Genomic DNA, 288,358 nt, shown 5'->3' with positions numbered 1-288,358 from the left:
TATCTAATCACTAATATTTTGCTGCCATTAGAGAATGTGCCAAGTATCCTACAACATGCAGCAGTGACTGGAGAGGATATCACTACCAAAGCTGTGCAGTCGTGCATGACCACTTGTGAAATGCCATCCACCATGGAATGCATGGTAAATTCGGAGGCATCTGCATCAAAGCCCCCTCTTCCAACCCCCCCAGTGACAGAGGCCCTTTGTGCGTGAGAGATACTCCCACTATGCAGTCAAATGGATACCATGGAGCTCTCCAAGAAGCTGCCTGTTTGGCTTGAGCATGCTGAGGGATTGGATGCAGGGAGCCATTTTGTAGGGCTTCACTGTCTCCATTGCTGTTAGAGAACATAGGAAGAACACAGAAAAATCCAGGAGCAGCCCATTCATCCCACACCGCGAATTGGCCATGGCTGGAGCAAGCATGGATGAGTCTATTGTAGGGTAGGATAATACAACTTCCAGAATTTCATGAGAATTAATGGCAGTAGATGGACCTGAAAATGTCAAGGACTGTGCAGACACCACAGCTGTGGATAAGGCAAAATCAGTTTCATGGCGCAGCACAAGAGCAACGGCCCCATCTCAATCCCAAGAGGCTCTCGCTGACATGCAGCAGTCAACCTCCATACTTACACCTCCTATTGGGGGAGCAGATAGAAGGAGCATAAGGTTAGATTCTACAGCACAACAACATAGACCATCACCAAGGGGAAATACTGGGGCAAAATACTAATGACATACACTAATACATTTAGGGAATTAAATTTGATTCTATTTTATTTCAACTGTGTGCAGAAAGTTAGTGCAGAGCAAGGTTTTAGAAGATCAAAGGACTGGCACTCATGGCATTTCATTTTATGTAGAGGCCAATGTTGGTCAAGGTATATTGGAATGCTACATCGGGTATATTGGTCTTGCACTTATGTATTGGACAGTTGTGGCATTTAGTTGAAAGTCTTATCTATGAGAGCTTCGAATTGGACTCTTGATGCCTGCAATGGTGTTTCAACAGGGATATTTTTTAGCTCATTGTCATGGTTTTGCTGTGCTCTTGGCTAGAGGTAAGTGTTCTCCTCCACCTATTGCATTGTTAGGCCTCTCTAATTGGCAAAGTTGTGAAATGTGCAGAAGACTATGATAACCTTGGAGACCCTGGTGAGGCTGTATTATTGTAAGACACCAGGGGCCCGAACTTGGTGGAAGCCATGTTCCACCTAAGTGACCTGACTATCAAAATTCCCGCCTAAAGTACAAAGTCCTGGAATGACCGCCCGGCGGCAAAAAGCAACTTACACCATGAATCCGGGAGGCAGCGGGTGGGAGCTCCCAATCTTGGCGGCAAATACAATCCTCGCCAAAGTACTGCTGAGGACTGAGTCTGGCCCAGGGAGGGGGGGGGGGGGGGCGGGGTTAACACAAATAAAAATTTACACAAAGAAAACCTTCAGGGGACCCCATCCACTTGAATCGGTATTAAAAATATAAAGAAAAGAAGTTTACTAACCTTTCTTTGCAGGTCTTCATACTTATTTACCATTGAGGTTAGACCTGCCTCCATGCAGCGATCCTGCCCCCTGCTGCCGCCGAGTCCCGCCCGGAGCAAACCGGCAGCTAGGCAGACAGGAGGACACTTACGTGCATTACATGCTAGCAGACATCAGCGGGCGGTTCCCAGCGGTCTTCCCTCCCTGATGGCGGGAGGCCTCTATGAAACTCGCCCAGAAAACTCGGTGGCAGTCGGTGGCAGCGGGCAGTTCAGGGCCCTTCAAACTTGCATCCATGTACTAGTGACGTCACAGGACTACGACATTGATGAGCTAATGATGCTCCGTACGCTACCCATTTCAAAGCGAACCACCAAAATGGGAAAGGCTTAGACATTGGCAGCAATGGGGCGGTATGTGCTGCGTTGCTATTTCGATCGCCTGTCTATGCCTTGTTCCCGTCTGATGAAGGAGACGAAAATCAACCCCACTGATCTTTAATTGGAATAGTAAAAAATGTTGCCACCAAAAATTCAGGAAAAGAAAACTGCCTAAGAAAACGAACACATAGAAATCAAGCTCTCCCAGATCCATTGTTGAAGGTCACTTTAAGAAATGATCAGAGGACAAATACAACTCTTTTTTTTTAAAGTCACTTCCTGTCTGCTCTGAAACAGACTGATTCCCACTGCCGTCTCCATATGGGGGAAAATTGGGAAATTGCTTTGTGGTGATTAAACCGACATTAGCATATATAATATTCAAATAAACACAAGATAAATGGGTTAGTTTCTCCATTTAAAATAGCCTCAGAGGAATGTCCTACAAATACAGTATTTGACTCCGATTATCACCAAATATATTTTCTAGCCTATGTTGCTCAATCAGTAAAGTTTATTTTTTTTGTAATGGAAATAGGAAATCAAAAGGAAACCAACAGTACATAAAATGCAGGCACAGACACAAGGAGCTGAATTTTGCTCTGAGGGAGCTGACTGTCTCCCGTTTGCAATCAACCCTATTCTCATTGATTACTCACGTCACGCCTCATTTCCCTGTCAGTGTTGACTGCTCTTGTACAGATGGTTTAGGCTATCCCAGTTGGTCATGGAAAAAGCTCCACCATGAGTGTGTGAACAAACTAAGTATTTTTCTAAGATAAAGAACACATCCAGCATCTCCCCAACTAACAAGCCAATGGTCCACAGTAGTGCACTTTGTCGAATCTTAATTCTCAGAGGCATTTTAAATTAAGTAAAACTCATCCACTCCAACCAACTGCTTATTTTATTTCCAAACTCTGGCAGATCTACAAGAGCAGTGGCAGGAACACTCAAATATAGCCAGCTAAATGGATTCACACCATGGAACATCTTTTTTATCTATCTATTTTTTTTTTTTAAAAAAGGCTACAATTGGTCTTTTCACAAATAACAGGAAAAAAATTTATAGTGTTTTAGCAGCTTATTTGTTTTATATAAATGATTTGGAGACAGGCAATAAATGAAGATTTGTGCAACTGTGACTATCAAACCATCAGCTCATTGTAAAATTTTCTGCCTCAGTTTGAATGCAACGAATAGCGGGAGAAAGGATCAACTGTGATTCTGACAGTTTTTGTTGTGTCTCTGCACCTTGTTACAAACTCACATGAGGCATGGATATATCAGACACGGTCACTCTGTGACCTTCACTTTATTCCCAGGACTAGAGAGTGCTGATCCTGGGTGGGACCTCCCCTTTTATACCTGGATGCCCAGGTGAGGAGCTCACTCTCTGTGGTCAGGGTGTGCATTACAAGGGTACAGGTACAGTATGCATGAGTTACAGTTACATACTTGTAGTCATTGCAAGATGGCAAAATACATGCCAGTCTTCAATCCCACCATCAGTTTCCAGGCTTGATTGGTTTATACAGCTTCCAATCCTGTGGAAAAAAAAAAGTTCATGGGGGAGAAATTCACTAGCATCCTGTTTGGGACGCTAATTTTTAAACGCTTAAGTTAGCGCCAGGCGCTAATGATTTCAAACTTTAAAAAATTTGCTGTTGCGCTCCAAGAAGGAAGTGGAGTGCTAAATCTAATGCACAACTTCCTTCTTGGAGCTCGAATGGAAGCAGGTGGGGTGGAGACCTCAGCAGTGCTGCACACTGGGCCGTGCAGCACTGCCGCATTCAAAGGGCCCTTCCCTCCCTTAAATCAAAGGGCCATCGCTGCAGGCTCTGCAATATGAAGGGGACCTACCTGGACCACCAAGGGAGCAGCAAACCCACGCGATCAGCCCGGCACTTGAGCAGAGTACCGGGCTGAACAAGCGCAGGCAGGAAACAACAACTACAAAAAATAAGAAAGGTACTTTTTTTTTTTTACTTACCTCGGCCACCTTGCCTTCAATCATTGTCCCCGTAGTGGCTGGCTGCCCGATCCATGCCTCCTGCAGCTGCCTGGTGCTGCTATAGGGTACGGAAGTGAATTTCGGCACCGGGGCGATGACATCACTATCTCCGGGCGCAGGAGATCCGGATGCAACGCCGTAGAGCCACTGATAAACTTCCGCCCAATATGGCAGGAGTCGCTGTCAGCGCCGTGCCCAGTTGCAAAGACATTTACTCCCCGTTAGCACCTCCCCGGGGGTACTAACGGGAGGCTCAAATTAACCCAATTTGAGACTCCCTGACCAGCTGATACATGAGCTGAAATGTTGACTGTCATCTTTAAAACACTGATGTTCTGGATATATGGTGGGAAGTGGCAGAGTTTCAGGGGAAAGCAAGCAGGAGATAGCTTATGGAACTAGCCAAACAGAAGTCATTTGCTGAATGCTGCAACATCAAACAACTGATCAGCCATACTGTTAAAATGGTTGAAATCCAATATTAGAGAGTGACCTGAAACTGGTTAGTGATTGGTGATGGAATCACTGCATTACTTCAGGAGAACGCTGCCTCCTTGAAATTGAGCTATTTTTGCCCAAAAGTCTTGCGGATTCAATATAAATCCATCATCCATTACAAGGGAAGGCTGATAAAAGCAGTCTGCTGTTAACAATGTAATTTCACACTACAGGGCTGCCTGAAGCAGAACAGAATATGCAGCCTGTCCAGTGTCCGCATTCCGAATATGGGGCTGGAATAACACATGGGTAGAACAGTCACATCCCATCACTTGAATAGATGTCAAATAGCAATCCAGCTGGGGTAAGGGAAACAAAGAATGATAAGCACCTGACAGAAGATTTCCAAGTTCTATTGCGTGTGCATAGGTCACTTCCGGGTCACAGGTTTTTTGAATGACATCTGCCACATTATGAAGCAAAGTTTCTGAATGATTTTAATAAATCTTGAAACTCTACACCATCTGTGGTAGAAGTTTCTAGCAGATTCCTTTCAATCCCTACCTTCAGCAATGTGTAGGATAAATTGAGACATCCCGCACTCTGAACACAGTGTCTCACTCGAGGGGAGTGCAGGTAAAAGAACCATTCCTATCTTTTCCATCGAGCAAGGCTCACTAATAGGAATGTGGGATTGCTGAATTTACTCTTATGTATACTGATGTACAGTAAAAATGCAGCATTGATAGCTCCAGTTGTAGAGTTGACACTGGCATGGGTGTATTGAGCTGAATTCCTTCTGTGCTGTAATTTCTATTCTATTTTCTCATAGATATGTTGACTTCATAGTGTTCGAGTTAAAAATGTGAGCAGCTTGTAGTAAAAGAAAACAGTGCCCTTGAACAGTATCAGCCCAGTTATTAATGGGCCTGAGTCCACAGCAAATTGGAACTCGATTTACAATCTCACTTAGATTGTAAGTAAATCCTCAGGCTGGTCCGAAAGCATATGTTTCGAGTTAGTGTAGAGGGAGTTCCAATTTCATAGAATCACAGAAGGAGGCCATTCAGCCCATGTCCGTGTCAGTCGAAAAAGAGCTACGCTGCCTAATTCCACCTTCCAGCACTAGTCTGTAGGTCATGGCTCTTTAAGTGCACTCCAAGTACTTTTTAAATGTGATGAGGGATTCTGCCTTTCAGAAGAATCCTTTCAGGCAGTGAGTTCCAGATCCCCACCACCCTCGTCCCTCTGTTCCTCCACACCTCTTAGTATTCTCATTAATTACATAAGAACATAAATAACAGGAGTCGGCCATTTGGCCCCTCAAGCCTGCTCTGCCATTTAATAAGATCACGGCTGATCTGATCATGGACTCAACTCCATTTCCCTGCCCGCTTCCCATAACCCTTTATTCCCTTATCACTCAAAAATCTGCCTATCTCCGCCTTAAATATATTCAATGACCCAGCCTCCACAGCTCTCTGGGGCAGAGAATTCCATAGATTTACAACCCTCAGAAGAAATTTCTCCTCATCTCAGTTTTAAATGGGCGGCCCCTTATTCTGAGCCTTTGTCTGCTAGTTTTAGTTTACCCTATGAGTGGAAATATCCTCTCTGTATCCACCTTGTTGAGCCCCCTCATTATCTTATGTTTTGATAAGATCACCTCTCATTCTTCTGAACTCCAATGAGTATAGGCTCAACCTATCCTCATAAGTCAACCCCCTCATCTCCGGAATCAACCGAGTGAACCTTCTCTGAACAGCCTCCAATGTATCCTTCCTTAAATACGGAGACCAAAACTGTACACAGTACTCTAGGTGTGGCCTCATCAATACCCTGTGCAGTTGTAGCAGGACTTCTCTGCTTTTATACTCTATCTCCCTTGCAATAAAGGCCAACATTCCATTTGCCTTCCTGATTACTTGCTGTACCTGCACACTAACTTTTTGTGTTTCATGCACAAGGACCCCCAGATTCCTCTGTACTGCAGCACTTTGCAAATTTTTTCCATTTAAAATTATAATTTGCTTTTCTATTTTTTTTCTGCCAAAGTGGATTACCTCACATTTTCCAACATTATACTCCATCTGCCAAATTTTTGCCCACTCACTCAGCCTGTCTATATCCCTTCGCAGATTTTTTGCATCCTACTCACAATTTGCTTTCCCACTCATCATTGCATCATCAGAAAACTTGGCTACATTACACTCAGTCCCTTCATTCAAGTCATTAATATAGATTGTAAATAGTTAGAGCCCCAGCATCGATCACTGCAGCACCCCACTAGTTACTGTTTGCCAACCGGAAAATGACCCATTTATCCCGACTCTCTGTTTTCTGTTAGTTAGCCAATCCTCTCTCCATGCTAATACCCAACCCTGTGAACTTTTATCTTGGAAAGTAACCTTTTATGTGGCACCTTCTTGAATGCCTTGTGGAAATCCAAATACACCACATCCACTGGTTCCCCCTTATCGTTACATCCTCAAAGAACTCCAGCAAATTTGTCAAACATGACTTCCCCTTCATAAATCCATGCTGACTCTGCCTGACTGAATTATGTTTTTCCAAATGTCCTGCTACTGCTTCTTTAATAATGGACTCCAGCATTTTCCCAACAACAGATGTTAGGCTAACTGGTCTATAGTTTCCTGCTTTTTGTCTGCCTCCTTTTTTAAATAGGGGTGTTACATTTGCAGTTTTCCAATCTGCTGGGACCGCCAAAGAATCCAGGGAATTTTGGTAGATTACAACCAATGCATCCACTGTCTCTGCAGCCACTTCTCAAGTGTATTCCCTTTCCTTGTTGCCCCTCGCCAAATGCATTACCTCACACTTTTCCGGATTGAATTCCATTTTCCACTTTTCTGCCCAACTGACCAGTTCATCTTTTTTCCTCATCTCTCCTCTAATCCTTCTACCAACGACTTTAAATCTATGCCCCTGGTTATTGACCCCACTGCTAAGGGAAATAGGTCCTTCCTATCCACTCTATCTAGGCCCCTCATAATTATATACACCTCAATTAAATCCCCACTCAGCTTCCTCTGTTCCGAGGAAAATGTCCCCAGCCTGTTCAATCTTTCCTCATAGCTAAAACTTTCCAGTCTTGGCAACATCCTCGTAAATCTCCTCTGCACCCTTTCTAATGTAATCATAACTGTCTGTAATGAGGTGACCAGAACCGCAAGCTGTGGCCGAACTAATGTTGTATACAGTTTTAGCGTGACTTCCCTGCTCTTGTATTCAATGCTACGGCTAATAAAGGAAAGCATTCCGTATGCCATTTCAACTACCTTATCGACCTGTCCTGCTACCTTTACCTTTAAGGATTGTGGACATACACTCCAAGGTCCCTCTGTTGCTCCCCACTAACATCACTCACCTTTATCAAGGGAAAAATTCACCCCAAAAAAACTCCGTATTCCCTGTGTTTATAATATCTTATTTTTGAGCTACACATGTAATTTCTGCCTTTGAAAATAATTGCTCTCCCTCACTTAACCTTTTTGCTGCACACATGCATTTGATAATACTTTATATTTATCGTGTCTCATTGTTCTTTTCCTTTCCTGTACCCCTAATTGAAACTGAAATGTTAAGTATTGAGATGATAGTGTCCTTTTCAATGAGCAAAGTAGTTTTTTATACATCTCATTATGAAGTCACTCTGCTACACAACAAATCTCTATTGGTTTAGGCTAACAATAGTTTGCCATTGTCAGTGATTGCTGCAGTTAAATTAATAGTCGTGTATATAACAAAGAACTTGCATTTATATAGCACCTTTAATGTAGTAAAACATCCAAACTAGCTTCATAGAAGTGATTATCAAACAAAATTTGACACTGAAGCACATAAGGAAATCCTACTACAGGTGACCAAAAGCTTGGTCAAAGAGGTAGGTTTTAAGGAATGTCTTAAAGGAGGAAAGAGAGAGGTAGTATTGAGTGGTACAATTCTCATACTGAATCTTCTGGAAGGATTCTAGTGGGTCTACTGCTCACTGGCCCCATCTGCTTCAATTTCTCTGTAATGAATAGAAAAATTAGAGCATGATTGTTTTGTAAAGTTAAGTCTTAACCAAAATATCAGTGTCTTGTGTTAACTTGCTTTCCTGATGTTGATGATTAGCAAAACAATACTGTATTACAAAAAGCAACGACATTGCAATGGGTGTCCTAGATATGATTTTCCAGAGCTCATCTTCAATTATTTCTCCTGTCTGCACTGAGGTCATTGAATGTGAAGTTTTACCTTAAGCAAAGTATTCTGTCATGGCTGATAAATCTACACATTGAAATTCCCAATCTGCAAGAGTTGATGGACAGAGGGGCAACATTCAGCCAGCAAATAACTAGGACATAGTTTTACAAGGAGTTAACTAATGCACTGGTCGTGTGGTTGTTTTTCAAGTTGGCTACAACAGCAAAACAGATATGGCCCTTATGGCTAAGAGGATCAAGGGGGATGGAGAGAAAGCAGGAAAGGGGTACTGAGGGAATGATCAGCCATGATCTTATTGAATGGTGGTGCAGGCTCGAATGGCCTACTCCTGCACCTATTTTCTATGTTTCAAACATGTTTTTACAAAAGCTCCACTTGAGCCTCCTCCCGTCTTTCCTTATCTAACTCCATCAGCATAACCCTCTATTCCCTACTCCCTCATTTGCTTATCGAGCCTCCCTTTAAATGTTTTTTGCCACAACTTCTCTCTGTGGTAGCGAATTCCACATTCTCACCATTCTCTGGGTAAAGAAGTTTCTTGTGAATTCCCTATTTGATTTCTTGCTGACAATTTTATATTGAAGGCCTCTAGTTATGCTCTTCCCCACAAGTGGAAACACTCTGGGGTCGAAATTGCCCTCTGCCTGAAATGGGCCGCGTCTACCAATTTTTAAAGTGTTCCGTCTGTGGCGGACAATCCGGTGATTTTCAGCACTTTGTTGCTTGTTTCCAGTCAGAGGGTGCCGGGAGAGGAACGGAAGTGCAAGCGGGTTGGAACGGTCGTCAACGGACGTAAGTTTGGATGGGTCGGAATGGCCATCACTCCAAGTCATCAGCGCCGCGCTGTTGCATCATAACGTCCCTCCCCTTCAGTTAAAGGGGAGGGCCACTGTGAACTCTGCAGCAACACTAGTGGCAAACACTGGGCTACTAGGGAGGGTTTTGGCCAGGTCAGCGGCATAGCACCCAAGAGGGGGTGCCAGGCTGCCTGTTGGCCGCCCGGTCGAACCTGTGGGTATAACTGGCAGTCGGCCGACAATAAAAATTAAGATGGCGTTGCCAGCAGCACTACCTCCCCTTTAAGGGCGGACGCATCGCCCAATCACAGACAGCTCCCTGCTGGGGAAAGCTGTCAGTGGCACCGACTGGCAATGCACGGGGGTCGGAAAGCGGGTCGCCACCGGTCTTTAAGGGGCTGGCACATGCCCAACGCAGCGGGAACAGAACACGGGCAGAGCAGAATACTGTTCCCGCCCGAGGGCAATTTCAGATGAGTCGGCCCATCCGTCTGCCCCAGGTCGGTAAGAACTCTCTGCTCCATTCCCACCTCTTAGAGGCGGTAATAGAGCTTATGGAGGGGGGCAATTTCGGCCCCTCTCTTTATCTACTCTATCAAAATCTTTCATAATTTCGGCCGCCTTCTTCTCTTTTCAAGCAAAAAGCCTGTATATCCTTTCCTGATATGTATACACTTGCATTTCTGGTATCATCCTTGTAAATCTTCTCTGCACCCTCTCCAATGCCTCTATATATCCTTTTTATAATAAGGCGACCAGAAAAAAGGTCTTTAAAATTATGAAAGGTTTTGATAGAGTGGACAGAGAGAGAGTGGGGAAGAGGAAAACTAGAGGTCATCAATATAAGATAGTCACCAATAAATCCAATAGGAAATTCAGAAGAAACTTTATCCAGAGAGTGGTGAGAATGTGGAACTCGCTGCCACAGGGAGTGGTTGAGGCAAATAGTGCAGATGCATTTAAGGGAAAGCTATTTAGCCTGATCCTAATGGCCAAACTTGTGCTTAAAAGATTTAGGCCTAGAAATTGTATATGGCCTGAAAATAGGTGGTGTCATGACTCAGCGCTATTTAATTGTGCTGATCTCAGCACTAAACGTGCTGCTGATTGGCTTACAGCTCAACAGGTGGGCCAATATTGTGTGGCGTCTAATGGCCAGTAATATTTGGCCTAGTCTTTCTCCACTACTTAAAGGGGAGGTGCTTTGATGCAGCAGCACCCCATTGTCATTGGAGTTGGAGCTCAAATTGGAATTGCAGTTAAAACACATGGCTGAGCACCAGCAAAGAGAACGAGCCAGAAGTTTTTCTATGGCAGCTCTGGAGGCATTGTTACTGGCAGATGGAGAGGAGGTGGGTTGTACTGTTCCCACAGGATGGCAGGAAGCCAGCAGCCCATACATTGAGAAGGCTGTGGCAAAAATAGCTGGGTACGTGGGCATATAGTGTGGTAACGAGAACGTGGATCCAGTGCCGTAAGAAGTTTAATGACTTCACATGGATGGTCAAGGTGGGTGAAGGTTTCTGCAAATGCCATATCTCACCATCTGCACCACAAGCCTCACACACTGCTCAATACACCACACCCACACCCCCATCAATCACCTCATAGAATCATAGAATGGTTACAGCACGGAAGGTGGCCATTCGGATGGTCGAGCCCATGCCGCCGCTCAGCTAGACCCACTCCACCGCCCTTTCCCCGTATACCAGCAATTTGTTTTCCTTCAGATACTTTATCCAACTCCCTTTTGAAAGATAAAATTGAGTCTGCCTCCATCACCCTTTCCGGCAGATCTTAACCAATCGCTGCGTAAAAAAAGTTTTTTCTTCCATCGCGTTTGGTTCTTTTGTGAATCACCCTGATTTTTTCTCCTCTGGTTCTTGACTCTTCTGAAAATGGGAACAGTTTCTTTCTATCCACTCTGTCCAGACTCCTCATGATTTTGAATATCTCTATCAAATCTCCGCTCAATCTTCGCTGCTCCAGGGAGAACAACCCCAACTTCTCCAATCTATCCACGTAACTGAAGTCCCTCATTCCTGGAATCATTCTCGTCAATCTTTTCTGTACCTTCTCTAAGGCCTTCACATCCTTCCTAAAGTATCGTGCCCAAAATTGGACACAGTATTTCAGTTGGGGCCAAACCAGTGTTTTAAACAGGTTAATCATAATTTCCTCACTTTTGTATTCTATACTTCTATTTATGAAGCACAGGATCCCGTAAGCCTTTTCAACTGCTTTCTCAACCTGCCCTGCCACCTTCAACGATGTATGCACAATACCCCCAGGTCTCTGTGTTCGTACACCCCCTTTAGTTTGTATCATTTAGTTCATATGTTCTCTCCTCATTTTTTCTACCAAAATGCATCACTTCACATTTTTCTGCATTAAATTTCATCTGCCCCATGTCCGACCATTTCACCAGCCTGTCTGTCTTCCTGAAGTCTATGAAGCCAAATGGGCCCTCCGTCCCAGGCGACGTGCACTTACCGATTTAATTGTTGATTTACCGCCCCAATCGATGGGGCGGTGATTAGTGTGATTTTGCCCTCTCTTTTTTTGAGCGATTCCTTCGGGCGGTGTTTCGGGTGACAGCATAGCCGAAGTGGGTCAGGAGCAGGGGGGAAGGCAGACAGTGTCACCAGCATGTCAACACGACGCTGATGAAATCAGCACAATGCGAACGTAATGCATCGCGCTGACACATAGCAACGTCTCTCCCAAACAGCAGCACTACCTCCCCTTTAAGGGCGGACGCATCGGCCAGCCACAGACAACTCCCTGCTGGGGAAAGCGGTCAGTGGCACCAACTGGCGATGGCACGGGGGTCAGAAAGCGGGTCGCTGCTGGTCAGTAAAGGGCGAGCACATGCCCGATGCAGGGGAACATGGGCAGAGCAGAATACTGTTCCCGCTCACTGAAATACGAGCTGCAAGCAAGCCAGGCAGAGAGCCTCTTGGCAATGTCAAGGAGCATGGAGGGGTCTGACTCTAACATTGGGCGAGGCTTCGTGCAGAGCTTGGACCCCATGATTTCCAGGATGAAAATAATGGATAACTCCAGGAGAGACCTTGTGGGCCCAGCCTTATAGGGTACGGAATATCTCAGGATTGGTATGCGGTGCCCGCAAAGCCACGTGTGTGCAGTCAATGGCGCCCTACACCATGGGGAAGCCTGTTATTCTACATGCTTGCTCTTCCTGCTTCTCTCTGTTCAGAAATGATGGCCTAGAAATTCAGGGGTCTAATCCTTCTCCTGGAGTAGAGAACGTCTGTGACCTCCCAGATGCAGCGAATTGGGAGATGCTAGCTATGTCTCCTGCTGCAGACTGGAAGGATCCACTAGCGAAGAAATTGAGGACCACTGAAAGAACCGTGATCGCCCTGCTCTGAGGCTTCAGGTCTGGTTGTAGGAGGTGGCAGATTTCTGTGACCACCTTCTTGGTGAAGCAGAGTCCCCTTATGCATGCTTCTCACTTAAGTGGAGGCAACAGAAGTGCTTTTGGATGTTTCTAGGTGGGTAAGCCCTCCTCCTCCCTCTGCGTGCTTCCTCTCTTCGCCGTCTCCCCTCCCTCTCTTGAAGATACTTGAAGACGAGGAGGACTGCAAGAAGAGCCCCCATGACTTTGAGCAATAGGTGTGAGCAGAAGCCATTAAATGAGAATGAAGGTGTTCTCCTCTTGCACCAACACTCCGTCACCTCAGGAACTTGAACCAAGTTTAGAAAGTTACACAGAGCCAGTCAAACTGAGAAACCATGTCAGCTGCAAGTTGATGATGATCCCTTTAATTATCACTGCTGGAGGCTCCTTCCTGCTGCTGAACACTTGGTCAGCTGGTCGTGGTTAAAGGAGGGCAGTAAGTGGAGCGGTGACGGCTAAAAAGGCAGATCATGTGTCAAGTGAGCATTGCACACTGTTTGACATCACGATCTGCCTCATTTCCATTTCTGCAGCGACACAGGCAATGGTGCTGACCTGCCGAAAATGTCGGCCGCCTCGCGAGCAGGCAGAAGCGAGGTGGCCATCATATTTTCTGCAAAATGGGCCCTAACGGCCAGCTCTAAACTCCCGCATTTCTCGGCCATAATATCACTAGCAAATTTGTAGATTTGTTAAATTACCCCAGAATTCTCATTAAAGCCAAATTTGGGCTAAATTTATAATTGAGCACCCTGGTGCATTGCTTCGTGTGATCGGAGCTCATGTCGTGAATTTATATGTTGGAGACAAATTTGTGGCCTGTTGTGATTTTCTCTTTTGGAATGTGATTCCCAAGATGCAGTCATGCCACATTTAGCACCAGTGCGCGATATCATAAAATTCACTTCACAGTTGCAGCGCAGGACTGTATTTTACTGGCAATCAAGTCATCTTACAGCCAGCACTAGTATTCCTGATTTTACTCAGCACTGTCCCCAGATTTGTGAATACATTTCCCATGGCAGATCACTAGCTTTAACCAGAGTTGCAGTGAAAGAAATGTTTAAGCTTCATTGGAACTTGATTAGGCTCAGACACAGGTAAAAATTATATTTTACTGAAATCAAATATGCAAAGTCAGATAATTTCCAATTCAGTGGGCCTATTTTTCCATGTGGAGTAATCCATTCAGTGACTTTAATTAGAATGATTGTGATTATGCAGTCAAAACAACAGACACACTTGCAAATAGATTCAACGTCAGGGGTAAAAAATAACTTCAACTCAACATCAAGTGCGACAAGATGATTGTTTCATTTGCATTATTTTGAAAGATCTTGTGATAAATCCAGAGAGTTCAAACAGTAGCAATTTATCTGTGCAAACAGATGATGTTCAATATTGTTTTTCCTCTATGTAATTTAAGATTAGTTTGCTGCAATCAATTATAATTGAAGTCTGCAGTTGTCACATCCTTCTTCCACGCACTCGCAATGAGAGCAGATTCATTTCAGAATGAATTAAATTAGCAGAGGATGAATCTGCTTCCGTTTAGGTTCCCTGCAGTCTGGTGCACTGCACGAGTCCCTGACTGATGATATGAATGGATATGAACAGATCAGGTTCTCCTTGAGAACCGACCCTCTTATGGCAGGAAATTCTTCGATAATTACAAGCTAAAGGCTATATTCGAAAATTAGATAAGGAGGATTAGAATGCTCGGGAGGAGGTGGAATAGATGGAGACATGAGTGAATGGTAGTGAAGGACAGAAGGAATGTGGGAATTAAAGGGGAGAGGGAAGGGGGAATTTGATGGCAATGGAGGGAGAGATAAATGGATAGCAGTGGAAGCAAGGGGAAATGGCTGGGAAGAGGGAAAGGGACAAAAACTGGAAATAATGCTTTGGGGAGGGAGAGAAAAGGGGAGAAGCTGGCAACAGTACAGTAGGCCAGGGAAAGTACCAGCATTAACTGAGAGGGAGTGGAGCGGAATAGTGGTAACCTGAACTGAGGAGGGAATGGGGGTGAAAGGAAAAAGTACAAGCAGAAATTCTGATTGGGGGGGGCGGGGAAGGGAGGTGGGTCAGTTTGAACAGCGGTTAATGGAAGAAGTACAACAGCTTAACTGGGTTGGGAAAGGAGAAGAGTAGGGACATAGGAAGAGGAGTAGGCCGTTCAGCCCCTCGAGCCTGTTCCACTATTCAATTAAATCATGGCTGTTCTGTACATCATGCCTTTGACCCATATTCCTTGATACCCTTATTCAACAAAAAAAATTGAACTTACTCTTGAACATTTTAATTGAGCCTCCAGCATCCACAGCCTTTTAGGGGAGAGAATTTGAGATTTTGATTATGGTTTCTGTGAAAAAGTACTTCCAGATTTGCCTTATTGATAACTACTTCACTTTAGCCAGATACTTTCAGGTTTCATCAAAGAAGACTCCCAAATTATTCACTTTTTCAGCCTTTACCAATGGAGATTCTTTCATGAACTATCCTGCTTCCACCACTATTTTGGATAGAACGTCCCGGGCCCGAAATTCAGTACCGCTGGAAAGCTGGTGCTCTCCCTACTTTTTTGTGGCCATTAGCGCCAACATTTTTTCATGGCTGGGCTACCCCATATTCAGCTCTAAAAGTGAACAAATGGGTTCCAACGCGAATGAACCCTTCCAAAGTGGAGTTTTCAGCGGTGTGGCTGTCTTAGTTTGAGCGTTATCACTGCTGAGAAATTCAGCATGCAGGTAAGGGTTTCTAACGAGCCAACTGCTCCCTGCCTTTTTAAAGGCCAGGGTTTGTAGCAAGGCCCTGAGGGGGGAAGGAGTTTGGAAGGATGGCTGGTGTAAGAGGTGCAAGGGGAGCCAACAGGTTCACTGATATGGAGCTGGAGACACTGATGAACGGTGTGAAGGACAGAAGAAGAATACTGTTTCCTGATGTGGGAAGACCTGACAGACCTCCAGTACAGAATGCTTGGAGGGAGATTGCAGGGGAGGTGTCAGGCACCTCCTAATATGTGAGGTCGCACCTTCCCAGGAGGGTGCTGGCCAGTCTGCACCCGGCCCTTCCAGGGTGGCAATGGGTCGATGCCTCCTAGCTCTGGGACGACGGGAATCCTCCTCTTCTTCCTGCGCCTCCACCTCCTCAGGTGGTACTGCTGGCTTGACCTCCAGCGGCTGTCCCCTCATGATGGCCAGGTTGTGCAGCATGCAGCAGACCCTGACGATTATGGAGACCCGTTGAGGACAGTACTGCAAGTTGCCACCAGAGCGGTCCAGGCACCGGAATCTCTGCGTACGGATGCCTATGCACTGCTCAATGATGCCCCTGGTGGCACAATGAGCGTCATTGTATACATGCTCTGGTGCTGTCCTGGGGTTCCTCAGAGGATTGAGCAGCCACAGGGGATATCCCTTGTCCCCAAGCAACCAACCGCAATCCTGATTCGGGCCGGTGAAGCCGGCGGGCACACTGGTCTGGTGCAGAATGAACGAATCATGGCTGCTGCCTCCCTTGCCCGCTGCCTGTCTGCACGGTGCTGACGGCAACACCTTCTCCTGCGTGTCGCCCTGCTTCTGACCAGGTGTACCAGGTATCGCCCTCCCAACACTCCTCCCATCCTCAGGGTGAACCCTGCCAAGCAGGTCTCTGCAGCCCACTAAAGAGTCCGACCTGAAAGTTGTACAAAAGTACAGGGGTATGTGCAAACCTCTGAGCAGCACGCAGCAGGTTTAATGGAGCCAAAACAATTAATAAAACTATATCAAGAGATAAATACTGCGGACCATGGAAAATGAAATAAAAACACTAATTAATAATTAATAAAACTTTTTCAAAAGATAAATACTGTGGATGCATGCTGAAAAATGAAATAAAAACACTAATAAGTAATAAAACTATTTATCTATCAAAGGGCCCCAGCGGTGTCGCGTTCGAGCACCGCATTGGAAACCTCGCGGGGGCGCTGCTGGGAAAAATCCTACCTTTTCCTCAGTGAATTTTGCTGTGATAGTCCCTTTTCAGCGGCCCGCACGCTGCAGAGCTCACTGCTGGAAACCTTCCTCTACTGCGACTTCACCCCGCCGTTTCTAGCGGACGTGAACACCGCTCAAATCCTCCCCGAGCTGAATATGGCTCGGGGAGGGAAAAGTACCCGACCACGGCGGCCAATCGATTTTTTTTTTTCCATCGACCACCCAAACTCCGTGGTAGCCGTCCCTTCAGGGATGGTGAATTTCAGCCCCCCCATGTCCTAAGAGCCCTCTAAATCAAAAACAATCTTAATGTGTCTTTTGGTGGTGATCTTGAATTTATGCTCTTTAGTCACCAACTTATCCACCAATGGAAATAATCTTTTTCTCCCCAATATACTTCATCAAATCAGATCTCCTCTTAGCTTCCTCTGTTCAAATGAAAGAAGCTCTGTTTCTCTAATCTCTCCTTATAACCAAAGCCTTTCATCCTTGGTATGATCTTAGTAAATCTTTTCTGCACCCTCTTCACAGCATTGACATCTTTCCTAAAGTGGGACATTCAAAACTGGACACAATATTCTAACTATGGCCTATCCAATGGTTTGTATAGATTTAACATTATGGCCTAGAAATTCGGATTGATTGCACCTCCTATTACCGCCCTGACTTTTCGCCTGGGCGCGGCACCATGAGAGTTTAGCGGTGGCGGTAACCCATAGTGCCCCGCTCCACTGTGCCGGTGATGTCATCACCATTCGCAATGCCAGCAGCAGCTTCAGGGGATGTGAACGGGCTGCAGGCCGCTCGTAGGGAGCTAGTTAAAGGGGAGGTGGAGGCCATGTTAAAAATTATTTTGCCATTTTTCTTCAGCGCCCCATTGGCGCTGCGATCGTTCAGCCCGGCACTCTGCTTGAGTGCCGGGCTGTTGGCAAGGCACCCTCACTCCCCGCTGTTCCATGGAGTCCTGGTTCTTAACTGCAGAGTTTGTAGCTTGGGCCCTCCCTTTTAATGAAGGGGAGAGCCCCTCCCTATGTGGCAGCGCTATGCGGTCCAGTGCGTTGCACTGCATTCCGCTCCCGCCCCAGAAGGGAAGTGGAGCACGTTATTTTGGCGGTAACCCGAATATTTCGAGTGGGGCAGGATTTCCATGCCTGCTGCAGAATGTCCCACCTCCCGGATGTTACCACCCCCAAACAGGGCGCAACACAATTTCTACCCGTAACCCTTCTACTTCTAAAAACTGGGATTCCCAGATACAGTTTTAACAGCTTTATCAACATAATCTACTCACTTTTTTATAGATTTGTGTATCTAAATTCCCTAAGTCACTCTGCTCTTCCACTCCTTTCGTTTTTTTACCATTTGGAGTTTATTTCATTAAAAGGGAGGGCCCAAGCTACAAACTCTGCAGATAAGAACCAGGACTCCATGGAACAGCGGGGAGTGAGGGTGCCTTGCCAACATAGATCGCAGCGCCAAGGGGGCGCCGAAGAAAAATGGCAAAATCATTTTTAACATGGCCTCCACCTCTGTTTCTATTTTAAATTTAATCTGAAATCTATTTGCCCAATCCTCTTCACAGTTAACCACATGGCCATGAATGTTGTTACATTCTCTACAAATTTTGATATTGAGCCACCTATATTTGAGTACAGAGAATTTATATATGTTGAGAAGATCAATGATCCTAACACTGACTCTTGAGCGACACCATTGTTTTCATCCCTCCAGTCCGTGAATATACATTAACTATTATTCTCTCTTTTCTATCCTTTAATCAGCTTATTATACAGGCTGCCAAATTCCCTTTAGTACCATGTGCCTTGACTTTTATCAACAAGCCTTTGTGAAATGTTGCATACACATCCACTGCATTCCATTATTTATTTAAAGAACTCTATTACATTTCTCAGACATAACTTACCTTTTACAAATCCTTAATTAATACTTTTTTTTTTAAAGTAATCATTTCAAATTATGACTTCTAAAAGCTTGGCCACTACCTATGTTGGACTGACTAGTCTATTGTTACCCAATTTTCACTTTCTCCTTTATGAACTGAGGTGTTACATTGGCAATCCTTCAGTCTTCTGGCACATCTTCCGTATCCAAGAATGTTTAACATGTTGTGGTCAGACACTCTGCTATTTCCTCGCTGACTTCCCTTGGAATTCTAGGGTGCAAAACCATCAGGGCTTGGTACCTTTTGTAGTTGAATTTCAATACTACTTCGTTGTCTAGTTATCTTAGCTAATTGCCAGCTTCCAATGTACAGTAAAAGCTCTCACCTGACAGATCATCACTTTCCTTAGCCATAAGCTGTATCTCAGTCCATTTCCAGCACAGATTCTGCAGGCTTTCCACTTTCCACTCTCCATCTCTCTTACGCCATTAGAAGAACTCTCCCACCATTGACAGATTGCATCTGTCATCGCTACTTCACCTGCCATCTATTCCATCAGCATGGGTGCCCTTTATACTCTCTCACCTTGGTCCTCAGTATCCCACCATGCTCAGTCCCAACACCAGCAGCACCAGGTACACCAGTAACACCAACAACAACACCAACCTTCTCTGCAATCACCTGATGCTGCACAGGACAGAGGGCATCAGCACCTGACCACATTGCTGCCCGGGAGGCCAGGGATGGCCTCACCATGGCTGGATTTACTTCACTTGATGCTGTACACCCTGGCTGCCACATGATGCGCCAGGTTAACACCATCCCATATCAACAACATAAAGCATTCCTACAATGTCCAAGCCATTCCTTTCATCCTCATCACCATTGTGGGGGGTACCATTATGTCTCCACATTCACTGCAACTCACTAAGCCACTTTCAAAGGTGCACATAGATCTGTCCAAGAATGCAAAATGTTGAAAATAAATGTTTCAATGTTTGACACCACATTAACAGAAACTTTACATGAACATTGCTTAAAACACCCAAGTGCCTACCCTCATGTGTTGTTAGTTGGTATGATTGCACTTGGATGGGGTTGTGTGTGAGGGGTGTCTAGTGAGATGAGGATGTGATAATATCGATAGAGAGGATGGGTGGAGGTGCAAGGTAAGTTGGTGTGAGTAAGGATATGCAGGAGTAGGGTAGGGAAGGCCAAGTGATGGGGATGGGCAGAGAGACACAGCAGAATGAGGTTGAGTGTGGCTTTGTACTAACATTTCGTGATCTACTGAGATCATTGAAATATTTGGGGCACTGTACCCAGGTCCTCCTGACCACATTCCTGCTTGTGCCCTCCTGTGTAATGTGCAACCAGACTGTTTTGGTCACCTGAGGAGGTGTCTTCTGTCCATGGGAGGGGAAAAGGACCTCCCTATGTGCTGTGACTTGCTCCATAAGCATACGGAGGGAGTCATGGGAGAGCCTGGGTGCAGCTCTGCACCTCTGTGCAATGCTTGTCAGTGTTTGCAGCACTTCAATGCTGTAGAACACTGACAGCACAAATACCAAAAGAAATGTAGCCATAATCCCTTTAAGGAAACTGGTGACTGACGCATCATGAATGACATTACCAGATCCGCTTCCTCTAATTGGGCCGGGAAATGCGCTGGGCAGGCTTAACAAGCCCCAACATGTAAACTCATTTACCAGAGCGAGATCGGGACTCGCTACCAACATTGCTTGCCATGGACCCACCGAGATAAGAAAAATGGCCAAAGTGAGGGAAAGAAAGATTGGATCGAGATAGAAAAAAAAAGACAGAAAGGAAAATGTTAAAAATATTTTCCTTTTAAAATTTAAAATTTTTTAAATTTCCAACAATGAAAACTTGAAGGAATGAGACTCCACACTTGTAATAGTTCATTTTCAGTGGCAGGGAGGTTGTTTGGCAGTAATGAACACTTATCACATTGTTAAAAGGTACCTAGACTGAAATGGACAAAACTCAACTTTCTGTGGCGAGTTTAGTCCCTATCTACCATGCAAACTCAGCAACTTCATGACATTCAATGCATTTCACTGGTGAGCCAGACAGTGAGATGCCATGTTCAGGAAGCTAACAGCGAGGTGTCGCAAATCAGACAGCAACTTTTGGATATTTGAGTTTAACCATGCATCTATCCCTTGTCTGAAGTTGCTCTGTCATAAATAAAAGTTAGCGCCATTAGCCTCACTGTTATTTTGACAGGAAAACCTGGACTATTGTTTAGAGGGAAGCCCTTGGGCTGCCTTGGAGGGACTGAAGTCTGGGACAGGCTAGGAGATGGGACATAGTGGCAGGGGAAGTGAGACAGGAAATCTGCTGGGTGGGCAGGAGCTGTATTCTGGAGCTGAACGTACTGGACTTTAGGAAGATCTGTACAGTGCTATGTGGTAACTTTTCGATTCAGCACTCGCAACATGCAGCTTCGCTCATCAGGAACATATATTCGGAACTTGCTGACCACCTCACCCGAATTCCTGATTTGTGCTCCAGTTGAACAAAGTTGTTTCTTTCCTAGGGAGACAGGCTTCAGGCAGCAGCAACCACAGCAGGCAGGTGAGCAACCAGTCTTGGGGATAGTAGGTGCCAGGCGATGCTGAGAAGCCCTGGCAGGCAGAATCAGCATTAGGCAATATCCAGAGTCCATCTGCATAATTGCAACATCAATAAAATCTTGTATATGATTGACTGCAAGAAGTCCAGATATGTTAATGAGACATTTTCAACGTGCTCTTTCATCTGAGCCTTGCTTTGCTAGATAACGCGGAGCTCACATGAATAAACAGAAAGCTGTTAAGTCAGAAAAAAGAAACAAGTATTTGGCGAGCTTTCACGAAATAAATTAATACAAAGGAGCCTGTTTTTCTGGCCAATAAATGTGCAGTTTGAGGGGATTGTTTTGTAGTGTGCCTAAAAAAACAAGCACTCTACCCGACCAGGGCACAAAACTGCTTGCCAGCTTTCTTGTGATAATAAACATTTGAACTCTGAATGTGTAAAAAGGATGGCTTTTGTTGCTGAATATGAAAGACATGCATGCAATTGGTGCAGCATTCGAACACATTCGCATAATACTAGTCTTCAAAGCAACTTCCTATTTATTAATAAAAATTGAGGAGCCAACATTACCCATTGCCAGAAATATTAAAACTCATAAAAGCATCAAAATACTGGGACTATTTGCATTCGAGCAGAGACGGCAAACAGATTTAACATGGATTGTTTTTTAAAATTTTGAAGTGTTTTGATACAGTGAATAGGAAAAGACTATGGAGCCAAAATTCAGGGCCGCCACAAACCTGGCACACCTCCCGACTTTTTCAAGCCATCGCGGCGGGCCCTCAATTAAAATTCAGGCAAAATAAAATAGTGTCCTGCAGTAAGGAGCGGTTGGCAACGCCAGTTTGCAGTAGTATGGTGGCTTGATTGAAGCGGTGTCACCACGGAGAAATTCAGCAATGTGCTAATGTGTAGTTAACAATGCAGCTCTCCCTGGCCTTCTTAAAGGCCAAGGTTTGCAGCTAGGCCCTGAGGAGGGAAGGAGTTGAGTTGCAGGATGGCTGGTGCTTGTGGACCAAGGAGGGCAAGCAGATTTACTGACGCCGAGCTGGAGACCCTCATGCAGGCTGTCGAGGGCGGGAGGAGACCAATTTATCCCGAATTGGGGAGACCCACTCGTGAGGTCTTAACCAATGCACGGAGGGAAATTGCTTGGGGGGGGGGGGGTTTCAGGCACCTCCATTCATAACTGGACTCCGACGCAATGTAGAAAACGTTTGAATTATATCATCCATCTTATGAAAATTAGTACCTGCTCTACCAACTGCTGACCTTGCATCTGCGAGCGTCTCCTTCAACATTCTCTTATTTCCCATCCTCACTGTTTAGTCACTAAAGCAGCATTTCATTGTTGACGCCTGTGTGTGTGTTCTCGCAATGGAGGCTCCCTTTCATCTCATATTTACAGCTGCATGTCAGGGACAAACACTTGTGTACTCATTTCTGATGGTCATCACAGTAGTACTCACCAACCATTCTTTGTTTTGCAGGCCAACCTGGCTCACAATCGCATGGAGCAGAGGCTGACTGGTGGTGGCGAAGCAGACATCCAGGTCCTTACACCCTTGGAGGAGAGGGTTAAGACGCTCGTGGGCGGACATGGTGCCTTCCCTGTGGGCCAGGGTACTGCTGACGTCAATGTGGATAAGTGAGGGCTCTCCTTTAATGCACTCTCCCTTGAATGTTCCCGGCGCCTACAGTGTCTTTCCGTCTGGAAGTCTGCTAGTTGCAGGCTCCAAGCGTCATTCCCCCACCTCCCCCTCACGGCAGCCCTTCTCTCATTTCTGCTTGCAGATGAGACGCCCCCTGTGGCCTGCGGTACTGGCAATGCCGATGTGGGCAGCATAGGTGAGTGATGCCGTCCTTTAATGCGCTCTCTACCTGAATGCACCAGGACCTACTGTGCCTTTCCTCTGGAAGTCTGCTTGTGGCAGGCTCCATGCCTCAATCCCCTACCTCCCCCTCACGGCAGCCCTTCTCCCATTTATGCTTACAGATGAGAGACCGAGTGGCAGCACTGGCAGCACACCCAGCACAGTGGGAGTGAGGAGAGACCGCGCAGACCAGCTGCAGGCCTGGATGAGATCCTTCACAACATCCCAACAGAGATGTCAAATGAGAGCCGTGGTGACATTGAGGGATCAAGCCCTGGTGACAGTATCGAGAGCACACCATCATTTGGGGATGTGATTGATGAGGAAGAGGAAGGAGGACATTGATGGCACCAACGCCTCCACCCACACGCGCCAGCTCAGATACTGGGAGTGCGCGGTCTGATATAGTCGACGTGGCACAGGGGTCTGCACTGGGTGTTGCACCGGGGCCTAGTGGGCTGCAGCATGTGACGGGGTAGGCAACCTCAGGTGCCATCTCTCCAGGGGGCGAGTCCGCACTGGAGTTCTGCTGAGGAGGACGCAGATGATGCCATCGATGTTGCGCTTATGAAAGAAGGATGGAGGCCATGCATTCGCAGATGTTGGGGGCACTGACAAGGGTGACAGAGAGGCTGTCAGCAGTGTGGAGGAATTCACCTCCCGCATAGTCGACGGCTCTGCGCACACCATGGAGCCCATCAGTACCAGTGTGCAGGCGATGGTGGACTCCCAGATTGTCCGTGCGGTTCCAGCTGTGATGCCACAACCTGCAGGTGATGTGGAAACTGCCATTTCAGCACAGGCCGAGGGAACGAGTGCATCGGTGCTGGATTGGAGAGGATGGCCACGGCCCTGGAAGCTCAATGTCTTATTCACTCTGGGCAACAGGCCACGGAGTGTCTTACTGCTGCCATCGAGTGTCAAACTGTTGCCATGTCTGCTGGCTTTGAGACTCTGGCTGCTCTCATGCAGTTTCAGCTCGATGCCACCCAACATCTCAGTGTTGCGTCGTGGCTGGGTCCAACACGGGCCACAGGGGACCTTCCGGTGTCTCGCCACACCACCGACCTGACCTCCCTCAGCTTGGTGGTGGTGGTAATGTGCCACCCCCGGTGAGTGACTCAGGCTCGTCGGACCAGGATCCTGATGATGTGCTCCCTCAGGGTCATACCATACCTGGCCCAGTGCTGCCACTCCGCCAGTGCCTCCACGCATGGCCTCGCCCGATCCAAGCCAGACTGAACCCTCCCAGGAGGGTGGTGACCCCCAGTCTGCACCCGGCCCTTCCAGGGCGAAAGCGTCTGACAAGGACATCTGCAGCTTCCACACAAGAAACACAGCAGCCTTCCCAGACCCATGATGTCACCACAGGGGAGACACTTAGGCATAGTAGCAGGATAGGCTCCCGTAAGAGGTGTTATAAGCACAAGGGTGAGAAATGATGTTTTTGTGTACGTTTCTTGTACTGTTTTTGTTGTGTTGTCTTTTTGCACTGACTTGGATCATATCATAAATCTTTATTTTTTGCACATATATCTGGGCAGGTGTATCATTTGAGAGTGGGCAATTCTGTGTGAATGTACTCATTGGGATGGCCATGGAAAAAAGGAGCTGAAGGGTCATGTAGGAATGAGATTATGTGAATCGAGCATCAATGAGACATATCTGCATCTCCCTTGTAGGGTTGCAATGGTGACGACGCCTCCTGGCTGGGTGATGACCGGGATCATCCTCCTCGACCTCCTGTGCCTCCTCCTCATCGGGTGGTACTGCTGGCTAGCCCTCCAGCAGCTGGCCCCTCATGAGGGCCAGGTTGTGCAGCAATCAGCAGACCACCACGAATATGGAGACCCATTGAGGAGAGTAGTGCAAGGCGCCACCAGACCGGTCCAGGCAACAGAACCTCTGCCAGAATAAGCATCATTGTAGGCATGCTCGGCCGCTGTCTTGGGGTTCCGTAGTGGAATCAGCAGTCAAGTGGACAGGGAATATCCCTTGTCGTCAAGCAGCCATCCACAATCCTGGTTTGGCCCGCTGAAGAGGACAGGCACACTGGTCTGGTGCAGAATGAAGGAATCGTGGCTGCTGCCTGGATACCTGGCATCATTGAGGGAGTGGAATCCCTTCCTATTGATAAAGAACTCGGGATGGTGCTGTGGCCCCTCAGCTCTATTACACCTTACAAAAGAAGAATTTATTAAGTCCTAAATTTACATAAACAAGATACTGCGGATATTAGAAATCTGTAATAATAACAGAAAATGCTGGAAATACTCAGCAGGTCAGGCAGCATCTGTGGAGAGAGAAAGCGAGTTAATGGGCTGGATTTTCCAGGAGGTCAGCTGCTGCAAGCGGTGGTGGGTCAGGTGGTCAGGACCCCACTGTGAACCCACTGTCACGTGCCTTACCATGATGTCAGGTCGTCAGCGCTGAGCAGATCCGATACGCAGTGGCGGGTTCACAGCAGGGGACCCAATTCAGGTCATTAGTGACTTGTTTAGAGCCACTTAAGAATGATTTTCAGCTCATCTTCTGCGTTTAACAGCTTGCCAACTGAGTCCACTCTGGTCGTGGAACACATCTGTCAAGCTGAGGCAGGAGGTCAGTGGCCATTGAATCAGCTGTTGAGTTGACAGTTTTAAAAGCTCCCACCTTACAGAGATATCTTCTCTCAGCCACAAACTCTTCCTCACTGCATTTCCACAACAGATTCACCATGCTGCAAATCTTTACACAAGACTCCATCCAGTCTGACCTCATTATCTCTCTCACTATTGACAGATCATTTCTGTCATCTCTACTTCACCTGCCATCTATTCCATCAGCGTAGGTGCCGTTGATAATCTCTCACCTTGGTCCTCAGAATCCCACTACGATCAGCCCCAACACCAGCAGCACCAACAAGAGCACCAACCTTCTCCTGATGGCTGCGCAGGACAGAGGGCATCAGCACCCGATCACATTGGTGTCCAGGAGGCCAAGGGTGCCTGACCATGGCCAGATGCTTCATTTGATGCTGTACACCCTGGCTGCCACATGATGCGCCAGGTTGGCACCAGCCCACACCAGCACCATAAAGCATCCCTACAATGCCCAAGCCATTCCTTTCACACTCATCACCATTGTGGGGGGGGGGGTTACCGTTACGTCTCCACATTCACTGCAACTCACTAAGCCACTTCCAAAGGTGCATACAAATCTGTCCAAGAACGCAAAGTGTTGAAAATAAATATTTCAATGTTTGGCACCACATTAACAGAAATTTTACATGAACATTGCATAACACATCCAAGTGCCTACCCTTGTGTATTGTTATTTGGTATGATTGTACCAGGATGAGGGTGAGTGTAAGGGGTAGTTAGTGAGATGGGGATGTGATAATGTAGATAGAGAGGGATGGGTGGATGTCCAAGGTATGTTGGTGTGAGTAAGGATGTGCAGGAGTAGAGTAGCAAAGGAAGAGTGATGGGGATGTGATAAGAGGTACAGCAGGATGAGTGTGGCTTTATACTAACGTTTCATGATCTACTGAGATCATTGAGACGTTTGCGGAACTGCACCCAGGTCCTCCTGACCACATCCCTGCTTGTACCCTCCTCTGCAATGTGAACCCAGGCTGTGTTGATCAGTACAAATGTCAAAATAAATTTGGCCATGGTCCCTTTAAGGAAACCTGCTGATGACATGTCATCAAATGACGTAATCAGACCCGCTTCCTCTTATTGGCCGGCAAACGCACTGGGCGGGCTTAACAATGGAAATTGATTTCAGAGGCCGGGATGGAGACATTGCGGCCCATGTTTCACGTCAGATGAAAGGTCATCGACCTGGAACGTTATCTCTGTTTCTTTCTCCACAAATTTAATAGTTAAAAGCGGCGAGTGGTTTATGAACGTGGAAGCGATTAGAGCTGGATCAAAACAAAAATTTAGCAAGATAAATATTGCTGTAAAAGTCAGTGGCATGCAAAGAGACTTGTGTAACCGTTCAAATAGTGTCCAACAGTAAGAACCTGAATTGACTAGGCATGCACAGATTTTTATAGATGAGACTACTCCACTTGCCCCAATATACAGGGGAGACTACTGATGTTTATGTCATTACCATCAGAAGTCTCCCTTGTATATCAACTGGCGGAACCCTTGAAATCTTCGCGTGGACCCCTAGGGGGCAGCGGGCCCCCAGTTAAGAACCCCTGCTCCACTGGCGTTCCTATTTCCACCATGGGCTCTCTCTCTCTCTCTCTCTCTCTAACTAAAGTTATGGCAGCAGAGCAGGAGCAGCTCCGAGGAACTTTCAGCTATTATCTGCTCATTCATTCATTTGTCATTTGGGGACCTTGCTGTGTGTGAATTGGCTGCCATGTTCACCTACATAACAGCAGTGAATGGGAGATGGAAATGCACCCTTCTCCTCGGCAGTGACTTTCCTCACTTTGATGAGCGCAAAATTAATTTAATTTAAAATAGAAAAATACATTGTTGAATGATAACACGCCACTATCGACAGTACAATATTTTTTTAATCTATTCATTCATGGGATATAGGCATTTCTGGCAAGGCCAGCATTTATTGCCCATCCCTAATTGCCCTCGAGAAGGTGGTGGTGAGTTGCCTTCTTGAACCAGTGTAGTCCGTGTAGTGAAAATACTCCCACAGTGCTTTACCTGTTTATATCTGTTGTAACAGCTCCCAGTGCGGTAATTAAAATGACTACGGCAAAGATGGATCCTCGGTATAATTACTATTTACTATGTGACATTTTTCAAACAATTATAGATAAACAAAGACTTTATTCAAATTGCTATGTCTAGAGTTATATTTAATCAGACTTATCAGTTATCTATAACACATCTTTTTATCCATTTCTTTGTCCATAGGACTGAAAATTTTTATTGATCATTATTCATATCAACACTAAGCACTGAATTTTATTTTCTATCAGTCGACTGATATCACACTGTGCTCCAAGTCATTTCTTGTTTCTCTATTTTATTTTTGCAGCACGCAGCACTACTTTGAGACAGAAGAAAAGTATCACTGAAGTCATTTATTTCTATTTCTGGTAAATCTTTGCACCTGGATATTAGAATTCTACATGAGTAGGCAAGTGGAAATGGCTTCACATGACACAGTATGCTGCTGGGGCCATTTCCTCCCTGAAACAAAAATCCACAGCTAATTTAAAGAAGAAATTGTATAGCTACAAAGGTATAAGATTGTTTCTCTCCCCCACCCCACAGAAAAATAAAGTGCTAGAAGCTTTGGAAATGTTGCTCTTCTCTGTGGAGTCTTATACTGCCTGCTAGAAGCAGCAAATGAGACACCTTAAGATCAAAATAATCTCGTCAGCTCCAGGGCAAAGCTTGACCACAGGCTTTGCTGCACCACAAAAATACACCTCAGGAAAAAAGCTTCTCTAAGCATCATTGTCAAGTTGGCTCATCCATTAAAATTGCCTGTGGGAACGAGTCGAAGCAACACGAAGATAATCACGGTCTACGTCATGTCAGATGATAACTGCAGTAATTTAGGATTGAATTAAGTGATATTTGGCAGAGAGGGAGATAAACTAAGAGGTTAGTAAATATGGATACACAACTGATTATAATTGCCTAAAAAGGAAAGTAAAAAGTTGAATAATATTCAAAGACAGGGAAATAATAATAGCCAAATAAGGAAAACAATTGAAATAGAAACCCTTGTATTAAAGTAAGGAACATTAGAAATGAACAGGAACAAGAAAGAAAGAAAACTTGCATTTAAAGAGCACCTTAATGTCCCAAGGTGCTTTACAAGAGCGTTATCCAACAGAATGTGACACCGAGATACATAAGGAGATTTAAGGCAGATTACCAAAAGCTTGGTTAAAGAGGTAAGTTTTAATGAGAGTTGGAAAGAGAGGTAGAGAGGTAGAGAGGTTGAGGCAGGGAATTCTTAGGGTCTTCAGCTGCTTAGGGCCTAGGTAGCTGAAGGCACGGCCACTAATTGTGGAGCGATTATCATCAGGGATGCGCTTGAGGCAATAACTGGAGGATTGTAGGGGTGAGGCCATGAAGGGATTTGAAAACAGGATGAGAATTCTAGAATCAAGGCATTGCTCAACTGGGAGCGAGCACAGGGGTGATAGGGACTTGGCTTAGTGTGAGTTAGGTTACTGGCAGCCGAGTTTTGGATGAGTTAAATTTTATGGAGGATGGAAGATGAGAGGCCGGCCAGAACTGAGTTGGAATAGTCAAATCTAGAGGTAAAAAAGGCAAGGGTTTCAGCAGCAGATGGGGTGAGGCAGGGGTGGTGTTGAGCAATGTTACAGAGGTGGAAGTAGGCGGTTTAAGTGATGGCTTGGATATATGGTCGGTAGCTCATCTCGGGGAAAATACGCCGCTAAGGTTGCGAACAGTCTGGTTCGGTCACAGACAGTTGCGAAGGTGAGGATGGAGTCGGTGGCTAGGGAATGGGAATGGAGTTTGTGGCGGGGACCCAAGACAACGGCTTCGGTGTTCCCAGTTTTTAGCTGGAGGAAATTTCTGGTCATCCAGTAGTGGATGTCAGACAAGCAATCTGACATTTTAGTGAGAAGGAAGTGTCGAGAGAGGTGGTGGCATAGAGCTGGGTGTTGTCAGCATGCATGTGGAATCTAATGGCCCTGAAATTCTGGCCTCACCAGGTCTGTACGGAATGCGTATGGACCTGGGAAGGTCCCACAAAAGCTGGTTTTCGGTGCGCAATGCTCATGTGCCGAAAATCGTTTTTTCCGATCTGTCAAGGTTTAGCTTGACAGATCTTCCACATCTTTGGGAGAAGGACATTCACATGGGCAGATTGCACTGTTTGTCCATCTCTTGCCTAACGAATGTCCTTCAAACTCTTGCGCCTGGTAAAAGCAGGCACATCCGCTAGTAAAAGTAGCTAAGAGATTTAAAACATATAAAAATAAAATTTAAAAACACATTTTTATGTTAAAAACTCTCCACGAAGGTTAGTTTATTTTAAAACCTAATTACAACACTTAGAAAAAATGTTTAAACATTTTTTTTTAAACACATTTCATTAACTTTAATTTAAATATGTGAGATTTTTTTTTTACTTTTTATAATTGTTTGGGTGTTGTGGGGGGGGGGTTCTCATTCATAATAATGAGAACTCCTACTTACGGAGTTCCTATATTATGGATGAGAATACTGTACCTTTATTGGCTGCCCAGGACCATGTGATTCCAGCTTCTCCCTCCACATCTCCAAGACGTAAACCCGACCGATGGAAGGAAAGAAAGAAGGAAAGAAGAAAAGACAGATTGAAGACAAAAATCTGAACCAGGTATGTCAAATCATGTACAGAAAGTGAAATAAAGAGAGTGAAATATAGGATTAAGAGAGCGAGATCAAAGAGACAGAAAGAGACATAAATCATTTTAATTTTTCACGTTTTTTCAATCTCCAACAATAATTTAAATCTGAAGGAATGAAACTCCATACTTCTACAAATTAATTTTCAGTGCCAGAAAGGTTGTCTGGCAGAAATTAAGTATTTTCATGCCATTAAAAATTTACTTACAACTTGAATGGACAAGCCCTAATTCTGGCTTGTTTATTGGGTATCTAGTGGGTAACTATAGAACCAGTGGGAACCTGTTCAACCTTCATCGCCTCCAGGCTAGATCCAAGACCGTCCCACCCTCTGTCATCGAACTACAGTACACGGACGACACCTGATTCTGCGCACACTCACAGGCTGAACTCCAAGCCACCGACAACATCTTCACCGAGGCGTACGAAAGCATAGGCCTTACACTAAACATTCGTAAGACAAAGGTCCTCCACCAACCTGACCCCGCCACACAGCACTGCCCCCTGGTCATCAAAATCCATGGCACAGCCTTGGACAACGTGGACCACTTTCCATACCTCGGGAGCCGACTATCAGCAAGTGCAGACATCGACGACGAGGTCCAACATCGCCTCCAGTGCGTCAGCACAGCCTTCGAAGACCAGGACCTCAAATCTGGCGCCAAACTTATGGTCTACAGAGCTGTAGTGATACGCACCCTCCTATACGGCTCAATATAGCGACGTGGACCATATGCAGTAGACATCTCAAATCACTGTAAAAATACCACAAACACTGTCTCCGCAAGATCCTGAAAATCCCCTGGGAGGATAGACGCACCAACGTCAGTGTTCTTGATCAGGCCAATATCCCCATCATCAAAACACTGACCACACTCAACCAGCTCCGTTGGGCGGGTCACATCGTCTGCATGCCTGACACAAGATTCCCAAAGCAAGCGCTCTACTCAGAACTCCTACACGGCAAGCGAGCCCCAGCTGGGCAGAGGAAATGTTTCAAAGACACCCTTAAAGCCTCCTTGATAAAGTGCAACGTCCCCACCGACACCTGGGAGTCCTTGGCCAAAGACCGCCCTAAGTGGAGGAAGAGCATCCGGGAGGGCGCTGAACACCTCGGGTCTCATCACCGAGAGTATGCAGAAAACATGCACAGGCAGCAGAAGGAGCATGCGGCAAACCATATTCCCCATCCACCCTTTCCTTCCACGACTGTCTTTCCCACCTGTGACAGAGACTATAATTCCCATATTGGACTATACAGTCACCTGAGAACTCACTTTTAGGGTGGAAGCAAGTCTTCCTCGATTTCAAGGAACTGCCTATGATGATGATGATTGCAACTTCACGCCCTTCATGTGTTTGATTGCCAAATCTCTTGGTGAGGTACTGGTGTAGCAAAGCTTGTGGAAGAGCAAGGCAACTCGGATAGTAACTTCCTGATTTCTATGTTTAACTGCGCTGATAGCCTCACCATTATTCTTACCGCAAAATCCAGGCCAATGAAGCCTTCTTTTTAGTCTAAGTGATGTAGCGGCTCTCAACTCAGTCACAAGACAATGAGGGGACAGATTTTCCTGTTATTGTGCCTGGGCGTCAAGGATCAACTGGGTGCAACACATCGAAAAAATCGAACAGTGGTAATCACGTAACTGCAACTTTTCATTAAATGAAATGGATGGAAAGTTGAGCAACTCCATCAAACACATGCGGTCCCCTGCCATCCGATTCTACTCTCTGTGCTGCAGCAAAGTGATCCTTTATATCCAGGTGCAATAAGAGGAAATTCCAATTGAAGGAGTTTATAATAGTCAGAGTTATGTACCCAACCTTATTTGATACAAATACTTTATTAGTCCAAAGCTTGAGGGAGAAAATGAGCAAATGTGGGGGGGGGGGGGCGGGCAGGGGGCAGGTAGGTTTTCACCTTTCCCATCTGGACATTATGCATTGCCTTGGCAGAAAATAGTATGGAAAATCTGATGGGAAGAATTGCACTCCCCTAACAGAATCTGACAGATTTTCCTTTCTACACACTGTCCAGATGATCCTTAACACCCTGAAAAATCTACCCGATAATGTGTGACTTGCTCAACTATGCATAACTATGCAGTTACTCACAGGATGTGGACATCGCTACCAAGGGAGCATTTATTGTCCATCCCTAATTGCCCTTGAGAAGGTGGTGGTGACCCGTCATCTTGAACTGCTGCAGTCCATGAGATGAAGGTACTCCCACAGTGCTATTAGGGAGGGAGTTCCAGGATTTTGAGCCAGCGACGATGAAGGAACAGCAAAACATTTCCAAGTCAGGACGATGTGTATCTTGGAGGGGAGCTTGCTGGTGATGGTGTTTCCATGAGCTTGCTGCCCTTGTCCTTCTAGGTGGTAGAGGTCACAGGTCTGGGAGGTGTTGTTGAAGAAACCTTGGTGAATTGCTGCAGAGCATCTTGCAGATGGTATACACTGCAGCCACGGTGCGCTGGTGGTGGAGGGAGTGAATGTTTAACGTGGTGGATGGGGTGCCAATCAAGCGGGCTGCTTTGTCCTGGATGGTGTCGAGCTTCTTGAGTGTTGTTGGAGCAGCATTCATCCAGGCAAGTGAAGAGTATGCCATCATACTCCTGAATTATGCTTTACAGATGATGGAAAGTCTTTGGGGAATCAGGAGGTGAGTCACTTGCCGCAGAATACCCAGCCTCTGACTGGCTCTTGCAGCCATAGTATTTATGCGGCTGATCCAGTTATGTTTCTGGTCAATGGTGACCCCCAGGATGTTGATTGTTGGGGATTCAGCGATGGTAATCCTGTTGAATGTCAAGGGAAGGTGGCTAAACTCTCTCTGAATGAAGATAGTCATTACCTGGCACTTGTGTGATGTGAATGTTACTTGCCATTTATAAACTCAAGGCTGAATGTTGTCCAGGGCTTGCTGCATGTGGGAACGGACAGTTTCATTTTCTGAGGAGTTGCAAATGGAACCGAACGCTGTGCAGTCATCAGTGAACTTCCCTACTTTTGACCTTAGGATGGAGGGAAGGTCACTGATGAAGCAGCTGAAGATGGTTGGGCCTAGGACACTGCCCTGAGAAACTTCTGCAGTGATGTCCTGCGGCTGAGATGATTGGCCTCCAACAACCACAACCATCTTCCTTTGTGCTAGGAGTCCAGCCAGTGAGAGTTTTCCCCCGGATTCTCATTGACTTCAATTTTAGTAGGGCCGCTTGACGCCACACTTGGTCAAATGCTGCCTTGATATCAACATAGAAACATAGAAAACAGTTACAGGAGCAGTCCATTCAGCCCGTCAAGCCTGCACCACCACCCAACATGGTCATGGCTGATCATGCAACATCAGCACCTCACTCCCGCTCTCTCTCCATAACCCCCTTGCCATAAGGGCATCTAACTCCCTTTCGAATACATCCAACGAACTGGACTCAACAACCTTCTGTGGTAGAGAACTCCACAGGTTCACAATTCTTTGGGTGAAAAAGTTTTTCCTCATCTCGGTCCCAGATGGCCCACCCCTCATCCCTAGACTGTGACCCCTGGTTCTAGACCTCCCCAACATCGGGAACGTTCTTCCCGCATCCAACCCATCCAATCCCGTCAGAAACTTATATGCTTCCATGAGATCCTCTCATTCTTCCAAACTCCAGCGAACACAAGCCCAGTCAATCCAGTCCCCCCTCACATGTCCGAAACAAGGGCAGTCACTCTCACCTCACCTCTTTTGTCCATGTTTGGTCAAGGCTGTAATGAGGGCTGGAGCTAAGTGGTCCTGGTGGAATCCAAATTGAGCATCGGTGCGCAGGTTATTGGTGAGTAAGTGCCGCTTGATAGCACTGTCGATGACACCTTCCATCATTTTGCTGATGATTAAGAGTAGACTGATGGGGCGGTAATTGGCCGGATTGGATTTTTCCTGCTTTTTATGGACAGGACATAACCTGGACAATTTTCCACTTTGTCAGGTAAATGCCAGTATTGTAGCTGTATTGGAACAGGTTGGCTAGAGGCGTGGCTAGTTCTGGAGCACAAGTCTTCAGCGCGACAGTCGGTATGTTGTTTGGGCCCATGGCCTTTGCTGCATCCAGTGCTCTCAGCCATTTCTTGCTATCACGTGGAGTGAATTGAACTGATTGAAGACTGACATCTGTGATGGTGGGGACCTTAGGAGGAGGCAAAGTTGTATCATCCACTCGGAACTTCTGTGTGCAGATGGTTGGAAACGCTTCAGCCTTGTCTTTTGCACTCACATGCTGGGCTCCACTATCATCGTGGATGTTTAATTGTCCACCACCATTCATGACTGGATGTGGTAGCACTGCAGAGTTTTGATTTGACTGTTGATTGTGAGATCCCTTAGCTCTATTTATAAGCATGCTGCTTCTGCTGTTTAGCATGCATGTAGTCCTATGTTGCAGCTTCACCAGGTTGGCATCTCATTTTTAAATACGCCTTGTGCTGCTCCTGACATGCTCTTCTACAATCCTCATTGAAACAAGCTTAGTCCACTGGCTTAATGGTACAGTGAGGGATATGATTGTGGTGGTATAGAATTCTGCTGATGGCCCACAGCACCTCATGGATGCCCAGTTTTGAGCTGCTAGATCTGTTTTGAATCTATCCCATTTAGCACGGTGGTAGTGCCACACAACGCGATGGAGGGTGTACTCAGTGTGAAGACGGGACTTTGTCTCCACAAGGACTGTACGGGTGGTCACTGCTACCAATACTGTTATGTAAAGATATATCTATGACAGGTGAATTGGTGAGGATGAGGTCAAGTAGGTTTTTCCCTCGAGTTAGTTCTCTCACCAACTGTCACAGGTCCAGTCTGGCAGCTATATCCTTCAAGTCCCGGGCAACTCAGTCAGTAGTGTTGCTACCGAGCCAGTCTTGGTGATGGATATTGAAGTTCCCCACCCAGGGTATATTCTGTGCCCTTGCTACCCTCAAGTGTTTTTCAACATGGAGGAGTACTAGTTCATCAGCTGAGGGAGGGCGGTAGGTGGTAATCAGCAGGTTTCCTTGCCCATGTTTGACCTGATGCCATGAGACTTCATGGGGTCCGGAGTCAATGTTGAGAAATCCCAGGGCCACTCCCTCCTGACTTTATACCACTGTGCCACCATCTCTGATGGGTATGTCATGCCGGTGGGATAGGATATACCCAGGGGTAGTGATGGAGGAATCTGGGATGTTGGCTGAAAGGAAGGTATGATTCTCTGCATATGACTATGTCAGGCTGTTACTTGCCTAGTCTGTGGGACAGCTCTCCCAATTTTGGCACAAGTCCCCAGATGTTGGTGAGGAGAACTTTATAGGTTTGATTGGGCTGGGTGTGCCGTTGCCATGTCTGAATCTGGTGCCAAGGTCGATGCCAGGTAGACCGTCTGGTTTTATTCTTATTGTTTTTCCTAATGGTTTGATACAGCTGAATGGCTTGCTAGGCCATCTCAGAGGGCATTGCTGTGGGTCTGGAGTCACATATAGACCAGACCGGGAAAGGACAGCAGATTTCCTTCCTTAAAGGACATTAGTGAACCAGGTGGATCTTTACGACAATCCGGTAGTTTCATGGTCACCATTACTGATACTCGAGCTTTTTATCCTATGAACTGAATTTAATTAACTGAATTTAGGTTATCGCCTTCCCTTGCATTGAACTATTTACCCTTGCCCAACCCTCTTTCTCGTTCTCCCTCCTGCTTGGTGTTTACTTGCTATCCGCTACCCTGTAAAGTGCCCAGGGAACACCTTAAACGTAATGAGTGCTGTAAAAATGTAAGTTGTTATTGTAATAATGGCTCCCGACTCAAGATTTAAAAAAAAAGACAGATGGTGAGTCGTTTAATTGAGCAAACAGTGAACTGGAACGTGAGGTGAATTTTTTAATATGGATGCTAAAGTGGCCACACCACATAGCAGTAAGATTAGTGTTTGAATATCACGGAGAAGTTTCGGAGGTCAGTTTCATTAATCATTCCCGCCCAGATTAAGCTTCCCTCTGGGAACTCAATGTCAGCAGGGCGGGAATTGCTACAATGTCCTTCACAAGGCCTCCAGTTATTTTTTTTGTACCTCACAGAAAAAGGTATGAGACACAACACCAAATATTTACTGAGACTTTTTAACTTCTATTTCTACAATCTTTGCCTCTGGGAATTAGAATTATATGCAAACATGAAAGGGAAAACAGCTTCAAACAGTACATTTCCCCTTTGCAATAAAAGACCACATATGATTTTAACACTTGTAAAGGAAACTGAATGGCTCAATGGGCTTGACTGTGACCTTCCACCTCTGGGACCCGAGTTCAGAACCAACCCAGCCTGACGGGATGAAAGTCTTCACGATCTACTGACTTTAAAGGGGAAATTTGTACCTAAAAAAACGGGTGGTATGGGAAGTTAAAGTGTTAACAATCTGAATCCCGACCAGAACTCCCCTCCAACCTGCCCACTTCAGGTTTTAACAGAGGTGTGACGGAGAGCGGGCATCCAATCTGCTGTCAGGAGGCGGGTCATCTACTTCAATATTATAATGAGGCTGGAAGCCTCTGCTTTAACCTCCATTTTGAATTTAACTGTATCTGGTCGGGTTTTGCAGGCCTTGTGAAACCAGCTAGCTAATGCAAGGTGAAGACTGTTGGATCCAAGAGGTAAGTGCCTTTACACTTACCTTTCAGATCCAGTCCCGACATAACCTGCGATCAGAGACACTCACGAGGGCACCTCCCACTTCGGCCTCCAATCCTGTTTCCTACCCCTACTGCCCCCCCCAGGACCCGGATCCCTCCCCAGGTCTCCCATCTCTCCCCAGGCCTCTGAGCCCATCCCCCCATGAGGCTTCCCTTCACCCCTCCCCGTGCTTTCCAGGCTCCCGACCTCATCAGACTCCCCGACCCCATGTTGCTCCTGGCCTACGATCCTATCAGATTGAACACCACTCCCCCTGTGCTGCTCCCAGCCGCCGAACCTTTCAGACTCCGTCTGGGCTCCTCTGGCCATCCCCCGGGCCCCATGTGATCCCTCCCTCCTTCCTCTCTCGGCCTAGTGCCGCAGGCCTACCAACCCGGCACCAGCCAGCCTCTCCATCTGGCTGGCTGCAGGTGGGAAACAGAGGCTTCCCATGCAAATCAGGCCCTGCCGTTAAATTCGGTAGGGCCTGCAGAAAAGCCCTTCTCCCGCATTTCCCGACCGGCTGGGAGCCCCACCCTCCTGCTCCCAACCAGCCTTCTACATTAAAATTCAGCCCTAAAAGTCTTACGTGAAATGAAGTAAGCAGGTGATCTAAAGAAATGGGATATGTTGATAGAGTGAGCTGAAGTAAGGTGGGAGGAGGTTCGTGTGGAGCATAAACACCTCCACAGGCTAGTTGGGCTGAATAGCTTGTTTCTGTGCTTTAAATTCTTTGCAATTCGATGAATGTAGAGTTACATAATCATAGAAACATAGAAACATAGAAAATAGGTGCAGGAGCAGAAAGGAAAAGGGCCAGATGAGGCAATTAATGTGAAGATGGAACAGTGTGGGAGATAGGATAGGATCCTGGAGAACTCCCAAGTTAATGGAAAAAGAGGATGATTCAGCATGTACAAAACAGAGAGTGTGATCTAACTGTATCGTCATTAACAGAGCTTTGGTAGAAGGCCATGCAATGGTAACTTGGTTCAGAATGGACCCTGTCAAAAGGAGACATAAAATGGTCATGGATTTTTAAATCTCAGATTACTGACAAAACATGCCAGATTAATTTCAAGCTTTATTCAAACTACAAATAGATTTGCACGAAACATTGAGCCCTCGTCTGATGAAGATTACTGAAACAGCTTGGTCATGGTAACATCCAATTGAACAGTTTCACCAAGTCTTTAAATTGACATAACATCACAAGACAAATGTATGTTCAAGCTGATGAAGACTATCAGAAATCCGATGAAAACTACAGCATATGCTTGCACATGAAAGCATTACTCAAACTACTAATCACTTATATTGAACTTTAGTAGTGAATCCTACAATCTTCAAGAATTATAAATACTATATTATAGCAGTGCCTTGGTTACAGATAGAAATGGCTATTGCTATTACCGGACCAATGCTTAACTCATTTGTATGACATTCTTTGGTCCATGATTTTATCACAGACATTAACCCATTTAAAATCAATGGGTTAAAACCTGCATTTAAGTTGAAACCTGTAAAAGAGTACAGTAGAGTAGTGGTTATGGCATTTGACTACCGAGTTTATGAGTTCAAATCCCACCATGCCAATTGTGAGATTGAATTTTAAAAATCTGATAATTTGTAGGCTGGCACCAGAAAAATTAACCATGAAAGCTGCCAGATTGTCATAAAAACCCAACTGTTTCACTAATGTCTTTCAGGGAAGGGAATCTGCCATCAATACCCAGTTTTGGTCTATATGTGACTTCAGTCCATATTACATGAAGTGGCCTTGGAAGCCACTCAGTTATACAGACCAAGAAGAAGGCCTGCCACACATTCAGGACAGAATATTATCTGAATGGAGAATATTATCTGAATGGAGAATATTATCTGAATGGCGGCAGATTAGGAAAAGGAGAGGTGCAACGAGACCTGGGTGTCATGGTTCATCAGTCATTGAAAGTTGGCATGCAGGTACAGCAGGTGGTGAAGAAGGCAAATGGTATGTTGGCATTCATAGCTAGGGGATTTGAGTATAGGAGCAGGGAGGTCTTACTGCACTTGTACAGGGGCTTAGTGAGGCCTCAGCTGGAATATTGTGTTCAGTTTTGGTCTCCTAATCTGAGGAAGGATGTTCTTGCTGTTGAGGGAGTGCAGCGAAGGTTCACCAGACTAATTCCAGGGATGGCTGGACTGTCATATGAGGAGAGACTGGATCAACTGGGCCTTTATTCACTGGAGTTTAGAAGGGTGAGAGGGGATCTCATAGAAACGTATAAGATTCTGGACAGGTTAGATGCGGAAAGAATGTTCCCGATGTTGGGGAAGTCCAGAACCAGGGGACATGGTCTTAGGACTGAGATGAGGAGAAACTTCTTCACTCAGAGAGTTGTTAACCTATGGAATTCCCTGCCGCAGAGAGTTGTTGACGCCAGTTCATTGGATATATTCAAGAGGGAGTTAGATATGGCCCTTACGGCTAAGGGGATCAAGGGGTATGGAGAGAAAGCAGGAAAGGGGTACTGAGGGAATGATCAGCCATGATCTTATTGAATGACGTTGCAGGCTCGAAGGGCCGAATGGCCTACTCCTGCACTTATTTTCTATGTTTCTATGTTTCTAACTAAGGATGGGCAATAAATGTAACTTTGCCAATGCTGCCCACATCCTAAGAACAAGTTAAAAATGTCTTCGAAACCTGTCAAGCATTCGTTCACTAGTATTGAGTAGATGAGGCAGATATCTTTGCGTCTTTTAAGAGAACTTGTAGTCATGCTTAGAAAATGAGGTCAGATTCAAACAAAACACTAGTGTTTAGAAATAGACTGTTTTAACCTGCGACAGTAGAGGAGGGGGAGTAGAAGAGGGTGAGGAAGTGATGGCAAAGGAGCAGAATTTCTGATGGGGGGTCAAAGATGATGGTCTTAGTCTTCCCAATGTTAAGTTGCAGCAAGTTGTGATTCAAGACTGACTGCTGGGCAGTGGCATTAGTTTTAGATTGCTCAAGCAAAGTACAGCTACAGATATAATGGGCTGCATTGCCTTCTTCTATGCTAGGAATGTCTGTGACTCCATTGGCAACTGGAATTTCTGGGCTTCTATTTTGTTTGCAAGTCTCTACTAGATAATGGGCTTTAAAATAAAGAGAATGGAATTACCCCATACTTCCTCCCTTAAATTGGTGCAATGACATAATATGCACATTCAGGTGTGGAATTTGGGGAGGGATCTCCACTCATCCCTTGGTTGCACCCCAACCCCGATTTTCTCCAGTTCTACCCTTTTCCTCCAGTCATAATTTCTGGTGACAGTGGGGCGGGCACACCTCCTTCTGTGAATACAAAGAGAACTGATGGGATAATAACTGAATGACTGCTTAGAGAAATCGGCATAATAGAGAACTGGGAACTTAAAAAAATGATATCAAGGTCAACTTACACCACAGTGCCCTCCTGTCCCCCACCTGGGAGGCGGACATCGTAAATAGGCCAAACACTTATCAGAAATGGACCAGGGTCAGGGGCACATTCAAAGATAGAGTGGAGATCTCACTCTGACAAAGATCCTACGCCACTACAGCAGGCAGGAAATTCGGGGCCAAGGCTCCTTTAATAATATCATTCATTGCTATTTATGTGAATGAGACAATAGTACCAATGAAATCCATCCTTAATAGGTGCTCACCAAAATAATTGTCAACATTTGTCCAGTCTAGAGAAAGAGAAAGAGAAAATGGGATGGCAGATGGCAAATACCATGCCTGTTCGCAAGACAGGTTATGCTCGGATCCCAGGATCTACTGTTTAATCTATCTTCTGCTTAATACTTACAGTCAATGGGCAAAGGGATTTAATCCCATCAATCTGGGCCAGTTCCTAGAAGTGAAGTCAAACAGCACCATATCTAGTTCTTAGAATCCTAACAGTAGGAAGCCATTTGGCCCACTGTGGCTGTGCCCACGCTAGCTGTTGAACTGGAGCTACCTAGTTTAACCCCATGTCCTTGCCTTTTTCCCATATCTAATTCCGTTTGAACAATGTCACAGGAGTAATTTTCCAAGTGCGTGCAATTGATAAAACTTTGGGTGAGGCGCTTTGTCATTAGCCGTACATAGAAAATGGAGGCCACAGTCTGACGTGTTAGCTACTCATGGCAAAACATTCCAATTGATTTTATTTACAGCATTTGGTTAAAAAGCTTTTAGATATGTTTACTCAAGAGAGTAAATTTTGCCAATCTCATGGTGGACAGAAAGATTCTTCAGGGCCCATTGACCTCCGTGTTCAAATGGCTGATCGGTCCTCCAGGTGGGCAAAGCTCAGTGACTGAGAGTACCAATTTGTAAAATATTCTCAAACAGCAGGAAGCCTTCTTTTTTGCTGGGATTTTTCTTGAAATGATTTTAGGCTAGAACCTCCACTTTGTTTTGCATGCTTAATGCCCACTTAAGGTCCATTTTACCGCTGAAATGACGTACAACGCCCAGATATCGCCCAGTTTGGCACAAAATGGAAACTAGTGAGCATTTTTTGGAAACTTATCACCGAGCGTTACTTTCCCCATGTGCTTAACACCGAGAAAAAATATTACCGCCCGCCTACTTTTTGGGGGCAGAATCAGCAGAATGGGCGAATTCAACGCCCATAATATCGCCCAGCATTACTTTCCGCATGGAATTAATGCCGAGATTCAATATTAACACCCGCCCACTGTTTTTTGTTTGGGTAAAGAGCATATTTATCCAAACTAGCGGCCACGGAGATCGGCCATCGTCAATTTCACCACCTCACACACATATCGCCCACAATATCGCTCACTCAAAAAAACACCCACAAAAAGTGGAACTAACCGGAACTAATCACAGCATGATGGACGCCATGTTGTAGATCACATGTCGCATCCTTTAAAAGGCTGCTGTGCTTCAACCTCAGCAGTTCGGATGTACTCTGCAGGTCGTTGGAGTTGATGTGAACATCTCTAAAAACATCTTGACCACACGGTGACTGATTGGAATTGAAGCGGTATCTTCGTCGGGACATTCCATGTTTGTGACCAATCGGTGGAAAGCAGAGAGCTACTGCAATGGGGCCTGTACTTTCTCACCCTCTCTTGGTGACCAAATACATGCAGCAGACTTGACATCACCGAAGGAATGCTCCACTGCATTATGTGCCCAATGTATGAAGTGACAGACAGATGAGGAGGACCAGGCATTACACCCTCGTAAGTACAAGGAGAAGCATTCTTACCTCGACTTGCCCGACACCACCTGCCTTCGGAGACTGCGCTTCCACAAAGAGGTTATCACTGAGGTATGCCAGCTGATAAGGGCAGACCTGCAACCTGCCAGCACCATCAGTACTGCACTGTCCATCGAGGTCAACGTCACCGCGGCACTGTCGTTCTATGCCTCGGATTCTTTTCAGGCCACAGCTGGCAACATTTGTGGACTTCCTCAGCATGTTGCATTGGACAGGTCACCGAAGCCCTGTACTCACACAGGAGGGACATGATCAGTTTCCCTATGACCAGGGAAGCACAGAGTGAGAGGGCTCTAGAATTCTCCAGAATTGCAAACTTCCCCAAGGTGCAGGGAGCAATAGAATGTATGCACATCGCGATGCGGGCACCTTTTCAGGATGCTGAGGTTTTCAGGAATTGCAAGGGATCCCAATCCCTGAATGTCCAACTGTTTGTCGACCACCAGCAAATTATACTGGAGTGAATGCTCAATTTCTGGGCAGCATCCATGATGCTCACATCCTGCGTGAGAGCACTGTATCTGACTTGTTTAACAATCAGCCACAAGGTCAATGCTGGATGGTTGGGGACAAAGGATATGGCCTCGCCACCTGGCTGATGACCTCCCTGCGCGACACCCACACCGAGGCCGAGAGGCGATACAACGAGAGCCACAGAGCAACTCGCAATATCGTGGAGCAAACCATTGGAGTACTGAAGCAACGCTTTAGATGCCTGGACCACTCAGGAGGCGAGCTCCAATACCAACCTGAGCAGGTAGCTCAATTCATGGTGGTGTGATCCATACTACACAACTTGGCTATCAGGAAGGGACAATAATTGTCTGATGAGTCTGACAGTCCACCTCACCAGAGAGAGGAAGAGGAGGGCAAGGAGGCGGACCCTGACATCGACCCAGACAATCAGGCTGACGCTGAAGCCATGCCCCCGCCCCCCTGTAGACCGCAGGAAAGGACCCATGGTGGCAGGATAGCTGCAAGAGCCTTATGTCTGGAGCTATCAATGATCGCGTTGCCTGAAAGAACGTTGGTGGTATTTACAAGTCTGACACACTGCTGGATATGCAGGTCATACATCGATGGTGGGCATCACTTTGGTGACAGTTAAAGTTTAAGTTGATTGAAGTTAAGTGTAAGTATACTCTTTGATGTTAAGGAATCACCAGCATGTAATGGTGCAGCTATCTGAGCCAATGTGCTACAAGATTTTGTTAAATAAAAAACATTTAAACAGAACATTAGTTTGAAATCATCAGTATTTCTATACAAATCAACCCTTCCCCCCCCCCCCCCCCCCACCTCTACCCCTTCCCCTTCTGACTCCAAGCCGAGGAGGTCCTCAGGCGATGCTTCATTGGTGTGGCCGGGGTGAGGGGGGGCGGGGAGTGATGGCCGAAGTGCTGCTTGGACAGATACGGGAGATGATGATCCCGAGGTGGGAACATGCTCCGAGCCATAAGCAAGATGTTGCTCCTGGCTCTCATGTGGTTGGCAATAGGGGTGTGTCACTCCGAGATTACTGGGAGCCCTCTGCCACCAGTGTTCCTGGCTACCAGCTCCAGGGCCTCCTCCATCCCTTCCATGTTATTTCTTATTTGTTGGACAAAAACTCAGTGCCAACTATGTTCTTGGTGCTTAATAGGCTTTTTGCTGTTGGTGAATCTCCCTCGTGCCACCCACCACAGCCACTCATGCTTTCAGTGCCTCTGAGCTCCCTCTCTCTCTGTTTCCTCTTCTACACATGGAATGATGACCCTTGACCTCCTGAATCGCGGGAATCAAGCGTTGCCATGCCGTTGCGAAGGACAGCCACACTTTACGGCAGAAGGTCAAAAAAATTTAATGCTACTGCCCATTTGATATTGCTCGCGGTAACGCCCATTTCAAAAATGTAAATTAGGTGTTTTGAGAATGGGTGAGAAGCTGGCAATTTGAAAACCCTTTTTTAACGCCCATGCCGGAAATAACGCCTATTTTTGGGCGCTAAGCACAAAAGTGGAGGTTCTAGCCCTTGGAGTCTTGTTAATGATGCCTTTTGTTTCTCTGGTTTGCTGATTCCTTGGTTCTTTTTGATTTTTATGTATTGCTTTCTTCTGTTTTTTTAAAACTAATTCATGCTATTTGTTTCTGTTGATTTGTTTTTTGACTCATTCTCTGGGCTAAACTTTCCTTTCATTTTCGGCGGGTTCGCAGTAATTTTCTCGGCGGTACAGCTGTTATGCCGCCCGGCAAAAGTTTCCCCTTTTGTTTTTCAATCGTTTCGCCCAAATCTGAAAATGCCCGCCGGGACCAAACTGCCGACGTGCACTGCCGAGAAAATCGCCAGGGCATAAGTTTTGTCTCAACGGAAGTCCGTCCAGATCGCCGAGGGAACTGCCCTGTGAAAGCTGCTTAAACAGGGTGGGAGGTGAGCACTCTGCAAAGAAAGGTCAGTTAAAGATTTTTTTTTAGTTTTAAAACAGCGATTAGGTGTAAAAGTGTCTTGGGAATGTTTTTTTTTAAACTTTTTGGGGTTTTTTTCAGTGAAATTTTTTTTAAAGTTTTCCCCTCTCCCCAGGCCAAACCACAGCCTTGGACCAAATTTTTTTTAAACCGCCTGTTTTACTTAGTTTCCCCTTAACAGCCGAGAAACCACCAAGAATAATGGTGCAAGATCTATTTTCTCACCGGGCGATTAGTTTTAATTAGTTTTAAATTAAAAGTGGACATTTTCACCAGCGTTACTTACCAAACGTTAGCGGTTTTTCTGGGCGGGCAATCGGGCGATGAGGGGTTCTCGGGAAAGTCTAGCCCTCTGTTTTTTCTATTGATTCCTTCAGTTATTTTACAGATTCCTACTATTTCTTGCACAGAATCCTTTTTTTATTGATGTTATTGCTGTTTTTAGTGATTTCTTCTTCATTGTGCTAATTCCTTTTTTTACCAATTTCTTCAGTATTTTTATTAATTCCTTCGCTCTCTATTTTTATTGATTTTTTTTTTTTACTGATTCATTTTTATCATTTCCATCTGCTTTTTCCTATTCTATTTCTACTTCTTTGTGATTCCTTTATATTAAACTTACTCCTTCTGTTTTTTATGTTTCCTTTTTTTTACTAATTCCTAGTTCCGTGGTCCTCCTTTTTACCAATTCCGCCGTTAGTTTTAATGCTTCCTTGCTTTTTAATCATACTTTTTGTTTTTTATTCAATCCTTCCAATTCTTTCTCATTGATTCTTACTGTCTCTTGCCAGGTTTTTCTATTGATTCCTTCAGTTTCTAATTTTTACCAACTCTTTCTTTTTTCTTATTCATTTCTTTTATTTGTTCATTTTTTTTACTCTTTCAGTTTTTGTCATGACTTCTGATCTTTGTTCTTCCCAATTCCCTTCTTCTCTTGTGTTCCTAAAATCATTGACCCTTTGCTAGCTCAAATTTGTTGTCACTGCATCATTTTCAATCACTTATATAGCCATTGTATATTACGGAGCACTCTGAGACGACAGTAAAAATGAACCAGTTAGATATCATTCCAGGATATGTCTTTAGGTACATTCACCTCAGTCATGTTTTGTCAGGGAGCTCATAAAAGCAGCATGAAGCCGAGGAACTATGCAGTTTTCAATGAAGCAATTGGTTCAAAATTTAGCTCACTGACTAAACAAATGAATTCTTTCTGAACTTACTTAAAGTTACAAAGCAAACAAAGTAGTGGGAGTATGGAAACAAAAGTATTTACTCTTAAGACAGCCAGTTTAACATCAACTTATCATCATCATAGGCAGTCCCTCGAAATCAAGAAAGACTTGCTTCCACTCCAAGAGTACTCAGGTGACTGTACAATCCAATGCAGGAATTACAGTCTCTGTCACAGGTGGGACAGACAGTCGTGGAAGGAAAGGGTGGGTGGGGAGTCTGGTTTGCCACATGCTGCTTCCGCTGCCTGCGCTTATCCTCCGCCTGTGCTCGGCAACGAGACTCGAGGTGCTCAGCGCCCTCCCAGATGCTCTTCCTCCATTTAGGGCGGTCTTGGGCCAGCGATTCCCAGGTGCCGGTGGGGATGTTGCACTTTATCAAGGAGGCTTTGAGGATGTCCTTGAAACATTTACTCTGCCCACCTGGGGCTCGCCTGCCGTGTAGGAGTTCCGAGTAGAGCGCTTGCTTTGGGAATCTCGTGTCAGGCATGCGGATGATGTGGCCCGTCCAACGGAGCTGGTCGAGTGTGGTCGGTGCTTCGATCCGTAAGACAAAGGTCCTCCACCAACCTGACCCCACCAGACAGAACTGCCCCCCAATCATCAAAATCTATGGTGCCTCCTTGGAGAACGTGGATCATTTTCCATACTTCGGGAGCTTATTATCAGCAAGGGCAGACATCGACGATGAGATCCAACACTGGCTCCAGTGCGCCAGCGCAGCCTTCGGTCACCTGAGGTAGAGAGTGTTCGAAGACCAGGACCTCAAATCTGGCACCAAGCTTATGGTTTACAGGGCTGTAGTGATACCCGCCCTCCTGTATGGCTCAGAGACATGGACCATACAGTAGACACCTCAAAGCACTGGAGAAATACCACCAACGATGCCTCCACAAGATCCTGCAAATCCATTGGGAGGATAGGCGCACCAACGTCAGTGTTCTCGATCAGGCCAACAGCCCCAGCATCGAAGCACTGACCACACTCGAACATCAACTTATATAATACAATTGGTTTCATTTTATTTTCAAATTCAATCACTGCAAGGCCTGATTTATATTACTCCTAAAGTTTACAGCCAAACTCAATTTTGAACGCTAAATAATCTAGTTTGGAGTAATTTGCAAATATTTGAATTTGGCTCTATCCCTTCAGTTTAGACGTGTACCAGCCTGGTCCTTTGAAAAATCAACATTCATGCACATATTGATGAGTTGGCAACGGCCTCAAAATTGGGTCAGTAGACTTATTGGGCTAGATTTTACACTTTTGTTCTTATCGCCCAAAAATGGGCATTATTTCCGGCGTGGGCGGTAAAAATGGGTTTTCAGATCGCCGGCTTCTCGCCCCCATTCTCAAAGCACATAGTCTCCATTTTTGAAATTGGGTGTTACTGCGAGTGATATGAAATGGGCGGTAGCATTAAATCTCGCTGAACTTCTGCCGTAAAGTCTCGCCGTCCTTAGCAATGGCATGGCAACGCCCAATTCCCGCAATTCAGGAGGTCAAGGGTCATCATGACATGCGCAGAAGAGGAAACAGAGACAGAGGGAGCTGAGAGGAACTGAAGACATGTGTGGCTGTGGGGTGGCTGCTTTGGGAGGAAGGAGGGAGACTTTAGAGCTTTACAGCAAATAGGGAAACAAAAATTAGCCATTACCAGCCCCATATTTGCCCGAATTTGGCCTATAATGGAGGGAGAGGAGAAGGCATCACAGCACGCTGAGGAGACTGACGCTGGAGAGAGCAGTGAGGTGGGAGAGGAGCATATTGGAGGGCGCAATAGAGCCAGGAGGTTCTCGAATGAGGCAAATGCCTCCCTCCTGCAGGAGGTCGAGTTACGCTGGGGTGATTTGACACAGGGAGGGCGTTGGAAGCCCACCCCAAAGGCCTACCATAAGATATGGACCGAGATAGCAGAGGTGGTCTCGTCGGTGACCAACGAGGTGCGTGAGAGCAACCAATGCCGCAAACGATGGAACGACCTTGTTGGATCTGCAAGAGTAAGTATTACATTTATTTACATGTACTTATGTATATATATATAATTTGATTTGTAACAGTCATGAGTGACTATCAGATATGACGTCTTTCACTTTTATCGGGAATGTTTTACTCAAAGCCTGCGGTCACGGCGCACATCTTTAGGTAAAGAATGATAATTATCATGATAATCATGATTACATCTGTCGGTTATGTCTTGTATCAGTCTCTGTGACGGTAACTAGCAATGATATCACGCAATGATCTCATGCCATGTCATCCTGTCACCTTTTACAGAAGAAACTATCGACGATGAGGTCCGTGCAGAGGTGAACGGGTGGGGGACCACCAGTCCCCAGCGACATCACTGACATGGAGGAGCGGATGCTCACACTCGTAGGGAAGCACACCCAGACAGCCACGGAAGCATCTGCAGACCCTGAAGTGATGCCACATGAGTAAAGCTAACACCATTGCATGATGTAAAGTCAATAGATGTCACACCCACTCATATTCAAACAATCATATATGATAGATGATTTCTAAAATTGTCCTAGAAATAATGCTGCCTAATGAAAATCATTGCAATGCAAATGTGTTGATGGTCATGAAATATGATGTCTGTGATGATTTTGATAGCGGTGGTGCTTTTATCATGCATATGCTGTGTGTAGCGCTGGACTCACCTTGTGACCCTAGCACCCCCTTCTCCTCTAATAACCTCATTTGTATTTTGAAGCTTAGCCAGCAGCGCAGCCCCAGGCAAGACCACAGAGGCCAGAAGGTGGGGGCACGGGGCCCGACTCTCCGGACGATCCTACATCTGGTGCTGAGGAGTTCCGATTCTCACCTGTCAATCCGCTGGGTGTGTTCTCCACGGATAAGAGTGCCGATTTCGAGGAACCTGCATTGCCACGCTCCAGAAGCCATTCCACCCCAAGGCCATCTAGTGGTCCTCCGGTCATTCCCGCCTCCACTCTGGAGCTACCGGCCCCAAGCACCTCAGCACAGGACACCCCATTTATCTTCAGGACAGTGCCGACCCCGTGGAGGCCTCATGGACGCGGCAGGTCTGTTCCATGAGCGCCACATGACAGCGGAGAGATGGTGCAGTTGTCCAGGAGGACTGTAGACTTTAGTGACCAGCTCATCGAAGCATTGGGGGCACATCCCGACAGCTCGCCACCATGACTGAGTAAATTCTGCGGATGGCGAAGGCCCTGGATGCGATAGCCAGGAACACTGCTGGCACAGGCCTCCCAGTGGTCCCAGAGCATGGCACTCCACCCCTAGGTTCCGCACCACCACTGCGAACGACAGATGAGAGCAAGGACCAAGATCCTGCTTCTGCATCAGAGAATGTTGCCCCCTCGACACCCCCCGCTCCCGTACCCGAGCAACCACCGCCTCTGCCTTCATCCCCCGCAATGAGGCACCACCTGAGGAGCTCCTCGACCAGGCGTCGTGAGCGAGGAGGGGAAGGGGTAGAGGTGGGGAGAAGAAGGGGAGAGGGGAAGGAAAGTGAGGTGCATGTCCGCAGGTGATGGCTGTGTTATATCTCCATCTGGGTGTATGCAATTTGTTGTAATGTATGGGGAGAGGGGACCACCCTCCTGCTTTGCCTTTGTATTCTGTGTTGCTGGACATGTTGAACATTTGATTGATGTCAATGGTGGAAAAAGTGGGGTGTGGGCAGGGGTTGGGTGTTTTTGCTTGTGATACTGATGATTTCAGACCAATATTAGTATTAAAAATGTTTTATTCAACATAACCTTGTTACGCATTGTCTCAGATAGCTGGACCATTACACACTGGTGATTCCTTAACATGAAAGGGTTAAATAAAACTTAACTTCAATCAATGTAAACTTTAACTGACACCAAGGTGATGGGCACCATTGATGTCTGAGCTGCACACACACAGCAGTGTGTCAGCATTGTCACTCACAGCAACGTTCTTTCAGGCGAATCGTTCAGATATCAGCTCCTCACGTAAGAGTCTTGCAGCTATGTAGCCACCCTCGGGCCCTTTCCTGTGGTCTGGAGGGGGTCATAGGCATGGTTGCATAGGCAGCCTGATTGTCTGGCCCTAGGTCAGCGCCCAGCCCCTCGTCATCCTCTCTTTCCAGAGGTGGAGCATCAGTCTCTTCTGGCAATTCTTGGCCCCTCCTGATAGCCAGATTGTACAGCATGGAGCACACGACCACGAATTTACCTACTTGCTCAGGGTTGTATTGCAGCTCCCCTCCTGAGTGCTCCAGGCATCTGAAGTGCTGCTTAAGCACAGTTATTGTTTTCTAGACCACATTGTGTCTCTGTGGCTCCGGTTGTATTGCTTCTCGGCCTCGGTGTGGGTGTCACGCAGGGTGTCATCAGCCAGGTGGCTAGGCCATATCGGTTATCACCAAGCATCCATTATCCTTGTGGCTGACTCAAAGATGTCAGAGACAATGCTCTCACGCAGGATGTGAGTCTCATCGAAGGTGCCCAGACACTTGGCATTCACTGCCATTATGACCTTCAGGGAGTGAAATCCTTTTCTGTTACGAAAACGCTCCGGGTCCTGTGAAGGTGGCTGCATGGTGATGTGAGTGCACTGTATAGCTCCCTGCACCCTAGGGAACTTAGCAATGCGGTAGAATGCTCCAGACTTGTCAGTCTGAGCCTCCGTGGTCATGGGGAAGCTGATAAAGTCCATCCTTTTCGCGTACAGGGCCTCTGTGACCTGTCTAATGCAGCAAAGAGCTGCATGGTGAGACAGAGGGCAAATCTCGATCACGGAGACCCGAAAGGAACCGGAGGTGTAGAAAGACAGTGCCGTGGTGACCTTGACCTCGACCGACACTGATGTCCTGATGGCAGGCTGCATATGTGGCCTGATGAGCTCACATATTTCATTGATCACCACCTTGTGGAAGCGCAGTCTCTGAAGGCAGGTGTGGTCGGACATGTCGAGGTAAGACCTCTTTTCCCTGTACGTGTGGGGTGTGTATGGTCTGGCCTTCCTCCTCATTCTTGCACGTCTTAAATTGGGGACATAATGATGTGCATCACACATTGAGCCATCTGCACGCTGCAGCATCTGTGTATTAATCGATGCAGGCTGAGGAATGGCTGGCCCATTGCAATTAAAGTATAATAGCGATTGATCAGAAGCAATAATTTCCTTACTAAAATACACCTAGAGTAAATCCCCAATAGTCCAGAGTCTGAAAATATGTCTGTTAAGACGGTCACTTCACCTGAGAAGAACTCCAGTCAATGCAAACTCCCCCGAAGTTGAAGCAGCCTTTTGAATGAAGCGACTTGCTATTTTAAAAATGGCAGCCACACAGCTGACTTTAGTTCAGAACAATTCTACTTTTTCTGGTGGTTTTTTGGGCGAGCGATATTGTGGGTGATATGTGTGCGAGGTGGTGAAAGTGACAGTGGGTGATCTCCTGGGCGTTGGTTTGCCAAATGTGCTCTTTAAGACTAAAAAAAAATGGGTAGATGGTATTATTGAATCTCGGCATTAATTCCGTGCGGAAAGTAATGCTGGGTGATATGGGCGTTGATTTCGCCCATTCTGATGATTCCGCCCAAAAAAAGTGGGCGGGCGGTATTATGCTTTCCCGGTGATACGCATATGGAGAAAGTAACACTCGCCAATAAGTTTCAAAAAAATGCCCGTCAGTTTCCACTTTGTGGTTAATTGGGCAATATATGGGTGTTATACGTCATTTCAGCGGTAAAATGGACATTAAGTGGGCATTAAGCATGTAAAAAATGAGGAAACTCTAGCCCCTGGTCTCTTTAATGATGTACATTGGACCGATTGACATTTTTGGACAGAACTGGTCTGTGCGGCGTGCAGTCTTGCCACGGCTTCTTCGGCAACATCTCCCAAACCCAAGACCTCGATTTCCTAGAAGGTCAAGGGCAGCAGAGGCATGGGAACACCACCACCTCCATGCTCCCCTCCAAGTTACACACCATCCTGACTTGTAAATATATCACCATTCCTTCATCGTCGCCTAGAACTCCCTCCCTAACAGCACTGCGAGAGTACCATCACCACACAGACTGCAATAGTTCAAGGCGGCGGCTCACCACCATCTTCTCAAGGGCAATTAGGGATGGGCAATAAATGGGATGGAGCAGAAGAGGTCCTGAAAAAAGTTTAAAATTATTATTGTGGGTCCAGGCATAATCCCAGGCTGCCCCCACGTCCACAATAGTGACACCGTTCCCTCCCTCTATCACACCGGACTTATCTTCCTGCTGGCCGGACCTTGTGCTGGCGAGTTATATCAGGACAACCGGGGTAACGTCCGCAACTCATTGGCTCTATATAAATGAGGCCCACTCCTCAAATTGCCTCAAGACTCTTTACTGCTGGATGAGGCGGGCAGCCAGCCCACTCCACCGGTCAGCCTCCCAAAAGTTAAAATCAACCCGTGGTCAGAAAACTGCGGGTGTGCTGCCTGCACTTTTCATTCCATTGTGGATGGAAAATGCTTGGGATTTTCTAGTAGTAGGCAATCTAACCTGTGTGTTTGTTTTTCTTAAAAAGCCCAGCCCTTTCTCTTGTGCCGATGATTAGAGTCATATTCAACGTACAGGTGCAACGTCGAGAATCCGGAGTTCCGGAATCTTCTGGAATGATCGTCCGGAATCGGTAAAATGTTCCGGAATCCGGACCCGCCGACGCTGCCCGACCTCGGGCCTCGCCCCGCTCGCTGCCGCTGCCCTAACCTCAAGGCCTCCTCACCGGCCCGCCCGAACACCTCCTCCGCGACAGGGCCCACCCGAACACTTCCACCTCGGCGGGGTCCCGCCCAAACACCTCCTTAGTGGGGCCCTGCCCCGAACAGCTCCTCATCGATGCCCCCCCCACCCCACCCCCTTTTCTGATGTTCTGAAATCTGGAAATACACGAACCTGGGCTCGGGTGTTTCCAGATTCGTGATGTCAGAAAGACAATCGAGAGTCCGGAAAAGCCCGGAATCTGGAATGGCCTCAGTCCCGAGGGTTCCGGATTCTCGACGTTGCACCTATACTGCCAGAATGTAAAGCTGATGTTGCAGGGCTGTTGATTTCTATATTGGGCTTCCGACCTGCAGCACCAGTTTTCTGCTCAGCAGTAAGTTGAAAATGGCCCCTGATGTCTTTTTTAATTCATTCTTGGGATGTGGACATTGCTAGTAAGGGTGTGGCTCAGCGGGTAGCACTCATGCCTCGGAGTCAGAAGGTCGTGGGTTCAAATCCCTCTCCAGAGACTTGAGCACATAATCAAGGCTGACACTTCAGTGCGGTACTGAGAGACTGCTGCACTGTTGGAGGTGCCATCTTTCGGATGAGACATCATTGTCTGTCACTGGAGGAAGGAGTAGCAAAATCAGCCAGCGGTCCCAGTCCTGATTAATTGTACTCCTGTGATCCATGCTGGAAGATTGGCTGTATGAATGACAAGTGAGTGCAACGACAAAAATCATCTATGAAGGTCAAGTCGACCAGTATAAAGTGCACAGGTTCACACAGAACAGCAGCTACTGAGATCAGGACTGGATAGCCACTATTGCTTGCGATACTGTAGCCCAGCACAAGTCTCTGTCAGCCTTGGCTTAGTGATTAGCATTCTCACCTTTGATTCAGAAGGTGTGGGTTTATGTCCCACTCCAGAGACGCGAGCACAAAATCTGTGCCGATATCTCACTGCATGCAGTACCGAAGGAGTGCTGTACTGCCAGAGCTGTATTCTGCCCTCTCAAGTGGATGTAAAAGATCGCATGTCATATAAAGAGCAGGGAAGTACTCCCTGGTGCCCTGGGCATTATTAATCCCGCAATCAATATCAATAAAACAGATTATCTGTTTGCTCATATATCTCATTGCTGTTTGTGGGAGCTTGCTGTGAACAGATTGGCTGCTACTGTTCCCATATTACAACAGGGACTGTACTTCAGAAGTACTGCATTGGCTATTATGTGCTTTGGGACTGCTTTGTCCTGGATGGTGTCGAATTTCTTAAGTATTGTTGCATTTGCACCTATCCAAGCAAGTGGAGAGTGCTCCATCACACTGCTGTCATGGGGGATTATGTGATAGAAATGCTTTTGAATGTCAGAGGTGGTTAGACTCTCTCTTGTTGGAGATGGTCATTACCTGGCACTGAGTGGCACGAATGTTACTTGCCACTTAGCAGCCTAATAGGGCTGGATTTTCGGCTTTGCCACTTTCAGGGTGAAAACGGAGGTGGGGTGGGAAATTTACAGCCCAATTAACGTTTGTGCTGTCTGGAGCAACTTTTGTCATTTGGGCCCTGCGACAGGCGCAAAGGGAGGCGTTGTACGACTTTCACGGCGCAAAAACAGGAACCTCGCCAACTAAAATGTGGGCCGGGAGCGCTCCGAGAGATGCCTTGGGATGGGGAAAAAAAAATTTCACAAAAACATTCAAAAAACATTGCCTACACCACAACACAAATCACTGCAAAAAAATAAAAGGATAAACACTGGAACTTAACTTTTGTGCAGTTTATCCACCTCACCACCGCCGCCGGCAGGGCTGGACCGCTGTTTTCCCTGGCAGTCATCGCAGGGCGTGTTTCAGGGCGTACGGGTCGGGTGCGAGTCGAAACTTCTGCCGGTGTCACAAGGAGTGCCATTGCACACCCGGCGCAGCTCTCCCCGACGGTGTTTCTAAGCACCACCGCAAAACCCAACCAGAGGATTGCGCCCAGATGCAAAAGACCTCGCTGCCCCATTTTTCGTCACGGAGGGTCAAAACCCGGCGAAACTCAGAGCACAAACGACCTGAAAATCCAGCCCTAAGGCTGGATATTGTTCAGGATTTGCTGCATACGGGCATGGGCTGATTCATTATCTGAGGTGTTCTGAATGGAACTGAACATTGTACAATCATCATCGAACATCCCCACTTCTGACCTGATGATGGAGGGAAGGTCACTGATGAGCTGCTCAAGATGGTTGGGCCTAGGACGCTGCCCTGAGCAACTCCTGCAGTGTTTTCCTGTGGTTGAGATGCTCATCATCATAGGCAGTCCCTCGAAATCATGCGAACAATGTGGCCCGCCCAACGGAGCTGGTCGAGTGTGGTCAGCGCCTCGATGCTGGGGTGTTGGACTGATCGAGGACGCTAACGTTGGTGCGTCTATCTCCCGGGGATTTGCAAGATCTTGCGAAGACATCGTTGGTGGTATTTCTCCAGCCGTTTGAGGTGTCTACTGTATATGCTCCACGTCTCTGAGCCATACAGGAGAGTGGGTATCACTACAGCCCTGTAGATCATGAGCTTGGTGGCAGATTTGAGGGCCTGATCTTCGAACATTCTCTTCCTCAGGCGGCTGAAGGCTGGGCTGGCACACTGGAGGCAGTGTTGAACCTCATTGTCAATGTCTGCCCTTGCTGATAATAGGCTCCTGAGAAATGGAAAGTGGTCCACATTGTCCAGGCCCATGCCGTGGATCTTGATGACTGGGGGCAGTGCTGTGTGGTGGGGTCAGGTTGGTGAAGGACCTTTGTCTTACAGATGTTTAGTGTAAGGCTCAAATGCTGCCTTGATGTCAAAGGCAGTCACTCTTACCTCACCTCTGGAATTCAGCTCTTTTGTCCATGTTTGAACCAAGGCTGTAATGAGGTCTGGAGCCAAGTTGTCCTGGCGGAACCCAAATTGAGCATCGGTGAGCAGATTATTGGTCAGTAAGAACCGCTTAATAGCACTGTTGATGACACCTTCCATCACTTTGCTGATTATTGAGAATAAGCTAAGAGGGCAGTATTTGGCTGGGTTGGATTTGTCCTGATTTTTGTGGACAGGACATACCAGGAAATTTTTCTACATTGCCTGATAGATACCAATGTTGTAGCTGTATTGGAATAGCTTGGCTAGAGGGGTGGCCAGTTCTGGAGCACAGGTCGGCAGCACTGTAGCCAGGATGTGGTCGGGACCTTATCCTTTGCTGTATCCAGTGCACTCAGCCATTTCTTGATATCACATTGAGTGAATTGAATGGGCATCTGTGATGGTGGGAACTCAGTAGGAGGCAGAGAAGGATCATCCACTTGGCTGAACATGGTTGCGAATGCTTCAGCTTTGTCTTTTGCACTCACATGCTGGGGTCTGCCATCGTTCCATCATTGAGGATGGATATTCATGGAACCTCCTTGCCCTGTTAGTTGCTTAATTGTCCACCACCATTCACAACTGGATGTGGCAGGACTGCAGAGCTTTGATCTGATCCAATGGTTGTGGTATCGCTTAGGTCTGACTACATCATGCACCTTCTGCTGTTTGGTATGCATATAGTCTAATCATATAGTTTCACCAGGTTGGCACCTCATTTTCAGGTACATTTTCCAGTATGCTCTTCTACACTCCTCAATGAACCAGGGTTGGTCATCTGGCTTAATGATGATGGAGAAGTGAGGGGTGTGCTGGGCCATGCGGTTACAGATTGTGATGTAATACCATTCTGCCACTGCTGATGGCCCACACCGCCTCATGGATGCCCAGTTATGAGCTGCTAGATCTGTTTTTAATCTATCCCACTTAGCACAGTGGTAATGTCACACAACACAATGGAAGCTGTCCTCTGTTTTTCTCCACAAGGAATGTGTGGTGGTCGCTCCTACCAATACTGTCATGGATAGATGCATCTGTGACAGGTAGATTGGTGAGGAAGAGTTCAAGTAGGTTATTCCTTTCTGTTGGTTCTCTCATGACCTGCTGCAAGCCCAATTTGGCAGCTATATTCTTCACCTCCACCTCGAGTATGTTCTGTGCCCTTGCCGCCCTCAGAGCTTCCTCTAAGTAGTGTTCAACATGGAGGAGTACTGATTCATCAGATGAGGGAGGGATGCAGGTGGTAATCAGCAAAAGGTTTCATTGCCCATGTTTGACCCTAAGCCATGAGACTTCATGGGATCCAGAGTCAATGTTGAGTACTTCCAGGGCCACTCCCACCAGACTGCACCACTGTGCCCCCACCTCAGGGTTAGTCATAGGGGATTCTGGGACATGGCTGATTGGCATGATTCTGTACCGAGACTATGTCAGGCTGTTTCATTCACTAGCCTGTGGGACAGCTCCCCCGACCATGGCACAATATATTTATGATGTAGACATTCCAGAGTCGATTGGGCTGGGTGGTCCTAATTCAATCTTTAGGTTGCAGCCAAAAGGTCAGTTCAGCTTTATTATTCTTAGTTTTTGTAGCGGTTTCAATACAACTGAGTAAACACAGCCAGCACTATGTTTTTATATGACATCATATAATAAGATCTGTTCAGCTTCCTGAAAAGGTTTCGAGCTTTAAATTGTGTAGATATACTTTTCTACAGTATTTTAATTACTGTTTTTTTTAATTTACTGTAATCTCATTTACAGAGGATTGGAGTCACATATAGGCCAGACCGGGTAAGGGCAGCAAGTTCCTCCCCTAAATGATATTAGTTAACCAGTTCGGTTTTTACGACAATCTGACAGCTTCATTGTCACTTTTACTGATACCAGCTCAATATTCCAAATTTACTTATTTTAAAACTGAATTAATTTGTATGCAGGTCAAAATGTTGGTTGCTCTTGCTCACGCTCCTTAGTGTGAAGCTAATTTATTGGGCCAGAAATTGTTGCAATGGCAGGTATGGCAGTGAATTGTATTTTTATGCTCATTATTGATATTGGACTACATTTGCGATGTAAACATCAATCCAATAACAGAGCAGCGATGTCAATCTCGCATCTGGGACCTCGTGAACATCATGCCCAAGGGTTTATCTCCTTGACCAATAAAATAAAAGAAAGAGAAAGAAACAGAGTGAACGATGGAAAAGGAAATAGGGTGAATTAAAGTCAAACAAGATATAGACAGAAAGAAGAATAGTGAGAGAAAGAAAACGTGAATTAAGAGAGTGGGAATAAAAAGGATAAGTCAGACAAAATTTAGAAAGAACAAGCAGCATTGTAACCAGTTGTGTTTGAGAATTGATGTGTTGGTTCTTCAGAAGTTAATGAGTGAATGGCAGGTTAGGTGTGCAAAACGTACAAACATTCGTGACCCAGGAAGTATAAAACCAGAACCAGTGTCCATCATCATCGGTGTCATGTATGTAACCTTCATGTAACTGTAACGTTCATGTAACAACACTGTACACTGTATACACCTAAGAAATGCACACCTTGACCACAGGGGGTGAACTTGTGGGAGACACTCCTCACCTGGTCATCCAGGTATATAAAGTGAGGTCCCACGCAGGGTCATCACTTCTTGGTCCTGTGAATAAAGGTACAGGTCACAGAGTGACCTTGTCTCCAGAATGCGTCTCATGTTGATTTACAGTAGAGTGTAAGGACACAACATTTGGCGACGAGAAACGGGAATCAACGACTCACGAGAATGGCCACCGGTAGCACAGAAGAACGGTACTGTGTTGGTGAGGACTGGGACGATTTCATTGAGAGGCTCCAGCAGAGCTTTGTCACGAAGGACTGGCTGGGAGCGGCAGCGGCCGACAAGCGAAGGGCTCATCTACTGACCAGCTGTGGACCTAAGACATACGCGCTGATGAAAGACCTGCTCGCACCCGAGAAGCCGGCGGACAAGACCTTTGAGGAGCTCAGCAAACTGATCGGTGAACACCTCAAACCGGCGAGCAGTATACACATGGCCCGACACCGATTCTATATGCATCGACGTCGGGAAGGGCAGAGCATACCAGACTTTGTTGCGGACCTTCGGCACTTGGCCAGCCTCTAAGTTCACAGACACTTGCAGGGGGGAGATGTTACGGGATTTCTTCATTGAGGGCATTGGTCATGCCGGGATTTTTAGGAAGCTAATTGAGACCAAGGACTTGAACTTGGAAGCAGCGGCGTTGATGGCTCAGACTTTCATGGCGGGGGAGGAGGAAACCAAGATCATATACGCGTGCAACCTTGCTCCCAACATGGCGATGGTGCAGGGCGTTAACATGGTAAACGCGACTCAGAACCCCGCAGGCAGGCAAGGGCAATTCAACACCAACCAGGCAGTAACAGACTCTAGGGTGGGTCCTCAACACAGACAATGGCAGGTTGAATGGACATTTACACCATCACAAGGGGCAATACGTCCCGGGATGGGGCCATTGACACCCACTAACAGAGTGCTCAAGGAGTAATCAAAGAGACAATCAGAGAGGAATGCCTGGTAATAGTTCTTTTGTTCACAACAATCTCAGCTCATGCTGGAGGTGCGGGGTCAGACATGCTGCGAAAACCTGTAGGTTTCAACAATTTATCTGCAGAAATTGTAACTTCAGTGGACATTTAGCCAGAATGTGCAGGAAGCCCGCAGCGAGACTGGTTTACGAAGCGGATGAACCAGAAGAGGGGTCTGCAAGGCAGGGTTAAGCTTGAGACACAGCAATGGATGCTGAAGTTCAGCTAGTTCAGGTGGCAAACATCCACAGCTCATACACAAAGATGATGATGAGAGTACTGTTAAACGGCATACCGGTACGCATGGAGCTGGACACAGGAGCCAGCCAGTCACTTATGAGTGTCCAACAATTCGAGAAACTATGGCCACTCAGAGCTAGCAGACCCAAACGAGAACGCATTGACATACAATTACGGACGTACACCAAAGAGATCATCCCAGTGCTAGGCAGTGCAATGTTGGTGGTCACACATAATGAATCAGAGAACCGGCTGCCACTCTGGATTGTCCCGGGAAATGGTCCCACGCTTTTGGGGAGGAGCTGGCTAGCCGAGATGAACTGGAAATGGGGGGATGTGCACGCCATTTCATATGTGGAGCGAAGTTCATGCTCACAGGTCCTACAGAAATTTGAGTCACTATTTCAACCTGGTGTCGGGACTTTCAAAGGTACCAAAATAGTGAAACGCATCACCCCGGATGCCAGACCAGTGCACCATAAAGCTAGAGCTGTGCCGTATGTGATGCGGGAGAAAATTGAGAGTGAGTTGGACAGGTTGCTAAGAGAGGGCATAATTTCGCCCGTTGAATTCCATCGTCCCTGTCCTAATAACGGATGGCTCGGTCAGGATCTGTGGCGACTACAAGGCCACTATCAACCGAGTGTCACTACAAGACCAATACCCGCTTCAGAGATGGGAGGATCTTTTTGCCACGCTGGCGGGCGGCAAGCTGTTCACCAAGTTGGACCTCACTTCAGCCTACATGACCCAGGAACTAGCCAAAGAATCCAAACTACTGACCACCATCACCACGCATAAGGGGCTGTTTGTCTACAACAGGTGTCCGTTTGGCATTCGTTCAGCAGCCGCTATCTTTCAAAGGAACATGGAGAGCCTGCTCAAATCCATCCCTGGAACAATCGTATTTCAGGACGACATCCTTATCATGGGTCGAGACACCGAGGAACACCTCCACAACCTGAAGGAGGTGCTACGCCCAGTGCTACTGGACTGGGTAGGCCTACAACTAAAGAAGTCCAAGTGTGTGTTTTTGGCCCCAGAGGTCGAGTTTTTGGGCAGGAGGGCTGCTGCAGGCGGGATCTGGCCTACCGAATCCAAAACGGAGGCGATCCGTCGCGCGCCCAGGCCCGGCAACACATCGGAGTTGCGTTCATTTCTGGGACTCTTGAACTATTTTGGGAACTTTCTGCCGAACTTAAGCACATTGTTGGAGCCGCTACACGTGCTCCTGTGTAAGGGTTGCGATTGGTTTTGGGGGCACATTCAGGAATGGGCTTTCAATCGGGCGCGGAACCTGCTTTGTTCTAATAAGCTATTGACCCTGTACAACCCCTTAAGAAATTGGTTTTGACATGCGATGCATCATCCTATGGGATTGGGTGCGTGTTGCAGCAGAGTAATGATGAGGGCCAACTCCAACCTGTGGCTTATGCTTCCAGGTCGCTCTCCCAAGCAGAAAGGGGACATGGGATGGTTGAAAAGGTAGCACTCGCATGTGTCTACGGGGTGAAAAAGATGCACCAGTACCTTTTTGGCAGAAGGTTCGAGTTAGAAACGGACCACAAGCCGTTAACATTCCTGCTGTCCGACAGCAAAGCCGTCAATGCCAATGTGTCAGCTCGCATACAGCGATGGGCTCTCACGCTGGCTGCGTATGACTACACCCAAAGATTGCGCTGAAGCGCTCAGCAGGCTTCCACTGGCCACCACTGAGGGGGCAGCAGAGCAAAGCGCTGCGATAGTCATGGCTGTCAATGCTTTCAACAGCGCAGGCTCCACAATCACAGCCCACCAGATCAAAACATGGACAGAGATCCTCTCTTATCCTTGATTAAGAAATGTGTCCTGACTGGGGACTGGACGCCCGCACACGGAGCATGCCCTGAAGAGGTCAGACTGTTTCACAGACGGATGGATGAACTCTTCATCCAAGCCGACTGCCGACTATGGGGCAGCCGGGTAGTCATGCCCCAGAAGGGAAGGGAAGCATTCATCAGGGAACTCCACAGCGAGCACCCAGGCATTGTGCTAATGAAGGCCATTGCCCGGTCACATGTATGGTGGCCGGGAATTGGTGCAGACCTGGAACACTGTGTTCGCAGGTGCACGACGTGTGCCCAGCTGGGCAATGCCCCCAGGGAGGCCCCACTCAGCCCGTGGCCCTGGCGCACCAGGCCATGGTCACGTATTCACATAGACTACGTGGGCCCGTTCATGGGGAAAATGTTCCTCATTGTTGTTCATGCGTACTCGAAATGGATCGAGTGCATCATATTGAATTTGTGCACGACATCCACCACAGTGGAGAGTCTGCGTGCGGTCTTTGCGACCCACGGCTTACCGGACATCCTGGTTCGCGACAACGGCCCGTGCTTCACTAGCTATGAATTCCGGGAGTTCATGTCGGGTAATGGCATCAAACATGTCAGGACAGCACCGTTCAAGCTGGCCTCCAATGGCCAGGCGGAACGTGCGGTCCAAATCATAAAACAAGGCATGCTCCGGATTCAAGGATCCTCCCTTCAATGCCGTCTATTGCGCCTCCTGCTGGCCTATAGGTCCTGACCGCATTCGCTCACGGGAATCCCGCCAGCGGAACTACTCATGAAACGTACACTTAAAACACGGCTGTCCCTTATTCACCCAGTCCTGTCAGACATTGTTGAGGGCAAGCGCCAGTCCCAAAATGAGTGCCATGACCGTAACTCAAAGGGGAGATGTATAGAAATCGATGACCCTGTATTTATTCTTAATCACGCTTTGGGGCCCAGGTGGCTTGAGGGTACTGGTAATTGGTAAAGAGGGGAATAGGGTCATAGTGGTCAGACTTAACAATGGGCAGATATGCCGCAAGCATCTGGACCAAGTAAAGAAAAGGTTCAGCATGGACACTGAGGAACCGGAGGAAAATCATGAGATGCTGCCCACACCACTGCCAGTGAACGAGCAACAAGAACCCTCAGCAGCATGCACAGTCCCTGCGGTCAGCCCGGCGAGCCGGAATCACCACAGGTGACAAAAATGCATGCCAAGGCTGAACAACCAGAGCCCCAACTGCAGCGCTCCACGAGAGAGCGTCGACCGCCTGAAAGACTCAATCTTTGACCCAAAGACATTGGAGGGGGAGGTGATGTCATGTATGTAACCTTCATGTAACTGTAACCTTCATGTAACAACACTGTACACTGTATACATCCAAGTAATGCACACCTTGACCACAGGGGGTGAACTTGTGGGAGACACTCCTCACCTGGTCATCCAGGTACATAAAGGGAGGTCCCACGCAGAGTCATCACTTCTTGGTCCCGTGAATAAAGGTACAAGTCACAGAGTGAACTTGTCTCCAGAATGTGCCTTGTGTTGATTTACAGTAGAGTGTAAGGACACAACAATCGGAACAGTGAAACACCCATTGGGTACGCCATTGCCCTGCATTTATAGGAATTGCTACACGAGAAAAGACCAAGGTCAATATAGTTCACCTTCTACCATCCTGATAGTTGCAATAATATAACGATAATGGAATTGTTGACTAATCATGCAAATCAATCTCTATCAATTAATCAACAATAGATCCAAGAACAACACAAGGAAAGCCTCTCTTCTACTATGGAGGCACTGGAGTGCATCATCACAACCAAGAACAAATTTCAATTTGATTTATTAAGGTTCCTTTTAATTTGGTTTATTTTACAGTCTTTACTTGTTGTGCTCCTTTAAAAATGGGGCACATGATTGACTTTTTAAATTGCCATTTAGCTTAAAATGAGAGTCAACACGAGGAAAGACCCTCTTTCACTACTTGAAGGGGCTGCTCCTCGATTTCTGGCTGCAGTTCAGTCTCACGCTCCTGATCTTTGTTCACCTGGTGCCGGGGGGAGCAGGCAGGCAGGTCAGGGGATCTCTTTGTGGGACTGCTCCTGGACTTGGCCAAGTGGCCATCGACAGGTCCAGGCAGCAGGTGGTCGAGGGGGTCATTTGGCCCAACTGCCTGCCTCTCTTCCGCGGCTACGTTCGCGCCCGGGTGTTCCTGGAGATGGAGCACACAGTGTCCACCAGCACGCTCGAGGTCTTACGCAACCAGTGGGCGGAGAGAATCATCACCCCCGGGTGTAGAATTTTAATTTAGTTTGTTACATTTCCTTTTAATTTGTTTTTAAGTTACAGTCTTTACTGGATGTGAAGGGGCACATGCTGAACTTCAAATAGGCAACTACCAGCAAGGAGAAAAGGCAACACAAGGAATCCCCCAGTTGTGGTGAGCTTTGGTCCAACCATAGATCCAAAGTCACCTTTTCCTCCCAGGCATGCTGCACTTATCACATGTCATGTCTCTTATCACAGTCTGTATCCCAAAATATTATTTTCTGAAAGAAATTTACCTAATTCGCATGTGAATGAGTGAACCTGTTCCGAGTGTCGAAACAGCTTTGTGTTCTGAATGTTATTGCTTGCCAACACTAGCAGGACTGTGGATGGCAAGACTGGCACAAGACTGCCAAGACATAAATATATATATTTTTTTTAACTTCTAAGAACAATTCTCTACCTGCTGGAGTGAGACTTCACAGCTTTAATGATTCCTTTCTGGGTTTCCAAGTTTTAGTGTCATTTCAGGACCATAAATCATGCGATTAAGAGGATCCTTTCGACATTAATTCACCAGCCCTAAATGGCTGCAACGGGAATAATTTGACTGTGTCATAGATCCAACAATTTCACAATAGCCATCAACTTCAATGGGGAGCCTCACAGCGAGAATGGACTTATGTTGGCTTTGGCAAGGCCAACGGTGGAGTGGCATAAGTCGTCGAGCTATTTGAGGAGGATCCGAACTCATGGCGTATCTTTTTTACTTTGCAAATTACTGGATTTTTTACGAATTAATAATGGCGACTGCCATTATTGCCTCATTCTAATGATGTGACTTCCTAGCAATTTCAGGCCCGTAATCTTACCCGAGTTAAACAGCATGGGTAAGGACAGTCACTCTTCCGACTTGGTTACCACTTGAGCCAAGTATCTAGATGACCTAAAATTTCAGTAAACCCCAAATCCAAACAAACAATCTCAAATCTAAAAAGATCCCTCTTATTTTTAGCAGTCTTTCTATGATACTCTTCTATAGCGGTGCTCAAAAACAGAAAACACTAGGAATACCCGGTCCATCGCATCTGTAAAGAGAAGGTAGATGGACCCTTTGGACCTGTCTCAGAAGGCAGGAAGGGAAATTGTTACATTGAGATTTTGAGGTACATTCCGACACCCCAATCTTGTTTTGACAGGCCTGATGTGTATTTCCAGCATTTTCGTTGATAATTTCAGATTAAGTTTTTTTTTTAATTTTCTCTTTTATTTTATAGCTTTGTCCAGACTGGGCAAAATATCACTTACCTGAACAGAGGGGAAGAAGCATAGACATCGATGAAGCATCGTTGTATTTTTGAGCATAAACACATCATGAAGGTAAACCACTTCTAAGAGCGGGTGGGGGAAATACAACTGCAACATGTACAGGGGCTAGGAATGCAGGAGGTGGCAGAGACACAGCCACCAAACCAGGATTCTGCTACAAACTTTATTCAACAAGAAGCTACTCCTCGCCAGCTACAGGTGCAGGCGCGCTTGGCTCCAGTTGTCGTCCTCGCTCAACGGCTGGCAAGGGACGGACAGGCATCAAGTTTCATCAGCAGTGGCCGTGCTGTGCTGTGCCGCGCCGGGCTCCGCTCCTCCCGCGGGCTGGCGGCGGCAGCGCTCCCCCGACTGCTCCATGATCGACCCCGCAACCGGAAATACGTGAGGAGCCCGAGGGAAAACCCACTGAAAACTCCAGAGAGTTGGAAAAGCGTCGAGACTTATGGTCATCATGGATACCGGGAATTAAAGGGGACGGAGCGAGCGCTGCAACCGGGACACTGAGCCGGGACACGGGCTTGAACCGGGACACTGAACCGGGACACGGGCTTGAATCGGGACACTGAGCCGGGAGCCGGCAGGTGCTGTCACTCCGGACGGCGGCGGTCCCGCGGGCTGAGCTGGGCTCTGGGACCGAGCCCGCTGCCGGGAATGCCGTGAGCTGCACGGTGGGAGAAGCGCAGAGTAAAGCCGGGAGATGCCGAACCGAGAGCTGCCGGCGGAGGAAAGCCGGGAACAGCCCGCCACCGACCACACCGAGAAAGAAAACCAGCGGGTCGGCGGAGAGACACCCGGGTCCCCGGCTTCAACCCTGAGCCAGCGGGAGTCCAAGGTACCGAGGGAGAGGGAGTGGGGGTAACTGGAGGGAGAGTTGGAGGGAGGTGGATGTAACTGGAGGGCGAGGGGGGCGTTGTAACTGGAGGGCGAGGGGGGGGCGTTGTAACTGGAGGGCGAGGGGGGCGTTGTAACTGGAGGGCGAGGGGGGCGTTGTAACTGGAGGGCGAGGGGGGCGTTGTAACTGGAGGGCGAGGGGGGGGCGTTGTAACTGGAGGGCGAGGGGGGGGCGTTGTAACTGGAGGGCGAGGGGGGCGTTGTAACTGGAGGGCGAGGGGGGCGTTGTAACTGGAGGGCGAGGGGGGCGTTGTAACTGGAGGGCGAGGGGGGGGCGTTGTAACTGGAGGGCGAGGGGGGGGGCGTTGTAACTGGAGGGCGAGGGGGGGGCGTTGTAACTGGAGGGCGAGGGGGGCGTTGTAACTGGAGGGCGAGGGGGGCGTTGTAACTGGAGGGCGAGGGTGTGGTTGTAACTGGAGGGCGAGGGTGGGGTGGTCACTGGAGGGAGGGTGCGGTAACTGGAGGGAGAGGGGTAACGAGAGAGAGAGAGAGGGATTAACGAGAGAGAGAGAGGGGTTAATGAGAGAGAGTGAGAGAGAGTGAGTGAGGGGTTAACGAGAGAGAGTGAGTGAGGGGTTAACGAGAGTGAGTGAGGGGTTAACGAGAGTGAGTGAGGGGTTAACGAGAGTGAGTGAGTGAGGGGTTAACGAGAGAGAGTGAGTGAGGAGTTAACGAGAGTGAGTGAGTGAGGGGTTAACGAGAGTGAGTGAGTGAGGGGTTAACGAGAGAGAGTGAGTGAGGGGTTAACGAGAGAGAGTGAGTGAGGGGTTAACGAGAGAGAGTGAGTGAGGGGTTAACGAGAGAGAGTGAGTGAGGGGTTAACGAGAGAGAGTGAGTGAGGGGTTAACGAGAGAGAGTGAGTGAGGGGTTAACGAGAGAGAGTGAGTGAGGGGTTAACGAGAGAGAGTGAGTGAGGGGTTAACGAGAGAGAGTGAGTGAGGGGTTAACGAGAGAGAGTGAGTGAGGGGTTAACGAGAGAGAGTGAGTGAGGGGTTAACGAGAGAGAGTGAGTGAGGGGTTAACGAGAGAGAGAGATTGAGTGAGGGGTGAGAGAGAGAGATTGAGTGAGGGGTTAACGAGAGAGAGTGAGTGAGGGGTTAACGAGAGAGAGTGAGTGAGGGGTTAACGAGAGAGAGAGAGTGAGTGAGGGGTTAACGAGAGAGAGAGAGAGAGTGAGTGAGGGGTTAACGAGAGTGAGTGAGTGAGGGGTTAACGAGAGAGAGAGAGTGAGTGAGGGGTTAACGAGAGAGAGAGAGTGAGTGAGGGGTTAACGAGAGAGAGAGAGAGTGAGTGAGGGGTTAACGAGAGAGAGAGTGAGGGGTTAACGAGAGAGAGAGAGCGAGAGAGAGAGTGAGTGAGGGGTTAACGAGTGAGGGGTTAATGAGAGAGAGAGTGAGGGGTTAACGAGAGAGAGGGAGAGTGAGTGAGGGGTTAACGAGAGAGAGAGAGTGAGTGAGGGGTTAACGAGAGAGAGAGTGAGTGAGGGGTTAACGAGAGAGAGAGAGAGAGAGAGAGAGAGTGAGTGAGGGGTTAACGAGAGAGAGAGAGAGAGAGAGAGAGTGAGTGAGGGGTTAACGAGAGAGAGAGAGAGAGAGAGAGTGAGGGGTTAACGAGAGAGAGAGAGAGAGAGAGAGTGAGTGAGGGGTTAACGAGAGAGAGAGAGTGAGTGTGGGGTTAACGAGAGAGAGAGTGAGTGAGGGGTTAATGAGAGAGAGAGAGAGAGAGTGAGTGAGGGGTTAATGAGAGAGAGAGAGAGAGTGAGTGAGGGGTTAACGAGAGAGAGAGAGTGAGTGAGGGGTTAACGAGAGAGAGAGAGTGAGTGAGGGGTTAACGAGAGAGAGAGAGTGAGTGAGGGGTTAACGAGAGAGAGAGAGAGAGTGAGTGAGGGGTTAACGAGAGAGAGAGAGAGAGAGAGAGTGAGTGAGGGGTTAACGAGAGAGTGTGAGTGAGTGAGGGGTTAACGAGAGAGTGTGAGTGAGTGAGGGGTTAACGAGAGAGAGAGTGAGTGAGGGGTTAACGAGAGAGAGAGTGAGTGAGGGGTTAACGAGAGAGAGTGAGTGAGGGGTTAACGAGAGTGAGTGAGGGGTTAACGAGAGAGAGTGTGAGTGAGGGGTTAACGAGAGAGTGTGAGTGAGGGGTTAACGAGAGAGAGAAAGAGAGTGAGGGGTTAATGAGAGAGAGAGAGAGAGAGAGTGAGAGGAGGGTGTAACGAGAGAGTAGCTTGAGAGAGAGTGCGAGAGATGGTTTAATGAGAGAGTGAGAGAGAGGGGTTCATGAGAGAGAGAGAAAGGTTAACGAGAGAGAGAGAGAGGTTAACGAGAGAGAGAGAGAGAGAGAGAGAGGTTAGAGAGAGAGAGGTTAACGAGAGAGAGAGAGGTTAACGAGAGAGAGAGAGGTTAACGAGAGAGAGAGAGAGAGGTTAACGAGAGAGAGAGAGAGGGGTTAACGAGAGAGAGAGAGGGGTTAACGAGCGAGAGAGAGAGGTTAACGAGCGAGAGAGAGAGGGGTTAACGAGAGAGCGAGCGAGAGAGAGGGGTTAACGAGAGAGAATGAGAGAGAAAAAGAGGGAGTGAGAGAGAGGGGTTAATGAGAGAGAGAGAGAGAGGGGTTAACGAGAGAGAGAGAGTGAGAGAGGAGTTAACGAGAGAGAGAGAGAGAGAGAGAGAGAGAGAGAGGGGTTAACGAGAGAGAGAGAGAGAGAGAGGGGTTAACGAGAGAGAGAGAGAGAGGGGTTAACGAGAGAGAGAGAGAGAGAGAGGGGTTAACGAGAGAGAGAGAGGGGTTAACGAGAGAGAGAGAGAGGGGTTAACGAGAGAGAGAGAGAGAGAGGGGTTAACGAGAGAGAGAGAGAGAGAGAGAGGGGTTAACGAGAGAGAGAGAGAGAGAGAGGGGTTAACGAGAGAGAGAGAGAGAGAGAGAGAGGAGTTAACGAGAGAGAGAGAGAGAGAGAGAGGAGTTAACGAGAGAGAGAGAGAGAGAGAGAGAGAGAGAGAGGGAGGGGTTAACGAGAGAGAGAGAGAGAGAGAGGGGTTAACGAGAGAGAGAGAGAGAGGGGTTAACGAGAGAGAGAGAGAGGGGTTAACGAGAGAGAGAGAGAGGGGTTAACGAGAGAGAGAGAGAGAGAGAGAGGGGTTAACGAGAGAGAGAGAGAGAGAGAGAGAGGGGTTAACGAGAGAGAGAGAGAGAGAGAGGGGTTAACGAGAGAGAGAGAGAGAGGGGTTAACGAGAGAGAGAGAGAGAGAGAGAGGGGTTAACGAGAGAGAGAGAGGGGTTAACGAGAGAGAGAGAGAGGGGTTAACGAGAGAGAGAGAGAGAGAGAGAGAGGGGTTAACGAGAGAGAGAGAGAGAGAGAGAGAGAGGGGTTAACGAGAGAGAGAGAGAGAGAGGGGTTAACGAGAGAGAGAGAGAGAGAGGGGTTAACGAGAGAGAGAGAGAGAGAGAGAGAGAGGAGTTAACGAGAGAGAGAGAGAGAGAGAGAGAGAGAGAGAGAGAGGGGTTAACGAGAGAGAGAGAGAGAGAGAGAGGGGTTAACGAGAGAGAGAGAGAGAGAGGGGTTAACGAGAGAGAGAGAGAGAGAGAGGGGTTAACGAGAGAGAGAGAGAGGGGTTAACGAGAGAGAGAGAGAGGGGTTAACGAGAGAGAGAGAGAGGGAGGGGTTAACGAGAGAGAGAGAGAGAGAGAGAGAGAGGGGTTAACGAGAGAGAGAGAGAGAGAGGGGTTAACGAAAGAGAGAGAGAGGGGTTAACGAGAGAGAGAGAGAGAGAGAGAGAGGGGTTAACGAGAGAGAGAGAGAGAGAGAGAGAGGTTAACGAGAGAGAGAGAGAGAGAGAGAGAGAGGGGTTAACGAGAGAGAGAGGGGTTAACGAGAGAAAGGTTACCGAGAGAGAGAGAGGGGTTAACGAGAGAGAATGAGAGAGAGAGAGAGAGAGAGAGAGAGAGAGAGGGGTTAAGGAGAGAGAGAGAGAGAGAGAGAGAGAGTGAGGGGTCAACGAGAGAGTGAGTGAGGGATTAACGAGAGAGAGAGAAAGGGGTTAACGAGAGAGAGTGAGAGTGAGTGAGGGGTTAACGAGAGAGAGTGAGAGAGAGTGAGTGAGGGGTTAACGAGAGAGAGAGAGAGTGAGTGAGGGGTTAACGAGAGAGAGTGAGTGAGGGGTTAACGAGAGAGAGTGAGTGAGGGGTTAACGAGAGAGAGAGAGTGAGTGAGGGGTTAACGAGAGAGAGAGAGAGTGAGTGAGGGGTTAACGAGAGAGAGAGTGAGTGAGGGGTTAACGAGAGTGAGTGAGTGAGTGAGGGGTTAACGAGAGAGAGAGAGAGTGAGTGAGGGGTTAACGAGAGAGTGTGAGTGAGGGGTTAACGAGAGAGAGAAAGAGAGTGAGGAGTTAATGAGAGAGAGAGAGCGAGAGAGTGAGAGGAGGGTGTAATGAGAGAGTAGCTTGAGAGAGAGTGCGAGAGATGGTTTAATGAGAGAGTGAGAGAGAGGGGTTCATGAGAGAGAGAGGGGTTAACGAGAGAGAGAGAGAGAGAGAGAGAGGGGTTAGCGAGAGAGAGAGAGAGGGGTTAACGAGAGAGAGAGAGAGAGAGAGAGGTTAACGAGAGAGAGAGAGAGAGAGAGGTTAACGAGAGAGAGGTTAACGAGAGAGAGAGAGGTTAACGAGAGAGAGAGATAAATTAGAGAGAGAGAGAGAGGGAGAGGTGAGTTAACTAAAGAGAGAGGAGGGGTAACGGACGGTGGGGAGGCGGGGGAAGAGAGAGAGAAGAGGGTGGATTGAGAGAGAGTAGCTTGAGAGAGAAACTTGAGAGAGAGTGCGAGAGATGGTTTAATGAGAGAAAGGGGTTAATGAGGGAGGGTAACGAGAGAGAGAGTGGAGGGGGAGGTAAACTTGAGAGAGAGAGGGGTTAATGAGAGAGAGAGGGGTTAATGAGAGAGAGGGGGTTATGTGGAGAGAGAGAAAGGGTAACAAGAGAGAGTGAGAGTGAGAAAGAGAGGGTAACGAGAGAGTAAGAGTGAGAAAGAGAGGGTAACAAGAGAGAGTGAAAGTGAGAAAGAGAGGGTAATAGAGAGTGAGAGTGAGAAAGAGAGGGTAACGAGAGAGAGAGAGAGGTGTTAACGAGAGAGAGGGAGGGGCTTAACGAGAGAGAGAGAGAGAGGTTAACGAGAGAGAGAGAGAGGTTAACGAGAGAGAGAGGGGTTAACGAGAGAGAGAGAGAGAGAGGTGTTAGAGAGAGAGAGGGGTTAATGAGAGAGAGAGAAAGAGAGGGGTTAAAGGGAAAGAGAGGGGGTTAACGAGAGAGGGAGAGAGAGAGAGGGGTGAACGAGAGGGAGAGAGAGAGAGAGGGGTGAACGAGAGGGAGAGAGAGAGAGGGGTGAACGAGAGAGAGAGAGAGAGAGGGGTTAGCGAGAGAGAGAGAAGGGTTAACGAGAGAGAGAGAGAGAGGTTAACGAGAGAGAGAGAGAGAGAGAGAGGTTAACGAGAGAGAGAGAGAGGGGTTAACGAGAGAGAGAGAGAGAGAGAGAGGTTAACGAGAGAGAGGTTAACGAGAGAGAGAGAGAGAGGTTAACGAGAGAGAGAGAGGGGTTAACGAGAGAGAGAGAGGGGTTAACGAGAGAGCGAGCGAGAGAGAGGGGTTAACGAGAGAGAATGAGAGAGAAAAAGAGGGAGTGAGAGAGAGAGAGAGAGGGGTTAATGAGAGAGAGAGAGAGAGAGAGAGAGAGAGGGGTTAATGAGAGAGAGAGAGAGAGGGGTTAACGAGAGAGAGAGAGAGAAAGAGAGAGAGAGAGAGGGGTTAACGAGAGAGAGAGAGAGAGGAGTTAACGAGAGAGAGAGAGGGGTTAACGAGAGAGAGAGAGAGAGAGAGAGGGAGGGGTTAACGAGAGAAAGGTTAACGAGAGAGAGAGGGGTGAACGAGAGAGAATGAGAGAGAGAGAGAGAGAGAGAGAGAGGGGTTAAGGAGAGAGAGAGAGAGAGAGAGAGAGAGTGAGGGGTCAACGAGAGAGTGAGTGAGGGATTAACGAGAGAGAGAGAAAGGGGTTAACGAGAGAGAGTGAGAGTGAGTGAGGGGTTAACGAGAGAGAGTGAGAGAGAGTGAATGAGGGGTTAACGAGAGAGAGAGAGAGAGAGAATGAGTGAGGGGTTAACGAGAGAGAGTGAGTGAAGGGTTAACGAGAGAGAGAGTGAGTGAGGGGTTAATGAGAGAGAGAGAGAGAGAGAGAGAGTGAGTGAGGGGTTAACGAGAGAGTGAGTGAGGGGTTAACGAGAGAGAAAGAGTGAGTGAGGGGTTAACGAGAGAGAGAGTGAGTGAGGGGTTAACGAGAGAGGGAGAGAGAGAATGAGTGAGGGGTTAACGAGAGAGAGTGAGTGAAGGGTTAACGAGAGAGAGAGTGAGTGAGGGGTTAATGAGAGAGAGAGAGAGAGAGAGTGAGTGAGGGGTTAACGAGAGAGTGAGTGAGGGGTTAACGAGAGAGAAAGAGTGAGTGAGGGGTTAACGAGAGAGAGAGTGAGTGAGGGGTTAACGAGAGAGAGTGAGGGGTTAACGAGAGAGAGAGTGAGTGAGGGGTTAACGAGAGAGAGTGAGTGTGGGGTTAACGAGAGAGTGTGAGTGAGGGGTTAACGAGAGAGAGAAAGAGAGTGAGGAGTTAATGAGAGAGAGAGAGAGAGAGGGAGTGAGAGGAGGGTGTAACGAGAGAGTAGCTTGAGAGAGAGTGCGAGAGATGGTTTAATGAGAGAGTGAGAGAGAGGGGTTAACGAGAGAGAGAGAGAGAGAGGGGTTAACGAGAGAGAGAGAGAGAGAGAGAGAGGTTAACGAGAGAGAGAGGTTAACGAGAGAGAGAGGTTAACGAGAGAGAGAGGTTAACGAGAGAGAGAGGTTAACGAGAGAGAGAGAGGTTAACGAGAGAGAGAGAGAGAGGTTAACGAGAGAGAGAGGGGTTAACGAGAGAGCGAGCGAGAGAGAGGGGTTAACGAGAGAGAATGAGAGAGAAAAAGAGGGAGGGAGAGAGAGGGGTTAACGAGAGAGAGAGAGAGAGAGAGAGGGGTTAACGAGAGAGAGAGAGGTTAACGAGAGAGAGAGAGAGAGAGAGAGAGGGGTTAACGAGAGAGAGAGAGGGGTTAACGAGAGAGAGAGAGAGAGAGAGGGGTTAACGAGAGAGAGGTTAACGAGAGAGAGAGGGGTTAACGAGAGAGAATGAGAGAGAGAGAGAGAGAGGTTAACGAGAGGGAGAGAGAGGGAGGGAGAGAGAGGGAGGGGTTAACGCGAGAGAGAGAGGGGTTAACAAGAGAGAGATGGGTTAACGAGAGAGAGAGAGAGGTTAACGAGAGAGAGAGAGAGAGAGGTTAACGAGAGAGAGAGAGAGAGTGGTTAACGAGAGAGAGAGAGGTTAACGAGAGAGAGAGAGAGAGTGGTTAACGAGAGAGAGAGAGTGGTTAACGAGAGAGAGAGAGAGGTTAACGAGAGAGAGAGAACGAGCGAGAGAGAGAGGGGTTAATGAGAGAGAGAGAGAGAGGTTAACGAGAGAGAGAGGTTAACGAGAGAGAGAGGTTAACGAGAGAGAGGTTAACGAGAGAGAGAGAGAGAGAGAGGTTAACGAGAGAGAGAGAGAGAGGTTAACGAGAGAGAGAGAGAGGGGTTAACGAGAGAGCGAGCGAGAGAGAGGGGTTAACGAGAGAGAATGAGAGAGAAAAAGAGGGAGGGAGAGAGAGGGGTTAACGAGAGAGAGAGAGAGAGAGAGAGGGGTTAACGAGAGAGAGAGAGGTTAACGAGAGAGAGAGAGAGAGAGAGGGGTTAACGAGAGAGAGAGAGGGGTTAACGAGAGAGAGAGAGAGAGAGAGAGAGGTTAACGAGAGGGAGAGAGAGGGAGGGAGAGAGAGGGAGGGGTTAACGCGAGAGAGAGAGGGGTTAACAAGAGAGAGATGGGTTAACGAGAGAGAGAGAGAGGTTAACGAGAGAGAGAGAGAGAGAGGTTAACGAGAGAGAGAGAGAGAGTGGTTAACGAGAGAGAGAGAGAGAGAGGTTAACGAGAGAGAGAGAGAGAGTGGTTAACGAGAGAGAGAGAGTGGTTAACGAGAGAGAGAGAGAGAGGTTAACGAGAGAGAGAGAACGAGCGAGAGAGAGAGGGGTTAACGAGAGAGAGAGCGAGCGTGAGAGGGAGGAGTTAATGAGAGAGAGAGAGTGAGAGAGAGGGGTTAATGAGACAGAGAGAGAGTGAGAGAGAGGGGTTAATGAGACAGAGAGAGAGAGGGGTTAACGAGAGCGAGAGAGAGAGAGAGGGGTTAACGAGAGAGAGAGGTTAACGAGAGAGAGAGCGAGAGAGAGAGAGAGGGGTTAAAGAGAGAGAGAGAGTGAGAGAGAGGGGTTAAAGAGAGAGAGAGAGAGGGGTTAACGAGAGAGAGAGATAAATTAGAGAGAGAGAGAGAGAGAGGGAGAGGTGAGTTAACTAAAGAGAGAGGAGGGGTAACGGACGGTGGGGAGGCGGGGGAAGAGAGAGAGAAGAGGGTGGATTGAGAGAGAGTAGCTTGAGAGAGAAACTTGAGAGAGAGTGCGAGAGATGGTTTAATGAGAGAAAGGGGTTAATGAGAGAGGGAAGAGAGGATAACGAGAGAGAGAGGGAGAGAGAGTGGAGGGGGAGGTTAACGAGAGAGAGGGGTTAATGAGAGAGAGAGGGGTTAATGAGAGAGAGAGGGGTTAATGAGAGAGAGGGGGTTAAGTGGAGAGAGAGAAAGGGTAACAAGAGAGAGTGAGAAAGAAAGATAACGAGAGAGAGAGAGGGGTTAACGTGAGAGAGAGAGAGAGAGAGAGAGAGAGAGAGAGGGGTTAACGAAAGAGAGAGAGAGAGGGGGTTAACGAGAGAGAGGGGTGAGAGAGAGAGAGAGAGGGGAGAGAGAGAGAGGTGAACGAGAGAGAGAGAGAGAGAGAGAGAGGGGTTAACGAGAGAGAGAGGGGTTAACGAGAGAGAGATAAATTAACGAGAGAGAGAGAGAGATAGAGGGGGAGGTGAGTTAACTAAAGAGAGAGGAGGGGTAACGGGCGGTGGGGGGGGAGTGGGAAGAGAGAGAGAGGAGGGTGTAATGATTGAGAGAGAGTAGTTTGAGAGAGAAACTTGAGAGAGAGTGCGAGAGATGGTTTAATGAGAGAAAGGGGTTAATGAGGGAGGGTAACGAGAGAGAGAGAGTGGAGGGGGAGGTTAACTTGAGAGAGAGAGGGGTTAATGAGAGAGAGAGGGGTTAATGAGAGAGAGGGGGTTATGTGGAGAGAGAGAAAGGGTAACAAGAGAGAGTGAGAGTGAGAAAGCGAGGGTAACAAGAGAGTAAGAGTGAGAAAGAGAGGGTAACAAGAGAGAGTGAGAGTGAGAAAGAGAGGGTAATAAGAGAGAGTGAGAGTGAGAAAGAGAGGGTAACGAGAGAGAGAGAGAGAGAGAGATAGAGAGGTGTTAACGAGAGAGAGGGGGGGCTTAACGAGAGAGAGAGAGAGAGAGAGAGAGGTTAACGAGAGAGAGAGTGGTTAACGAGAGAGAGAGAGATTAACGAGAGAGAGAGGGGTTAACGAGAGAGAGAGAGGGGTTAACGAGAGAGAGAGAGAGGTGTTAGAGAGAGAGAGAGGGGTTAACGAGAGAGAGAGAAAGAGAGGGGTTAACGGGAGAGAGAGGGGGTTAACGAGAGGGAGCGAGAGAGAGGGGTGAACGAGAGGGAGCGAGAGAGAGAGGGGTGAACGAGAGGGAGAGAGAGAGAGAGGGGTGAACGAGAGGGAGAGAGAGAGAGAGGGGTGAACGAGAGGGAGAGAGAGAGAGAGGGGTGAACGAGAGGGAGAGAGGGGTGAACGAGAGGGGTGAACGAGAGGGAGAGAGAGAGGGGTGAACGAGAGGGAGAGAGAGCGAGAGGGAGGGAGAGGGGTGAGAGAGAGGGGTGAACGAGAGAGAGAGAGAGAGAGAGGGGTGAACGAGAGAGAGAGAGAGAGGGGTGAACGAGAGAGAGAGAGAGAGAGAGGGGTGAACGAGAGAGAGAGAGAGAGGGGTTAACGAGAGAGAAAGAAAGAGAGGGGTTAACAAGAGGTGAACGAGAGAGAGAGAGGTGAACGAGAGAGAGAGAGGTGAACGAGAGAGAGAGAGAGAGAGAAATTGAGAGAGTGAGCGAGAGGTTAACGAGAGAGGGGTTAACGCGAGAGAGAGAGAGAGGGGGGGTTAACGAGAGAGAGAGAGAGAGAGAGAGAGGGGTTAACGAGCGAGAGGTTAACGAGAGAGAGAGAGAGAGAGAGAGAGAGAGAGGTTAACGAGAGAGAGAGAGAGGTTAACGAGAGAGAGAGAGAGGTTAACGAGAGAGAGAGAGAGGTTAACGAGAGAGAGAGGGGTTAACGAGAGAGCGAGCGAGAGAGAGGGGTTAACGAGAGAGAATGAGAGAGAAAAAGAGGGAGGGAGAGAGAGTGGTTAATGAGAGAGAGAGCGAGAGAGAGAGAGAGGGGTTAATGACAGAGAGAGAGAGAGGGGTTAACGAGAGAGAGAGAGAGAGAGAGAGGTTAACGAGAGAGAGAGAGAGAGAGAGAGAGAGGGGTTAACGAGAGAGAGAGAGAGGGGTTAACGAGAGAGAGAGAGAGAGAGAGGGGTTAACGAGAGAGAGAGAGGTTAACGAGAGAGAGAGAGGTTAACGAGAGAGGGGTTAACGAGAGAGAAAGAGAGAGAGAGAGAGAGAGAGGTTAACGAGAGGGAGAGAGAGGGAGGGGTTAACGCGAGAGAGAGAGAGGGGTTAACAAGAGAGAGAGGGGTTAACGAGAGAGAGAGGTTAACGAGAGAGAGAGAGAGAGAGAGTGGTTAACGAGAGAGAGAGAGAGGTTAACGAGAGAGAGAGAGAGAGAGAGTGGTTAACGAGAGAGAGTGGTTAACGAGAGAGAGAGAGAGAGTGGTTAACGAGAGAGAGAGAGAGGTTAACGAGAGAGAGAGCGCGAGCGAGAGAGAGAGGGGTTAAGGAGAGAGAGAGAGCGAGCGTGAGAGGGAGGAGTTAATGAGAGAGAGAGAGAGTGAGAGAGAGTGGTTAATGAGACAGAGAGAGAGAGTGAGAGAGAGGGGTTAATGAGACAGAGAGAGAGAGGGGTTAACGAGAGCGAGAGAGAGAGAGAGAGAGGGGTTAACGAGAGAGAGAGGTTAACGAGAGAGAGAGCGAGAGAGAGAGAGAGAGAGAGAGAGGGGTTAACGAGAGAGTGAGAGAGAGGGGTTAATGAGAGAGAGAGAGAGAGAGAGAGAGGGGTTAACGAGAGAGAGAGATAAATTATAGAGAGAGAGAGAGAGAGAGGGAGAGGTGAGTTAACTAAAGAGAGAGGAGGGGTAACGGACGGTGGGGAGGCGGGGGAAGAGAGAAGAGGGTGGATTGAGAGAGAGAAACTTGAGAGAGAGTGCGAGAAAGGGGTTAATGAGAGAGGGAAGAGAGGATAACGAGAGAGAGAGGGAGAGAGAGAGAGTGGAGGGGGAGGTTAACTAGAGAAAGGGGTTAATGAGAGAGAGAGGGGTTAATGAGAGAGAGAGGGGTTAATGAGAGAGAGGGGGTTAAGTGGAGAGAGAGAAAGAGTAACAAGAGAGAGTGAGAGTGAGAAAGAGAGGGTAACAAGAGAGAGTGAGAAAGAAAGATAACGAGAGAGAGGGGTTAACGAGAGAGAGAGAGAGAGAGAGAGGGATTAACGAAAGAGAGAGAGAGAGGGGGTTAACGAGAGAGAGAGAGAGAGAGAGAGAGAGAGGGGTGAGAGAAAGAGAGAGAGAGAGAGAGAGAGGTGAACGAGAGAGAGAGAGAGAGAGAGAGAGAGAGAGAGAGAGGGGTTAACGAGAGAGAGATAAATTAACGAGAGAGAGAGAGAGATAGAGGGGGAGGTGAGTTAACTAAAGAGAGAGGAGGGGTAACGGGCGGTGGGGGGGGGGAGTGGGAAGAGAGAGAGAGGAGGGTGTAATGATTGAGAGAGAGTAGTTTGAGAGAGAAACTTGAGAGAGAGTGCGAGAGATGGTTTAATGAGAGAAAGGGGTTAATGAGGGAGGGTAACGAGAGAGAGAGAGAGAGTGGAGGGGGAGGTTAACTTGAGAGAGAGAGGGGTTAATGAGAGAGAGGGGGTTATGTGGAGAGAGAGAAAGGGTAACAAGAGAGAGTGAGAGTGAGAAAGAGAGGGTAACGAGAGAGTAAGAGTGAGAAAGAGAGGGTAACAAGAGAGAGTGAGAGTGAGAAAGAGAGGGTAATAAGAGAGAGTGAGAGTGAGAAAGAGAGGGTAACGAGAGAGAGAGAGAGAGAGAGGGGGGGCTTAACGAGAGAGAGAGAGAGAGAGAGAGGTTAACGAGAGAGAGAGGGATTAACGAGAGAGAGGGATTAACGAGAGAGAGAGAGAGAGAGGGGTTAACGAGAGAGAGAGAAAGAGAGGGGTTAACGGGAGAGAGAGGGGGTTAACGAGAGAGGGAGAGAGAGAGGGGTGAACGAGAGGGAGAGAGAGAGAGAGAGGGGTGAACGAGAGGGAGAGTGAGAGAGGGGTGAACAAGAGAGAGAGAGGGGTGAACGAGAGGGGGAGAGAGAGAGAGGGGTGAACGAGAGGGGGAGAGAGAGAGAGGGGTGAACGAGAGGGAGAGAGAGAGAGGGGTGAACGAGAGGGCGAGAGGGAGAGAGAGAGAGGGGTGAACGAGAGGGAGGGAGAGAGAGAGAGAGAGAGAGGGGTGAACGCGAGGGAGAGAGAGAGAGGGGTGAACGAGAGGGAGAGAGAGAGAGAGAGGGGTGAACGAGAGGGAGAGAGAGCGAGAGGGAGGGAGAGGGGTGAGAGAGAGGGGTGAACGAGAGAGAGAGAGAGAGAGGTGAACGAGAGAGAGAGAGAGAGAGAGAGAGAGAGAGAGAGAGGGGTTAACGAGAGAGAAAGAAAGAGAGGGGTTAACAAGAGGTGAACGAGAGAGAGAGGTGAACGAGAGAGAGAGAGAGAGAGAGAGAGAAATTGAGAGAGTGAGCGAGAGGTTAACGAGAGAGGGGTTAACGCGAGAGAGAGAGAGAGGGGGGGTTAACGAGAGAGAGAGAGAGAGGGGTTAACGAGAGAGAGGGGTTAACGAGAGAGAGAGAGGGGGGGTTAGCGAAAGAGAGAGAGAGGTTAATGAGAGAGAGGGGTTGAGAGAGAGAGTGAGAGGGGTTAACGAGAGAGAGAGAAAAAGAGAGAGAGAGGTTTACGAGAGAGGGGGAGAGGGGTTGAGAGAGAGAGAGGTTAACGCGCGAGAGAGAGAGAGAGGTTAACGCGAGAGAGAGAGGGTTAACGCGAGAGAGGGGGTTAACGCGAGAGAGGGCGGGTAACGAGAGAGAGAGAGGGGGGTTAACGAGAGTGAGGAGGGTTAACGAGAGAGGGAGGGAGAGAGAGAGAGAGAGGGGTTAATGAGAGAGAGAGAGAGAGGTTAATGAGAGAGAGGTTAACGAGAGAGGTTAACGAGAGAGAGAGATACTGGAGAGAGAGGCGCATTAATTGGAGAGAGAGAGAGAGGGAGGGGGTGTTAACTGGAGCGAGAGGAAGGGGTAACGGGGGGGGGGAGAGAGAGGAGGGGGTACTGAGAGAGAGAGTGCGAGAGAGGCTTTAACGAGAGAGAGAGAGAGGGGTTAATGAGGGAAAGTGAGAGAGAGAGGTTAATGAGGGGGGGAACTAGAGGAGGTGGGGGAGGGAGAGAATGGGTTAAAGAGTGAGAGGGTAACTGGTGAGAGAGAGGGTGAGAGAGAGAGAGAGAGAGAGTGGGTGGTTAACTGAAGAGAGAGAGTGTAACGAGAGAGAGAGAGAGGGGTTAACTAGAGAGTGAACTTAATGATAGAGAGAGAGAGAGCGAAAGAGGGGTTAACGAGAGAGAGAGAAGGGTTAACGAGAGAGAGAGAGGGGTTAACGAGCGAGCGCGTGCGAGAGGTGAACGAGAGAGAGAGGTTGATGCGAGAGAGAGAGGGGGTTTAACGAGAGAGAGAGAGAGTGAGAGAGAGAGGGTTAACGAGAGAGAGAGGGGTTAATGAGAGAGAGAGAGAGAGTATCGAGAGGGGGGGGTTAACGAGAGAGAGAGAGAGAGAGAGAGAGAAAAACGAACTGGAGAGAGAGGGGGGTTAATTGGAGAGAGAGAGAGAGAAGGTGATGGGGGGGCAGTTAACTGGAGAGAGAGATTAACTGGAGAGGGAGGGGGGAGTTAACGAGAGAGAGGGTTAACTGGAGAGAGAGGGTAACGAGAGAGAGAGAGAGAGAGAGAGAGGGGGAGGGAGGGTGTTAACTGGAGAGAGAGGGGGTTAACTGGAGAGAGGGGGAGGTTAACGAGGGAGATTGAGAGAGGGGGCGGGTTGACTGGAGAGAGAGACTGGGGGTTGACTGGAGAGAGAGGGGGGGTTAACGAGCGAGAGGGAAGGTTAACTGGAGAGAGATTGAGAGAGGGGGATGGGTTAACAGGTGAGAGAGTGGGGATTGACTGGAGAGAGAGCGATTAACGAGAGAGAGAGAGAGAGAGAGAGTGTGTGTGGGGGGGTTAACGAGAGAGAGTGTGGGGGGGTTAACGAGAGAGAGCGAGAGGGTAACTGGAGAGAGAGACAGAGGGGTTAACGAGAGAGAGAGAGGTTAACGAGAAAGAGGGGTTAACGAGAGAGAGAGTAATGAGAAAGAGAGGGGGGTTAACGAGAGAGAGAGACTAACTGGAGAGAGAGGGGGGTTAATTGGAGAGAGAGAGAGATTGAGAGAGGGGGGTTAAATAGAGAGAGATTGAGAGAGATGGGGGGCCGGGTTAACAGGAAAAAGGGGGTGGGGTTGACTGGAGAGTGGGGGGGTTGAATGGAGAGGGAGGGGGGGGTTAACGAGAGAGAGAGAGAGAGAGAGAGGTTAACGAGAGTGATTAACGAGAGGGGGGAATGAGAAGGCGAGGGGGTGAATGAGAGGGCGAGGGGGGGGACGAGAGAAATGAGGGGGAGGAATGAGAGGAACGAGAGAGAGATAGGTTAACGAGAGAGGGGTTAAAAAGAGAGAGAGAGAGAGTGAGAGAGAGAGGTTAACGAGAGAGGAAGGAAAGAGAAGGGAAAGAGAGAGAGAGAGAGAGAGGGGAACGAGAGAGGGTTAATGAGAGAGAGAGAGAGAGGGCTAACGAGAGAGAGAGAGGTTAACGAGAGAGAGAGAGAGAGAGAGAGAGAGAGAGAGAGGTTAACGAGAGAGAGAGAGAGAGAGAGAGAGAGAGAGAGAATAACTGGAGAGAGTGGGGATAACGAGAGAGAGGGGTTAACTGGAGCGGGGGGGGGGGGAGGAGAGGTAACTGGAGAAGGGTTAACTGGCCAGAGGAAGGGTTAACTGGAGAGGGAATTAATTGGAGAGAGAGAGGTGGGGGTAATTGGAGAGGTGGTAATGGGAGAGAGAGTAACTGGAGTAAGAGATAAGGGGGTAAGTGAAGTTGCTGGGGTGCGGTGCCGGGTAATGGACAGTTACTGAAGTGACCAGCAAAGCCAGGGGGGGCGGGGGCGGTAACTTAAGTGACCGGCGGGGTTGCGAGGGTCTCGAGCTGAGTTCAGCACCCTTCTGTAGCAGGGATATTCTGTACAGTTTGGTTGGTGTGGCCCGGAGCTGCTCCCCTTTGGGGTGGTCCTGAAGTTCAATGGGAATGAGAGACAATTGAGAGTGGAAATGGGGAGATACTGGCTTCAAAATTAGAGTATTTGCAGAAATACTACTCCCCAGAACAAGGAATAGTGGCAAAATTCCTCCCACCCAAAAAAAGGGACTGTGTAGAACCCCCCCCCACCTCCCCACACACACTTTATGTGGCTATTCTAAAGCTAAATGAATCTGATGGTGCAACTCACACAAACTTAAATGGAAATAAATGGCTGAGGGTTTTTCAAATGACGCCTAAATATTCCTAGAAATATAAACAGTTGAATTCAGAGAAACATTAAAGGAGGAACACCCACTAATTCATTTATTTCATTTTTTAACTTCTTCAAATAGTTGACCCATCAGCAGTTGTTTACAGCATAACATGTTTCAGAGCGATTTTCTTTCCAAAAAAGCATGAGGATTCCACACATGATATGAATTTAAACATTCTGGAATTTCAATCTTGAAATCCAATGTGTGTTCGATCCCACATTGGAGAAAATCCCCTGTCAAGATTGTAATTGGGAAGCAGATCGCTTGCAAAAAAAATATGGAATTTGGTTATGAGCTTTTTTAAAAAAAGCAAATATATTTATTTTTATTGGGCCTAGTCATTGCATTTGGGAGGTTTTTTTTGGCAAACTATATTCTTGGAGCAAACGATAATATCTTGTTCCAAAATCTCAGGTTAGATATTCGACAGTTTAAGCACTGGATGGGTAGCTATTGCAGCTGATGTTATGTTTGCTGTCTGTTTTAATATCTGCTTGAAACCAAATTTTAAAAAGGGATTCAGCAGGTCACTCGTAAATCATTATTTAGAAAGCTCTTAAAAATATTTTAGAAGCTGTTTACCAACTGGCAGTAGCTCTTTAAAATAGTTTAAATTAGTACCTGGGGTATTATGACTCTCAAAGTCGATATTTTATATGTTACTCTGTGACCAATGTTTTTCTGGTTTAGGTTACCGCCCATTCATAGTCAAGAAGTAGAAAGTCGAGCCTGAAGAGAAAACAAAACAGCTTTACCTTGTTAATATTATTTTAAAATCGATTCTGACTTTTTTCGTGCGTATGAAATAAGACTTTAGAGATGTCTGTCCTTGTATTCAAAACACTCACTATGGTGAATAGGCCTGTTTGACAGGAAGTACTGGTGTCTGACTACAAGCCAATGCTAAACTGCACAGTCTGATCCCTTCTATTGATCAGTCTATTGCCACAAACATTCCTTTCAATACTCTAATGTTGCTACAGCAGGCGTTGGCAATGGTCGTAACTGATAACTGTACCCAATTTCTGTTTATATGTACTGTATTTACTCCTGAATGAAACTGACAGCTAAAAAGCCAGTCAGTGAAAAGCCCCCTTGAGAAATAGGAACAGGAGTAAGCCATTCAGCTCTTCAAGCCTGCTCAGACCATGCACTTGACCATGTTTATAACTAAGGTTTCAAAATAGCTTTCTATATAACATGCTGCACAATTTTCAGTATTTTAATCATTGTTCAACTACAGCAACCAAAAGATACTGATAAATAGTTGGCATGTCGAAAAATCCTGCATTACAATTGAAAGTATGCAAGAAAAAAATGTGTGTAGCAGAGAAATTCTTATTATTTTACTTCACAATCAGTACTTTGCAACTATATGCTGAGCACTTTGTCCAGCATAGGCACTTTTCTTAATAGAAACAGAAAATGCTGGAAATACATAGGAGATCATTCAGCATCTGTACAAACACAAAACAACTTGATGTTTTCGATGTGTAACCATTCATCAGAACTGAAGACTGGAATGAGAACTGAAAAGTGAAGACATATACGGAGTTAATTTTCATAACCTGGCGGAGTGAATCGCCGCCCATTGTAAAACCCATTTCGATTTTCATTCCATTTAAATCGATGGGCGGCATTCTATAACAGACAGGGATTGCGCTTTGCCAGATACCACCTGGGAGATGCAGTTGAAAATTATCCCCGTATTGTCGTGATGAAAGGCTCCACATTCGAACAAGTGCCTTTTCACTTTAAAGATGCTGTTTATTCCCAGCATTTGCAGTTTTTTATTAAATCACTTTTTATAATAGTCTTTGTTGAGCTAGATATAAACTGGCTAAACTATAAACAATTAGAAAATTAAAATCTGGTTGCTGACAGGAAATTTGCACAGTTCCATAACTTCCATTTTATATTTGTGCAAAAATCAAAGGAAGGGTGGGGCCGATTCAGGATCAAAAAGGATGTCATCTTGTGGAGGCAGAGGACATGGGTGAGATACTAAATGAGTACTTTGCATCTGTCCTCACTAGAGAAGATGATGCTGCTAATGTAGCAGTAAAGGAAGAAGCAGTAGAAATATTGGATAAGTCAAAAATAGAGTACAGGAAATACTTAAAAGGTTGGCAGCACTCGAAGTAGAAAAGTCACCCGGTCTGGATCAGATGCATCCTCGGTTGCTGAGGGAAGTAAGGATGGAGATAGTGGAGGCTCTGGCCACAATCTTCCAATTCTCAATGAATATGGAGTGGTGCCAGAGGATTGGAGGATTGCAAAATATAGACCTTTGTTCAAAAAAGGGGAGAGAAATAAACCTGGCAACTACAGGCCAGTCAGCCTAACGTGGGGAAACTTTTAGAGACAATAATCTGGGACAAAATTAATTGGCATTTAGAAAAATATGAACTAATAAATGAAAGTTGACACGGAATTGTTAAAGACAAATCATGTTTGACAAACTTTATAGAGTTCTTGGTTGAAGTAACGGAGAGGGTTGATGAATGCAGTGCGGTTGATGTGTATATGAACTCTCAAAAGCCATTTAATAAAATAACACCTTGTTAGCAAAATTAAATAATGGAATTAAAGGGACAGTAGCAGAATGGATACAAAATTGACTGGCAAATGATACTTAAAGGGTTGACAGTGGATAGGCAATGGCAGACATTTATAGATTACATGAATGAACTTCAACAATTGTACATCCCTGTCTGGAGTAAAAATAAAAAGGGGAAGGTAGCTCAAACCGTGGCTAACAAGGGAAATTAGGGATAGTGTTAAATCCAAGGAAGAGGCATATAAATTGGCCAGAAAAAGCAGCAAACCTGAGGACTGGGAGAAATTTAGAATTCAGCAGAGGAGGATAAAGGGTCTAATTAGGAAGGGGAAAATAAAGTATGAGAGGAAGCTTGCAGGGAACATAAAAACTGACTGCAAAAGCTTCTATAGATATGTGAAAAGAAAAAGATTAGTGAAGACCAACATAGGTCCTTTGCAGTCAGAATCAGGTGAATTTATAATAGGGAACAAAGAAATGGCAGACCAGTTAAACAAATACTTTGGATCTGTCTTCACTAAGGAAGACACAAATAACCTTCGGAAGTACTAGGGGACCGAGGGTCTAGCGAGGAGGAGGAACTGAAGGAAATCATTATTAATCAAGAAATTGTGTTCGGGAAATTGATGGGATTGAAGGCCGATAAATCCCCAGGGCTTGATAGGTTGCATCTCAGAGTATTAAGGAAGTGGCCCTAGAAATAGTGGATGCATTGGTGTTCATTTTCCAATAGTCTATCGACTCTGGATCAGTTCGTATAGACTGGAGGGTAGCTAATGTAACACCATTTTTTTTAAAAGGAGGGAGAGAGAAAACAGGTAATTATAGACCAGCTAGCCTGGCATAGGTGGTGAGGAAAATGTTGGAATCAATTATTAAAGATGGAATAGCAGCGCATTTGGAAAGCAGTGACAGGATCGGTCCAAATCAGCATGGATTTATGAAAGAGAAATCATGCTTGACAAATCTTCTAAAATTTTTTCAGGATGCAACTAGTAGAGTAGACAAGGGAGAACTAGTGGATATGGTGCATTTGGACTTTCAAAAGGCTTTTGACAAGGTCCCACACAAGAGATTGGTGTGCAAAATTAAAGCACATCGTATTGGGAGTAATGTATTGACGTGGATAGAGAACTGGTTGGCAGACAGGAAGCAGACAGTGGAATAAACGGGTCCTTTTCAGAATGGCAGGCTGTGACCAGTGGGGTGCCGCAGGGTTCAGTGCTGGGACCCCAGCTATTTACAATATGCATCAATGATTTAGATGAAGGAATTGAATGTAATATCTCTTAGTTTGTAGATGACATTAAGCTGGGTGGTGGTGTGAGCTGTGAGGAGGATGCTAAGAGGCTGCAGGGTGAATTGGACAGGTTAGGTGAGTGGGCAAATCATGGCAGATGCAGTATAATGTGGATAAATGTGAGGTTATCCACTTTGGTGGCAAAAACAGGAAGACAGAATATTATCTGAATGGTGACAGATTAGGAAAAGGGGAAGTGCAACGATACCTGGGTGTCATGGTACATCAGCCATTGAAGTTTGGCATGCAAGTACAGCAGGCAGTGAAGAAGGCAAATGGCGTGTTGGCCTTCATAGTTAGGGGATTTGAGTATAGGAGCAGGGAGGTCTTACTGCAGTTGTACAAAGCCTTGGTGAGGCCACACCTGGAATATTGTGTTCAGTTTCGGTCTCCTAATCGGAGGAAGGACATTCTTGTTATTGAGGGAGTACAGCGAAGGTTCACCAGACTGATTTCCGGGATGGCCAGACTGATTTCCGGGATGGCAAGACTGACATATGAGGAGAAACTGGATCAACTGGGCTTGTATCCACGGTAGTTTAGAAGAATGAGAGGGGATCTCATAGAAACATAAAATTCTGACAGGATTGGACCGGTTAGAGGCAGGAAGAATGTTCCCGTTGCTGGGGAGTTCCAGAACCAGGGGTCACAGTCTAAGAATAAGGGGTAAGCCACTTAATACCGAGATGAGGAGAAACTTCTTCACTCAGAGAGTTGTTAACCTGTGGAATTCTCTACCGCAGAGAATTGTTGATGCCAGTTCGTTAGATATATTCAAGAGGGAGTTAGATATGGCCCTTACGGCCAAAGGGATCAAGGGGTATGGAGAGAAAGCAGGAAAGGGGTACTGTGGCTGAATGATCAGCCATGATCTTATTGAATGGAGGTGCAAGCTCGAAGGGCCGATGGCCTGCTCCTGCACCTAATTTCTATGTTTCTATGTTAAAATTGGCTAAGGCAGCGACGGCCCAAACTTGGCCCTTAGGTATTTCGGCGCACTTACCTGAGGTGTGGCGACTTTCTGCTCCCAAAACGCCGCCGAAAATGTAGCTCCGTATTCTCCCCGCTCTGTGGCCTGTCCCATGGCTTGGTGCGGCATGGTCTGTGCATTAGGGGGTGGAGCTAGGGCCCTGTGCGAAAAACAGTGCCGGCAGCTCAACACATGCGCACTGGAGGTTTTACACATGCACAGTAGCTCCTGCGCCCAACCGGAGGTCCCTGGGAAATGTCCAGTCCAGTCCTCGGAGAAGTCCCTGGGAGAAGTGCAGTCCTCGGAGAAATCCCTCGGACAGAAAATCGGTGTGTTCTCCCGTCCCTAGCCCTGGCCGAAGGGCTTGCCGGTGCATTCTCCCACCCCTATCCCTTGCCGAGTGGCCTCCCGCACCGACTGGCCCGGTCCGCTGACTTCCCCGGCCAGGTAGGACTTGAGTTTTATTTTTTTATTTATTGATGGTTGTGCTTTGTTTTGATGTGGGGCGGGGAGGGGGGTGGAGGTGGGGAGAGAGAGAGAGAGAGAGAGAGAGAGAGAGAAGAGGTTTGATATGAAGGTAGGACTTAAGTTTTATTTTATAATTTATTATTGATGGTTTTTATGCTTCTTGAATGTTGTTGTAGAAACATAGAAACATAGAAAATAGGTGCAGGAGTAGGCCATTCAGCCCTTCGAGCCTGCACCGCCATTCAATGAGTTCATGGCTGAACATGCAACTTCAGCACCCCATTCCTGCTTTCTTGCCATACCCCTTGATCCCCCTAGTAGTAAGGACTACATCTAACTCCTTTTTGAATATATTTAGTGAATTGGCCTCAACAACTTTCTGTGGTAGAGAATTCCACAGGTTCACCACTTTCTGGGTGAAGAAGTTTCTCCTCATCTCGGTCCTAAATGGCTTACCCCTTATCCTTAGACAGTGACCCCTGGTTCTGGACTTCCCCAACATTGGGAACACTCTTCCTGCATCTAACCTGTCTAAACCCGTCAGAATTTTAAACGTTTCTATGAGATCCCCTCTCATTCTTCTGAACTCCAGTGAATACAAGCCCAGTTGATCCAGTCTTTCTTGATATGTCAGTCCCGCCATCCTGGGAATCAGTCTGGTGAACCTTTGCTGCACTCCCTCAATAGCAAGAATGTCCTTCCTCAAGTTAGGAGACCAAAACTGTACACAATACTCCAGGTGTGGCCTCACCAAGGCCCTGTACAACTGTAGTAACACCTCCCTGCCCCTGTACTCAAATCTCCTCGCTATGAAAGCCAACATGCCATTTGCTTTCTTAACCGCCTGCTGTACCTGCATGCCAACCTTCAATGACTGATGCACCATGACACCCAGGTCTCATTGCACCTCCCCTGTTCCTAATCTGTCACCATTCAGATAATAGTCTGTCTCGCTGTTTTTACCACCAAAGTGGATAACCTCACATTTATCCACATTATACTTCATCTGCCATGCATTTGCCCACTCACCTAACCTATCGAAGTCACTCTGCAGCCTCATAGCATCCTCCTCGCAGCTCACACTGCCACCCAACTTAGTGTCATTTGCAAATTTGGAGATACTACATTTAATCCCCTTGTCTAAATCATTAATGTACAATGTAAACAGCTGGAGCCCCAGCACAGAACCTTGCGGTACCCTACTAGTCACTGCCTGCCATTTACTCCTACTCTTTGCTTTCTGTCTGCCAACCAGTTCTCAATCCACACTACCCCCAATCCCATGTGCTTTAACTTTGCACATTAATCACTTGTGTGGGACCTTGTCGAAAGCCTTCTGAAAGTCCAAATACACCACATCAACTGGTTCTCCCTTGTCCACTCTACTGGAAGCATTCTCAAAAAATTCCAGAAGATTTGTCAAGCATGATTTCCCTTTCACAAATCCATGCTGACTTGGACCTATCATGTCACCTCTTTCCAAATGCGCTGCTATGACATCCTTAATAATTGATTCCATCATTTTCCCCACTACCGATGTCAGGCTTACCGGTCTATAATTCCCTGTTTTCTCTCTCCCTACCTTTTTTTAAAAGTGGGGTTACATTGGCGACCCTCCACTCCATAGGAACTGATCCAGAGTCTATGGAATGTTGGAAAATGACTGTCAATGCATCCGCTATTTCCAAGGCCACCTCCTTAAGTACTCTGGGATGCAGACCATCAGGTCCTGGGGATTTATCGGCCTTCAATCCCGTCAATTTCCCCAACACAATTTCCCAACTAATAAGGATTTCCCTCAGTTCCTCCTTCTTGACCCTCTGACCCCTTTTATATCCAGAAGGTTGTTTGTGTCCTCCTTAGTGTATACCGAATCAAAGTACTTGTTCAATTGGTCTGCCATTTCTTTGTTCCCCGTTATGACTTCCCCTGATTCTGACTGCAGGGGACCTACGTTTGTCTTTACTAATCTTTTTCTCTTTACATATCTATCGAAGCTTTTGCAGTCCGTTTTAATGTTCCCTGCAAGCTTCCTCTCAAAATCTATTTTCTCTGCCCTAATCAAACCCTTTGTCCTCCTCTGCTGAGTTCTAAATTTCTCCCAGTCCCTGGGTTCGCTGCTATTTTTGGCCAATTTGTATGCCACTTCCTTGGCTTTAATACTATCCCTGATTTCCCTTGATAGCCACGGTTGAGCCACCTTCCCTTTTTTATTTTTATGCCAGACAGGAATGTACAATTGTTGTAGTTCATCCAGTCTCTAAATATCTGCCATTGCCCATCCACTGTCTAGCCCTTAAGTATCATTCGCCAATCTATCCTAGCCAATTCACGCCTCATACCTTAAAAGTTACCATATTTTAAGTTCTGGACCATGGTCTCTGAATTAACTGTTTCATTCTCCATCCTAATGTAGAATTCCACCATATTATGGTCACTCTTCCCCAAGGGGCCTCGCACAACGAGATTGCTAATTAATCCTCTCTCATTACACAACACCCAGTCTAAGATGGCCTCCCCCCTAGTTGGTTCCTCGACATATTGGTCTAGAAAACCATCCCTTATGCACTCCAGGAAATCCTCCTCCACCGTGTTGCTACCAGTTTGGTTAGCCCAATCTATATGCATGTTAAAGTCACCCATGATAACTGCTGCACCTTTATTGCATGCACCCCTAATTTCCTGTTTGATGCCCTCCTCAACATCACTACTGCTGTTTGGTGGTCTGTTCACAACTCCCACTAACGTTTTTTGCTCTTAGGTGTTCTGCGGCTCTAGCCATATAGAATCCACATCATCCAAGCTAATGTCCTTCCTAACTATTGCATTAATCTTCTCTTTAACCAGCAATGCTACCCCACCTCCTTTTCCTTTTATTCTATCCTTCCTGAATGTTAAATACCCTTGGATGTTGAGTTCCCAGCCCTGATCATCCTGGAGCCACGTCTCTGTAATCCCAATCACATCATATCTGTTAACATCTATTTGCACAGTTAATTCATCTACCTTATTATGGATACTCTTTGCATTAAGACACAGAGCCTTCAGGCTTGTCTTTTTAACGCACCTTGTCCCTTTATAATTTTGTTGTAATGTGGCCCATTTTGTTTTTTGCCTTGGGATTCTCTGCCCTCCACTTTTACTATTCTCCTTTCTATCTTTTGCCTCTGTCTCCCTTTTATTTCCCTCTGCCTCCCTGCATAGGTTCCTATCCCCCTGCCATATTAGTTTAACTCCTCCCCAACAGCACTAGCAAACACTCCCCCTAGCACATTGGTTCTGGTCCTGCCCAGGTGTAGACTATCCAGTTTGTACTGGTCACACCTCCCCTAGAACCGGTTCCAATGAAGGTGTTCAGTGCTTTGCAAGGTCCTCTGTGCTTCCCTTACCCTCCCCCCCATCTCTGGCTACCTGCGTTGATTTCTTAATTCTACGCAAGGGTTTTCTGTGCAGCCACAAGTGGCCACATACGCTGACCTAAGTTAGTTGGAGCAACTATTAGCTGTCCAAACTGGCTTAAATGGCCAAAACGGGCGTAGGTGGCTGGTAATGCCTCCTTTTGGAAAAAAAAAACGAAACTAAAAAGAATCCTAACTAATTCACTTACACTGGCTCAAATTAAATGTGCAGAATGGGGATTTTTAAGATACTCCAGAAAAATCAAGTTGCTGCAAACAAAACGGAGCAACTCCTGGGCAAATTTGGGTCCAGAGAGTGGAGAATGGTTGTTTTTCAGACTGCAGGGAAGTATACAGTGGTGATCTCAAGGGGTTTGTATTAGGACCAATCATTTTTGACGTATATTAATGACCTGGAATATGGTATACAGGGCTTAATTTTAAAGTTTGCAGATGACATGAAACTCGTAAATATAGTAAACAATGAGATGGCTTGAGGAGGACATAGACAGATTAAATGGGCAGACTGACAGATGAAATGGAAAGACACATGGCAGATGAAATTTAGAAACATAGAATGGTCACAGCACAGAAGGAGACCATTCAGCCTGTCGAGCCCATGCTGGATCTCTGCAAGAGCACTTCAGCTAGTTCCTTTCCCCATAGCTCTGCAATTTATTTTCCTTCGGGTACTTATCTAACTCCCTTTTGAAACCCACAATAGAATCTGCCGCCACCACTCTTTCAGGCAGTGCATATCAGATCCTAACCACTCGCTGTGTAAATCAGATTTTCTTGTGTTGCCTTTGGTTCTTCTGCCAATCATCTTAAATTTGTGTCCTCTGTTTCTCGATCCTTCCATCAATGGGTACTGTTTCTCTCTGTCTACTCTATCTAGACCCCTCATGATTCTGAACACCTCTATCAAATCTCCTCTCAACCTTCTCTACGCTAAGGAAAACAACCCTAGCTGCTCCAGTCAATTCACATAACTGAAGTCCCTCATCCCTAGAACTATTCTTGTAAATGTTTTCTGCGCTCTCTCTAAGACCTTTTTGGAAGTTCATGGACACCACATCAACTGCATTGCCCTCATCGACCTCTCTGTTACCTCATCAAAAAACTCAATCAAGTTAGTTGAACACGATTTGCTTTTAACAAATCCGTGCTGGCTTTCTTTAATTAATCCACACTTATTCAAGTGATAATTTTGTCCCAGATTATCATATCTAAAAGCTTCCCCACTACCGAGGTTAAGCTGACTGGCCTGTAGTTGCTACGTTTATCTTTACATCCTCCTCTTTCACTATGACTTTGGCAGCATCTTCCTTGGTAAAGGCAGATGCAAAGTACTCATTTAGTACCTCAGCCATGCCCTCTGGCTCCATGTGAGGTCTTTATTTTGCTCCCTAATTGGCCCATCCCTCCTCTTACTACCTGGTTACTATTTCTATGCCTGTAGAAGACTTTTGGACTTCCTTTTATGTTAGCCACCAATCTATTCTCATAGTTGCTCTCTTTGCCCTCTTATTTCATTTTTCATTTTCCCTCTGAACTTTTTAATATATACTTTTTAATATATTAAAACCAAACTGATAAAATGGCCTCAGTCAGACGTAGAAACCATAAACTGACCAACTGACCACAGTCTGACCGAGGCAACATGAAACTGACCAACTGACCACAGTCTTACCTAGAAACCAGAAACTGACTAAATGACCACAGTCTGATCTAGAATCCAGAAACTGTCCAACAGACCACAATCTGACCGAGACAATCCGAAACTGACCAACTGACCACAGTCTGACCTAGAAACCAGAAACTGATCAAAATACCACAGTCTGATCTAGAAACAAGAAACTGACCAACTGACCACAGTCTGATCTAGCAATCAGAAACTGACCAACTGTACAAAGTCTTACCTAGAAACCAGAAACTGACCAACTGACCACAGTCTGATCTAGAAACCAGAAACTGACCAACTGAACACAGTCTGACCTAAAAAACCAGAAACTGACCAACTGACCACAGTCTGACCGAGGCAAGATGAAACTGACCAACTTAACACAGCCTGATCTAGAAACCAGAAACTGACCAACTGACCACAGTCTGATCTAGCAACCAGAAACTGACCAACTGAACACAATCTTACCTAGAAACCAGAAACTGACCAACTGACCACAGTCTGATCTAGAAACCAGAAACTGACCAACTGAACACAGTCTGACCTAGAAACCAGAATCTGACCAACTAACCACATTCTGACCGAGAAAACAGGAACTGGCCAACTGACCACAGCCTGATCTAGAAACCAGAAACTGACCATCTGACCACAGTCTGATCTTGTACTCTCAGCCTGATATGTCATTCTGCTTCATCTTACTCCCTATCTCTTTCATCATCCAGGGAGCTCTGGCTCTGGTTGCCCTACCTTTCCCCCTCGTGGGAATGTACCTCGACTGTACCCGAATCATCTACACTTTAAAGGCAGCCCATTTTTCGATTGCAGTTTTGCCTGCTAATTCCATTTTATCCGGGCCCAGATCCATTCTCAACCCACTGAAATTGGCCTTCCTCCAATTAAGCACTTTTACTATAGATTGTTCCCTGTCCTTTTCCATAGCTAATCCAAACCTTATGATGCTATGATCAGTGTTCCCTGACTGACACTTGCTCTACTTGACCCATTTCATTCCCCAGATCCAGCAATGCCTCCTTCCTTGTTGGGCTGGAAACATACTGATCAAGAAAGTACTCCTGAACACATTTCAGAATGTATCACTCTCCACCGCACCCCCCCCCCCCCACCCCACCAACCCCCCATGCCCTTTACTTTATTATTATCCCAGTCTATATTAGCATAGTTGAAGCCCCCATTATCACTACTCTATAGTTAACACAGAGAAGTGTGAAGTGATACATTTTGGTGGGAAGAATGAGGAGAGCCTTTACAATAATAGAATGATACAGCACACAAGGAAACCAGTTATAAAGGGGGTGCAGTAACAGAGACCTGGCGTTGTATGTACACAAAAATCTGAAGGTGGCAGGACAAATGTAGAAGGCTGTTTATAAAGGCACATGGGATCCTTGACTTTATTAATAGAGGAATAGAACACAATAGCAATGAATTTATGCTAAACCTTTATAAAACACTGGTTAGGCCTCAGCTGGAGTATTGTGTTCAATTCTGGGCACCACACTTTAGGAAAGCCTTGCAGAGGGTGTTGAGAGATTTACTAGAATGATAGCATAGATGAGGGGCTTCAGTTATGTGGTGAGACTAGAGAGGCTGGGGTAGTTGTCCTTAGAGCAAAGAACAGTAAGAGATTTGATAGAGGTGTTTAAAATCAGGTATGATGGGCCAAATGGCCTCTTGCACTGTATCATTCTATTAATGAAAACATTTTAGGGCATTAGGATATTTTATCTATTGTATTTAATGATACCTTTTTGGACATGGTGATGTTGGTGCATGAGAGCAATTCAAATGCATATCAAAAGATCTAAATTAATAGACCTAGATCTGTGTGGAGGAACTGAAGCATTTTGCACAGGGCCATCATTTTGCTCTTTTGTCAAAAAAAATAAGTTTAAATATTATTTTCTTTGTTATTTTGAATCCGCTAACAAATGGCATTTTCAAAAATGCATTTTGTACAAATATAATTTTGATTGATTAAAAAAAAATAGGCAATCTTGCTACACCTACACATTCATAATCGTTTAACATTTATCCGGGGGTCAACAAGGCATTCGAGCAGTTAAGAAAATTTCAAAAGGTTTGTTATCCCAACTGTGGAATACCACAAGTTCTCTGAAACTGTCTCAACAAATGCAGAGAAAAGCCAGATTACAGGATGGGGCACTACAGGGACTTGTGAACTGTGTGACGGAGAAATAAACTTACATTTAAGGTGATGCCGGACAGTCCCCAAAAATGATATGGTGGCAAAAATAAAACTTCCGCAGATGCTGGAGATCTGAAACCAAAACAGAAAACAATGGATGCACTCAGCAGGTCAGGCAACATCTGTGGAAAGAGCAGTCAAGTCATTTGGGGCATGGACCCTACCTTGGAGCATGAAGATAAGGATGGCAATGTGTCACAAACAATGTGAAGTCTGTGTTAACAACTAGAAGATCTTGCAAAAGGTGCATAGAGAGCTGCATGGCATAAAATTAGAGCACAAAGCTAAGGCAGCATATTGCTACACAGCAATGGCACAGGACATAGGTGGACATGAAGTAAAAATCACGGTTTTAGAGATATATGCCGTACAAACACCAAGAAATCTTAAGGATTACACAATATATAAAATAGAAGGGTTATGCAAATTCCAATATTCGTGTCATAATAGCAAAACAAGCTTTAAGGACATATTCATAAAATTCGTAAACCATTCAGGAGTGAGATAAGGAAGCACTTTTTGACAGATGAGTAGCAATTTGGAACTCTGCACAAAAGGCTGCAGATGCTGGGACAATTGGAGCCTTTAAGACAGAATCGATAGACTTTTGTTGAGTAAAGCTATCCAGGGATATAGAGCAAAGGTGGTTAATGGAGTTAAGGTGTAGATCAGCCAGGATGTAATTGAATACAGAGCAGGCCGAAGGGGCTGAATGGTCAACTCCTATTGCTAATATCCCTGAGTGTGCTATAGAAAGGAATTTTGATGGGCCAGTTCACCTCAATCCACACAGCCCTTATGTTTAATAGGAAAACTGGTACATATTCACACACAAAATGGTTGGAACTGGTACATAGTCACACAGCAAAAGGCTATGAACTTAATATTTCTGGCTACACAGTATTCAGGAATGATAGAGTAGGAAAAAAAAAGGAAGGAGGGGTGGCAGTATTGATCAAAGATACGATTACAGTACTGGAAAGGGATGATGGATTGCGAGTGCAAAGATAAATCTATCTGGTTATAATTAGAGGAACTATTATGCTGCTGGATGTATACTATAGGCCACCAAATATTGGTAATTATAGTGGAGCAAATTTGCAATTTCAGAAATATGCAAGAACTATAGAGTAGTGATAATGGGGGGACTTTAATTATCCTAATATTGGGCTCAAATTTCTCCAGGAGTTGCCCCGCTTTTTTTTTGGGGAGCAAGTAGCTTTTTTTGGAGTAACTTAAAAATTGCAAATTTCCCCATTTAACTTGCTAACAGTGTAAGTCAGTTGGTTAGGTTTTTTTTTAGTTTTTTTTTCTCCAAAAGGGGGTGTTACCAGCCACTTATGCCGTTTTTGGCCATAGAAGCAAATTTGGCCAGCTAAAAGTTACTCCAAACTAACTTAGGCCAGTGTATGTGGACACTTTTTTTTAGGCACAGAAAAACCTTACCTACATTTAAGAAATCAACGCAGGTAGGCAGAGATAGGGGTGGCGTGAAAGTGAGTTAGAGGATTCTAAAACACTAAACATCTTCACAGCATCAGCACAACATCTTCAGCACAACATCTTCACAACATCATCAAAAATAAAGGAGAGATAAATCAGCTACTGAAAATAGAGCAGTCCTGTCTTGCCAACTGCAGAACACACCGGCTAGCCCTTTGGTTAGGGCTAGGGGCGGCACGCACGACTGTAGGGGTGAGGGTTGTTTTTTTCTACAGTTGTTCCTAAATGTTGTGTGGTGTGAACATGATTCCGTTTTAATGCAAAATATCTTTTATTGGAAAGTTTACAATGCACTTCAACAACAACAGCAAAGAAAGGCTGCACCCATCTCTCACCCACATGTTGGGGAAAGTGCACTTCCTCATAGGGTTGGTGATGGTGGTGGTGGTGGGGGGGTTGGGGGCTCAGCTTGGGTCTCACCAGTGGCTGGTGCATGGATTGAAGTGGGAGTGTCATTTGAGTATCCGGCCTTTGTGCCCTTATTTTAACAGCTAGCTCCCTCATAGCATCTGCCATCGTTTGCACACCCTTTCAAATGCCCGCCCTCCGTTCCCATCTCAGTGCTGATATTTCTCCTGACAGTGTCGCTACCTTATCACGCACCCCACTGATGGTTGCCACGAGTGATCTTGTGAGGGCATTGGTCTCCTCACCCAATGATATAACCTGATTAACATCTGCTGAGGCTGCATCTCAGGAGAGACTGGTCAGCTTCTCCTTCCCCTTGCCGTGGGTCTGCCTAGTGACACCCCTCCAGTGCGAGGCGCAGGCTGGGACGGTGGAGCACTGGGTGTTCCAACATGCATTTCACCACCGCCTGGGACCCGCAACCTTGGAAGGTGTAAAACCATGGAATTTCGCCACGGACCTCATGGAGATTTCTGGCCGTGTGATGCCCTGTACTATAGACTGATCCATATCACGATCAGCATTCTCCCGTGAACACATTTCCATGGACCCCTCCTCCCCCCCACCCGCCTTGTTCTGGAGCATACGCATCTGGATCTTCTGGTGGATCTTCAGGATGTTCAGGATCGTCGTTGTCTTCTGCGAATTACAACAGAACAGTCAAATGGTAAGCAGCACAGGAGGGGGCAGGATGGGTGGCATGAATAGTCTCGCGCGTAGCAGGCCAGTCAGCAGGTTGATTTGAAGGGCAACGATGCATTTTAATGACTCACCCTCACCCTCGCATGTGGGTCCAGCTTGTGCAGAGCTGATTCTTTTTCTGCAGGTGCAACTCAGCAAGGCAGCAACCCTCTGTTCCAGGGGTGACAGTTGGTGCAGATTTGGCAGCCCTCCTCCTGTTCTAAGTCTTTCCCTTTTGTTGTGGGCCAATTTCTTCTGCGAAGATGAAAATATAACTTTTCACACATGGTGTGCTTCTGATGGGTGGGACATATACAGATGGTCACAGTTACAATTACAAATCCATTTGAAGATGAAGACATTACTTACGCTCACAACTTGACCATCGTCCTACCATTTCTTTTTGCACTGGCTTCCAGATCTTGCGGTATTCACCCCTGCGGAGTATTCTTCAGCAGTTAGGTTCCATCGTCTTCTCATTTCTTTGGGTGGAACTTTTGTGGAACTACTCTTACTGATATCCAGCTCCAGCCATTTGTCCTCAATGACAGTGACTAGTTTCTCCAATTCCTCATGGAGGAAATTCTTTGTTCTTGTTGCACGCTCTTGCGTCATTGGTGTATTGGACTTACACTCAGGTAGTCTTGAAAAATCACAGTTCTCACCTTTCTTCCACCTATGCAGCACTCTTTTCCACTCCCTCAGCCACCCAAAAATCACTATTCACACCTTGCCTTTATATATGGTCCATTGCCAATACTGCTGAGGCACTGAGGACGCTCTCCCTTTAATTGCCCGATTGCCAAGCTTCCTGCTCCAGTACGCAAACGCGCATTGCGCACGCACGCTGAAACGGACACGTGTCCCCCTGCCGGCACTCAAAGAGACGCTGGGCCCAAGCCCCCCCCCCACCAGCTGCGCTGAACAAGCACGGCCGAAGCTCTGCAGCGCCACGCCACAGGAGCAGAACGATGAAGGAGCGGCCAAATTACGAGGTAAATTTTTGGCGCGTTTTTTGCCCCACAAAGTTGGCGTATCACAGCTAACTAAGCCGCTCTAGGCGGCTGGGGAAATTTGGGCCCATTGACTGGAAAATTAACTGATTTAAATGCAAAGATGGGGAGGATTCCTAAATTGTGTACAAGAGAACTTTCTTGATCAGTTTTCACCCCAATGAGGAAAGACACAGTGCTGGATCTGGTTCTGGGAATTGAAGTGGGACAAGTGGAACATATTTCAGTTGGAGAGCATTTGGGAAACAGCGATCACAATATCATTAGCTTTAGAGTAGTTGTCGAACAGGATGAGCAACAATCAAATGTGAAAACACTCAACTGATTTCAGTGAATTGAAAGGGGACCTGGCCCAGATGGCTTGGAATCAAAGATTGGCAGGCAAACAGTAAATGAGCAATGGGTGGCCTTCAAAGAGGAAATAGTTCAGGTAAATTCCCATGTGAGGTAAGGATGGACATCCAAAGCTAGAGCTCTCTGGATGACTAATGATATAGAAATTCCAATGAAACAATAAAAGGAGGCTTGTGATAAATGTAAGCTAAATACAGAAAGTACAGAGGAGAACTGGAAAAGGAAATAAGAGGGACAAAGAGAGTGTATGAAAATAAATGTGTGGGTAACATAAAAGGAAACACAAAAGTCTTTTAAAGAAAGAAATGCATTTATATAGCGCCTTTCATGACCACAGGATGACTACAGCACCTTACAGCCAATTAAGTACTTTTTGTAGTGTAGTCACTGGTGTAATGTCGGAAGCGCTGCAGCCAAATTGCACACAGCAAGCTCCTACAAACAGCAATGTGATAATGACCAGATAATCTGGGTTTTTTGTGTTGATAGGGATAAATATTGGCCAGGACACCGGGGATAATTCCCCTGCTTTTCTTCGAAATAGTGCCATGGGATCTTTTACATCCACCTGAGAGAGCAAACGGGGCCTCGGTTTAATGTCTCATCTGAAAGACGACACCTCTGACAGTGCAGCATTCCCTCAGCACGGCACTAGAGTGTCAGCCTAGATTTTTGTGCTCAAGTCTCTGGAGTGGGACTTGAACCCACAACCATCTGACTCAGAGACAAGAGTGCTACCCACTTTATAAACATATAATAGTCAAAGGAAGGCTGGGGCCGATTCGGGACCAAAAAGATCATCATGTGGAGGGGAGGCAGAGGGCATAGCTGAGGTGCTAAATTTATCATGGGTGAACATGAAAGCAAGAAGTTCTTTCTCGATCTATGTGTATCTTGTCTGTGCTGCTGTCAATGCCCTTAATGCATACGTGACTGGTTGTCCATTCTGCATCATTGCTGCTCCAAGTCCAGGTTGAGTTGCATCACATTGTAAAGTGACTTCTTCCTTGAGATTATAATACCAAAGACCTGGTGAGCACTACTTTTAAGTTTTTGCAGCGCCAATTCTTGCGATTCTCCCCAGAACCATTCAGCGTCCTGCTGCGTTAAGTCTGTGAGTGGCTTCGACATGTCTGACAAATGTGGAAGAAACATCCTCAGATAATGAGCAAGTCCAAGCCATTGCCTGATCCCTGCTACATCAGTGTCGACATCTCAAAAACAGCTTTAACTTTGGCTGGATCTATACAGAGCCCTCTTCCCATAGGAACATGTGCAATAAAAGGAACTTCTTGCATAAGAAGTTTCATTTTATCAATGTTGACCCACCACTCCATGATCGCTGCATCAATCTAGGAAAGCCTCTAATTGTTTATCATGGTCACAAATTGTTACTTCAAGCGTTTCTGCAAAATCATCTGCAATGACCTCTATCTCTTGCAGTCCTTCCAGCAGCTCATGCATTTTCTGTTGAAAAACCTCTGGCTGAGCTGATCCCAAATGGTACATATTTCCAGTGGTATCGTCCACAGGTGTGTGGAATGTTGTAAGATATGACGACTGTTCATTGAGACTCACACGGCAAAACCCATTTCGGACGTTGAAAATGATGTGACGTTACTTTAGCACCGTGTAGACGTGTAGCTATATTTTCAGTAGTCGGTAAAGGATAATGCTCTCTCTTGATAGTTTTGTTTAAGTCTTTGGGATCTAAGCAGATGCCTAGTGTGCTATTTTTCTTAGGTACGATTACCATCAAACTGATTCATGAGGTTGGCATTGTTACAGGAGGGCGATGTCCTGTCTGACCAGGGCTTCCTTCAGGTTATCCCTTAAAGCCGCTAGGACATGCTGGACCGGATCTACTGCCTTTTCGAGCTTGATTCGGTATTCTCCCTCAACTTGTCCTACCCCATCACTGAATACCCGAGGATATTTCCGTATTGAACACTCCTTGATTAATGGCTTGTTGTCATTGATTGTGTATGCTGTTAGTCCAGTGGATGGTGTTCTATTAATTTCATCATTATCATTGTACATAATGTCCATGCCCAGGCAGGCCTTTCTACCCAGCAGAGGTTGTATAGTGGTGCTTTTGACTAGCTTACAGTCCAGCTTACACCTATCGTCACCACATTGGACCAGAATTTGTACTTGTCCTCTAATGGGGAGACTTGTACCACCATAAGCTACAATCACTGACTTCAACGCTTCCACCTTTGCTAGCTTGAAATCTCTTGTTGCTTTTTTATAAAGGTGCAACGGAGTTAAGTTGTGCACCTGTGCCTATTTGAAATCTTGGGTAGTTGCCTGACTCCAGCTTAAGTATAACACACTCCATTTCATCCAAACCAATAGCACTGACCTCATTGATAACAAAGATTTATTTTTCCCTTCGTTTTTCATCTATTGCTCCAGTGCTCTGCCTGTGTGCAGGCCATTCTTTTCCACGACATTTTGCTGCAAAATGCTTGCACTTTCCGCACTTGTTGCATATCTTCCCAAAGGCTGGGCACAGCTCTCTCTTGTGGAACTTGTGCTTCTTCCCGCTGTTCCAACGCTCACAAGTCTTTGGGTATTCTTTATAGTTTTCCGAAGCTTGTCTCTGTCGTGCCTTGGGGTTTCCTCAGCTTTATGTACCGCACTTGCATTATTTCCCCTCAACTCCCCAATGACTGAGTTACACCACCATGCTTTCAGCCACGTGACATATCTCATCCGTCTTCGACAAGATTAGATTAGCCTCTCGAAGCAGTCTCTCTTGCACCCTTGAATCCGCAATTCCAAACACGAGTCGGTCTCTGACTATCTTTCCCGGCATTGTATAGTCAAACTCACACCCTTCGGTGAGTTTTCGGTGCGATAGTGGTCATACGTTTGACCAGCATCCTGCATTCTCCTGTTGAATTTATATCTCGCAAAAGGAACAATCTTGCATATTGGCAGTACTGAGAAAATTGCTCCAGCACCAGCCCTATCCTGTCTCTGTCTCCATCCTCGGCACAGTCCACCCACGTGGAGTAAACTTCATGCTCTTCTTCCCCTATTACTGTGAGAAGCATTGGCACCTGCACAAATTCCGGCTTCTGGCCGAGCATCATCGGCAGGGCATATAGCGCTTCCAGGTTCACCCGAATCTTTTCCACTTTTCCGCTACATTCGCATTGTGGATATTGAGAGCCCAAGGTGGTGGTGGAGCATCTCCCAATCGTGCACACGCAACAGTGTTTGCTTAACTTTAAAACCCTTGCCGGCTACCAAGATGTCCACCAAAATAGAGAAGGTCACTTCAAACAATCACTACCACTGCTGCCACCATGTGTCGATATCTCTTTAAGAATAGTAGGCATAGCCATGATTTGCTATAAAGAGTATCAATGTTTTATTTACATAGATAAAATAACAAGTAAACTCACAGTAGCTGCAGAGCCTTTTGCTTTTCAGATTAAAAAAAGAGAGAACAGAGGAATCACCTGACGAATCCTGTGACTCCGATGCCACGTATTTATAGCTAACATGCGTCCCGTGTCACAGACAGTGAATCCAGTTTCCTTCACTACATTCAGCCACAGCAGTAAAAGTCATTTCGCTCAGTGCACAGCTGGATTAATATCTTTGACTCGTTAGTTGTTTAGGAGACATGAAAATGAGTATAATTGCAGTTGTATGGCAATTGGACGGTTGCTGCCGGGTGTGCAATGGAGATTTGTAGTTCAGGATGGAAACCTGTCCTCGTGAGACATTTTCATCAACGGACATTGCAAAGTTTATGAAAAATGCTTCAGTCACAAAATATCAATGTAAGGGGAAATTATGAGCCAGTGTCTTTTCTGCATTTTGCAGATAACATCCCTTGGCAGCTATTTTGCAGGCAATACTGTGCCCAGTAGTGTGGAGAAAGCTGCATTAGTTTATAGGATTGAAATGGCCCAATCACTGAAGCACCCAGAATTAATGACAGTGTTTACTGATGATGATTCAGTCCCTCACATTTTCATGTGGCAGCAGCTCCTTCAAGTCTGTTTACTCAACCCGGGTCATTACCAATTACTGTTCAACTATTCCAAAAATCAACAGCAAATTAAGGGGTTGAACTGTCCACCTTCCTTTCAAATCTGCCATCATCACCCCTCTCAAAAAACCTATCCTTGATCCCTTCTGTCCTTGAAAACTGGCACCCTGTCTCCAACCTCCATTTCATCTCAAGTCCTTGAATGTGTTGTCACCTCCCAAATCCATGCCTATCTTCCCCACAACTCCATGTTTGAACTTCTGCAATCAGGTTTCTGCCCCAGCACTGAAACGGCCCTTATCAAAGTCACAGATGACATCCTATCTGACTGTGACCATGGCTCACTATCTCTCCTTATCCTTCTCAACCAATCTGCAGGCTTTGACACATTTGACCACACCATCCTTCAACGCCTCTCCTCCGTTGTCCCGCTGAGTGGGATTAGCATAGTCTGGTTTCATTTTTGTCTATCCAGTTGGAGCCACAGAAGCTCTTGCTATGGCTTCTCTTCCCGTTCCTGCACCATTATCTCTGCAAGCCCCTTTCTATTTCTCATCTACATGCTGCCCCTCGGCGACATCATCCAAAAACACTTCAGATTCCACATGTATGCTGATGACACCCAGCTTGACCTCAACACCACCTGTCTCGACCCCTCCACTGCATCTGATTTGTCACGCTATTTGTCCAACATCCAGTATTGGATGAGAAGAAATGTCCTGCAATTAAATATTGGGAAAACTGAAGCCATTGTCTTCAGCCCCCACCACAAACTCTGTTCCTTAGCCACCAATTTGCTGATCTACATTGGGTCCTGGTCCAGCAACTCCTCAGATTTAAAACTCACATCGTTGTGTTCAAATCCCTCCATGGATTCGCCCTTATCTCTATAACCTCCTTTAGCTCCAAAACCCTCTGTATTACTCCAACTTTGGTATCTAGTACATACCTGACTTCCTTTGCCCCACCTTTGCAGCCGTGCCCTTAGCTGTCTTCATCCTAAGCCCTGGAATTGCCTCCCTAAACCTATGTGCCTCTCTCTCTCTCTCTCTCTCTCTCTCTCTCTTCTCCTTTAAGGCACTCTGTTAAACCAAGCTTTTGGTCATCTGTCCTAATATTTCCTTGTGTGGCTCGGTGTCAGATTTTGTCTGATAACACTCCTGTGAAGCAGCTAGAGATGTTTTATTACATTAAAGATGCTAAATAATAGCAAGTTGTTATTTTCTTTAACCATCTTTTCATCGTTAAGATGCATAGAATTACAGGGTACACTGAAATTACAATACAAACAGGTCATTTGACTCAACCAATCCATGTTGGTGTTTATCCTCCTCATGAGCAGTCGTCTTAATATGAATTTAGGAACAGGAGTAGGCCATTCAGCCTCTCAAGCTTGCTCCGCCATTCAAATTAGAACGTGACTGATCTGCACTTCAACTCCATACCTTCCTTTGCCTCCTATCACTTGATTCCCTTACTTAACAAAAATATATCACAGTCTTGGAAGTTCCAATTGTCCTAGCATCCATAGGATTTTGAGGAGAAAGTTCCAGATTTCTATTAACCTTTGTGTCTAAAAGTGCTTCCTGATTTTGCTCCTGAATGGCCTAATTGTCTCAGAAAGCAGAAACTGCTTTCCTAATTTTAAGATTATAATCCCTTGTTCTGAATTCCCCCGTTAGAGGAAATAGTCTTTCCGTATCTATCCTTTCAACATTTTAAACACGTCAATCAGATCACCCTTTTATACTTGAGGCAATACAAGCCAAGTTTATGCAACCTGTCCTCATAATTTAACCCCCAAAGACTCGGTATCTGGTAAATTTGCACTGCACCCTCTCCAAGGCCAGTATATCCTTCCCGAGCTGTAGTACTCAAAATTGAGCGCAGTATTCAAGACGGCATCTGACGAAGGCTCTATGGGCCCAAGTTTGGCCCAGGGTTAGAACGGCGCACCTCCGTGTGGTGCGCCGACTTCTTAGAACAGAAACGCGCCTATTATTTTACCTTCGTAGTCTCCCCGCAATCTGGTCGATCCAGGCCCTTGGCACAGCGCAGCAGAATGCGTGGAGGGCGGAGCCAGGTCCCGGCACTGAAAACAGCTAGAGTGTGCGCGCATATGCAGTAGCTCCTCGCAGCCTGAATCTCTGCAAGCTGTGTGGGAGGGGCCCGAAGCACGCCGCCCCTAGCCCTGGCCGAATGAGCTCCCCCGATGCCCCGCATTCATGTGATCAGGCCCCCAATGGCCTTAGCAGCATTATTTCAGTGGCTGTGCCGCTGTGTGGGCACACGCTTTGATTTAAAGTATCTTGAATATTTTATGACAAGATTGGGATCTTTACAGCATAACTTGCCGAAGGCATTATTGTCAACCAGCGAGTCAAAGGCAGGAGATGCTCGGCAACAGGGTTAATGTGCGTGTGGGGCACGTGAAGCATTCAGAGAGCGGGGACGGCTTTATGCAGTGTGTGAAAGCAAAGGAACAGGCCAAGAAGGGGCGAGGTAGATGGGGGCCTGGCTCGAGCTGAATTACCCAAGCTGGCTGAGGCCAGAAAAGCAAACTTTGAACGAACCAAGGCAAACAACCAACAGCTGCTGGCACCAATCCAATATCGGTTCGTGGAGTTATTTTGTTGACCAAATTGAATATATTTCGTGTGTGTGTGTGTGTGTGTCTCTCTCTCAAAAAATCCCCCTTCCCCCCCCTCTCCTCCCCCTCCCCCCCCGCCCGTTAAGATGCCGCATTCACCAGCCCCCACCCACCCCCCCCCCAGCCTGCCGTGTTGAGCCTTCTCCACCCCCCCCCCCCGTTAAGATGCCGCGTTCACCACCCACCACCCTAGCCCCCCAGCCTGCCGTGTTGAGCCTTCTCCCTCCCCCACCCCCCCACCAGCCTGTTCAGATGTCGCATTCTCCCACATCTATCCCAGGCCGAAGGGACTCCCGCACGGCCAGCCGCTGCTGAGTTTAGTTGAAGATAGGATTTACTTCAGTTCTTTATTTGTTAATTTAATTATTTACTTCAGTTCTTTATTTTTTATTGAAGGCTTATTACTTTTTGTGCTTTGTTTTGTGCTTGGTGGTGCTTTAAATGTAGTTACTTGCGCCGATTCCTTAACTCTAGGTAAGGTTTTTCTGTGCTATACAACTGTGGCATAACTTCCTCCCCTTTGTATTTCAGCCCCCTTGAGATAAACCAACATTCCATTAGCCTTTTTGATTGCTTTTTGTCTACTAGCTTTATGATTCGTGAACTTAGACTTCCAAATCCCTTCACTTTTCACAGTTCCTAGTTTCTCACCATTTAGAAAATGCTCCGATTTATCTTTCTTGGGTACAAAGTACCTTACCCTTCCCCACATTGAGCTTCATTTGCTATAGTCTTCTTCACTCAATCAGGCCATGTCATTTTGTAACTTCCTGCTCCCATCTGCACTACTTATTGTCCCTTCTAACTTACTGTTATCTGCAAACATGGAAATATAACTCTCCATTCCTTCACCCAAATCATTCATAAATATGGTGAAAAGTTTGAGGCCACAGAATAGATCGCTGGGGAACACCACTTGTTACATCCTGCCAATCTGAGTACATTCCCTTTATCCCCACTTTCTGTCTCCTACCTCCCAACCAATTTCCAACCCAAGTCAAAAGGCTATCTCTAATTCCATGTGCTTTTTATTTTTGCCAATCTTTTCCGTGGCACCTTATTGACTGTCTTTTGGACGTCTATATGAATAATATCCATAGACACTCCCTTATCTACCTTATAAGGATCTCTTCAAAAATTGAACTGGATCAGTGAGACATGGCTTACCCTTAAAGCCATGCTGGCTCTCTCTGATCAGCTCATATTTGTTCAAGTGCTCAGTACATCTGACAGATTCTAGTAGCTTCTCCACAACTGACGTTAAATCCCATGTACCCGCCATGTTCTATATCTTTTTAGCCCCCGTTGCTTCAATCACTAACTCCACAGTGCATTCCACAGCCTCTCAACCCTCTGTATAAAAAAAAAGTTTCTCCTACTCTGCCCTAAACCCCTCTTATTTATTCTTTTTTCTATGTCCTCTCATTCTAGACCCCTCAACCACTATCTGTTTCTATCTACATTATCCCATCCCTTCGTAATTTTAAATACTCTATCAAATTACCCTGTCCTAGTAAACTCCACTGTTCTAATGAAAACTGTCCCAATTTTTCAAGTACATGTGTTTACAGCACAGTTATCACTGTAAAGCAGTGACTTTACACTGTCGCTGCTGAGTAAATTCAGCCTTAATCCAGAGTCGGGCCCCTACCTGGAGTGGAGTGACACTCCCTGGCAGAGGTAGTTTTACTCCTCAACGCTATGGAGTCTGTTTGGGTCTCGACACCCAATTCACACTTGACAAGTTAAAGTCAGTGTGAAGGAGAAAGCTGCTTTCCTAATTACACCCTGAAAGGGGTCGGAGGGTCTAGTAAGGAGGAGGAACTGAGGGAAATCCTTATTAGTCGGGAAATTGTGTTGGGGAAATTGATGGGATTGAAGGCCGATAAATCCCCAGGGCCTGATGGACTGCATCCCAGAGTACTTAAGGAGGTGGCCTTGGAAATAGTGGATGCATTGACAGTCATTTTCCAACATTCCATTGACTCTGGATCAGTTCCTATGGAGTGGAGGGTAGCCAATGTAACCCCACTTTTTAAAAAAGGAGGGAGAGAGAAAACAGGGAATTACAGACCGGTCAGCCTGACATCGGTAGTGGGTAAAATGATGGAATCAATTATTAAGGATGTCATAGCAGTGCATTTGGAAAGAGGTAATATGATAGGTCCAAGTCAGCATGGATTTGTGAAAGGGAAATCATGCTTGACAAATCTTCTGGAATTTTTTGAGGATGTTTCCAGTAGAGTGGACAAGGGAGAACCAGTTGATGTGGTATATTTGGACTTTCAGAAGGCTTTCGACAAGGTCCCACACAAGAGATTAATGTGCAAAGTTAAAGCACATGGGATTGGGGGTAGTGTGCTGACATGGATTGAGAACTGGTTGTCAGACAGGAAGCAAAGAGTAGGAGTAAATGGGTACTTTTCAGAATGGCAGGCAGTGACTAGTGGGGTACCGCAAGGTTCTGTGCTGGGGCCCCAGCTGTTTACACTGTACATTAATGATTTAGACGAGGGGATTAAATGTAGTATCTCCAAATTTGCGGATGACATTAAGTTGGGTGGCAGTGTGAGCTGCAAGGAGGATTCTATGAGGCTGCAGAGCGACTTGGATAGGTTAGGTGAGTGGGCAAATGCATGGCAGATGAAGTATAATGTGGATAAATGTGAGGTTATCCACTTTGGTGGTAAAAACAGAGAGACAGACTATTATCTGAATGGTGACAGATTAGGAAAAGGGCAGGTGCAAAGAGACCTGGGTGTCATGGTACATCAGTCATTGAAGGTTGGCATGCACGTACAGCAGGCGGTTAAGAAAGAAAATGGCATGTTGGCCTTCATAGCGAGGGGATTTGAGTACAAGGGCAGGGAGGTGTTACTACAATTGTACAGGGCCTTGGTGAGGCCACACCTGGAGTATTGTGTACAGTTTTGGTCTCCTAACCTGAGGAAGGACATTCTTGCTATTGAGGGAGTGCAGCGAAGGTTCACCAGACTGATTCCCGGGATGGCGGGACTGACCTATCAAGAAAGACTGGATCAACTGGGCTTGTATTCACTGGAGTTCAGAAGAATGAGAGGGGACCTCATAGAAACGTTTAAAATTCTGACGGGGTTAGACAGGTTAGATGCAGGAAGAGTGTTCCCAATGTTGGGGAAGTCCAGAACCAGGGGACACAGTCTAAGGATAAGGGGGAAGCCATTTAGGACCGAGATGAGGAGAAATTTCTTCACCCAGAGAGTGGTGAACCTGTGGAATTCTCTACCACAGAAAGTTGTTGAGGCCAATTCACTAAATATATTCAAAAAGGAGTTAGATGAAGTCCTTACTACTAGGGGAATCAAGGGGTATGGCGAGAAAGCAGGAATGGGGTACTGAAGTTGCATGTTCAGCCATGAACTCATTGAATGGCGGTGCAGGCTAGAAGGGCCGAATGGCCTACTCCTGCACCTATTTTCTATGTTTCTATGTTTCTAGTACTGATAACACTCCCATTTATTTGTTAAGTACACTGCTTTAAACATTGGCACCATTCCTGCCACATAGCCAAATAAGGTGAATTAATTATAATTGACAGAAGGAACAGTGCTAACTTTAGCAAGAGCTGGGCTTTATTCTAAAAGTGAAAAGCGGTGAAAGATGTTCAGTTTGTCTGGGAAAGCAGGTCATAACTTACCTTGCCAATGTCAAATACTGGGGATCATGAGAAGAATCAGCAGAAGAGGTCTATTTTTTCCCTTTGTTACTGCCAAAAAGCCACATTCTCAGGAATCAAATGTTTCAGAAGGGTACACCTTGTACTGGCAATTATAAACTTCTAAATTGGAATTAAGAACAAGCGTTTCCCCTATTTTCCAATTTTAAAAGGGGAAAATGATTCTATAATTGCTAACATTTTCCTAGTCTTAGGAATAGACTTTTTCTCAGCAGAGGTAAAATCACCATCAACCTAACTGGGAAATAGGGTTATCATTTTATACATCCCATTTGTACACCCAGAAACAAGTTTGGAGCTATGCTAAACCTTCTGGCTGCTGCAGTTAAGGTGAGGTCAGTAACTTAAATAAACCAGGGTTTATCATTATACTGCATAATTGGCACAACCGCAAAGGGATGGAAATTAAATTTAGCACACGGTAGTGTAACAAGATTGAGATCTGATTTATTTGTAACAAAAGTAGGACAATGTCAGCACAAGGGAAGATTCCTGACACTGGCTGTACAAAGAATAAAGCTGCTATAGAGAAAAGGCCATTCCAGAAACTGGGAGTTCTTAGGAATTATGGGCTAAAATGTAGGTAGTGTCAATTTTTCATTGTATTGGTGAGTTGTAAATTACTTCCAAAGGAATGCACAGTATTGAAACATGTGTTTCCATAGAATATGATTTGTGTGAAATAATTGTAGACAATCAAAATGCTTCCCAGGTAATTAACAAGCAAAATAGCACAGGATATATGTGAACTTGAAGGAAAGTAACAGTTGTTAAAGGTATAAGGATAGAACTCCATGTGTCCCAAAGCACTTCTAAGCCAATGAATTACTCTTGAAGTGTCATCACTGTTGTAATGTAGGCAAACACAACAGCCAAATTCCCACAGTTAAGTCCTACATACAGCAATGAGAGAAATGACCTATTAACCTGTTCTTTTTTGTAGTAGTTGTTAGTTGAGAGAGAAATGTTGGTTACAACGCCTGTATTCCCATGTTCTTCAAATAGTGCCATGGGATTTTTATGCAAAAAATATTGTACTGACCAAAATATTAGTAAGGTTATGGGAAGCAAGATAATCAAAGCAGTGTTACATGATACATGGCATGATGTGAAAGAGATTGTATTTGAGGACGAAAATGTGTATGGGCCAAATCCCCTGAGTCAATCAACAAAACTCATTGGGGAGTAAATTGGGCTTTGTAGCGTCTGTTTGTTGGGTGCTACGAGGCCTCCCAAAAGTCGATAATGGCGTCCATGATTCCGATGGGCGCATATTTGTAAAGGAGTTTGCGCGCACGCACCTAACGACCACCGGAACCATGCAGGCTGATCAAGACATCAATTAGTGTGCATGTTGATTTGATGGCAGTGCTGTCACTTTCACTCTCCACACTGCAGTCTGTGCCCTCTCTTAACTTCACACAGCTGAACAAGATGTTAAACAGCATGATGGGCCTCTCACCAACTATTTAAAGTGATCGTGAACTACTTAAAGATTAGTTGCTGAATTATTTCTTCTGGCTGTTGCTGCAATTGTATATGTTTTGGGAGATTTTCAATACTTGTCTTAAGTTTCAATAGTCTACAGGAAGTGGTCTGGCAGGTACTTTTTTGGTGACTTAAAGGTTGTACTGAAACCAATTGTTTGCAGATATAGGTGCATTAGTAGATCTTCCTCTTGGAATTGAGCATGACTGGAAGAATGGTGAGGGTACTCGGAGCAAAACAAGCTGCTAGAAGAGGGAGGAGGGGGAGAGGGGCTCGCAACAGGAGACCATATCCACAAAGGGTGTTTCGGGAGCAATTCTCTTACCTCAACCAAAGCTTGAGAAGTTTGCTTTTCACTAAAGCGATCATGACTGAAATCAGCCAACTGCTACAGCCACAACTGCACCCACAGAGCAGGGCACGGACCGCATTGCCTGTGGCTATCAAGGTGACTCTTGCTCTATACTTTTATGCATCTGGCTCCTTCCAGGCTGCTGCTGGAGATATAGGCAACATCTTGCAGTTTGTAGTACACTGCTTCATAAGGAATGTCATACTGAGGCTCTCTATACAAAGAGAGACAGCTTCATCTCATTTCATCAAACAGGCAGAGCGAGCAGGAGATTATCTCAGTTTGCAGGCTTCCCCATGGTGCAGTGTGCCATTTACTACTCGCACATTGCTTTGCCTGTGCCTCATGTCAACTTGGCCATGTATCTGAACCGAAAGGGATTCCCTCAATGTGTAATTGTATGACCACAGACAGCACATCATGCTGTTCAATGCCCGGTATCCTGGCAGTAGTCACATTTCTTTCATTCTGTGGCAAAAAGTTAACATGCAGATACAGCAAGCAATTAAGAAAGCAAATGGTATGTTAGCTTTTGTTACAAAGGGATTAGATTACAAGAGTAAAGAAGTCTTACTACAATTATACAGGGAATTGATGAGGCTACACCTGGAATACTGTGTACAGTTCTGGACCCGTTACCTAAGGAAATACATACTTGCCTTAGAGGGAGTGCAGTGAAGGTTCACTAGACTGGTTCCTGGGATGAGGGGATTGCCCTATGCGGAAAGATTGAGTAGACTAGGCCTATATTCCCTGGAGTCTAGAAGAATGAGAGATGATCTAATGGAAACATAACATTCTTAAGGGGCTTGACAGGGACTGGGAAAATGTTTTCCCTGGCTGGGGAATATAGAACACGGGGTCACAGTCTCAGAATAAGGGGTTGGCCATTTAGGACTGAGATGAGGAGAAATTTCTTCACTCAAAGGGTTGTGAATCTTTGGAATTCTCTATCCCAGAGAGCTGTGGGAATTAAGGGATATGGGGATAGTGTGGGAAGGGTGGAGTTGAAGTAGAAGATCAGCCATGATCTTGTTGAATGACGGAGCAGGCTCAAAGGGCCAAATGACCTACTCCAGCTCCTTTTTCTTACGTTCTTTCGAGAGCACCAAGCATTTGGTTAGGTATACCCATCAGCCGCCTTCTGTAGCCTGGCCCATCAAATTCCTCATCTGAGTCCTTTGCAGCAGAACTTTTGTGTGACCTCTCCCTCCAGAGAGCTGGCATGTGAGCTATCCTCCCCCCCGCCCCCGGTTCCTGCACACTTGTCTTTGGTGTCTTACCACATGCGGATCCCTCCTCTATCCTATCCTCTAACAAAGTGGTTCCCAAACTTTTTGGGTTGAAGTGCCCCCCCCCCCCCCAACCAATCTAAATCATAATACTCATGATATGAAAGTGCTGCATGTAAGGAGTGTTTTAATAATGCTTTTAAGAAAACAGGTATTTATTTTCAGATATCAGTGAGATGGATGCACTTGCTTCTCACACCAATTCTGGATACTCTGCAGCAACAGATGGCTACTATTAGCCACTTAGTGCTGGACAATTTTTTAAGTTGTCAGCAGGCTGACCAAGGTGAGTGAGAGCACGAGCACTCATGCACATGTTGGGATGTAGCTGAAAACATGATTCATTGCCAAGCTGTCCCACTGGCATGTTCTGTAACAGCTGCACTGTGGGATTGTACGTGTTTGTGTTTGAAGGGCCTCGCAGGCACTCTGATCATGTGTCAGGAGGATGATTCAGGATCGCAGTGCCAGGGAGAGGAATCGGCTTGACCGGCAGGGCGCGCTCGTTGCAAAGTGCGTGAGAGCTGTGGGCCTGTGTGAGATGGCAGGCCAGCCATTGAGAATAATTCAAAAGAACTGAATCAGTGTTGGTTTTACAAAGAGGAGTGGGCTTGGAATTACTAACAGTAATGGACCCCCTGGAATGTCTCTGCAGACCCCCAGTTTGAGAAGCACTGCTCTAAAATATGTGGTGTTAGTATCTGAGTTGGTAGTTGTGACTGTGAGATTGAGTGACGATATGAGGATTGGGTGGGAAAGTGGTGTTGAGGTAGAAGATCAACCATGATCTTCTTGAAAGGTGAAGCAGGCTCGAGGGGTCGTGTGACCTACTCCTGCTCCTATTTCTTACATTCATGAGAACATAATATAAGAACATAATGCCAAACATTCAAGCTAATATCTTGTATTATAAAATGAATATATATGCACACAGTTCTATCACACTTCAGCCATCATGCCTGTCTGAATCACCCTTCTGTCCCACTTAAATTACTTACCTGTAACTGAATCCCCAGCTCTAGCTCCAAAGCATGAGAACTTGTGGCATTGATCGCTGCAACATTACCTGTCCGAGGCCTGTAAAAGTTTGGATTCTCTCCCAAAACTCCCCTTGCTATCTCTTCCTGCTTCCCGGTTGCCTCTCCTGTTGTCTTTGCCTCCCTGATCTATCCTTGGCACGCTTCTATTTCTCATCTACATGCTACCCCTTGGCAATATCATCTGCAAATACAATATCAGGTTCCACATGTTTGCTGATGACACTCAGTTCTATCTCACCATCACGTCTTTGCACCCCTCAACTGCCCTGATTTGTCACACTGCTTGTCCTACACCTAATATTGGATCAAGATAAGAACATAAGAATTAGGAGCAGAAGTCGGCCATACGGTTCTTCAAGCCTGCACAGCCATTCACTAATTTTCAACCATGGCTGATTTTCAATCTCAACTCTACTTTCCCACCCGATCCCCATATCCCTTGATTCCACTAGAGTCCAGAAATCTATCTATCTCAGCCTTGAATATATGCAATGACTGAGCATCCACAGCCCTATGGGGAAGAGAATTCCAAAGATTCACAACCCTCTGAGTGATGAAATTCCTCCCCATCAAAATGGCAGACCCCTTACCCTGTTCTAGACTCTCCAGCCAGGGGAAATAACCTCCCAGCATCGACCTTGTCAATCCCCCTCAGAATCTTATATGCTTCAATGAGATCACCTCTCATTCTTTTAAATTCCAGAGAGTATAGGTCCAATCTACTCACTCTCTCATAGGACAACCCTCTCATCCCAGGGATCATTCTAGTGAACCTTCAATGCACTGCCTCTAAGGCATCTATGTCCTTTCTCTGATGAGATAAAAACTGTGCATAGTACTCCAGATGCTCTTATTGAATGGCGGAGCAGGCTCAAGGGGCCAAATGGCCTACTCCTGCTCCCATTTCTTATGTTCTTATGTTTCTTATGTGGCCTCACCAAAGCCTTGTACATTTGTAGTAAGACTTCCTTATTCTTATACTCAAACCTCCTTGCAATAAAGGTGAACATGCCATTTGCCTTCCTAATTGCTTGCTGTACCTGCATGCTTAACTCTGTGTTTCCTGTAGTGCTGGGACCCGAGCTATTTACAATATACATCAATGATTTGGATGAGGGAATTGAGTGTAATATCTCCAAGTTTGCAGATGACACTAAGGTGGGTGGCGGTGTGAGCTGTGAGGAGGACGCTAAAAGGCTGCAGGGTGACTTGGACAGGTTAGGTGAGTGGGCAAACGCATGGCAGATGCAGTATAATGTGGATAAATGTGAGGTTATCCACTTTGGTGGCAAAAACATGAAGGCAGAATATTATCTGAATGACGGCAGATTAGGAAAAGGGGAGCTGCAGCGAGACCTGGGTGTCATGGTTCATCAGTCATTGAAAGTTGGCATGCAGGTACAGCAGGCGGTGAAGAAGGCAAATGGTATGTTGGCCTTCATAGCTAGGGGATTTGAGTATAGGAGCAGGGAGGTCTTACTGCAGTTGTACAGGGCCTTAGTGAGGCCTCACCTGGAATATTGTGTTCAGTTTTGTTCTCCTAATCTGAGGAAGGACATTCTTGCTATTGAGGGAGTGCAGCGAAGGTTCACCAGACTGATTCCCGGGATGGCAGGACTGACCTATGAGAAGAGACTGGATCGTCTGGGCCTGTATTCACTGGAGTTTAGAAGCATGAAGGCAAACTCATCGAAACATATAAAATTCTGACGGGACTGGACAGATTAGATGCAGGAAGAATGTTCCCGATGTTGGGGAAGTCCAGAACCAGGGGACATAATCTAAGGATAAGGGGTAGGCCATTTAGGACTGAGATGAGGAGAAACTTCTTCACTGAGAGTGGTTAACCTGTGGAATTCCCTACCGCAGAGGGTTGTTGATGCCAGTTCATTGGATATATTCAAGAGGGAGTTAGATATGGCCCTTACAGCTAAAGGGATCAAGGGGTATGGAGAGAAAGCGGGAAAGGGGTACTGAAGGAATGATCAGCCATGATCTTATTGAATGGTGGTGCAGGCTCAAAGGGCCGAATGGCCTACTCCTGCACCTATTTTCTATGTTTCTATGTTTCTATGTACAAGGACACCTAACTAAATCTCTCTGAATACCAACATTGAATCGTTTTTCACCATTTAAAAAATATTATGTTTTTCTATTCTTCCTACCAAAGTGAATAACCTCACATTTCCCCACATTATGCTCCATCTGCCACATTATTGCCCACTCACTTAACCTGTCTATATCCCTTTGCAGACTCTTTATGTCCTCCTCACAGCTTACTTTCCCACCTAGCTTTGTATCGTCAGCACACTTTTATACATTGCACTCAGTCCCTTCATCATATCATTAATATAGATTGTAAATAGCTGAGGCCCAATTACTTATCCTTGAGGCACCCCACTAGTTACAGCCTGCCAAGTGGAAAATGACCCATTTTTCCCAACTCTCTGTTTTCTGTCTGTTAACTAATCCTCTATCCATGCTAATGTATTAACCCCAACTCAATGAGCCCTTATCTTGCTTAACAACCTTTTATGTGGCACCTTATCAAATGTCTTTTGCAAATCCAAATATACTACATCCACTGGTTCCCCTTTATCTACCCTGCTAGTTACTCAAGTAGCTCTTAATAAATTTATTAAACACGATTTCTCTTTTGGCACAATCAACATGATTTTATTAATCATATAATGATATTCAAAATGCCCTGATACCATTTCCTTAATAATGGATTCCAGCATTTTCCCAACGACTGATGTCAGGCTAACTGGCCTGTCATTCCCTGTTTTCTCTCTCCGTCCTTTCTTGATTAGTGGGGTTAGATTTGCTACCTTCCAATTAGCTGGGACCATTCTAGAATCTAGGGAATTTTGAAAGATCACAACCAAAGCATCCACTATCTCTGCAGCCACCTCTTTTAGAACCCTAGGATGTAGGCCATTAGGCCCAGGGGATTTGACAGCATTTAGGCCCATTAGTTTTTCAAGTCTTTTTTCTCTACTGATATTAATTACTAAGTTCCTCACTATTATTAGCCCCTTGGTTCCCCACTATTTTTGGAATGTTTTTTTTTTGTGTGTTTTATTGTGAAGGCAGAGACAAAATATTTCTTTCAAGTCTCTGACATTTCCTATTCCCCATTTTAATTTCACCAGTCTTGGCCTCCAAGGGACCAATGCTTACTTTTGCTACTCTTCATTTTTACATACTTATAGAAGCTTTTACAATCTGTTATTATGGGCCCAAGTTTCCACATGATTTGCGCCTGATTTTTAGGAGCAACTGGTGGAGAACGGACTATCTTAGAAATCGCAATTCTCCACATTTTTTTTTCTGCAGTTCTAGTCAGGTAGATCAGTTCTACTTTGGAACAGAATTTTTTCTTCAAAAGGGGGCGTGTCCGGCCACTGACGCCTGATTTCAAAGTTTCCACAGTGAAAACGTACTCCAAACTAACTTAGAATGGAGCAAGTGAAGATTTTTGTAGAACTGAAAAAACCTGTTCTACACATTAAAAAATCAGGCGCAGGTTACAAATTAGGCGTCCAGAACGGGGGGGGGGGGGGGGAAGGGAAGTCATTAAATTCTACAATAAATCCGTAGTTATACTTATACAAATATTATACAAATAAATCCAACCTGAATAAACATTTATAAGCAAAGAAAAGATTAAATAAACCATGTTCCTACCTGTGTGAAAGTTCTTCAGGCAGGCCTTTAGGAAGCGGTTTGCCGTCGGGACCGAAGGCTGAACGGGCCGGACCCGAGATTTCGGGCCGGGCCCGTCCCCAGCACCAGAGGTAGGTGGCGTTGGGTCGGGTCGGGGAGAGAGGTTTGGTTCGGGTCGGTGAGAGAGAGAGAGAGAGAGAGAGAGAGGGTGGGAGGTCAGGTCGGGGAGAGGGAGGTCAGATCGGGGAGGGGGAGGTCAGGTCGGATCCAGTCCAGGGGCAAGAGTAGAGTCGGGTCCAGTCCGGTCCTGGGGGGGGGGGGGGTGGAAGCAGGAGCGGTGGGGAAGCAGGAGCAGCAGCGACAGGCGGGTTGAGTTGGGTCGGGGGCGGGGGGGGAAGCAGGAGCGGGAGTCGGCAGGAAGCAGGAGCTGGCCGTGGGAGGCAGCCTTATTAGTGCAGCCCCAGTGAGGCCATTCGGCCAGGGCTAGGGGCTGCGTGCTTCGGGCCCCTCCCACACAGTTTCGGGTGCCTGAAGCTACTGCACTTGCGTGCCTACTGTAGCGCGCATGTGCAGAGCTCCCGGCACTGTTTTCGGCGCAGGGTCCTAGCTCCGCCCCCTACAGCTCCTGCTGCGCTGCGCCGAGGGCCAGAGGACCTGCAGGGAGGTGGAGAATACAGAGGGTTTTTTTAGGCGCACTTTGTGACGCGAAAAACGGGCGCCCAGCTCGGAGTGGCGCCCGTTTTTTATCGTGTGGAAACTTGGGCCCTATATGTCTTGCTAGTTTACTCTCATATTCTATTTTCTCCCTTTTTATCAATTTTTTGGTCATCCTTTGCTGATTTCTAAAGCTCTCCCAATCCTCAGGCTTACTTATATTCTTTGCAACATTATTCTTTTCATCTTCAGTAATCTTTTATTCCTTTAGTACCCTTAACTTCTTTTACGTGGAGTTTTTATTTCTCAATGGAATGTATATTTGTTGAGAATTTTGGAATATTTATTTAAATTTCCGCCACTGCTTATACCTTTTTAATTTAATTTCCCAATCTACCTTAGATAACTCACCCCTCATACATATATAATTGGCTTTATTTATGTTTAAGACTAACATTTCGGATTTAAGTATTTCACTTTCAAACTCAAAATTCTATTATATTATGATCACTCTTCCCCAGAGGATCCTTTACTATGAGATTACGAATTAACCATGTCGCATTACACATGCACAGATGAGCAGAAATATCCTCCAACTAAATACTGTGAAGACTGAAGCCATTGTCTTTGTTTCCTGTCCACCGTTTCCATCCCTGGAAACTGTCTTAAGTTAAGAAAGACCACTTGCAACCTTGGTGTTGTGTTTGACCCCGAGATGAGTTTCCAACCACATATCCGCTCCATCACTAAGCCCGCATATTTCCACCACTGTAACAGCACCCATCTCCGCCCTTGCCTCAGCTCATCTGTTGCTGAAATCCTCATCCATGTTACCTCTAAACTTGACTATACCAAAGCACTTAGCTGGCCTCTCACATTCTACCCTACGTTAACTTGAGGTCTTCCAAAACTCAGCTTCCCATGTCCTATTTTGCTCCAAGTCCCGCTCATCCATCACCCCTGTGCTCGTTGACCTACATTGGCTCCCGGTTAAGCAGTGCCTCGATTTCAAAATTCTCATCCTTGTTTTCAAACCCCTCCATTGCCTCGCCCCTCCCTATTCTTGTAATCTCCTTCAGCCGCACAATCCCCCAAGATATCTACATTCCTCTAATTCTGCCACAACTCCAGGTTCTCTAGTCTATCCACGTGACTGATGTCCCTCATCTCTGGTACCATTCTGGTCAACCTCTCCTTAACCTTCTCTGCTCTAAAGAAAACAATCCCAGCTTCTCCAATCTCTCCACGTAACTGAACTCCCCTCTATGGCTCAGTGGGTAGCACTCTCGCCTTCTAGTCAGAAGGTTGTGGGTTCAAGTCCCACTCCAGGAACTTGAGCTCAAAAAACTCTAGGCTGAAACTCCAGCGCAGTGCTGAGGGAGTGCTGCACTGTCGGAGGTGCCTTCTTCCGGTTGAGACGTTAAACCGAGGTCTTGTCTGCTCTCATAAGAACATAAGAATTAGGAACAGGAGTAGGCCATCTAGTCCCTCGAGCCTGCTCCACCATTCAAAAAGATCATGGCTGATCTGGCCGTGGACTCAGCTCCACTTACCCGCCCTCTCCCCAGAACCCTTAATTCCCTTATTGGTTAAAAATCTATCTATCTGTGATTTGAATACATTCAATGAGCTAGCCTCAACTGCTTCCTTGGGCAGAGAATTCCACAGATTCACAACCCTCTAGGAGAAGAAATTCCTTCTCAACTCGGTTTTAAATTGGCTCCCCCGTATTTTGAGGCTGTGCCTCCTAGTTCTAGTCTCCCCGACCAGTGGAAACAACCTCTCTGCCTCTATCGTGTCTATCCCTTTCATTATTTTAAATGTTTCTATGAGATCACCACTCATCCTTCCGAACTCCAACGAGTAAAGACCCAGTCTACTCAATCTATCATCATAAGGTAACCCCCTCATCTCCGGAATCAGCCTCGTGAATCGTCTCTGTACCACCTCCAAGGCTAGTATATCCTTCCTTAAGTAAGGTGACCAAAACTGCACGCAGTACTCCAGGTGTGGCCTTACCAATACCCTGTACAGTTGCAGCAGGAGCTCCCTGCTTTTGTACTCCATCCCTCTCGCAATGAAGGCCAACATTCCATTCGCCTTCCTGATTACCTGCAAACTAACTTTTTGGGATTCATGCACAAGGACCCCCAGGTCCCTCTGCACTGCAGCATGTTGTAATTTCTCCCCATTCAAATAATAATCCCTTTTACTGGTTTTTTTTCTAAGGTGGATGACCTCACATTTTCCGACATTGTATTCCATCTGCCAAACCTTAGCCCATTCGCTTAACCTATCTAAATCTCTTTGCAGCCTCTCTGTGTCCTCTACACAACCCGCTTTCCCACTAATCTTTGTGCCATCTGCAAATTTTGTTACACTACACTCTGTCCCCACTTCCAGGTCATCTATGTATATTGTAAACAGTTGTGGTCCCAGCACCGATCCCTGTGGCACACCACTAACCACCGATTTCCAACCTGAAAAGGACCCATTTATCCCGACTCTCTGCTTTCTGTTTGCCAGCCTATTCTCGATCCATGCTAATACATTTCCTCTGACTCCGCGTACCTTTATCTTCTGCAGTAACCTTTTGTGTGACACCTTATCGAATGCCTTTTGGAAATTGGACATAAAAGATCCCATGGCACTATTTCGAAGAAGAGCAGGGGAGTTATTCCTGTTGTGCTGGCCAATATTTATCCCTCAGTCAACATAAGAAAAAAAAATCTTATCATTATCACATTGCTGTTTGGACGAGTTTGCTTGTGCAGAAGTTGGCTGCCACGTCTCCCACATTACAACAGTGACTACACCCCAAAAGTACTTCATTGGCTGTAAAGTGCTTTGAGACCTCCTGCCAATTACTTTGAATCTATGCAGCCTGGTTGTTGACCCCTTGGATAAGGGAAATAGGTCCTTCCTATCCACTCTATCGAGACCTCTCATCATTTTATATACCTCAATAAGCTCTCCCCTCAGCTTTCTCTGTTCCAAAGAAAACAACCCCAGCCTCTCCAATCTTTCTGCATAGCTAAAGTTCTCCAGTCCTGGCAACATCCTCGTAAATCTCCTCTGTACTCTAGCTGTGGCCTAACTAGTGTTTTATACAGTTCTCGTATAACCTCCTTGTTCTTGTATTCTAAGCTTAGGCTAAATAAGTATCTTGTATGCCTTCTTAACCACCGATCCCTCGATTTGCTTAGAATCCAAAACTCTGTGGGCTAGATTTTACACTTTTGTGCTTATCGGCCAAAAATGGGCATTGTTTCCGGCGTGGGCAGTAAAAAAGGGTTCTCAGATCGCCGGCTTCTCACCCATTCTCAAAGCACCTAGTCTCCATTTTTGAAAATGGGCGTTACCGCAAGCAATATGAAATGGGCGATAGTGTTACATTTTTTTGACCTTCTGCCGTAAAGTGTTGCGGTCCTTAGGAACGGCATGGCAATGCTCGATTCCCACGATTCAGGAGGTCAAGGGTCATCATGACATGCGCAGAAGAGGAGACAGAGAGAGAGGGGCTCAGGGACTGAAGGCGTGTCTGGGTGTGGTGTGGCTGCTTTGGGAGAAAGGAGGGAGACTTTAGAGTTTCACAGCAAGTAGGGAAACAAAAATTAGCTGTTACCAGCCACATATTTGCCCGAATTTGGCCTATAATGGAGAGAGAGGTGGAGGCATCACCGCATGCTGTGGAGACTGACGCTGGAGAAAGAAGTGAGGTGGGAGAGGAGCACATTGGAGGGCGCAAAAGAGCGAGGAGGTTCTCGGACGAGTCAAATGCCTCCCTCCTGCAGCAGGTCGAGTTACGCTGGGGTGATTTGACACAGGGAGGACGTGGGAAGCCCACCCCAAAGGCCTACCAGAAGATATGGACCGAGATAGCAGAGGTGGTCTCGTCGGCGACCAACGAGGTTTGTGAGGGCAACCAATGCCGCAAACGATGAAACAACCTTGTGGGATCCGCAAGAGTAAGTATTACATTGATTTACATGTACTTATGTATTTATATAATTTGATTTGTAACAATCTTGAGTGACTATCAGCAGATGTGAGGTCTTTCACTTTTACCAGGAATGTTTTACTCAAAGCCTGCGGTCACGGTGCACGTCTTTAGGTAAAGAATGATCATTTTCATCATAATCATGATTACATCTGTCGGTTATGTGTTGTATCAGTCTCTGTGACAGTACCTAGCAATGATGTCACGCAATGATCTCATGCCATGTCATCCTGTCACCTTTTACAGAAGAAGCTATCGACGATGAGGTCTGTGCAGAGGCGAACGGGTGGGGGGCCACCAGTCCCCAGCGACATCACTGACATGGAGGAGCGGGTGCTCGCACTCGTGGGGAAGCACCCCCGGACAGCCACAGATGCATCTGCAGACCCTGAAGTAATGCCACATGAGTAAAGCTTACACCATTGCGTGATGTAAAGTCATTAGATGCCACATCCACTCATATCCGAACAATCATATATGATAGATGATTTCTAAAATTGTCACAGAAATAATGATGGCCTAATGAAAATCATTGTAATGCAAGTGTGTTGGTCATGAAATGTGATGTCTGTGATGATTTTGATAGCGGTGGTGCTTTTGTTGTGCATATGCTGTGTGTAGCGCTGGACTCACCTTGTGACCCTAGCACCCCCTTCTCCTCTAATAACCTCATTTGTGTTTTGCAGCTCAGCCAGCAGCGCGGCCCCAAGCAAAACCACAGAGGCCAGAAGGTGGGGGCACGAGGCCCGACTCTCCGGACGACCCAACATATGGTGCTGAGGAGCTCCGATTCTCGCCCGGCAATCTGCTGGGTCTGTTCTCTACAGATGAGAGCACGGACTTCGAGGAACCTGCATCACCACACTCCAGAAGCCATTCCACCCCAAGGCCATCTAGTGGTCCTCCGGTCATTCCCGACTCCACTCTGGAGGTACCGGCCCCAAGCACCTCGCCACAGGGCATCCCATTTGTCCCCAGGACGGCGCCGGCGCCGACCCCACGTAGGTCTCATGGACGCGGCAGGTCTGTTCCACGAGCGTCACATGAGAGCGGAGAGATGATACAGTTGTCCATGAGGACTGTAGACATTGGTGACCAGCTCATCGAAGCATTGGGGGGCATATCCCGACAGCTCGCCACCATGACAGAGTACATTCTACGGATGGCGGAGGCCCTGGATACGATAGCTAGGAACACTGCTGGCACAGGCCTCCCAGTAGTCCCCGAGCACAGCACTCCACCCCTAGGTTCCGCACCACCACTGTGAACGACAGATGAGAGCAAGGACCAAGATCCTGCTTCTGCATCAGAGAATGTTGCCCCCTCGGCACCCCCTGCTCCCGTACCCATGCAACCACCGCCTCTGCCTTCATCCCCCCCAATGAGGCACCGCCTGAGGAGCTCCTCGGCCAGGCGTCGTGGAGTGAGATGGGGAAGGGGTAGAGGTGGGGAGAAGAAGGGGAGGGGGGAAGGAAAGTGAGGTGTATGTGCACAGGTGATGGCTTTGTTATATCTCCATCTGGGTGTATGCAATTTGTTGTAATGTATGGGTGGAGGGGGATCACCCTCCTGCTTTGCCTTTGTATTCTGTGTTGCTGGACATGTTGAACATTTGATTGATGTCAATGGTAGAAAAAGTGGGGTGTGGGCGGGGGTTGGGTGTTATTACCTGTGATACTTATGATTTCAGACCAATATTTGTATAACTTTTTTTTATTGAACTTAACCTTGTTGCGCATTGTCTCAGAAAGCTGTACTGTTACACACTGGTGATTCCTTAACATGAAAGGGTTAAGTACAACTTAACTTCAATCAACGTAAACTTTTAACTGATACCAAGGTGATGGGCACCATTGATGTCTGAGCTGCACACACCCAACAGTGTGTCAGCATTGTCACTCACAGCAATGCTCTTTCAGGCAAATCGTTCAGATATCAGCTCCTCATGTAAGAGTCTTGCAACTATGTAGCCACCACAGGCCCTTTCCTGTGGTCTGGAGGGGGTCGTGGGCATGGTTGCATAGCCAGCCTGATTGTCTGACCCTAGTTCAGCGTCCAGCCCCTCGTCATCCTCCTCTTCTCTCTCCTGAGGTGGAGCATCAGTCCCTTCTGGCAATTCTTGGCCCCTCCTGATAGCCAGGTTGTGCAGCTTCGAGCACAAGACCATGAATTTACCTCCTTGCTCAGGGTTGTATTGTAGCTCCCCTCCTGAGTTGTCAAGACATCTGAAGCGCTGCTTAAGCACAGTTATTGTTTGGTAGCCCCATTGCATTGAAAGTATAATAGCGATTGATCAGAAGCAATGATTTCCTCACTAAAATACACCTGGAGTAAACCCCCAATACTCCAGAGTCTGAAAATATGCCTGTAGAGATGTTCACTTCACCTGAGAAGAACTCCAAAGTCAATGCAGACTCCCCCGAAGTTGAAGCAGCCTTTTGAGTGAAGCGACCTGTGATTTTAAAAATGGCAGCCACACCGCTGGCGTTCGTTCAGAACAGTTCCACTTTTTCTGGGTGGTTTTTTGGGCGAGCGATATGTGTGCGAGGTGGTGAAAGTGACTGTGGGTGATCTCCTGGGCGTTAGTTTCGCCAAATGTGCTCTTTACGACAAAAAACAGTGGGCGGGCGCTATTATTGAATCACGGCGTTAATTCAGTGGGGAAAGTAACACTGGGCGACATTTTGGGCATTGATTTCGCCCATTCTGATGATTCCGCCCCAAAAAAGTGGGCATTCGGTAATATTTTTTCCCGCCGTTAAGCACATGGGGAAAGTAACGCTCGGCGATAAGTTTCCTAAAAATGTCCGTCAGTTTCCATTTTGTGCCAAAATGGGCGATTATATAGACGTTAGATGTAATTTCAGCGATAAAATGGGCATTAAGTGGTTGTTAAGCATGCAAAAAATGTGGAGGTTCTAGCCCCATGTCTTGAATGTGCTTGATGATTGGCCATCCCAGCTCTCTGGGTAGAGAGTTCCGGGGATTCGCAGCCCTCAGACTAGGGAGGTTCCTCCTTATTTTGGTCTTGGGTGGCCGACCTCTTGTTTTGGGACTGTTGCCCCTGGTTCTGGGCTCCCCGACCAGGGGTGAGTGGCATCCTCCCTGCATTTACCCTGTCGGGCCCTGTGGCGGTTTTGTGTGTTTCGGTTGTATCGCCTCTCATTCTTCTGGAGTCTGGAGAGTGTGGACGTGGTCTGCTCAGTCTCTCCTCATGGGGCTGTTGCCCCCCCCCCCCCCCCATCCTGTCCCGGGAGTCGGTCTTCAATGCACTCCTGGTCATCATGGAAGGCGCTTTTTAAATGCAAGTTGTGATATCTTTAGACACAGCTACATAAGCACACACACTTACAAGATGGCTCCTAACAGAACTGTGAGCACATGACCTTGTCACATCACCTTTTATTATTACAGCAGTAGTTATTACAACAGTAGTACACTAGGTGGAGTAGTGCACTAGTCTTCAACACATTTACCCTGTCAATCCCCCTCAGAATCTTGTATGTTTCAATGAGATCGCCTCTCATTCTTCTAAACTCCAGAGACTATAACCTAGCCTACCCAATCTCTCCTCATAGGCCAACCCTCTCATCCCAGCAAACAATCTAGTGAACCTTTGTTGCATTCCCTCTAGAATCAAAGAAACATAGAAATTTACAGCACGGAAGAAGACCATTTTGGTCCATTGTGTTCGCGCCGGCCGACAAAGAGATATCCAGCCTAATCCCACTTTCCAGCTCTTGGTCTATAGCTCTATAGTGTAGCCATGCTGACTGTCCATGATTAATCTGTGTCTTTCTGAATGAAGATTTATCCTGTCCCTCAGAATCTTTTCCAATAATTTTCCCATCACTGAGGTTATGCCGACTGGCCTATAATTACTCGGTCTATCCCTTTCTCCCTTTTTAAACAAAGGTACAACATTAGCAGTCCTCCGGCACCACACCTGTAGGGAGGTCCTGTGCTATTTCCTCTTTTGTGTATCTTAACAGCCTGGGATACATTTCATCTGGGCCTGGGGATTTATCCATTTTCAAAGCTGCTAAGCCCCTTAATACTTCCTTTCTCACTATGTTTATTTCATCTAATATTTTACACTCCTTCCCCCTGATTGCAATGTCTGCATTGCACCTTTCTTTTGTGAAAACAGACGCAAAGTATTCATTGAGAACCATACCCACGTCTTCTGCCTCTGGGACATGTGTATCCTTCTTTGGATAGGGAGACCAAAACTGTGCACAGCATTCCAGGGGTGGCCTCACCAAGGCTCTATATAATTGCAGTATGATGACTTTACTCTTATACTCCTTATATATTAATCATTGAATAGTGCTGCACAGAAGGAGGCCATTTGACTCGTCAGCCATTGAAAACAGTTTGTCTTTATTTAATCTAAACCTTTTATGATTTTAAACATGATTTGCAGATGATACAAAAATTGGCTGTGTGGTTGAGAATGAAGAAAGTTGTGGACTGCAGGAAGATAACAATCAACTGGTTAGGTGGGCAGAACTGTAGCAAATGGAATTCAATCCGAGAAGTGTGAGGTCATGCATTTGGGGAGAGCTAACCAGGCAAAGGAATACACATTAAATGGTAGGACACTGAGAAGTATAGAGGAACAGAAGGACCTTGGAGTGCATGTCCATAGATCCCTGAAGGTAGCAAACCAGGTAGATAAGGTGGTTAAGAAGGCATATGGAATATTTGCCTTTATTTGCCGAGGCATAGAATACAAGAGCAGGGACGTTATGCTTGAACTGTATAAAACACTAGTTTGGCCACAGCTAGAGTATTGCGTGCAGTTCTGGTCACCACATTACAGGAATGATGTGATTGCACTAGAGAGGGTACGGAGGAGATTTACGAGTTTGGACTGGACTTGAGAATTTTAGCTACAAGGAAAGATTGGATAGGCTGGGATTGTTTTCTTTGGAATAGAGGAGGCTGAGGGGAGAGCTTATTGAAGTGTATAAAATTATGAGCGGTCTAGATAGAGTGGATAGGAAGGACCTATTTCCCTTAGCGGAGGGGTCAACAAGCAAGGTACATCGATTCAAGTAATTGGCAGGAGGTTTAGAGGGGAAATTGGTGGGGCTTTGGAACTCACTGCGTGAAAGGGTGGTAGAGGCAGAAAGCCTCACCACATTTAAAAAGTATTTGGATGAGCTCTTTGCTATGCTCATAATAAAGGATGCTGGGATCCCTTGGGACTCCAACAGGTAGACCCTCTGGTGGTAGTGTAATACAGGTTACAAGGAGTTAAATACATAACACACTTGAATTGCCGTAACCTACAGGATTGTGGACCAAGAGCTGGCAAGTGGGATTAAGCTGGATAGCTCTTTGACGGCTGGTGTGGACACAATGGGCTGAAATGGCCTCCTACCGTGTTGTAAATTTCTATGATTCTATGATTAATGCCCTCTTGAACATCCCTAATTATAACCACTCAACCATCTGTGGCCGTGCCTTCTGTTGCCTCAGCCCTAAGCTCTGGAGCTTCCTCCATAAACCTCTCCGCCGCTCTACCTCTCTTTCTTCCTATAAGAAGCTCCTTAAAACCTCCCTCTTTGACCAAGCTTTTGGTCATCTGCTATAATTTCTTCTTGTGTGGCTCCTGTGAAGCACCTTGGGTTGTTTTACTAGGTTAAAGGCACTATATAAATACAAGTTGTTGTTTGTAAAAGGAAACAGGTGATGTACACAGGCCGTGGAGGTGTATGTTCGCATGAAATACTAGTGTTGGATTAATGAGCTTTATCACCCAGTGCTAATAGCATATATCTTATTTTAACTGTGTGTGTATCTATGCATATTAAATTTAAATTCTAATACGGCACATGCTTCCTGCTAAAATACCCTCTTGTTGTCACACTTTGATTCACAGTTGTGATGTAAATTATGTTTGAAAATCCTGTGAGGTGGATTTTCACCTTCACCACCTGGTGCTAATCTGGCAGGGCAGATTGTGTGACTTCATAGAATCTGCCTCATTTTCATTCTAGTAATTTCAATTGGAATGAAGATTGGGCAGGTTCTACAAAAGGCAGATTACCACCAAAGCACTGAAAGCAAACATCTGCCCCATGTAGACATTTATAATGCTTTCCACACTATTGAACGATTTCCTTCATAGAAACATAGAAACATAGAAAATAGGTGCAGGAGCAGGCCATGCAGGCCATTCAGCCCTTCTAGCCTGCACCGCCATTCAATGAGTTCATGGCTGAACATGAAACTTCAGTACCCACTTCCTGCTTTCACGCCATACCCCTTGATCCCCCGAGTAGTAAGGACTTCATCTAACTCCCTTTTGAATATATTTAGTGAATTGGCCTCAACTACTTCCTGTGGTAGAGAATTCCACAGGTTCACCACTCTCTGGGTGAAGAAGTTTCTCCTTATCTCGGTCCTAAATGGCTTACCCCTTATCCTTAGACTGTGACCCCTGGTTCTGGACTTCCCCAACATTGGGAACATTCTTCCTGCATCCAACCTGTCCAAACCCGTCAGAATTTTAAACGTTTCTATGAGGTCCCCTCTCACTCTTCTGAACTCCAGTGAATACAAGCCCAGTTGATCCAGTCTTTCTTGATAGGTCAGTCCCACCATCCCGGGAATCAGTCTGGTGAATCTTCGCTGCACTCCCTCAATAGCAAGTATGTCCTTCCTCAAGTTAGGAGACCAAAACTGTACACAATACTCCAGGTGTGGCCTCACCAAGGCCCTGTACAACTGTAGCAACACCTCCCTGCCCCTGTACTCAAATCCCCTCGCTATGAAGGCCAACATGCCATTTGCTTTCTTAACCGCCTGCTGTACCTGCATGCCAACCTTCAATGACTGATGTACCATGACACCCAGGTCTCGTTGCACCTTCCCTTTTCCTAATCTGTCACCATTCAGATAATAGTCTGTCTCTCTGTTTTTACCACCAAAGTGGATAACCTCACATTTATCCACATTATACTTCATCTGCCACGCATTTGCCCACTCACCTAACCTATCCAAGTCACTCTGTAGCCTCATAGCATCCTCCTCGCAGCTCACACTGCCACCCAACTTAGTGTCATCCGCAAATTTGGAGATACTACATTTAATCCCCTCGTCTAAATCATTAATGTATAATGTAAACAGCTGGGGCCCCAGCACAGAACCCTGTGGTACCCCACTAGTCACTGCCTGCCATTCCGAAAAGTACCCATTTACTCCTACTCTTTGCTTCCTGTCTGACAACCAGTTCTCAATCCACGTCAGCACACTACCCCCAATCCCATGTGCTTTAACTTTGCACATTAATCTCCTGTGTGGGACCTTGTCGAAAGCCTTCTGAAAGTCCAAATATACCACATCAACTGGTACTCCTTTATTGGAAACATCCTCAAAAAATTCCAGAAGATTTGTCAAGCATGATCTCCCTTTCACAAATCCATGCTGACTTGGACCTATCATGTCACCATTTTCCAAATGCGCTGCTATGACATCCTTAATAATTGATTCCATCATTTTACCCACTACTGAGGTCAGGCTGACCGGTCTATAATTCCCTGCTTTCTCTCTCCCTCCTTTTTTAAAAAGTGGGGTTACATTGGCTACCCTCCACTCGATAGGAACTGATCCAGAGTCAATGGAATGTTGGAAAATGACTGTCAATGCATCCGCTATCTCCAAGGCCACCTCCTTAAGTACTCTGGGATGCAGTCCATCAGGCCCTGGGGATTTATCGGCCTTCAATCCCATCAATTTCCCCAACACAATTTCCCGACTAATAAAGATTTCCCTCAGTTCCTCCTCCTTAATAGACCCTCTGACCACTTTTATATCCGGAAGGTTGTTTGTGTCCTCCTTAGTGAATACTGAACCAAAGTACTTGTTCAATTGGTCTGCCATTTCTTTGTTCCCCGTTATGACTTCCCCTGATTCTGACTGCAGGGGACCTACGTTTGTCTTTACTAACCTTTTTCTCTTTACATACCTATAGAAACTTTTGCAATCCGCCTTAATGTTCCCTGCAAGCTTCTTCTCGTACTCCATTTTCCCTGCCCTAATCAAACCCTTTGTCCTCCTCTGCTGAGTTCTAAATTTTTTCCCAGTCCCCAGGTTCGCTGCTATTTCTGGCCAATTTGTATGCCATTTCCTTGGCTTTAATACTATCCCTGATTTCCCTAGATAGCCACGGTTGAGCCACCTTCCCTTTTTTATTTTTACGCCAGACAGGAATGTACAATTGTTGTAATTCATCCATGCGTTCTCTAAATGTCTGCCATTGCCCATCCACAGTCAACCCCTTAAGTATCATTAGCCAATCTATCTTAGCCAATTCATGCCTCATACCTTCAAAGTTACCCTTCTTTAAGTTCTGGACCATGGTCTCTGAATTAACTGTTTCATTCTCCATCCTAATGCAGAATTCCACCATATTATGGTCACTCTTCCCCAAGGGGCCTCGCACAATGAGATTGCTAATTAATCCTCTCTCATTACACAACACCCAGTCTAAGATGGCCTCCCCCCTAGTTGGTTCCTCGACATATTGGTCTAGAAAACCATCCCTTATGCATTCCAGGAAATCCTCCTCCACCGTATTGCTTCCAGTTTGGCTAGCCCAATCTATGTGCATATTAAAGTCACCCATTATAACTGCTGCACCTTTATTGCATGCACTCCTAATTTCCTGTTTGATGCCCTCCCCAACATCACTACTACTGTTTGGAGGTCTGTACACAACTCGCACTAACGATTTTTGCCCTTTAGTGTTCTGCAGCTCTACCCATATAGATTCCACATCATCCAAGCTAATGTCTTTCCTAACTATTGCATTAATCTCCTCTTTAACCAGCAATGCTACCCCACCTCCTTTTCTTTTTATTCTATCCTTCCTGAATGTTGAATACCCCTGGATGTTGAGTTCCCAGCCCTGATCATCCTGGAGCCACGTCTCCGTAATCCCAATCACATCATATTTGTTAACATCTATTTGCACAGTTAATTCATCCACCTTATTGCGGATACTCCTTGCATTAAGACACAAAGCCTTCAGGCTTGCTTTTTTAACACCCTTTGTCCTTTTAGAATTTTGCTGTACAGTGGCCCTTTTTGTTCTTTGCCTTGGGTTTCTCTGCCCTCCACTTTTCCTCATCTCCTTTCTGTCTTTTGCTTTTGCCTCCTTTTTGTCTCCCTCTGTCTCCCTGTATAGGTTCCCATCCCCCTGCAATATTAGTTTAACTCCTCCCCAACAGCACTAGCAAACACTCCCCCTAGGACATTGGTTCCGGACCTGCCCAGGTGCAGACCGTCCGGTTTGTACTGGTCCCACCTCCCCCAGAACCGGTTCCAATGCCCCAAGAATTTGAATCCCTCCCTGCTGCACCACTGCTCAAGCCATGTATTCATCTGCGCTATCCTGCGATTCCTACTCTGACTAGCACGTGGCACTGGTAGCAATCCCGAGATTACTACTTTTGAGGTCCTACTTTTTAATTTAGCTCCTAGTTCCTTAAATTCTTTTCGTAGGACCTCATCCCTTTTTTTACCTATGTCGTTGGTACCAATGTGCACCACGACAACTGGCTGTTCTCCCTCTCATTTCAGAATGTCCTGCACCCGCTCCGAGATATCCTTGACCCTTGCACCAGGGAGGCAACATACCATCCTGGAGTCTCGGTTGCGTCCGCAGAAACGCCTATCTATTCCCCTCACCATCGAATCCCCTATCACTATCGCGCTCCCACTCTTTTTCCTGCCCTCCTTTGCAGCAGAGCCACCTATGGTGCCATGAACTTGGCTGCTGCTGCCCTCCCCTGATGAGTCATCCTCCCCAACAGTACTCAAAGCAGTGTATCTGTTTTGCAGGGGGATGACCACAGGGGACCCCTGCACTATCTTTCTTGCACTGCTCTTCCTGCTGGTCTTCCATTCCCTATCTGGCTGTGGACCCTTCTCCTGCGGTAAGACCAACTCACTACACGTGATACTCACGTCATTCTCAGCATCGTGGATGCTCCAGAGTGAATCCACCCTCAGCTCCAATTCTGCAACGCGGACCGTCAAGAGCTCGAGGCGGATACACTTCCTACACACGTAGCGCCCAGGGACACCGGAAGTGTCCCCGAGTTCCCATATGGTACAGGAGGAGCATATCACATGGCCGAGCTCTCCTGCCATATCTTAACCTTAGATACCCTTAAATTGGTAATAACAATGTTACAGTTCACTTACTGATATAAAAAAGAAAAGAAAAGCTACTCACCAATCACCAGCCAATCACTTACCCCATTGGCTGTGACGTCACTTTTTGATTACTTTCTACTTCTATTTTGCTTTCTCTCCCGCTGTAGCTGCACCGGTATGCTTTTGACAGGTCGCTCCCCTCTCACCAACTGCCGCTGGCTCTCGATCTCCCGCTGGGCTTTTGACAGGTCGCTCCCCTCTCACCAACTGCCGCTGGCTCTCGATCTCCCGCTGGGCTTTTGACAGGTCGCTCCCCTCTCACCAACTGCCGCTGGCTCTCGATCTCCCGCTGGGCTTTTGACAGGTCGCTCCCCTCTCACCAACTGCCTCTGGCTCTCGATCTCCCGCTGGGCTTTTGACAGGTCGCTCCCCTCTCACCAACTGCCGCTGGCTCTCGATCTCCCGCTGGGCTTTTGATAGGTCGCTCCCCTCTCACCAACTGCCTCTGGCTCTCGATCTCCCGCTGGGCTTTTGACAGGTCGCTCCCCTCTCACCAACTGCCGCTGGCTCTCGATCTCCCGCTGGGCTTTTGACAGGTCGCTCCCCTCTCACCAACTGCCGCTGGCTCTCGATCTCCCGCTGGGCTTTTGACAGGTCGCTCCCCTCTCACCAACTGCCGCTGGCTCTCGATCTCCCGCTGGGCTTTTGACAGGTCGCTCCCCTCTCACCAACTGCCGCTGGCTCTCGATCTCCCGCTGGGCTTTTGACAGGTCGCTCCCCTCTCACCAACTGCCTCTGGCTCTCGATCTCCCGCTGGGCTTTTGACAGGTCGCTCCCCTCTCACCAACTGCCGCTGGCTCTCGATCTCCCGCTGGGCTTTTGATAGGTCGCTCCCCTCTCACCAACTGCCTCTGGCTCTCGATCTCCCGCTGGGCTTTTGACAGGTCGCTCCCCTCTCACCAACTGCCGCTGGCTCTCGATCTCCCGCTGGGCTTTTGATCGGTCGCTCCCCTCTCACCAACTGCCTCTGGCTCTCGATCTCCCGCTGGGCTTTTGACAGGTCGCTCCCCTCTCACCAACTGCCGCTGGCTCTCGATCTCCCGCTGGGCTTTTGATCGGTCGCTCCCCTCTCACCAACTGCCGCTGGCTCTCGATCTCCCGCTGGGCTTTTGACAGATCGCTCCCCTCTCACCAACTGCCGCTGGCTCTCGATCTCCCGCTGGGCTTTTGACAGATCGCTCCCCTCTCACCAACTGCCGCTGGCTCTCGATCTCCCGCTGGGCTTTTGACAGGTCGCTCCCCTCTCACCAACTGCCGCTGGCTCTCGATCTCCCGCTGAGCTTTTGACAGGTCGCTCCCCTCTCACCAACTGCCGCTGGCTCTCGATCTCCCGCTGGGCTTTTGACAGGTCGCTCCCCTCTCACCAACTGCCGCTGGCTCTCGATCTCCCGCTGGGCTTTTGACAGGTCGCTCCCCTCTCACCAACTGCCGCTGGCTCTCGATCTCCCGCTGGGCTTTTGACAGGTCGCTCCCCTCTCACCAACTATCACAGTTTGTTGATGAATCAATCAAATCACTCAAGATGTTTTTGAAAAGGTTTTATTGACCATTTCCTCAATAACTGCAATTTTAATATCCAAAAACCCAAGATTTTAAACAAAATATATTTTTTTACAATAACATGATTAAATGTACCCATTAGTTTGGCTATTGTGGCTTTTGATGCCTTCATGAAAGTTTTTGTTTCAAGATCTTTGCTTGTCTCAAAAGCCTAGGCTTTGACTGGATATTTTTACCTCGCGAGCTACAGTTTTCAACTACAACTATGCATTTTAAGTGTATAGTTTACTGGATTTCCTAGGATTCATTCTTGCATCTGAGCGCGTGAAGTTTGCAGAATATTCCTGCATCAACAATCTATGTATCAACAAGAGTTGATGGAAGAAGGGTGAATTATCTCATCCTGTGAGGATTTTAGAGTTTAAAAAAAAAATTTCTCCAGAAGACTATCAAAGAAACTGGTGATTGAATTGTCAAAGCTTTTCTTAAGGCAAGTGATAACAAAATGCTGTTTTCTGTAATGAATTGCTGAGACAGACAACACTTCAGAGCCAACATCAGTAATCATGGTTCCTTTGTTAGAAAAGAAAGATAGATTATAATGTGTTTATTACTGCTGAAAATTGAGTTTAAATATATATCTTTCCTATGATTTTTTGAGGCTTAAGGAATTGTTTATATCTGAACTTAAGATCTGTATAAACGATGCATTTTTTAAGATTATTTTTGTTTGTTTATGGAATTTTATGTTTATTAAAGATTGTTTCTCGGCAAGTTCACTAGTAGTGCACTAAAGGGTAAATTATGTACTTCTGCTCCCCTGTTACTCACCTGAGAACATATGAGGAAATTATGTACCTTCCAACCTATTCTTTCAATTCATAGAATTTATGCTTAAATGCCTAAAGGCAGGAATGTAAAGACAGGAAATGGCTGACAATGGAGAAAGTGATGGGGTTATCTAAGGACATAAAAGGGGCTGTGGACAGGTTGGGGAAGGAAGATGATGGGCAGAATCATGGTGAGGAGTTGAGGCCTGATGGTTTGAAATGGGTCAATGGCAGTTTAGGTTATATCGTCTGGAGCCCCATATTCCCACAAGGCAGCTAGACCTTGCTTCCCTGTCAAATCTTTCAGATTTTAGCAATCCCGGGTACTGCTTTGCCCATAATGTTCGAAAAACTTCACCCCAAGCTTTCTCCTTCCACTTCCAGGGTCTTCCTCACTGCTCACAAAGCCCTGGACCACATTCCCAGTGTCCCCTAATCTCAGAACCACCCTCAGTGCTCCCAAACCCTGAGACTTCGCTCCCATAGGAATAGGAGTAGGTCATTGAGCCCCTCGAACCTGTTCTGCCATTCAGTGACATCATGGCTGATCTGCAACCTAACTCCATATGCCTGCCTTTGCCCCATATCCCTTAATACCTTTGGTTAACAAAAAGCTATCAATCTCCGATTTAAAATTAACAAATGCCGTTTGCTGAAGAGAGGTCCAAACTTCTACCACCCTTTGTTGTAGATGTGTTTCCTAATTTCACTCAAAGGTCTGGCTCTAATTTTTAGTCTATGCCCCCCTAGTCCTAGAATCCCCAACCAGCGGAAATAGTTTCTCTCTCTATTCTATCTGTCCCCTTAATATCTTGAAAACTTCGATCAGATCACCCCTGAACCTTCTAAATTCTAGGGAATACAACCCTAATTTGTGCAATCTCTCCTTATAATTTAACCCTTGAAGTCTGATTTCTGATAAACCTACGTTGCACTCCCTCCAAGGCCAATATATCCTTCCTAAGGTGTGGTGCCCAGAACTGCTCACAGTACTCCAGGTATGGTCTAACCAGGGCTTTGAATTGCTGCAGCATAACTTCTACCCCGTTGTATTCTAGTCCTCTAGATGTAAAGGCCAGTATTGCATTAGCCTTTTTGATTATTTTCTGTACCTGTTCATGTCATTTTAATGATCTGTGTACCTGAACCCTCCAAGTCTCTTTGGATATCCTTTGTTTTTAGCTTTTCACCCTTTAGAAAGTACCCTGTTCTCTCCTTTTTAGGTCCAAAGTGGATGATCTCACATTTGGCTACATTGAAATCCTTTTGCCACAGTTTTGCCCATTCACTTAATCTATCAATATCTCTTTGTAATTTTATGCTTTCATCTACACTGCCTACAATGCCACCCAGATCCACTGATCACTCCCCCACTGATTCCAGAACCCAAGATGTGCCCCAGTGTTCTCAGATCCTTCCTCTCCAGTATTCGTCGAAACCCCCCTCCCAGTGCTTCAGAGCCCCCTTCAGGGCACTACTCTCACTCACCACATTGCTGCTGCTGCTACTACTCATGGATCTGCAGGAAATGTGGGGTCTCGCTCTCTTCACATTCCCCAGTCTCCCTCTCTGCCACCCCACCCGAGTGCCAAACTCGCTGCCCCCCGTCTCCAGTCTCTCTCTCTCTCCGAACCCCATTTTCCAGTATCCCTCTCTCCCTTTATCTCCCCTGATCCCCAGTTTATTCACCTTCATCCCCCTGCCTGAAGCCCTTATCCAGTTAGCTAAAGGAAAAGATATTGGGGCAGCTTACGAAAGGTTTGATCAAGGAGGTAAGTTTTTTTAAGGAGGGTCTTAAAAGAGGAGAGAGATGTGGAGAGACTGAGAGGTTTGGGGTTGGAATTTCAGAGCTTAGTACCTAGACAGTTGAAAGCACAGTCACCATTGGTGGGGCGATGGAACAGTGAAGGGGTGCACAAGAGGTCAGAATTGGAGAAATGCAGGGTTCTTGGATGTTTGTAGAGCTGGAGGAAGTTACAGACATGGGGAGGGGTGAGGTCATGGAGGGATGTGAAAACAAGGAGAGAATTTTAAAATTGGGGTGTTGGTGGACCATGTATGTCAGCAAACACAGGGCTAATGGGTGAATGAGACTTGGTATGGGTTAAAATAAAGGCAGCAGAGTTTTGGATGAGGTCAAATTTATAGATGGTGGATGATGGGAGACCGACCAGGAGAGCATTGGAATAATCAAGTCTAGCGGTAACAAAGGCACGGATGAGGATTTGTAGCAGTCTATCAGCAGCGGCAGGGTGGAGATGGGTGATATTATGAGGTGGAAGTCGTTGGTCTTGGTGATGGAGAGGATATATAGTGTTGGAAGTTCAGCTCGGGGTCAAATACGGCGTCGAGGTTGTGAACAGTCTGGTTCAGCCTGAGACAATGGCCAGGGAGCGAGATGGAATCGGTAACTAGGGAGCAGAGTTTGTGTGGGGGTTAAAGTTAATGGCTCAGCTTCCCAATTGCAAGAAATTGCAGCTCATCCAATACTGGATGTCGAACAAGCAGTCTGAAAACACAGTAGCAGTGGAGAGGTTGAGTGGTGGTGAGATAGAGCTGAGTGTTGTCGGCGTACATTTGGAACCCGACATGTCTTCAGATGACTTTAATCTACATATAGATTGGGCTAACCAAACTGGTAGCAATACGGCGGAGGAGGATTTCCTGACGTGTATAAGGGATGGTTTTCTCGACCAATATGTCGAGGAACCAACTAGAGAGCTGGCCATCCTAGACTGGGTGTTGTGTAATGAGAGAGGATTAATTAGCAATCTTGTTGTGCGAGGCCCCTTGGGGAAGAGTGACCATAATATGGTAGAATTCATCATTAAGCTGGAGAGTGATACAGTTAATTCAGAGACTAGAGTCCTGAACTTAAAGAAAGGTAACTTCGATGGTATGAGACATGAATTGGCTAGGATAGACTATGGAAGACATTTAAAGATCACATGGATGAACTTCAAAAATTGTACATCCCTGTCTGGCATAAAAATAAAACGGGGAAGATGGCTTAACCGTGGCTAGCAAGGGAAATTAGGGATAGTGTTAAATCCAAGGAAGAGGCATATAAATTGCCCAGAAAAAGCAGCAAACCTGAGGATGGGGAGAAATTTTGAATTCAGCAGAGGAGGACAAAGGGTTTAATTAGGAGGGGGAAAATAGAGAATGAGGGTAAGCTTGCAGGGAACATAAAAACTGACTGCAAAAGCTTCTATAGATATGTGAAGAGAAAACGATTAGTGAAGACAAATGTAGGTCCCTTGCAGTCGGATTCGGGTGAATTTATAATGGGGAACAAAGAAATGGCAGACCAATTGAACAAGTACTTCGGTTCTGTCTTCACGAAGGAAGACACAAATAACCTTTCGGATGTACTAGGGGACCAAGGGTCTAGTGAGAAGGAGGAACTGAAGGAAATCCATATTCGGTGGGAAGGCCGATAAATCCCCAGGGCCTCATGGGCTGCATCCCAGAGTACTTAAGGAAGTGGCCCTAGAAATAGTGGATGCATTGCTGATCATTTTCCAACAGTCTATCGACTCTGGATCAGTCCCTATAGACTGGAGGGTAGCTAATGTAACACAACTTTTTAAAAAAGGAGGGAGAGAGAAAACGGATAATTATAGACTGGTTAGCCTGACATCAGTAGTGGGAAAAATGTTGGAATCAATCATTAAGGATGAAATAGCAGCGCATTTGGAAAGCAGTGATAGGATTGGATTGGTCCAAGTCAGCATGAATTTATGAAAGGGAAATCATGCTTGACATGTCTTCTGAAATTTTTTGAGGATGTAACTAGCATAGTGGACAAGGGAGAACCAGTGGATGTGGTGTATTTGGACTTTCAAAAGGCTTTTGACAAGGTCTCGCACGAGATTGGTGCGCAAAATCAAAGCACATGGTATTGGGGGTAATGTACTGACGTGGATAGAGAACTGGTTGACAGACAGGAAGCAGAGAGTAGGAATAAACGGGTCCTTTTCAGAATAACAGGCAGTGACTAGTGGAGTGCCGCAGGGCTCAGTGCTGGGACCCCAGCTATTTACAATATACATCAATGATTTAGATGATGGAATTGAGTGTAATATCTCCAAGTTTGCAGATGACACTAAACTGGGTGGTGATGTGAGTTGTGAGGAGGACGCTAAGAGGCTGCAGGGTGACTTGGACAGGTTAGGCGAGTGGGCAAATACATGCAGATGCAGTATCATGTGGATAAATGTGAGGTTATCCACTTTGGGGGCAAAAACACGAAGGCAGAATATTAGCTGAATGGCAGCAGATTAGGAAAAGGGGAAGTGCAGCAAGACCTGGGTGTCATGGTTCATCAATCATTGAAGGTTGGCATGCAGGTACAGCAGGCGGTGAAGAAGGCAAATGGTATATTGGTTTTCATAGCAAGGGGATTTGAGTATAGGAGCAGGGAAGTCTTACTGCAGTTGTACAGGGCCTTGGTGAGGCCCCACCTGGAATAATGTGTTCAGTTTTGGTCTCCTAATCTGAGGAAGGACGTCCTTACTATTGAGGGAGTGCAGCGAAGGTTCACCAGACTGATTCCAGTGATGGCTGGACTGGCATATGAGGAGAGACTGGATCAACTGGGCCTTTATACACTGGAGTTTAGAAGGATGAGAGGAGATCTCATAGAAACATACAAGATTCTGACGGGACTGGACAGATTAGATGCGGGAAGAATGTTCCCGATGTTTGGGAAGTCCAGAACCAGGGGGGACAGTCTTAGGATAAGGGGCAGGCCATTTAGGACTGAGATGAAGCAAAACTTCTTCAATCAGCGATGTTAACCTGTGGAATTCCCTGCCGCAGAGAGTTGTTGATGCCAGTTCATTGGATATATTCAAGAGGGAGTTAGATATAGCCCTTACGGCTAAGGGGATCAAGGAGTATGGAGAGAAAGCAGGAAAGGGGTACTGAGGGAATGATCAGCCATGATCTTATTGAATGTTGGTGCAGGCTCGAAGGGCCGAATGGCCTACTCCTGTACCTATTTTCTATGTTTCTATGTAACTGGGCCTTCTAGGTCCAGAGCTGCTCGAGGTCATCCTGCAAGGCCATCTGTCGTCTCCCCCACTGAAAGTCAGCAGCCTTCCACCAGCCATGCTACAGCCACTGGGGGAGCACTGCGTAGGAGCACTAGGGTAGGCAAAGGCACATGGCAAACGGGCACTCAAGGAATGCACAAGGGCGATTCGTTGACTTTTCATACTAGTGCAAGTGGTTTATGCAAAAGCCTTTAAGCCAGGACAAAGTCCTTCAGCACCCATCACACTACCCCCTGTAGACTTTGGCAACTTTAAACAACTATAGAAAGCACCACACACTTGTAGAATCGTATCAGCAGCCAGTAAAAATCAACCAGCAACTGACCTGTAAGTAGTTGATGATCCCTTTAAATAGCGCTGGCGGGGTGTCCTCCCTGCTGCTGAATGCGTGTTCAGCAATGCTAGCTTAAGAGAGGGCATTAGCTGGAACGTTAAGCTCCAAAATGGCAGCACAGGTGCCAAGTCATTGTGAGGAAGGTGCTGGGAGCAGCTAAACATTGTTTCTGAGGGCTGGAAGGCCAATACCCACCGACCCGAGCACTTATACCAGACTTTCGGGAGATGCGAAGTGGGCATCAGGATTTTTAGGGCCCAGGTACGTTCCTGCTCATGATAGAAATTCATGAGACCCATAGAACTTTACAGCAGAGGAAGACCACTGTGCATGTGTTGATTCTGTGCTGAAGCAATCCAAAACTAATCCTACTGCCCTGTTTTCTCTCCCTAGTAGAATCATAGATGTTGTTCAATTTATGCGTGCACAATGATAAAGCAATTCCACATTGCAATGAAAATTTAAAATTTTAAGAAATAAATTGTGAGTTGAACTGACGCAGGCAGATGAGCAGGTTCCCAGGTTTGATCCTTATTCTTTGGTAAATTAGCTTTGTGACAAGTAGAGCGTTTCATCACATTTCATATCAAAAGAAAGCTTTGACAGTTTTAATTTTTGATTTACTTTGCTAGTCTAGTCAAATTGGGTTTACTGCAACAAGCTAGCTTGGCTGGATATACAACAGACAGAATGGGGGCGATTTTAAGCGAACTTACTTGTCGGAAAACTGACGGGATCGGGTACAAGGCTGGTTTTATTCTCCAAATGAATGGTCATTGTCAGTCAAAGGGGTGGGGAAGGCCCTGGGCAAAATCGGAAGGGGGGATAAATTTCTTTGCAGGATCGGAAGTGGGTTGGGGGGGTGGGGAAGGATACGTGAGGGTGGTAGCTTGACGCAAGGGAGGCGCAAGGCTTCCTGTTGAGTCCCGGAGGAGCACTCCTCCCCCCTCCTGGCCCACAAGGAAAACTAAAATAAAACATTAAAGTTTATCTTCTGGGCCACTTCTGGCCCACGATCCAGCTCCTGACAGGAAAGTTTAAACTGCCCCCCAACCCCTCCCCCCCCCCCAGCTCAGGCCTCCAGCTAAAATTGCAGATCGCGTCCTGATGACATCAAGGAGGGCCCCGTTTGCTTCCTGGGTGGGGGGGGGGGATCCTACTCACCTGCTCAAAAGAGAATATCAGAACATGGTAAGAAGGCATGACTCGCTTTATTTTAACAGTTTCCACTAGGCAGGACCTACCTGGGCCTACCAGTCTATCAGATGACTCAGGAAGACGTTAATATTCTAATGTTCTCATTGCAATATTTCCTTGCTTTGTTCAGAAGAATGGTCAATTGTTTTTTTTTGTTAACATTTTCTTTCTGTCTCTTTTATGTCTCTCTCTCTTTAATCCTATCTTACTTTTCCTCTTTAGTTTGCTTTCTGTACCAGATTTGACATTGAATTAAATGTTCTAACTGACACTTCCTGGTTCAGACACTGCGCTGCTCATTGACGATCCTTCATTCTGGTTAAGGAGATACACAGTTGCTTGCCCTGTTCACATAGGTTCCGGTTGCTATGTAGAGGACATCGCAGTGTTTGGTGCTCTAATTAATTTACAGTAACTTCCAGCACAAAATCCCATCAAAAGTCTGTGTGCAAGTGTAATGAACGACTGGCACCGTTCGTTCGTTATTACTTGGAGCAAAATCCATCCAGATATATTCTGCAAACTAGGTAATGACACCTCACTTACAGGAATAATCTGTGGCGCTGAACACGAGAAAAACATCTGCATCAAAACCCAAAAAGTAAGAAGTCAATCTCAGCTGAGTCAGAGAAAGCAGTCCTAGTTAGTCTCAGTGGGTTTGAATTGGGATGAGAATGTTGGCTGGGGTTCTGCTCCTATCGCTGACCAGTGATTCCTGATGGAAGTTCATGTTTGTACACATTGGGTAACAACAGAATTTGGCTTGGAAGTGGTGCCCTTCACCGTTGAATAGCATGTTGCCACTCACTATTTAGGCGTACATTTAAATAACAGCCTTTCAGCAAGTCATCAGAGGGTAACAGACAATCGGAGCAAATACCTTCAGGAGGGGAGGAGAGGAAATTGCTGAGAATTTTACTAAGTATATACAAACAATATTTATCTGTGTCTATGCTAGGCCCCTGACAGCACTGTGTTATTAATTGGACACACACAATGAAAGGCCAGAAATCTGATCTCTGCAGTATTTTCCAAGGATACAGTTTCAAAAGTAACCCTACATACTCTATCAGACACGAAGCTGGAGCTCTGAGACACAACACAACCGCAGCTAGACGTCCATTATTCTGCATCCTCGTCATGTCTCTCATCTACTTAAACACCATTTCCTTTCAATTACAGCTGCAGAAACTAAAGCGATCTCTGTCATTTAAGACAAAAGGTCTGAGAAGTAAAAGTGCGGAGAACTTCTTCCAGCGGACGAGCAGTGAGACAAAGCTGCAGGTGGAGCTCCTGCCTGGAGTCAGTTCCAGCACTGGACAGCTCCCAGTCTCAGAAAGTCAAACGTCCACCCCAACCAAAACCCCGAGGCAGTCTGAGAACAGGACACATTCCTTCCTGGAATACATCTTCAAGAAACCAACCTTCTGTGATACCTGCAACCACATGATCGTTGGTAAGCCGTTCCTTCTTGTGCAATCAAGAGTGCAGTCATATTGATAATCTTTTATGATTATAGAGATGACTCTGGTGAATAACTGTTAAAGCAGATATTACCCATCCTTAAATTGCTACCTTGCTGTGTTCTGCTGCACTGAATATAACCATTTTCATAGGCAATGAAAGAATAAAACTTCTGATGCAAGTGCTGATAATACCAAAGCAGCATTATAAGAACACTTCAATAAGAATGCTCTGTGCTCTCGAGTACGCCAACCTATCAGTGTTGTTCCTCTTGAGGTTTGCACAGAGTTAAAAGGCAGGCATTGTCCACGGCATCTCAGGATTTAAAAACGCAAGCCCGTGGTTTCAACATCTGAATATTGGTGAAAGCATAGTACAGCGGTTTTATAAATTTAAGGCAAAGTGTTCACTTGTGAAATTAATTTATGCAGCAATAATACATTTGAATTAAACATGACACCAAACAAAGTTACTCGGTGCAGTTAGGCTCTGAAAGTTGAATTCCACAAGAAAATATCACTTTATTTTAAAAAATATATATATTTTACTAGAGGAACTAAAATCCAGCTGAAAATGATATATTTTTTGCCTATTAAGGAATTCTGTTTCGCGCTGGTTAATAGGGTTTTTATTAAAATGAATCTTTTCTCTCATGGTTCACTGAGCTTAGCTTTCTTTATATCTGACCCCTGCCAGTTCCCGTGAAATTCCTGTACTAAACAACATCCTTAACCTAGGGACAGAAGTGGGCCATTCAGCCCCTTCAGCTTGCTCTATTATTCAATTAGATCATGGCTGATCTGTACCTCAACTCCATTTACCTGCCTTAGCTCCATATCCCTTGATAACCTTATGTAAGAAAAATCTTACTGATCATTGGTCTTGAACGCTCCAATTATCCTAGCATCCACAGCCTTTTGGGGGAGATAGTTATGTTAAAAATTGCTTCCTGATTTTGCTCCTTCATGGCCTGGCTTTAATTCTAAGATTATGCTCCCTCCTTCTTGATTTCCCCACCAGAAAAAATAGTTTCTTTATATCTACCCTATCAAATCCTTTTAATATTGTAAACACCACTGTCAGATCTTCCCTCAATCTTCTATACTTGAGCGAATGCATGGCAAGTTTATGTAACCTGTCCTCAAAGTCCAACCCACTAAGCTCCCAGTATCATTCTGGTGAATCTGTGCTGTATCCCCTCCAAAGCCAATATATCCTTCCTGAGGTGTGGTGTCTAGACCTCCAGAGGGGGTCTGGCTAAGGCTCTGTACAACTGCAGCATCACTTCTTCCCCTTTGTATTCCAGCCCCCTAGAGATAAGGGCCAACACTCCATTCACCCTTTTGATTGCTTTTTGTACCTGTTTACAAGCTTTAAATGATCTGTGTGCTTGGATTTCCAAATCTCCTTGCTCCTGTATAGTTGCTAGTTTCTCACCATTTAGGAACTACTCAGATTTATCTTCCCACATTGAATTCCATCTGCTATAGTTTTACCCACCCACTTAATCTATGGTGGTTGTTAACCTGTTGCTAAAATAATAAACAGCATAATTCTACCTAAATATGTTTGCAGTTTATAACATGGTGCTCAAAAACCATGTTGGTTTTAAATGGTTAAAAGTATTGAAGACTTAATATGGAGCCAGAATCCTCATTTATACAGTGATTAATGAAAGATGACTTCTGACGCTTGATGACAAACGTGGTGTAGGAATATCTGTAATTTAGTTTTATTTTGGCTGTGTGCTACTATTTATGGATTGTAAAGCATGTTTTAGCACTCAATATTTATGAAATGTAGTACTGACGACATCTATTGACAGAAATTCGTCACTGCATGTGATTATTACATTAATCCTTGCATTGCTGAAAAATGTAGCTCTATTTGATTAACAGAGTCTCCAGTGAATATTAATGATCTAAAACCCAGAAAGATCAGACCACATTTAAAATATATATTTCCCTTCATGTGATAGAGATTGTTATGCTCCAATGAAGTGTGACAAGACATGGTAAGAAATCGGTTCATGGTCATAATCGGGAGCTGTCAAGCAGAGCCCAATGTTTCTCTGTAGATAGGCGTGACTAGGGCAATCTGACCAGGTCACACTTGCACAGAGGTAAAGACAAGCGACAGACTGTTTCCAATAATTAAGAGGTCTAGAATCTGTGAACATGGATATGAGATTAAGTCTAAGAAGTTATTGTTGACTGTGCTATCAAATGGCACTTGCTCACAAATAAGCTGCTCAGTTTGGGTTCCACCACGACCACTTGCCTCCAGACTTCATTACTGTCTTGGTCCAAACATGGACAAAATAGCTGAATTCCAGAGGTGAGGTGAAAGTGACTGCCCTTGACATCAAGGCAGCATTTGACTGAGTGTGGCATCAAGGAGCCCTAGTAAAATTAAAGTCAATGGGAATCAGGGTAAAACTCTCCACTGGCTGGAGTCATACCTTGCACTAAGGAGGATGGTTGTGGGTGATCATTTCACCCATCATTTCAGCCCCAGGACATCGCTGCAGGAGTTCCTCGGGACAGTGTCCTAGGCTCAACTATCTTCAGCTGCTTCATCAATGATCTTCCCTCCATCATAAGGTCAGAAGTGGGGATGTTCACTGATGATTGCATTGTTCAGTTCCATTCACAACTCTTCAGATAATGAAGCTGTCTGCGCCCACATGCTGCAAAACCTGGATGATATTCAGGCTTGGGCTAATAAGTGGCAAGTAACATTCACACCACATAAGTGCCAGGCAATGACCATCTCCAACAAGCGAGAGTCTAGCTACCGTCCCTTGACATTCAACAGCATTGCCATCGTCAAATCCCCCAACATCAACATACTGGGAGTCACCATTTACCATAAACTTAACTTGACCAGCCACATCAGTACTATGCCTACAAGAGCAGGTCAGAGGCTGGGTATTCTGCGACAAATATCTCACCTCCTGACTCCCCAAAGCCTTTCCACCATCTACAAGGCACAAGTCAGGAGTGTGCTGGAATTCTCTCCACTTGCCTGGATGCGTGCAATTCCAACAAAACTCAAGAAGCTTGACACCATCCAGGAGAAAGCAACCCGCTTGATTGGCACCCCATCCACCACCTTAAACATTCACTCCCTCCACCACCGGCGCACCGTGGATGCAGTGTGTATCATGTACAAGATGCACTGCAGCAACTCGCCAAGGCTTCTTCGGCAGCACCTCATTAACCCGCGACCTCTACCACCTAGAAAAACAAGGGCAACAGATGTATGGGAACACCACCACCTGCAAGTTCCCCTCCAAGTCACACACCCTCCTGACTTGAAAAATATACAGCTGTTCCTTCATCGTCGCTGAGTCAAAATCCTGGAACTCCCTCCCTAACAGCACTGTTGGAGTACCTTCACCATGTGGAATGCAGGGACTCAAGAAGGTGGTTCACCACTATCTTCTCAAGGGAAATTAGGGATGGATAATAAATGCTGGACTTGCCAGCAAAGTCCACATCCCATGAGCGAATTTTTAAAAATGAAGTCTACGAGATTTAGGACAAATAACAGTGGAAACGTTTTTGACTACATTGGGTTGTGAGGCTGTGTCATGCGCTATCAGTGTTAGTGATTGAAGCTGGAACCTTGTCAACATTTAAGAATACGTTAGATAGATGGTTGAAGGAAAGAGAAAATAAGAGAATATGGGAACAGGCCAGGCTCATGGGATTAGCACTGCTGTTCACATAGAGGCTAAACACAACAAAAGACTGGTTGGGTCGAATGGCCTGTTCCTGTATTGCATATTCTATGTAATTCTACTCTGGGTTAAAAGGCAATGTTAACAGAAACCAAGAGAATGCTGAACAAAGAGAGAAAATAACGATTTACCAACAAAAAAAATCAAGCCTGATCAGGTTTTAAGAGGGTTCAATTGTTGTTTATTTCCAGTGGTCTGAACTGGTCTAGCTTAAGGTTAATATTAGTCATTAAATGCACTCTTTGTTCAGATCACTTAATTGCCTACTAGATATATGGAAAATATTGATTTGACTAGTGATGCATATGCATTTGACAGGCACCAATGCCAAACTTGGGCTGCGCTGCAAGGCTTGTAAGATGAGCATCCATCACAAATGCATTGACGGCGTTGAACAGCAGCGATGCATGGGCAAACTGGTAAGCAGCACTGTGTATATAGTTCGGTTACCATAGCAACAAACCCAACACTGTAAGCCCAAAGATTAATCCCTTGAGCACTGATTGAGCTTTGCAGCTTTTAAAATTTGCACAGATTTTCCATCACGCAACAGTTTAAAAAAAAAAATGATTTTATGGAACACGTTAATGGTAAATATTCGAAAACAAAACAACAGGAGTGTAGAGTGATTCTCAATTCATAAGATTCCACAAAGTCAGTGGTATTTTTCACTCTGGCATAGAAAAACTAATGCGGTCCTGATGGAGATTAATGTACTGTAACAGCAGTTAGTTGAAAAGCAGCTGGGGTGGGGAAGGAATTTTTCAGGTTGCTGGGGGACAGGGCTTGTGTAAATTTCTCCCAACAGTATAGAATATACTCGACAGGAAGGGAATGGAAAGGCATGGTAGTGAAGGCTAGCATTGTAGATGAAAGTAACTGCAGTTGGAGGTTAATTGACATAGCTGGAGATCTAAATATAGATCCTAACCTGCCCACCCATAAAGACAACAGGAGCTAATGTCGCTGTTCTGTCCTAAATTGATTTTCTTATTTGGAAACTCATTTAATTTAAGTGGACACCCTCAGCTCATAATTTAGATTAACCAAATAAAATCAGCTTTAAAAACTTAGAAATGTAACCTTTACCAAAAGGCTTGGTGTAGCACACTGTGTGACTAGTATAACAGTGGGACCCATTTTTATATTCTTTACACAACTTGGGTATGACATCAGTATCAAGCAAGAGTTCATTAAAGAAATAGCAGAATTCTTCCCGGGTGCCAGAGTCAGTTAAGGCAGTGAATAGGTGAGCCATACAGGCTAGGATGGTCCCAGGGTTTATACTAAGTTAGTGATCTCGGCCAGGGCCAGAAATAGATGCAGCATAATTGGCCTCGTAAATTAGGAAAGGGAGAATCGGCCATGGTTCTTGCCATGTTTGTTGGAGTCCTATTGTGGACTTTAGCTGAGGACAGGATCAGGCTCGGCTATGATGCCTCCAGCAGTCAACTAGCCTGCTAACCCATTCTGGCAAGGATCACACGTGAACAGTGACTAATTAGAGAGAGTACCAGAAGTTGACCAGTGTTCCTAGAACCACATTCCAGCAAAGAATCAATACCTTCAGGAGAACAGGGAGGGGGGAGGGGGAAATGGGTGAAGAATGTTAAAACAATGTAACTGAAGGCACATCATTCATTTAAAAGCACTGGTACGAGATTGGATTGCGTGAGCATTATGTACGCAATATAGTGTTTCATTGCACTGACATTTAGAAGCTGATCAATAAATTTTTAATCAAAATAGCAAAAGTTATGTTTTGTAAGTGAAAGGCAGCTGGCAAGCGATCAGCAGCTCTGTCATTGAAAGAGCATGCCAAATAATCCGCATTGTACTCGAGTAAAATGTTTGCCATCACAGTGGTTTGAAATACAAGACCTAGAAATGACTTGATAAATGTTACATTACTTGATGATAATCAGCCATCATCTGGTCACGATTCATGTGGGGGAGCCTGAATTAAAAAGGGTTGTTAATTGAATAAAATGGGTTTGCCTGTCATTTCTGTGTTGCATATTTCAGCTGCAGTACAATGTAAGATAATAACGTGAGCTCAATTATTTATTTATCTTTTTTCAGCTAATTTGAAATTAAGATTAATAAAACGTTAAATGTAAAATGTAAATATTAACGTGGGCTTGCTTGATGCTCTCCATTTGCAACGAGGAGTGTTTAATTCTACAAAAGGGGGAAACTCCTTCTCCATGACTAGCGCAAAATTCAAGCAACAACTAAAAACTGGACGGGAGCACGTGACAGATTATAAATCATCTCACCAGCCTAATTGGTGTTACTGTTTTGATACAAATGATAAATTAATATTGTAGGCAAGGCAAGACAATTTAGAGATGAATGAACCCAGTAACATTTTGTTTGTTTATATTGTTGCTTAGGATAAATGCACTATGAGGTAGATTTTCAGGGGCTGAACTTGGCCCTTGGCACATATCAAAAAATCGTGCGCAAACAGGAAATGATGTGCTACACGCACCCAATATGTACCTCTGGCAGGCCTGGAATATGCAATCCGAAAACTGACTGTGATATTCTGTCCGACACCAATCTTTGCTATGAGAGACCCAGTAACTCAGCTTGTCTGGAGGCTTTGCCTGCCATAGAATATTTTGCTCTATTTATCTTGATATCCTTTGATGCATTGCAATTATTGTTTGGTAGGAATCTATTTGCATTATTAATGCACTTGAGTTCCTAGATAAAACAAAGATTTTGGGCTCAATTTTCCCCAGTTATCTGCGCAGCTTTTTAGGCGTGCACCACTTTCTTTTGGCCTAAATTAAAATATCCAAGTTTCCCCAAAGTTTCTGTGCCAGCGTAACTCAGTTAGTTACGATTTGTTTAGGTTAGTTTTTTTTTTGCATCATACGGGGTGTAATCCGATGCCCCGCCAGTTTTTCAAATTTATGCAAGTTTGGCCAACTTACATTTTTCCAAGGACGGCATATGTGAGCACTCCCAAAAAACCTTCTGGGAACTTAAGAAAAACCAGCGCACATTAAAAAATCGGGGCAGAAAGGCGCCAGTGGTTTTATGCGATGTTTTGGAGGGAGTCCAGCAGACATTAAATATGAATCATGAAGGTTAATTTTTTCAAACTTAAAATGGAGAAAATGGAAGTGTTATGTAATTCTTTAATTTTAGATTCATTTCAAAGTGCCACGCCATCACCGAACATAGAAACATAGAAAATAGGTGCAGGAGTAGGCCATTCGGCCCTTCGAGCCTGCACCGCCATTCAATGAGTTCATGGCTGAACATGCAACTTCAGTACCCCATTCTTGCTTTCTCGCCATACCCCTTGATCTCCCGAGTAGTAAGGACTACATCTAACTCCTTTTTGAATATATTTAGTGAATTGGCCTCAACAACTTTCTGCGGTAGAGAATTCCACAGGTTCACCACTCTCTGGGTGAAGAAGCTTCTCCTCATCTCGGTCCTAAATGGCTTACCCCTTATCCTTAGACTGTGACCCCTGGCTCTGGACTTCCCCAACATTGGGAACATTCTTCCTGCATCTAACCCGTCTAAACCCGTCAGAATTTTAAACGTTTCTATGAGGTCCCCTCTCATTCTTCTGAACTCCAGTGAATACAAGCCCAGTTGATCCAGTCTTTCTTGATATGTCAGTCCCACCATCCCAGGAATCAGTCTGGTGAACCTTCGCTGCACTCCCTCAATAGCAAGAATGTCCTTCCTCAAGTTGGGAGACCAAAACTGTACACAATACTCCAGGTGTGGCCTCACCAAGGCCCTGTACAACTGTAGTAACATCTCCCTGCCCCTGTACTCAAATCCCCTTGCTATGAAGGCCAACATGCTATAGACGTCTCCTCACCGGACTCGAGAGTCAGAGCGTTGATCAGCGAATCGCTCTCTCGCCCGGACACAGGGGCTTGGCTTCAAACCAAGCCGGGGGGTGGAAGCCGAGCCCCTGTGTCTGGGTGAGGGAGCGATTCTGCTGGCCAACCCTCGAGGTGGTGGGGTGGTACTTTGAAAAAAATCTAAAATTAAAGAATTGCATTCGACTTTGTTGCCCCAAATATCCTCATTTGAATGCCTAGTTTCCCGTTCTAAGCAAGCCTATTGCGCATGCGCAGACCAGGGTGTGATCCATACGAGGGTGTCGACCTTGGGGAGAGAGAGAGCAGAGAAGCTTTAACTCTTTGTCCTGCTGTTTTGAGCTTCTTGCAAAGGTACAATTTAATTATGGGGGCAATACTGACAAAGCCATACCTCGTGCAAGCCTGCTGCACGATGGTGCTGCGGAGGAGATGATTGATTCGACATCATCGCATAAGGAACCTCAGAGCAAGTAAGATGATGGGCAGGAGGCCTTACCCACGTCGGGTATATCGAGACAGGCGTTTATACCTGCACCTGGGTGATGCAGACTGTGTCAGAAGGCTGCATTTCCGCAAAGAAGTTGTAACTGAGATCTGTGAGTTAGTAAAAGCAGACCTGCAACCTAGAAGCATCAGGAGGACTGCTTTGTCAGTTGAAGTGAAGTTTACAGCTGCACTTTCATTCTATGCATCTGGATCATTCCAGGCCACAACTGGGGATGTGTGCGCCATTTCTCAACATGCAACACATATCTGTATTCAGCAAGTGACTGCTGCACAATATACCTGGAGGAATGACTACATAAAATTCCCCATGACCGCCCAGGCAATGTGTGAAAAGGCTGTGGGCTTCTCCAGGATTGCTGGCTTCCCAAAGGTACCGGGCTGCATTGATTGTACCCACATTGCTTTGCCTTTGGAGGATTCCGAGATGTACAGGAACAGAAAAGGCTTCCACTCCGTTAATGTGCAGCTTATGTGTGACGACATGCATCGCATCATGTCAGTTGATGCGAGATACCCAGGGAGCATCATGATGCGTTCATCCTACGCGAGAGCGCTTTATCTGCCATGTTTCAGCAGCAGCCAGGAGGGCAGAGCTGGCTGCTGGGAGACAAAGGGTACGGCCTCGCCACCTGGTTCATGACGTCTCTTCATGTAACCCGGACGGAAGCTGACTGGTAATAAAACATGTCTAACATTGCAACACGCAGCATAATAGAGAGGACCATTGGCATCTTGAAAAAGCGTTTCCGATGCCTGATCCATTCGAGAGGCTACTTGCAATACTCCCCCGAGATTGTCGGTCAGTTCACTGTTGTGTGCTGCTAGCTGCATAACTTAGCCATCATGAGGTAGCAGCCGCTGTAGTAGAAGACCCACCTGCGGTGAATATGACTGATGATGATGATGATGAGGAAGATGCAGATGAGGAGGAGGAGGAGGAGGAGGAGGAGAAGGATAAGGAAGCCATGCAACTACCTGAACCCAGAGCATGACAGCGGAGGAGGTTGGGCCGTCATGCCCCTTTAACGATTGCTCGAGCCTTGCGCCAGCAGCTCATCCGTGAACACTTTGCTGCCTGAAGGCTCAGCGACAACTATTCCACATGGACCATGTTTACTGTCTGGACCTGTTCTGTAATGTTGTGTTGTGTTAATGGAACAAATAATGGAAATGATTCTTCTTTAGTTCAAAAAGTTGTGTTAATAATGGAACAAATAATGGAATTGATTCAGTTATAATTTAAATATATTTTATTCAAAAGTTTAACACTTGTTTGTACTTAACTTTAATAAAAATATTCTTGTATCAAACTTTAAAGTTTTCAGTTAGGATCACTGACAAACTTTTAAACTTATAAATTTACATAACTTACAAAACATTTTTAATTTGAGAACAGTTACAACAGCAAGGAAAGGTTGCACTCATTTCTCCTCCACCTTATTCTAAGACCTCCCGCTCTGCTTGGTCTTGTTGACGCCACCTCTTCCTGCAGGCGGTGCCGTAGGGTTTCTCGAGTTGGTACTAAGCTTATTCTTTCGAACATCTTGGGTAATACGCACTTCTTAATGGGGGGCGTGGGCAGGCGGTAATGTGGAAGGCCCGGCTTGGGCCTCTTCAGATGCTGGTCTGGGGATTGGAGTGGGAGCGGCAGTTGATTCTGTCAATGGCCGCAAGGTCTGGGCATGTTCCCTTATTGCAGCAACTACCGGCAACATTCCCTCCCTCATGTTCACCGACAGTGTATCAGCTACCTGCGACATTCCCTCCCTCATGTTGACCAACAATGTGTCAACTATCTGCGACATTCCCCCCTCATGTGCCCGGACAGTGTTCCCATTTCTCGTGAGAGTGTTGTTACTTCTCCCGACAGTTCCGGTACCTCATCACCCATCCCACTGATGGTGTCCAGGAGTGATCGTGTATGGTCAATTCTCTCCGCACTCATTGCCATCATCTGAACCGCATCTGTTAGATCCTGCACCTCAGGAGAGTGCAGTCGAGCTCCCCTTCCCTTCCTCCCCTTGGGTGTGGCTCGTTGCATCCCACTGGAACCCGCAGCCGTGGACGGTGGAGCCCTGGGTGTGTCTTGCTGCATCCCACTGGGACCTACAGCCTCGGACTGTGGGAAACCATGGAATGTCCCAACACTCATACCACTCAGGAAAGGCCTGGCACCTCAATGGGCAGCACCTGCACCTCCTCCAGAGTGACTACAACAGTGGGGGCTTCATCCATCCCCTCACCCTCACCTCCATGCTTTTGGTCTGGAAGGTAGGATTGGAAGATGTTCTCCTCTTCAGGCTCGTCCGCGTCTGGAACAACTTCTGCATCGGCTTCAGCCTCATCAGGGTTGGCTTCAAGTTCGACAAACTGTAACAGAACACAGACAAACAGCAGAGGAGGGGGCAGGGTGGCATGAGTAGGCACACACAGCGCAGGCAGCAGGCTCATTTGAAGGACCATGATGAATGATAACACATTGCATCAACCGAAGCGTAGCTGACGGAGACATGGCCATGAACGGAAGCATGGCTCGCCTGAGCAGTACTTAACATTTAGCAAAGCCAGACTGTGGAATTTGCAGGGCTTACCCTCTCCACTGAGTGTGGGCCCAGCTTGTGCAGTGGTGGTTGCTTTTCTCCAGGCTGCGACCCGCTCTTCCAAGTGTGTAAGTGTGTGCAGATTTGCCAGGCCTGCTCCTATCCGAGTTCTTTCTCTTTGGTTGTGTGCCACCTTCCTCTGCAAAGATGAAAATATAACTTTTTCGAGAGGGTGTCTTTCTGCTGGGTGGGACATACAGCTGGTCACATTTACAATTGCAATTCCAGTGAATAAATGAAAATATTACTTACACTAACTACTTGATCAAGGTCCTGCCACTTTATGCACTGGCCTCCAGACCTCAGGGTGGTCACCATTGCACAGTAATCTTCTGCAAGTTGATTCCAGCATTTCTTCTTTTCTTTTGGTGAAACTTTTATGTGACCTCTGCTGGTGTTCAGCTCATGCCATCTGGCCTCAATTACAGTAACTAGAGCCTCCACTTCATCCTGTGAGAAATTCTTGGTCCTTGAGCCGCGTTGCATAATGACCTGGAAATCCCAGCCTCCCCGGGTCCGTACGGAGTGACTACGGACTCGGGAAGGAATCGAAATAGCCAGTTTTCAGCGCACAATGTGCATGCGCTGAAAACCGGCTTTTCCAATCTGTCAAGTTTCTGGCTTGACAGATCTCGTGCATATCAGGAGCGAGGACATTTGCAAGGGCAAGATTGCAGTATTTACCCATATCTTGCCCAGCAAATGTTCTCAAAACTCTTGCATCTGATAAAAGCAGGCGCATAGCCTACTTTTACAGGCGTAAGAGTTTTAAAACACACAAAACCATTGTAAAATAAAATTTTAAAAGCATGTTATTGTTAAAAACTCTCCCCACTATGGTAAGTTTATTTTAAACCATAATTAAAAAAGCTTTTTAAAAAATCAGAAAAATATATATTTTTTAAATGCATAAATAACTTCAATTTAAATTAATAAAAATATGTTGTGCATTTTTTCTGTCTTTTATTATTGGTTATTAGTGTTTGGGATGGGGGGGGTTTCTCATTCATAATAATGGGGACTCCAACTTACGGAGTTCTCACTATTATGACTGAAAATATACTACACCTGATTGGCTGCCCAGAGCCATGTGACTCCAGCTCCAGGCCTGCGCACGTCCTGACGTGCACGCGCTGCGACGCGCAGTCAGGAAAGGCCTCAGGACCGGGATTTCATGTGGCCACAGCAGCTTCAGGTAGATGGGCATTTTTTTTTTAATCCATTCAAACGACGCGGGAAGGAGAAACCGGGATTTCTGGGCCATTGTATTGCAGCTCTGATTTAAATTCCACTGAGAATTTAAGTTCTTACACACAACTGGTTCTTTAAAAATGGCCAAATGCAGACCTGGAGCTGTATTGGGCATGCGCGCACGTAGCAGTCACGTCAAAAATGTCCTTTGTTTTTTTGTGCATGTGCAGAATGGGGGGGGGCATCGTTTTTTTGGCGCAGACATTAGGCTCCACCCTCCCGAAGCTAAAGGACAGGCTGCGTGGCGCCAATTTCAAAAAATAGAACAGAGAAACTTGCAAGTTTTTTTTTTGGAGTAGTCGGGGCCAAAAGAAATGGGCGTAACTCTTGCAATACACCAAAAACGGCATTGGGGAAAATTGAGCCCAATATATGGAGTTAGGTCGCAGATCAGCCATGATCTCATTGAATGCTAGATCAGGCTCGAGGGGCTGAATGGCCTTCTCCTGCTCCTATATTCCTGTATATATGCAGTCTCTCCACAAGCTTAAATCTATTAAATGTGATTTCCGTGCAGTTCAGAAGAAAAAGAAAGAACTTGCCTTTAGAAAGCACATTTCACATTCAGAGGATGTAGCAAACTGCTTCACAATCAACAAATTACTTTTGAAGTGAAGTCACTGTTATGTAGCCAAACATAGCAGCAGATTTGCTTCGTCAAGGTCCTATAAACTGCAATGAGAAGAATGGCCAGTTAATCTGTTTTGGTTGGTGTTGATTGAGGGATGAATATTGAACTGGATACTGAGGGAACTTCTGCTTTTCAATAAGTGTCACAGATTCCTTTATATCCAGCCGAATAGGCAAACAATATGTCAGTTTAGCATTTTCTCTGATAGATGATGGCGGAAATTTTCTGGTGTCTGTGCGGGCGTGATTGGAGCCGAGTCGGGAGGGAAATTTGAAAAATCGCGGAGCGAATCGGGATCCCGCCCCCACGCGCCCGTTCCTCGGGTGCATTTGCCAGCGCGGCAACGACCCGAACGGCTGAGGTAATTTAGATCATTATGAACTACTTGTCAGACCCTTAAGCATCTTTAACCCTACATTTCAACTTTCCCTCGATGAGCATGGGAATCACGCAGCTCGCGAACCATGTCTGTGAACCTGAGGTGGAAGTTCCTTGGCCATTGATTCAGCTCATTAGTGCACAGCATGAAAAGCACAATAAACGCTCCCACCTGGTCACTTTCCTGAGGCAGATGCTGGTGCTTAGTGCATTGTCAGCACAGATTAAGCTTTCTCGAGCTGGAAGCGTTTCCAGCAAAGTCGGGATCCAGTGTCCCCTCATTGGTACAACCGATCACACCATTGACCGATTGCTTCTGATATCTCTGCTTGACCTGCCATCTATTACATCAGCATGGGCGCCATTTAGACTGTCTCACCTTGGTCCTCAGAATCAGACCACGATGAGCCCCAACACCACCAGCAGCAGCAACAACAACAACTTCTCAACCATCTGATGCTGCATAGGACAGAGGGCATCAGTGCAGGGCTGCGCCATGCTGGAGACAAATATCCCCAACACACAATATACCAGCAGAGGATGAGCTTCCTCAACATGACAGAGCAACAGTGCCAAAGGAGGCTCAGGCAATCGCCTCAGGTCATCGCAGACATTTGCAGATTGCTGGAGCAAGACCTGCAGCCCAGAGGAAAGGGTGGACACGCCTTACCAGTGGATGTCAAAAGTCACCAGCACCCTCAATTCCTTCGCCTCAGGCTCCATTCAGGGGTCTGCAACAGACATTTGCGGCATCTCGCAGTCGGCCGGCCACAGATGCATCACACAGGTCACCGATGCCCTCTTTGACAAGTCAACCAATTATATGAACTTTGCCATCGATGAAGCCTGTGTTACTCAGCGGACGCTCGGCTTTGCCGCTCTAGCTAGCTTCCTATGAGTGTAGGGTATTATCGATTGCACACGTGGCCATCAGATTCCCCATCATTACACAGGAGTCTTTGTCAGCAATGGCTTCCACTCCCTCAATGTGCAGCTCGTCTGCACCATAGTAAGATCATGCATGTGTGCACCAGATTTCCTGGCAACTGCCATGGCTTTTTAGTCCTGCACCAGTCCGCCCTCCCTCAGCTCTTGCTCCTCCAAACAGACTTCCCGCTGGCTGTTTGGAGACTAGGGCTATTCACTGAAGAAGAGGAAGCCAAGTACTGAGGCCCAGGAGAGATATAATGAAAGCCATATTTCCACCAGATGTGTCATCGAGCAGACAATAGGCATGCTGAAAATGCCTTCACAGATCTGGAGGTGCCCTTCAGCCAGGGTCTTCAGAATCACTGTGGCCTGCTGCGCCCTGCACAACATAGCGCAGCAGCGAGGATAAGGCACTGAGCACACAACCTCTTCAGAAGAGGAGCATCAACTGGAAGATAAGGAGCAGATTCTACCAGCGCTCGAGCACATTGCTGCTCGGGAGGCCAGGGCTGGCCTGATCATGGCCAGATTTACTTAACTTCGCACATTACATCCATATGGCTGCCACATGCTACACCAGGTTCGCACACCCCATAACAATACCATAAAGTATTGCTACAATGGCCAAGCCATTCCTTTCACACTGACCCCCATTGCTGGCAGTTAGGTAATGTCTCACCATTCACTCCAACTCGTTCAGCCACTTCCAAAAGTGCGCACGCATTTGTCCAAGTGGTGAAAATAAATATTTTTATCTGTGACATCTTCGGCAGTCCCTCGGAGTTGAGGATGACTTAAACTGTGACATCACAGTTACGGAAACTTTACAGAAACATTTATTAAAACACCCAAGAGGCAATCCTTATGCATCGACTTGTATTTCATCTTCCTCTTGCGCAAGCTTCTACGAATTGCTACCCCTGTGGCTTCAGCAGAGATAGAGACGGCCTACTCATTTCCCTGCTGTGACTGCATAGACACTTTTGGCAGACGTCTTCTGGGTTTTGGAGCCTGTGATGGCCCTACCAAAGTCTGCTCCTCTTGCAACTGTGCAGGGGCAGACTCAGCCATCGCGATCCAAGGAGGCTTCTGAGGTGGGCAGAGGGTTGGGTGGGCATCGGGGGAGAAGTGCGAGTGCTTTGAGAGGAGCCCCCACTTACATGTCCCTTCTCGCCATCATCCCTCTCATGAGCCACCCGCACTTCCCTGCTAGCAAGGAGCTGGAGTGCATATTGCTGCACATCAGCGGGGCCATGAGTAATCATCTCTACGTTGACATCCTTCCAAAAGAGGAGGCCTATGAGCATCTGCAATCGATTCTCCATAGATAGCTATCTATTCTCCATACACACCATGTGCTCCTGTGAGTGGCACATTAGCTGCTCCATGGAGGTGGCCATTCTTTCCATGGAAGAGCCTACAGTCGCTATCGCCTGCGACATGGTGGTGCTCATCTTGGAGATGGACTCCTCCATTCTCTGCACATTTGCAGACAACACGGTCGCAAAACCTGTCAAAGCCTCCTGCACTTCTTGCTGTATCTCCAGGATCGCCCTCTTTCTGGATGGCCCCCGAGGCTCAGCGTCTGCATGCAGCTGAGCAGAGCTGGGAGCATCCTGCGAACTCCCGTGAGGAGTCTCCACTGTTGTTCCTGTCACTACCATCTGCTCTTGGCCATCTTCCATTCTGCCACAATAGGCACCATTAACGGAAAGTTGATCTCTGGAGCGGAATGGAATGAAGAACGGGATCACGACCCGCCACTTTGACCATTTGCACCCAACCCGTCCAGGTACAGAAAATTGTGGTGGGCATTTTTGACAGCACAGTTCTCACTCTGTACTGCACTGAGGATGAGTCCTAAGTCTCATGGCAGTTACACTGGGCAGAGCACATGCTGATCACCTGTTCTTAAAAATTCATTCTTGATATGTTGTCATCGCTGGCATTTCTGGCCCATCTCAAGTTGCCCTGAGAAGGTGGTGGTGGGCCCTTTTTCTTGAACCGCTGCCGTATGTTTATTTTTTGTTGAGGTTTGATATAACTGAGTCGCTTGCTAAGCCACTTCATAGGGCAATTGAGAGTCAGCCACGTTGGTGCTGACAGCTTCATGGTCACTTTTGCTGATACCAGTTTATTTCCAGATTTTTTTTTTGAACTGAAATCAAATTCTCAAACTGCTATGGTGGGATTTGAATTCACATTCTCTGAATTATTAGCCCAGTAATATTACCAATACACTACCATACCCATCTGTTGTGTGCCTAAACTGAAAATTTGCCCCGCCACCATGAATAATGGACTAACCAAAGTGGTATTATAAATTGGCACATTCCAATAGGAGATCTTGAAGGTATTGATTGGAAGATATGAGATGCATCTATCCCAATTGTTGATTCACATTGATATTGGGGTGTGGTCTGGGTGGAATGTCCCGTCCTGAAAAGAAGTAGAGGCTTTATGATTCATTCTGGTACTGGAAGAGAATTTGGGAGCTGACTTGCAATCGGAGGAGGGGACAAGCCTGGGGCACGTGAGGGTTAAACTTTCCTTGTGGGGCCCGGAACACCCCTGCTCCTCTGGTCCCCACAAACAAAGTAAACCAAAAAGTAAAATGACTTATTTTTTTGCCCCGATTCCTCTTCCCGCTAGGTTGACCTGGCGGGAAAGACACAACTGCTTCCATTCGCAGGCCTCGAACTAAAACAGCAGTCCAGCCCCGGTCACATCGGAGCCCGATCTGCATATTTAAAGACTGACTCCACCGATTGCCGGTGGGTGTCCTTCCCACCTAATCAGAAGAGCAGGTTAAAATTGGAACCTGCGGGAAGGGAGCCAGTGGGTAAGTCCATAGGGTATTTTAAATGCCTACCTGCACGGTTTCGCCCACTTCAATTTATTGGTTAAGCTTCGTCAGGAATTCATTTTAATTGTTATTAAAATAGACATTTTAGCAAATAAGTTACTGTATTTTTTTTAAAGAAAAATTAAATTGCAGATTAAATCACAGGCACCTTCTGTGCAGCAAAGAAATGCAACAAAGTAGAAACTGCAAATAAAGCTATTAGCTTTACCTGTTTTTCCAGAGAGAATAGCTTTGCAGTTAACTTTATTGTTGCTGAGAATTCATTTTTACAATTGCTGATGTCTACTGCAATTTAAGGAATTCATGTACTGCCGGGGCGAACCAATTGGTCCTGTGACACTATTCAAGAAGAGCAGAAGCTTATCCCAATAATCTGACCAATGTTCCTCTCTCAACTAACACCCCTGCCAAACACAGATTAACTGGGCATTCATCTCATTGCTGTTTGGGGGATCTTGCTATGCACAAATCAGCTATCACATTACAACAGTGACTACATTCCAAAAATACTTCATTGGCTGTAAAGCGCTTTGAGATATCCGCTGGGCGTGAAAGGCATTATATCCAAGTCTTTCTTTTTCTACAACAACAGTGACTAGTCTCCAAAAGTACTTCATTAACTGTGAAGCCTTTTGGGACATACTGAGGGCACGAAAGAAATAAAGACAGAAAGGATTGCATTTATATAGCACCTTTCACAACCACAGGCTGGCCCAAATGAAATGATGGGTTGAATAGCTTCCTTCTGTGCTGTATGATTCTATGTTATCATCCTGTACTAATCATTGTTCGGATACTTTTTTTCTATTGATAGCCAAAGGGATTCCGGCGTTACTATAGCTCCCCATTATTAATCCATGAACAATATGGGTGTATCAAAGAGGTGATGCCTATTGGTAAGTACTGATCTTCCTTGTATTCAGGCCAGATGTATGTCTTGTTTATTTGTGTGGTTCATAGCTGCCAGTTTTCCTCTACTCACTTGTCTCTTTCTGTTTATTTTCTGATAAAGCTTGCGGCAGTAAAATAGACCCAGTGTATGAAACTCTCCGGTTTGGAACGTCCCTGGCTCAAAGAACTAAGAAGTCAGGGTCTGGCAGTGGATCTGACTCGCCTCAGCGTAACTCCGTAAGTAACCCTTTTGGCAATCACGTTCAGTTCATTGTTAAACTATGACTTCAATAACTCTGGCTGACCCCAGTAGAAGCTCAGTCCTCCCATTGATCATAGTCTGAGCTAAAACCTTGTTCCCATTTTTATTTACCCTGTGAATGGTAGAGCTAATATAGTTACACGAGAGGGACGATTTTTCAAATGCACACTGCTGGCAGGGTCCTTGCCCACCATTCATGCATATCTGGAAAATATGGGCACAGTGCTCACCATATACCATCCATTAAAATCTCCTGATGTGCGGGGCCAACAGTTGAGATTCTCTGTCAGGAGCTTGAAATCCCAGCGGGGGGTTGCACTTGCAGGGACCCGAGATATACTTCCTATAAATATTGCTTCCTGCTGTGGGTACCAATTTGCAGAACTGCTGCCTTTCCCTGCCCCGCCCTGCCTTATATATTTATGGTGCACTACATTTCACTGGTCAATCCACACCTTGAATATTGGGGAAATTTAATGACTCAGCACTCCAGGTGTAGAGCTTCCTACAATGGGAGCCCATATCAGGAATTTGACCTAATTTGTAACCGGCACAATTTTCTATCCACGCCAAAATTCCCTGCTATATGCTTCAGTCACCAAAGCTCAGTGCTGCAAGTGCTGAACTGTAAAATTTACTGCATATTTTGTCATCATGCCATGGAAAGAATTACAGAGGGTGCAAAGGTAAAGAAGTGAGCAGTAAGATTAGAGAAGTTTAAACTATAGTCTCGAAAGAAGGTAGGTAAGTGGAAGAGTGGGGCACTTTACTGAGGTATATAAAGTATTAAATAATATAGATATGGTAAATCCAGGCAGTCAATGTTTTTGGTATGTAACCTTCAAAACTGAAACATAAAAGATGGAGCTATTAATGTAATCAGAAAAAGAGGGAAATATAAAAACACAAATGGGCAAACGGACACAGATGAAATATCAGTGGGAGGATGCAACAGATCATCTCAGTCAAGTAATAAAAGCATTTGAAGAAATAAAAGACATTAGCAAAACAAAGGCATTCGATAAAGTGCCACATAAAAGGTTACTGCACAAGATAAGAGACCACAGAATTGGGGGTAACATATTAGCATGGTAGAGGATTGGCTAATTAACAGAAAACAGAGAGTCGGGATAAATGGGTAATTTACTGGTAGGCAAACTGTAACTGGTGGAGTGCCACAGAGATCAGTGCTTGGGGCCTCAACTATTTACAATCTATATTAATGACTTGGATGAAAGGACTGAGTGTAATGTAGCCAAATATGCTGCTGATACAAAGATAGGTGGAAAAGCAAGTTGTGAAGAGGGTGCAAAGAATCTGCAAAGGGTTATAGATAACCTAAGTGAGTGGGCAAAAATTTGGAACATGGAGTATAATGTGGGAAAATGTGAGGTTATCCACTTTGGTAGGAAAAATAAAAAAGCAAATTATTATTTAAATGGGGAGAGATTACAAAATGCTGAGGTACAGAGGGATTTGGGGGTCCTTGTACATGCAGGTACAGATACAGCAAGTAATCAGGAAGGCAAATGGAATGTTGGCCTTTATTGCAAGGGGGATGGAGTATAAAAGTAGGGAAGTCCTGCTACAACTGTATAGGGAGTTGGTGAGACCACACCTGGAGTACTGCATACAGTTTTTATTATGTATGTATGTAAACCTCACCAAAATGTAAGACTTGCCACTAGGGGGCACACCTGTGGGAGACCTAAAGGTCACCTGTGCATCCTGGGGCAAGCAGGTATAAAAGGTGACTCACCATGCTGCTTCACCACTCTGGAGTCTGAATAAAGAGACCAAGGTCACAACAGTTTGAGCTTGCAATACAGTCCTGTGGATTTATTCTGAACATAACTTGGCGACGAGTAGCGGATCACGAACTTTCACGCGGTAATGGCTGCCGTTGGTATTCTTGAGAGATTTGTTGAGGGGGATGATTGGGAAGCCTTCATTGAGTGCCTCGACCAGTACTTTGTGGCCAATGAATTGGACAAGGCTGAGACGGCAGTCAAGTGCAGGGCGATTCTCCTCACCGTATGTGGGTCTTCGATATATGGCCTCCTCAAAAATTTGCTGGCACCGGTCAAACCAACGGACAAGTCTTACACAGAGCTGTGTACGCTGGTTAGGGAACACCTCAAGCCAAAGGAGAGCATCCTGATGGCCAGGTATCGCTTTTACATGTACCATCGCTCCGAGGGCCAGATTGTGGCGAGTTTTGTCACCGACCTAAGACGCCTTGTGGGGCAGTGCGAATTTGCAGGATCCTTGGGGGAAATGTTGCGGGACTTTTTCGTGCTTGGAATTGGCCATGAGGTCATCCTTCGCAAACTGCTGTCTGCCGAATGCCTAGATCTGAGCAAGGCCATCACGATAGATCAAGCCTTCATATCCTTCGAGCAATAACACGAAACAGATATCTTCACAGAATTGAAGCTCACTGGCAAGTAGTGTGCATAAAATAATGTTTTCGCAGGCAGAACTGTACAGGGCAAGGCCCACATGACTGCAGAGGCCAGACCTATACCTAGAGTGACTCAGAGTCTGTCGTGGGGCGTGAATGCGTATCCATTAGCACCATGTTGGCACTGCGGGGGCAGTCATAGAGCTCATCAATGTCGATTCAAGCCTTATGTGTGCAAGGGCTGTGGAACAATGAGGCACCTTCAGCGAATGTGTAAATGGTCTCTGACTCACCATGTGGCAGAGTCAGGAGAGGACGACCGATCCAGCGAGGATTACGATGAATGAGCAGGAGAGGCAACTCAACCTGAGGATGAAGAGGAAGTATATGGGATACACATCTTCACCACCAAAAGTCCTCCGATAATGTTAAAAATTGAACTTAACGGCTCTCCATGGAACTAGACACGGGGGCGAGTCAATCAGTTATGAGCCAGAAGGCATTCGAGAGTCTGTGGAGCGACAAAGCACAGCGACCGAAGCTGATCCCAATTCAGGTAAAGCTGCACACCTACACCCAGGAACTGATACCAGTTATTGGTAGTGCAGACATAAGAGTATCACATGAGGGAGCAGTGCGTGATTTACCACTGTGGATTGTTTCAAGTGATGGGCCAACGCTGTTTGGTCGGAAGTGGATGGGAAAGATTCGATGGAACTGGGAAGACCTCTGTGTACTTTCTTCAGCGAACGACGTCTCCTCTTCTCAAAGGCTGAGCAAACCCCCACCTTCAGCTGAGCCAGGCATCGAAATGCAGATCCATTTGCGGATCCCCGAGGCACAGGCCGCGCATCACGACCACAAGGAGGTGAAGATCAATCGAGCAGCGGTACAGGCCCAGTACCCACCACCCAAAGCTGACGACCTCTTTGCGACGATGGAAGAGGCTCCAGGTCGACCATGCAGAGTGGAACTCTGGCTGAAATGATCCGAATGCGTCTCCTCGATGCCAGAGGCCAAATCCCTGGGGAGGAAGATCACGGCAGTCGGGATCACGGCAGTCGGCATCACGGACACGGACGAGAGTGCGTCCAGACCACGGGAGGTCGCCGCAACGGAACGAAGGAATGTGTCGCCCAGCAAGGAAGACGACTGCGTTCCAATAAGTTGTTTGCACTATATAACCAACGTGAGCGGTCTTTCGTGGCCAATGATGTACCATTATATGGGGTTGGGGGTACCTTACAACAAGCCAAAGTAGTGGGCGAACACCAAACCGTCAAATATGTATCTGACAAAGTACTTGTAACAAGTGATATGTCATCACACGGGGTCGGGTGTGTTGTTCAGCAAGCCAAAGTAGCGGGCGAACCTCAACCAGTTGTATATGTATCTAACAAGTATTCGTAGCAAGTGATGTGTTACCGCATGGGGTCAGGAGTGTTGTGCAGCAAGCAAAAGTAGTGGGCGAGCCCCTAACTAGTGAACATGTATTCAATAAGTTAAACAAGGCAGCAGCCTGTAGTCACGGGACTAAAGAGACGTACCAAAGAGTGTCCCAATATGTGCTCAAGTCAGACAAGCTGCTCATCCCACCTCGCTGTGAACCCACCACGTCAGGACTTCAACCCAGGGACGTAAGGCGTCAGATCACCTCAACTTGCAAATAACTTGTACATAAGACTTTGAAGGGGAGTGATGTTAAGTATGTATGTAAACCTCACCAAAATGTAAGACTTGCCACTAGGGGGCATACCTGTGGGAGACCTAAAGGTCACCTGTGCACCCTGGGGCAAGCAGGTATAAAAGGTGATTCACCATGCTGCTTCTGCACTCTGGAGTCTGAATAAAGAGACCAAGGTCACAACTGTTTGAACTTGCAATACAGTCCTGTAGATTTATTCTGAACATAACAGTTTTGGTCTCCTTATTTAAGGAGGGATATACTTGCATTGGAGGCAGTTCAGAGAAGGTCCAGGAGGTTGACTCCTGAGATGAAGAGGTTGTTTTATGAAGAAAGATTAGGCCTATACTCATTGGAGTTTAGAAGAATGAAGTGTGACCTTATTGAAAGGTATAAGATTCTGGGGGGGCGCGTAACAGGGTAGATGCCGAGAGGATGTTTCCCCTTGTGGGGGAATCTACAACTAGGGGCATAATTTCAGAAATGGAAATGAGGAGAAATTTCTTCTATGAGGGTTGTGAATCTTTGGAATTCTCTACCCCAGAGAGTTATGGAGGCTGGGTCATTGAATATATTTAAGGTGGAGATAGACAGATTTTTGAATGATGAGGGAGTCAAGGGTTATGGGGAGTGGGCAGGGAAGTGGATCTGAGGCCAAGATCAGATCAGCCATGTATGTGTTTGTGTGGTATATACATTTATATTATAGATAAATAATTCCCCCCTTTTACTGACTGTTGACTGACTGCCCTCTCACAGATGCTGACTGGCCTGCTGTGCATTTCCAGCTTTTTCTGCTTTTGTTTCAGATTTCCAGCATCTGTTGTATTTTTTTAACTAACGTTGTATCGAAGCTGTTGAAGCGTCATCTTTGCGAAAGGTTTTAATTTCCGTTTGCGACCGCACGCCCTTACTGTTCTCCTTATTGTATCTCAGGCTTCGGACCTGGCTGAAGTCCCAGAGGAAGGTGCCGATGCACCAGGTGGACTCTCGTGTTTGAGCAGGAAGTATAGTGATAGCGGTAAGCAGGAAACTAAAATCTATATTTTAACTATCTGTGTGTTAGACGTACGCGGGGTCCTGAATGCTTAGCATCTGAACATTCTACTATTCACAGTGTGCCTGTGTTCATTTATCAGACTTTTTGATATAAATTTTAAGTAGCATTTAATTCCTGTCCGTAATTGAACTAGACGTCAATGATATGTGAGCACGATTCTTTGTCATTTATCAGTTTTCACATTATTTATTGTCATGTTTCACATTTTGCTTTTTGAAAATTACCATTATTAATATTAAAATCCATCCTTTTCCAATTTAATGAGACGTGAAGTGCAATGTTACACTCGGCACGGAAAATGAAACCAGAACTGTCAGCAATAGCACCTGTTTTTCTTTCCTTTGTAGTATTTGGTTCTTTAGAGAATGGGCTCGAAAATATCATCAGGGAAGTAAGGAAGCCTTGCAGTTCTCTGGTAAGAATATAGGATAATCCTGATAAGAGCATCTTGGAAACCACTTGTGAAGCAACAGCTCCAATCACAAACCATTTCACCACTCCTACTTCCCACTAAAGTGTATAATTGTATTACAATGTTGTTGATTCTCTATTAAGCTCTTCTGCAATATCTTCCTTCAACCGCCATTGAAATTGACTCTCTTGTTCAGTTTCCTCCTCTTATTTATGCTCTCTGAGGACCTCAAAATTTTGGAATTTATTACCTTCCCACAGTCTCTCCTTTCCACCTACAATCAGGTTTTTAAAACCCAAATTTAGCATCACTACTTTTCTAATTTATTTTGCCTCTGAGTATATTTTCAAACTTGATGATATCTTGCACTGTGATTCTTGACCCTCCCCTTTGGTTGGTCAATAATGAAAATTCTCCTGTTTTAAATACAAAGGGCTGGATTTTCGGTTCTGGTCATTTCGGGGCGGTAAAGTTTGCGCTGGGAAATGGTTTGCGCCCGCAGCCACAACATTTCGCAGCCGGGCCCGCACTGTGGACTAAAGGAGGCGTTTCACAACTCTTTTAGGGCGCAAGGCCAGCTGAGCAACTGAAAATCCTGAGCTAAAGAGCTGGCCTCAGAGCGCCCTTCCAGAGGCTTCCATGGAGAAAAAAAATCTCCACCAAAAACAGTCCAAATACCTTGCCCCCACCCCACATGAGGATAAATCGCAAAGATAAAAATAAACAAAACAATCAAACTTACCTCATTCAATACTTACTTCACTCACCGCCGCCGGTACAGCTGGTTTTGTACAATTTTGTAATTATGTGTTCCTGCAACAAGAGGAACAGTTTTGTCCAATAAACGTTGCCGACTAGCTTCAGATGTGGCAACAGCGACACCATTTTAACCACATGCTGTAACTTAAATGGAAAATACCTTACAGAACACTCATACAATAGAGGTAAATGTACATCATATGTGCATATTTACTTTAGAAAGATCCACCCCCATTCAGAAAGCAAGGGAACAAAGCAATCAACGATCAAAAGAAACACTCGCAAACTCTGCTTTTTGACATCATTTTATCAACAAGCACACAAAAGGGTTGAAGTAAGCATGCATACGCTGAGAATATGACTATCGAGATCACATACCCAACGATGGTGTCTATTACTCATTTTTGATTTACTAATCATAAATACAATTAGCCACATCTGGATTTCCAATATGTGGCTGGTGGCTAACGTGTTGGACAGTGCTGGTGTAGTGGAATTTTTAGCCCATGTGTGATTATGTACTTAGTATTAATAACATGAGGTTGGTGGACAGAATACAGGTAAATGTGCAGAAGACATTAATCGGAGACCTGTGGGAATGGTCCCTGCCATTCAGGTAAGCGACTCGGGGAAGGGGCCAACAGGGATTGCGCACGGGGTTGGGAAAAAAAAGGGTGGGGAGGCCTAAGAATTCCTTGTGGATTTCCACAAGGAAACCTAAATTTTCTTTAATTATTTGACCATCTTGACGTGCTTCTGAGACTGCTCCCCCATGGCACTGGGATTTCTTGGCGAGGCTGGACATGCGACACATTGTTAAATTAGCATTGGGGTCTCATTGATGTCATTGGACCCCAACTTTTGAATCACAGTGACGTCCTTGTCTGCCTGCCGCGAGAGCCTCACACACTGTCTAAAACGTACCTCTTAAAATGGCATGTGCCATGTGTGCAGCTGCCTATATTTTAACCTCATTCCCACCCACTCTATCCCCGCAAACCCTCTTCTTGTCAGACACGGGGAAGTTATAATCGGTGCTTTGGGATAGTGTTACTTGGAAGTGATGGGGGTGGTGGCGGGGGGGGGCAATGGCAAGCAGAAGCAGTGAATGGGAGGGGCAGGGACAGGTGTGTGAGGAGGGCTGGGTGCTGAAGCATCATAAAGGCTGTAATCCATCATTAATTATTAATTCCCCTCCCTCTGTTGAAATTTCAGATGCTCCATTATTTAAATTGCAAATAACACTAGTATTGTGATTACTGACCAGCATAAACACTGATTTTGTTTCAAGTAACAAAAGCTTCTCCCACTTAAGGTTGGGGAGGCCTTTTGGGTGAGTCCCACCCTACAAGGCAGAAAAACCACCCCCCCCAACCATTTATTTAATGTATAAAAGTTTTGAGACATGACTATCACGTGCAAATTTCTCTTTAAAAGAGTAATGGATAGAGAAATAACAATAGAAAATACTTTCTCATTGACCTCAGGATGTCCCATAGAGTAATTGGCTTCTATTTACAGCAAGAGCACCTTGTGGTCTTGATGGGACAGGTAAAGTTGCACAGATGCCATTTATCAGCAGAATAATACACAGTATATAGCCGCCATCATCATCATCATCATCATAGGCAGTCCCTCGGAATCGAGGAAGACTTGCTTCCACTCTTAAGTGGGACAGATAGTCGTTGAGAGTAAGGGAGGGTGGGACAGATTTGCCGCACGCTCTTTTCGCTGTCTGCGTTTGATTTCTGCATGCTCTTGGCAATGAGACTCTAGATGCTCAGCACTCTCTCAGATGCATGTCCTCCACTTAGGGCGGTCTTTGGCCAGGAACTCTCAGGTGTCAGTGGGGATGTTGCACTTTATCAGGGAGGTTTTGAAGGTGTCCTTGTAACGTTTCCTCTGCCCATCTTTGGCTCGTTTGCCGTGAAGGAGTTCCGAGTAGAGCGCTTGCTTTGGGAGTCTCGGTCTGGCATGCAGACAGTGTGGCCTGCACAGCGAAGCTGATCAAGTGTGGTCAGTGCTTCAATGCTGGGAATATTGGCTTGGTCGAGGATGCTAATGTTGGTGCATCTGTCCTCCCAGGAGATTTGTTGGATCTTGCGGAGACATGGTATTTACTGTATGTGGTCCATGTCTCTGAGCCATACAGGAGAGCGGGTATTACGACAGCCTTGTAGACTATGAGCTTGGTGTTAGATTTGAGGGCCTAGTCTTCAAACACTCTTTTCCTCAGGTGGCCGAAGGCTGCACTGGAGGTGGTATTGAATCTTGTCATCAATATTTGGTCTTGTTGATAAGAGGCTCCCAAGATATGGGAAATAGTCCACATTGTCCAGGGCTGCGCCGTGGATCTTGATGACTGGAGGGCAGTGCTGTGTGGCGAGGACAGGCTGGTGGAGGACCCTTGTCTTATGAATGTTTAGCGTAAGGCCCATGCTTTCGTACACCTCAGTAAATACGTCGACTATGTCCTAGAGTTCAGCCTCTGTGTGCACAGACCGCAGACGTCATCCACGTACTGTAGCTCAACGACAGAGGTTGGGGTGGTCTTGGACCTGGCCTAGAAACAATGAAGGTTGAACAGGTTCCCACTGGTTCTGTAGTTTAATTCCATTCCAGCGAGGAGCTTGTTGACTGTGAGGTGGAGCATGGCAGCGAGGAAGATTGGAAGTTGCACAGATGCCATTTATCAGCAGAATAATACACAGTACATAGTATGAAGTTCCTGTCCTTATAGGAATTGCTAGACGAAAAAAGACCATGGTCCATCCAGTTTGCCTTCTACCATTCTGGTCGTCGCATAATACAATGACAATGGAGTTGTTGATTAATCTTAACAATCGATCTCTATCAATTGGTCTATACAGACCCAGACACGAGGTGAGGAAACATCTAGTGGTGGAAAGATTTGGGAAGCATAGGCCCAAAGTGACGTTATAAAACTTTGTATCCTCCAACTTACAGCAAGCAACCATCTAAACATAATGAAAGACAGTGATAATAGGACATTTTTGTACATCCTTTTTAAAAAATTTGTCCCAGGATATATCTGAACTAATACAGGCATGCACCATTTGCACAAACCCCACGAACAACTCTCGTCTGAATCCCACTCACCGTCTTCAGATTTGCCCTACTGGTGTATGCTGCAAAGTATCTCGGGGCTATGTTGCAAGACAACGGAAGTGATCTTGTTTCAAATGAAAAGTCTGCTCAGTGATGCACTCCGCTACTGTGGCGAGATTAGTTTAGCCTGAACTTTGCCGGGGGTCAGAGTTATGGCAGGAGTTATTAACTAGGTCCGCTAAGTGTAAAATTTTCTTTGGCACTGTGTAAGGGAGAACATCTAACCATATTTATAGAGAAGTTATCGGACCATATTTATAGAGAAGCCAAATAACCACAGGAAAGGCTAGATGCAAACATTTGGTCCAGCAACATCTGAAAAGAGAAAAGGCAGATTAAAGTTTTGGAGGGCAACCCATTTTCAGAATTAGTAATGGAAAGCAGGGAAGCCTTCTGATTAAAGTTTTCAACCCAAAAAATCCCACAAGTTAAATTACAAAGTTAGTGATCAAATCTCTAAGACCAGGTATCATTCTGGTGAATCTCTGCTGTGACAACAACAATAACAACTTGTATTTATATAGTGCCTTTAACGTAGTGAAACTTCCCAAGGTGCTTCTCAGAAATATTATGCGATTAAAAAATTTGACACTGAGTTGTATAAGTAGAAATTAGTGCAGGTGACCAAAAGCTTGATCAAAGGGGTTTTAAGGAGCGTCTTGAAGGAGGAAAGAGAGTTAGAGAGGCAGAGAGGTTTAGCCAGGGAGTTCCAGAGTTAAAGGGGGCAGAATTTGAGGAGCACAGATATCTCGGGGTGGGGGGGGGGGGGGAGCTGGAGGGTTATGGGTTGTGGGTTGGAGGAGATTACAGAGATATGGAGGGGCGAGGCCATGGAGGGTTTTGAAAATAAGGATGAGAATTTTGAAATCGAGGCGTTGCTTAACCAGGAGCCAATGTAGGTCAGTGAGCACAGGGGTGATGGGTGAGCAGGACTTAGTGCGAGTTAGGACACGGGCAGCCGAGTTTTGGATCACCTCTGTTTACGTAAGGTAGAATGTGGGAGGCCAACCAAGAGTGCATTGGAATAGTCAAGTCTAGAGGTAAGAAAGGCATGGATGAGGGCTTCAGCAGCAGATGAGCTGAGGCAGGGGCAGAGACAGGCAATGTTACGGAGGTGGAAATAGGCGGTCTTAATTGTGGAAATATGGTCGAAAGCTCATTTCAGGGTCAAATATGACACCAAGGTTGCGAACAGTCTGGTTCAGCCTTAGACAGAAGTTGGGGATAGGAATGGAGTCAGTGGCTAGGGAACGGAGTTTGTGGCGGGCATCGAAAACAATGGCTTTAGTCTTCCCAATATTCAATTGGAGAAAATTTCTGCTCATCCAGAACTGGATGACGGACAAGCAGTCTGACAATTTAGAGACCGTGCAGAGGTCGAGAGAAGTGGTAGTGAGGTAGAACTGGGTGTCATCAGCGTACAGGTGGATACTGATGCTGTGTTTCCGGATGATATCGCCAAGGGGCAACATGTAGATGAGAAATAGGAGGGGACCAAGGAGAAATCCTTGGGGGACACCAGAGGTATTGATGCGGGAGCAGGAAGAGAAGCCGTTGCAGATGATTCTTTGGCCTCGATTAGGTAGATAAGAATGGAACCAGGCGAGTGCTGGATGACGGTGGAGAGGGGCTGGAAAAGGTCAACCGTGTCAAAGGCTGCAGACAAGTCATAAAGGATGAAGAGGGATAGTTTACCTTTGTCACAGTCAGAAAGGATGTCATTTGTGGCTTTGATGAGAGCCATTTCAGTACTGTGGCAGGCGTGGAAACCGGATTGGAGGGATTCAAACATGGAATTGCGGGAAAGATTGGCACAGATTTTGGAGACGACACCCCTTCCAAGGCCAATATATATTTCCTGAGGTTCGGTGACCAAAACTGAGTGCAGTGCTCTTAATGGGGTCTGACCAAGGCTCTGTACACTTTTGAATTCTAATGCCCTGGCGATAAAAGTCCAAAATTCCAGCCACCTTTTGGATACTTTTTTAAATCTCTGCACTAGCTTTTAGTGATTTGTGTATATGATTGAAAGTGTATTTAAATCAGGTCTGTAATTACATCCCTTTAGCAGTATACATGTCAATAACTATTTAGTTCTCATTTCAAGTTTTCAAAAAAAAAATGAATAACAGCGAATGTGTTTAACTTGCAAATGATAAATATTTATCTGAAACCCACAATGTGGAACACGTTGTAGGCTTGTGACATGCAGCTGGTTTCAGGTTTAATCGATCCACTGTTGCCACTGTTTCAGTGTTCTGTGATAAATAATCAGCATCTGTCAGGACATGATGGATGCTTCATGCAACAGGTTCAATATGATTCTAAAATAACTTCTCATGTCACAGGGTCAGTCGGCCTGCAAAATTATGAAGCTTTTCATATCCCCCTTTTGAGCAAAAGGTCCATTCTACCAAAAGCTAATCGGCCTGTGTCACGTGGGTGACGAGATGCAGTCAGCAGTTCAGTCGCTCTCCTACTTGTGATCAAAATTAGAGTGACTTCACTTGGATCCATAATTATTACTTTACACAAAAAGCAAATTAACTTGAGTTATAACTCTCCCAGGACAGGGAAATAAATATTGGAAGTGAAATATCATTCAATAATTCTGATATAGTGGGCTGAATTTTAATAGGCATGAACGCGTGGGTTTGGCTGCGAATGGGGGATTAAAATGACGAAATTGACAGCATGTCAAGAAGCCCGCTCTAACCCATCGACTTCTGCATTTCTTTCGAGCGAGTTGGACTGTGTGCACGTAGGGTTGCCAATTACCAATTGTTGTTCACTCAATTAGAGCGCTATTTCAGCACTTTTTTGAGTTTAACATCGGGTCCATGGGGTTTTCCCGGATTCCTGGAACTTGCCAGTGATAGCAAGATGAGTACACAGTGGCAATTGAAGGTGCTGAATCAATCTCAGGGAAATATGCCTGTAAATACTCAGTACTCACAGCTACGTTATTACCTGTTATTGGGAAAGGGTTTGTTCACATTACTTTTACTGAGAGGTTACATAAGAACATAAGAACATAAGAATTAGGAACAGGAGTAGGCCATCTAGCCCCTCGAGCCTGCTCCGCCATTCAACAAGATCATGGCTGATCTGGCCGTGGACTCAGCTCCACTTACCTGCCCGCTCCCCATAACCCTTAATTCCCTTATTGGTTAAAAATCTATCTATCTGTGACTTGAATACATTCAATGAGCTAGCCTCAACTGCTTCCTTGGGCAGAGAATTCCACAGATTCACAACCCTCTGGGAGAAGAAATTCCTTCTCAACTCGGTTTTAAATTGTCTCCCCTGTATTTTGAGGCTGTGCCCTCTAGTTCTAGTCTCCCCGACCAGTGGAAACAACCGCCCTGCCTCTATCTTGTCTATCCCTTTCATTATTTTAAATGTTTCTATAAGATCACCCCTCATCCTTCTGAATTCCAACGAGTAAAGACCCAGTCTACTCAATCTATCATCATAAGGTAACCCCCTCATCTCCAGAATCAGCCTAGTGAATCGTCTCTGTACCCCCTCCAAAGCTAGTATATCCTTCCTTAAGTATCCTTACTGTCTACACTTTGGAGGTAACTTTTTAAAACATTTTGGAGGTTTGCTCTATCACATTAGGGTAGGTGCTGCTTATACCTGGTCAGATGAGGACCAAGATAACGAGCAAATAGCTTGCACGGCCTGCTGGTCACACAACCATAGCTGCATATGGAGAGGAGACCAGTAGGGAGAGCAACTCACAGGAAGCATTACCCAATATCCTTGACTTGTCTGAACACCAGTGTCTCAGGAGGCTCAGGATGTTGCATCAGGTGATGTCAGACATCTGCATCCTCCTAGAAAAAGACCTGCTGCCTGCTGGACCTGGTAGCCACGTGTTCCCAGTGGCTGGAAAAGTCACTGCCACCCTCAACTTTTTTGCCTCTGGATTCTTCCAAAACTCTGCCACAGACATAGCCAGGACCTCCTAGTCGGCCGCCCACAGAAATTAGACAGGTCACTGATGGGTTGTTTGCCAGAGCCGGCAATTATGTCAACTCTGCCTGCGATGATGCCAGTCAGAATGAGCAGGTGCTCAGCTTTGCACTTCTGGCTGGCTTCCCACAGTTGCAGGGCACCATCAACTGCACACACGTGGCAATCTGGGCACCCCCCAGAACAATCAGGGTATTTGTCAACTGTAAGAGCTTCCATTCCATTAATGTGCAACTGCTGTGCAACCACCAAAAAATGTTTATGTAGGCCCCCTCCTATTTCTCATCGATATGCTGCCCCTTGGCGACATCAACCGAACATACATCGTCAGTTTCCACATGTACGCTGATGACACCCAGCTCTACCTCACCACCACTTCTCTCGACCCCTCCACGGTCTCCAGATTGTCAGACTGCTTATCTGACATCCAGTACTGGATGAGCAGAAATGTTCTCCAATTAGATATTGGGAAGATTGAAGCCATTGTTTTCGGTCCCCGCCACAAACTGCATTCCCTAGCCACTGACTCCATCCCTCTCCCTAGCATCAGTCTGAGGCTGAACCAGACTGTTCACAACCTTGGTGTCATATTTGACCCTGAAATGAGCTTCCGACCACACATCCGCAGCATAGCTAAAACCGCCTATTTCCACCTCAGAAACATTGCCCGTCTCAGCCTCTGCCTCAGCTCATCTGCTGCTGAAACCCTCATCCATGCCTTTGTTACCTCCAGACTTGACTACTCCAACATACTCTTGGCTGGCCTTCCACATTCTACCCTATGTAAACTTGAGGTTATCCAAAACTCGGCAGCCTGTGTCCTAACTCGCACTAAGTCCCGTTCACCCCTACGCTCACTGACCTACTCACTGCTCCCGGTTAAGCAACGCCTTGATTTCAAAATTCTCATCCTTGTTTACAAATCCCTCCATGGCCTCGACCCTCCCTTTCTCTGTAATCTCTTTCAGCCTCACAACCCCCCGCGATATCGGCGCTCCTCAAATTCTGCCCTCTTGAGCATCCCTGATTATAATCACTCAACCATTGGTGGCTGTGCCTTCAGCTGCCTCGGCCCTAAGCTCTGGGACTCCCTCTTTAAACCTTCCCACCTCTCTACCTCTCTTTCCTCCCTTAAGATGCTGTTTAAAATCTACCGCTTCATCTGCCGTAATTTCTTCTTATGTGGCTCGGTGTCAAATTTTTGTGTTATAACACTCCTGTGAAGCGCCTTGGGGAAGTTCTGCTACGTTAAAGGCACTATATAAATACAAGTTGTGTGTGTAAGGTTCCTAGGCGGCTGCAATGGTGCTTTTGTCGTGTGGCAGTCCAATTTTCCTGATCTCTTCGGACCTGAAACAGGTTTAAGGGGTGGCTGCTAGGCGACAAGGGATACCCACTGCAAATTTGGCTCATGACACCCATCAGAAACTTTATCCCTGAAGCTCAACTTCAAGCGCTACAATGAGAGCCGTATCACCACCAGGTGCGCTTCAGTTGCCTCGATTGATCTAGAGGCACCCTTCAATACACACCAGCCAGAGTCTTCAGAATAGTTGTGGTTTGCTGCACTCTGTAAAACATTGCCCAGCAGCGAGGCTTGAACCTGCAGGAGGAACAAGGTGAAGAGCTCAGATGGTCCTCGAGTCAATGGGAGTGGAGGATGAGGGTGATGCACCCCCAGCTGCTCACATTACTTCCAGGGATGCCCTTATTAATATACAGTTCACTTAGGTTGCAGCAGTGGACCCATGTCACCAGTAAATGCAACAACCACTCTTTCCCCACACCCCCTCTCCCCCAACCCCTGAAATGCCAGTGACACAGTTTGCAGGACTGCTTTGTCAACCAGCCCATGAACATCCTCCCATTGATCCCCATCAATTCATGTCTTCACATTCATCATCAAACAAGTTCGAAGGCCACTTAACACTCAACACCCAAGAATGGACAAAACGGGAACGTTGGGAAAAGAATATTTATGTGACCTAAATAAAAAACAAAAACTTATCAAAACCACATTTACTCAGACACCCTTGCGCATACTGTTGTGTATGGAGAAAGAGTCAGACTGAACACTGTGAGCTCAAAGTAAAGTGTGACAATCTTTTGTTGCAGGTCTCCAGAGTGCCTCTCCAACCTGTGAAGCCTCCTTAAATACCTGTGCTCCCAAGAGATTATGGGATCCCTTGGGACTACAGCGGATGAGCCCTGTGGTGGCTGTACAAAGTAATTACAAGTCCATATATATAATCACCCCGCTACCGCCACCGCCCCCCCCTCGCCCCCAATGTCAATTGTGTCAGTATTTACAATGTGAGTCGATCTGGGGCCCTTCTTGCCCTGGTTGATCGTCTCGGTGTGAAAGCTGGTGGTGTTGAATCATTTGTTGGGCCCTCGCTGGGCTGCTATGCAGCTGGCCTTGCTGGGCTGCCTGGTGTGTTGGGCCTTGCTGGGCTGCTGTGGATGATGGGTTCTGCTTCATGGTCGGCCGTGGTGCCGGTTGCCACTGGTGTGAATGTTGGGTGATCAAAAAAGGTAGGGTCCAAGGTGGGTTGCTCAGGAGAGTCCGTGAATCTGAGTTTGATTTGGTCCAAGTGTTTCCGGTGAATGAGTCCATTTGAAAGTTTGACCCAAAACCCCCTGCTCCCCTCCTTGGCCACGACAGTGCCGGGAAGCCACTTGGGACCTTGTCCATAATTTAATACAAATACAGGATCATTGATTTCAATCTCGCATGACACATTTGCGCTATCATGGTATGCACTTTGTTGAAGCCACCTGCTCTCTACCTGTTCATATAGATCAGTGTGAACTAACAAGAGCCTTGTCTTAAGTGCTCTTTTCATGAGCAGTTCAGCAGGTGGGATTCCAGTGAGTAAATGGGATCTCATGCAGTAGCTAAGCAAGGCTCGGGATAGGCGAGTCTGCAGTGAGCCTTCAGTTACCCTCTTCAAGCCTTGCTTGATGGTTTGCACTGCTCTCTGCCTGACCATTAGACGCTGGTTTAAACGAGGCAGATGTAACATGTTTGATCCCGTTACGGGTCATGAATTCTTTGAACTCAACACTGGTAAACATGGCCCGTTGTCGCTCACCAGGATATCGGGTAAGCCATGTGTGGCAAACATGGCCCGCAGGCTTTCAGTAGTGGCAGCGGACGTGCTAGCCAACATTATCTCACATTCAATCCACTTGGAGTATGCGTCTACAACCACAAGGAACTTTTTATCCAAGAACGGGCCTGCATAGTCGACATGTACCCTAGACCACGGTTTGGACAAGACCATAAACTTAGCAGTGCCTCCCTGGGTACATTGATTAACTGGAAGCATGTATTACATCTGTGAACGCAGGACTCTAAGTCTGCATCGATACCGGGCCACCACACGTAGGATCTGGCTATCGCTTTCATCATTTCGATGCCTGGGTGGGTACTGTGGAGGTCATTGATGAAGGCGTCTCTGCCCTTCTTGGGGACCACTACTCAATTACCCCAGAGAAGGCAGTCTGCCTGTATAGACATTTCATTTTTGCGCCGCTGGAACGGCTTTATCTCTTCCTGCATTTCCACTGGGACACTGGACCAACTCCCGTGAAGCACACAGTTTTTGACTAGAGATTTTGGGCACAGGTTTCGAGACGCGCCTAGAACGGTGCAGTCCCAACCTGGACGCCCGTTTTTCGCGCCACAAAGTGCGCCTAAAAAAAATCTCTGTATTCTCCACCTCCCTGCAGGTCCTCTGGCCCTCGGCGCAGCACAGCACGAGCTGTGGGGGGGCGGAGCCAGGTCCCTGCGCTGAAAACAGTCCCGTGACCTCTGCACATGCGCGCTACAGTGGGCACGCAAGTGCAGTAGCTCCAGGCACCCGAAACTGTGTGGGAGGGGCCCGAAGCATGCAGCCCCTAGCCCAGGCCGAATGGCCTCACTGTGGCTGCGTGAATAAGGCTCCTCCCACGGTCAGCTCCTGCTTCCTCCCGACCTGACTCAACTCCCGCTGCCCCCCTGAACCCGACCCGACTACCGCTCTTTCCCCCCCCCCCCCACCGGACCCGACCCGACTCCCGATTTCCCCCTCCCCCACCCCCCCCCCCCAACTTCCGGATCGGACCCAACACCCGCTCCCACCCCCCCCTCCGCCCCCGGACCCGACCCGACTCCCGCTCCCCCCCTCCCCCGACTGGATCCGACCTGACCTCCCTCTCCCCGACCTGACCTCCCCCTCCCTCCCCCCGACCCGAACCGAACTTCCCTCCCCCCGACCCGAACCGAACCTCCCGACCCGACCCAACCCAACGCCACCTACCTGTAAATCTGATGCTGGGGACAGGCCTGGCCCGTTCAGCCTTCGGTCCCGACGGCAAAACGCTGCCTGAAAGGCCTGCCTGAAGCACTTTCACATAGGTAGGAACATGGTTTATTTAATCTTTTCTTTGCTTATAAATTTTTATTCAGGTTGGATTTATTTGTATAATATTTGTATAAGTATAACTAAGGATTTATTGTAGAATTTACTGACTTCCCCCCCATCCCCCTCCCCCCCTCGTTACCGACGCCTAATTTGTAACCTGCGCCTGATTTTTTAATGTGTAGACAAGGTTTTTTCAAGTGTACCAAAATTTCACTTACTCCATTCTAAGTTAGTTTGGAGTATGTTTTCACTGTGGAAACTTTCAAATCAGGCGTCTTTGGCCGGACACACCCCCCTTTTGAAAAAAAAATTCTGTTCCAAAGTGAAACTGTTCTACCTGACTAGAACTGCAGAAAACTAAATGTGGAGAATTCCGATTTCTAAGATACTCCGTTCTACACCAGTTGCTCCTAAAAATCAGGAGCAAATCATGTGGAAACTTGGGGCCTATAAGGCGTCCTGGCTTGTCCAGTTTTTGATCTGCCAGGTGATTGCTCACTCTCAAATGCTTCCATAACCATGGCTAGATTTCCACCCTCGTTGTGGGCAATGGCAGCCTACTGAAAGCATCAGCGCAGTTTTCTGTGTCTGGCCTGTGGCGGATGGCGTAGTTGTATGCGGACAACATGAGTGCCCATCTCTGGATGCAGGCCAATGATTTGGTATTTATCCCTTTACTCTCGGAAAACAGGGATATAAGTGGCTTATGATCAGTTTCCAATTCGAATTTTAGCCCAAACAGGTATTGATGCATTCTCTTTACTCCATAGACACACACTAACGCTTCTTGTTCAATCATGCTGTAGGCTCTCTCAGCTTTAGATAGACTCCTGGATGCATAAGCAACCGGTTGCAATTTCCCAAAATCATTAGCTTGTTGCAATACACACCCAACGCCATTTGACGATGTATCATATGCTAGTACCAAACGCTTACATAGATCATACAACACAAGCAATTTGTTTGAGCATAACAATTTTCTCGCTTTTACAAAGGCATTTTCTTGGTTTTTGCCCCAAACCCATTCGCCCCCTTTTCATAGTAAGACTTGTAGTGGGTCGAACAGTGTGCTGAGACCCGGTAAGAAGTTACCAAAGTAGTTCAAGAGTCCCAGAAACGACCGCAGCTCCGTCACGTTCTGTGGCCTCGGTGCGTTCTCGATTGCCTCCTTCTTCGTGTTGGTGAGCCTGATGCCATGCGCCACAATCCTCCTTCCCAAGAACTCCACTTCAGGTGCCAGGAAAACACACTTCGAGGGTTTTAACCTGAGCCACACGTGGTTGAGTCAACTAAGAACCTCCTCCAGGTTCTGCAGGTGCTTGACTGTGTTCCGACCTGTGACCAAGATATCGTCCTGGAAGATCACAGTGTGCGGGACCGACTTCAGTAAACTTTCCATGTTTATCTGGAATATCACCGCCGCTGATCGGATTCCAAATGGGCATCTGTTATAAACAAAAAGACCTTTGTGCGTGTTGATGCAGGTGAGGGCCTTCGATGATTCCTCCAGTTCCTGCGTCATGTAGGCTGAAGTCAGATCCAGCTTCGTGAACATCATTCCTCCCGCCAGCATGTCAAAGAGTTGTCGGCCTTTGGGAGTAGGTATTTGTCCTGCAGGGAGAAACGATTGATAGTTACTTTGTGATCGTCACAGATTCTGACTGTGCCGTCTCCCTTGAGGACTAGGACTAGGACAATAGGACTGGCCCACTCGTTGAACTCGATCGGTGAAATGATGCCCTCTCTAGCAGCCAATCCAGCTCGATCTCTATCCTTTCTCTCATCATGTACGGTACTGCTCTCGCCTTGTGATGGATGGGTCACGCTCATGGAATTAGGTGGATCTGCACTTTTGCTCCTTGGAATTTCCCGATGCCTGGTTCGAACAGCGAAGGAAATTTGTTTAAGACCTGGGCGCACAAAGTGTCGTCAGCAGGCGATAGCGCTCGGACGTGGGACCACAGCCCGGTACCACCCAGAGTGGTAGCTTGTGCACCACTCCATTGTAGGAGACCTTTCTGGTAGCACTGCCGATTAATTATTTCGTGTAAGTTCTTAGTTTCATGCAAATTGGAGTTAAGACTGGCCTTGAGGCCTTGTTGCACCAGAACCTTTCGAAAGTCTTTTTGCCCATGATGGACTGGTTCGCGCCCGTGTCCAGCTCCATTGACACCGGGAGTCCATTTAGTTCAACATTCAGCATTATCGGGGGAAAGTTCATGGTGAATGTGTGCACCCCATGTACCTCTGCATCCTCTATCAGAGTTTCTGTTTCCTCGTGATCCTCCGTGGATCTGTCCTCCTCTGCAACATGGTGGTTTTCAGGTTTAGCAGGACTAGCAGCTTACCTGCACACTCATTGGAGGTGTCCCATTTTTCCACAGCCCTTGCAAATGTATCTTTGAATCGGCATGAATGGAAACGATGATCACCCCCGCAGCGCCAACAAGGTGTTAATGGCCTTGCATTCATCACCTTTGGTGGACTCTGAGGCATCTGCGGACGTGTAGCTGCAGGTACGTGTGACCTGCCCTGTCAGCTATGATTCGAAAACAACATCACTTTGTTCACAGTACTTGTAGCAGCACTTGTGTGTTGAGAGATTTGCTTCGTATTGTCACTGATGACAATGAACGCCTGGGCTATCGCTATGGCCTTACTCAAGGTTGGGGTGTCTACAGTCAAAAGTTTGCGAAGAATGGTTTTGTGGCCAATGCTAAGTACGAAAAAGTCTCTGAGCATGTGCTCCAAATGTCCTTCAGATTCGCAATGTTCTGCAAGGCGTCTTAGCTCGGCGACATAACTCGCCACTTCCTGGTCTTCAGACCTTTTGTAGGTGTAGAACCGGTACCTCGCCATCAGAACACTTTCCTTCGGGTTCAAATGCTCTCGGACCAGTGTGCACAATTCGTCGTACGATTTCTACGTGGGTTTCGCTGGAATGAACAGATTCTTCATGAGGCCATACGTTGGTGCCCCACAGACGGTGAGGAGGATCGCCCTTCATTTGGCAGTACTCTCTTCCCCATCTAGCTCGTTGGCCACAAAGTATTGGTCAAGTCGCTCCACAAAAGTTTCCCAATCATCTCCCTCCGAGAATTTCTCCAGGATGCCCACTGTTCTCTGCATCTTTGCGTTCGCTATCTGTATTTCGTTGCCAGTTGTTGTGTAAGGAGAAAGAGTCAGACTGAACACTGAGCTCAAAGTAAATTGTGACCGTAGTCTTTTATTGCAGGTCTCCAGAGTGCCTCTCCAATCTGTGAAGCCTCCTTAAATACCTGTGCTCCCAAGGGATTATGGGATCCCTTCGGACTCCAAGGGATGAGCCCTCTGGTGGCTGTACAGAGTAAATGCAAGTCCACATATATAACTCATACCCTATGCAACTACAAAGTCTTACTCTTACTTTTTCTGCTACACTTGTACGTAGTGGAATCTATGTAGCTTCAGCAGAGGTAGAGGCAGACTGCTCAGATCCCTGCTCTGACTGCTGAGATGCTCTTGGCCGATGTCGTCTGTGTTTTGGAGCCCATGAGGGCCCAGCCAAACACTGCTCCACCTGCATTTGTGCAGGGGTAGGATATGGCCATTGAAACACAAGGCAACATGGTGGGTACTGCCTGAGGAGTGGTGGTACTTCACTGCTTCCACTGTGCTGGGGAACAATTTACTGCAGATCAGTGCAGCCATGTAAGGCCAAGGCTAAAGTATCTGTCAATTTATTTAAGGTGGCAGACATATTGGCATCCAGAGACTGCGCGGTAGTGTTCAAGGCATGCAAAGACTCATTTGATTGGAGCCGTTGATGGCGCTGACCACACTCTCCATGGAAGAATACATCATCTCAGTTCGCTGCGACATCACCCCCCCTCATGCTTGAGGTGGACTCCTCCAATCTCTCTGATCGAGAACACTGACGTTGGTGCGTCTGTCCTCCCAGGGGATTTGCAGGATCCTGCGGAGGCATCGTTGATGGTATTACTCCAGCGATTTGAGGTGCTACTGTATATGGTCCCCGTCTCTGAGCCTTACAGGAGGGTGGGTATCACTACAGCCCTGTAGATCATGAGCTTGGTGGCAGATCTGAGAGCCTAATCTTCGAACACTCTCTTCCTCAGGTGGCCGAAGGCTGCGCTAGCGCACTGGAGGCGGTGTTGAACCTCGTCGTTGATGTCTGCCCTTGCTGATAATAGACTCCCGAGATATGGAAAGTGGTCCACATTGTCCAGGCCACGCCGTGGATCTTGATGACTGGGGGGCAGTGCTGTGTGGTGGGGTCAGGTTGGTGGAGGACCTTTGTCTTAAGGATGTTTAGTGTAAGGCCTATGCTTTCGTACGCCTCGGTGAAGATGTTGCTGATGACTTGGAGTTCAGTCTCTGAATGTGCGCAGACGCAAGCATCGTCCACGTACTGTAGTGCGACAACAGAGGATGGGACAGTTTTGTAGTATGGATGTAGTCCTGTATTGCAGCTTCCCCAGGTTGGCACCTCATTTTCAGGTACGCCTGCTGCTGCTCCTGGCATGCTCTTCTACACTCCTCATTAAACAAAGGTTGGTCCCCTGGCTTGATGGTAATGGTAGTGAGGGATATGCCAGATCATGAGGTTGCAGATTGTGGTGAAATACAATTCTGCTGCTGCTGATGCCCCACAGCACCTAATGGATGCCCAGTTTTAAGCTGCTAAATCTGTTCTGAATCTATCCCATTTAGCACACTGGTAGTGCCACACAACAAGATGGAGGGTATCCTCAGTGTGAAGATGGGACTTCGTCTCTACAATGACTGTGCGGTGATCACTGCTAAGAATGCTGTCATGTACAGATGCATCTACGACAGGTAGATTGGTGCGGACGAGGTCAAGTAGATTTTTTGCTCGTGTTGGTTCTCTCACCACCTGTTGCAGGCCCAATTTGGCAGCAATGTCCTGAGGTTTGGCCCCTCAGCGGCCTGCTGAAGGATGAAGTAAGAGGCAGGGACAGGCCACACAAGCAATCAAACAAGAGATGCAACCCACAGTGGGGTTTTCCCCAGACACAGCTATCAGGAGATGGGGTCCACCCCAGTCTCCAAAGCCTTTCATACCAGATCAAAGGCCAACCACTTCTAGTTAACCAGCCCTCAGCTGGTACTTCGACATGGCACCAGGATAAAAAGAAAGAAAGAAAGAACTTGCAGCCAATTTGTGCATAGAAAGGTCCCACAAACAGCAATTCGATAATGATAAGATAATCTTTTTTTAGTGGTGTTGGTTGAGGGATAAATATTGGTCAGATCACCAGGGAGAACTCCCCTGCTCTTCTCTGAATAGTGCCTTGTGATCTTTTATGCCCATCTGAGCGGGCTAATGGGGCCTCGGTTTAACGTCTCATAGAAACATAGAAACATAGAAAATAAGTGCAGGAGTAGGCCATTCGGCCCTCCGAGCCTGCACCACCATTCAATAAGATCATGGCTGATTATTCACCTCAGTACCCCTTTCCTGCTTTCTCTCCATACCCCTTGATCCCTTTAGCCATAAGGGCCATATCTAACTCCCTCTTGAATATATCTAACGAACTGGCATCAACAACTCTCTGCGGTAGAGAATTCCACAGGTTCACCACTCTCTGGGTGAAGAAGTTTCTCCTCATCTCGGTCCTAAATGGCTTACCCCTTATCCTTAGACTGTGACCCCTGGTTCTGGACTTCCCCAACATCGGGAACATTCTTCCTGCATCTAACCTGTCCAATCCCGTCAGAATTTTATACGTTTCTATGAGATCCAGTCTCGTTCTTCTAAACTCCAGTGAATACAGGCCCAGTCGATCCACTCTTTCTTCATATGTCAATCCTGCCATCCCGGCAATCAGTCTGGTTTGAAAGACAGCACCTCAGCATTCCCTCAGTACTGCATTGTGTCAAACGTGTCAGTTTAGATTATGTACTCAAGTTTCTAGAGTTTGACTTGATCCTCAACCTCTGACTCAGATGTTAGAGTGCTACCACTGAACCAAGGCTTAGAAAAGCATATTAAAGAAGCTAAGGGGACACACAGTAAAAAGAAATCGGTTTAATTAAATATAATGCTGCACTTTGATTTGGCTTTGTTCAAAGTGTTCCTGACCTCTCGTGTAGTACAAGCATGCGAAGAACTTGCATGTGAAATATGCCACTGAGAATTTTTACCCTGACAGAGACATCACAAGTACATGGGCAAGCAAGACATTTGAAAAGCATAGGTCAGGAATTTCCAAGGAAATTCCCGGTTATTAATTTCAGAAAGCTTCCCCAAATTCTGGAATCTTCAGTCATGGGTTCCCCCGAAGTCAGATTTTCAGAATGCAGGCTGCCAACTGAGAGCCTCAGCCAGCAGCAGCACACAGCAGACAATGGCAGCTGTGCTCCCCACGATTCTTAGTCCATTTAAATGAACAAATGGAAAATTGTCGGGGGCACGTCCACAATTTCCCAATATTGAGACCTGGCAGGAAAGGATCCATGCCAGCAACATAAACTCAGAAAATTGATCGTGTGTCCAAAAAAGCCGAAATTTAAAAGTTGTTTTCCCCATTTTAACCATTTCAATGCAGCACTTCTGGTGAAATCGCGAACCTACAGCCCCTGTAATCAGGTGTTGAGCATCCGCGATTCCCTGTGAGTGGGAAGTATCCAATCAAGGAATCCGTTCTTTTGTTATACTTCATGGGGTAAAAATGCTACAACAAGGCTTCGTGTAGCACAAAGCTGTTGACATAGAGAGCTGCACCTGCCTTTGCTCAGTGTGCGTCATAGTCATTCAACACATTTGGTGTGAAGAGGGAGCAGCACTTGGATTGCATCTAAACTGTCGGTGCAAAGTGACGTCTGAATTCCATCTTCCATGTTCCCACCCATTTAAAATTCAGCATCTAAGGCCTGAATTTTAATCTGGAACCAGGGGGCTCGGAAGCGGTCAGGTTTACCGCAGACCCTGCCAAATTTAACGGCGGGCTGATTTGCATCGGAAACTTCAGTTTCCCACCCACAGCCAGTCAGATTGAGAGGATGGCTGGCTGCAGGCGGGTAGGCCTGTGGCACTAGGCCACAGAGAGAAAGGAGGGAGGGATCGCATGGAGGTTGGGGGGGAGCGGAGGAGAACTGGGAGGACCAGAGGAGCAGGGGGTGGGTGTCGGGACTGGAGGGCCAAAGGTGAGAGGTGGAGGGCTGGGTGGGGGTTCATCGGGATCGATCAGAGGGGCAAGGACAGGGGAGCATTGGGACCAATATAAGCTGGAGTGGCTGATTGAAGAGGTGGGGAAGGGGGGGCGGTGCCGGGTGAGCATCAGCGGGCCGGAGGAGCAAGAGGGTGGTTCTAGGCGAGCATCGGAGAAACAGGAGGGCGGCTGATCATCGGGGGGGCGGAGGATCATGGCGGGGTGGAGGCCTGGGGTGGTTATCAGAGGCCTCGTGGCGGGGTGTCTCATCCAGCAGGTAAGTGTAACGGCACTTCCGTCCTGCATCAAGCAATCCTCACCTTACTTTAGGCTGGAGGGTTTCACAAGGTCAGCGAAATCCGACCAGCTACAGTTAAATTTAAAATGGAGGTTAAATCTGAGGCATGCCAGCCTCATTATAATATTTAAATGGAAGACCCACCTCCTGGGAATGGGTTGGCTGCAATATTCCCTGTAATTTTGTTTGGCACCGTGCAAGGGCTGCTCAGGCCATACAAAATACCGCGCATGTGCGGTTTTTGCATTGAAAGCCGGCTGCGCGGTGTCCCTGGAGTGCTGCACAGCCGCACAGCTTACAGGGAACATTAGTTAGTTGCTTGCCTCCCGTCCTGCCTCCGTTAAAACCGGAAGCAGGCAGGTTGGGGTCGGGATTCAAACTTTTAACACTAACTTCCCACACAACCCCAACCCAACTGTTTCTTTGGGTTAAAATTCCACCCCCAAGTGTCTTGCAATGGTATAGTGCACTCACTGTTGCTATGCAAACCAAACAAAAACTCTCAAATTAAGCGCAGTAAAGTGTCACACTTGAAGGAAACATCTGACAAGAATTTTAGACTGATTTTATTCTGAAGCACTTTAGCAAAGTGAGATAAGTTACTGTGCAGTTCAGTTAATACAATGGCCCAGAATATGCTGTCAGAATAACGTTGAGGCTAATAGTACATTAACTTCAGGCGACAGGCAGATGCGTGGCTAAACACAGATATCCAACAGTTACTGCCCAGGGTGTGCTGTTCTGCGAAAATGGCATTTCGCTGGCAGGCTCACCATTAAAATGCATTAATTGGTGTGAAATTGCTGTATTTGCATGGTAGATACGAACTAAACTCACCACAGAAATTTAAGTCTGGTCTATTTCAGTCTAAGTACCCTTTTAATGACATAATAACTTAATTATTAGAAAACAACTTCTCTGGCATTGAAAATTAATTATTACAAGTAAGGAGTCTCATTCCTTCAGGTTTTAATTGTTGTTGGAGATTTAAAAAATGTAAAATTTTACATTTCCTTTCTGTCTCTATTTTTCACTCTCCCTTAATCCAATCTTTCTTTCTGCCTATTTCGCTCTCTCTACCCGTTTTGACATTGAATTCACCCACTCTCATTTATATTTCCTTCTTAGTCCTTGTGCTGTTGGTTTCACAATGCTTCAATCTGATTGATTAGGGAGATACACAGTTGCTTGTCCTGTTCACTCAGGTCCCAGATGCCCTGTTTCCTTCGCTGCAATGTTATCAACTCGTACTTTCAGCAACTTGCCACCCAAAAATTAAAAAACCTAACTGTGCAAGGGCAAGTTTGACTAAGGGAAGATGCTGTTAGATGCCCTGCTGGAGCAAATGATGACCCAATTAATCTTCAATTCCCCTTTGATATCCTGATCTTAGCCCTTTTCGCCTGATTGAAAGACTTGCATTTATATAGTGCCTTTCATGACCTCAGGACATCCTAAAGTGCTTTACAGCCAATGAAGTACTTTTTTTTTGTAAGTGTTGTCACTTCAATGTAATGTAGGAAACACAGCAGCCAATTTGCACACAGCAAGGTCCCACAAACAACAATGAGATAATGACCAGATAGTGATATTGTTTAAGAGATAAATATTGGCCATGACACTGGGGAGAACTCCCCTGCTCTTCTTCAAATAGTGCAACGGGATCTTTTATGCCCACCTGATGGGGCATTAGTTTAATCTCCAACAGTGCAACATTCCCTCAGTACTGAAATATCAGCTCACATTTGTGTAATTGGACTTGAGCCCATGACCCTCTGACTCAGAGGCAAGAGTGCTATCACTGAGCCAAGAGGGCTTGTTGGATGAGCGATTGCGAATTGAAAATGCACAATATTGTTTGGATAAGGTGAGTATTGAGTGAAGTGTTGAAATCATGGCAAAGTGGGTAGGACAATGTGCAATGAAAGATATGAAAATAGAGACAAAATGAAGGGGTCTAAATCAGACAGGATGGAATCTGATGGCTGAAGTCACTTTGTTTCTTGTGGCTTTATTTACTTCCATTTCTCTTTTTTTGTAGCTGAAAGGGCCAGAAAACAAGGACACATTGCAGCAGTTCAATTATGTCGCCTTGTACAGATTCATACCACAAGAGAATGACGATCTGGAAATGCAGTAAGTAATAACTGCTTGAAAGCAATTTTATTGTTAATCTCCTGACCTCAGACTTATCTACTAAAATGTTTTTGTAATTTTCAGCCTCTAGGAAAATAATTAAAGCACCAGCATGTGTCCGGTTTAATCCGATTTAATCTATATAAGAAACTTTACGCTATCAAACCATTCATGTCTGAGTTCAACAATAGTACATTAATCTGCTGCACTGAATTATTCAGAGCACTCCCAGCTAGATGCTGCCTGCCTATTCAGATCCTGAAGCCAGTCTCTCTGCTTTGTGTAACTGTAAGAAATAATTATAATTGTCCAGAACATGCTGACCCCACACGAGTTATTACCTTTGCTTTTTAAAGTGCTAGAACATACATTCTTTCACAATCTTATTTCCTTTCTTTGCTAAAACATAACCTTTCACAGTCTTACTTCCTTGGTCCATCATGGAGAATGGGATGTCAGAGTGGAAGTCTGCAACTGAAGAACTAACAGTAGCACAGCACAATATGCTTAATGGCCTCCCTCTGTGCTGTAATTTCCATGATTCAATGACTTACGGAAGCAAAAGTAACATGCGATGAGAGGTGTTTAATTTGACCTTAGAAAGAAGGAATGAAGAAGGAACAAGAGAGCTTTACATCTTTTCCTCTCTGTATTTGTTGCACTGCCATGTTGCTTTGCTTTTTCTATGTGAGACTCAGCCGGATGAGCTGACAGCGAGTTCTGTGCTGTGTTGGTGAAGCAGATGGTGTAATAATGAAGGTATTCATTTGAATTAGCTCTACATATATAGATATAGACACGCAAAAAAGCAAAGCTATGAGCCACATTTATCTTTCAGGAGACATTAATAGCAGAAATGATGGGTCGATTTTATGCACACACGCTCATAGAAGGGAGCCACACCCCATAGGAGCACAAATCAAGAAATTGTCATGATTTTCCTTTCATGGAGGCTCACCATTGTAAAATCAGCCCCATTATGTCCATCAGTATCTAAAAGGAGCAAAGACAGATTCATGTCCCAGAGCTTTCATTAAAACTGGATGACTATCTGGAGAAATTTTTGACCTGTGTAATTTCCAGCACATTTATTTTGATTTTTTGCAGTTTTCCCTTACTCTCTTTACTCTGCATGGTACAGGAACTGATCAGGGGCTATCTTTAACTAAACTTAAATCCATATAAGGACTGCATAGTGGTGCAAATACGTTGGAGTTCTATTATGTCTGTAATGTACTTATGAATGACGGCACGAGGCAATGTGTTGTACTCAAACTGTAGTGACCTTGGTCCTTTATTCCAAACTCCAGAGTGAGGCAGCCACATGGTGGCTCCCCTTTTATGCAGCCCCTGCCACCAGGGCAGGAAACCCGGTCTCCACCAGTTGCACCCCCTAGTGGTGCCAGCATGTATATACACAGTGTAAAGCTTATTGATAGTACATCAGGTCCATCTTATGCAACTATACAGTGACTACACAGAGAGTATATCTATAGTCTGCATATATAACAAGTTCCATCTTTGCAAGTACCATTTTTTATGGAGGGTACACAATGATGATACGTTGGCCTTTTGATGGCAAACCTCAGGGTAATCTGGTGACCCTAGTGGAAGATTAGATCCATCAAGTACAAACCTTTTCCCATTCTACACAGCCCTCCTTTACAATGGGCATTCATAGAATCATAGAAATTTACAGCACGGAAGGAGGCCATTTCGGCCCATCGTGTTCGCGCTGGCTGATAAGAGCTATTCAGCTGAATCCCACTTTCCAGCTCTTGGTCCATAGCCCTGAAGGTTACGGCACTTTAAGTGCACATCCAAGTATTTTTTAAATGTGGTGAGGCTTTTTGCCTCTACCACCCTTTCAGGCAGTGAGTTCCAGAGCCCCACTACCCTCTGGGTAAAGAAATTTCCCTTTATATCTCCTCTATACCTCCCCCCAATTACTTTAAATCTATGTCCCCTGATTGTTGACCCCTCTGCTAAGGGAATCTGGTCCTTCCTATCCACTCTATACAGGCCCCTCATAATTTTATACACCTCAATCAGGTCTCCTCTCAGCCTCCTCTGTTCCAAAGAAAACAGACCCAGCATCTCCAATCTTTCCTCATAGCCAAGATTCTCCAGTCCAGGCAACATTCCTGTAAATCTCCTCTGCACCCTTTCCAGTGTAATCACATCTTTCCTGTGACGTGGTGACCAGAACTGCACACAGTACTCCAGCTGTGACCTAACCCGTGTTTTATACAGTTCAAGCATAACCTCCTTGCTCTTGTATTCCATATGTCTTCTTAACCACCTTCTCTAACTGGCCTGCTACATTCAGGGATCTGTGGACCTGCACTCCAAGATCCCTTTGCTCCTCTACACTTTTCAGTGTTTTATTGAGCGGCTGGGTTGTTTCTCGGGTGCATCATCCGCATTATGGTCAGAAGGCCGTGTCTGCAATTCAAATTTTGCCTTGATGAACCTTGTATACAATTGACACACAGGGTCCTAATGGAGTAGGCATATCCCACCAGCATTGCCAAGCCCATTGAGTGTGAAATAGACGTCTCTCCTAGCACCCAAGTGTCTTTGGATCTCAGGTGGTGTGGGTCGGAATATCAACCCCATGGAGTGGTAGGTTGTGTGTTCATATCTGCGATTCCCGATATCAAATTATGTCGGCCATGCTGTGCTAGGCTGACAAATCAAACTGAGGCCAGGCAATTTTCCACAGAGCAGGAGGGGAAATCAGAGGGAATGTCGAAGGGGCAGCTTTTACAGTAGTGCAGAAAAATTGCACTGATGGCTGTGTATGGTGGGGCTGGCTGGCAGCTTGGCCTGTCTGCGGCTGCAAAATACGGTGTTGGTCTCTGTGTCCACAGTCGGGCACTTTGCCTCCAGTAACCGGGGAGCACTGCCTTCTGAAGTGGTACTCCGTGTCACCAGGGGAACGAGCACTATCGCATTTATATTACTGTGTCAACCAACCCTCCTTCCCCCTACCCGCTTCCTAGCCCTCTAAAATTAGGGCTAACTTTTTGGAGCAAAACAGCAACATGAATGCAGTAATAAAGTGAAGCTGACCTAAGAGCAAAGTGACAGTCTATTCATTTGACTGGGAGTGATGCAAGTCATGGGGAGTGAAACAAAATAGGGATGGAAGAAAATTTTTTTTTAAAGTACCATTAAAAGGAATAAAAATAAAACTCTCCCAACTGAATTTGAATATCTAAATCAAAATGGACTGGAGCAGAAATTACAGAAGAATTAAACCTTCAGTATAATTCACCACACGGACTGCAGTGGTTCAAGAAGGTGGTTCACCTCCATCTTCTCAAAGGCAATTAGGGATGGGCAATAATTGCCAGCAATGCCCACATTCCAAGAATGAATGTCTTAGATAAACACTGCCGAGTCCAAGTAGGAAGGTGTCAGGCCATGGAGGGATTTCAATATGTGAATGAGTATTTTAAAATCAGGGTGTTGGTGGACAATGTTCCCCCCCAATCTTTATTTGGGTGCACAGTCCCTTTAACGGGCTGCGCAACCCATTAAAAATTTTGCGCATGCACGATCTCTCCCATTCAAAAGCAGGTAAGCCGCATGCGTGGGACCTCCCGACGGCTATGCAGCAGAGTTTTGGATGAGCTCAAGCTCATTGAGGTTGGAAGATGGAAGCTTCCCAGGAGGACATTGGAGTAGTCGAGTCGGAATAGTTGGCGATGAAGGAGAAGAGAGAATGTGGTGCTGGTATAAAGTGGGTGGGGGGTGGAAGAACGTGATCTAGGCCAAACAAGGTGGGAGAACATGATCTACCTTCCCATCTGGATCACGTCCTTGATCTCATTCCCCTCCCCCACCCCCACTCCTTTACACCTGGATCACTCTTCTTGCCATGCTCCCACCCCAACAAGTTCCTGAGTTTTCTCCCAGAGTTCCTGACCTTCCACGCCCCCCTGAGCAGTGGAAAAGTTTCTCTCGATCTACCCTATCAATTCCTTTCAAAACCCTAATAAACTTTTATATTCCAGGGAATAAGAGCCTAGTTTATGTATTCTCTCCTCATAATCTAACCCTTTGAACCTTGATAACATTCTGGTGAATCTGGGCTGCACTCCTTCAATGCCAATATATCCTTTCTAAGATGCAGTGCCCAGAACTGTACACCGTACTCCAGATGTGGTTTAACCAGGGCTTTTTATAGCTGTAGCAAAACTTCCCTTTAATATTCTAGCCCTCTAGTTAAAATGGTTAACATTCCATTAGCATTTTGGATTATATTTTTGTACCTGATGACTACATTTTAGTGATCGGTGTATATGGACCCCCTAAATCTCTTTGGACATCTACTGTTCCTAGCTTTTCATCATTTAAATAATACTCCGATCTATCCTTTTTTGGTCCAAAATGGATGGCCTCACACTTACTTGCGTTGAATTCCGTCTACCACGGTTTCGCCCATTCAGTTAATTGGTCAATGTCTCTGTCATTTTATGCTCCCAACTACACTACTTACTATACTACCAATCTTTGTGTCATTGGCAAACTTGAATATATGGCTCTCTATTGTGTTATTTAAATAAGTAATAAATATATAGTTGAGGCCCCAGCTCAGATCCTTGTGAGACACAACTAATGAGCAAAAGAATGACTTGCATTTATATAGCGCCTTTCACGACCACTGGATTCCCAAAGCATTTTACAGCCAAAGAGGTACTTTTTGAAGTAATCAATCTCCCAACCAGGTCAATCATTTGCCTTCAATTCTATGACCTTTAATTTTTGCGAACTGTCTCTTATGAAGAACTTTATTGAATGCCTTCTGGAAGTCCATATAAACTACATCCATAGGCATTTCCTTGTCCACTACTTGAAGTAATTCCTCAAAAAGTTCATTTAGATTCATTAGACATGACCTACTTTTACAAATCCATGTTGGCTTTCTCTAATCCACTCAAATTTATCTAAGTACTCAGTCACTCTGTCCTTAAATATAGGTTCGAATAACTTCCCACAACAGATGTTAGACTAGCAGGTCTGTAATTTCCTGGTATCTCTCGCTCTCGCCCTTCTTAAGTAATAGAATTACATTTGCAATTTTGCAATCTTAAGAGACAATTTCTGAAGTGAGAGAGCTTTGGAAGATTATAGCTAAAACGTCTGCCGTTACCTAACCTACTTTATTTAAAACCATGAGGTGGAAACCATCATATCCTGGGGATTTGTCGGTCTTTAGTGCCATTGTTTTTTCTAATACTATTTTCTTGCTTGTGTTAACTTTTGTGAATTCCAATCCTTCAGTCATTATTAATTTCCCTGAAATGTCAGGAATATTATCCTCTTCTACTGTGAAGAATGACACAAAGTAATTATTCAGCAAGTCTGCTGTTTCCTTATTTTGATTTGCAATATTACCCATCTTTTTAAAGGGACCACAGCCCCCTTGACTTTCCTCTTCCTTCTAATATAATTGTAAAAACTTTTTCTGTTCATCTTGATATCCCTTGGAAGTTTCTTTATGTATTCCTTTTTGCAGCTCTTACTATCTTGTTTGTCTTCCTTTACTGTTCTTTATATCTCTTCCAGCCCCCTGGATTTAACCTACTCCTTGCACTTTTATATCCTTTTTTCTTTAGTTTTATGCTATCTCTCACCTCTTTTGTTAACCTGTTTTATTTGCTAAGTAGAGCTCTTTCCCCATAGGGGTGTAAGTTGGTCCTGTATTAAACTAAATTCTTTTTTGAACACCTCCCACTGTTCACCTGTAGTTTTACCGATAAGTTTGACCAGTTTGTTGTCGTCAGTCTCTGTCTCATCCCATTACAGCCTTACCAAAATCAAGAAATTTAGTAACCGTGTTAAGATTCTCCTTTTCAAATCTATCATTAAATTCAATCACATTATGATTACTGTTAAATAAATGTTCCCTTACTGTAAGATTACTAACTAAGTCTGGCTCATTACCCATTACTAAATCGAGTATGGCCTGCCCTCTTGTTGGTTCTAAGAACATAAGAAATAGGAGCAGGAGTAGGCTATATGGCCCCTCAAGCCTGCTCCGCCATTTAATACGATCATGGCTGATCCGATCATGGACTCAGGTCCACTTCCCTGCCCGCTCACCATAAACCGTTATTCCCTTATCGGTTAAGAAACTGTCTATTTTTGTCTTAAATTTATTCAATGTCCCAGCCCCCACAGCTCTCTCAGGCAGCGCATTCCACAGATTCACAACCCTCAGAGAAGAAATTTCTCATCTCAGTTTTAAATGGGCGGCCCCTTATTTTAAGATTATGCCCTCTAGTTCTAGTCTCCCCTATCAGTGGAAACATCTTCTCTGCATCCGCCTTGTCAAGCCCCCTCATAATCTTATACTTTTCGATAAGATCACTTCTCATTCTTCTGAATTCCAAAGAGTACAGGCCCAACCTACTCAACCTTTCCTCATAAGTTAACCCCCTCATCTGTGGAATCAACCTTGTAAACCTTCTCTGAACTGCCTTCAAAGCAAGTATATCCTTTCGTAAATATGCAAATCAAAATTGCACGCAGTATTCCAGGTGTGGCCTCACCAATACCCTGTACAACTATAGCAAGACTTCCCTGCTTTTATACTCCAACCCCTTTGCAATAAAGGCCAAGATTCCATTGGCCTTCCTGATCACTTGCTGTACCTGCATACTAACCTTTTGTGTTTCATGCACAAGTACCCCCAGATCCCGCTGTACAGCAGCACTTTGCAATCTTTCTCCATTTAAATAATAACTTGCTCTTTGATTTTTTTCTGCCAAAGTGCATGTCCTCACACTTTCCAACATTATACATCATCTGCCAAATTTTTGCCCACTCACTTAGCCTGTCTATGTCCTTTTTCAGATTTTGTGCCCTCCTCACACAATGCTTTTCCTCCCATCTTTGTATCATCGGCAAACTTGGCTACGTTACACTCAGCAGAGGAGGACAAAGGGTTTGATTAGGGCAGGGAAAATGGAGTATGAGAAGAAGCTTGCAGGGAACATTAAGACGGATTGCAAAAGTTTCTATAGATATGTAAAGAGAAAAAGGTTAGTAAAGACAAACGTAGGTCCCCTGCAGTCAGAATCAGGGGAAGTCATAACGGGGAACAAAGAAATGGCGGACCAATTGAACAAGTACTTTGGTTCGGTATTCACGAAGGAGGACACGAACAACCTTCCGTTTATAAAAGGGGTCGGGGGGTCTAGTAAGGAGGAGGAACTGAGGGAAATCCTTATTAGCCGGGAAATTGTGTTGGGGAAATTGATGGGATTGAAGGCCAATAAATCCCCAGGGCCTGATGACTGCATCCCAGAGTACTTAAGGAGGTGGCCTTGGAAATAGTGGATGCGTTGACAGTCATTTTCCAACATTCCATTGACTCTGGATCAGTTCCTATAGAGTGGAGGGTAGCCAATGTAACCCCACTTTTTAAAAAAGGAGATAGAGAGAAAACAGGGAATTATAGGCCGGTCAGCCTGACATCGGTAGTGGGTAAAATGATGGAATCAATTATTAAGGATGTCATAGCAGTGCATTTGGAAAGAGGTGACATGATAGATCCAAGTCAGCATGGATTTGTGAAAGGGAAATCATGCTTGAGAAATCTTCTGGAATTTTTTGAGGATGTTTCCAGTAGAGTGGACAAGGGAGAACCAGTTGATGTGGTATATTTGGACTTTCAGAAGGCGTTCGACAAGGTCCCACACAAGAGATTGATGTGCAAACTTAGAGCACATGGGATTGGGGGTAGTGAACTGACATGGATTGAGAACTGGTTGTCAGACAGGAAGCAAAGAGTAGGAGTAAATGGGTACTTTTCAGAATGGCAGGCAGTGACTAGTGGGGTACCGCAAGGTTCTGTGCTGGGGCCCCAGCTGTTTACACTGTACATTAATGATTTAGATGAGGGGATTAAATGTAGTATCTCCAAATTTGCGGATGACACTAAGTTGGGTGGCAGTGTGAGCTGCGAGGAGGATGCTGTGAGGCTGCAGAGCGACTTGGATAGGTTAGGTGAGTGGGCAAATGCATGGCAGATGAAGTATAATGTGGATAAATGTGAGGTTATCCACTTTGGTGGTAAAAACAGAGAGACAGACTATTATCTGAATGGTGACAGATTAGGAAAAGGGGAGGTGCAAAGAGACCTGGGTGTCATGCTACATCAGTCATTGAAGGTTGGCATGCAGGTGCAGCAGGCGGTTAAGAAAGCAAATGGCATGTTGGCCTTCATAGCAAGGGGATTTGAGTACAGGGGCAGGGAGGTGTTGCTACAGTTGTACAGGGCATTGGTGAGGCCACACCTGGAGTATTGTGTACAGTTTTGGTCTCCTAACCTGAGGAAGGACATTCTTGCTATTGAGGGAGTGCAGCGAAGGTTCACCAGACTGATTCCCGGGATGGCGGGACTGACCTATCAAGAAAGACTGGATCAACTGGGCTTGTATTCACTGGAGTTCAGAAGAATGAAAGGGGACCTCATAGAAACATTTAAAATTCTGACGGGGTTAGACAGGTTAGATGCAGGAAGAATGTTCCCAATGTTGGGGAAGTCCAGAACCAGAGGTCACAGTCTAAGGATAAGGGGTAAGCCATTTAGGACCGAGATGCGGAGGAACTTCTTCACCCAGAGAGTGGTGAACCTGTGGAATTCTCTACCACAGAAAGTTGTTGAGGCCAATTCACTAAATATATTCAAAAAGGAGTTAGATGAGGTCCTTACTACTAGGGGGATCAAGGGGTATGGCGAGAAAGCAGGAATGGGGTACTGAAGTTGAATGTTCAGCCATGAACTCATTGAATGGCGGTGCAGGCTAGAAGGGCTGAATGGCCTATTCCTGCACCTATTTTCTATGTTTCTATGTCCCTTCCTCCAAGTCATTAATATAGATTGTAAATAGTTGGGGTCCCAGCACTGATCCCTGCGGCACCCCACTGGTTACTGACATAAGCGAGTTTTACATACAATCTGTCAATAGGTGATATATTACAATCTCTACTGTGAGGTGGAGGAACTCCCGATTCCTCACAACCTCCTAATACTGATGAGCCCTATAATCTGGACCATTTTATGTGTCAGATCAATTCACTACCTTCAGTATCCACTTTAGTGACCATCAGTCTGTCTACTTCCACTTTGGTGACATCTTTATCCCCTTACAATACTCTACCCCCTTACAATCTGACACTGGTTTGGTTTAAATGTTTCCATTTTAAATGCAAAATGCACTTTCGTGAAACAAAGTGTTGGCAACCTGACTCTGCTGGTCTCCGACATGAAACTCGTATTCCCCTGGTGTCCTGAATTCATTTCAATACAGAATGGTAAATTCCAGCAGGAACTGGCCATCTAGATAACAACTACTTATCCTGCTGGGCCAGTAACCCGGGATCTGTGGGAAATCAGTTACACTCAGTTGTATTTACTCACTTTATGAAAACCCAGTCTGCCTTTCTTGTAGATAACTGAGATCCCACTGTAAATTTTAAGACCATGCACCAAAAAACCCACCAATGTACCATGTTAGCTAGATCTATATTGCTCCAGAAACTATCTTGAATGTACTGAAGAAATTTACTTCCATTCTGACTTGAACTACTCGCATTTCCCAACCTATATGAAAATTAAAATCTCCCATTAAAATAACTTTGCTTTCCCTACAAGCCTCTCTAATCTGTGAATTGATACATACTTACCTCTTCATTGCTATTATCTCGAGGCCTGTAGACAACTCCCATTACAGTTTTAAGTCTTCTCCTCTTCCTCAATTCTCCCCTGATTGTTTTTCCTTACTAATGTTGTAATAGTATTTTATTCACTAAGGCTACCCCTCCTCCTCTTCCAGTTTCTCAATCCTTCTAAAGACCTTATAGCCTGGAATATTTAACTCTCAATCATGACCAGCTTGCAGCCATGTCTCTCTAAATTGTATGTGAGCCTGTAATTTACTCAATTTATTTCTTATACTCCATGCATTAGTACATAAAACTCTTATTTGGGCAAGAGACTCTAACCTGTCCTTCTGCTCTGGTGCTGTCCTTCTCACACCGTTTAATATTACACGTTACTCATTTGTCACTCCGGTTGTAACTACTTTCATTATTTTAATATTCCCTTCAATTGGAGTATCTATATCACTGTTTGTGACCTGAACTCTGCTCTAATCCCTTTTTATACCTTTAAACTATTGTTTCTGACTGAGCACTCCCCCCCACCCCCCAATTTATTAGTTTTTAACCACACTATTTATTCTTTCCTCTAGGACCTTGGTCCCAATCCGGTTCAGAACATGGACTATGACAACTGGATCTTTCCCCTCCCTTTTCAAATTCCTTTCAAATGCCTTGTAATATCCCTTACTCTGGCTACCAGGTAGCCCATGCCAATGGTACAGCTTCCTCCTGTCCCAGTACTGATGCCAGTGTACCATGAAATAGAACCCCTCCTTCTCACCCACATACTCACCTTTCTGATCTGTTTGTCCCTATGCCAATTAGCTCATGGCTCAATAATCCTGAAGTTACCTCCCTTGAGGTCCTGCATTTTAATTTAGTTCCAAACTCCTGATACTCCCTCAGCAGAACCTCCTCGCTTTTCTTCCCTTTGTCATTGGTCCTGACATGGACCACGACAAATGGATCTCCCCCCCCCCTCCCTTTCCAAATTCCTTTCCAACCGCATTGAGATATCCCTTACTCTGGCTACCAGGTAGCCAACGCATTCTTCAGGACTCTTCATTATGGCTGCAGAGGGTGCTATCTATCCCACTAATTATTGAATCCCCTATAATTATTACATTTCTGTTCTTTTAGACAGTCTCCTGCTCCACAGTGCCAACTCAGCATTGTGGCTGTCCTCTCTGTAGCCTTTCTCCTTATCCTCACAGGTATCACATCCATTGTACCTGTTGGACAGGACCAGTGTCTGCAGGATCTCCACTTCTGTCTCTCCTTGGTTACCCCCTACCCTGCTGACTGACAATCAGTCAAGTTATGTGGTTGAAGGAGGAGAAGGTGCTCGGGGAGTAGGTGGGATGAGATCAAGGTATAAATTGGTGATAAGGGCCACATCGCCACCATGGGGTTTGGGAGGGGCAATTAGTGGAAATTAGGGAGGTTTCAGTATGGGGAAGATTTTGCCATCCAACAGCAAAGTTTCAGGAAAAGCCAGGATATCAATGTTCTTTGTCAATAATGAGATTGTGGATGGCAAGTTCCTTGATTGATTGTGTGTGGACAGATATTTATAAGGGAAATATAGAGGGGGCTGGGGTGATTTTTGATCAGAGGTAATGACGGGTGGAGTAAGCGGGTCAGAAAAAAGATTAATGACGTGGGAGAAATGGGTATTGTTTGTGGAACACTGGCACCAGTACTGGGGTAAGAGGGAGCTGTTCCATTGGGATGGGCTCCACTTAGACCGTGCTGGGACTAGGGTCCTGGCGAATCAAATAACTAGGGCTGTAGAGAGGGCTTTAAACTAATTACTGGGGGGGGGGTGGGGGGAGGGTTCAGGTTAACAAAAATTTAAAAGTCAAAGAATAAAGAGAAGGCAATAGAGCAGGGTAGCACTGGGGGAAATGAAAACAGAGCATGCCAGGAAGGGACAGAATGTATAAACATAAAGGTGAATCAGAAAGTGATTCATAAAGCAGGAAAAAAATGATTTAAAAAATCACATTTAAAAGCTCTTTATCTGAATGCACACAGCAGTCGTAGCATAATAGATGAGTTAATGGCACAAATAGATTCAAATGGGTATGATCTGATAGCCATTATAGAGACGTGGTTGCAAGGTGACTAAGGCTGGGAACTAAATATTATGGGGTATTTGACAATTCAGAAGGATTGACAGAAAGGAAAAGGAGGTGGGTAGTACTGTTAATAAAGGATGAGATCAGTGCATCAGTGAGAAACGATATTGTCTCAGAAGATCAAGATGTTGAATCAGTTTGGGTGGAGATGAGGAATAATAAGGGGAAAAAGTTGCTGGTGGGCAAAGTCTATAGGCCCCGTAACAGTAGCTACACTGTTGGACGGAGTATAAATCAAAAAATAATGGAGGCTTGTAAAAAAGGAACAGCAATAACCATGGGTGATTTTAACCTCCTTGTTGATTAGACAAAGCAAATTGGCCAGGGTAGCCTTGAGGAAGAGTTCATAGAGTGTATCCGGGACAGTTTCCTTGAACAGTACATTGTGGAACCAACCAGGGAGCAGGCTATCTTAGATCTGGTACTATGTAATGAGACAGGATTAATAAATGATGATCCAGTAAAGGATCCTCCAGGAATGAGTGATCCATAGCATGGTTGAATTTCAAATTCAGTTGGAGGGTGAGAAAGTTGGATCTCAAACCAGTATTCTAAGCTTAAATAAAGGAGACACCATTCAGCACAAAGCAGACGGCTTGATCGGAACCCAACCACCACCTTAAATATTCACTCCTTCTAACCACCAGTACAACATGACTGCAGTAAGTACCATCTACAAGTTGCACTGCAGCAACTCGCCAAGGCTTCTTCGACAGCACCTCCCAAACTCGCAACCTCTAAAAGGAGAAGGGCGGCAGGCGCATGGCAAAACGACCACCTTAGAGTTCCCTTCCAAGTCACACACCATCCTGACTTGAAAATATATTTCTGTTTCTTCATTGTTGCTGGGTCAATATCCTGGAACTCCCTACCTAACAGCACTGTAGGAGTGCCTTCACCACACGGACTGCGGCAGTTCAAGAAGGCAGCTCACCACCACCTTTTCTAGGGCAGTTAGTGATAGGCAATAAATGTTGGCCTTGCCAGTGACGCCCACATCCCGTGAATTAATTTAAAAAAATTAAAACTGCAATTGCATTTTAAGGCTGAGCGTTTGATTTGAATTGTGATTCAATCCAATTTAGCCAACTTTAGCAATTATTTTGACTGGATTTGCACTTGGGTTTAAACTAACAGGTTGTCTGGTAATGTGACTTATGATAAAATCAGATAGACTTCATTCAAATAAATTCAGAGCATCAGTTACACTGAATGTTATCGGCCTCTGTCTGATACTGGAAAAAGTGCAACTAGAAAATAATTCTGCTTGTTTCTCTATCTTTTACTTTCTCTGCCTCACTCTTTCTTTCTGACTGTTTCTCTCAGTCTCTCTCTCTCTCACACACTCTCTTTCTCTCAGACATTTATTAATAGTAAATACACAATTATGTTTTACACTTAACAGTTCATTCCCAGTTCTGGAAAATGATTTGTTGTAATGATAAAAGACATCTTCACTTTGTGGTTACAGTATAGTGCTAGCCTTTTTAAGTAATATATGTTTACAAAACTATTTAAAAACACTGCCAATAACATAAACTGAGGTCCACATTGCTGCTTCACATGTGCTGGCCTTCCCCACATCCCACATGTAGTTAAATCATCATGTGCGCACATGTGCGAATCTGATTGAAGCAGTGTGATGCACTTTATGAGCTGGATTTTCCTCTGCTACCAGTCTCATCTGATGCCGAAAATAAATTCAAGGAATCCTCTTCGGGTCTCTTAAGTTCCCATTCCAAGCACCTATTGCCTTTTCTGACCCTGCACCACCAGGTTCTTGTTCCCTGAATTGCAGATACACCAGACTGATACCGTGGCTTAGTGTGTTAAATGATGAGGGCAGGTTGCCCAAACTTGTCTGGTAGTCCCTTGAATATAGTCTGAGCTCCTGGTATAGAGCTTTGGGTGATTGGAGCACATATCAGAAATTTGGAGGGGAAATTGTGTGGGGAACATTGTTTTCCAGCTAGAATTCCTAATATATACTCCACCATGTGAACCACTGTGCTGAGAGCACTGCTTCGTAAAGACCACCCTTGTCCTTACCCAATACAAGTAAAATGTTACCAGATCTCAATATTAGCCAGCTTGCATCCGGCAAGTTGCATTGAGACACCGGTTTAGTACCCGCAGTTCACCGGTTTGATGTAAATGAGGCCTGAACTTAAAAATGGCCCCTTTCAATTTCACCTTCTCTCCCACCCAAAGTATCAGCAGTTCCAATTTTGCCTGTCAAAACTTCTCTTGGCACTATTTCAAACTAATGCAGCTCGAGTTCCAGAGACTGCTTTGTGTGCCTGCAAGGTTTCATTGTAAGATGTATTGTCACCACAGCCAATGCTTTCTCCTGAGTGTGATTTATAATGGAAACTTTACAAGTGTCTATGAAAGTTCCATTGCTCAGCAGAAAGTAATACTAAACAAACAGAGGTTGGAGCAAACAGATATCCAGCACTACTCTCTGCTTTGCCAGCTGGGGTTGGGATGAGCTCATAGAAAGTGCTAATCACTTCACTGCTTCAATGTAGGACGTTCTGTGAGGGGAAGGGGAACAGCCAGAAGTTGTGGTCCATACTGGAACCAATGATATAGGTAGGAAAAGGGTTGAGGTCCTACAGGCAGAGTTTCAGGAGCTAGGAAAAAGATTAAAGCACAGGACCTCAAAGATGGTAATCTCAGGATTACTTCCAGTGCCACATGCGAGTGATTACAGAAACAGGAAGATAGTACAGGTGAATGCGTGGCTTGAGAAGTAGTGCAGGAGGGAGGGCTTCAGATTCCTGGGGCATTGGGACCAGTTCTGGGGCAGGAGGGACCTGTTCAAGATGGATGGGTTGCATCTGAATAGGGCTGGAACTAATGTCCTCACATGGAGGTTAACTAGTGCTGTGGGGGAGGGTTTAAACTAATTTGTTAGGTTTTCCAGGATTATGAATTCCAGGATTATGCCCCAGCGGTGACAAACGGAGAGAGTGAATATCAAACAGGCTATTCAACAATGGAGAGAAAAGTTAGAGGATGGGTCATTACAACAGAACCTGCTCTGTCCTGTCCTGACCAGGCATTCAGACTGGTCACTGCATGGCAATTAGCAGCGGGGTCCTTGGCTGATCATTTCCAGCCCGAGCCAAGGAGCACTGAGGCCAATAAGAGTACCCTCCAGCAGCCAAGTGTCGAAATCTCGACTTGCAATATACGACTGACACCTTCAGCTCCGGCAGATGTTCCTTTAATTTTACTTGCAGCAAGGGAAAAGTCTCACTCAGTCAAAGGCTAAGTGAAGACCTCCAAAATGGTACAGTTTCACGAGATATTTATACAGTAAAAACACAAGTTATGGCCCCTTCCTGTGTATTGGCTCTGTCTTTGCAGTCAGTGAATACAGATAGAGTTAACTACCACATTCTTGTCCTGACATGGTTTCCAAATGTCTTCTTTGTCAGGGTTATTAGTTGGCCAATCGGCCATTACTCAATGAGAGTGTGATAATGTGCTATTACCGGCCTTGCATTGTGTCCGGATTGTCCAGTTTCCTGGTCAGTTATCTTTTTGCATAGAATGGATGAGTCCTGTACAAGAAATAATGGCTGGTAGTTTGAGTATCTCTTAAGGGGGGGAGGGCGGGGGGGGGAATGGAACTGGTGCTGCATGGACAATACCGGGGAGCACCATAGGTGGTACTTGTCTCAGCAGGAAAGTCTCCATGCTGTCTGGTGGCTATTAATTAGCTATCAGCCGTTTCAAGCCAGGTTTAGCTGTTTATGCAAACAGACTGTCTGTTGCAGAAATTTCTGGAAGGACCAGGACTCCATTTTGTTTTATATCGAAAAGGGTACAAAATACAATGCAACTTAGATAAAAACACATTTCCACACAAGCTAACTGAACTCAACATATACCCAAGGTGAAACCCAGGATCTTTCTGCTCTGTTTGGCCAATCCCCACATCACACAATGCATTTAGTCAGTGAGTCATCAGAGTAGGTCAATACTGCCAACATTTACTGAAATGCAAAAAATATCTTTTGTAGCTCACATTTTGTTGCCATGTAAAGAATTTGCATTTATATAGCACCTTATCACATTCTCAAGATGACCCTAGTTTAGAACCAATGTGTTCTGTATGCAATAACTGTTAGACTGAGTACTGTTTAACTCCAAGAGGTATGACCTTGGCTCTGCTTTATTAAGGCCCAAAGTGACTAATATACAAAATGGCTTGCCTTTTATACTTGGGCTGCACACACGTACGAGCAGCCCAATGGCCTCCAACAGTGACACCATCTAGTGGCTAGTGATCCCAATATTCCCCTCTGAGATATTAACACAGTCTTTTACAAATTCAGACGGTCCGGTGTTTTACGCTATCAGGTTGACCGTCTCAGCTCAACTCCTTAGGCGAGTGTTCAGAGTCTGTTGTGACTGGTGGCTGGGTGGCTGACATGGTGGGAGTGGCAATGGCCATGTCAGGGATTGAAAGTCCATTTTCATTGAACATGTCAATGATTGAAAGTCCCGATTTACTGATGACCACTGAGTCCTCTGATGACTGGGGGTAGGTTGGTTGATCGTCGATTATCTCTTCCTCCGACTGTTCCGGTTCGTCTGTGTGCCACAGCTTTGTCTGATCCATATGTTTCCTGCATGTTTGCCCATTTTTGAGCTTGACAATAAATACTCTGTTGCCCTCCTTGGCCATGACAGTACCAGCGATCCACTTGACCATAATTCAGAACATATACAGGATCATTTACAGAAATATCGCGTGACACAGCTGCGCGATTGTGATACCCTTGCTGACTTTGTCTTCTATATTCAACATGATTATTCAAGTCAGGGTGTACAAGAGATAGCTTGGTCTTAAGACCTCTCTTCATCATTAGTTCAGCAGGCGAGACCCCAGTAACCGTGTGTGGTCTTGTCCTGTAACTCAGCAGTATGCATGACAGGCAGGTCTGCAGTGACCCTTGGGTTACTCGCTTCATACTCTGCTTTATGATTTGGACAGCATGTTCTGCTTGCCCATTGGATGCCGGTTTGAACGGTGCTGACCTTACATGTTTGATACCATTGAGTTTCATGAACTCTTGAAACTCCTGACTGGTGAAGCACGATCTATTGTCGCTAACAACGATGTCAGGCAGACCATGTGTCGCGAACATGACACTAAGATTCTCAATGGTAGCTGTGAATGTTCTGGATGACATGATTATACACTCTATCCACTTCAAATATGCATCCACCACAACTAAAAACATCTTCCCCAGGAAGGGACCTGCAAAGTCTATGTGGATCCTGGACCACGGTTTGGACGGCCGCGACCACAGACTCAGCGGCGATTCCGCTGGTGCTTTGCTGAGCTGCATGCAAGTGTTGTACTGATGCACACATGATTCCAGCTCAGAGTCAAATCCCGGCCACCATACATGAGACCTGGCGATGGCTTTCATCATACAATACCGGGATGTGTGCTATGTCGCACACGTACAAATTTCTCTCTCCCTTTCTTGGGCATAACAACACGATTGCCCCACAGTTTACAATCCGACTGTATAGACAGTTCGTCTTTGCGACGAATGTAAAGTTTGGTCTCCTCGCACATTTGCTTGGGTATGGCAGACCAATCACCTTTGAGGATGCAACTTTTCACCACCGATTTAAAATCTGGTCCTGGCTGGTCCAGGTTTTAACTTGTTGAGCCGTGACAGGGGTTCCTTCACTCAAAAGCATCAATAACTAACAATAGGTCCGCCGGTTGTGGCATTTTCACCACCGGTGTGGGCAACGGCAGATGGCCCAAAGCATCGGCACAATTCTCGGTGTCAGGTCTATGGCGAATGAATAAAGCGGATAATGTCAGCGCCCACCTCTGGATGCGGGATGAAGCATTGGTATTGATACCTTTGTTTTCAGAGAACAGTGAAATGAGCAGCTTGTGATCTGTCTCCAGTTCAAACCGAAGACCGAACATGTACTAATGCATCTTTTTAACCCCATACACACAGGCTAGTGCTTCTTTCTCTACCATGCTGTGGACTCTTTCCGCTTTAGACAAACTTTTGAAGCATACGCGACTGGTTGAAGTTTACCCGACTCATTAGCTTGTTGGAGTATGCAACCAATTCCATATGACGAAGCATCACAGGCCAATACTGAACGTTTACATGGGTCATAATGTACTAGCAGCTTGTTAGAGCAAAGCAGATTAGTGGCTTTCTCAAAAGCTCTGTCTTGAGACGCACCCCACACCCAGTTGTCGCCTTTTCTTACCAGCATGTGCAGTTGTTCTAATAAGGTGCTCAATTTAGGTAGAAAGTTACCAAAGTAGTTGAGTAGACCCAGGAACGAATGCAGCTCCATCTCATTCTGCTGCTTGGGTGCATTCTTGATGGCCTTGGTTTTCACGTCCGTGGGCCTGATGTCGTCAGCAGCAATTTTCTTCCCAGGAATTTGACCTCTGGTGCCATGAAGGCACACTTCGAGCATTTCAGTCTTAGTCCCACTTTGTCCAGACGATGTAAAACCTCTTCCAGGTTGTTCAGATGTTCCTCGGAATCACGACCTGTGATTAGGATGTCATCTTGGAACGCAACGGTTCTGGGAACGGACTTCAGTAGACTCTCATGTTTGTCTGAAATATTGCTGCAGCCGAGCGAATTCCAAAAGGGCACCTGTGATAAATAAACAGTCCTTTATGCCTGTTAATGCACATAAGTCTCGTCGACGTCTTGACCAGCTCCAGTGTCATGTAGGCCAACGTCCAGTTTGGTGAACGACTTCCCCCCGGCTAGCGTTGCAAACAAGTCAGCAGCCTTCGGTAACTGATCCTGTTTCGAAACCCTGTTGATCGTAGCCTTGTAGTCTCCACAGATTCTGACTGTGCCATCACTTTTCTGCACAGGAACAATGGGGCTGGCCCATTCATTAAATTCAACCGGTGATATGATCCCGTCACGCATAGTCTGTCCAGTTCGATGTTGACCTTCTCCCTTATCATATACGGAACTGCCCGAGCTTTATGATGGACGGGTCTTGCATTCAAGTCCACGTGGATCTGCACCTTGGCTCTCGTGAAGTTGCCGATGCCTGGTTCGAACAGTGAGGGGAACTTGCTCAGTACTTGGGCACATGTATCTTTCTCCGATGACAACGCCTTGATGTCGTTCCAATCGCATCTGATTTTTTCAAGCCAATTCCTGCCAAGCAGCGTTGGGCCATTGCCTGGGACAATCCATAGCGGTAACTCGTGAACCACACCGTCATACGAAACTTTAATTGTGGCACTGCCAATCACCGTTATGAGTTTTTTGGTGTACATGCGCAACTTGACATTGACTGGACTCGGCCTGGGCCTCACAGCCTTAGTATCCCACAGCTTGTCGAATGCCCTCAGGCTGATTTTCGATTGACTCGCCCCCGTGTCCAGTTCCATCGATACCGGCACCCCATTAAATTTCACGTTGATCATAATCGGTTTTTATCTTTGTTAGGAAAGAGTACAGTCCATACACTTCCTTCTCTGGTATCTCGGATTGCGTATCCGGATCCGTGCTAGTCTGACCATCATCCTCCACCTGGCGTATCGCAGCACGCTTGCTCATCTGCGGACATTTGGGCTGGAGATGCCCCACCCTCAGACAGCCTTTGCAACTATATTGCTTAAATCGGCACTGCTGGTGCCGGTGATTTCCCCCACAATGCCAACACGGAAAAATCAGATGCATTCCCGCTGGCGGACTTTGGGCAGCCACAGGTTTCGCGTACACAGTCAGATAGGCCCTACCATATGCCGCTCTGCCGAACGGCAAATCAATCATATTTACAGTACTTGCCGAGTTTTGATTTTTCACTGATATCTGCTTTAGACTTCTATCCGTTGTCATGTATGACTGAGCGATCGTGATGGCCCTGTTCAAGTCCAACGTCTCCACCACCAGTAGTTTATGCAGGATCACCTCGTGGTTGATGCCGATTACAAAGAAGTCCCGCAGCATGTCTGCCAACACAGCCCCGAACTTACACGGTCCCGCTGGACATCTCAGGTCAGCAACGAATTCTACCGCATTCTGGCCCTCTGAGCGAACGTGCTTGTAAAATCTGTATCTCGAGATGATGCCTTCATCTGGCTTAAGGTGGTCCTGTACCAGTGTACACAATTCTTCATACGTCTTCTCTGTTGGACTTACAGGCAGGAGTAGATTCTTTATCAAACTGTAATTTTTGGACCGCAAACCGTGAGGAAAACCGCCCGGCGCCGATCTGCGTCGCCGACCTCCTCCATTTTGTTGGCCATGAAGAACTGGCTCAAACGGCTCACAAAGTCTGCCCAATCTTCTCCTTCCACAAATTGCTCCAATAATCCAGTTGTGCACATTTTTACATGCAAAGATCTTGTTGCCTCGTCATCAAATAATGTGTATGCAATAACTATCAGACTGAGTACAGTTTAACTCCAAGAGATATGACCTTGGCTCTGCTTTATTAAGGCCCAAAGTGACTAATATACAAAATGGCTGGCCTTTTATACTTGGGCTGCACACACGTGCGTGCAGCCCAATGGCCTCCAACAATGATGCCATCTAGTGGCTAGTGATCCCAAAAGTATATACATGACAATGAATCACTTTTTAAATGCCGTCTCTGGTGTTTTGTAGGCAAATGCAGCCACCAATTTGTGCACAGCAAGATTCCATAAACAGCATGTGAATAAATGACCCATTAATTTATTATTGTTGGTGTTGATTGAGGGTAGAATGCTGAGCAGGAGAACACCCTGCTCTTCTTAGATTGGCGATATCCTTCTGAGTAGTCAGATATTTAATTTGAAAGACGCCACCTCTGACCGTGTAGCACTCCCTCGGTACTGTACTGAAGTGTCAGCCTTGATAGGAGCGGTAGTGGGGAATAATACTCGTATTAAAAATTAATAGGATTCTTCCTTCTCTATCATTGAGGAAGTTTTAAGCTTGTTCAGTTCATTTAAAGGCTAACATTAACTCTTTGCTTAAAATCACAGGGCTGGAGACAGAGTTTCTCTGCTCGATGACTCCAATGAAGAATGGTGGAAGGTAAGGCTTCTTAATCTTGTAGGCTGTAATCAGAAATAATTCCACCAGATAATAAATGCTTGGGGTAAATCTCCCGCCAAAACTTCGGCGGTTGAACATTCGGCAGAGACCCCGGGAAACTACATACACAGCAGGAGATCGGGAAAAACCCCCAGTGGAGATTCTACCCCTTGGTAACCAGGAAATCTTTAATAATGAGTAAAAATATTATAAGATAACAGACTCACAAAGGATGACTTTCAAGCCGCACATTGTGCTTCAGAAAGTTAGGCCTATAGACATCAAATTCAAATAAACATGCCTGAACATGGTTGTGTAATATCAGACATCTCTGGTCAAAGGTTGGGGGAGAGACTTCCCTGTGTGTTATGTGTAACTAAATTTTGAACACATCCGGCATTATTACATTTATATTATTGATACAAATTCCACGCAGAGGATTGTCCTCTGCATCTGTTTCATCAGTAGTTAAGGAAGGAAAAAAGTCTGGAAATATTAAGGGCAACCACATGTTCCCCGTGGGGAATCTGCACTAACAGAGTGCACGGGTTAAAGGCATGGCTACAGCACCCCAGCCCAGGTTCACCGACTCACATTTTGCACATTCGCTGCAAAAGATCATCTCTGATATGCATCAAAATTACATCACTCGCAACCAGTTTTTGGAACTGTTATTTTTTGAGATGTTAAGAAAATATTTTTATGTAGAGGGTTGGTAGGACACGGAATGGCTCATTAGAAATAATTGTGAAAGATTTGAAAAGGAATTGGATACATACTTGAAAAATAAACATTTAAAAGGATATGGGGAAATGGCAGGTGCAAGGGACAAAGTGCTCCTCCTGTGCAGTAGAATTCTACGATTCTGTCTACATACAAACATTGTCCACTTCCTCCTCCTCCTTGTGCTCCTGCTCCTCAGCTTCTCACCTGATAGGTGGTGGCAAGAGCTGTTCCCTCAAAATGGCCAGGTTGTGCAGCATGCAGTATACCACCTCAAATCTTGACACGTGCTCTGCCTAGTGCTGCAGTGAGCTTCCAGAGTGGTCCATGCAGCGGAAGCGATGCTTAAGGACAAGGACGCCGAGGTTTTGCTCTGTAATATTCCTTGTGACATATTACATTGAGGGAGTAACATCCCTTTTGGTTCAAGAAAATAGCTGAGTTGACATGGGACATACGCAAGGCAATGTCCCAAGTTAGTTTGCAGGTGCAGCAGGTAATCAGGAAGGCGAATGGAATGTTGGTCTTCATTGCAAGAGGGATGGAGTACAAAAGCAGGGAGGTCCTTCTGCAACTGTGTAGGGTATTGGTAAGGCCGCACCAGGAGTACTGCGTGCAGTTTTGATCACCTTACTTAAGGAAGGCTATACTGGCTTTGGAGGGGGTACAGAGACGATTCACAAGGCTGATTCCGGAGATGAGGGGGTTACCTTATGATGATAGATTGAGTAGACTGGGTCTTTACTCGTTGGAGTTCAGAAGGATGAGGGGTGATCTTATAGAAACATTTAAAATAATGAAAGGGATAGACAAGATAGAGGCAGAGAGGTTGTTTCCACTGGTCGGGGAGACTAGAACTAGGGGGCACAGCCTCAAAATACGGGGGGAGCCAATTTAAAACCGAGTTGAGAAGGAATTTCTTCTCCCAGAGTGTTGTGAATCTGTGGAATTCTCTGCCCAAGGAAGCAGTTGAGGCTAGCTCATTGAATTATTCAAATCACAGATAGATAGATTTTTAACCAATAAGGGAATTGAGGGTTACGGGGAGAGGGCGGGTAAGTGGAGCTGAGTCCACGGCCAGATCAGCCATGATCTTATTGAATGGCGGAGCAGGCTCGAGGGGCTAGATGGCCTACTCCTGTTCCTAATTCTTATGTTCTTATGTTCTTATGTTCAATGTGCGTGCAGTCAATGGCACTCTGCACCATGGGGAACCCTGAAAAACATTCAAACTCTCATGCTTGCTCTGCCTGCTTAACTCTGGCAAGAGGAAATGAGATGAAGCCGCCTCTCTTGCATAGAGCCTCAGTGATGTTCCATATGCAGCAATGTACTGCAGACTGCGAGATGTTGCTTATATCTCCAGCAGCAGCCTGGAAGGAATCAGATGCATAAAAGTTAAGCACTACAGTCACCTTGACAGCCACACGCAATGCAGTCCTTGCCCTGCTCTGTGGGTGCAGTTGTACCTGCAGCAGTTGGTAGTTTTCAGTCACAACCTCTTTAGTGAACTAAAGCTATCACAAGCATTGGTCCTCACTGAAATTGCTCCCTAAAGACCCTTGGTGGGTATGGCCTCCTGCTGAGAGCCCTCCTCCCCTTCCTCTGCCTCATCCTTCTTCTAGCAACTTGTCCGGCTCTGCATGGCTTCTCTTCATTCTCCCAGTCATGTTTAATTCTAAGAGGAAAGCCTACCAGGGTACTGATGTCCGGAAGCAGCTTGTTTCAGCACAAGCTTTTAAATGAACAAAAAACTACTTCAGAACCAGCCGGACCACTCCCTATAGACTATTCAAACTTAGCCAAGTATAGGAAACCTCCAAAAACACATACAATTGCACCAGCAGCCAGAAGAAATAATCCAACAACTAACTTGTAAGTAGTTCTTGATCCCTTTAAGTAGGGGGTGTGGGGTCCTTCATGCCATTTAACATTGTGTTCAGCTGTGTGAGGTTAAAACAGGACGTAGGCTGGAATGTGGTGTTCGAAAATTACAGCGCTAGCATCAAATCAGCGTTTCACACTGATTGATTTCATAATCTTACTGCTCCAAATGCTGCTAGCGGATGTTAGGAGTGCACGCGCAAACCCCATTTAACAAGTAGGTTTCTGGCCCACTTTCCGTCGGATGTGTGCGCATGCATCTCAGACGCTATTTTCAACTGTTAGGCCATGTAGCGCCAAAAAAAATGGCCAGCCCAATTTCTCCCACATTAAGTTGAACTGCTAAAAGAATGCACTAACCAATAAACTAAATACTTATCAGTAACTTGTAATGCAAAGTGGAAGGGAGAACAGCACATCAACAGGCTCTGAAGCATAGCTTTCAGACATCATTGTAGCAATTCTACAAAATCAATTTTTATTTACAACCTCTTTTCTGACTCTTCATGTGCCTTTGCTTAGTGTGTAAAGTCAGAACCCTGTGAATGGCTGCATATTGCATGAAGGATAAATATCTGAGGAGAGTTGCTTGACATAAATACAGCGGTCCCGAAATTGCTTGGCCATTCCAGCGGATTCTCGCCATAACTCGAAATGGTGGATCCGGGCCTTGCACTGAACTTTCCTGTGACCTTGTGTGGGTACAGACGAGCAAAGCCACTGACTCGAAGGTAATGGGGCTGAGAGCAGGGACTTCCTCGATCTTAAAGGAACCTGATATGCATTTTGCAGTCAGTACGCTGAATAGGGTGAATAATATCAACTTCCTAAAGGGAAGATAGGGTCTCGCTACTGGAAATTATCTTTCACTATTTAACCTATCAAACCCTTCCATAAGGGATGGTTTTCTAGACCAATATGTTGAGAAACCAACTAGGGGGGAGGCCACCTTAGACTGGGTGTTGTGTAATGAGAGAGGATTAATTAGCAATACCATTGTGCGAGGCCCCTTGGGGAAGAGTGACCATAATATGGTGGAATTCTGCATTAGGATGGAGAATGAAACAGTTAATTCAGAGACCATGGTCCAGAACTTAAAGAAGGGTAACTTTGAAGGTATGAGGCGTCAATTGGCTAGGATTGATTGGCGAATGATACTTAAGGGGTTGACTGTGAATGGGCAATGGCAGACATTTAGAGACCGCATGGATGAACTACAACAATTGTACATTCCTGTCTGTCGTAAAAATAAAAAAGGGAAGGTGGCTCAACCGTGGCTATCAAGGGAAATCAGGGATAGTATTAAAGCCAAGGAAGTGGCATACAAATTGGCCAGAAATAGCAGTGAACCCGGAGACTGGGAGAAATTTAGAACTCAGCAGAGGAGGACAAAGGGTTTGATTAGGGCAGGGAAAATGGAGTACGAGAAGAAGCTTGCAGGGAACATTAAGGCGGATTGCAAATGTTTCTATAGATATGTAAAGAGAAAAAGGTGAGTAAAAACAAACGTAGGTCCCGTACAGTCAGAATCAGGGGAAGTCATAACGGGGAACAAAGAAATGGCGGACCAATTAAACAAGTACTTTGGTTCGGTATTCACTAAGGATCACATTAACAACCTTCCGGATATAAGAGGGGTCAGAGGGTCTAGTAAGGAGGAGGAACTGAGGGAAATCCTTATTAGTCGGGAAATTGTGTTGGGGAAATTAATGGGATTGAACGCCGATAAATCCCCAGGGCCTGATGGACTGCATCCCAGAGTACTTAAGGAGGTGGCCTTGGAAATAGTGGATGCATTGACAGTCATTTTCCAACATTTCATTGACTCTGGATCAGTTCCTATCGAGTGGAGGGTAGCCAATGTAACACCACTTTTTAAAAAAGGAGGGAGAGAGAAAACAGGGAATAATAGACCGATCAGCCTAACATCGGTAGTGGGTAAGATGATGGAATCAATTATTAAGGATGTCATAGCAGCGCATTTGGAAAGAGGTGACATGATAGGTCCAAGTCAGCATGTATTTGTGAAAGGGAAATCATGCTTGACAAATCTTCTGGAATTTTTTGAGGATGTTTCCAGTAGAGTGGACAAGGGAGAACCAGTTGATGTGGTATATTTGGACTTTCAGAAGGGATTGGGGGTAGTGTGCTGACATGGATTGAGAACTGGTTGTCAGACAGGAAGCAAAGAGTAGGAGTAAATGGGTACTTTTCAGAATGGCAGGCGGTGACTAGTGGGGTACCGCAAGGTTCTGTGCTGGGGCCCCAGCTGTTTACACTGTACATTAATGATTTAGACGAGGGGATTAAATGTAGTATCTCCAAATTTGCGGATGACACTAAGTTAGGTGGCAGTGTGAGCTGCGAGGAGGATGCTATGAGGCTTCAGAGCGACTGGAATAGGTTAGGTGAGTGGGCAAATGCATGGCAGATGAAGTATAATGTGGATAAATGTGAGGTTATCCACTTTGGTGGTAAAAACAGAGAGACAGACTATTATCTGAATGGTGACAGATTAGGAAAAGGGGAGGTGCAACGAGACCTGGGTGTCATGGTACATCAGTCATTGAAGGTTGACATGCAGGTACAGCAGGCGGTTAAGAAAGCAAATGGCATGTTGGCCTTCATAGCGAGGGGATTTGAGTACAGGGGCAGGGAGGTGTTGCTACAGTTGTACAAGGCTTTGGTGAGGCCACACCTGGAGTATTGTGTACAGTTTTGGTCTCCTAACCTGAGGAAGGACATTCTTGCTATTGAGGGAATGCAGTGAAGGTTCACCAGACTGATTCCCGGGATGGCGGGACTGACCTATCAAGAAAGACTGGATCAACTGGGCTTGTATTCACTGGAGTTCAGAAGAATGAGAGGGGACCTCATAGAAACGTTTAAAATTCTGATAGGTTTAGACAGGTTAGATGCAGGAAGAATGTTCCCAATGTTGGGGAAATCCAGAACCAGGGGTCACAGTCTAAGGATAAGGGGTAAGCCATTTAGGACCGAGATGAGGAGGAACTTCTTCACCCAGAGAGTGGTGAACCTGTGGAATTCTCTACCACAGAAAGTTGTTGAGGCCAATTCACTAAATATATTCAAAAAGGAGTTAGATGTAGTCCTTACTACTAGGGGAATCAAGGGGTATGGCGAGAAAGTAGGAATGGGGTACTGAAGTTGCATGTTCAGCCATGAACTCATTGAATGGCGGTGCAGGCCCGAAGGGCTGAATGGCCTACTCCTGCACCTATTTTCTATGTTTTCTATGTTTCTATAATTTTGGACACATCTACTGGATTGTCCCTTAATCGAGTTCGGCCACAGTTAGAGTACTGCGTACAGTTCTGGTGACCACCTTACAGGAAAAATGTCATTGCACTAGAGAGGATATGAGGAGATTTACAAGGATGTTGACAGAACGGGAGAATTTTAGCTATGAGGACAGATTGGATAGGCTTGGGTTGTTTTCTTTGGAACAGAGGAGGCTGAGGGGAGACTTAATTGAGGTGTATAGTATTAGGCAGTCCCTCATATCGAGGATGACCTGCTTCCACACCAAAAAGGGATGAGTTCACAGGTGTTTCAATGAGGAACCTGACATTCTAGGTTCCAAACTACATACTGAAGGGTGGAAGATGCCTGTGCATGGATTCTTTTAACGTGGGATGGCCGTTGCACACCAGCCACCACCAAAAGCACACCACCACCACCAAAGGTGTATAAAATTATGAGGGGCCTAGATAGAGTGGATAGGAAGGACCTGAGCAAAGAGCTCAGTAACCAGAGGGTATGGATTTAAAGTGGAAGGATTAGAAGGGAGTGAGAACTTTTTTCATGCAGAGTGTGGTAGGGGTCAGGAACTCTCAGCCTGAAAGGGTTACAGTGGCAGAAAACTTCATTGCATTTAAAACGTACTTGGATATGACTTAAAGTGCCATAATCTACAAGGCAACGGACCTAGAGCTGGAAAGTGGGATTAGGCTGGATAGCTCTTTTTTGGCCAGCACGGACACGACGGGGCAAATTGACTCATTCTGTCTCTTAAATTTTGATGATTCCATGATTATAACCTCTGCTCTAATAAATACAGCTTTATTTTTATAAATCTCTTACAATTAAATCCTATCCTCCTTGGTATCATCCCAATAATTATACATTTCTATGATAAAATGCTCAAAACTGTTAGTTTATTTTGTTGTGACTTTAACGAATGTCTTGTACAGATTCATCATCACCTCCTTACATTTTATTAATTGCCCCTACATATTAAAAACAATATCCCATTTGCCTTTTTCATGGCATTTCCCACAAGATCCTGCACAAGTGACAGGGCAAATCCCCAGAAGCATATAACTCCACGCAGCAAGTACAGGCAAGATATATGGCCCTCAGCCTCACCAGCTCATGGATATCGCGGACTAGCAAAATCTCAAAAGACTCATGAGAGACATCGCAGTTAAACATCGTCCTTATTGCTTCCAATAAGGAATTACTTTGCCGTGCATGAGACAGACCGTGCCCCATCGAGTTCATGAGTCGCAAGCTGGAACAAAAATGGTCCCTCATTACTCTGAACAAATTCACTGCACACAATGAAAACAAGCCACTTCGCATGTAGGTTGCAGTTAGACCATCTTTAATGCGTATATCAGAATGGCTGCCAGTACCATGGAGAACGGTATCCGAGCATTTACTGAACAAAATAGGAGGTTCGAATTAGTGAATCCATTGTGGTGACTGTTGTAAGGGTGATGTGCAGAACTCAGGAGAAAAATTTGGTTTTGAGAGCCTTCTGCATCAGACTCACTTACCTTGGAACCATAGGTATTTATAGCATAGATCTTAGGCAGTGCCAGCTCCTTGCTAGAATAATCTAAAAATAATCCCACTGCTCCACTCTCTCCCCATGTGCCGGTATCTTTCTCTGCTTTAATTGTTCATCTATTCTTCCCTTAAAAGCTGTAAAGGTCTCTGCTTCAACCGCACCCTGCAACAAAGCATTCAATGCTCCAAAGCTCTGCGTAAAGATATTTCTCCAAACCTCTCTCCTCATTCTTGGTGACAATGTTAAACTGATGACACCTTGTCATTTACTCCCCAACCAGAGGAAATAATCTTTCCCTCTTCACTCTAAAGAAAAATACAAATGTTGAATACACATTTATTTTCTAGGGGTATCCCAGAAATTTGAAAGACTTTAATTGATGCATTTCTGACTTTTTTTGAAACCTGCAATGAAAATGGGCTCTGCACTTTTTGGGGTAAAATTTTGGCTTCACCCCATGGGCAATAATCTGATGGAACAGATCACACACTTGTTATAGAACCCACCTGATTTTCATTTCTGTGGATTTCAATGAAATTAAAATTGGTTAAGTTCTATATCGGAAATAATCTATCACTGGGAGAAAACAAGGTTTTAATTCAATTTCTTTTTCAAATCAAATGAGGATTTGAACCTACTCTTGTCGATTTATAGATTGATTCCAGTCAGGGCTGTAGGCCGTACACTAAAAATTGTGTGCAATCATTTCAGTAATGCAGTAAACATGGGAGACTTTAATTTTCATATAGACTGGGCAAACTATATTTACATTAATAGTACAGAGCATGAGTTCATGGAATGCATTCAAGATAGTTTTCTAGATCAGTATGTTGCGAAACAAACTAGGGAACAGGCTATTTTAGATCTGGTATTATGCAAGGTTAACAGAGTTTATTAATAATCTTGCAGTAAAAGGAGCCTCTGGAGTGCAGTGATCATAATATGATAGAACTTTATATTGAGTTTGAGAGCGATTTAGCTAAATCTGAAACTAGGGTCAAAGGGCCCAAATTTGCCAGGAGTTGCTCCGTTTTTTTTTTGAGCAACTTGATTTTTTTCTGGAGTATCCTAAAAAATCCCCATTCTGCACATTTAATTTGCGCCAGTGTAAGTGAGTTAGTTAGGATTTTTTTAGGTTTCGTTTTTTTTTCAAAAGGGGCGTTACCAGCCACCTACACCTGTTTTGGCCATTTAAGCCAGTTTGGACAGCTAATAGTTGCTCCAAACTAACTTAGGCCATCATATGTGGCCACTTATGGCCGCACAGAAAACCCTTGTGGAGAGTTAAGAAATCAGCGCAGGTAGCCAGAGATAGGGAGGAGGAAGGGAAGCGAGAGGACCTTGCAAAGCACTAAACACCTTCACAACAACATTAAAGAAACATAAAAACCATCAATAAAAAATAAAAAATAAAACTTAAGTCACCAAGGGCTCAAGGCTGTGCCAAACAACATACATTAGTTCACACAGATTGATTATCCTATCAACATTAAATGAAAACTATATTTTATAGTCTAAAATGCTCTGTCCAGTTCAACATATTGAAATAGAAATTCCGATGTCCCGGGCCCGTAAAAGTATCTACGGACCCGGGAAGGCATCGGAAAAGCCGGTTTGTAGCGCACAATGCAGCTTGACAGGTCTTTCCCCATGCGCTAGAGAACTATGAGTTCTCGTGCAAAATTCCGACTTTTAGAGATCTTCTGCCCAGGATTAGGGCACGAAAGTTCTGCACTAGATAAAGCAGGCATACAGTCTGCATTCTGTGTGCAGAGGTGCTTGAGGAACCAGGTAGTTAGTGTACATTACAGGAATTTTACTTTTTAAAGCCTGACATCAGCACTGTAGATAGAAGGATTGTTAGCGATTGTCCTTTATAGCTGCTTTGAAGGCTGCTTGTTGAATGGAAACATTTCAATAGTAAAAGTAGCTGGTGTTTTCTGTAATGGTTTGGAGTATATCCTGGTCTGGGGTGTCTTGAGCTTGCTGTAATGGTTTGTAGTATACTGGTCTGGTGTCTCCAGCTTGCTGTAATGGTTTGTAGTATACTGGTCTGGTGTCTTGAGCTTGCTGTAATGGTTTGTAATATACTGGTCTGGTGTCTCGCGCTTGCTGTACTAGTTTGTAGTATACTGGTCTGGTGAGTCGAACTTGCTGTAATGGTTTGTAGTATACTGGTCTGGTGTCTCGAGCTTGCTGTAATAGTTTGTAGTATACTGGTCTGGTGTCTTGAGCTTACTGTAATGGTTTGTAGTATACTGGTCTGGTGTCTTGAGCTTGCTGTAATGATTTGTAGTATACTGGTCTGGTGTCTTGAGCTTGCTGTAATAGTTTGTAGTATACTGGTCTGGTGTCTTGAGCTTACTGTAATGGTTTGTAGTATACTGGTCTGGTGTCTTGAGCTTGCTGTAATGATTTGTAGTATACTGGTCTGGTGTCTTGAGCTTGCTGCTGGCCTCAGCTAACTTAACATAGACCAGGTATAATTCTCTGATCTTCTGAGTCTGTGTGGTCCAGCATCTACCAACTTAGCCATCAGGGGAAGCTCCTTATTTCTATTTTTAACCCTAGAAAACATTCTGACCTTCTTTCACTCACAAACATCATTGCAAGTTGGCCCCATTTACTGGTGCCCCTCCCCATCTCCCCATTTACTGGTGCCCCCCCCCCATCTCCACATTTACTGGTGCCTCTCCCCAAAATTAAAGCAATCGTCAGTTTAGATAATAAACTTAATTAAAAGATTATTTTAACGGTTTTTAACAGTCTTTATATTGCTTTAATTAACTTTTAAAGTGTTTAAAACTGTTAAAATGTTTAAAATAAATTAGACCATAGAAACATAGAAACATAGAAAATAGGTGTAGGAGTAAGCCATTCGGCCCTTCTAGCCTGCACTGCCATTCAATTAGTTCATGGCTGAACATGCAACTTCAGTACCCCATTCCTGCTTTCTCGCCATACCCCTTGATCCCATTAGTAGTAAGGACTACATCTAACTCTTTTTTGAATATATTTAGTGAATTGGCCTCAACAACTTTCTGTGGTAGAGAATTCCACAGGTTCACCACTCTCTGGGTGAAGACGTTCCTCCTCATCTCGGTCCTAAATGGCTTACCCCTTATCCTGAGACTGTGACCCCTGGTTCTGGACTTCCCCAACATTGGGAACATTCTTCCTGCATCTAACCTGTCTAAACCCATCAGAATTTTAAACGTTTCTATGAGGTCCCCTCTCATTCTTCTGAACTCCAGTGAATACAAGCCCAGTTGATCCAGTCTTTCTTGATAGGTCAGTCCCGCCATCCTGGGAATCAGTCTGGTGAACCTTCGCTGCATTCCCTCAATAGCAAGAATGTCCTTCCTCAGGTTAGGAGACCAAAACTGTACACAATACTCCAGGTGTGGCCTCACCAATGCCCTGTACAACTGTAGCAACACCTCGCTGCCCCTGTACTCCAATCCCCTCGCTATGAAGGCCAACATGCCATTTGCTTTCTTAACCGCCTGCTGTACCTGCATGCCAACCTTCAATGACTGATGTACCATGACACCCAGGTCTCGTTGCACCTCCCCTTTTCCTAATCTGTCACCATTCAAATAATAGTCTGTCTCTCTGTTTTTACCACCAAAGTGGATAACCTCACATTTATCCACATTATACTTCATCTGCCATGCATTTGCCCACTCACCTAACCTATTCCAGTCGCTCTGCAGCCTCATAGCATCCTCCTCGCAGCTCACACTGCCACCTAACTTAGTGTCATCCGCAAATTTGGAGATACTACATTTAATCCTCTCGCCTAAATCATTAATGTACAGTGTAAACAGCTGGGGCCCCAGCACAGAACCTTGCGGTACCCCACTAGTCACCGCCTGCCATTCTGAAAAGTACCCATTTACTCCTACTCTTTGCTTCCTGTCTGACAACCAGTTCTCAATCCATGTCAGCACACTACCCCCAATCCCATGTGCTTTAACTTTGCACATTAATCTTTTGTGTGGGACCTTGTCGAAAGCCTTCTGAAAGTCCAAATATACCATATCAACTGGTTCTCCCTTGTCCACTCTACTGGAAACATCCTCAAAAAATTCCAGAAGATTTGTCAAGCATGATTTCCCTTTCACAAATCCATGCTGACTTGGACCTATCATGTCACCTCTTTCCAAATGCGCTGCTATGACATCCTTAATAATTGATTCCATCATCTTACCCATTACCAATGTCAGGCTTACCGGTCTATAATTCCCTGTTTTCTCTCTCCCTCCTTTTTTAAAAAGTGGTGTTACATTGGATACCCTGTACTCGATAGGAACTGATCCAGAGTCAATGGAATGTTGGAAAATGACTGTCAATGCATCCGCTATTTCCAAGGCCACCTCCTTAAGTATTCTGGAATGCAGTCCATCAGGCCCTGGGGATTTATCGGCCTTCAATCCCATTAATTTCCCCAACACAATTTCCCGACTAATAAGGATTTCCCTCAGTTCCTCCTCCTTACTAGACCCTCTGACCCCTCTTATATACGGAAGGTTGTTAATGTCCTCCTTAATGAATACCGAACCAAAGCACTTGTTCAATTGGTCCGCCATTTCTTTGTTCCCCGTTATGACTTCCCCTGATTCTGACTGCAGGGGACCGACGTTTGTTTTTACTCACCTTTTTCTCTTTACATATCTATAGAAACTTTTGCAATCCGTCTTAATGTTCCCTGCAAGCTTCTTCTCGTACTCCATTTTCCCTGCCCCAATCAAACCCTTTGTCCTCCTCTGCTGAGTTCTAAATTTCTCCCAGTCTCCGGGTTCACTGCTATTTCTGGCCAATTTGTATGCCTCTTCCTTGGTTTTAATACTATCCCTGATTTCCCTTGATAGCCACGGTTGATCCACCTTCCCTTTTTTATTTTTACGACAGACAGGAATGTACAATTGTTGTAGTTCATCCATGCGGTCTCTAAATGTCTGCCATTGCCCATCCACAGTCAACCCCATAAGTATCATTCGCCAATCAATCCCAGCCAATTCATGCCTCATACCTTCAAAGTTACCCTTCTTTAAGTTCTGGACCATGGTCTCTGAATTAACTGTTTCATTCTCCATCCTAATGCAGAATTCCACCATATTATGGTCACTCTTCCCCAAGGGGCCTCGCACAACAGTATTGCTAATTAATCCTCTCTCATTACACAACACCCAGTCTAAGATGGCCTCCCCTCTAGTTGGTTCCTCGACATATTGGTCTAGAAAACCATCCCTTATGCACTCCAGGAAATCCTCCTCCACTGTATTGCTTCCAGTTTGGTTAGCCCAATCTATGTGCATATTAAAGTCACCCATTATAACTGCTGCAGCCTTATTGCATGCACCCCTAATTTCCTGTTTGATGCTCTCCCTGACATTACTACTACTGTTTGGAGGTCTGTACACAACTCCCACTAACGTTTTTTACCCTTTGATGTTCTGCAGTTCTACCCATATAGATTCCACATCATCCAAGCTAATGTCCATTCTAACTATTGCATTAATCTCTTCTTTAACCAGCAATGCTACCCCACCTCCTTTTCCTTTTATTCTATCCTTCCTGAATGTTGAATACCCCTGGATGTTGAGTTCCCAGCCCTGATCATCCTGGAGCCACGTCTCCGTAATCCCAATCACATCATATTTGTTAACATCTATTTGCATAGTTAATTCATCCACCTTATTACGGAAACTCCTTACATTAAGACACAAAGCCTTCAGGCTTGTTTTTTTAACACCCTTTTTCCTTTTAGAATTTTGCTGTACAGTGGCCCTTTTAGTTTTTTGTCTTGGGTTTCTCTGCCCTCCACCTTTCCTCATCTCTTTTCTGTCTTTTGCTTTTGTCTCCTTTTTGTTTCCCTCTGTCTCCCTGCATTGATTCCCATCCCCCTGCCATATTAGTTTAACTCCTCCCCAACAGCACTAGCAAACACTCCCCCTCGGAAATTGGTTCCGGTCCTGCCCAGGTGCAGACCGTCCGCTTTGTACTGGTCCCACCTCCCCCAGAACTGGTTCTAATGCCCCAGGAATTTGAATCCCTCCCTGCTGCACCACTGCTCAAGCCATTTATTCATCTGCGCTATCCTGCGATTCCTACTCTGACTAGCACGTGGCACTGGTAGCAATCCCGAGATTACTACTTTTGAGGTCCTACTTTTTAATTTAGCTCCTAGCTCCTTAAATTCGTTCGTAGGACCTCATCCCTTTTTTACCTATATCGTTGGTACCAATGTGCACCACGACAACTGGCTGTTCTCCCTCCTTTTTTAGAATGTCCTGCACCCGCTCAGAGACATCCTTGACCCTTGCACCAGGGAGGCAACATACCATCCTGGAGTCTCGGTTGCGGCCGCAGAAACGCCTATCTATTCCCCTTACAATTGAATCCCTTATCACTATCGCTCTCCCTCTCTTTTCCCTACCCTCCTGTTCAACAGAGCCAGCCACGGTGCCATGAACTTGGCTGCTGCTGCCCTCCCCTGATGAGTCATCCCCCTCAACAGTACTCAAAGCAGTGTATCTGTTTTGCAGGGGGATGACCACAGGGGACCCCTGCACTACCTTCCTTGCACTGCCCTTCCTGCTGGTCTTCCATTCCCTATCTGGCTGTGGACCCTTCACCTGCGATAAGACCAACTCACTACACGTGCTACTCACGTCATTCTCAGCATCGTGGATGCTGCAGAGTGAATCCACCCTCAGCTCCAACTCCGCAACGCGTTCCGTCAGGAGCTGGAGGCGGATACACTTCCCGCACACGTAGTCGTCAGGAACACTGGAGTCGTCCCTGAGTTCCCACATGGTACAGGAGGAGCATAACACGCGACCGAGCTGTCCTGTCATGACTTAACCCTTAGATAGGCAACAACAATGCTAAAGTTTACTCACTGTTATAGAAGAGAAGAAAGAAAAACTACTCACCAATTACCAGCCAATCACTTACCCCCTTGGCTGTGACGTCACCTTTCTGTTTCTTTCTACTTCTTTTTTGCCTTCTCCCTGTAGATGCACAAGTACGCCTCTCCACGCACCTCCTCGACGCTGGGCCCCGGCCTCCGACCCCGGACTCGCGCCTCACCAACTGCCGCCGCCTCTCACTGCCGCTGGGCCTTTTATAGGCCTCCGACACCGGACTCGCGCCTCAATCTTTAAACTATTCTAAAAGATTAAAAATTATTGTAAAATCTCACCTTTCAAAGCCTTGTCGTGATCTCTAAAGCAGCTGCAGCACTGAAGGTAAAAAAAAATCGGGGGCGTTGCCTTTTGACAGCTCCTGTGGACGGGGTCAGACTCCGAAAGAAGCTACAGGCTTCGCGCGCGCTACATTCCCGGGCGACGTGACGTCAAACGCTGCCCAGGAATCTTCATCACAAAATCGGAAGTTTAAGAGGCCGCAGGAGAGAATGGTAAATGCGCATTTTTTTTCTTTATTTTACCAGATTGCCCGCGGGAATGGTGTTACAGGAATTTCTGGACCACTGACACACAAAATCTAGTTAAACGATGGATTGACCTGAGAGTTTCTCACTGAAATTAAGCAGCATCGATGCCAGCATGTCTTTGGACTAGCTATGACCTCCATCTCTGGATAGCATATTAACGTTTCAGATCACCACTAGCCTTGCTCTATGCCGCTAGCTTATTGTTATGAAAATTCAGAATTTAATATGACAAAAATATGTTTAACTGCATCAGAACTGGACTTTTCTTTAAAAACAAAATGCTACCCCTCCCCCCACCCCCTTCCAACGGCTATAAAAAAAAGTTCCTTGTATGTGAGTCCCAACGGCTCATGTATGCAACTGTGCACATTCTGCTAAGCAATTCACTATGGCTGCTGGTGCTTCTAAACAACAGGATTCCATGAACTCCATGGGAACCTCTCTGACAGACATGCCACTCCTGCTTGTACCCCTAACTTACTTCATCCATGGCTCTGTGTTGTGCAGCATAGTTTACCAGTGCAGTGCTGTTGAGTATCGGGTCGTCCCTTCGGCCAGGAATGGAAACATAGAAAATAGGTGCAGGAGTGGGCCATTCGGCCCTTCGAGTCTGCACCACCATTCAATAAGATCATGCCTGATCATTCCCTCAGTACGCCTTTCCTGCTTTCTCTCCATACCCCTTGATCCCTTTAGCCGTAAGGGCCATATCTAACTCCCTCTTGAATATATCCAATGAACTGGCATCAACAACTCTCTGCGGCAGGGAACTCCACAGGTTAACAACTCTCTGAGTGAAGAAGTTTCTCCTCATCTCAGTCCTAAATGATCTACCACTTATCCTGAGACTGTGTCCCCTGGTTCTGGACTTCCCCAACATCGAGAACATTCTTCCCGCATCTAACCTGTCCAATCCCATCAGAATCTTATACGTTTCTATGAGATCCCCTCTCATCATTCTAAACTCCAGTGTATAAAGGCCCAGTTGATCCAGTCTCTCCTCATATGTCAATCCAGCCATCCCTGGAATCAGTCTGGTGAACCTTCGCTGCACTCCCTCAATAGCAAGAACGCCCTTCCTCAGATTAGGAGACCAAAACTGAACACAATATTCCAGGTGAGGTCTCATCAAGGCCCTGTACAACTGCAGTAATACCTCCCTGCTCCTATACTCAAATTCTCTAGCTATGAAGGCCACCATACCATTTGCCTTCTTCACTGCCTGCTGTACCTGCATGCCAACTTTCAATGACTGATGAACCATGACACCCAGGTCTCATTGCACCTCCCCTTTTCCTAATCTGCTGCCATTTAGATAATATTCTGCCTTCGTGTTTTTGCCCCCAAAGTGGATAACCTCACATTTATCCACATTATACTGCATCTGCCATGCATTTGCCCACTCACCTAACCTGGCCAAGTCACCCTACAACCTCTTAGCGTCCTCCTCACAGCTCACACCACCACCCAGTTTAGTGTCATCTGCAAACTTGGAGATATTACACTCTATTCCTTCATCTAAATCATTAAAGTATATTGTAAAGAGTTGGGGTCCCAGCACTGAGCCCTGCGGCACTGCACTAGTCACTGCCTGCCATTCTGAAAAGGACCCGATTATCCCGACTCTCTGCTTCCTGTCTGCCAACCAGTTCTCTATCCACGTCAGTACATTACCCCCAACACCATGTGCTTTGATTTTGCACACCAATCTCTTGTGTGGGACCTTGTCAAAAGTCTTTTGAAAGTCCAAATACACCACATCCGCTGATTCTTCCTTGTCCACTCTACTAGTTACATCCTCGAAAAATTCCAGAAGATTTGTCAAGCATGATTTCCCTTACATAAGTCCATGCTGACTTGGACCGATCCTGTCACTGCTTTCCAAATGCGCTGCTATTTCATCCTTAATGATTGATTCCAACATTTTCCCCAATACTGATGTCAGGCTAACCGGTCTATAATTACCCACTTTCTCTCCCTCCTTTTTTAAAAAGTGGTGTTAGCTACCCTCCAGTCCATAGGAACTGATCCAGAGTCGATAGACTGTTGGAAAATGATCACCAATACATCCACCATTTCTAGGGCTACTTCCTTAAGTACTCTGAGATGCAGACTACCCGACCCCGTGGATTTAACGGCCTTCAATCCCATCAATTTCCCGAACACAATTTCCTGCCTAATAAGGATATCCTTTAGTTCCCCCTTCTCACTAGACCCTTGATCCCCTAGTACATCCGGAAGGTTATTCGTGTCTTTCTTCGTGAAGACAGAACATAGAAACATAGAAACATAGAAAATAGGTGCAGGAGTAGGCCATTTGGCCCTTTGAGCCTGCACCGCCATTCAGCAAGATCATGGCTGATCACCCACCCCAGCACCTCCCCCCATGCCTCCTCCACACCCCCGACCCCCCCCAGCCGCAAGGACCACATCCAACTCCCTCCCGAACACATCCAATGAACTGACATCAACAACTCTCCGCGACAGGGAACCCCACAGGCCAACAACTCTCCGAGTGAAGAAGTCTCTCCCAATCCCAGCCCCAAACAGCCCACCCCCCATCCCAAGAGCGTGGCCCCCCACCGGCACCGGACCCACTCAACACCGGAAACACTCCCCCCGCACCCAACCCGCCCCGTCCCGTCAGAATCCTTCCCAAATGCCGAACACCCCCAGATGTTGAGCCCCGCCCTGGCCACCCCGGAGCCACGCCCCCGCGACGCCAATCACACCACATACACCAACCACCATCTGCGCAGTCAACCCATCCACCCCACTCCGAACACTCCCCGCACCGAGGCACAGAGCCCCCAGGCTCGCCCCTCCAACACATTTCGCCCCCCCAGACCTCCGCTGCAATGTGGCCCCTCCTGTCCCCCGCCCTGGGTTTCTCCGCACCCCCCCCCCCACCTCCACCACTCTCCCCTCCATCCCCCGCCCCCGTCTCCCCTCAACTTCCCTCTGCCTCCCTGCACAGGCTCCCATCTTGGGGGCGGTTACCTTCTGGGGCAGGAAATTTTAGCCCCCAGCGAGGAAGTCCTGCTCCCGCCGCAGAATTGGCCTTACCACCCCTCAATGGAAGCGGAGTGCAATTTCCCACACTCCACTTCCTTTGGGGGCAGTTACCGGGGCACGACGGGATGCTCCTGTGACAGTTGGAACTGGTGCTCTCCACTCTCCCGTCCTGTGACAGTTTGAACTGGTGCTCTCCACTCTCCCGTCCTGTGACAGTTTGAACCGGTGCTCTCCACTCTCCCGTCCTGTGACAGTTTGAACCGGTGCTCTCCACTCTCCCGTCCTGTGACAGCTGGAACTGGTGATATACACCCACCTTCATGTGAAAGTTGGAAAACCAAAGTATTTGTTCAATTGGTCTGCCATTTCTTTGTTCCGTTGGGTCGTCCCTTCAGCCAGGGATAGGGGTGGCGAGCCGGGTCAGGCTCACAGCCTGCAGGACACGCTGGGAGGGCAAGGAGCTACTGCGTATTCGCGCAGACTCCACTGCTCATGCATGCAGCTTCCGGCACTGTTTTCGGCGTAGGGCTGTAGCTCCGCACCCCCACTGCTTTTGCCACGCCACGCCAAGGCCTACGATGGTCTATGGAGCGGGGAGAATACCGAGGTAAATTTTTGGCGCCGTTTTTGGAGTACAAAGTTGCCGCACCTCAGGCAACTGCACCGTTTTAACCGGAAGGCCAAATTTTAGCCTTTAAATCTGAACAAAGCAAACTACGTAGCTATGAGTGCACAAATGTAAGTGATGGCATCAAACAGGAAATGAGAGATGCTTGTAACAAGAGTACTACAGTAATCGTAGGTGACTTTAATCTACATTTCGACTGGCCAAACCAAATTAGTAATAATACTGTGGAAGATGAATTCCTGGAGTGTGCATGAGATTTTTTTTTTTAGACCAGTATGTTGAGGAGCCTGCTAATGAACAGGCTATCCTAGATTGGGTATTGTGTAATGAGAAGGGGTTAATTAACAGTTTTGTTGTGCGGGTTCCTTTAGGGAAGAGTGACCATAACATGATTGAATTCTTTATTAAGATGGAACGTGAAGTAGTCTAATCCGAAACTAGGGTCCTAAATCTAAACAAAGGAAGGTATGAGGAATGAATTGGCTATGATAAATTGGGAAGATTCATTAAAAGGCATGACGGTGGATAGGCAATGGCTAACATTTAAGGAACGAACGCATGAATTGCAACATTCCTTTCTGGCGTATAAACAAAAAAGGAAAAGTGGCCCAACCATGGCGAACAAAAGAAATTAAGGATAGTATTAGATTCAAAGAGAAGTTATACAAAGTTGCCAGAAAAGGTAGCAAGCCTGAGGATTGGAAGCAATTTAGAATTCAGCAAAAGAGGACCAAGAGATTGATTAAGAGGGGAAAAACAGAGTATGAGAGTAAACTTGCAAGGAACATAAAAACCGACTGCTAAAGTTTTTACACGTATGTAAAAGAAAAAGATTAGTGAAGACAAATGTAGGTCCTCTACAGACTGAAACGGGAGAATTTATAATGGGGAACAAGGAAATGGCAGAACAATTAAATAAATACTTCGGTTCTGTCTTCACCGAAGAGAACACAAAAAACTTCCCAGAAATGCTCAGGAACCAAGGGTCTAGTGAGCAAGAGGAATTAAAGGAAATGATTATTAATAAGAAAATAGTGCTGGAGAAATTAATGGGACTGAAGACTGATAAATCCCCAGGGCCTGATGATCTGCATCCCAGAGTACTAAAATAGGTAGCCATGGAAATAGTGGATGCATTGGTTGTCATCTTCCAAAATTCTATAGATTATAGAACAGTTCCTGCAGATTGGAGGGTGGCAAATGTAACCCCACTATTTAAAAAAGGAGGGAGAGAGAAAACAGAACTGCAGACCAATTAATCTAGCATCAATAGTAGGGAAAATGCTAGGGTCTATTATAAAAGATGTGATAACGGCACACTTAGATAATATCAACGTGCTTAGAAAAAGTCAACATGAATTTATGAAAGGAAAATCGTGTTTGACAAACCTACTGGAGTTTTTTGACAATGTAACTGATAGAATAGATAAGAGAGAACCAGTGGATGTAGTGTATTTGGATTTTCAGAAGGCCTTTGATAAGAGGTTAGTGTACAAAATTAAAGCACATAGGATTGGGGTAATGTACTGGCATGGATTGAAAATTGGTTCACTGACAGGAAATAGAGAGTTGGAGTAAACGGATCTTTTTCAGGGTGGCGGATAGTGACTAGTGGGGTAACGGATCCATCACAGACCCAATTCACGTCCGGACCAGGGTCAAGCAGGTCTACATCATCGCTCCAACCCTCTTCTCAATCTTCCTCGCTGCCATGCTCCACCTCAGTCGACAAGCTCCCCGCTGGAGTGGAACTAAACTACAGAACCAATGGGAACCTGTTCAACCTTCACTGTCTCCAGGCCAGATCCAAGACCACCCCAACCTCTGTCGTCGAGCTATAGAACGCAGATGACGCCTGCGTCTGCCCACACAAGCTGAACTCCAGGACATAGTCGACGTATTTACTGAGGCATACGAAAGCATGGGCCTTACGCTAAACATCAGTAAGACAAAGGTCCTCCACCAGCCTGTCCTTGCCGCACAGCACTGCCCCCTCCCAGTCATCAAGATCCACGGCGCAGCCCTAGACAACGTGGACCACTTCTTTTATCTCTGGAGCCTCCTATGAACAAGAGCAGGCATTGACAATGAGATCCAACACCGCCTCCAGTGCGCCAGTGCAGCCTTCGGCCACCTGAGGGAAAGAGTGTTTGAAGACCAGGCCCTCAAAACTGTCACCAAGCTCATGGTCTACAGGACTGTAGTAATACCTCCCCTCCTGTATGGCTCAGAAACATAGACCATGTACAGCAGACACCCCAAGTCGCTGGAGAAATACCACCAACGATGTCTCCGCAAGATCCTACAAATCCCCTGGGGAGGACAGACGCAGCAACATTGGCGTCCTCGACCAGGCCAACATCCCCAGCATTGAAGCACTGACCACACTTGATCAGCACCGCTGGGCAGGCCACATTGTCCGCATGCCAGACACGAGACTCCCAAAGCAAGCGCTCTACTCGGAACTCCTTCATGGCAAACGAGCCAAAGGTGGGCAGCGGAAATTTTACAAGGACACCCTCAAAGCCTCCCTGATAAAGTGCAATATCCCCACTGACACCTGGGAGACCCTGGCTAAAGACCGCCCTAAGTGGAGGAAGTGCATCCGGGAAGGCACTGAGCTCCTCGAGTCTCGTCGCCGAGAGCATGCAGAAATCAAGTGCAGGCAGCGGAAAGAACGTGCGGCAAAACAGCCTCACGCACCCCTTCCCTCAATGATTATCTGTCCCACCTATGACAGAGACTGTGGTTCTCGTATTGGACTGTACAGCCACCTAAGAACTCATGTTAAGGGTAGAAGCAAGTCTTCCTCGATTCCGAGGGACTGCCTATGATGATGACCACAGGGATCAGTGCTTGGGCCCCAGCTATTCACAATATATATATAAATGATTTGGATGAGGGAACCAAATGTAATATTTCCAAGTTTGCTGACGACACAAAACTAGGTGGGATTGTGAGTTGTCAGGAGAATGCAAAGACGCTGCAAGGCGATTTAGATAGGTTGAGTGAGTGGACAAACACATGGCAGATGCAGTATAACGTGGATAAATGTGAAGTTATCCACTTTGGTAGGAAAAACATAAAGACAAAGTATTATTTAAATGGTGATAGCTTGGGAAATGTCGATGTACAAAGGGACCTGGGTGTCCTTGTACACCAGTCTTGAAAGCAAACATGCAGGTGCAGAAAGCAGTTAGGAAGGCAAATGGTATGTTAGCCTTCATTGCAAGAGGATTTGAGTACAGGAGCAAGGATGTCTTACTACAGTTATACAGGGCCTTGGTGAGACCACACCTGGAGTATTGTGTGCAGTTTTGGTCTCCTTACCTGAGAAAGGATATACTTGCCATAGAGGGAGTGCAGCGAAGGTTCACCAGACTGATTCCTGGGATGGCAGGACTGTCGTATGAGGAGACATTGGGTCGACTGGGCCTGTATTCACTAGAGTTTAGAAGAATGAGAGGGGATCTCATTGAAACGTATAAAATTCTGACTAGGTTGGATAGACTGGATGCGCAGAGGATGTTTCCCCTGGCTGGGAAATCTAGAACAAGGGGTCACAGTCTCAGGATACAAGGTAGGAAATTTAGGACCGAGATGAGGAGAAATTTTTTCACTCGGAGGGTGGTGAACCTGTGGAATTCTCTACCACAGAAGGTTGTGGAGGCCAAGTCACTGAATATATTTAAGAAGGAGATAGATCGATTTCTAGTCACAAAAGCCATCAAGGGGTATGGGAAAAAAGCGGGAATATAGTGTTGAGACAGAGGATCAGCCATGATCATATTGAATGGTGGTGCAGGCTCGAAGAGCTGAATGGCCTACTACGTTTCTATGTTTCTATGAGAGGCGAGTTGACCAAGGTAGATTGGGAAACTACATTAAAAGATATGACGGTAGATAAGCAATGGCAAACATTTAAAGAAATAATTCATAATTCACAACGAATATACATTCCCTTAAGGAAAAAATCCCCACAAGATAAATGGTCCAACCCGTGGCTAACGAGAAGTTAATGATAGAATTAGATAGATGGGAGAGGCTTATAATGTGGCCAGAAAGAGCATTAAACCTGAGGATTGGGAGGATTTTAGAATTCAGCAAAGGAGGACCAAGAAATTGATAGAGAAAAAATAGAATATGAGAGTAAAGTAGCAAGAGACATAAAAACAGATGGTAAAAGCTACCATAGGAATGTAAAAAGGAAGAGATTAGCTAATGTAAATGTGGGTTCCTTACAGGCAGAGACAGGAGAAATTACAATCAGGATTAAGGAAATGGCAGAGACATTAAACAAATACTTTGCATCTGTCTTCAAAGAAGAAGACACAAACAAAATTCTGTTAAGTGGGAAACCAATCAACATTCCCTCTAAGCTGCTTTCTGCTGGTCCTGCGCAGCCCAGGACCTGCTCTTCAATGTTAAATTTTGCGCATGCGCGAAACTGAATGGACGTTGCACCCAAAATAAAAAATAGGGGAACATTGGAAGCAAGGATTTAGTGAGAATGAGGAACTTAAAGCAGTTAGTATTACAGGTAGAGCGTCGAAAATCCGGAAGGCTCGCTTCAGATTCTGTGTATTTCTGGACTTCGGAACGTCTTTCCAACATCGCAAGTCCAGAAATGCCTGGGCTTAAGGTAGGTAGGAAGGGGAGGGGGATCGGGCGGCCGAGTGGGAGGGGATTTCCCTGAGACGGGGGCGAGGTCGGCGGCGGCCCGCAGTGGGTAAAAGGTTGGTAGGGGAGAGGTCGGCGGCGGCCCAAGGTGGGAAAAGGTAGTCAGCGGGTAAGAGGTCAGCGGGGGAGAGGTCGGCAGTGGCCCAAGGTGGGTAAGAGGTCGGCAGTGGCCCAAGGTGGGTAAGAGGTCGGCAGTGGCCCAAGGTGGGTAAGAGGTCGGCAGTGGCCCAAGGTGGGTAAGAGGTCAGCAGTGGCCCAAGGTGGGTAAGAGGTCAGCAGTGGCCCAAGGTGGGTAAGAGGTCGGCAGTGGCCCAAGGTGGGTAAGAGGTCGGCAGTGGCCCAAGGTGGGTAAGAGGTCGGCAGTGGCCCAAGGTGGGTAAGAGGTCGGCAGTGGCCCAAGGTGGGTAAGAGGTCAGCAGTGGCCCAAGGTGGGTAAGAGGTCGGCAGTGGCCCAAGGTGGGTAAGAGGTCGGCAGTGGCCCAAGGTGGGTAAGAGGTCGGCAGTGGCCCAAGGTGGGTAAGAGGTCGGCAGTGGCCCAAGGTGGGTAAGAGGTCGGCGATGGCCCGAGGCAGGGGTCCGGATTCCGGAACATTTTCCGGATTCCGGATGACCCTGCCACAGATCGTCCCAGTGTCTGGATTCCGGAGCAGTATGGATTCTGGAACTTTGGATTTTCGACGCTGTACCTGTCGTAAAGAAATACTACTGGAGAAAATGGGACTAAAAGTGGACAACTCCCCGGGACCTGATGGCCTACATCCTAAGGATTTATAAGAGAGGGCTACATAGATAGTGGATACATTGGTTTTGATCTTCTAGAATTCCCTAGATTCTAGAACCGTCCAAGCAGATTGGAAGGCAGCAAATGTAACCCCCACTGTTCAAGAAAGGAGGAAGAGAGAAAACGGGAAATATAGACCAGTTAGCCTGACAGTAGTGGGGAAGTACTAGCAGGATATACTTGCCTTAGAGGGAGTTCAATAAAGGTTCGCCAGACGGATTTCTGGGATGGGGGCATTGTCCTATGAGGAGAAGTTGAATAAACTAGGCCTATATTCCTTAGAATTTAAAAGAATGAGAGGTGATCTCATTGAAACATATAAAATTCTTATAGGGCTTGGCAGGGTAGATGCTGAGATGTTTTCCCTAGCTGGGGAGTCTAGAACTAGGGGTCTCAGAATAAGGGGTCGGCCATTTAGGGCTGAGATAAAGAGAAATGTCTTCACTCAAAGGGTTGTGAATTTCTGGAATTCTCCACTCCAAAGGGCTATAGATTCTCAGTTGTTGAGTATATTCAGGACAGAGATCAATTTTGCGGTATTAAGGGAATCAAGGGATATGGTTATAGTGCAGGAAGGTGGAGTTGAGGTAGAAGATCAGCCATGATCTTATTGAATGATAGAGCAGGCTCAAAGGACTGAATGGCCTTCTCCTGCTCCTATTTCCTACGTTCTTAAATGTGTTCGCCCCGCACCCTCAAAATGTTACATTTAATTTTAAACAATTTAAAGCACAGTTGGAAAAAATTTTATTTGAAAAAGGAACAAGAAAATGCGATTTGAGTTTTTAACGGACAAAGCACTTCTCCAAAAGTTACCTCAACAGTCACTCTCCAACATTCGATCTTCCCCCGCCCCAGCTCACGGAGGCAGTTTATAGAGGCACTGTGCTCCATTCACCCTTCTCCAGTCCCGCTCACAGATACTCTTTCCCTCTCCAACCCATCAATTCATGCTGATGCTCTTCTCCCTCTCCGCCTCCCACACTCACCCCCAATTTGACCTGGAACTTTTCTTCCCTCCAACCCAGCCTGAACCGTGCTCTTGTACATCCTGTTCAAACTAGCACTGTTTTCTCCCCAGTTCAGGCTGGCACTCCCCTTCTCCTCCCTTTCAGTTACTGCTGGCATTCTTCCCATCCGCTCCATTCCAGTTAATGCTGCCACACTTCCCCATCATGGTGCCAGTTCCAGCTTCTCCCTGCTGGGGGAGTGATGCATTAGTCAGGCATCACAGTAGCAGAAGCAGCATGAGGTTCATACTGCACAGTTTTAAAAATAAGATGACGGATGGTCTGGCTCAGAGGGAGACTTACAGAGGAAGATGGTTTTGCACTAATACTTAATCTAGGCATTCCTCCGGTGAATATATTTATGTCACACGCAAATTGGGTGTTGTGGATTGGTCCTAATGGAGCCTTTGCCTACTTAATCATTGAATCATAGAAATGTACAGCACAGAACGAGACTATTCGGGCCATCGTGTCCGTGCCGGCCGACAAAGAACCAAATCGCTTAATCCCATTTTCCAGCTCTTGGTCCATAGTCCTGTAGGTTACCACACTTCGACTGCATGTCCAAGTATCTTTTAAATATGGTGAGGGTTTCTGCCTCTACCACCCTTTCAGGCAGTAAGTTCCAGACCCCCACCACCCTCTGGATGAAACAAATTCTCCTCAAATCCCCTCTAAACCTCTTCCCACTTGTTTTAAATCTATGCCCCCTGGTTATTGACCCTTCTGCTAAGTTTGTAATTATTATTCTAGTACTAACCCATGCAACCAGTGTAGTGATCAAAGTCTGAGAGTAAGTTGTGTTTAGCCTGTTGAGGCCTTGTTCAGGGTCAGTTAAGGGTACCCTGTGCAAGTTTCTGCAGACTTGCACTTCCTGCATACATTTCACATATAACTAATAATAAAAGCTGGTGCAGCAGAGGGAGCCAGCAGGACTCTAATTTTGTATCGACAGATGTCTTGAAGGAAAAAGAGAAGCAGGAAAGGTTAACTGGGGAGGTCAGAGAACATAGGTGACAGAAAGACAGACTTGCATTTCTATAGCACAACCTCAGGATGTCATAAAACACTGTACAACTAATAAAGAACTTTTAAAAAAATGTAGTCAATGTTGTAATTAAGGAAATGGGGCAGCCAAATTGTGCACAGCAAGGTCCCACAAACACCAGTGAGATAAATGAACCGATCATCTGATTTTTAGGAGTTGGTTGAGGGATAAATGTTGGCCAAGACATCGGGTGAACTCCTCGAATCTTTAACGACCACCTAAGAGGGCACCTAAGTGGTTTTAACGTCTCATCTAAAAGATGGCATCTCTGATAGTGCAGCACTCCTTCAGTACTGTACATTGTCAGCTGTGGCTGAGTGTTAGCACTTTTGCCTCTGAATCAGAAGGTCATGGATTCAAGTCCCATTCCAAAGGCTTGAGCACATAATTTAGGCTGACACCTCAGTGCAGTACAGTACCTACCAGAGATGCTGTCTTTTGGATGTGACGTTAAACCGAGGCACCACCTGCCCTCTTAGATTGATGTAAAAGATCCCATGACATTATTCGAAGGAGTTCTCCTGGTGGCCTGGCTAATATTTATCCCTCAACCATCATCACTAAAACAGATTATAGAAACTTAGAAAATAGGTGCAGAGTAGGCCATTCGGCCCTTGGAGCCTGCACCGCTATTCAATGAGTTCATGGCTGAACATGCAACTTCAATACCCCATTTCTGCTTTCTCGCCATACCCCTTGATCCCTCTAGTAGTAAGGACTACATCTAACTCCTTTTTGAATATATTTAGCGAATTGGCCTCAACAACTTTCTGTGGTAGAGAATTCCACAGGTTCACCCCTCTCTGGGTGAAGAAGTTTCTCCTTATCTCGGTCCTAAATGGCTTACCTCATATCCTTAGACTGTGACCCCTGGCTCTGGACTTCCCCAACATTGGGAACATTCTTCCTGCATCTAACCTGTCTAAACCCGTCAGAATTTTAAACGTTTCTATGAGATCCTCTCTCATTCTTCTGAACTCCAATGAATACAAGCCCAGTTGATCCAGTCTTTCTTGATATGTCAGTCCTGCCATCCCGGGAATCAGTCAGGTGAACCTTCGCTGCACTCCCTCAATAGCAAGAATGTCCTTCCTCAAGTTAGGAGACCAAAACTGTACACAATACTCCAGGTGTGGCCTCACCAAGGCCCTGTACAACTGTAGTAACACCTCCCTACCCCTGTACTCAAATCCCCTTGCTATGAAGGCCAACATGCCATTTGCTTGCTTAACCGCCTGCTGTACATGCATGCCAACCTTCAATGACTGATGTACCATGACACCCAGGTCTCGTTGCACCAACCCTTTTCTTAATCTGTCACCATTCAGATAATAGTCTATCTCTCTGTTTTTTGCCACCAAAGTGGATAACCTCAAATTTATCCACATTATACTTCATCTGCCATGCATTTGCCCACTCACCTAACCTATCCAAGTCACTCTGCAGTCTCATAGCATCCTCCTCGCAGCTCACACTGCCACCCAACTTAGTGTCATCCGCAAATTTTGAGATACTACATTTAATCCCCTCGTCTAAATCATTAATGTAAAATGTAAACAGCTGGGGCCCCAGCAAAGAACCTTGCGGTACCCCATTAGTCACTGCCTGCCATTCTGAAAAGTACCCATTTACTCCTACTCTTTGCTTCCTGTCTGACAACCAGTTCTCAATCCATGTCAGCATACTACCCCCAATCCCATGTGCTTTAACTTTGCACATTAATCTCTTGTGTGGGACCTTGTCGAAAGCCTTCTGAAAGTCCAAATACACCACATCAACTGGTTCTCCCTTGTCCACTCGACTGGAAACATCCTCAAAAATTCCAGAAGATTTGTCAAGCATGATTTCCCTTTCACAAATCCATGCTGACTTGGACCTATCATGTCACCTCTTTCCAAATGCGCTGCTATGACATCCTTAATAATTGATTCCATCATTTTACCCACTACCGATGTCAGGCTGACTGGTCTATAATTCCCTGTTTTCTCTCCTTCCTTTTTTAAAAAGTGGGGTTACATTGGCTACCCTCCACTCCATAGGAACTAATCCAGGGTCTATGGAATGTTGGAAAATGACTGTCAATGCATCTGCTATTTCCAAGGCCACCTCCTTAAGTACTCTGGGATGCAGACCATCAGGCCCTGGGGATTTATCGGCCTTCAATCCCGTCAATTTCCCCAGCACAATTTCCCGACTAATAAGGATTTCCCTCAGTTCCTCCTGGATCAGCATGTCTTTGCTGGTCATTATTTGGTCATTATCATATTGCTGTTTGTGGGATCTTGCTGTGCACAAATTGGCTGCCTGTTTCCTACATTGCAGCAGTGACTATATTTCAAAAGTACCTCATTGGCTGTAAAGTGCTTTATGGCATCCTGAGGTCGTGAAAGGCGCTATATAAAGAAAGTTCTTTCTTTACAAGGCTTAATTTCATAATTTTAATTGCTCCTTAATTTTTTATACATATATAAAATAATCCATGTGAAACTGAATACATGTAATTAAATCACTTGAGAGAATTCATCAGAACAGGAAAATTGTGTAAGGAGAGTGGAAATCAAAAAAGGCTCCTTGAGTATAAACTTTCACTCCAGTTCAGGGAACAAGTTATCTAGCTGCATATTACAAAGTCCCATGTTGATTGGCAAGGCAACTTAAAATTAATGGTGGGGATTGTTTTGAACAAACCCTGGGGTAGCTTCTCAACTTGCTACTCCGGGTGTAAAACTGATATTGCGGATTGGCTGCTCGTTATAGAAACTGGCCAATCTGCAGCACCAGCTTTATGCCTTGGTGGCATCTTGAAAATCTATCACCTCAATTGTGATATTTCTTTGTGGAAATGGTGTTAGTTGAAAGGAGCCATGCCAGGGTGATCAGCAAGCACCAGAACCAGACTGCTCGTACCCACTATTATTCCACCAACCATATCCACAGTCTCTGGCACACTAACCTGCCAATAATCAAGAGCAACTAGCTCTGCAGTCTGAGGGTTAGAAGCCTCAACACCACTTACAAGGCACGGGTCAGGAATGTGATGGAGTGTTAACGACTTCTCCATTACTTTGATGATGATTGAGAGTAGGTTGATTGGACAGCAATTGGCCTGCTTTTTGTGGCCAGGACATATATGCACAATTTTCCACATTGTCAGACAAATGCCAGTGTTGTAACTGTACTGGAACAGCTTAGCTAGGGGTTCAGCTAGTTCTGGAGCACAGGTCTTCAATACGAGTGTCAGGATGTTGTCGGGGCCCACAGCCTTTGATGCGTCCAGTGCACTTGGCCGTTCCTTGATGTCACAGGGAGTGAATCGAATTGGTTGAAGACTGGCACCTGTGATGATGGGGATCTCAGGAGGTGATGAGGGATATACCGAGGCACAAGATTACAGATTGTGGTGGTATACAGTTCTGCTGCTGCTGATTGCCCACAGCATCTCATAGTTGCCCAGTTTTGAGCTGCTAGATCTGTTACTAATCTATTTCACTTAGCATAGAGGTAGTGCCACACAATATGATAGAGGGTGTCCTCAGTGTGAAGACAGGACTTGGTCTCAACAAGAACTGTGCAGTGGTCACTCCTACCAAAATTGTCATGGACAGATTCATAGACAGGTTGATTGGTGAGGACGAGGTCAAGTAGGTTATTCCTTCATGCTGGTTCTTTCACAACCTGCCACAGGCCCAGTCTGGCAGCTATGTCTTTAAGGACTCAGCCAGCTAGGTCAGTAGGGGCACTGCTGAGCTACTCTTAGTGATGGACAATGAAATCTCAAACCCAGAATACAATTCTGTACCCTTACTACCCTCAGTGCTTCTTCCAAGTGATGTTCAACATGGAGGAGTACAGATTCATCAGCTGAGGGAGGTGAGTTAGTGGTAATCTGCAGGAGGTTTCTTTGCCCAGGTTTGACCTGAAGCCATAAGACCTTACATGGTCTGGAGTCAGCGCTCTTCTTCTTTCGTATGGTGGTAGCAAATCAAACATCAATATCCAAGTTGGATACCCAGGCCAAACCTATGACATAACAGCGTGAATATCTTGTAGGCTGCCTGCAAATTTCCTCTGAGGGCAGTGCTCAATGATGTGCTCCAGGGTCTGATTAGGAACTCCACAGTCGCTTGATGGGGATGCTTTAATCTTCCACCTATGAAGAAGGTGGCACCATCTACCATGACCAGTTCTAAGGTGGTTGATGGTTGTTCACTGTTTGCAGGGAAGATTTGATCCAACAGATTGTACTGTGGGGTCCTCTAAAGGAAATCCATTCCGTATGTCACAGTTCTTCCAAGCATTTCGCCATCGGTCATCGAGGCTATGGGGTGATCACTGAAGGGCTTCGGCAACAGTCCAAAAAGGCTTTCTAGATTTGAGACGGCCTGGGTCAGCATGTCTCTGTTGGTGTAGTGGTTGTATTCTCTGGAGACTGCATATTCAATGCTGAGAACTCCCAGGGCCATATCTGCCCCACTCCCCTTCCCCCACCCACTGAATACCACTTTGATAATGCAAGAGAGAACCATATATCTAAGTTTGCCAATGGCACAAAGTTTGGTGGGACAATAAGTAGTATAGATGGGAGCATAAAATGACAAAGAGACATTGATCGATTAAATGAGTGGGCAAAACTGTGGCAGCTGGATTTCAACACAGGTAAGTGTGAGGTCATCCATTTTGGACCAAAAAAAGGATCGGATATTTTTTAAATGGTGTAAAGTTAGGAACAGTGGAAATCCAAAGAGATTTAGGGGTTAATGTACACAGATCAGTAAAAGGTACAAAAATATCAGGTGCAAAAAATAATCAAAAAGTCTAATAAAATGTTAACCTTTATAATTAGAGGGCTAGAATATAAAAGAGAAGATTTGCTACAGCTATTCAAAACCCTGGTTAGACCACATCTGGAGTACTGTGTACAGTTCTAGGCACTGCACCTTGGACAAAATCGGCAGAGAGAAGATGCCATTTTTTCAGCCAAGCTAAAGTCCTGGGAGGGGAAGGGGGTGGTGCGGAGTCCTTTCAGCGCAGGATAGGTGCGGGGTCCTTTCGGTTCCGGGTCGATGCGGAGTCGGGTCGGTACGGGATCCTTTCGCTCCGGGGTCGGTGCGGGGTTCCTCCGCTCCGGGGTCGGTGTGGGGTCCTTTCGGTTCCGGGTCGATGCGGAATCGGGTCGGTACGGGATCCTTTCGCTCCGGGGTCGGTGCGGGGTTCCTCCGCTCCAGGGTCGGTGCGGGGTCCTTTCGCTCCGGGATCGGTGCCGGGGTCCTTTCGGTTCCGGGTCGATGCGGAGTCGGGTCGGTACGGGGTCCTTTCGCTCCGGGGTCGGTGTGGGGTTCCTCCGCTCCGGGGTCGGTGCGGGGTCCTTTCGCTCCGGGATCGGTGCCGGGGTCCTTTCGGTTCCGGGTCGATGCGGGGTCGGGTCGGTGCGGGGTCCTTTCGCTCCGGGGTTGGTGCGGGGTCCTTCCGCTCTGGGGTCGGTGTGGGGTCCTTTCGGTTCCGGGTCGATGCGGGGTCGGGTCGGTGCGGGGTCCTTTCGCTCCGGGGTTGGTGCGGGGTCCTTCCGCTCCGGGGTCGGTGTGGGGTCCTTTCGGTTCCGGGTCGATGCGGGGTCGGGTCGGTGCGGGGTCCTTTCGGTCCGGGGTTGGTGCGGAGTCCTTTCAGCGCAGGATAGGTGCGGATCGGTGCGGAGTTCTTTCGCTCCAGGTTCGGTGCGGCACTGGGGACAGGGAGGCCATTTGGCCCGGGCTGGCAGTGGCGTCATTTTCCATTTCCAGCCCAACCTCAGCCCTTGGTCACTTTCCATTCCCAGCATCAGCCCTTCAGAGCGTCCCTTGTTACCCTGGCAACATCAGTTTTTGGCGCAAGCCTTAAGCTCCACCCACAGAGCATAAGGCCAATGTGCGCCATGCAAAATTCACTGATAATTCTGGTGAAACTCGGAACTTTTTTTCCTGGCGTAGTCGGGCACAAAAAAAATCGGACGCACCTCTTCAACTGCGCCGTTCTAGCGGATGTTGGAAACTTGGGCCCTATATATTGGCCTTGGAAAGATTCATCAGAATGTTACCAGGGTTCCAAGGGTTAGATTATGAGGAGAGAATACATAACTAGTCTTGTATTCCCTGGCATATAGAAGATTAAGGGATGATTTAATTTTTAGGATATTGAAAGGAATTGATAGGGAAGATAGAGAGAAGCTTTTTTTGCTGATGGGGTAATCTGAGATAAGCAGACATAACCTTAAAATCAGAACCAGGCCATTCCGGCGAGAAGTTAGGAAACACTTCTTCATACAAAGGGTGGTAGAAATGTGGAACTCTCACCCACAAAAGCTGTAGATACTAGCTCAATTAATAATTTTAAATTTTGAGATGTTTGCTAGCCAAGGCTATTAAGGGATATGGAGCCAAGGCGGGTGGGTGGATTGTGGATACAAATCAGCCATGATCTCATTGAATGGCGGAATAGGCTCGAGGGGCTGAATAGCCTTCTCCTGTTCCTATGTTCTTATGCCTCCACATCTGGTGAGCCTGTCCTGCCACAGATGATGATGGAGGAGTCTAGACGTTGGCTGAAAGATATAAATCTGTGAGTACGACTATATCAGGCTGTTGCTTGATTAATCTGTGTGACCACCCTCCCAACTTTGTTACCAATCTACTTATGTTAGTGAGAAGGTCTTTACAGCGTTGACTGTTCTGGGTGTGCCATTGCTGTGTCCTGATTCAGTGTCACTTCAGAGGGCAGTTAAGAGTTTGTGTGGGACTGGAGTCACATATAGGCCTGATCCAGTGATTTCAGCAGGTTTCCATCCCTAAAGGACATTAGTGAACCAGTGGGCTTTTCTGACAGTCCGACAGTTTCATGGTCACTGTTACTGATACTAGCTTTTTATTTCCAGATTTATTGAGTTTTTTTAAATTGAATTCAAATTCTCAAACTGCTGTGGTGAGATTTCAAAATAATTTTCTCTGAATTACGATTCCAGTAACAGAATCACTATGCTACCATATGCACTTTGGTTAATTTCAAGCATTTTGTATGCTATAATGCTTAGATTTTTAACACTTAAAAAAAAAAAGCAAATACAAAGTGCCAGTTGAATTTTCAACAGGCCAAATAGGCCATCATTTCATTATACATTAGGCTGGATATTCATAGAATCATAGAATGGTTACAGCATGGAAGAAGGCAGTTTGGCCCTTCGAGCCTGTGCCAAGGGAAGGGGGGCAGGGGCTGGATTGAGGTCGGGAAACCTAGAAGAACAGGTTTCCTCAGGCCATGCCAATTTTAATGGCAGGACATGATTAAAATTTCTATCTCCATTTCCTGGAAGCAGCCAGCCTCTCAATCTGGCTGGCTGCCTGTCAGGCAGGTAGGCCTTCGGTACCAGTTTGGGGAGGCCAGAGCAGGGCGCAGAAGATCGGGAGTCATGAGATGAGGGACATTGTGGAGGGTGAAGCAGGGTGCAGAAGATATGGAGTCGTGAGCCAGGCAACGTTGGGGAGATCGGAGGCCAGGCTGATCGGAGGCCAGAGGCCACAAGGAAGAACTGAGGCCAGAGCAGGGAGGAGATTGAAAATATCGGGGAGGGGGGTGGGGGGAATGAGATTGGAGGCCTCATGGAATTGATCGGGCTGGAGGGGTGGGGGCGGCGGCGATCACGTGGGGGGTGGGTGTAGCAGGTGAGCTTGTTATCCCAGAAATCAGTTTAGTGAACCTTCTAAGGCAAGTATATCCTTCCTCATAAGGAGACCAAAACTGTGTACAGTACTCCAGTCTTGTATAATTGTAGCAAGACTTCCTTGCTCTTGTACTCCAACCCCCTTAAAATAAAGACCAACATGTAATTTGCCTTCCTAATTGCTTTCTATACCTGCACGCTAACTCTCTGGGCCCAAAATTCATCGCCATACCGCCCGCTTACCACTCCAAAATGCAATTTTGGTGGAAAAAACACCTACCTATCACCGACATACCCTTGGGACTATTTCCCCCCCCCCCTGCCCTGCCTTTCTTACTCTCGTCCTTCCCTTTCCCACTGCCCCTGAGCCCGGACCTCCCTGTGGTGGTACCAAGCCAGCATGCAGCACCGCACCCCAAGTACTGCTGCTGTCGTTGGAGGTCAGACATTGCAGGCGCAATAAATGGGGCCTCAGGAGAAGCTCGAGATGTGGAAGGCATGGCTTCAGGGCTGGAAGATGCTGTCAGCTCCCCACCCTCAGATGCTGTCGTCTCTACTATGGCACGGGGGGATTCCACACCATGTTCCGATCCCATCGATTGCCACATGGCATTGACGGAGTCAGCGGTTCACTCCAGCATTGTGATCAGACGCAACATATCTTCTGACTGCTGCTCTGATAGAACCGCGATGTTTGCGGCTATCATAGCCACGGTCTTGAGCAGCTCTCGACCTATGTCGACGCTGGCCTGTGACAGGTGCACCATGTCCTGCTACACATCTATCGGTCGTGCAGCAACCGACCTTTTCTGCAGCAAAGGTGCTGCAATACTGGGGGTGCCTTGCTGCGCACAGCTCGGTCCCGCAGAATCAGAGGAGCCATGGGAGAATCCCCTGAATACAGACTCGGTGGTGGAGGATGTTCCAGATGGCCCACATGGAGCTGGTGTATCCTCCTCCGTCTCCACCCCCACCCCCACCCCCACCTCCACTGGCTCCATGATCAGCGGTTCTTTGTCTTCCTCATCGTCGTCTTCATCCCTGCCAGTGGTGAAGTCGGGAGAGGGCTGGGTGACGCCAGAGGTGGAGGCAGTGGGTCTCTTTTTTGGTCTCTCTCTCTCGAGATGTGGCCTGAATCGTCCAAGTCTGGAAGTACAAAACAGCATTTAAAAATGCTTGGCACAAGGAGAGAGGGCAGGGTTACATGAGTACATAGTACAGTGACTTAGCGGTGTCTTACTTGAATGTCCACCACTACTGCATTACATATCGCAGACAGACAATACATATACGCATTGCATTACATGCCCCCATCATTGCAGTACATTACCTGAGGCCAACATTACAGTTGCATTACATGACATGACAGGACCACAACACAGACCGGGGATTGTATTTAACTGACCATCCTGTGTGAGTGGGTCAGCTCCAATGCCGGTGGTGGCACGGTTGCTATCCCCGACCAGGGACAGGGCACGGATCTCTATCTTTGTCAATGGCTCTTAAGTTGTGGGTCCTCCCCCCGTACGCTGCTGATCCGCTGCTATTGCAGATGTCGTCTTCTGAAGAACGTGAAGTAAATGAAAGTAAAAACCTTCAATCCATTTAACATCACAGACACACACACACACACACACACACACACACATCAAAACACTGTGTTGATCCTCTTGTCATTGCCTGAAAGCACAAATACATCGCCGTAACCTTAAGATAAATAACATAATCCGTGTGACATTGAACCTACATTTACATGGTACATGGCACATGGTGGGGTGCATAAATAAAATCATTACTTACTCTTGCTACTTGCTACCCTCACCAGGTTGTTCCACCTCTTACGACATCTTTCCCCGGTGCGTACCACGGTACTTGTGGAGGGCACAGCCTCCCCGATCTTGTCCCATATCTTATTGTACTCCTTTGTGGGGGGGGCTTTCCACGTCCACCCTTCGTTAGGTCGGAGTACCTCTCTGTAATATTCTCCAGCAGGGCAGGTAACTCCATCTCGTCGAAGGCGGGCGCCCTCAACCTTCCGTCCTTTTCGATGTTCCTGCGCTTTGGCTTTTTTTTAACATTTCCATGATATTTATGTTATGATTTTTGATTTGTAAAATATGCCTTATTGTTCAAACAGTAAAATTATTATTCGTTAAGAATATTTTTTAACTCTACAATCTGTTATTAAACCAACTGACCCTCGACTAGCTTGCTGCTCCTTCTCACTCTCTCTCCCTTGACTTCAACTCACTGCGTATGCACGGGTGACCCCTAACCCCTGAAATTACGGGTAAAAAGCTTCTCTGAAAAAAAACTGGGGGAAAAAATCATGCATGCGCAGTTCAGTGCCGCACTGACCATCAAAAAGAAAGTCGATCTGGATCGACTACCACGTTACCTACCGTCCACTGCATACCGCCGGCATACCGCTGAAAATAGATCGACCAAAATTGCGTTCTTCGGTCTCAGCAGTATGCCGGCGATTTGAAGCAACGTACCGTCGAGAAATGGGCAGACCTTATGTAATGACCAATTTCAGGCCCTCTGTGTTTCCTGTACTAGGATACCTAAATCTCTTTGAACACCAACATTTAATAGTTTTTCACCATTTAAAAAATATTCGGTTTTTCTATTCTTCCTACCAAAGTGAATAATCTCACATTTCCCCACATTATACTATATCTGTTACCTTATTGCCCACTCACTTATCCTGTCTATATCTCTCTGCAGACTCTTTGTGTCCTCCTCACAGCTTACTTTCCCACCTAGCTTTGCACCGTCAGCAAACCAGGATACATTACACTCAGCCCCTTCATCTAAGTCATTGATATAGGGAGTAGCATGCGGCGGCCTGGCCTGGAAATCGGCGCGGTTCCAGCCTGCAGGACCATCAGAGGCCGGGGCCATTAAAGGGAGCAGCGTGCGGCGGCATACCACTTCAGGGAGCAGCCCGTGCTGCTGCAGGAGGGCGACGGCTGATTGCAATACGGGCAGGTACAACAGGAGCGGTGAGGTCGGGGCGAAGGAGTGGCAAGAGTTTGTAGAGGGATGTGACTGGGGCCCTGGAGAGGCGAGAGTTCGGGCCCAGAAGAGACGTGGGCCCAGGGGCAGCACGGGCCAGCCCACACTGTGATATGTGTGCGCACTAGGTCCATGCAGCAGAGCAGGTCTCCAGTCGGCTTGGTTAATCCTTGTCACTGGACCAAGACCTAGCTCTGTCAAGCCCGTGTGATGGCTGGTGTGCAACGGACACCAAACGTTAAAAAAATCCACGCACAGGCATCTTCCACCCTTCAAGATGTAGTTCAGGATCTGGAATATTAGGTCCTTCATTGAAACACCTGTGAACTCATACCTTTTCGGCGTGGAAGCAAGTCATCCTCGTTTCGAGGTACTGCCTCTGATGATGATGGTGATGATATAGATTGTAAATAGTCCAAGCATTGATTCTTGTGGCACCCCATTAGTTACAAGCTGCCAACCCGAAAATGACCCGTTTATTTCTACTCTCTTTCTGTCCATTAACCAATCGTCCAACGATGCTAATATATTACCCGAATCCCATGAGCCCTAATCTTGTGGAGCATGCTCGTAAGCAGCACCTTATTGAATGCCTTTGCAAAATCCAACTTTACTACACCCACTGGTTGCCCTTTATCTAACCTGCTAGTTACATCTTCAAAAAACTCTAATAAATTTGTTAAACATGATTTCCCATTCATAAAACCATGTTGACTCTGCCTAATCATATTATAATTTTCTAAGTGCCCTGTTACCACTTCCTTAACAAAGGTCTCCAGCATTTTCCCGACGACTGATGCCAGACTAACTGGCCTGTAGTTCCCTGTTTTCTCTCTCTCTCTCTCTCTCTCCTTTCTTGAATAGCGGGGTTACATTTTCTACCTTCCAATCCGCTGCGGCCGTTCCTGAATCTCGGGAATTTTGGAAGGTCAAAACCAAGGCATCCTCTATCTCTGCAGCTATCACAACCAATGCATGCACTGTCTTTGCAGCTAGGGTTGGAGTAATGTTGGTCAGGATATCGAGAACTTCTCTGCTCCTCTTTAAATAATCCCATGGGATCTTTAAATTCAGATAGAACCTCATTTTGATGCCTCATCAAAAAAGCTGCATTTCCAAAAATGTAGCTCCCCCTCAGTATGCCAAGGGAGGATCAGCCTTGGATATATGCTCAAGTCCTGGAGTGGGACCTTCACCCACGATCTTCAGACTCAAAGGCAAGAATGCTACTAACTGAGCCAAGCTGGTATTGCAATATGACCTTGCCACCGTTAATAAGTAATCAAAATGTAGAATGATTATTGTTGAAAGCACTGGACCTTTATTGATTTTACAGAGGGAAAAGGGGATGGATGAACCGGATAAATCAGCTGCTTGATCAGTTGTGTAGCAGCACCAGTAAGAGGATTAAGGGTTTAGCTTTGTTTATTGATTAAAATGAAGACCTTAAAAAAAAATTAAATGAGGTGTTAAATTCCCTTTGCTCACTGTTAAGCCACACAATTGTTGCAGCAACCACTCTCACAGGCCACAGCTCAACATGTCTCAACATTCAATAATTTCACTGAATCAAACTCCTCATGATAACAAACCTGTTGATAGTCGCTTCAGCAAGTTCATTCCAATAAGACTATGCTATAGGTGTATATGACAGCGTATCAGGTATTATGAACTTCCCATGTGGAGGGAGCACAGCACGGGGGCAGATGTTGAAATTCAGTGTCCCTGTTTCCACATTTTGTTTGTGCCAGTTACCAACATTGCGGAGAATGACTGAGAAATACAATATCTTATAACCCAGGGCCTGTCAATAAACCAACAAATAAACAAAGGGGGAAATTGATAAAGAACAGGTTTATGATTTCATTCCATTCCTCTAGAGAGGAAATCTTCCCCCAATGTGTTTTCTTTAACTATATAGAGCTGCCATGAATTTAACTAAAAGGAATAATGGGTGACAGCTCCCATATGATATACCCTGTTGGTCATTTAGTGCATTTTGTGTAGTAGAGTCACACTAAACACAAGCACAGATCAGTGGTAGGGCCAAATCTAAACCTGCTCTCAGCACTAGCAGCTCAGTGTGAAAGAAGGACTTGCATTTATGTAGCGCCTTTCACGACCACCAAACGTCCCAAAGCGCTTTACAGCCAATTAAGTACTTTTGGAGTGTAGTCACTGTTGTAATGTGAGAAACGCGGCAGCCAATTTGAGCACAGCAAGCTCCCACAAACAGCAATGGTCTGTTTTTCTGTTGTTTGAGGGATAAATATTGGCCAGGACACCAGGGATAATTCCCCTGCTCTTCTTCGAAATAGTGCCATGGGATCTTTTACGTCCACTTGAGAGAGCAGACATTTAATGCCTCATCCGAAAGACGGCACCGCCGACAGTGCAGCACTTCCTCAGCACTGCACTGGAGTGTCATCCTTGGAATAGGACTTGAACCCACAACCTTCTGACTCAGAGGTGAGAGTGCTACCCACTGAGCCACAGCTGACACCAGCAGATCCATAGCATGGCTCAATCTAGACCTGCGCTCGGCACTATTGGATCAGCGGTCGGGCTATAACAGTACAGGCTCAAATCTTCTATCTGTAATCAGCACTAACAAGGCTCTGCATCGATCGCAGGGCCTCGTGTTGTTTGAATCAGTTTAAAATATGCTGTTAGAGACTTAACAATACAGCTTTTTAGGTGGCAAAAACATGACTACTGCTGTCGTTTATACATAGTAAAAGTAATTTACAGTTAAGTGACCACATTTTGAAATATTATGAAAGAAAAGACAGAAACCAAAAGCACCCTGCTGAGGTTCCAGATTTAGTGCATTCCATCCAGTGAAGAGCACATTAGACATTACATTGGTTTTATTCATTACCTCATAAACATGGCAGTGTCCCAGTTAAGTTATAAGAACCAGAAATGATGGATGTTTACTTGTATGACTTCTAATAAGTAGTTGCAAAATGTTATGATATATGGCTAAATAAAGACCGTTACTTAGGTGCAATTGTCTGTGACTCGAGAATGTCCTCACTGGAGAGTACAGGAACATTTTTATAAAGGATCTTTTATCATTTTTCTATTTTCAGAAAAGCAAAGATCAGATTGTAATTCCACAATCCTGCACATCCATCAGGGAGCTGTACCTTCAGGGAGGAGTGGTTAGAGAAACGGGGCTACAGTGTTGTAATCATATCTCTGACCTCACAGTCCCTGCATGCTCAGTTTCACATTTGGATTATGAGATCGGTGAATAACTCCTTATTAAATAGCAACCAAATGTACCAGCCTGTTTGGCAGATCAAGCGCAGAGGTCACCGTGCCCGATTCAGGCACTCCCAATTAATTTTAATGCCCAGAAAATCAAGAGTACAGTGAAATAGGTACACCGACCTCAAACCTGATCTGTGCTCCCATTGGACAATCAGATGGAGTCTTGCAATTTTGGGGCTACAGAGTAAAGCTCCCTCTACTCTACCTAGCAATTTTTCTCAATCACAACCTCTGAACAGAACCTACAGCATGACATTTCCATTTCCCAGATCAGCCAACCTGTTGCATCTCTAAGTCAATCTTCCAGTTTAGTGCCTATTAGTGCTAAAGTAGAGGCATCTTTGTGCTGTGGATAATGCCCATTAGGAACTGGGTTAAATCTGCCTGGGCTCATTTTACCCTTAGAGCTAACAGTGGAAGATTTGAATCCCTTCAGTCTGGGTTGAATGAAAAACCTGGATGGTCAGAGCAGGAAATAGCTGGTGTCCCCCTCCCCCTCCAGTCCTCGTGAGGTAATGTCATGACACACAGTAGTGCCACTGAGGAGCCTGGCTAGATTCCAGCATGGGTCAGAGATAGGGCTGTAACATTATGGTCCGGATCCTCCTGCAGCAGTGGATCCAGGTGAAATTATCCCTTCTTTATTGTTTGTTTTTCTTTTCTATTTGCAAGGGTAAAATTGCTGACCGAGTTGGATATTTTCCTGCGACGTTTGTTCAGAGAGTGCTGGCGGGTGAGAAGGTCTTCAGATGCACCAAACCATTCACAGGCTCTAAAGAAGAAGGACAGATAAATATGAAAGAAAATCAGGTAATTAATGCCTAAAAGCCCTTCGGTTTTGTCGACAATGAAAAAAATAAAGTTTGCATAATAACATCTCCATATTATCCTCTTGTCAAATTATGGCTTGATGTTGTAAAGGAAACGCACATTCAGGAGTAGGTGGTGGTGACAACGGTTTCATGGAATCATAGAAATCTACGGCACAGAAGGAGGCCATTTCGGACCATCGTGTCCGTGCCAGCCGACAAATAGCTATCCAGCCTAATCCCACTCTCCAAGCTCTTGGTCCATAGTCCTGCAGGTTACAGCACTTCAAGTGCACATCCAAGCACTCCTTAAATATGGTTAGGGTTTCTGCCTCTACCACTCTTTCAGGCAATGAGTTCTAGACACTCACCACCCTCTAGGTGAAGAAATTTCCCCTCGTATCTCCTCTGTACCTCCTCCCAATTACTTTAAATCAATGTCCCCTGGTTGTTGATCCCTCTGCCAAGGGAAATAGGTCCTTCATATCCACTTTCACTAGGCCCCTCATAATTTTATACACCTCAATAAGGACACCTCTCAGCCTCCTCTGTTCTAAGGAAAACAAACCTAGCCTAGTCAATCTTTCCTCATAGCTAAAATCCTCGTAAATCTCCTCTGTACCCTCTCCAGTGCAATCACATCTTTCCTGTAATGAGGTGATCACAACTGCACACAGGATTCTAGCTGTGGCCTAACCAGTGTTTTATAGATTTGAAGCATAACCACCTTGCTCTTGTATTCTATGCCTCGACTAATAAAGGCAAGTATTCCGTATGCCGCCTTAACTACCTTATCTACCTGGCCTGCTACTTTCAGGGATCTGTGGACCTGCATTCCAAGGTCCCTTTGTTCCTCTACACTTCTCAGTGTCGTACCATTTAATGTGTATTCCCTTGCCTTGTTAGACCTTCCTAAATGCATTACCTCACATTTATCCGGATTGAATTCCATTTGTCATTGTTCTGCCCACCTGACCAGTTCATTGATATCTTCCGGCAGTCTGCAGCTTTTTTCTTCATTATCAACCACACAGCCTATTTTTGTATCATCTGCAAACTTCTTAATCATGCCTCCTACATTCAAGTCCAAATCATTGATATATACCACAAAAAGCAAGGGACCTGGTACTGAACCCTGCGGATCCCCACTGAAAACATCCTTCCAGTCACAAAAGCACCCATCAACCATTACCCTTTGCTTCCTGCATCTGAGCCAATTTTGGATCCAACTTGCCGCTTTGCCCTGGGTCCCATGGGCTTTACTTTATGTGGTTGGGAAAATGTTGGAGTCCATTATTAAAGAAACAGTAGCAGGACATTTGGAAAAGCAAAATTCGGTCAGGCAGAGTCAGCATGGACTTATGAAGGGGAAGTCATGCTTGACAAATTTGCATATATAAGATTATGAGGGGATTTGACACCATGAATGCAGAGAGGATGTTTCCACTGATGGGGGAGACTAGAACTGGAGGGCATAATCTTAGAATAAGGGGTGCCCATTTAAAACAGATGAGGAGAAATTTCTTCTCTCGGAGGGTTGTAAATCTGTGGAATTCGCTGCCTCAGAGAGCTGTGGAAGCTGGGACATTGAATAAATTTAAGACAGAATTAGACAGTTTCTTAAACGATAAGGGGATAAGGGATTATGGGGAGCGGGCAGAGAAGTGGACCTGAGTCCATTATCAGATCAGCCATGATCGTATTATATGGCGGAGCAGGCTCGAGGGGCCGTCTGGCCTACTCCTGCTCCTATTTCTTTTGTTCTTATGTAACCAGTCTGCCATGTGGGACCTTCAAAATCCTGGCTAAAATCCATATACACCACATCAAACGCACTATCCTCATCGGCCCTACGTGTTACCTCTTCAAAAAATTCAATCAAGTTAGTCAGACATGATCTTCCCTTAACAAATCCTTGAGTAATCCATGTTTTGCTGCAAATGATTTCTGCATTTCTTCTATCAACAAAGTGGGCAGAATAATCTTGGATCTCTCTACTGAGAGACACAAATGTGACTAACTCACTACAAGTTCAACAGTAGCATTCCCCACCTGGTCTCCTAGTGCATCCACACCTCAGTCAGTGGTTTCTTTCCCTTTCGACCACTTTACTGCTTCCTGCAATCAGGAGTTCCAGAGAGTTTTTAATTCCTCATGCACATGACCTAAGATATCCAGCAAGCCCCAGGAACTCCAGCCTGCCCTTTCATGGTTTTGTTTCCCCTAGCCTCTATTCCATCACTGTTCCTTCCCTTTTCCCATAGTAAGAATGCAGGGAATGTACAGATCTGGGAAGGACCATTTAAGTACATCAGAACACTCCCAATGTAAAACAAAAAAACACTGGCCTAAAAGTTGGATCATGCCTGAATCAGGAAATGATCACATGCGCCTAAAGAGGCCAGTGGCTTTCAGGTGAGCTTTAGGCACCAGTCTGGGCCCAGAAGCAGCTCACCGGTCCTGAAGGGCAGCACTACTGGCCAGCTCGGATTCAAGCTGAGGTGTAAGGAGAGTCTGGGGGGAGGGGGGGGTGAGCAGTGGCCCATGGATTTAAAGTGCAACCAGGATGGGTACTCCTGCACCTTAAGGCTCCACAATAAGGTCAGTTTAAAAAAAAATTAAAACTAGTCTTTCTAGTGGCAGCCTCCAGCAGTTTCTTTTACAAATGCAGGTTTGGCTGCTGAGCAGCTGAGAATACTGACCACAGCGCTCATTCGCAATCGGATTTTACAAAGGTAGCATTAATAGGCGTTAGCTCACTTTTTTTTTTATATGCAGAGGGCTTAAAACCTGTTTCAGCTGTGCGCCAATGTTCTCACTAAGCTGTGAAGCCATGCATCAGTCTGGAGGTCCCACGCAGGACGCTCATCAGCTTTACATTGGAAATAAGCGCACATGCACAAAAAATTGAATGGGCCCCAAAGCCAGTTAAAGGGCCCGTCCACCAAAAAAGAATTACAGGCATCATCGGCATGCACCCTGGAAGCCTATGGAGGAGCCTTTACCACCAGGGCAGGTGGAAAACTTTGGGCACGGAATGATCACACACACGCAGCCTGCCATATTGGATCCTCAGATACCCATTTTACACCTGTAGAATGGTTGTAGAGCGATCCTCTGCTATAGTCTATATTACACAAACTGCTCCCCCCCCCCACTCCTTTCAACAACAAAAAACTATCCATCAATAGACTATCATGTGGACGTTTTACTGCGTTAAAGGTGCTTTATAAATGCAAGTTGTTGTTGTCAGCTCAATCCCCCATTTAATCCACATGTGTAACGAGAGAGGATTAATTAACAATCTTGTTGTGCGAGGCCCCTTGGGGAAGAGTGACCATAATATGGCAGAATATTTCATTAAGCTGGAGAGTGACACAATTAATTCAGAGACGAGGGTCCTGAACTTAAAGAAAGGTAACTTCGATGGTATGAGACATGAATTGGCTAGGATAGACTGGAGAATGATACTTAAAGGGTTGACGGTGGATAGGCAATGGCAGACATTTAAAGATCACATGGATGAACTTCAACAATTATACATCCCTGTCTGGCACAAAAAAATAAAACGGAGAAGGTGGCTCAACCATGTCTGACAAGGAAAATTAGGGATAGTGTTAAATCCAAGGTAGAAGCATCTAAATTGGCCAGAAAAAGCAGCAAACCTGAGGACTGGGAGAAATTTAGAATTCAACAGAGGAGGACAAAGGGTTTAATTAGGAGGGGGAAAATAGAGTTTTAGAATTTGAGAGTAAGCTTGCAGGGAACATAAAAACTGACTGCAAAAGCTTCTATAGATATGTGAAGAGAAAAAGATTAGTGAAGACAAATGTAGGTCCCTTGCAATCAGAATCAGGTGAATTTATAATGGAAAACAAAGAAATGGAAGACCAATTGAACAAATACTTTGGTTCTGTCTTCACTAAGGAAGACACAAATAACCTTCCGGAAATACTAGGGGACTGAGGGTCTAGTGAGAAGGAGGAATTGAAGGAAATACTTATTAGTCAGGAAATTGTGTTAGGGAAATTGATGGGATTGAAGGCCGATAAATCCTCAGGGCCTGATACGTTGCATCTCAGAGTACTTAAGGAAGTGGCTCTAGAAATAGTGGATGCATTGGTGGTCATTTTCCAACATTCTATAGACTCTGGATCAGTTCCTATGGAGTGGAGGGTAGCTAATGTAACCCTACTTTTTTTTTTAAAAAAAGGAGGGAGAGAGAAAACAGGGAATTATAGACCGGTTAGCCTGACATCGGTGGTGGGGAAAATGTTGGAATCAATTATTAAAGATGTAATAGCAGCGCATTTGGAAAGCAGTAACAGGATCGGTCCAAGTCAGCATGGATTTATGAAAGGGAAATCTTCTAGAATTTTTTGAGGATGTACCTAGTAGAGTGGACAAGGGAGAACCAGTGGATGTGGTGTATTTGGACTTTCAAAAGGCTTTTAACAAGGTCCCACACAAGAGATTAGTGTTCAAAATTAAAACACGTGGTATTGGGGGAAATGTATTGATGTGGATAGAGAACTGGTTGGTAGACAGAAAGCAAAGAGTAGGAATAAATGGGTCCTTTTCAGAATGGCAGGCTGTGACTAGTGGAGTACGCAAGGTTCAGTGCTTGGACCCCAGCTATTTACAATATACATCAATGATTTAGGCAAAGGATGGCAGGACTGACATATGAAGAAAGACTGGATCGACTTGGCTTATATTCACTGGAATTTAGAAGAATGAGAGGGGATCTCATAGAAACATATAAAATTCTGACAGGAATGGACAGGTTAGATGTAGGAAGAATGTTCCGGTGTTGGGGAAGTCCAGAACCAGGGGTCACAGTCCAAGGATAAGGGGTAAGCCATTTAGGACCGAGATGAGGAGAAACTTCTTCACTCAGAGAATTGTGAACCTGTGGAATTCTCTATAGTTGTTGAGGCCAGTTCGTTAGATATATTCAAAAGGGAGTTAGATGTGGCCCTTACGGCTAAAGAGATCAAGGGGTATGGAGAGAAAGCAGGAATGGGGTACTAAAGTTGCATGATCAGCCATGATCATATTGAATGGTGGTGCAGGCTCGAAGGGTCAAATGGCCTACTCCTGCACCTATTTTCTATGCTTCTATCACTCTATACTTGGTCATGTTGTGCTCTGTTATTTTAAAGCCCCTCTAAGTATGTATCTTTAGCAAACTTTAACATTATAATTGCTCTGTACCCTCCAACTGTTTCCAATGAATCCACAAAACTTCTGCCATGGATCTCCTACATGGGAGTTAATAGAAGCAAACAATAGGATTCTGCCTCTTGGTGAAAAATTAGAAGCTGCACAGGCCCTGATCAGTGTTGACCTAATATGGCAATCAGGGTGCTATTTACATCATGTGACCCCAATTTCCATATTAAAAGGGGCCTATCGCCTGAAACAGACAAGCGCTTTGGGCACCCAGTGGTAGGCTGATTCCAAAATGGAGCCGGCCACATTTCCAGTGATACTGGAGCACGAAGGCTACTGACTCCATTTTCAGGCCATTACTGCCCCATTAATGCTGAGTGAAGGCAGTCAAAATCAACCCCAGGCAGTGCATATCAACCCATATAACATAGAGGAAAAATAGCCTGCGGTCATCCATCCTGAGCAATCATTCCTGCACTAATTGCATAGCAGTCGAAAGCCTTTCCATCAACAATAGTTTGCTCACCAGAGTTCACACTGCTGTCACTGCCAAGATTCGAGTCGATGTTGACCCAATAGGCACATTATTTGACATAGATGATCCCTTAGGGGTGATTGTCCGAACCTATCCTCCCAGCACGGAGTCTCGCCCGCCGAGGCAGCATATCATAGGGGAAACTAAAACTAGGGGACATAGTCTCAGAATAAGGGGCCGCCCATTTATAACTGAGATGAGGAGGAATTTCTTCTCTCTCTGAGAGTTGTAAATCTATAGAATTCTCTGCCCCAGAGAGCTGTAGCGGCTGGGTCATTGGATATATTTAAGGCGAAGATAGACAGATCTTTGAGCGTTAAGAGAATAAAGAGTTATGGGGAGCGGATGGGGCAGTGGCGCTGAGTCCATGATCAGATCAGACATGATCTTATTAAATGGCGGAGCAGGTTCAGGGGCCGGGTGGCCTATTCCTGCTCCTGTTTCTTATGTATGTTCTTATATCTAGAAATCATGAGGAGCTCCAACTGTTTCCATCCAGAAAACTGTGGAGCGATTTCCCAACATGTGCTCCCAATGGGCGAGGCTCCATGCTTTCGGAAAATCAATCCTATTCAGCCATATCACAGATATCCAGTGTAAATAAAATAATGGTAAATAAAGCCTCACTTAAAGGTCATTATGGCTGTGTTAGAAGTAATTAATGGATCATTTCCTAATCGTTACAGGACAAATCTTTTCAAATTCCACATTAACTGGGTAGTGGATCTGGCTCATCATTCGTCCAGGATAAAAGGGTAGAAATTTCATCCTAAGAGGTCATTGGGCCAGAGTACTTGATTTGTGATCCAAGCTCCCATTTTTAGTTTTGGAAGAAATGATTTAAATATTCCAGAACATGAAGTTCTGTCACTGAGGAATGAAGGCTATTTATGTACGGAGTGCATTTAATTGTAGGTCTCTGATATTGGGAATGATTTTCCTGACTTCATGCTATTTCACTTACCTGCTGTGTAAGTTGTGGGTGTAATGCCAGTGATTTTTGAGAGCAGTTCCCTTATGATTTCCTAACTCGCAGGGGCAATGTCCCCCATCGACAGCATATGTAATGGCTCAAAGATCCCATCTGTGGCAGTGAGCGTCACAGTATAATTCACTTTCACTGAATGTTAGTTCTACCTTTGCCAAAAATATCCCAACTTTATAACTTTCTGTTAACACAAGAGGATTAAATGTTGCTGTAGTGGATTGTCAATGGTAGCGAGCAGCTTATATTTCTATGACAGCAGAAAGGGAACTGATACATGAGAAAGAGACTCCAGGACAACATATTATCAGATTCCCAGGCCATGGATAAGTAGCAGGACAGCAGCATTTGTGTCATTTTCACGTCGGAGCCTTACTGGCTGGCGTACATTATCCTACATATTAACCTATAACTAACTCTGTTTAATTAACCACTAAAAGCAGCACTACATGTTTACACCACAGGCTAATCCCCAGTTCTCTGCATTGTCACCTCGCAGTCCACCATATCCAACTGGATGTAGGAAATTGCAGATACACCACTGATGAGGTCCTCCAAATTCATTCACTTTCCCAAAAGAGAATTTTTTTCTCCTCAGGTTCTGAGTGTATTGGACAGGATGTGTATGGAATCTTCTATAAATTACACAGCAAATATGTCGCAGGACCCTATGAAAATTCAGGCTGTATAATGGTTGTGCCAACTTTCTCAGGATGTGCATCTGCCTGTTTCCTTTTGGAGCATCTCATCTCTGCGTATGTCTTTGAAAGAGAAAGCCAGCTCCATTTGTTTGGCTTGTGACTGGCCTTAGATATGGGCTTAATATCCTTGTTCACGATACCACTGCTTGAATCGTTAAGTTCTAAAGTGTTATGTTATAACAAACTGAAAAAGGACTGGGCTGGGAAATATTACCATTCTTATGGCTTTTTAATTTCCCGGCAATATTCAAATGACGGAAATACATGAATGTATTTTCTGCCACTTGCGCCATAGCAACATTGAATGCTGGTTTATCTAACTGAAAAGTTTAATAACCTTATGTAATATACACAAACGTTTGAATAATACATTCACCTTCAAAGATAATTTTCATGGCTTGGACAAGTGAATCAATGGAACAAAACTCAGGCAGGTTGTATAAGGGGCAGGCGCCCTGCTCCATCATGTTGCCACACGGGCGGTGCAGTTAAAAATGACCCGCAGTTTCATCAGACCACGTGATTAAACCTTGATTTTGTCGCATGTCCAGATCTGAAGTAAGACAGACAGAATTAATTTGCATTAAAACAGGTGTACACTTTCATTATGGCTGCTAGTTTTAATGTTGCCACATGAATCTCGTGCAGCTCGCTGTTAAATGCTTCCCTCTATTTGCAGATCTGCGTGGACAAAGGTGAAGAGATTAATGGCTTCATTAAGGTGCGCAGCGGGAAGAAGAAGGGTTTTGTGCCACTTGATATTCTTGTCAATATCTGATGTTACACCAAGTCTGTGTAGTGAAGGTGATGTTACTTACTGTGGTACTTGCCATCCTTGTCTCACATTATCAGCAAAGATGAACTGTCTTGTAGTCCATTGCGGACAGTCAGACTATCAAAAGAGTGTGTCGAAATAATGAAGGAGCTCAATGTTTCAAAAAACAAATCCAGATATGCTGAAAATCTTGGCATTCCTTTCCCAGATTGGAGAGAGAGATCAGTATTATCTGCAGTTGTAAAGGGTTTGGTAATATCCTATCCCTATAAAGCCTAATAATGGCAAGGACAGTTTAAATGTCTATATTGTCCATCTATACGTTATTGGGCATCCAGTACAAGGATGGATTTTTTTAACCCAAGTGTGTTTTCATGGAGTATGTGCTGTACTGTGTGTTTTCAAACAACAGCTGTTCCTGCATCACGTTTGCTGGTTGTGTTATCATGTGACTATCATACAGTTTCTCGGCTAAAGTGAGTGGTGGTTTAACCCCAAAGTCATTGCATTCTCGGTGTCAGAACAGCTCCCGGGATCACTCAGCTGTTTGGAACGCATCTACTTGGGACATGTTCCAGAATATTAAAATCCAGCAACATAATTGTCAATTTTAGTCGACCAAAAAAAATTGCTTTTCATCTGAGTGTGAATTATATTTTATATCATCCTATACATTTTAACATGTTTTTGAAGAGTTTTATGGCAAAGGAAACAAAATCGCAACAGCTCAGTTTTTGAAGACATTCTTGTCTAAATTGATGTCTCTGACTTAAGGCACCAGAACCAGAGAAGGAAAACGGTGATCACCTTTGTGACAAAAGCTTGAAGTGCTTTTACAAAGGATGAAGCACCACAAAACATAAGATATGTGTTTGTTATTGGATCGGTTGATGTTGGGCATTTTGGTATGGTTGGTTGAATGTAGTCCATTATCAATTCGACATAAATGCAGACACAAATCCTTTAAGTTTTTATTATCTCCTAATATTATATCTGGGTAGGTATAAATCAAGATGCTGATTGCCTGCGGACCATTGTAACGCATACCAGACCATAAATAAGTTTCCCCTCACATGATGAGTGCCTGATCTCAGCTGTGTTGCTGAGTGGAGATGGTGGAGGTCAGGCACATTCTCATAAGGAGTCTGAAACAATTGGAGAGATCCCCCGAGCCTCCCAGCAGTCAGATTCAGAGTGGCACTGGTCGAGGTTAAGGAACGGGCTCCTCAACTGCCCTCAACTTAAATGAAGCTCAATCAAGGAGCAGATGAAAAACATACATATTTAAAAAGAAGCAGCCTCATTTTAACCAAACCAGCTAGAGTGCTGTTGGAAAACCTCATTCATCTGGGCTCTGGCAGATGCGAGTAAGTAGATTTAATTAGCAGACCTTGCTTCTGGTTTGATGCCTTTTTGTACATCAGGGCTCAAACTGACCCTGCGTTTGACACAAATGAGGCAATCTAGTCAAGATTTAGGGCCGTATTATTAGCTGTGAAACCTGTCTTTAAAGCCTGCTTACAGCCAATGAAAATCCACCTTTTAAAATGGAGGAGGAACCAGGTGAAAAAAGTCGATATTGAAAGGTTTAAAGCTAGAAAAGAGCTAAAATTAATTAACTGTACTCATTTCATTAAGAGGATGAAAATAGAAGAGAGAGAAAAGGTAAAGCAGAATTCAGGTGTTTACATTTTTATTTGAAGGTGTTTTTTTGAGATTATTTTTGTAGAATGTACATAGTAAAGCACCTCCTGACAGTTTAGTAGCTTTGTTTGTATAACTTACTGTATGCTTCACCATCACAATGTATGAGCTGAAAACTTAAGGAACTGGCCAGCCTGGGGAGACAGTCATTTCTCTAGAACTATCCAGATGTCTAAGGGTATAAAAAAAAATTGCACTTATCTAAAATCAAATATTAATCATCAATTAAAGGTAAATGTTGATTAAACAGTCATATTATAATTATGTTGAGAGATTATTCTGTGCCGGTCCAAACAACAAGTTTCTCATTTTCTTTTATCTTTTTCATCATTGAAGCTTGAGAATTCTAATCTAAGCCTTCTTAAACAGTTAATAGTTAAATAAGAAAATATTTTTTTAAGTGACTTTGCATCTTTTAATTGGAATTAAATAATTGCGTTCCCCAGGTCAGAGAGCACAGATCTGGAGTAGACACACTGCTAGATCATGTTCCATTTTTACAGAAATTTCACAAGCGTTTTACAGCCTTGTAAATATATCCTCCAATCCTCTCTTTGATTCTGTTCGTTCTTTACCCTTACCTTGGGTGAGGAATTCTTTTAATGATTACAAAAGATAAAGCTTTATGGTGTGTTAACTCTATAGGGGTAATTTTGACTTTGTGCGACAGTGTAAAATGAATGATAGAGAATTGGCAGCCCTGGTTCTGTAGCAATGAGAGGGCTGGTCACGTTTAATGGTTTAAGGAGAATTCAGGATAGTAAGAGGGAGGAAAAGAAAATAACCATTTCTCCCCCCACCCCCAAAAAGAAAACAACAAATGGAACAAAATACTTTTAATCAAAGACCCAATTTTCTACATTAAATAAATATTTTCTATATGAAGTGATTGCAGTCCACATCCCCCATTCTCATTAATGTTATTCCTGATGTAGTAATTGTTTATTATCTAGTGGAATTTAGTTAATGTAAATGTCAAATTCTAAGTTCTCAATGGCTTGAACAACCCCACTACTGTCACTCGTCATCTGTCTGTTGTGTTCTGCCCTAGAGGCAGGTCCTTACTCATCTCATGCATGAGATTCTTAAGCCACTTACTAGGGAACAATAGCGGAGATGGTTTCCCATTGCTCTTCTCATGGTTTTCATCGTCAAAATAATACCTTCTCCTAGGTGGGCGATAGCCAAGGCTAAATAACCCCATCTACCCTTTACGATACGGGGGTCTATCAGATGCAAGCACCGCCGCTGGCTATTAATGCAATATTCAGAGTCAGTGATTCAGGCATCACTCGTCTGGAGTGGAGCCTGAATCCAACCCTTCTGATTCATATGGTTTAAGGAGAATTTATAAAAGCAAAACACTCAATGCACATTAGCTGCCCAATTTGCCTACTTAACAACATGGGATCTTGCTATTTACAAATTAACTGCTATGTATACCTATTTAAGAACACGGATCTTGCTGTGTACAAATGGCTATCATTTTGGTCTACATAACAAAAGTTAATTTGCGAGATGCCCTTTGTTTCTCTCTGATGTGATAAGTCACAATGTGAGCGCAAGTATCTTTTTGATGCGCTACTATTGGCTGTTGGGAATGTATGTTTTTGTTCTAACTTGTGTTCCTTCTCAGAATTCAGTCAATTAATGCTGACAGATTGACTGTGTACCTGTATGTATCAATCTCCAGTACAGCATCTTTCCACACACAGCGTGATATCAATCATCCGAGCTAATTAGAACCTAGGGAATTCAGCTCATCAAACAGTCATTGGGAAAATATACAACAAACTTTTCTTTTTATTGTAAAATGGACTGAATTGCAACCTGCGTTTTAGGAATAGACAAGAGATAAATAGAGGTAATTTATACATTCAATTCTATAAATGACACCAATATCATGTTCGGCTGTTCAGATATTGGATCAGTTCAGATATTCGACTGAGATTTTTTTTTCAAAAACCCACAGCACAGTCCCTCTTTTCGCTTTTCCTCGGCAGGTATCAAAAGTCTTGAATATTTTTCTATTTTTCACAATAATAAAATGTAATGTTCGTTAATGGAATCAAAGCTAAAATGTAATGGACCAAGGATTTCTTCCAGTTGTTTCTGGTATCCAAGAACTTTCTTGCAGTGAAATAAATTAATTGTGAAAATCTACAGCAAAAGACTGTAGTTGGAGTGTTTTGTGAATTGTCCTGCAATGTGTAGGCTTTTAGAAGGGCTGTACTTTAGACTGCAGGAATACACATGCCCAACTTGTTTTCTCAAATTCTACACTGGGAAGTACCAGAGATGGATGAGACCAGTTACTTTACTGTCGACACTGAAAATTTCCCTTCAGCGTCTGATCCATCTATTCAAATCCTAATGAGCCAGAGTCCAGAATAAACTCCTCCTGAAGTAGTCACTCGTGTCATGAGTCCTGAGCTGGAGTATCAGTACCACGTCCATATCAGACCAGGCTTTGGTCACCCTCCAGTTCACTCTAACCAATTTGCCACACTATCCTTGGTGATGCCATCTCAACCTTGTTTTCTTTGGCATCTCACAGTTCCTATCCATGTGATGACCTCAACTTTGCCAGTACATAGCCAAAAATGAGGACTCCACAGCTTCTCCAGATTACACTCGGAAACTATCAAGGCCTTCCTAATCACCTGCATCATACCTAGAAGTGCAGAGTGCCCAAACCCAGTGACACCTGAAGCAAATAGTAAGAGACTTAGTATCCCAGCAAAGAAAGCACCAGGAGGCTAGAGAACCATTAAACAAACTGCTTTAAACAGATTTAGAAAGCACCTCTTGTACACCAGAGCAACAAACATGGAAAGCTGCTCATATAAAGAAATAAGAACACAAAACAGAACCATCACATCCATTAACAAAGCAGGTAGCAAACTCCCATCCAAGCCCCTAAGATTGACTGTGAATTCAGAGACACTGGTGTGTCACTGTACATCTCCAAATCACAAGCAACCATCTTGGAAGCCTGACAATTTTCTCCTCTCCCAGCTCTCACATGGGGACTGTAGGCACTGAACTCTCCAATGCTGGCCAGTGGAATCCAAAAAGCATTTGGAGACTTGGTTGATGAGCCCTGTTAAGGAACTTGGCCATGCCCCAGGACCCTACCGAATCCCTGCAGAGCTTCTTTTACCAGAGTTCCTGAAACTCTTCCTTTATACAATGGAGACCTTTCTAACACCTTTGAAGCCATCGTGTCTGCACTGATGCACAGGATGGACAACAACCTCATGTTAAGTGTTTGTGGCAGACCTTTAACTTTCCTCAATAGGGATTGGCTAAAATCCTGGGATTCAGATTAGACAAAATGACCCACAGCCTCTGCATCTGATCAAATGAGCTTTAACTAAGCAGGTTGTTTGACAATTCAGGAAAGGATTGTGGTTTCCTACTCCTCATGTTCAAAAGAATGGCATTTGGTAACCACATTCAGAGACCTGACCTGACACCACATATTCTCAGTGAGAAGTATGCTTCAGTTCCTCCTTGTGTCCTCTCTGATGCAAAATTACACAGAGCTGTCCTCTTACCTTTTTCCTTTGCCCTGTCCATAAAGCCTCTGTCATGAGATAGAACAACAGCAACTTGTATTTATATAGCGCCTTTAATGTAGTAAAACATCCCAAGGCGCTTCACAGGAGTGTTACAAAACAAAATTTGACACAGAGCTACACAAGGTGAAATTAGGGCAGATAACCAAAAGCTTGGTCAAGGAGGTAGGTTTTAAGGAGCATCTTAAAGGAGGAACCTCTCAGAGGCAGAGAGGTTTAGGGAAGGAATTCCAGAGCTTAAGGCTTAGATAACAGAAGGCACAGCCAACAATGGTTGAGCGAATATATTCAGGGATACTCAAGGGACCAGAATTAGAGGAGCGCAGATATTTTGTGGGGGTTGTGGGGCTGGAGGAGATTACAGAGATAGGGAAGGGCGAGGCCATAGAGGGATTTGAAAACAAGGATAAGAATTTTAAAATCAAGGCGTTGCTTTACCGGGAGCCAACGGAGGTCAGCGAGCACAGGGGTGATGGGTGAACGGGACTTGGTGCGAGTTAGGATACAGGCAGCTGAGTTTTGGATGACCCTCAAGTTTATGTACGGTAGAATGTGGGAGGCCAGTCAGGAGTGCGTTGGAATAGTCAAGTCTGGAGGTAACAAAGGCATGGATGAGGGTTTCAGCAGAAGATGAGCTAAGGCAGGGCAAAGTCGGGCAATGTTACGGAGGTGAAAATAGGCAATCTTAGTTATGGCACAGATATATGGTCGGAAGCTCATTTCAGACTCAAATATGACACCAAGGTTGCGAACCTAGATGTCTATAGCCACCAGCAAGGTATCCACAGTAAGAGCGCCCAAAGCTTAATATCTGCAAAGGAATCTACATTAAATGAAATATTGTAAACTCATTAGAGTACAGCTCAAGCAAACCATGCACAGTGCTTCACCAGACCTTCCATGGCAATCCAGATGGTGAGAACTGTTATTTTCTATTGATGCAATTGCAACAGTTTATAGTTGAACAGATTTTTTTTCTTTGTTAAAGGTGCTATATAAATGCATGTTTTTGTTGTTCTATACTATACTTATTTTTTTAACATTGGAGCTTTTTCTTGTTTTCTGCTGGATTGCACAGCCTGTTTGTATATCTCAACCACGCACACTCATTGTGGATGCTGTACAGCAACATCTTTGTCATGACATGCTGAAAATTGACCCATTTGTTAATATCCCATTTCACTTGTTTTATTGCCATGTTCTTTTTCTGATTCATACAGAAAATATCAGAATCGGGGAGTATTTTGAAGAGGTTGAAACATGCCGGAGGCATTCTGGTCACACTGAAGTACAGCAGAACTATAAGAGTTAATGTTAACTGTTAGCCATTCTAGAAAATTCTGCAGTAAGTAGAACGGTCTTGAACCAGACAGGTAAAATTACACTGTCTGGATGTGAATATAATAATAGCACCATGACCTTGCTTAGGCCAGGCCAAGTTAACCACAAAGCCAAAAGAACCCATATCATTAGCTTCTACGACTTGTTGTGAAAGACGCAGTCTTACTTAGTGTCTAGTTTTGCCTTATCAGTTTGCTTTATATGGAGTTGTTTTTCTTCTCCTGATATAATCATGTGTGGAGCAGATGTACCGAGATAACTGTTCACAGGAAGCCAGTGGTCGCGTAGGTTTGTGATTTTAGAGCTTAAATAGTGAAAGCACAGGCAACTTAAGTCAAGCCTATCCCCGGGAAGAGCCAAGCTGCCAGCTAAGACCAAGTCAGGATAGCTCGTAACTCCCAGATCGGTAATGTATGATCTGTTTTTGTCTATGGAATAAATATTACAAAAAAACTTTGTGTTGTCGAGTGTTTCATTGCAGGTTTAAGACTACAAACTAAATTGTCGAAAGAGTCATAAGTATCAAATTCAACATCTTCAGTAGGGCACAGGAGTAGACTACAGGTAGCGCAAGGAGAAGCAGGCCAGAGAAGAGGGGCAATGCCGGGGAGTCCAACAGATTGGCAACAACAGGCTAAAACAAACACCTGTATAAAAAAATGAACAAATTGAATTAAAAAAATCAAACTTACCTCAGAATTGCCTTCACATCAAATGAAAAACTAGCTACTGAATCTGGCAGAAATGTATCTCAGTAACTAATCCGCAGTATCATCAGTCAACTACAGACTCCAGCTACGTTGTAACAAGCAACTGTTTACATAGGCAATGTTTGCATCTTCAGATTACCATTACCTGTATATGTGTTTACGCACAGACTTTCAATTGAATGTTGACATAAAAAGTGTGATTGAAAATCATTAAGGTTTGTAGATAGGAAATGCTTTCCATATATGAGATTTTTAATATATAGGCAGATATGAATTTTTATCTCCCTCTTTCTGAGCTTTCACATTCAGGTTTCTTACCATTATTTTGTAGGTTCATCACTCTTGTCAACTACTGTCAGATGGGAGCAAGCAGGGGATAGTTTACAAGATTACACCAGTTGGAAGAGGGATTTGATTAGAAAATAAAATTCATGATCTGGTAAAAGGACAGGAAGGCAGTGTTTTAGTGAAGATAATGGCCCAAACATTGCTGTGGCTTCCGCTGTTAGTTAGACTTCCTTTTAATATCGATATTTTGCCCTGCAAGTTCCTGGGAGTGCGAGACAGAAACACCACAGCGTGCTCTACAGGGCATTTGAGATCTGAGTGAACAGGACAAGCAACTGTGTATCTCCTTAACCAATCACATTGACGCATTTTGAAATTAATAGCGCTAGGACTGAGAAGGAAGTGGAAATTAAAGTGGGTGAATTCAATGTCAAATCAGGAATAGAACGAGAAATAAAGAGGGAAAGAAATATTAGATTGAGAGAGAAAAAGAGCCAAAGGAAAAGTTACTTTTTTTATTTTTATATCTCCAACAACAATTGAAACCTGAAGAAATGAGACTCCACGCTTCTAATAGTTCATTTTCAGTGCCAGAGAGGTTGACTGGCTGTAATTAACACTTATCACGCTGTTCAAAGGGTACTTAGATGGAAATTGACAAGTACTAACAAAACAAGTTTAATTTTTATCTACCACGCAAGTACAGGATCTCCATGCCATTCAAGATGCCATTTTCACAAAGCTCACAGCAGAGCGACATACCTCAGGAAGTAACTTTTCCATTTTTACATTTAATCTGCCCTCGCTGAAGTAGCTGTGCCAATGGCATTTGCACAACGGTGAGTACTATTGGCCTCGCCATTACTTTGACAGCAATGTTTGGACCAATATACCCTCACACCAGGTTCAAATAGTCCACTATTCATAATATAGCTGTGTCAAAAGTTGTATCTGCTGTATCAGTACAGTCCATATAAACATTGAATTGGATTTTGCCGGGTCACACCCACACGGTGTGGCGGAACCCGGACACAGCGGGAAACCGAGAAGTTCAGGTTTCCTGGTGTGTGCGATGTCAAGGGCGGGTTTCCTGCCCAGAAGTCAGCCTGCCTGACAGTCTGGCTTCTAGTTGTGCGGACAAGGAGGCTACAGGACAAGGTAGGTGCTGGGCCGAGGGTGGTGGAGGCGGAGGGTCCAAGCCCAGAAGGGGGTCCGATCCCCTGGGGGTGGTGGGGATGTTCCCGGCCTGGGGTGGGGGATCCGATCTTGGGATGGGGGGGTCCAAACCCTGACCCTGGGGACAGCCAGGCTGATGGTGGGAGAGATTGGGGGGATGGGAGAAAGCACTCTTCTAGCCCACAAGGATTGCTCCCCGAGGCTGAGGCCACCTTGTTAAAGCCACTGGGATCCTCAGCCGCCTGCAGTAAAACCTGCAAAGCAGGTTAAAGTAGAGGCATCAGACCTTATTATAATATTTAAATTGCCAACCCTGAGTGAAAGGTGAAAGTGAGTGAAAGGTGAAAGTGAGCAGGTTGGAGTTCACATTTTTTCAACTTTCACTTCCCCCACGCCTCCAACCCATTCATTCTTACCTCTGAAAATTCTGGCTTTATCGCTATGCTTCGCTAGTCTGCTACTGATGGCTGTACTTGTGCCCTCCTCTGAGGAGCCTGAGGCAGTTGGCTTGTTCTGCTGTCTAACAGAATCAGCCAACATGAGGCTCTCGGGGAAACTATGACTTTGGATTGTCCTTCTCCAAAGGCAGTCTGGGGAAGATCCAGCCATAGTTTCCAATAGTAATATACAATTAATTACTTTGGCTGATAATTTCCAGATTTACATCAAGTCACATAAGACTACTTCTACTTCCTAATATCATGACTATGCCTGGTACTTACTTTCTTATTAATACTAGAAGAAGGCCATTTAGTACTTGAGCCTGTTCTGCCATTCAATGAGATCATGGCTGATCTGTGACCTAACTCCATATGCCTGCTGTTGCACCATATCCCTTAGTGCCTTTGATTAACAGAAATCTATCAATCTCAGATTTAAAATTAACAATTGACCCAGCATCAACTGCCATTTGCGGAGGAGAGTTCCAAATTTCTATCATTCTTTGTGTGTACAAGTGTTTTCCAACTTCACTCCGGAAAGGCCTGACTGTAATTTTTAGACTATGCCCCGAGTCCCAGATTCCCCAACCAGCAGAAATAGTTTCTCTCTATCTACACTATTAGTTCCCCTTACTATCTTGAAAACTTTGATCAAATCACCCCTTAATCTTCTTAATTCCAGATTATACAACCCTAGTTTGTATTATCTCTCCTTGTAATTTAAACCTTGGAGTCCAGGTATCATTCTGGTAAACCTATGCTGCACTCCCTCTAAGCCTAATAAATCCTTCCTAAGGTGTGGTGCCCAGAACTGAACACAGTACTCCAGGTGTGGTCTAACCAGGGCTTTGTATAGCTAAAGCATAACTTCTAAGCAATGTTTCCTCTAAGCTACACGGCTGCTCAGCTGTCTGGAGGTCCTGCGCAGGCCGCATATAGGCTTTTGAATGGTAGATTTTGAATGGGCCGTACAACCCATTAAAAGCACTGCACACACAAAAAAATTAGGGAGAACATTACTTATAACTCCTTGTATCCTAGTCCTCCACATATAAAGGACAGCATTCTATTAACCCTTTTAATTATTTTAATGATCTATGTACATTTTAATGATCTATGTACATGGACCCCTAAGTCTCTTTGGACCTCCACTGCTTCTAGCTTTTCACCATTTAGTAAGTATTCTGTTGTATCCTTTTTAGATCCAAAGTCTCCACACTTGCCTATATTGAAATCCATTTGCCACAGTTTTGTCCATTCATTTTATCTATTAATAGCTCCTTGTAATTTTATGCTTCCATCAACATTGCTTGCAATACCACCTATCCTGTGTCATCAGCAAACCTGGATATGTGGCTCTCTATTCTTTCACCTAAATCATTAATAAATACAGTAAATAGTTAAGGCCCCAACACAGATCGCTGCTGGACACCACAAATCACTTTCTGGCAATTTGAGTACCTGCTCATTATCCCTACTCTCTGTCTCCTGCCACTCAGACAATGTCCTAATCAGATCACTAATTTGCCCTCAACTCCATCGACTTCAACTTTAGCTAACAGGCTCCTATGAGGAACTTTATTGAATGCCTTCTGGAAATCCATATAACTAACATCCACAGACATTCCCCTGCTTTGGTCACCACTTCAAAAAATTCAATCAGGTTCGTCAGGCATGACCTACCCTTTACAAATCTCTGACCAGCTGAAAATTTTCAAGGTGTTCAGTCATTAATTATAGACTCTAGTAATTTCCTAACACCAAAGGTTAGGATAACTGGTCTGTAATTACCTGGTTTTCCCGTCTCACCTTCCTTAAATAGCGGAGTTACATGTGCAATTTTCCATTCTAAAGGAACAATTCCTGAATCGAGAGAACTTTAGAAGATCATGGTTAGGGCATCTTCAGTGTCCTCAGCTACTTCCTTTAAATGTCTTCTCCCTGTGGCTGAAGAGCTCCTCCCAGAGTCGCAATATGGATTCCATCCATTAAGGGGTATAACGGACATGATCTTCACGGCGTGACAACTACAAGAGAAATGCAGGGAACCGCACCAACCCCCGTACATGGCCGCCTTTGACCTCACAAGGGCCTTTGACACTGTCGACGGTGAAGGACTATTGAGCATCCTCCTCATTTCGGATGTCCCCAAAAGTTTGTCGCCATCTTCCTCATGTTCCACGATGACATGCAAGCCGTGATCCTTACCAACGGATTCACCACGGACAAAATCCACGTCTGGACCAGGGTCAAGCAGGGCTGCATCATCGTACCAACGCTCTTCTCAATGTTCCTTGCTGCAATGCTTCATCTCACTCTCAACAAGCTGGAGTGGAACTAAACTATAGAATCAAAGGAAATCTGTTCAACCTTCACCATCTCCAGGCCAGGTCCAAGACCACCCGAACCTCTGTCATCGAACTACAGTACGCAGATGACGCTTGCGTCTGCGCACACTCAGAGGCTGAACTCCAAGCCATCGTCAACACCTTCACCGAGGCATACAAAAGCAAAGGTCTTCCACGAACCTGACCCCGCCACACAGCACTGCCCTCCTGATCATCAAAATCCATGGCGCGGCCTTGGACAACGTGGAACATTTTCCATACCTCGGGAGCCTACTATCAGCAAGGGCAGGCAATGCTAATGAGGTTCCAGTGTGCCAGCACAGCCTTCGGCCAGCTGAGGAAGACCAGGATCTCAAATCTGACACCAAGCTTATGATCTACAGGCAGTAGGGATACCCGCCCTCCTGTATGGCTCAGAGAAGTGGACTATATACAGCAGACATCTCAAAGCACTGGAGAAGTACCACCAGCGCTGTCTCTGTAAGATCCTGCAAATCCACTGGGAGGATAGACGCACTAACATCAGTGTGCTTGCTCAGGCCAGCATCCCCAAAATTGAAGCACTGACCACGCTCGACCAGCTCCATTGGGCAGGCCACATCATCTCCATGCCGAACATGAGACCCCCTAAGCAAGTGCTCTACTCGGAGCTCCGACACAGCAAGCGACCCCCAGATGGGCAGAGGAAATGTTTCAAGGACACCCTCAAAGCCTCCTTGATAAAGTGCAACATCCCCAATGCCACCTGGGAATCCCTGGCCCAAGACCACCCAAAGTGGAGGAAGTGCATCCAGGGGGGCGCTGAGCACCTCGAGTCTTGTCACCAAGATAAGGTCAGCGGGGAGTTGGGAGGTAGTGCGTCAGTTCATGAGGCCTACAAAAGGCCCAACAGGAGCGTCGGCAGATCGGAGAGGCCAGTAGGGAGTTGGGAGGCGGAGCGGCAGTTTGTGAGGCCTACAAAAGGCCAGCGGTGCAGTTGCAGCAGGGAGGCAAAAAAGAAGTAGAAAGAAATCGAAAGGTGATGTCGCAGCCAAGGGGGTAAGTGATTGGCTGGTGATTGGTGAATAGTTTTTCTTTTTCTTTTCTTTATTAGTAAGTAACCTTTCAGCATTGTTGTTGCCAAATTAAGTTAATCTAAGGGTTAAGTCATGGCAGGAGAGCTCGGGCACGTGTTCTGCTCCTCCTGTGCAATTTGGGAAGTCAGGGACGCTTCCAATGTCCCTGACGATTACATATGCGGGAAGTTCATCCGCCTGCAGCACCTGACAGACCGCACTGCAGCACTGGAGCTGCGGGTGGATTTACTATGGAGCATCCGCGATGCTGAGGATGTCGTGAATAGCACGTTTAGTGAGTTGTCTTACCGCAGGTAAAAGTTACACAGCCAGCTAGGGGATGGGAGACCAACAGGAAGAGCATGGAAGGAAGGTAGTGCAGGGGTCCCCTGCAGTCATCCCCCTGCAAAACAGATACACCACTTTGGGTACTGTTGAGGGGGATGACTCATCAGGGGAGAGCAGCAGCAGCCAAGTTCATGGCACCGTGGGTGGCTCTGCTGCACAGGAGGGCAGGAAAAAGAGTGGGAGAGCTATAGTGACAGGGGATTCTATTGTAAGATGAATAAATAGATGTTTCTGCGGCCGCAACCAAGACTCCAGGATGGTATTTTGCCTCACTGGTGCAAGTGTCAAGGATGTCTCAGAGCGGGTGCAGGACATTTTGAAGGAGGAGGGTAAACAGCCAGTTGTCGTGGTGCATATAGGTACCAACGATATAGGTAAAAAATGGGATGAGGTCCTACAAAACGAATTTAGGGATCTAGGAGCTAAATTAAAAAGGACCTCAAAAGTAGTAATCTCAGGATTGCTACCAGTGCCATGTGTTAGTCAGAGTAGGAATTGCAGGATAGCTCAGATGAATGCGTGGCTTGAGGAGTGGTGCAGAAGGGAGGGATTCAAATTCCTGGGACATTGGAACCGGTTCTGGGGGACGTGGGACCAGTACAAACCGGACGGTCTGCACCTGGGCAGGACCGGAACCAATGTCCTAGGGGGAGTGTTTGCTAGTGCTGTTGGGGAGGGGTTAAACTAATATGGCAGGGGGATGGGAATCTATGCAGGGAGACAGAGGGAAGTAGAATAGGAAGAGGAGCAAAAGATAGAAAGAAGAAAAGTAAAAGTGGAGGGCAGAGAAACCCAAGGCAAAAAGCAAAAAGGGCCAAATTACAGCACAATTCTAAAGGGGCAAAGTGAGTTAAAAAGGCAAGCCTGAAAGCTCTCTGCCTCAATACGAGGAGTATTCAGAATAAGGTGGACGAATTAACTGCGCAGATAGCAGTTAATGGATATGATGTAATTGGCATCACGGAGACATGGCTCCAGGGTGATCAAGGCTGGGAACTCAACATCCAGGGGTATTCAACACTTAGGAAGGATAGACAGAAAGGCAAAGGCGTTGCTGGTTAAAGAGGAAATCAACGCAATAGTAAGGAAGGACATTAGCTTGCATGATGTGGAATCTGTATCGGTGGAGCTATGGAATACCAAAGGGCAGAAAACTCAAGTGGGAGTTGTGCACAGACCACCAAACAGTAGTAGTGAGGTTGGGGACAACATCAAACAAGCAATTAGGGATGCGTGCAATAAAGGTACAGCAGTTATCATGTAGACTTTAATCTACATATTGATTGGGCTAACCAAACTGGTAGAAATGCGGTGGAGGAGGATTTCCTGGAGTGTATTAAGGATGGTTTTCTGGACCAATATATCGAGGAACCAACTAGAGGGCTGGCCATCCTAGACTGGGTGATGTGTAATGAGAAATAAATAATTAGCAATCTTATTGTGCGAGGCCCCTTGGGGAAGAGCGACCATAATATGGTAGAATTCTTTATTAAGATGGAGAGTGACACAGTTAATTCAGAGACTAGGGTCCTGAACTTAAGGAAAGGTAACTTCGATGGTATGAGACGTGAATTGGCTAGAATAGACTGGCGAGTGATACTTAAAGGGTTGACGGTGGATAGGCAATGGCAAACATTTAAAGGTCACATGGATGAACTTCAACAATTGTACATCCCTGTCTGGAGTAAAAATAAAACGGGGAAGGTGGCTCAACCATGGCTAACAAGGGAAATTAAGATAGTGTTAAATCCAAGGAAGAGGCATATAAATTGGCCAGAAAAAGCAGCAAACCTGAGAACTGGGAGAATTTTGTAATACAGCAGAGGAGGACAAAGAGTCTAATCAGGAGGGGGAAAATAATGAGAGGAAGCTTGCTGGGAACATAAAAAGTGACTGCAAAAGCTTCTCCAGATATGCGAAGAGAAAAAGATTAATGAAAACAAACATAGGTCCCTTGCAGTCAGATTCAGGGGAATTTATAATGGGGAACAAAGAAATGGCGGACCAGTAAAACAAATACATTGGTTCTGTCTTCATGAAGGAAGACACAGATAACCTTCTGGAAATACTAGGGGACCGAGGGTCTAGTGAGAAGGAGGAACTGAAGGAAATCCCTATTAGGCGGGAAATTGTGTTCGGGAAATTGATGTGATTGAAGGCCGATAAATCCCCGGGGCCTGATAGTCTACATCCCAGAGTACTTAAGGAAGTAGCCCTAGAAATGGTGGATGCATTGGTGATCATTTTCCAACAGTCTATCGACTCTGGATCAGTTCCTATGGACTGGAGGGTAGCTAATGTAACACCACTTTTTAAGAAAGGAGGGAGAGAGAAAATGGATAATTATAGACCAGTTAGCCTGACATCAGTAGTGGGGAAAATATTGGAATCAATTATTAAAGATGAAATAGCAGCGCATTTGGAAAGAAGTGACGGGATCGTTCCAAGTCAGCATGGATTTATGAAAGGGAAATCCTGCTTGACAAATCTTCTAGAATTTTTTGAGGATGTAACTAGTAGAGTGGACAAGGGAGAACCAGTGGATGTGGTGTATTTGGATTTTCAAAAGGCTTTTGATAAGGTCCCACACAAGAGATTGGTATGTAAAACTAAAGCACATGGTATTGGGGGTAATGTACTGACGTGGATAGAGAACTGGTTGGCAGACAGGAAGCAGAGAGTCGGGATAAATGAGTCCTTTTCAGAATGGCAGGCAGTGACTAGTGGGGTACCGCAGGGTTCAGTGCTGGGACCCCAGCTATTTACAATATACATGAATGATTTGGATGAGGGAATTGAGTGTAATATCTCCAAGTTTGCAGATGACACGAAGCTGGGTGGCAGTGTGAGCTGTGAGGAGTACGCTACAAGGCTGCAGGATGACTTGGACAGGTTAGGTGAGTGGGGAAACACGTGGCAGATGCAGTATAATGTGGATAAATGTGAGGTTATCCACTTTGGTGGCAAAAACACGAAGGCAGAATATTATCTGAATGGCGGCAGATTAGGACAAGCGGAGGTGCAGCGAGACCAGGGTGTCATGTACATCAGTCATTGAAAGTTGGCATGAAGGTTCAGCAGGCGGTGAAGAAGGCAAATGGTATGTTGGCCTTCATAGCTAGGGGATTTGAGTATAGGAGCAGGAAGGTCTTACTGCAGTTGTACAGGGCCATAGTGAGGCCTCACCTGGAATATTGTGTTCCGTTTTGGTCTCCTAATCTGAGGAAGACGTTCTTGCTGTTGAGGGAGTGCAGCGAAGATTCACCAGACTGATTTCCGGGATGGCAGGATTGACCTATGAGGAGAGATTGGATCGACTGGGCCTGTATTCACTGGAGTTTAGATGGATGAGAGGGGATCTCATAGAAACATATAAAATTCTGACAGGACTGGACAGGTTAGATGCAGGAAGAATGTTCCCGATGTTGGGGAAGTCCAGAACCAGGGGACATAGTCTAAGGATAAGGGGTAAGCCATTTAGTGCTGAGATGAGGAGAAACTTCTTCACTCAGAGAGTTGTTAACCTTTGGAATTCTCTACCACAGAGAGTTGTTGATGCCAGTTCGTTAGATATATTCAAGAGGGAGTTAGATATGGCCTTTATGGCTAAAGGGATCAAGGGGTATGGAGAGAAAGCAGAAAAGTGGTACTGAGGTGAATGATCAGCCATGATCTTATTGAATGGTGGTGGAGCTCGAAGGGCCGAATGGCCTACTCCTGCACCTATTTTCTATGTTTCTATGTTTCTATCATGCAGAAATCAAGAACAGACAGCGGAAGGAGCGTGCGGCAAACCAGACTCCCCACCCACCCTTTCCTTTAACCACTGTCTGCCCCACCTGTGGCAGAGACTGTAATTCCTGTAGTGGACTGTTCAGTCACCTGAGAACTCACTTTTAGAGTGGAAGCAAGTCTTCCTCGATTCCGACTATGATGATGATTAAACCCTGGGAAGGAAACCATCTAGTCCTAGGGATTTGTCATTCTTTAGTGCCGTTGTTTTCTTCATTATTTTTAAATTTACTTACATTAATTATGGTGAGTCCCCATCCCTGATTCAGTATTAATATCCTTGGGATTTCCATCATGCTATCCTCTTCCTCTACTGACGCAAAGTAATTGTTCAACATGTCCGCCATTTCCTTATTTTCATTTATAATATCAGCATTATTAGTTTTTAAGGGGCCTTGCTCTTAACAACCCTCTTTTTCCAAATATAATGGTAAAAGTTTTTTGTGTTGATTTTTATATCCCTTGCAAGTTTCTTTTCATACTTCTTTTTTGTAGCTCTAATGATCTGTTTTGTCACTCGTTACTGCTCTTTGTTTCTTTCCCGTTGTTGCATTCTTGTATGCTTTTTCTTTTAGTTTTATGTTTTTCCTTTAGTCGTCCATGGCTTTTCTTTGGCAAGTTGAGCCCTTGCCCCTCAGGTATAAATCTTTGACTTATATGTGGTGCTCCCTAAGTGACAGACAGTTGAGAGGAGGGCGGTGCTCATTACAGTGAAGCTGCTGTCCCCACTGCACCTTTGTTGTCCTTGCAAGGGTTGCTGGGCCCAGGTATACAACTCATTCAAGTGGTGGCATCAGATGGGTCATATGATCTGTGTCCTCTGGTCACTGACCTGTCTGCCACTGGAACAGTTTCTCTTTAGTTACTCCATCAAAATCCTTCATGGTTTTAGACAGCTCTATTAAATCTCTCCTTAACTTTCTCTGCTCTAAGGAGAACAATCCCAGCTTCTCTACTATGTCCACTAACTGAAATCCCATATCCCTGGTATTTTACTAAATCTCCTCTGCACCCTCCAGAAACCCTTGACACCCTTCCTATGAAATGCCCAGAATTGGAAACAGTGCTCCAGCTTGGGCCTACCCAATGATTTATAAAGGTTTACTATAATTCATACTTTTGTATTTTATGCCTCAGTTTATAAAGCTAAATGTGCTTTTTTAATAACTTTCTCAATTTCTCCTGCCACCTTGAAATCTGTAAGTACGTACACCCCCAAGGTCTCTTTGCTCCTGCACAACCTTTAAAATTGTACCCTTTCATTTAAATTGCTTCTCCTCAATCTTCCTACCTCACACTTGTCATATAATCATGTGTCTACCCATTTCACCAGTTTGTCTATGCCCTCCTGAAATCTGTTGCTATCCTCCTCACTATTTACTAGATTTCCAAGTTTCGCGTCGTCACCAAACTTTGAAACTATATGCTGTATACCCAAGTCCAGGTCATTAATATATACCAAAAAGAGCAGTTGTCCTAAAACCAACCCCTGATGGTCTCTACTGTATACTTACCTCCAGTCTGAAATACAATAGTTCACCACTTCACTCTGCTTTCTGTCCCTTAGCCAATTTTGGATCAACACTGCCACTGCCCCTTTAATCCCATGGGCTTCAATTTTGCTAACAAGTCTATTATGTGGTATTTTAACAAATGCTTTTTGAGAGTCCATACACATCAACCATAGGAACAGGATTCAGCCCCTCGAACCCGTTCCACCATTCATTGAGATCATGGCTGATCTGCAACCTAACTCCATATACCCACCTTTGTCCCAATTCCCTTAATACCATTGGTTAACAGAAATCTATCAATTTCAGATTTAAAATTAACAATTGATCTAGCATCAATTGCCATTTGTGGAAGAGAGTTCCAAACTTTTATCGTCCTTGTGTGTAGAAGTGTTTCCTAATTTCACTCATTAAAGGTGTGGCTCTAATTTTTAGACTATGCCCGTAGTTCTAGACTCTCCAACCAGCGGAAATAGTTTCTCTCTATCTACCCTATCTATTTCCTATAATATCTTGAAAACTTCAATCAAATCACTCTTTAACCTTCTAAATTCTAGGGAGTACAACCCTAATTTGTGTAATCTCTCTTCATAATTTAACCCTTGGAGTCCGGGTATTATTCTGGTAAATCGCTGCTGCACTCCCTGCAAGGCCAATATATCCTTCCTGCACTACCTTCATCAACCCTCTCCAATACTTCATCAAAGAACTCAATCAAGTTAGTCAAACACAATATGCTTTTAACAAATACATGCTGGCTGTCATTTATTAACCCATATTTTTCCAAGTGAAATTAATTTTGTCTCGGATTATTGTCTCTAAATGTTTCCCCACCACTGACGTTAGGCTGACTGGCCTGTAGGTTTATCCCTTGCCCCTTCTTTGAACAGCGGTGTAACATTTGCAATCCTCCAGTCATATGGCACCAACACTATATCTAATGAGGATTGGCAAATTCTGGCCAAAGGCTCTTCTATTTCCACTCTTACCTCCCATCTGGAGGGGGTGACTTTTGTACTTTGAGAGCTACCAAACATTTTAGTACCTCCTCTTTATCTAATTTTAGCCTATCCAACTTATCTACTAGCTCCTTCTTTACTATGACATTGGCAGCATCCTTTTCTTTAGTGAAGACAGATGTGAAGGACTCATTTAATACCTCAGCCATGCCCCTCTGCCTCCTTTTTGGTCCCTAATCAGCCCCACCCTTCCTTTGATTATCCTTTTACTATTTGTGTGTTTATAAAATACTTTTGGTTTCCCTTTTATGTTACGCACAAATCTATTCTCATAATCTCTTTGCCCCTCTTATTTCCTTTTTCAGTTTTACCATGTACTTTGTGTATTCAGTTTGGTTCTCTACTGTATTATGAATCCAAGATGATTCCCGAATGCTATGTTGCCTCCCTGATGCTAGAGTAAAGGATATCAATGAGCGGGTGCAGGACATTCTGCAAGGGTAGGGAAACAGCCAGAAGTCGTGGTCCAATGACAGGGGTTGAAACCAATGACAGAGGTAGAAAAAGTGTTGCGACCTACAGGAGCGTGGAAAAAAATTAAAACACAGGACCTCAATGGTAGTAACCTTAGGATTACTCCCTGTGCTACGTGCTTGTGATTATAGAAACAGGAAGATAGTACAGGTAAATGCATGGCTGGAGATGTGCTGCAGGAGTGAGGGTTTCAGATTCTTGTTCATTGGGCCCCGTTCTGGGTGATGGGGCTCCTGTAAGAGATGGATAGGTTGCACCTAAACAAAGTAGGACCAGTGTTCTCATTGAGAGTTTAATTAGTACTGTTGGGGAGGGTTTAAACTAATTTGACAGGGTGAGGGGAACCAGAAAGTAGCAAAAAGGAAGAGATATGAGATCAGAGGACAGAGAGTTGCATCTCAAAAATTGCAGGGACCAAATTGAGAAAAATAGCAAAAGTGACGAAGTGTAAATTGTATGTACATCAATGTCCACAGTGTAACTAATAAGGTTAGTGAACTGCAGGCACAAATTACTACATGGGATTATGACGTGATTGCAATAACAGGGACATGGCTTAAACAAAGCCCGGAATGGGTTTTTAATATTCCTGGTCGCCTAGTATTCATGTATGATAGAGAATGAAAAAGGTTGTGTGGGGGGTGGGGGGTGGGGGGGGCGCGGGTATAGCGTGGTGGTTCTGGATGATGTTACAGTTCTAAATAGAAAGGATATACTAGATGGTTCTAGGACTGAATCAATTTGGATTGAGTTGAGGAACAGAGGAGGAGCTGTTACATTGGAGGGAATTTTAGCCTAAAAAACTAGGTGGGTTGGTGGGTGTTAAGCTCATAATAAATAATGTAACTGAGTACTGTAGACATGAGTAAGTGTGACCTTAGCTCCTTTATTCAAACGCCAGAGTGTTGTACAGCATGGGAGGCCTGCTTATATACAGTGCTCCCAAGGGATGCTGGGATCCCTTGGGACTCCAACAGGTATGCCCTCTGGTGGTGGTATGATACAGGTTATCTAGGGTTGTATACATAACATCACTCCCTCCCAAAGTCATTAGTACACTTATTTACAGGGTGAGACGATCTGGGGCTTTTCGCTCCCTTGTCGGTCGTCTCGGTATAAATTCAGGTGTGGGTGAGTTGGTTGGTTCTTCGCTGGGCTGCTGGGCAGCTGGCCTTGCCGGACTGCTAGGGATTGTGAGTTCAGCTTCGTGGTCGACCGTGATGTCGATTGCCACTTGTGTGTGCGTTGGAGGGTCGCAGTTGGTGGTGTCCTCTTCGGGTTGCTCTTGGCTGTTTGTGAATCGCAGTTTGGTTTGGTCCAAATGCTTTCTGCAAGTTTGTCCATTAGCAAGTTTGACCTGAAACACCCTACTCCCTTCTTTGACTATGATGGTGCCAGCAAGCCATTTGGGACCATGTCCATAGTTGAGTACAAATACAGGGTCATTGACTTCAATATCACATGATAAGTTTGCGCGATCATGGTACATGGTTTGTTGATGCCGCCTGCCTTCGACGTGATCATGGAGATCAGGGTGGACAAGAGAGAGCCTTGTTTTGAGTGCCCTTTCCATGAGCAGCTCGGCTGGGGGAACCCCAGTGAGCGAGTGGAGTCTGGTGCAGTAGCTGAGCAGGACTCAGGACAGGCGGGTCTGCAGGGAGCCTTCCGACACACGTTTCAAGCTTTGCTTGATGATTTGGATTTCCCGTTCTGCCTGGCCATTGGATGCGGGCTTGAACGGGGCAGATGTGATGTGCTTGATCCCATTGCGGGTCATGAATTCCTTGAATTCAGTACTGGTGAAATACGGCCCATTGTTGCTGACAAGGACATCAGGCAGGCCGTGAGTGGCGAACATAGCTCGTAGGCTTTCGATGGTGGCAGTGGACTTGCTTACTGACATTATTACACGCTCAATCCATTTCGAATAAGCATCCACAACAACCAAAAACATTTTGCCTAGAAACGGGCGCGCAAAGTCAATGTGGATCCTAGACCACGGTTTGGAGGGCCATGACCACAAACTTAGCGATGCCTCTCTGGGTGCATTGCTCATCTGAGAGCAAGTGTTGCATTGGCGCATGCATAACTCCAAATCTGAGTCGATGCCGGGCCACCACACATGGGATCTGGCTATAGCTTTCATCATTACTGTGCCTGGTTGGGTACTGTGTAGGTCGCGTATGAACGTTTCCCTGCCTTTCTTAGGCAAAACCACGCGATTGCCCCACAAAAGACAGTCCGCCTGTATGGACATTTCGTCTTTGCGCCGCTGGAACAGCTTGATCTCTTCATGCATCTCCCATGGAGGACACAGTTTTTTTACAAAGGACAGTAAAGGATCCTGGCTGGTCCAGGTCCTGATCTGGTGGGCCATAAGGGTGACTTTTCGTTTTTGAATGCATCCATCACCAAGAGCAAGTCTTGCAGACTGTGCCAGTTCCACCCCGGTGTTGGGCAATAGTAGCTGACTGAGAGCATCATCGCAGTTCTCTGTGCCTGGTCTGTGGCGGATTACATAATTATATGCAGACAGCATGAGCACCCATCTTTGGATGCGGGCAGAGGCATTGGTATTAATCCATTTGCTCTCTGAGAATAGCGATATGAGCGGCTTATGGTCAGTTTCTAACTCAAACTTGAGACCAAACAGATACTGGTGCATTTTTTTCACCCCGTAAACGCATGCCAGAGCATCTTTTTCAATCATGCTGTAGGCCCTTTCGGCCTTGGACACACTCCTGGACGCATAGGCGACCGGTTGCAATGTTCCCGATTCGTTTGCTTGTTGTAACACACACCCGACCCCGTACGAAGACGCATTGCAAACTAGCACTAAACGTTTACATGGGTTATACAGAACAAACAGTTTGTTGGAACATAACAGATTTCTGGCTTTCTTAAAAGCAGCCTCTTGTGATTTCCCTCATACCCAGTCACCTCCCTTGCATAGTAGCACATGTATGGCTTCTAGCAAGGTGCTTAACCTGGGTAGGAAATTACCGAAATAGTTGAGGAGTCCCAGGAACGACCGAAGCTCCGTCACGTTCTGTGGTCTCGGCGCGTTCTTGATGGTCTCCGTCTTGGCGTTGGTGGGTCTGATGCCGTCTGCTGCAATTCTTCTCCCTAAGAACTCGACCTCTGGTGCCAGGAAAACACACTTCGAGCTTTTCAACCTGAGTCCCACGCGATCTAGCCGACTTAGCACCTCTTCCAGGTTCTTCAAGTGTTAGAAGGTGTCCCGACCTGTGCCTAGTATGTCATCCTGGAAAACCATGGTGCACAGAACCGACTTTAACAGGCTCTCCATGTTCCTTTGAAATATTGCCGAAGCCGATTGAATCCCAAATGGGTATCTATTGTAGATGAACAGAACTTTGTGCCGGTTGATGCAGTTGATCCTTTCAAAGATTCCGCCAGCTTCTGCATCATGTAGACCAAGGTCATGTCCAACTTAGTGAACGTCTTTCCTCCAGCCAGGGTCACAAATAGGTCGTCTGCCTTGGGTAGTGGGTACTGGTCCTGTAGCGAAAAACGGTTAATCGTTACTTTATAGTCCCCACAAATTCTGACCATGTCATCGCCTTTGAGAACTGGAACAATCGGACTGGCCCACTCGTTGATGCCTTCTCGCTGCAGCCTGTCCAGCTCAATTTCCACTTTCTCTCGCATCATTATATGGCACCGCCCCTGGTGGATGGGTCATGTGCCGGGAACCAAGTGGATCTGCACCTACGCCCCCAAGTAACTTCCGATGCCTGGCTCAAACAATGACGGGAACTTGCTGGTCGATGGACAAAAGCGCTCGGATGTCATCCCAGTTCCAGTGGATTTTTCCCAGCCAGCTTCTGCCGAACAGTGTGGGGCCATCTCCTGGTACAATTCATAGTGGGAGTTCGTGCACTGCTCCATCATAGGAAACTTTTATTGTTGGGCTGCCAATAACAGGGATCAGCTCTTTAGTGTAAGTTCTTAGCTTGGTATGAATGGGGCTAAGCTTGGGCCTTGTTGCACCACAGCCTGTCAAAGGCCTTTTTGCTCATGATAGACTGACTCGCACCAGTGCCCAGTTCCATGGATACTGGAATTCTGTCCAGTTCGACTTTTAGCATGATCGGTGGACATTTCGTGGTGAAGGTGTGTACCCCGTACACTTCTGCCTCCTCGGTTTGCGTCTCTAGTTCAGCCTGATCCGCCATGGATCGATCATCCTCTGCAGCGTGGTGGATTTCAGGGTTTGCAGCTCGTCTGCACATTCGCTGGAGGTGTCACATTGTTCCACAGCCTTTGCACACATAGTGTTTGAAGTGTCATTGATGGGCTCGATGATCACATCCGCAGCGCCAACAAGGTGTTATCATAGGCGGTCCCTCGAGCGAGGATGACTTGCTTCCACAAGAGTTCACAGATGTTCCAATGAAGAACCCGATGTTCCAGTCCTGAACTCCAATTGAGGGGGTGGAAGATGCCTGTGTAACGTGGATTTTTTTAGCGTGTGGTGACCATTGCACACCAGCCACCACAAGGTGTTAACTGCCTCGCATTAATGATTGATGGCGGACTCTGGGTCATCTGAGGTCGTGTAGCTGTAAGCGTGTACGTTCTGCCATATGCATTCCTGCCTGCAAACGATGTTACTTTGTGTACAGTACTTGCCGAAATCTCTTTATGCTGCGAAATTTGTTTGGTGTTATCGCTGGTGGACATAAATGCCTGGGCTATCGTTATGGCTTTGCTCAGGTTCGGTGTTTCAACAGTCAATAGATTGCGAAGGATAACCTCATGCCCAATGTGAATTCACAAAGAAGTCTCTTAGCATTTGCTCAAGGAATCCATCAAATTCACAATGTCCTGCAAGGCGCCTTAGTTCGGCGATGTAGCTCGCCACTTCCTGGCCTTCAGACCGTTGACATGTGTAAATTCGATACCTTGCCATCAGAACGCTCTCCTTCGGATTTAGGTGCGCCCGGACCAGCGTACACAGTTCTTCATACGATTTGGTTGTTGGTTTCACCGGAGCAAGAAGGTTCTTCATGAGGCCATAGGTTGTTACCCCACAGATGGTGAGGAGGATCACCCTTCGTTTGACAGCGTTCTCATCCCCTTCCAGCTCGTTGGCCACGAAGTATTGGTCAAGTCGATCCAGGAAGTCCTCCCAATCAACCCTTTCTCAGAATTTCTTCAGGATACCAACAGTTCTCTGCATTTTCGCGTGACTGTTCAATATCTCATCGCCAGTTGTTAACATAGAAACATAGAAAATAAGTGCAGGAGTAGGCCATTCGGCCCTTTGAGCCTGCACCACCTACCATTCAATAAGATCATGGCTGATCATTCATCTCAGTACCCCATTCCTGCTTTCTCTCCGTACCCCTTGATCCCTTTAGCCGTCAGGGCCACATCTAACTCCCTCTTGAATATATCTAACGAACTGGCATCAACAACTCTCTGCGGTAGAGAATTCCACAGGTTAACAACTCTCTGAGTGAAGATGTTTCTCCTCATCTCGGTCCTAAATGGCTTACCCCTTATCCTTAGACTGTGACCCCTGGTCCTGGATTTCCCCAACATCGGGAACATTCTTCCTGCATCTAACCTGTCCAGTCCCGTCAGAATTTTATATGTTTCTATGAGATCCCCTCTCATTCTTCTAAACTCCAGTGAATACAGGCCCAGTCGATCCAGTCTATCCTCAAAGGTCAGTCCTGCCATCCCGGGAATCAGTCTGGTGAACCTTCGCTGCACTCCCTCAATAGCAAGAACGTCTTTCCTCAGACTAGGAGACCAAAACTCAACGCAATATTCCAGGTGAGGCCTCACTAAGGTCGGGTTCAAATGCATTAAGACCTCCCTGCTCCTATACTCAGATCCCCTAGCTATGAAGGCAACATGTCATTTGCCTTCTTCACCGTCTGCTGTACCTGCATGCCAACTTTCAATGACTGATGTACCATGATACCCAGGTCTCGTTGCACCTCCGCTTTTCCTAATCTGCCACCATTCAGATAATATTCTGCCTTCATGTTTTTGCCACCAAAGTGGATAACCTCACATTTATCCTCATTATACTGCTTCTGCCATGCATTTGCCCACTCACCTAGCCTGTCCAAGTCACCCTACAGCCTCTTAGCACACTCCTCACAGCTCACACTGCCACCCAGCTTAGTGTCATCTGCAAATTTGGAGATATTACACTCAATTCCTTCATCTAAATCATTGATGTATATTGTGAATAGCTGGGGTCCCAGCACTGAGCCCTGCCGCACTCCACTAGTCACTGCCTGCCATTCTGCGAAGGACCCACTTATCGCTACTCTCTGCTTCCTTTCTGCCAACCAGTTCATTATCCATGTCAATATATTACCCCCAATACCATGTGCTTTAATTTTGCACACTAATCTCTTGTGTGGGACCTTGTCAAAAGCCTTTTGAAAGTCCAAATACACCACATCCACTGGTTCTCCCTTGTCCACTCTTCTAGTTACATCCTCAAAAAATTCGAGAAGATTTGTCAAGCATGAATTCCCTTTCATAAATCCATGCTGACTTGGACTGATCCTGTCACTGCTTTCCAAATGTGCTGCTATTTCATCTTTAATAATTGATTCCAACATTTTCCCCAATGCTAATGTTAGATTAACCGGTCTATAATTCTCCGTTTTCTCTCTCCCTCCTTTTTAAAAAAGTGGTGTTACATTAGCTACCCTCCAGTCCATAGAAACTGACCCAGAGTCAATAGACTGTTGGAAAATGATCACCAATGCATCCACTATTTCTAGGGCCACTTACTTTCGTACTCTGGGATGCAGACTATCAGACCCCGGGGATTTATCGGCCTTCAATCCCATCAATTTCCCTAATACAATTTCCCGCCTAACAAGGACATTCTTTAGTTCCTCCTTCTCACTCGACCCTTGGTCCCCTTGTACATCCGGAAGGTTATTCATGTCTTCGTTCATGAAGACAGAACCAAAGTATTTGTTCAACTGGTCTGCCATTTCTTTGTTCCTCATTATAAATTCACCTGATTCTGACTGCAAGGGACCTACGTTTGTCTCCACTAATCTTTTTCTCTTCACCTACCTATAGAAGCTTTTGCAGTCAGCTTTTATGTTCCTGGCAAGCTTCCTCTCATACTCTATTTTTGCCCCTCCTAATTAAACCCTTTGTCCTTCTCTGATGAATTCTAAATTTCTCCCAGTCCTCAGGTTTGCTGCTTTTTCTGGCCAAATTATATGCCTCTTCCTTGGATTTAACACTATCGTTAATTTCCCTGGTTAACCATCGTTGAGCCACCTTCCCCGTTTTATTTTTACTCATAAAGTAATGTAACTGAGCACTGTAGACATGAGTAAGTGTGACCTTAGCTCCTTTATTCAAACTCCAGAGTGTTGGTACAGCATGGGAGGCCTGATTATATACAGTGCTCCCAAGGGATGCTAGGATCCTTTGGGACTCCAACAGGTATGCCCTCTGGTGGCGTTATGATACAGGTTACCTAGGGTTGCATACATAACAAGTATCCCCATCTGTAAATTCATACACCAGTATCCCATCTGTATTTCACAACCTTGTATCACATCTGTAACATCAGGGCCACTGGACATCTGACAAATCTTGCAGTTTATCTGCTGAAATTGGGATAAATTTTATAATTTAGTGTTCCACGTACAGAGCTTCATCTGGCACGAATGTGCATGGAGCAGTTGGGCATAGAGATCAGCATGCCCAATTCATGGCCCACAGAAAGTTCTGGCCATTGATTCACTGTTACCAATCATTCTGACAGGTGGCTCTGTCATACATCTTAATCAGAAGGTTATGGATTCAAGCCCCACTCCAGGGACTTGAGTGCATAAACCAGGCTGACAGTCCAATGCAATACTGAGGGAGCGCTGCACTGTCAGAGTTGCCGTCTTTCAGATAAGATATCTTTCAACTGAGGCCCCATCTTCCTGTTCAGGTAAACATAAAATATCCATGGCCCTATTCGAGGAGCAGGGTATGTTGGCCAACATTTATTTCTTCCCTCAAACAGCTCATTTATCTTGCTGCTATTGGTGGGATCTTGCTGTTTGCAAATTGGCTGCTTGGGTCCCCTACAAAACATAAATTACTACTCTTCGAAAGTATTTAATTTTCTCTGCAGTGTTTTGGGACATCCTGAGGATGTGAATGGCGCTATATAAATACAAGTTCTATATTTCTTTAAACTGGTTGTGAAATTATTGCTTCACAGCATAAGAACATAAGAACATAAGAATTAGGAACAGGAGTAGGCCATCTAGCCCCTCGAGCCTGCTCCACCATTCAATAAGATCATGGCTGATCTGGCCGTGGACTCAGCTCCACTTACCGGCCTGCTCCCCATAACGCTTAATTCCCTAATTGGTTAAAAATCTATCTATCTGTGATTTGAATAGATTCAATGAGCTCGTCTCAATTGCTTTCTTGGGCAGAGAATTCCACAGATTCACAACCCTCTGGGAGAAGAAATTCCTTCTCAACTCAGTTTTAAATTGGCTCTCCCGTATTTTGAGGCTGTGCCCTCTAGTTCTAGTCTCCCCGACCAGTGGAAACAACCTCTCTGCCTCTATCTTGTCTATCCCTTTCATTATTTTAAATGTTTCGAAAAGATCACCCCTCATCCTTCTGAACTCCAACGAGTAAAGACACAGTCTACTCAATCTATCATCATAAGGTAACCCCCTCATCTCCGGAATCAGCCTAGTGAATCGTCTCTGTACCCCCTCCAAGGCTAGTATATCCTTCCTTAAGTAAGGTGACCAAACCTGCACGCAGTACTCCAGGTGCAGACTCACCAATACCCTGTACAGTTGCAGCAGGACCTCCCTGCTTTTGTACTCCATCCCTCTCGCAATGAAGGCCAACATTCCATTCGCCTTCCTGATTACCTGTTGCACCTGCAAACTAACTTTTTGGGATTCATGCAAAAGGAGCCCCAGGTCCCTCTGCACTGCAACATATTGTAATTTCTCCCCATTCAAATAATATTCCCTTTTACTGTTTTTTTTTCCAAGGTGGATGACCTCACATTTTCCGACATTGTATTCCATCTGCCAAACCTTAGATTAAGCAAATGGGCTATCTAAATCTCTTTGCAGCCTCTCTGTGTCCTCTACACAACCCGCATTCCCACTAATCTTTGTGCCATCTGCAAATGTTGTTACACTACACTCTGTCCCCTCTTCCAGGTCATCTGTGTATATTGTAAACAGTTGTGGTCCCAGCACCAATCCCTGTGGCACACCACTAACCACCGATTTCCAACCCGAAAAGGACCCATTTATCCTGACTCTCTGCTTTCTGTTCGCCAGCCAATTCTCGATCCATGCTAATGCATTTCCTCTGACTCCGCGTACCTTTATCTTCTACAGTAACCTTTTGTGTGGCACCTTATCGAATGCCTTTTGGAAATCTAAATACACTACATCCATCAGTACACCTCTATCCACCATGCTCGTTATATCCTCAAAGAATTCCAGTAAATTAGTTAAACATGATTTCCCCTTCATGAATCCATGTTGCGTCTGCTTGATTGCACTATTCCTATCTAGATGTCCCACTATTTCTTCCTTAATGATAGCTTCAAGCATTTTCCCCACTACAGATGTTAAACTAACCGGCCTATAGTTACCTGCCTTTTGTCTGGCCCCCTTTTTTAAACAGAGGCGTTACATTAGCTGCTTTCCAATCCACTGGTACCTCCCCAGAGTCCAGAGAATTTTGGTAGATTATAACGAATACATCTGCTATAACTTCCGCCATCTCTTTTAATACCCTGGGATGCATTTCATCAGGATCAGAGGACTTGTCTACCTTGAGTCCCATTAGCCTGTGCAGCACTACCTCCCTAGTGATAGTGATTGTCTCAAGGTCCTCCCTTCCCACATTCCCGTGACCAGCAATTTTTGACATGGTTTTTGTGCCTTCCACTGTGAAGACCGAAGCAAAATAATTGTTTAATGTCTCAGCCATTTCCACATTTCCCATTATTAAATCCCCCTTCTCATCTTCTATGGGACTGTTAGATCTCTTAATTTCCAATGAAATACGAACTCCGATTGTAGTTTTAATGTAACTTTATTTCTGGCAGACAGCAACAAGCTCTTGGCTTAAGCCAGGTCTTTGTCCTTCTGAGACCACATGGTCAAAATGGCTGTACTTATACCTGAATCAATTTACAGAAAAGAACTCGCCTTCTTTGACCTTATTGGCTCAATTAATAGTCTTTAAACCTTTTAATTGGCTCGCTACCCAAAGTCCTAAAATGTCAAGTTGATTGATGACTTAATGCAACATGCTCCCACTCACGTAGCATCTCTGACTTGGTGTCTGTGAATTCTCACAGTCTGTCTAAATGCAGCCTGTTTGAACTCTCTATCAATCCCCCCTTTGATTCTTTCACAAACTGAATCATAAAACATCAGGTATCACTGGTTAAACATTCTACAAAATAATTTCATACATGTTAATAGAGTTTCCTTCTAAAATTGGTTGATGTGTTTCACCACATGTCCGGACTAGTAGCTTCCACACAAATTTACACCAACCCGAGTTCCATCGTGGCCACAATGGAAGTCTGGTTTTAGTAGGTTAATTAACCTTATTCCAATTTAATCCAAATCAATATCTTAGTTCAACCAGTAAACATCCTTCCCTTAAGCATAACATACCCCTGTGCCGCGTACAGATGGTCTGCTGGGACCTGCAAGGTGTCTCACATGCGGGACAGCAGCTACAGCCGCCTGGTTGCAACAACATTTAATCAACATAAACAAACAATATAAAAGTAAAATAATTTCAACAAATAGAATTTAACCTTCCACCAATGAAGTTCCTATTGAACCGAGCCATTCAGTGGCTCCGCTCCACAAAGTGAATGATGGGAGTTGCTTAAGTTTTTCTACCTCCTTTTGGATATGCTCCGCTAAGTGAGTAATTTCTTCGGAGCTATCTGGGATATATGTGCAACACACACTTCCGAGTAGGGTGCAAGTACCTCCCTTTTCAGCCAAGATGCAATCAAAGGCCAGTCTATTCTGTAAGGCTACCATTTCTGCATTGATTTTAACTAGTGCCTCTGAGGTATCATTGGCTACCCGTTTCACAACGGATGCCATGTTAATGGATTCCCTTGCCAGTCTGGCGGTCCCATACCTGGGGATCAGAATGGTAAAGAACCTCTTTGGTCCTGTGATAGCTCTCTTAGGACGGTGTAAATGTTCCGACAGTGACTTTATATGATACATATAAGGCACAATGTAGGCTAAATAGCAGGATCCCGTCCAATTCTGGGGGCAGTCAAGGGTAGGCCTTGTGGCCACACACCCAATAGGTGCCATTATAGGCAATGAATGTTAGCTGTTTCTTTGTCAGCAACACTCCGGGCGGCCTGTCCAGGCTTTTCCATCTGTTTTATTGAGAATCCCCGTTACGTTAAGAATTCCCACATCGGCCCAGTTTGGACGGTTCCGTGGCTTGATTATATTATAATTCCGGGAGCAGTTACTATACCCCATATTTTGGCCTTCTTTGATGT

General features: G+C 45.7%; 1 protein-coding gene across 1 annotated transcript; it reads left to right on the top strand.

The window, feature by feature from the left end:
* The first annotated feature begins 65,240 nt into the window (after positions 1-65,240).
* stac (SH3 and cysteine rich domain) lies at positions 65,241-257,547 on the top strand. The gene is made up of 11 exons (XM_070874791.1): positions 65,241-65,763; positions 141,449-141,722; positions 145,794-145,894; positions 159,316-159,397; positions 159,514-159,629; positions 164,679-164,763; positions 165,150-165,217; positions 187,007-187,101; positions 207,943-207,994; positions 248,701-248,838; positions 256,913-257,547. Exons 1-11 carry the CDS (start codon positions 65,629-65,631, stop codon positions 257,009-257,011), a joined length of 1,245 nt encoding a protein of 414 aa, XP_070730892.1. The 5' UTR covers positions 65,241-65,628; the 3' UTR covers positions 257,012-257,547.
* Positions 257,548-288,358: the final 30,811 nt, after the last annotated feature.

The sequence above is a fragment of the Pristiophorus japonicus genome, chromosome 1 (assembly GCF_044704955.1).
Source record: "Pristiophorus japonicus isolate sPriJap1 chromosome 1, sPriJap1.hap1, whole genome shotgun sequence".
Lineage (NCBI taxonomy): Eukaryota > Metazoa > Chordata > Chondrichthyes > Pristiophoridae > Pristiophorus > Pristiophorus japonicus.
The sequence above is the reverse complement of the archived record's forward strand: the minus strand, read 5'-3'. Positions and strand labels throughout refer to the sequence as shown.

What these genes read in the sequence shown, in the direction of transcription:
- stac (XM_070874791.1), top strand. Translation starts at nt 65,629, where the DNA reads ATGCCGAACCGAGAGCTGCCGGCGGAGGAAAGCCGGGAACAGCCCGCC. An exon ending in AGCGATGCATGGGCAAACTG is followed by an intron (nt 145,895 to 159,315) that starts GTAAGCAGCACT and finishes TTCTATTGATAG; the next exon opens with CCAAAGGGATTCCGGCGTTA. An exon ending in AATGACGATCTGGAAATGCA is followed by an intron (nt 187,102 to 207,942) that starts GTAAGTAATAAC and finishes TTAAAATCACAG; the next exon opens with GGCTGGAGACAGAGTTTCTC.